A 208287-nucleotide genomic window follows, 5' to 3' on the forward strand; every position below is an offset into this window, starting at 1 on the left:
GTTACCTAAAGAAATTCTCCGTCTCCATCCTGCTCTTTCTATTATAAAGACTGCACAAACCACCACACACCGAATCCTCACGTTACACAACCATGCAATACATACATTCACAGTTTCCTTCAGATGCTTATGATTTCCAGGTTTTTTTGGTCTATTTGAGTGAGAACAATGGAGTTGAGCTTTGAATTAAGTACTGGGAGTCTTGACAAAATGCTATACAACGTTGTTTCCCAGACTCCCATCATAATACTACAAACGTGTACATTGGATTCTTTAGTGAGGCATAGACTCAATTACCATTCTGTTACCTCCTTCAGCATTAGAGAGAGACTCCACAGACATTTATTTTAATGTAAATCCTGATAGAAAGAATTAATTAATATGAATTATTACCACTTAAATATCCATCCATCCATCCATTTTCTACCGCTTATCCAGTATTCAGGGTCGCGGGGGGGCTGGAGCCAATCCCAGCTGTCATTGGGCGAAGGCAGGGTACACCCTGGACAGGACGCCAGTCTATCGCAGGGCCGACATGTAGAGACAAACAACCATTCACACTCACATTCACACCTACGGGCAATTTAGAGTCACCAATTTACCTATCCCCATCCTGCATGTCTTTGGACTGTGGGAGGAAGCCGGAGAACCCGGAGAGAACCCACGCTTACACGGGGAGAACATGCAAACTCCACACAGAAGGAACCCGGGCCGACCCGGGGATCGAACCCGGGACCCTCTTGCTGTGAGGCGAGAGTGCTAACCACTACACCACCGTGCAGCCCACTTAAATATCATACCAGATATTCATAGAATGCTCTCTGTTGAGAGGCTTCATCCATACATTCTGTGTACACTAAATGTGTAAATACGTCAAGATGTTTTCTTTTTTTCTACAAGATAATGTATGTCCCTTTGAAACAAACAGACTAGTAGTGTTTTTCATTTCTCCTAGTGAAAATGTATTTAGGTCCTGGATGGATTAAACTGTCTAAATAATGTAAATTCAGCCAGAAGGCTGATGGGATGGTTAATATTGCATTTTCAATGCAGCCTTCCTGTATAATAAAACCCATCTTCTGCTGCCTAAATCTCACAGACATGTGGTCAATAATGCATTTTATGCTTAATTATTATTTTTCATGTAGGGGGAAATTAAAATGGTTAAATTAAACTTTCTTAAGAAAAAAACTACTGTAATCAAGCCAATGGAAATGGTATTGGTACATTGCCTTATTTTGTTTTTTTGGTATACTGTATAAAGTAAATGGTTATTCTTTCATTTGATTTGTCTGAATGATGAACTAAAACTAAAAATTACATATTGCTAAAATAAATGTTTGACAGTCTGCACTAAAACCTGATAATTGGAGCTTTTGGGACAAACATTTGGTTCAGTGAAGTACGATGAAATAAATCAAACTGGATGAAAAATGCATGTGTGGTTATTAATTAATTAATTATTGAATAATGCCAGTATGCATAATAAAATGGCGTTACATGTCATACATGCTACTTAGCATGCTGAATCTACGTGTTCAACACAACTTATTATTTAATATCAACCCCGGCTCTTCAGTCCAATAATGACAGTTTGCACCTGCTGATGAGGTTTGTGGCCCCCCAAAACTAGAGACCTATGAATTAAAATGTCAAAATTGGTGAAAAAAAAGGAACCCTTTCATGCAGGAAATGTTTGAAGAGCAGTCTCACCACATGAATCAAGCCACTTTTCAAATACATCCACTCTCCTACTTCGACGTGCGTTGAGTTAGGTGTCTCAAACAGTGTAAGTCACCTCGATTGTCCGTGATTTTCATTCTTTTGCCAAACAGTCAGGATCTGAATTTGTAAGTGTTAAAGAGGCTACAGGATGTCAGATTATGTTGTTTTTGTGTGTCCTCGGCGGAGCGAGATGGATTAGCCCCTTGTTTAACCCATCCAAGCGAAAACACAACCTGACAGCGAGGGTCCCTGAGAGAGAGGCAGAGAGGGAAAGATCTGAGTTTGAATTCTATTATTGAAATTGTATCCCATATTAATATTGAAATATCTCTGAGAGCCATCATCTTCCATTTCCTTCTCTTGTTCTGTCGTTCCATCTTTGTCTCCCACCCTGCTTTTCACCTCCCGGTTCTCAAAGGAGAAGGCCGGCAGAAAAGCATCGAGTTAGAAGGGCGGGTGGGTGACAGATGAAGAGCGAGGGGAAAACTAGGAGAGAGAGAGAGAAACGAATAGGAGATGGAAGGGAAGACCGAGAGGGGAAGAAAGGGGAGAAAATCTCAAAATTGAAAACACAATTTCTGCTCATCTCAGTGCCATTCCACTCCTCCTCAATTGCTTTCGCTCCTCCCTGCCTCTGTCCCTTTCTTCTTCCCTTCCTTCTGAAGTCTGAAATCTCTAAGGAAGCTCACTCGAAAAGGCCTAATTTATTTACCACCGCCCCAGCTGTATCACTTCGTCATTCATTTACCAATGTCACATTTGCGTGAACAGTTGGACACCAGCCCGAGCATGCCGCAGCTAGCAGGGAACATACATGCGGTGGATCTCATCCATAAACATGGACTTTATTATTATTATTCCCCGTGGAGTGAAGGCAATTGTACGGAACCACTAATGAGCCCCCAATCTGACCTATATATTTAAATCATCCATGTACTTCTGCTATCAACTGGCCATTATCATGACTCTGCCCCACTTGCTGTTACATACCTCAACGCGCTATTAATGTGTTGTTTCCATTTGTTTTTCACTAAGTGAGACCACTTTCCATGATAAAAAAACAGACTCGTTAGTTTGCAGTCTAAGAATTGAGAGAAATAGATGCACCAGAAAGAGAAACAGATCATAGCAGTGATTAACTTATCCACCTATTCGCTGTGTAGGCCTATGTGTGTGTGTGTGTGTGTGTGTGTGTGTGTGTGTGTGTGTGTGTGTGTGTGTGTGTGTGTGAAGAAAAAGATGTGTGTGTTTGAGTGTGAAGTTTCCTAATTTTCACAGCTCACTTACCCGCTAAAATATTCAGGCCAGTATTGCATTGATTTTGCATCACTGGAATAACAAAGTGCTTCCAATTAATTAGGACTCACATCAAACACATACATTCATGATGGAAAAAAAAGATATTAAAAGCTTGATGGAAAGCTTTCAATAATATAATGGTGTGATGAAGCAATAATTCTCAAAAGCTGGATGGGCTTTTTACAAAATGTCAGAAGAACTTAATTTATTAATCGATAACCATGCAAAGTTTATTGCAGGAATTCATTTCATTTGCCTTGTTTTTGTAGAAGCGGTGGAATATTAAGCCTGCACGCTTTTTAAAAAAGCACCTTAGAAAGAAGAATGTCATCCATGGTTTCATGCGGCTGTAGGATTAATGGGATGACGATGCGGTAGCCCGCTCCATTTTAACCTTTGTGCATGCACAATGTGTGAGTCACATCTGTAACATAAGATCTGCCCTGTGGACGTTTTAATGTAATCTCATCCTCAGTGGAGCGCAATATAGATGTGGAGGCGTGTTGGAAACATGTCACTGTGCTGCACAGCAGAAAATTCCTTAAGTGGAAAGCAGATCCTTACATCTCTTCAGAGAACAAAGTGACAGGGGCTGAAGCTGCATTTGCACTTGATCAAACAGGGGTCAACGCATGTTGTCCGACCAAGATCCTCTTCTAGACAGCGGATGAATGGGAGTCAAATTCTGCATCTTTTTCTTGAGGATATTCATGTTAAAATGACGCTTTAATAATCAACGATCTGACCTGTCTACTGAAAGAATGAGAGAGTGGGAGAGAAAATGTAAATCATTTAAAAAAAAAAAAAAACGCTGGCCTCATGAAAAAACACTGACCAAACAACTCGACGTGTGCAAAATTGAGAATGTGCCTGCAGGCGATTATTGGCTCCCTGCAGGCGAGCCCATGTTGGCTACTCCCGGTGTTGATGGTTAAATCATCATTTTAAGTAAAGGGGAACTCCAAAGAGGCAGGTGGTGTGGTGGCGGTGAGGGAATGAGGGTACGCTGACGTGGCTGTTATGGTGGAGAGCGGTCGGCAGGTTGATGTGGCCAGGTGAACGTTACAGCGTGAAGGAAAAGAGACCCATTAGAAGACAGAGTGGGTGAAGAGCCGGGGGTTTATGCACTGAGGTGATGAGGCTGATGGAAGGCAGGTGTGCTGGCTGGGTGGAGCAATGAGCTGATGAACTGCAGGTGAGTGGAAGTAGAGCTGAGCGCAGGAAGCCATGTCTAAAATGTAAACCTACTGTGCAAAACCCTGGATTATACGACGGCGTATTAGGGCCACTGTCGAAAAAAAAAAAAAAAAATGGAGCCAAGAGAGGTGGGCAATATTCTGAGATTAAAAGTCACAAATTTGCTAGTTTTAAAGTGGCAAATTTGCGACTTTAAAACTAGCCAATTTGCAAGTTTTAAAGTGGCAAATTTGCTAGTTTATTACGATGCTAACAACCGGCATTTATGCTAGCTAACTTCCCATGAATGTAGCTTTTATCTTTCTAATTAATCCATCCCGTGTGTCAATGCTTTGCTAAGGTCCTTAGGGTGATGGCTCTTGATGGTGAGTGTTGGTTAATTTTATATGGCCCAAATTGTCATCTTACGGTATGTGTGTTTGTTGATCGGGTGGTTTGGCTAAGCTAGCGCTCATAGAGGAAGTAATCACGTAGCTTGACCCAGATGTTTGCCGTTGCTATGACAACAAGTGAAAGCTACCGCTAGCTTAGGCAAACTACCTGCTCAATAAACACAAATAAGATGTCAATTTGGCCCATATAAAATTAACCAACAATAACCATCAACAGCCATTACCTTAAGGGCCTTAGCAAAGCGTCACACGTTGGGATGAATTAATTAGAAAGATAAAAGCGACATTCGGAAGCGAAGTTAGCTAGCATAAATGAAGGTTGTTAGCATCGTAATAAACTAGCAAATTTGCCACTTTAAAAGTCGCAAATTTGCCACTTTAAAACTAGCAAATTTGTGACTTTTAATCTCAGAATATTGCCCACCTCTCTCGGCTCCGTTTTTTTTTTTTTTTTTTTGACAGTGGCCCTAATACGCCGTCGTAGGATTACGCTTAATCACAAAATGATTTAATGTTTAAAGGCCCGTTTTTTGTCTGTACAATTTCTGTGCACATTAACTCCAGCATGGTTATATTAGGGCAGAAAAATAAAATAAAATATCTTTAAGGTTCAGCAGCTAAAACACGAACTGACTTTTTAGAGTTAAACTCACAATAATAATAAAAAAAACATCTTCTCTTTTAGCCTGCAGATACTGGCATGATTCAGAAAATAATGCATTCAGTCGAGGAGACATCCCTCTGCTTTGTGTCACAGTACACTTCACTTAAGCCTCGTCTGATATTTAGTTGTCAGTATACCTCAAGCTATAATAGCACACTTTCACTTTTGCTTATTACATTATTTATGTTCCATTATCAGGTTACTTGGGATTTTATGTTTACTTCACTTTAATATCCGTACAACTGGGACCAGTGAAATTTATAAACGTTTCTGATGGCAGCACTGCTTGATATATATATGTATAGTAAGACAGAAAAAGTGGTTAAATATGACATTATATCACATTATATTATATTATAGCCTTACTATCCCCTGCAGTGGAGACACTCCATTACTGATGGTTCCAGTATGCACGTTTTTAATGTTTTTGGGTATGTGTACACACATGCTTTCCTACACCTGTCTGAATAAGTCCAGCAGCAGAGTAAGACCTCTGTGCTGATGGTGCATGTTTGTAATCCATCCTAGAAGTTAGCACCGCACGGGTTCCTTCAACAAAAAGCCAATGGGATTTTTCCATTGGCAGAAAATAAGCTCTGCGGCAAACAAGTGTTTATGATGTTTTTGATTCAGCATAACTTTCACGAACGAACACCACTTGTGTGATCTAAATGCAATAGCCAGAAGTCAAAAGCCTTAGGCTGTAAACAAACAACATCACCACTAAAGGCAGACTAGTCATGTGCATTACAAGTTCTGATTCTGTATTTAAACCATATAGAGGTGTCCTATAACAACAAAACACAACTGTAATCATCATTGTATTGTACGCATCATTTAGTATGCCTGTGAGTGATTTTTCCATGGCGTTAAGAAGAACACAGTTCAAGAAAAAGATTGTGTCTAATCTCAGAACAATTACCATTCATTTTGCACTGCTAATTAATTCATTGCATCGCTGTCCAGAGTAGCCATTATAAATTTCAAGAAAGAATGTTTTCAGGTCCCAACCCACTCAACTGCCTCAGGCTTTCCAAGTAAGACACCAGTCAATACAGCTGAGTGAGTGTTTGCGTGTCGCAGAGGTCAAAATCTACATTTATACCGGAGATCACTTTTTTAACGGATAGAGAAGAAATGCCAAAAGCATTTAATGCATATAGTACACACAGAAACAGAGACGCAAGTGTATGAACGCAAACACTAACCAGTTTACATCAAATTATGTATTTCTTTCAAATGCCTTACACCTTAATAAAAATGTACACTGTGTTTCTCTGTCTGAGTAATACTGTCTGCCTGCTGACTTGTTGTGTTTCTCTCTCTGTGTGTGTGTGTGTGTGTGTGTGTGTGTGTGTGTGTGTGTGTGTGTGTGTGTGTGTGTGTGTGTGTGTGTGTGTGTGTGTGTGTGTGTGTGTGTGTGTTTGTGTGTGTGTGTGTGCGTGTGTATGTGTGTGGATGTGTGTGTGTGGGCGTAGATGTCACAGCAGCAGGCAGGGAGGTGTTGATAACTTTTTTGGCATTTTGACAGTGATAAAGGACATTTGTTGCCCTTAGCGATGCAGAGAAACACACAGGCACGCACACACACACACACTGAATCAACGTGGGGTAGCCAGATTTCTATATAATTACTATATACATTCAAAAATATGTGTATAATAACATATTCAATCTCCACTTCGCCCACATCCTGCTGAAATAATTCCAGGCGCTGTACTTTTCTTTGACAGGAAGCAGCTACAATATGGACAACATAGTAAAATAAGAAGAAAAATACAGCTCTCTCTCTCTCTCTCACACAGACACACACACACACACACACACACACAAGCCCATTGTGTACGCATATTTTCACCCACGCAAATATTGACGTGCACAAAGACAATCACTTAGACATGTTGTAGCATGCAGAGTCATTACATCCTCTGGGCAAGCAAACAATTAAAGGAAGGAGATGCTTCATAGATCAGAGTTGTGTCCGTAGGGCTGAAAAAAAAAAACCAAAAACTGGATGCAAATGAGGCTTTTCGGTGTCTGAATTAAATGTCTGTGTGTATCTGCGTTCGTGTACATATTTGGTTGTCACTTTGAGCAAAAGAGGGAATTAAAGTCTCTTTGTATCTTCAAAGCATGAGATAGAGTGAGGAGCAGCACGCCCGGATGAAAGTGACATTGGTGACAATTGCGCCACGAGGCACACAAACGCCCGCAGCCCACATAAATCCTGCATGTGCGACCTGCTGCATGCAAGAGGAGCGTAATGAGGGGTGTTAACGGCAAAGGAGGGAATGCTAAACCAAAAAAAGTTGAATTGAATATTAGAGAAAATGCAGATAAACACGTTTTTTTGTTTTTCCAAGGGCACACACGGCATGAGAAGACAGAAAGACTGGGTCTAATAAAGCATCTGCCTCACAATGTTTACCATCCTCTCTCTGTTTGCATGTTCCAGCCAAGAGTTTAATTTCATTTTTTTTTTTTAATCAGGGTGAGCTTTTCATACGTCTGTTGTTTTAGTGGGTCTGCAATCCCAATTGCTGTAGCACTTGGTGAAAATGGTCAGAGAGGGGTTCTGTCGCAGTCGGAAACAGAGAAACAGGAGTCCACTCAGCCTTTATCGGATTATACACACGGTAAACCCCCTCATGTTGAGTGTCTTTTTACAAAATAGCGGTTTATTCGCTCATCATGTGACCAGCGACATCTGTTTTCACGTATTTGTGGCACTTTTTTTGCGTGGACATTTTTTGTGTCTTCTATGTCTTTTCTGTCATTCTATTGCTGATGGTGTTTCCATGTGGTCCCTTATCCACTCCCCTGTTGATGCTGATCTGAGATGAACCCCTATCCGATTGGATCTTCCTCGTTCCCAGAGGGAGGGTCTGGAAATAGGCTTATCCTCTGATTGGATCATTTGCCCCTGAGGGAAGGGTACAAGAGAGGTCAAAAATGAAACCGTGCTATCTTCTAGCTTACATAGACAGGGGTCCTGCATTAACTATCACACACATACACACACTAAATACATCAAGGTCTCTGGGGATTACGGTGAAGTGTTTGATGACCCCGTAGAGAGAAAAGCAAAGACATGAGAGTGGGATCGCCTCCAGAGACACAAACACACAGCAAACTTGTTGACCTCAACGAGTTGCCAGAAAAACAGCTATCCAGGGTTTATTAGAATCAATCAGTGTTGTGTTGGGGGGCATGGGCTTGCTTCCAGTATAAATGGTTGGCCTTGTGTCACATCGTTTAGTTCAATGCCAGCTTGTTTACCCTCCTGTGTTTTAACTCAATACATTCCCTCTTTTTACCTTTCCTTATCATCTGCAGCATCTAAATGGTTTGAACCATTTAAATGGCTTTTTGCAACCACAAGTGGAGGAGAGAAGAGAGGATGGAGCTAAGCTAAGCTAAGTGAATGCAAGAGATTTGTATGGGACTGAAACTATTACAATTTACTTTCATGAACTGAAAATGCACTAAGAATGGATTTAAGACAAAAACACACTCCCAGACCAGACAACACCAAAGACCTGTCAATCACAAGGCATTGTCTATTTTACTTTAAATGGGACCATGATTTATAAATATCATGCTGTATTGAAGAAGACTTGCCTAGCGGTTGAGACATATAATGTACAATATACAACTAGAGGATTTGCCCTCTGCTGTCTATGAAAAAGAATACAAGTTTAAGCTCCACATTGGCTCCACTTGCGGTTGACGCATGGTTTTGGCTGACTCAGACATTAATTCGAGCCAGAGCGTACAGCCAAAGAAAGAGGGAGGTGAGGAGTATCAGCAGCATTATATGGCCGGTAGAGACCCTCCACAACCTGAGCTGCTGAGAGCGAACACCACTGGTTGTTGCAAGAGTAATGCTAATAGAATAAAGAGGGAGAAAGTCCATGCAGGGGGGAAGATGGTTGGCTCAAACTAACACAGGACTCTCACCCAGGAATCCACTAGTCGTGTCCCGTGCGAGAGTAACATAGTATTGTTACATAATTCTTGTACTTTACTAGCACCAATTAGAAACATAGTTATTTTATGTAAAAAACGTAGTTACTTTAACCCAACAACTAAGAAAACTCGAGAAACTAAGTACACCTACGTTGGAAGTTTATTTTGGAAAAGATGGATTAAGTATTCACACACGTCCACTGCCGCCAAGCAGCAGAAATTGACGAGTTTGGAGTGTGCTCGACAGAAACGCAATGCATCCTGGTACATGAAGGCACTGGCACAGGCACAGCACTGGAAGCAGGAGAATTCACTACAGCAGGTACTGAGGAATTGTTGCTTCATTTGACTGCATTTATCACCAACAACGGTTGTACATCCACATAAGAGTTGCCAAGTTTTTCCTTTAAATGCTTACATTATCCTGATAACAGAATTTTGTATATAGAAGACTAAAAATGACTTTAGCAAAGTTAAGTTAGCAAAGTTTTACTTGAACTTGTCTCCATGGCGATTTCATGTGCATCAATTAGCGAGTAGTTTCCGTTTCCATTTTCATCTCAAGCAACATTATGCTGGTGAGGTACCATTGTCAGAAACATCAAAGACCACATTGCCATCCTTGACAATCAGCTGTGCACGCCGGCAATGTAAATAGCATTGCTGATCGTCAAATTCAAAATAAACAGCTGTTAAGCACACATGCATACAGATGTCCCTCACTCTCTCTCCCTAGAACACATATGCACACACAGACACACACACTCATGAACAGTTGGTACATACGTACACTTGTGTGAGAGGAGATAGAAATAGATCAAGCCGTGGCTTGTCACAGCAGGAGTTAGCCATAATGACAAGAGGTGTGAGAGGCAGGGGATACAGAAGGAAGGGAAGAAGAGAGGAGAGCAGAAGCAGAAAGAGAGAGGTATAAAAAGAAACACAGAAGAAGGGTAGTGACAGAGCATGTGGGAGGGAGGTATAAAGATAAAGTCAAGACATGTTGCCTGACTGTAGAGAAAATGATATATTTTCAATTGCCTGGATTGCAAAAAGGTAGAAGAGAAGTGGACAATTTTGAAATTGAGACCTTTGCCAATACATAGTAGAACTAAGAGAAATGGTTTAATCTAAAGTCAGCTTCAGTTTTGATGAATGACAAATGGTTTCCTTGGAACTGCGCTCCATGTTCTGGAGGGCAAGGCATTGCAGTTCTCTGTGTTTTTGTTGCTGCAAGGCATTTCAGTACTTGGTTGTGTCTCCATGTGTGCCTGCTTTGGGAGAGACTCACTTTACAACCAGTGAGGATGCGTCAGAGGGGAGTGGGAGTTGAACAAAGCAGTAGCATGGATCCTGTTTTTTGGGGTGAAAGAAGGACATCATAGGTTGCTCTAAGCAGGAAGCTGACTCTGCTTGCCTCCATCTCCTCCAGGTCCTTCCAGCTGTTTGTCTATGCTCTTCCATTTCACCAACTGCCCCTTTCTTGTGCAGCCTTAGCAAATCTTGAGATAAGTTCTCGAGGATGCCATGTCCCCACAGGCCGATGTATCTCAGACATCTTGGGACTGCTAACCATTTTCTCATATAAGACGTAACTTCTCTGCATGTTCTCAACTCTTGAGGGGAATGTGGACTACTATTAGTGGAGTTGCAGGTCAAACTTCAGGCACCAGAGCTTTAGTTTGCCATTGAAAATGGACCTATTGATGTACTCAAGGCCGCTACTATCCTGCTTCAGTTGCTGGACCTGCTCACACTCTTTGATAGCATCTTCCAAGGCTTTTCATAGGTTTCTCAAATACTGTTGTAATGGGTTCCTCTTTGATGAAGGACCTTTGCTTTAGCAAGATTGAGGAAGATGACATGGAGGTGTCTCTTCTCACACTTGGTTGACTGGACAGAGAACCCTGGAGGTCCAGCTTTTGGAGCTTGTTTGTCTCAGGATAGCTGGTCAACCTTTGGGCTATGATGCTACAGAAGATATTGCCTTCAACATTGAGGAGACTGATTGGCTGATGAAGCTCTCGCCAATTTAACTGTGTTTTCCATTTCCTTCACATCCATCTGGTGCTCTCGCTGCTCAATGGTTAGGATGTCAGATTGAATCACTATCTGTTCATGCCTCTGAGGATCTGAGGTTGTTTTTTTCCAGATGCTCCTTTACGGCCTGCTTTGAAGTCCTTAGAGTCCCTTCTTCTTGCTGAAGAATATCTAATAGTGTTATCATTCATCGTAGCGGCTTTGAATTGTTGGTTGGAAAAAAACAAGCAATTTTATAACATGATGGATATTTTACAGTATTATCTGACATTTTAAAGACTAAACAATAAATAACTGACAATATAAGGCTAAACAGTGGATGTATTTTTTTTAAATACTGCTGCTGCTGCTGCTGCTGCGGCGGCTTTATGAAGTAGTCGTCGACCCTTCAGGCGAACCAGTGAATCAGACTGGCCTGTTTTCTGACATGTTGTTCATCAGACCTGTTGATTATGGCATGCATGTTAAACAAATGTGAGAGTAAATATATGTACACTCAACAAAAATATAAACGCAACACTTTTGTTTTTGCTCCCATTTTTCATGAGATGGACTTAAAGATCTAAAATTCATTCCAGATACACAATATTACCATTTCTCTCAAACATTGTTCACAAATCTGTCTAAATGTGTGATAGTGAGCACTTCTGCTTTGCTGAGATAATCCATCCCACCTCACAGGTGTGCCACATCAAGATGCTGATCTGACATCATGATTAGTGCACAGGTGTACCTTATACTGCCCACAATAAAAGGCCACTCTGAAATGTGCAGTTTTGTCTCACAGCAAAATGCCACAGATGCCACAAGCATTGAGGGAGCGTGCAATTGGCATGCTGACAGCAGGAATGTCAACCAGATCTGTTGCTTGTGCATTGAATGTTCATTTCTCCACCATAAGCCGTCTCCAAAGGCGTTTCAGAGAATATGGCAGTACATCCAACCGGCCTCACAACTGCAGACCACGTGTAACCACACCAGCCCAGGACCTCCACATCCAGCAGGTTCACCTCCAAGATCGTCTGAGACCAGCCACTCAGACAGCTGCTGAAACAATTGGTTTGCATAACCAAACAATTTCTGCACAAACTGTCAGAAACCGTCTCAGGGAAGCTCAACTGCATGCTCGTCGTCCTCATCGGGGTCTTGACCTGACTCCAGCTCGTCGCCGTAACAGACTTGAGTGGGCAAATGCTCACATTCGATGGCGTCTGGCACGTTGGAGAGGTGTTCTCTTCACGGATGAATCTCGGTTTACATTGTTCAGGGCAGATGGCAGACAGCGTGTGTGGCATCGTGTGGGTGAGCGCTTTGCTGATGTCAATGTTGTGGATCAAGTGGCCCATGGTGGTGGTGGGGTTATGGTATGGGCAGGCATCTGTTATGGACGAAGAACACAGGTGCATTTTATTGATGGCATTTTGAATGCACAGAGATACCGTGATGAGATCCTGAGGCCCATTGTTGTGCCATACATCCATGAACATCACCTCATGTTTCAGCAAGATAATGCACGGCCCCATGTTGCAAGGATCTGTACACAATTCTTGGAAGCTGAAAATGTCCCAGTTCTTGCATGGCCAGCATACTCACCGGACATGTCACCCATTGAGCATGTTTGGGATGTGCTTGACCGGCGTATACGACAGCGTGTACCAGTTCCCACTAATATCCAGCAACTTCGCACAGCCATTGAAGAGGAGTGGACCAACATTCCACGGGCCACAATTGACAATCTGATAAACTCTATGCGAAGAAGATGTGTTGCACTGCATGAGGCAAATGGTGGTCACACCAGATACTGACTGGTTCTGAGTCCCCAGACCCCCAATAAAGCAAAAAAAATGCACATTTCAGGGTGGCCTTTTATTGTGGACAGTCTAAGGCACACCTGTGCACTAATCATGATGTCAGATCAGCATCTTGATGTGGCACACCTGTGAGGTGGGATGGATTATCTCAGCAAAGCAGAAGTGCTCACTATCACACATTTAGACTGATTTGTGAACAATGTTTGAGAGAAATGGTAATATTGTGTATCTGGAATGAATTGTAGATCTTTAAGTCCATCTCATGAAAAATGGGAGCAAAAACTAAAGTGTTGCGTTTATATTTTTGTTGAGTGTATGTATATGCCAAGTCACTTGATATGCTTTCTAATGAATGAAAATGCTATGTATCGTGTCCTGAATGGGTGACAACTGTTGGTCATTGTCTCACTGGATAATTGGTTTCAACAGTCGGGGGAAAAAATCAAACACACCAAAACCCACTGATATTCGTACCATTAAGTTTGCCGTAAAGGTTCGGAAAATGTTTGTTCAATGTTCTTTAATGAAACAAAGTAAATGTCTTAAGCTGTATATAGCTTTGACAGAATGACCTCTTATTTGAAGAAATAAATAAACATACCTCTGCAACCAAGAAAACAACTTTGATTTGCCCAGTCAGTTTGTTTACTCCAGACGTCTCTGTTCTCCTCCAAATGTCTGCAGAGGATGTGTCAAGTTGGCCCCAGGCAAGATGCCAGCTTACCTGCAGAAAGTGTCTTCTTTTCCATGGAAATAGAAATAAATAGCCACGGTGTCCACGGAAATGTATCGTTTTCGGTGATGGATATCTTCCCCTCTCTACTCTGTTGACCTTCCTACTTAACCTTCTCTTCCTCTGCCGTTTGCCGATCCCGGCACGAGAACCGGCCCACACTCAGTCATGCATACCACCAACATTACAAACATACACGTAAGGTGCACACGCACACACCTTCATACACAAACAGACATGCAAAGACACAAACAAAAGGAAGCCATGCATAACAGATGTGTTATGACAGGTCTGATTTGATAAAACAGCCGATACGTGGACGTATTTAATACGTTATGCAACCTCGTCTCACAATCTCACAGCTGAAGAGACGCAAAGAAGAACTATAGCCACTTAATATTTCACAAAGAAAAGTGCGATAGTCCAGACAGATACAGATAAGCAAGCACAGATTGGCATGACAGAGGGATCTTGTGTCTTAAAAATAGAAGAGACAAGCAACATGGAGACAGAAAATGAGAGGCGAGAGTGCACACTATTTGCTAACTTGGTGAAACAAAAGTCCACTTTTCAGCCTGATGACAGTTAATCGATGAGATGAACAGGAAAAAATATGATAACATGACGGAACACAAAGGGAGCTCATGCTGCGGCTGCACACAGAGACCGACGCAAACACACACACACACACACACTCATACACACAGAATTTAAAGGTCATCACCAAGTCTGACTACCCAGAAGACAGCTGACAATCAATTGAAGAAATAAAAAGATGGAACAATAAGCAAGGAGGCTGTTATGTGGGTGCGTCAAGTATTTTGTTCCCTTAGAGACGAGAAAACTTGGTTGTTGTTTAACCTGACCTTCAAATGTCATCGGCGGTCCAAATAACATTGCAGAACATTTCATTACGTGTTTCTCCTCTCTGTGCAGCCATCAAAGCATTGTCAAAGTGAGACTGAAAATACAGGCCACACGCACGACATCATTTCACTGAAAAACAACATATTTAGCCAGACTGGCACGCTGCCACTTAACTTGGGACTGCAACAATCTCCAAACTGGAATAAAGAATATCCATCCTTTATCAGAATAAAGAAGAGAAACCGCTCCCTGAACCCCGGTTAGCATTGGTCCTGCTAATGCTACGGGAGTTGGAGGGGAATTCAACTCTACTGTTCCACGCTCAGAACCAGCTCCTCCCCAGGCTGGAGATCTCTGGAGCAAACTAGGTGCTAGACCGAAGGCTTGGGTTCACTCAACTCCCCAGCAAATGGAGCCCTGGACCGCTGTCCGTAAGTGCAAACATACCAAGAAGAGTCCCTGATCCATCTTGTCATCTTGGGACATCCAGCTGGCCAAGAGATTTATTGCCCTGGTTGAACAGGGAGGGAAGGTGTCCAGTCTCTCATCTATGGATGCTGCAGGGCAAACAGTATGACAGGCACCCCAAAGGAAGCCCGTCTCCCCCAGGTAATAGCTAGCAGAATCCCAGATATTACGGGAGCTTCCCAGATTTGATGAAATTGTTGCCCATGTGAACAAACAATATCCCCAATCAACAATCGGAACTCCTCCAACTGGTCTTCATCCAATTATTGAAGGTCCTTGAGTCACAGAAGTGCCACACTTACATTTCTGGCCCAAGTCCCACTCTTGGCTGAGGGGAGGGTCGCTTCAGTAAGATGCTGAGTCTACACACCTGGCTGTCATTTGCTTGCCACGATCACAATATGGCTTTCATTGACTATTTTAACTTGTTTTTTTGGCACCATAGATAGCTTCACTGGACTATCTATGGGAGCTGGTTCTCGAATGCTAATAGCAAATTATTCTCCCTGTACACCACTCTTATGCTCCACCGCTCCCTAGACATTTGCAGGCACCTGCCCACTGCCTCTGACTCTGAGTAACTGCCAGATCAGTTCGACTAATTAAATTACCGCATATAACAGGCACAGACACACTAGTATAGCTCCGCCTTCTCTTGCTCCTCATCACATTAATTTACTTGTGAGCACTGCACTTGGTAATCCTTAGAATGAAGATTAGGTTACTGATTTCCCTCCACAGATGTCACTTAATCTGACAGACTATCAACATGGTTGTCATTGACCATGCTGCTGTCCGTCCCGATGTCTGGATGCTTATGTTCCTCTGGTGCCTGTGGTCTGAGAGGCCATCAACACTTTTGACCCATATAACTTCACAGACCATTAAGCATTTTTTTTTTTACATCTATCAGGCTTCTATGCAGCTCGATCTGCCAAATTTCATCATGGTACAGAAACTGCACTTTTAATGTTTTACATGACTTTGCAATGAATTCAAATGATGGCTGTTGTACTTTTCTGGTGTTGCAAGACCACTCTGCTGTGCTGGAATATTAATTGATTGAACTGAAAGCTGGGTAGGCGTGACTGTCTTTGCTCTCGATTAGTTTACATCTTACCTAATTGACAGAACCTACCCTGTGGCACTCCTCAGGGGTCTATTCTTAGCCTTTCACTTTTCTGTATCTACATGTTACCACTGGGTTAAGTTATACTTAACTACAATATTTATTTCCATTGTTATACTGATGATAAATCCATCTATTTCTTCATAAATCCATCAGACATTGCCTCACTTACCTCATGCACAGCCTGTCTTGCAGCCATAGTGTGTCGGATGTGTTATGGACACAGCTGGGGACCTAAACGTATGGACAGGTTGGTGGTGTCAGGGTTAGGATCTGGACGAGGGGGTGATGGCAGGTAATGGAATACAGTGGCAGCACGGAAGAATGGAGTTTGTCGTGAGCATGGAATGGGGGAGATGTGTGGCAAACAGGCTTAGCTTGGAGGCTGGGAGGTTCTGGACACGAAGGCAGCGAGACAAACAAGCGGGTGATGATCCTGGGACACAGGAGAAACAGAGTAATAACCCGAAACACAAAGAGCATAAATCACTAGTTGGCCTGACGTGTATCGACCACAGAGGTCGAGACAATAATCTGACGAGGAGTGTTTGACGAGCCACGGCATGAACTGATGAGAAGGTGAGGACTGGGGGGTTGATTAGCTCATTTCAGACAGGTGTGTATGGTGCATCCAAAGCACACAGGGATTGTGGAAATCACACTAAAGTTTCCCAGGGTTTGTAGTGCACCCAGGAGACCAGAAACATGGGAGATATTTTGGATTTGGACCTGAATTGAAATGTATCACCAAATCAAACCAAATTTAGATCAGAAGTATTGCCAAGATTAGATTCCTTCATACAAAATACTGCAGGTTCTTAAGTTATGTTTCTCTTCCTTGAATAGAATCAATACTGATTTGCTATTATTATTTACATTTAGCATAATCTAGTTTTTTCTCTCCTAACCTCACTGTCAGAGTAATACTTATAAGCAGGTTTATGACGTCTCTAGACCGACTGTTAAAGAAACATTGATACAGTATCAAGTATGCGCTAGTACTCCGTGAAATGAGAGCTCTCATCCATTTAGAGTGATACTTTATGTAAGTCAAATGGGTTTACACAAGTGTGTGTTTCCTTGCGAGAGCGTGTCAGTATATGGGATTATGCGTGGCAAGGATCAGTTGGAGTTTGTTCCGGTCTATTATTGTCATTTAACCATTCACGTCATTTTGCTCCTGTCGAATTAATAACACTTGCACTTTGTAGCCTTTGATGTGGTAATTTTGCTCTGCTGAATGCACCTGAAACATTTTCAACATACAAAAGGTCCAGGAGCTATCTTGAGGAGCCATGCAAGGACATGTCTGAAGAAATCTAGGGGAGAAACATTAGTATGTAGCGGATATTTTACCTTGAGCAGCGAGGATGATATAGTTATCTTTGAGGGATTAAGGCCTTCTGTTGGTGCTGGCAGCAAACTCTTTTCTACCCACGGGTGTGTAAAGAAGCCTGTACAGGTGCTGTTAATGTCTTGTTTGTTTGGGAAATAAATTTGGAGTACGCCAGCATGCATAGTCTCAGCTAATTATACTCAAACAACACACACACACACACACAGTGTAATAAATGAGTGTGCTTAACCTCTCTGTATCCAGAAACACACCCTCAACCTCCTTATTGGGGTCAGGTGACACAAACGGTGGTGGCTCTAGTAGTCAAGCAGAAAATCATGCAGTTATCAGGGTGTTTACTATAACACACACACACACACACACACAGAAATCAGACATTCTCTCGGGACAGTCACGTCTCTCTGCGTGATAATCTATCTCCATTAGGCACAAGTGATAGGCTCTGATTAATAGGGGCAAAGGCAAAAACACACACACAAACACAAACACACCAAAATACTGACATAAACCCTTATTAGCCCGGCGCCGCCATCAACTGCACAATCACAATGATTTATTATTATTGTGTCGGTCACAAATGAAAATGCAATTTACACAATTAAGGTATGCACTTATTCTATTTTTTTGCCTGTGTAATGTTTCGGTTGAGTGAAAAGCAAAGTGAATAAATTGTAAGACATCTTTTGAAGGCATCCCAGATGTTCATCCATTCTTTCAGTCATCCATTTCTTGAATATTTTCATTAGTTTTCATTAAATATCAGTTTGTCAAAAAGCATTTGACAAACTTGAATCCACATCTGATGTATAGACAGTTAATGCATGGTGCTGTAAACACTGTATGTTATGGCTGTTTGATTGATAACACACATGAGCAGATCTTACTGCGTTGTAGAGCAAATGTATCATTCGCCTGTTATATTAAAATAGTTTATACATATGTTAAAAGCCTGTGAAAAACTCATCAACACATAGAACATATTTACTCAATATACACCAGTTATGAATTGTTGCCCATTCTCCGTGCCCTCGATGATAAATACGCAGTGATAATTAATATTTCAGACACTGAAAATCTTTGTGTGCCACCACTGGCAGTTGTGTCACATACTTCCAATCAACACATCTATTAAAAGCTATGATAAAAAGATAAAATGTATCAGACTTTTTATCATTCCATTGTGGGGATTATTGAGGGCATTATAAAGCCTTATATTTGATTGATTTGACAGCGCAAATGAAATTAGAATAAAGCGTGTTTTCAGAAGATGCAGAGCCGGCAATGCTGCCAATGAAAGTAGCAACTTATGTCTATCCCTCTATCATGGTAGGGTTAGGGTATAGTTATCCAAAAATCACTAGGCTGATGTGAAAAACGCTGTCTGTCCGTCCCCACCATCAGTCTTTGTTTCCCTGCTCTCTCCCATCACTTTCTTGGCTTCGTACACACCAACAGATCCAGCTCAGTCCTTCACAGTCCACCTTTGGTTATATCACCAGAAATAGATTAGAGTTTTTTTTTCACACAGAGAGCCCACAATACAAGCTTTTCCACTTTCTGTAACACAGGCTCCAGACAGCAATTTCATCTTTCCAGTTTCATTCAATCCATATCTGTTCTCCCAGTTGACATGCATGCACAATCATGTATGTGGAATGCGCACACACACACACACACAGATGGACACACGTGGACAAGCACATTCAGTTCGCCGACATGAGACAACTGTGTATTAGTTCCCCAGTGACTTTGAATGGCAGGGTTGAGTAGGAACATTGAACCAGATGCTCTTTAATCATGTAATGAGAAAACCAGCCAACCACACACACACACACACACACAGAGACCCAATAATCTGTGAGACACAATGCGGCTCTTTTAATCCCGATCCCTCTCTCCCTCATAATGATGAAACTAAGACTCCCTCTCCTCTATTGCAACTAATCATTTATCTGTTTATCTCATACGCACACTGAGAAACACAGATTGCCTTTGTGTTGCAGTCTGTTCCATTCTAACAGGCTGAGAGGAGGACTGCCAAGCTGGTGAGCGGAGAGATAGACAGATATGCAGACAGACAGATGGACACTGATCGGGGGTCAGAATGCGCCAGTCGGCCTCTGCATTCAGGAACAAGTTTGGCAAAGTAAACGAGGCATGTTTAACATTATGTTCACGCCTTCTGAGAAAATGAAAGATGTTTGCATGTGCTCGTACATTAAGTGGGTGCATACATATGTATTGGGTGTGGTTATATATGTGTGTATGTGTGTGTGTTTGCAATTCATGCAAACTGCAACCAAACAAACAGACTCCGGTAACCAGGCAACTGATTCACTCCTAAATCTTTTAAAACCTCCGCCAGGATTGTCATTGTTTTAGAAAGTGCACACGCAGAGACACACACACACACACACACACACATGTGGATGCACGCAAACACACAACAACAACAAAAAATCCCGACGTGGCAAGTGTGGTATACTTAGAATATAAACACAACCATTTCTAAGCTGCAAACTATTTCAAACATATTCTCTCCCAGACGTGCTGGCATCCAGAAATAGACGACAGCGAGAGCACATCACACGCTTTGTTTAGGCCTAACGATTGAGACGGGTAAGATGTTGGATGGATAGATAGATACTGCATGTATGCTAAGTGAAAGGGTAAGGGGAGAGAGAGAGATGGGTGAGAAAGGGAGGTAATCACAGTTCCACCCAAACAGATCTTTCTCTAGCATGGCTGGGCTAAAAATCGATAGCACTTCTCCTTCTCCCTCGCTCTGTCACCAGCGCTGCCCAGAACAAACTTCAACACACACACACGCACACACACACACACATGCACACACACACACACACACGCATGCACACAAATTGTTGACAGAGAGAGATAAAGCGTGCACTCACATAGACAAATGCGCACATGCATACACGGCAGATGACGCACGGATCACTTTAACATGCTCACACACAGAGTCACGCCCGCGGGCTGCCACCAGATATGAGGGTTTGATCAATACAGTAATATCAGTGTTTACACCAGCCACACTCTCTCCTCGGCTCCCACTTTTCTTTTCTTTTTACCATCTTTTTTCCCTGCCCAGAAAAAAAAACCAAAAACAAAAACATTATACACCAACATTTATCACAAATGGGCAAAGCTGTCACACACACATGTGGTAAGCATGTTTGCATATGAATGGTTCACACACACACACACACACACACACACACACACACACACACACCAAAGCAGTGGAGAGTCAGCATGAATAGGAATGAGTTGGTTTGTGTTCTGCTACTTGCATACAATCATGCACATTAACAATTGTTTTTCTTTTTATTAGATATTTACCAAGAGTAAGCTTTGGGAGTCTTTGTCTTTGCATTTTGCATGCGTGTGTGTGTGTGTGTGTGTGTGTGTGTGTGTGTGTGTGTGTGTGTGTGTGCGTGTGCATCAGGATAATGCCTTGTTTGTTTATTTGCCGTTTGACACCGGTCCGCCCTCTCCTATTGATTAGTGCTCCTGCCTCTCTCTTTAGATCTCCTCCCAGTTGGGTGGGATGGTTATGAAAACACTATTGTTGGAGAGACAAGTACTTTGCCTAAAGGCTTCAGATGCTCTGTGCTGTGATTTCACAGGTGGTTGTAGCGAGGCACAACCACCATTACTTAATACCTTTCTGTCATTTACATTAACGATTACCTTCTTTTTTTTGTTTCTACCGTCCTGCCGTTCCCATTTTTGTTTCCTCGCCTGCACACATTCCCACGTACGTATAGCCTACATCCTGACAGCCACACGGAGCGATCTGCTGCTGGGTCTGATGTCTGTACGCTGGTTGAGTAAGTGACATATTGCGACTTGTCTCATGAGTCTCAAACGGAGCACCCCCGGTGCTGCCAATAAATCTATGGAAGCCATTAGCCGGTGGCTTGGGGACTCAACCCCATCATTTAAAGACACACTCACACACTTCCCCCGACCCTGAACAATCCAAATTCTGCAAGACTTCAATTGTGCTTGTGCATATAGTTACTCAAAACCTCTGCTTTCAGTGATAGATAATGGCTAATCTCTTTAAAGCCTTACATCTGTTTCATCTGTACCTGCCACCTAAACCTCATCCCGTGGCTCACAATGCAACTGAAACACTGGGATTTGTAGTTGTGAGCAGAGAGATATTTATCCACCGTGTTTATTATATGCTTCATCTATTTGGGTGGACAATTTGAAGCTCATCAGAGCTGCTGGAAAGAAAGCACAGGAAAGCCCTCATCTACTGTATATCCCCATTCCTATCAGAGGAATAAATACCTCCATTCTTCTCCTCACCAGCTGTCTATCTCTCTTCCTGTCCAGCACCCCCCCCCCCCCTCCACTACACAGTCTCTCTCCACCACTCACTCCTATCTCCATCCCTCCATCTTTCCATTTCCTCACCGTGCTTACCTCTCTATCCCCCTCAGCCTCCCTCCATCCCTTGAGGAGAGATATACTATCTGTCCACCCCTCTCCCCCTCCCCCCCTGCACCCCTGTCCTCTTGACCCATGTGAAGGACGAAGGAGCCCAAGCCAGCAAACTTAGCCAAGGCCTAAACGCTTAAGAATAATCTCCTTTTGTTCTTTGTCCTTCCTTGAAGCATGCCTGCGCTGGACAATTTTTCCTGTCGCCCGAACTCATTTTTTTTGCACCTCTGGGGCCTCATTTTTGCGAGTCATTAGCATGTATTACTCTCCTTTGCCTCGCGCTCCGAGTCAAACTCATCTCCAGAACTTCATATCTATCTATTACAGCTTCATAAAAAACCCAACATTGTCAAACACTCTGCAGAGGGTCATGTTCAGATAAAATGAAAAGGGTGAAAAATCAATCCTATGCCCCACTAATTTGCGAGAGAGCAATGGGGACAAAGTGAGGGAGATGAGAGAGGACAACCGCGAGAACTCAGCCAGCAGTGAAACAATGTGAGGGTTGTAAGGGAACAAGGGAAGGAGACGAGGAGGGTAGAAGAGCGGTTTAACTGAACAAATGGACAGATCAGATGTATGTCCAATGTAAACGGAAACAAATCCAACCTTAACATCCATCAAAGCAACGCTGGTGGTTGCAAGAACATGCTAAGATGCGTGCTAACAACTCGCTCGTCTGTTCCAAATTTAATTCATCGGAGGCACAAACAGATTTCAAAGCAAGCAGGTTGTTTTGGCAAAGGAGCGCCGTGCAAAGTAGCTAAGCATCTACTTTGTCAGATGACTATCTGACAATCTGTAGTTGTTTAAAGAATAAACACATCGCTGGCGGGATTGGCCTCAATACAACTCGCTCTCATTCATACATGCATATCTCGAGGAACAGATGACTATTTGTTGGAGACTCACAAAGCCACCGGGTAAGAAACATCCCCACATACGGCAATGCACACTTTTCCTGTAAAGTCAGACGCAAAAATGTAAAAAAAATAAAATAAATTGGCATCCCCGTGAAATCAAGGACCATCCTGTGAACAAAACGGTGGGACCAGTGCCTCACCTCTGACTACAGTAGGTCAACTGCATCTTTATTCCAGAAATCAGCCCTATTAATAATTCATGCGACTCCATCAATATTTCACTCATAAGCAGTCGTATTTCTGTCCTGCCTGTAAGACTAAATCATTAATGGCCAACGGAACTCTTAAAAACAACACAGCAGAGAATGTGTGTGTGTGTGTGTGTGTGTGTGTGTTTGTGTGTGTGTGTGCGTCTACACACATGAGCTGCTGACCCTAAGTATGTCAACACCCTCCTATCACTAAACCCCCCCCATCCTCAAATCACTTCTGCTACAGTGATTTAACACTCTGGACGGTGCAGTCTATGCTGCTGATTAAAAGGAAATTAGTCTTTATTTTTAAACCACATCATCAGTTCAGACTTATCTTCAGGCCTCACTGGAAACTATATGGTTTGATGCTGAAATTGCTTTTTTTTTTTCTTTTTTTTTTGGTGCAGCCATCAAGTTTTCAAAGCAATTTACTAGAAGTGTAATGGCTTTCACATTGTTGTGTAGTTCATAAAGAATGTCAGGGTTGACTTAAGGCTGCTGTGACCAGGCCGCTTCGGAGCAATAAACAACACCGCTATTGGAACCGCTTCCAAGATGAGAAGTCAGAGAGAATTCCACTCCTTGTATTTCAGCAGACACTTTACACTAAAGCAATTAACCGACGGGGAGATTTGAAAATGGCCGCATCGCTTAACGAATGACAACAAGGAGGACAAAGATGCTGCGTGTCGTTTAAAAATAACTCTTTTAGGAGGTGAATGGGGCTGCGAACACATGAAAGCCACGCCGGCGTCATTAACACGGGAGTTTGCAAAAATGTCTTCACAGCTCCATGCTTTCATTGTCTTCAGTATTCACTGACCAGAATGGATGAGAGTAATAGCTGGTAAAATGGTCTGACTGTCACAGAGCAAATTACTTTCATTTTAATGTGGCAACGTCGAGCGCTGAAAGCCACTGACATGTAAATAGCAGACAAAAAAAAAAAGACAAAAAAAAGAAGAGAGGCTTTTACACAGAAGTCATTGCCATGTAAATACCAAACGGAGGGAGGGGAAAGCTGCAGTGGAGAGATGTGAGGAGAGGTATGGAATCAAAGCGACAGGAGGCTGGGGTTAAATGTTGTAATGGTCCTCATCCACATTCAGGTGAATTTAAATGAATGGGTGGGCAATTTGATTGATAGGATCTTGGATGAGGCTTTCGGGGGGTTTCTGAATATATCCCGTGAAGAATGGAAATAACGCTTCTTATGAGTACCCCCTCTCCCTCGCCGCTATCTCCGCTCTCCAGCCAAGTGCAGCGCCACCCATGTGAGACAGAGTTGTACATGAGTCACATTATATCCTCTCTTTGCACCGGAATGGCTTCCTCAGCGCGTCAAGCTCCGCGCTCCGTTGGCCGTCTCCGTTGCATCTCGGGCCCCTCCGCTGTATGAGTGATGACAGGGAGCAACTGGCTTCCATTGGGATCTAATCAAATGTGAGGGGCCCGTGCGGCTGCAGCCTGATAGAGGAGCGCTTTAACAGAGCTGCTCAAGGGAGACTCATCCATCAACCGGCAACCAACCAAAGAGCACCGGGCCTACCGCTGGCAGTGATGGAGAGCTCGCTGACTGACTCAACCGAGGTGTGTGTGTGTGTGTGTGTGTGTGTGTGAGGGTCCGTCTGCACATGCGCCCGCCTTCATGAATACGTAGGTGCAACAGATATATACAGTATGAGATGAGATAACCGTGTTATCCCCCATGCTGTGACCTGGATGAGTTACGTTTGGCGATATCTGACAAGTCTGGTGATACTTTATTTGACACGGCTGCAGAGAGCATAGCTCATGAATGTAGTGTCAGTATCACTGAAGTGCAGTTATCAGCCATCATTAGGTGCACCGTGTTAATTGGTGAATCGGCAAAATGACATCATGACATCAGCAAGCGTTTTGTTTTTTTTTGTTTGTTGAAGAATGTATTCGTGAAGCCTAGAAAACTCCAGATACAGTATGGCGAGTTTACCTGGTTTGAACTTAGTTTTTTTTTTTTTTACTTAAGAAAAAACATTTTCTTCAGCGGAGCGGAGAAAATGAAAGAGACTGCGTGAACAATAGATTCTGAGGACAGATCATGACAAGATTATCTCTTTCCTTAGCTTTTTTGGGAGAACAGACAGAAATATGAAAAGCGAGAAACCCATGGCAAAACAGACAAGAGAGAAATGAAATGAATGAACATCTGATAGCGATCAAATCATTCACAGGGGTTCAAAAAAAGGGAGAGGATAGAGGGTGTGTGTGTGTGTGTGTGTGTGTGTGTGTGTGTGTGTGTGTGTGTGTGTGCCTTCCTGTTTCTTTATCAGGGCAGACAGCAGGCCTATGAGGTCAGAACCTAATCACAGTGGAGGTTAGATTTCTATCATATCTTCCAAACCCCCTCCTTCTCTATCTTTCCATCTCACCACAGGCTTCTCTCTCAGCTACTGTCTGAGATCTGCCGCGGGGCAAAGCGTTTAGATAATATTAGCGATCCGTTTCTAGGTATTAACACACACACACACACATAGAGTGGAAACTATTTGGATTTTGTTGGCTAAAGTAAGTAGGCGTGGGAGGTTTAGCAAGGGCAGCGGTGGGTGTTATGTTTCTAATCAAGCATGGCATTGACTTTATGTTTATTTATTGCTTATTTATTGTTTATTTAGTCACATTACCCCTCCGCTGGGTCCCCGCAGTGACACAGCTATAATTCACCCCCCATAATTAAATATCTGGCTGAAAACTCAAAAGCCTGATTTTCTCCAATTGAATTCCCAATTCCTCACAGATACGCTGCATCAGCTTACAGACTCGCTGAGGCCCTGGGTTGGACGGCGTTTTTTGGAGGCAGTGAGCGAACGCGCATATTGAGAGAGGAGAGGATGGGAAAAGGAAGCGGGAAGAAATTGCAGCGGTAGGGGGGGAAAAAAGGGGGGGAAGTTGAAAAGTGGAATAGGAATTTGGGCAGAAGCAGAAAATAAATTAGAGAGAATTAAACCAGAGAGAAGCTGAAAGATGTCGATTCGTGTGCCAGGACAACATTTGGCCAGCTCTTTCTCCCTCTGGACGTTGTCCAGGCACTTAGAGATGGGTGACACACACACTGGCATCTGTCTCTATGTGTGTCAGGACACAAGTGTGCACACAAGTGTGCGTATGTGTGTACGTGTGGTCACTGGAGTTTAGAGATTACCTTGAGAAGTGAGGCCAAAGTGACAACAGCTGTTGACATACAAACCGTATGACATTTTAGGTTTTGATTCTAGCTTAATACCCTTTCCTAACCCCTTAAATAACACACACACACAGTTATAAGTCAGTATGATTGATATTAAAGCTGTCATTCTCTCTCCCTTGCTGTCAGGCTACTCTTATCTCCATGGTGACAGGGTGACAGGACTCCATCTATCCTAAACACCCCGACAGACACACACACACACACACACACACACACACACACACACACACGTGTACAAAGGCATATAAATACACATCAGGCCGGCATGCTCAAATAAAGAACGTGCATTTATCATATTATATTTGCTTGTTGCAATTATTCATTTCCCCTCTTCGTCTCTTTTTGGCTTCGTCTTATCTTTGAGGACGCTGAAGGGACCCTGTGTCTCTGCACGGATCATTTAACTTTCATTTGAAATAGTCACACACAAGCGCAGCACTTGAAGGCCTCTGATGTTTGAGCTGAATGCTACCAAGGCTTCCACTAGGGGCACATCTGTCATGCTGGGACAAGAGATTTTAAAGGGGGGGGGGGGAGTTACAGCTGGATATGTACTGGGAGAGAATGACAATAGCAGTCTGCCTCCACACAATATAACTTCAGGAAGCCACACACACACACGCTAGTTATTTCAGGATCTTTGTATCAGAAGCTTCTTAAAGTTGAAACTTTAGTCAACAGGTTTATCAGCTGTTGGTGGGCGATGTAAAGGAGTAGAGAGAAAAGATGAGGTAGAGAGAAAGAGAGAGAAACATGACGTGACCAGAGCGGTTGATTATGGATTACTACTACCCTCTACTGGACATATGGGTAGCCTGCAGGATCATTTCCTGTTCACTTTCTTCTTTCTTCTTCCATCTCACGGAGTTACACTGACCATCAAGCAGAAGCTGCCTCCGCTTCTATTGATCCCAAGCCGTCACAACAACATGAAACATATTGTTTTTCTCCCACTGGACTTTAAAAAAGGGCAAAGGATGGCAATGAAAGAGTGATGGTGAGTCTTTCATGAGATTTTCAGATGACAACGACTCCTCTGACTATACTTGTTCCTGTGGTCGTATCTTGAGGGGTTTGAAGGCAACAAGCAGCTCGGTGCTTTCGGATGAAGAGCAAATATTTTTAGCTTGAAGAGCAAAGTACATACTGCACACACTGTAGCACCTCGCTCTGCTGTAATAAGACCTGCCAAATCCCAAAATACATGTTAGGCTATTTTTGTTCAAGGGAACAAGGCAGTTTTTTCACTTGGTTTCACAGCAACACAATTCATATGGGAAATTTGAATCTTAGCGTGCGAGGACAATCAAATAATGCATCAGGTCAGTCTCACTTAAGAGGAAAATAGGAGTCTTTTCCACCATGCAATGGAAGGAACGGTGTTTCTCCATGTTTCCGTTACATATAGGGCCAACATCAGTTTAGCTCTCCGGCGATGCTGTGGGAAAGCCTTTCGGTCCTCTTAATAAAGTTGCAAAGAAAATACGATATGCTTCTGGGCATGTCCATGGGTAGAGCTCTTGGTATATGTGCTGTGACAGAGATGAATAAACACTGAAGGAACGCCATCGCTCATTTAAGCTTGTGAAGCTAACTCAACAATTTCCACACCGGCTCACACCCTTAGGCGTCACAATCGCACACACACACACACACAACCACGCACAAGCTCGGTCCAAACATGCAATCCCCACTATATCCCTTCGACCTCACTCTGACACGAAGGCCGTGGATGTCACCGTGCAGCTCAGAGAACACCCTGTTGTCAAACTATTGGCAAATCCATCCATCACTCAGGTCTTGTGCAAGGAGGGAGACTCCATACAGCAAGCCCACTTAGTGCAACACAAAGTGGTTAATTGCTCCTGATGATTTGTCCATTGAGGTGGAGAGGAAAGGTGGATAACAAGGCACTTACAAGGTCTGAGAAGGGATGGGAGGAGGCTGAGAATGAATGGAGGATGTGATGAATGGTGCTCAGTGTGCTTTCTGTGATATCAGCTTCCTCATCGGCAGAGGCCTGCCCTCCATTCCTTCCCCCTCCCTGTCTCAGTTAACAGAACAGCGCCCGAATTGGCAACCTGCGACAACAAAAGAAAACAACTTCTAGAACGTAAATTAAACATACCTGCAGATGCTTTGACTGTGTGTGTGTGTGTGTGTGGTCTGCGGGCCCCTGCAGGCAGTGTGAATAATTAACAGGGCCAGCGAGCGAGGCAGGGTACCAGGCTGGGTGTTTTGTTACCCCAGCCTCACTCAGCATGAGCATACAGCATTAGATAACCCTATCTATCCGCCCGGCTTGTGTGCATGCGTCTGAGCAGTTGGCTACTTTAGATGATTCCACCATTTGATACCTACAAAACCTCTTTGCTGCCCGGGAACAATTCCCCGACAGAAAACCTATACATCCCCTATCAAAGTGAGACGGGCAGCATCGAATGCTGTATCAACATCAGTCTTGTAAGGTCTCTACGCGCTTGTCTCTTCGATGTTTTTATACAGTGACACGGATACCACTCAAAGCCAATTATCAGCTAAGCAATGTAATGTAATGTACTTCAGTAATAAGTCATTTCCTCAGTTTTTCATCCACCGTTCCATCCATCTTCCTTAAATTTCTACTACAAAAATAACAATATTCCAATGTAACATGGCCGCTTTTTGAGAGAAAAAATGTCAATCATCTCTGCAAACAAAATATGTCATTTTTATTTAGCATTAGTTATTTTGTTTACATTGTTCTATTTACAACATGGACACACGTGACAGGAAAAACGGGGACTTTTTTGTCATTTTAAAATCAAAGTAAAATGAAGGTTTAAAAGGAAATAAAAGCAAGTGAGTGGAGACATCTAATATTTAAGAGGGAGGAGGAAAAAGACAAGACAAAGACACCGGGAAGTCGGGCACAAGAGGTGGACAGATGGAACAAGTGAGCTATTGAAGACTGAACAAAGAAAAACGTCAAGCTGATGAAATGCAAAAGTCACGAATACAGAGACACGTCAGACTGTCGGACAAGTACAGAAACAAGAGAGTAGTAATTGGGAATGGGCGGACAATTAACTATATGGGCTACACATTAATACTGAAAATAATAATTAAAAAAATGTATCTTCACAATCTTTTTTCTCTCCAGACCCCGTTCATAGCTTGTGTAGCACCTGCAGGCCCCCCTACTTTACCCAACAGCTGAACTTGTTATGATGATGAAGAAGATGATGATGATGGAGATGATGTTTCAAGTATAATAGTCTGTTTTCAGCAGGGCTGGGTCGGGCTTTGCAGGTGTAATTGTAGCTCACAGAGAAAGGAAGATCATGAAGCTTTCTCAATTATACAGAATCTGTGAACATGTTAAGGTTAAGTGATAGCATTTATTCGGTTTCCGCTTAATACATTGCCATATCGTCCACATTAGAGGCTTTGCAAAGTTGGTGAACACTCGGATGCTAATTGTGGCTGCAATTTGAAACTACAGGGTGATTTTTTTTTGCTGGAACAAAGGAGGAAAATACAGTAAATGTGGTCTGGTGGTTCGATGAAACGTTCGAGGTCTCGTGCGCATGAGATTTTTCTCTCCCCTGTCTGTGAGCACCTGCCCTTCTGAAATGTCCATTAGCAAGACACCGAATCCCCACCAACTCCACGGATACTCTTCCAGCTCGCCCTGTACTTTGATCTCCTCGATGGGGGTTCAAGAAAAGAGAATTTTGTTGCAGGGATCAGTGTCGCAGTATTATATATTGTAGGCGTAGTGCGGTTCACTTTTGGTGTTGGAACTTAGCCACTCTTTCACCCTCCTTACATCCGTCCTCCATCTGCATTGAAAATTAAGACACGGTGGCTGAGAAACAAGATAACATAAGACGAAAAAAAAAAAAAAAGCTACAGAAGGCAACTTCAGTCTCATTGAAAGAAAGTAGCATCAGTCCATGATGTCATGGGGATACACTTAGTAAGAGGACTTCAGAGAATGGCTGAAAAGCCAATGGGTGTTTTACTCATCTCTCATGGGCTAAAACATACCTTTTTTACCTTCTTTCATTCACACACTCAGTTCAAAGCTGTGCAGTGATCTAAAAGAGCAACAAGCACATTCATACACACACTCACACACGCATTCAAGCATTCTTGCATTATAAAAGGTCACATACAGAAAGTGAATCATTCACACTCAAAGTTAATAGAATTACATATGGTCTACTTGTTTGACCACGAATCTAACAGACTTTAACCTTGCATAAGAGAAACCTGAACTGTGTAATTTAAAAGGAGCATTTGCAACATACAATATGTCGGAAATGATCCATCAAATTAATCAGAGGAAGGAATGATGTACAAAGTCAAGTGTAGCACTAAAAATGGCGATTAAGAGACGACTCCTTACTAATTAACAGAGAGATGATGGATATGGGACTCACGAAGCAAGTAATCATAAATCAGTGATGCTCTGACTCATCCCTGATCACCTGACTGGATGAGGTTGAGCACATTTCTGATCTGGCCTATCCACAGTATCCCCAGTAGTCATTATTATACCTTTTGACAATAATATGACCCCCCTTTTCACACTGGTAAGCCAAACAGAGTTCAGTTGAGTTATTCTCTATCTGAACAAACTCTCAGTCGAGAGACAAAGGGGGATGCTGCACAGACACGTGCAGTCACAGGATGGCTCTACCATGGGAAAAGGGAAAAGCAGAAAACATTCTGAACACGCTTGAAAACAAGACCACCATGAATACTGTGGATAGTGAAAGTGCTCTGCACTAACTTGTAATGGTCGGCAGCTTTTTGGTGTCACCAATATGAAGCACACAACGTTTTGCGAATGTTAGGTTAGAGGAGGGAGTGTGCATCTACCATAATGCTTTCACTCCATCAATACATGAAATAAATTAAAAAGGTTAAAAAGGTCCATCATTAAAATGCATTTTGTACAGAAATAAATAGATTTGCCCTCTATTTACAGTTTGCCAGACATTTGGGAAAGCAGAGTTTGCCGTTAAAAACATGACATCCTAACTATTTAAAAAGTTATCCGTGTGTTTTTTGTTCTGAGGGGAGTTGGCGCTCGGGATGTCCCCTCTTCATTACCCTCCCACTGGTCAGGAAGGCAGGAAGACAACAGAACATGCAGGACGGATGACACACATGAAGAAACAACGTCCTCCCGATGTGTCTTTCCTGTGTCTCTTCCTCAATGACTGTCCAATTTGGTGTTTTATTGCTGTAGCTGCTTTTGTTAGAGTTTCCATTAAATTTGCCTCAGTGCACACATACACATACACCCAAACACACACACTGACATACACACAGATTTTGAGCACCCGATGCTTTGCTCTGTCCCTACGTGAGGCATCGTGCATCCTCCCACAGCCTCTTGCTCGCTATGAGTAGCAGTTGCCTCTCGACACAGACCTAAGAACAGATTTCTCTCAAAGCTTTTATAAAACCACTAAACCAAACCTAGAGGTGAGTCATTGGGGCAACTTCTTCCTCGTCCTTCTTGGCCATTCAAAACGTTAATTAATCTTCTTCTCGTTTTTCAAGGAGCCGTTGCGTTTGTGTTTGCCGTTGGCCATGCTCTCGCTGTGGCAGTGTCCATTAGCCATGTTAGCATCATCCCCGGTGACGTCGCGTCCCCTGCTCCGGTCCCCGGCCTTCCCACGCAGCAATCGTACCAGACGTCGCAGGGCAAAGACAATCAGAGCAAAGGCCGCCCCTACAGTGAGAATCACATCCAGCAGGAAGTACTGGTAGGGGGACACCTCGTACACGGCAGAGCGCAGGTGGTTGGCACCCTGGTGACGTAGGATGTAGCTGATCCAGTAGACGGCCCTGGTCACAGGATGGCCCGGCTGGTCTTTGTGAATGTTGGAGAGAGTGCGTGCCCGTTGGCGGTACCTGGGTAGGGACAGACAGAGGTTTGAAACGAGGATATAAAACAAGGCTATAAAGAGACCAGGAGACAATCCTTTAGGGACATCTTTCGGCATGCTCGTGGGCACAAACTCATGAGAGCACAATCATATGAAAAACAATTTTCTCTACGTGTGTCATGGAGACTGTGGTGATTCCATATATGGTCACCAGATGGCACTGATGCACAATAACACTAAATATACAAAGCATTTGTGTGCGACTTAGAAATCTCACCTGGAGTCTTTGATGACGCTGGTCAGGGCTGTGTAGAGGTCTTCCTCTGTCATGTACTTCCAGTGTAGCATGATACCCATACCTTTGGCTGCCACGCGAGTCATGGTGTCATAGTGGTCTCCGAACAGGGGCACACCTACCACCGGCACCCCGTGGTACATGGCCTCGTAGATGCTGTTCAGGCCACCGTGGCTCAGGAAGGCCCTTGTGTTGACGTGGCCTAGATAGCAGAAGGGACGGGATGTTATTTTGCACGTTAGGTTTTTATTAATCAGGTTTAGTCAGTCAGTGTTTTTATGATGGGAGAAATTTAAATGTAAATGATTAACTTTCTCTTTAGCCATTTCAACCATTTAGAGAAAAGGTGCAATTCACCTTAGTCCCCTCTGAATCAGGGCAATATACATATATCCACCTGCATTGTTTCAGAATGATTTACTGAAGATTGAAACTTTGGTTTTTAGGCATTCAATTCAGCAAACAAATATATAACTCAACATTCCTATCCAAAGAGAAGTACAATTACTCACAGCAATTCACAGACTTCAATAATAGACAGTTAATCTCCTCTCTATAGATAAAGACAGTTGGAGGGCGTGTTTGTGTTTAAATAACAAATGTTATTATATTTGGAAGGAGATGGTGAGGCTGTATTTACTAAATTGAATCACAATTAAATTGGTAATTTTGTCCGACAACATAAACGCACTTTGATGCAACGGACTAATAGGAAAAATATGTTTTATTGCGGTGTAGTGTCACTTTCAAATCCCTGTTACTGGCCTACCAGAAAGCCAGACAGACATAACATCTCAGGTTTTGCAGGCTTGGCTAATCACTGTGCTATTACACCAATGCAGAAGACAATGCAAGATGTCAACATCTGAATGTGGTTGTACATTCCTCATTCCTGACAAGCGCAAACGTAGCACATGTGACTAACACATTCACATTCTACCCACTACTGCCGTTAATAAGTAGGTATGGGAGGAACCCGCCTACGCCAAACCTAGTCCGCCACAATATCAGCTGGACCATCTCGTTTCAAAACATCAGACATCAGCTATGTGTTAAACGCACCTTGAACCAGACTAATACATTTCAGTTTGGGCATTCTGACTGTTGATAAGAGATCTGGAAGGTGAATTACAGTCGGTGGTGTCCTTGTAATGTGCTCACCTAACAAGTCATTCTGAGGCATCCAATCAACGAGCTTTGTGTTGTTGCCAAGGTTACTGGGTGGCACTCCAGAGAATCTAAAGAAGGGAACAACAGGAAGTAATCACAATGGTTTCGTTCACTATTTAGTATATTACAGTGTGTAACACCAAGAAAACCCCCGAGCAACTATTCACACAGTATTTCATATATTGGATCTCTGCAAATCATAACATCTCATACTTCTTGAATACCTTTGTTGGAGTCTTATATGGAAGAACTGTTTTATGACTTTTGAATAGCACTTATTCACGTTCAAAGAAAAGATTGATACTACTCTTGTGTCTGTAAAGTAAATGTAACGCTACAGCTCACAGTCGGTTAACTTCGCCAAGCAAACCGACTGGAACCAATGGAAACAGCTAGCCTGACTGTCTAAACGTAACAAAATCCACCAAGCAGCTCTAAAGCTGCCGGCATCACGGCACCACAGCACTAAATCCAACGTGTATTGCATTACTAATAAGCAGCAATAATGACAAGTGATTAACATAATATTGTGTTTATTAACGTTGTGTTTATTAACGGACTAACGGAGCCGCCGAGTGGAGTCACTACACTCACTTTCATGCTGCTGCTGTGGCAAGTGCAACACCTAGTGGTAAAAGTCAGTATACCAGTCCGGTCCGGTGTTTGGCTTAATATCAAACCGGTTTGTAAATGTTTAAACCGGCCCAAGCCGACTCACTAATGAACACATTATATATCTCATTTGTTTAATCTGTACATAAACAGAAGTGTAACTTCTGAAGTGTAACTTCTGTTTATGTCACTGCCAGTTGCCTGAGAAGCTCGTGGTCAAATAAAAAATTCAAGGAAGTTACTGCCAATAAACAAATCAGTGTATTTGCCAAAATGTTGAACTACTCCTTAAATGTTGGACTTCTGTGATGAATTACCTACTTACGCCTGCAATTATACTAGCTGTCTGTGGCTAATGCATTGCTGATACTTCATTCTAAATACTTTAACTTTGTGTATTTTACTCGTCCCTTTTACTTTTGTATTACTGTAGAATGAATGAATCCATTAAGTTTCACAGTTACGTTACAATTCAATGCCAATCTCTTTTCCCTTTTCCTAAACAAAAAAAAAAAGCAGAAGGGCTTCGCTTGTTCACCCAGACATTTAGGTTTCGACCCTTTGTTTTCTATAAGTGGTGGTGAATGTGTACACTGTACAGCATTGTGTGTGTATTTGTTAGGAACTGTAGTTGTGTGCGTGGAAACATTTCCCAACCGATTCTGCACACAACACATACGCATGCAACATTACGACCCCTATCCATCCATCTCTCTCTCCTTCCCTCCCCAACCCTAAGTCTTTAATCTCTTTTTCAATCTTCAACAAAGCACCAATTCACTCCCCTGCCAATCAAAGCCTACATTCATGCAGCCAATTATCAATGACACGATTCATTTGCCTGTCCCTGTCCCTCTCATCGGCCCTCTTCCTTTTTCCGATGATTTGGAAGGGCCACTGAAAGACAGATTGCCAGTGAATCACGTCACATCAAAGTCTTCGGGTTTACAAGCGACTCCTGTCTGAAGCTTCAAGATCATTGTCTCATGTCACCTGTAGACCTGCTCGGATACCTTCATGTGGAGCATCATTTTCTGATAGCCCACTGTAAAAGGTCACTGCTTTAGATTTGCCTTTGTCATTTTAGTGTAAACGGAGGCAAATGATCAGACATTACTCACACATGTATGCCAAGGCCAATCCAGCACTCCTCATTACAACACACAGTAGGCTTTGCTTACAAGCCTGGCAAGTTGTTTGACAACCACCCTATTCCAGACACTGCAACCAAAATCTGATCCTCTTAGATCTCACCGGGGGCCCAGCTCTAGCCACTCAAATGTGTGGAGTTTAAAACCCAACAAATTCAATCATGCAGTGGGAGTCTGTTGTTGAACCTAGCATGCTAGAGTAGGCTTTTATTCCTCAGCTCCATAGACGACCTGATGCTGATTCTCTTGTCCACGCAGCAAATATTGCCCCCACACACTCAAAAATGAAGTCAATTAATTAAATGACTCCAACATAATATTATCATTAGTAATATTAAGAATACAACTCATTAACTGAAATAAAAAGTAGTAAATAGAAAGTTCAGGGAGCCATTTGCATTGAATCAATGAAAACATACACATTTAACTTGTGATGCTTGAAAGTTTGAAGACTAACTGAAGCAAAACTGGAGTTGAAATCCCCCCCAAAAAAATGTAAACAGTATAAGTTATCTGGAACTGAGATACCTAATGAAAAGTTACTTGACCATGCTGTCAGGTATGACATCATTGTCAATTTTGTAGTGTGTGTAGAACCTTTACCAACTTCTGCCCACAGAGACGGTGGTCAAACATTAACCCAGCTCTACCATATACCTATAGAAAAGTCCGGTTTGAGGGCCAGGACTATATATTTGTACTCGGATCCAGGCTTTGATCCTGCCTATCTATATATATACACACACACTTGGACATCACTGAATAGATTGACATTCATAAACAAACGCTATGGTCTCATATGGATTTTAGATGTTTAGATGTCTAATGAACTATTCTTTAGTCATCTATGAGATACACATTGCAAACACAATCTGAATGCAGTCAATGAATCACAAACTGAAGAACCGAGATAAGAGTTAAGGATTAACAGGATAATGGATGGAAGTCTATCAGCCTATTGCCTCTCCTCTTATTCATTCTTCTTTTTATGTTTGTGTTTTCCTGCTCAGGACAAAGTCAGTGGATCACTGCTGTGGCACTCTGTGTAAATAATTAACCCTCCTGTTATCCTTGGGGTAAATTTGACCCCATTCAATGTTGAATGTCTCCAAAAAGAGAGTTAACATAAAACAATTTTCCCTTGATATTCTCCAACTTTGATATTTCCTGCCACACATAAATGTGGAACTACGGTTCCCGTGAGGACATTGATTTAGATTGATACTTCACAGAACGTAGATGAGGAGCTAACATAAAAGCCTGCACAGCAGCCTTTTAATCCCTTTCTCTACATGCTCTGTGCTTTCTCTTCATGCTCTCTCTCAATTGAAAATGACGCCGCAGGTTTTCTGTCTGAGAGGTTTTTGTCGTAGCTCTTCGACAGGGAAAGTGACATAGAGGAAGATTATGACGCATCCTCCTCTGCTGGGAATGAGACCCTCAGTGTAGATGCTCCTGTTTCTCCACCATCAGCAGAGACACAATTTACAAAACAAAAATGCTAAAAATAGCACAAGCATGTCTTGTCTGCATGTTTATGAATGAGCCACTGAACAGCGTGTTAAACTGAGCAAATGTTCCAGAAGAATCATTTATTTGTGTAACTATATTAAATCAAAAGCAAATGTGTTTCCACCATTAAAATGTGAAGCCCACATCAGTAGTTTTTCGCCTTAAGTCGTCCTGAGACGAGAACAAAGGGTCAGGATCCAATATTTGAGGAACACTGTGAAGCAAATGTAAGGAGGGAATATGGACTTTGGTCTCCTGACAAAGACGGGCACAGACTAACAACGTGTTGCCTTTATTTTACGAGGTGTTATTGGGACATAGCTGATTGTGGAGATCCATATAAAACAATAAATTAAATATCGGATTTGCCATGGCATCCACCAGAGCCACCTGAGTGCTGAGTGGAGGAAAGTCAGTTACTTGACGCTAACTAGATCCTGATAATCCTGTTCACATCTGTCACAGGTACAGCCGTGTCCAGTATGATTGGGGGAAACGGATACTTTACCTCCAGACGACGCGCTGTGGGAGCCTGGCGAGGGCTCCTGCCAGTTTGTGAGCAATGTCATGGGAAAGGTACTTGACCCCAGCTCCGAACGACACAACCACGAAGCCATGCTCCGCTGTGTCATTCACCCATGCCTCAAAGTCCTGTGGGAATATGAGAGGAAGACAATGAGAGCTAATGCATTTGGTCGTATTTTTGCCCATGGAAACATATTCATTATAATACAATGCAAGTGCTACTATAACATGTTTTGTGCTGAACACCTTCCTTTTCATATCTCATCTCTTCCTTTCTTTGATAGACCCATAAGGAAGATGTGATACATGCAAATGAACAGCTCAGATTATTTTTTATTGAAGATAAATAGCTGACATCAATGTTAGATGAACTTTGAACAGTGTTGCTGTGTTTATCACTTTGCAAATTAGGTTTCGCCACACGTGTTTGGAAAGATTTAGAGGTTTACAGATAAATGTCAAATAGCTCACTGAACACTGCAGAATAACTCTACTAATGAGGACATAGTACACTTAAATGGTTTTATAATCGTGTAATTTGTAAAGCAAGGACTATAAACGCCTTGTTGCAAGCTTTAGTTGTTAAATATTTCCGACTTAAATTCAAATGTTTCAAAAATAAGAAAATGCCCACTGCAGAAGTGTATCCAGCAAGTCAGAGAATGTCTACTGCATTAAGCTATTAAACAGATGTACGTTTATGCCTCAGAAGGATAAGTAAGGATGTGCTGACCTTGCATTTTTTGCAATTTGGTGCCCAGTGTTGCATTATACATCATCATTTCATATTACGATATTAATGAACAATGTCGATAGCCCTCGAAGTGACTAATCTTAATGGAGCGGTGTAATTCTCCTAATGACTTTACATCTAGACGGTGTCACGGTGTCGGCAAGGTAATAATAGAATGTTCCGTTTTTGACACATAAAAAATAAAATGTCCTTTCACTCAGATCTATAAAAGCCTGCCTTTTACAAGTTACTTCAAAATATAAGTAGTATATATATATTTATATATATATATAAAATATTTCCACAAGAGATCAACATCTTTGTCAAAGCACTTGTTTGTACAAAATGAAAACTATGTGTGCGTTACCTTGATATATTCATATAAAATTGTCAAATGCTGATTTATTACGGAGAGAGCTGCACAATATACTTGTTGTTTGACTTTTCTTGGACACACAGCGCTGCTGATTAACAATGATTAACCAAACAAGAAGTCAATAAAGAAGAAACATGCCATCAGGTACACAGTAAACACAGTATTTCCTTTTCTACCATGTGTGGAATCTAGCCATGCAGGCAGTTTCAGCTTCATGCGCCAAGTTCTGAGGTATCTGACGTTTCTGCTGCCAACTCAATACAATGAAGATTAAAGGAATTTATTTTGTGATGCTCAAAGAAAACGCTACAGCAGCATGCCTCTCTAGAAACATCCCAGATACTTTGGGCAATCCACAAACCTGACTGACAACTACTTTTCAACTACTTCTTTTCTGCAGATGAAATAGCACCATCCTCCTCCTCCTCCTCCTCCCCCTGTGCTGAGTTTTACTCCGTTAACCAGCTTCTGGTGAGGGGTGATGCGTGGACTGACAGTGGGAGACCAGCGAGCAGCCATGTTGGCTTGATAGAACTGGAGGACAAGTAGAGGGAGGGATGCTAATGGTCCAGCTGTGGCAGCTAAGGCTGGCCCTGGCACGGAGCAACATCAGGGACACACTGGGCTCTGTGTCCCTGCAGTGCAGCCCCACTGTCCCTACAACGCAGCCTCAGTGACCCCATAAAAGAGTCTCAGTGTCCCCAGAGCTCTTCCCAGAACAATGGCCTCGTTCTCCTTCCACTTCCATTATAACTCCCTCCACACAACGCGGCACAATGCTCCCTTTTCGCCGGAGTGGCATTCCGAAACCCCGCGCAGTAGATACCGACGGCCCGCGCCCTCGGCGTCCGAACGCTGGACTAACCCCCCGTCACCGCCCGCCTCTGCTCTCCATGACTCCCCTCCCTCTCTGCTCAAAATCTACCGCGTCCATTCAACGCACACCAATCCTCACCCCAGCAGCGTCTATGAACGAACACTTTGTAGCAAGTTTGATAATAAGAGTTACCAGTGATAAAGGAGACAATGGGGACAAGCAAGGGTAGACACGAAAAAATATACTGTAACTCAGTCAGACTGTTAAGACAGGGGAGATAATTGGAAGAGAAACAACACATCAACACAAATTTTCTATTGAACAGAATGTAAAAGATAAGAGCTACCAAACAGTGTTCAGTCTTCAATAATTCACTGGCATTTAACAATAAAAACAGTTGATAGAAAATTGAAAGATGCATGCAAACACAAGGGAAAAGCTGTCCTTGCTAATTAAATATTAAATCACTTGAAATCCTTTAGGGAAGAGCTAAAAAAAAATCCATGTGTGTAAGTGGGCTGTTGCTAGTGGTCTATTAAAAGGTAAGTGTGTGAATGCTTTATTTATACTTATATGTAATACAAAGGATAACAATACGGCTTTCAACCCTTCCTTCTTATGTCATCAAGGTCACAGATCACTCATTTTATGTTCCAGCATGCACAGCGGTCCCTACAAACACTATGTGGTGACATATCTGTCAAATTTTCTACAGTCGCATGTGGATCTAGATATAAATAAGACCATCTCCCAATATAAACTGACACTTTACTAAATACCATGAGATGATATACATTTTTCAAGGTCATAGGATTTTTGTCACATGGTTAATACTGCTGCAAAAATCACTTCAACTTCTCTCTGGGAATATTGAGCCATTGTGGGACATTTTTCATATCAATGAGCAATATTGATGTATGACCACGTTGGAATTTATATGGCATTGCTGTCTGGTTACGTTATCATTCTAAAGCTCAGTTAATTTGCCATTGATAATGTGCATAAAACTACATAACCTCAGAGGGAAACCCTACATAAGCCCTCCCGTACATGCGACCATGTGCTTGTCAGCCGCCTGTGTGTCTCACAGTACTGACCTGTGGCAGTGGGTTGGGGGGCTTGGTCAGGATGCCTCCTATGTACACCACATGAGGCAGGGTGGGCCTGGGGAACTCCAGAGCCATGTCAGTGCATAGCATCCACAGCTGGCTGCCCTGCACCAAGTCAGCCATGGCCACGTGAGGCTTCACTCCGTGTTTCTTCATAATCCGGTCGTACTTGGGTAATGCAATATAACGCACTCCAAAGCGCTGCACCAGGTAAACGGCTGTGTTGGCGATCCTCTGGGGCAGAGACATGCGGTCTGTCAGCAACGAGTTGAATTCGGGCACGTATGAAAGGGGGGCTGGGGCGCCCGCCTCTGCAGGATACCACAGGCCTGTGCTGAACACGGCATATTTCACACCCAGGATATGAGCGATGACAAAACCACACATCTCATTGGGGTCCACCAGCAGCAGGTCGAACTTGGCCTCTTTGAGGCGGGTCATCACTTCAACGCTGCCAACGACGGCGTCACAGTTCTGGGAGTAGTGGTCAAGTATGTCAAAGAGTTCCAGAAATGTCAGGCGGCCAGAGAAGATGTTGCTGACTTTGGACTGGAGGAAATTGTCGGCCGTGGTGCTGTTAAAGATCCCTGGGTAGCGCTGCAAGTGGTAGTACGGAGAGGGGGGCACCCCGCGACCCTCGGAGAGGAGAAAATGGGTCTCGTGTCCCTCCTGGTGCAGAGCCGTGGCCAGCGTTTTGAAGATGTAGAGGTGGGATTCAAACATGATGGGTGGGACGACTATCACTTTCGCGGCCCATGATGCACCGGGACTCCAAGTGAGGAGGCCAAGGAGAAGTAGTAGAGACGAGGGTAGTAGCATGGCTGGAATTATAAAGAAAAACAATGAACACCTAACATTAAAAATAAAAGCACAGGACAAAGACGTGTCTCAATACAGATATTGATCAATGCTGCTCAGCAGGGACAGGAACATCTTGTAATGGGTTAGAGAAATGAATCACACATTCATTGACATAAAATCACAGGTCAGAAAGGTGTCAGAACAGCGTATTAGATTTGTCTAGTTTGCCATCGTAAACTTCTTCTAGATCCTGAATAGTTTATCTTTCTTTATTAACCTTTGCCTTTCTTTCTCTGTGAATTTCAAATGCCACCCCTTCATCCCTCCTCACTCCGTGCACAGCGTGGGTAGTGACAACGTCATTCTAAACCTCCGGCCGCTCTATTCACAAACACAAACACAAAGGACTATTATCCTGCCACCATGGCATAGCCTCTGCCCTATATGCCTACAGTCTCCTTCTCAGTCGGATTAATCATCAATCCTGGAAACATTTTTATACGGAGCACCATCATTTATCCAGGTTTTCTTGGTCTACTATGACTAAGCCATGCTCTCCTTCCACACGGTGTAACACCTAAAGGAATGTGCTGACCTTTGCGGCGAAAATGTAGAAACGACACTCCATGAGCAAACGTGTGATTGTGACATTCATACAAGAAGGAAGCATTGAGAGCCACAGCCAAAAGAAGGACTTTGTGTCGCAGAAGGAGTAGTTCAGAGACATTACAACACCATATCAGCAGACTAATCATTTCTTGACCTCCTCGTATATAATATGTAGCCTACAATCTCCTTTCAAAGCTCTCCTTTTGGAGCACTGGAGATAGTGTATCTTTTCAACAGACATCGGTTCTTTACTTCAGACGAGGCCAAAAGAAACCTGAGAGGAAGCATCTTGCACAGTTGTCTTAGCATAGTGTGTAATCAGCCTTAAAATGTGCTACACCTGTTTAAGCAAACACATGGAATGGGAGAGGTCCTTGGTTTGTACCCAACCTGGGTGTTCCCTGCCTGGGGTTTAATGTTCTTGTGTTTGATTAGAGTTCATTCCACAGCAGTAAAGTTTCATAAAGACGGGAAGATTAGAGGAATGGGATATTGTAAATTCCCCGTGCGGATGTTGAGTGTGAATGTGATTCTATGTCTGTAAAGACTGGCAACCTGTCACATTCACACCACATTCAGTGTGTTCTGTGATAGCCTGTAGCACCATGCCAAGCTGAACAGTTTTTGTTTTATCCTTTCAAGTCCACAAAGATCTCTCTCACGTCACGCTTTATTGTGAGATGACTAAAATCTCTTTCCGTGTATGAAATGGCACTGGCCGCATTGTTTCTATGGAGCGTCCGCCCCAGCCACCTGTTTGTCCACAACATGACGTTTATCTCCCACAAACAGCTGTGGGCCCGGTAGGAAGAGGACTCGAGAGCAATCTCTTTTGTATTGTCCTAAAGATATCCTTACAAACACTTCTCATCCCAGACTGTTGATGGTAACTATAGAAACCAGCCGCTGTCTACCGAGGACGGTGATGCGTCATGACTTAAATTACTAACAATGGAGTCTGGTTACCCTGCACACAGGGAGGGCTGAGGAAATGATCTGGATTAAGATAATTAAAGGATACGAAATGATGTATGAAAAAGTGCAGAGGAATATGCAGTAAAGTTAAAATAATGTACATTATAATGTACAAATATGTAGTTATAATAAGTAGATAAGTGCTGGTAGATACATCAATATATGAGACATCATTTTGAAACAATTGCATTCATATTTTCACAATCGTGTTCCCTTCCTCTTCTTTAATATATCAACAAAAGTTATATGATGAATAATTAACATTGATACTTAGTTTGTCATACTGTGAGGATACAATCATTATTATCAGTTTAGATAATATATAGATAGATAGAAACAAAATTACTAAAAAAGTTTTACACGTTTTACAGAATTAGATATGATGTAATTTATGGTTCAGTCAATTTCTTTACTTTATATAATTATACAAACGTGGCATATTCTGATATATGGCCCTGATTTTTCTTCTATATCAATAGTTCAGACTCAAAACGATTTTGGAAGGATTTGCTCCCAGATGTGGTAACTGTGTAAATAAAACTAGCAAACAAAATGTAAATATCATCTCAAATGCATGTGTATTGTGACTTACAGTTGTGTGATACAAAAAAAAAAGCAATTACAGCTTTCACGTGAAGCTATTTTCATCTATTAAGAGTAACACGGTAATCATAGAGTGATTATCACTCTCTAATACTATAATTTGGACTAACATTTTTTGATTTAGCACAGCAGGAGGAGGCTCCTTGCTGCTTCCACAGTGGGGGTTCATTAGCTCGATGCACCATGTTGAGAGGGGGGATGCGACTTCCAAGAACGGATATGAAGTCAGACACAAGTCAGTCCAAGCTATTTTTGTTTTTTGCCTCATATCTGTCAAACGGAGCATGATTAACTGATCTAAGGTTTGTTTGCTGCAAAATAATCCAAATAGGGTTCTTTGAATGCCAACATTGACAAGACTCGGTTAGTAAGGCTTTGATTTTAAAAAAATGAAAGGGAAAACATTACACAGACTAAATGACAACATGGTTCAGCTTTCAAGTCAGATTTGTTACCCACCAAAAATCACTAATTGCAGCATGAGGGTTTTAACATCAACGACTCAGACTCTGATATTGAAGCCCAAGATGCCAACATATAAATTGGCCGGGTCGTGACTGCAACACACATCTCGGTGTATGCATGTGTGAAAAGGCACAATGCTCAAAGTCTTAAGAAGGTTAAGGATTATATTCTGTGGATTAAAAACGGTCTCCTCTTAAATCTTGCATGAATGGTAGAGCCCAAAGCACTTCGTATACGTTTAGTTAAGGTCAAGCCTTTAGCGTTGTCATTTTTTTGTGAGGACCAAACTACAGTGGGAAAAAAAACACTTGACCTTGCCATGCACATGAGAAGCTGTTTATAATGACAACATGGCCTCTCTGCGTGCCCCTATATCTTCAAGCTTCACCAGCATTTGTTAGTGAGAGTATATTGGATATGGATAAAGCCTGGAAAATATCCTCTGAGAATATGACTCCTCAAAACACATAGGCTATAGAAGCATCGTAAAATAGCCTACTGGGCTTTTGGCACGAGGAAACCATTACCCACATTAACTCAGTCTGTCCAAAGCTGTTCTCAATGCAACTCTATGGACCACAGACATGCAGTGTCCTATTCAACCCCATTCCTTCTGCCTATCTCCTTTCTCATCCTCTCTGCCATCTTGATTTCATTTTACATTTACTCTTTCCACTCACTTGGATACTCTTATACTACCTCCACCACATCACAAATATTGACACACAAGAACAGGTCCGACAGGCTCTGTCTCACCAAGAATTTACGTTAATAACAAATAGACACAATGCAGAAGACTGAGACAGAGTGGCAATGTTTCCAGTGTCCAGCAACAGCATATCATTAAGAAAATAGACTGCAAATGAAGAAGCACTGGTGAATGTGATGACCGGCTGCAAACACACCTTAATACTTAATGGTGCAGCAGCCTATCCCAGTCTAGATGGGTTTATTGCTTGTATCCCCTATAATATGGTTTACCTCAAAACACACGGAAGGAGCATTCATGCAATAATTATAGACGATGCAAATTATTAAATGAACAAACATCCATGTAATTCTGATGCCGGCACGTTAGGCAGTTATTATCTATTTGTTTGAAACAGGTGATCAGTTTGGGTTGGTGCAACAGGCCAAACAGGAAGGCTACCCTGGTGGTGTCTATGGCAAAAGATAAGCACTGCATTCCAGGCAAATGAGCTTTAGAGCGTGATGCATCGGTCCTTTACAGGTCATATAGGTCGGCCCACTGGGATGGAGCTGTAATCAGCTGTCACAGAATCATTAAGTCGAGCATACAATTTTGATATCACAAATGGAAGGTTGTGTTTCATGACAGTGATTTGCATTTCTGGAGTTTTATGTGCAACGAAATTATCTCCTGTAAACAGAACACAGAACCATAAAATATGATAATCCAGCAAGCAAAATCATTTATTTTAAATGACGCTGTGCAGGAATTATCAAAGTTGAACTGTGGCCTTAACAAAAGAAAAAAATCAGGAGGAGCGTGGCGGTGCAACAAAAGAGAAAACAATACCAGAAAGATACAATTCACAAAAGCAATCGCCAACGGTGACGATTTTCGTTACGGAAGTACTTGAACGCAACACAGCAACCCGGCTCCACCTGCGGCTCGGGAGGGTTTGATTGCCGCGACTCACCTGAGCTTTCGGTTATAAAAAAAATAATAATAAAAGAAGAAGAAAAAACTTCTTCTGTAAACTTCAACCAAATTAAATTACTCTTCGCAACTTTAAGCGTGGGAAAGGAAGAAAGAAAAGGAGTTCCGTCGAGTAAACCGGCCGGACTTTCAGCCACACACCTGTCGTGTCACGCACTTCGCTCGCCCGTGTGTTGGCCTTACCTTGTGACTGTTGCTCGGGAGAAGCGGGGGAGGGAACCTGCAGAAGTTCTAATGCTCTTGAACGAGAATTAAAGTGTCGAGGAGGTAGAACACAAAATAAAAGCGGCGAGGGGGAAAAAAAGTGGCAGTAAAGTAAAAACGGGTCCCCGGATGTCGAAGACGGGCAGAGGGAACAACAGTAACCTCTCGCAGCCTCGGGCAGGGGGCGGTGAAGGGCGGGGCTAGAGGTGTTGCGAGATGGGGAGGAAGGGAGCGGCGGAGCGGGGGGGGGCCTGTGGTTGGTTGAGTAAAGCACAATAAGGGTGGAGTGGGGAGTATCGGTCATGCAGGTACTCCGCCTCTGTTACAGGTGACTCCATCCGTGTTGATACCGTCAACAGCTGCGATGATGATAGTTTGGTTTTGATTGATACAAACGGCCATGACTCTGGTCCTGTTGGTTCCCAGTCTCTGGGGAAGATGAAACACTTGGATGGTCATATTGTAGGTGCATTATGCCAAATATTGATTCCATAGCATGGTATGAAAGAACTGCAAAAGTTTTTGTTATAGGTTCATATTTGTTTATGGCATGAATTGATTAATAATATAACACAACTCAATGATATCCAGTTTACCATGACACATAACAGAGGGGGGGCTTTTTGTTTCAGAATCAGCTTTAATGGCCAAGTAAACACATACAAGGAATCTGACCCTCGCTCTCCATACAAACACAGATAATAGACACACAGCTATAAACCAGGATAGCAAAATAAACAAAGGTAAACATAAACACTTGACCATGTGCATATATAAATATATATAAAAGCGCAGGACAATGAAAGTGTGTCTGACAATAGTGGTGCTGGAATCATTTCTGAAAAATAACTTCAACGATTTAAGTGCTAATTCAGTCAATCACCTTAATGGACTGTTGGATGAATTGTTTCAGCTCTAATAAATTGTAACCAATTGTTGTATCATTGGGTAATACATCATACGAATGCTTTATAGATCAGTTATTGGGCGTATCACAATACGTTATCAGTGTGGGTAATCCGTTAACAAACGCTTGTAGGTTTCTCACATTCCAATAAATAATTTAGTCCGTAGCTTTAAATGTGATCAAAGTGCAATTATTCTGTTTTGCTTTTAATCCATCGAGTTGTACATTGTGATATTAAAAATAGATTTGGCAAGTAAGTGTTCAAACCACTCAAAGGGATTTTTCAAAACCTGGCAACCAGAAGTTCTTCTTTTTAATGTTTTTATTGTGGCTGTTATGTAAAGCATTAGTAAATTATTCATGAACCATAAACACAGCCCCTGGTTAAAAATAATAGGCTTATATGGTGCCTTATTTGAAAGTGGTATGTAGTATTTATATCATCTCCCGTTGTAGTACAGTAGAGAAGATCTGCAGTCGGTAGAAACTGTTAGAAATAAGTAAATACTTGTGTGAGGTGAACTTGATGAGAGATTAGAAGAAACTGACTAACTTGATATTATGCAAAGACGGCTCCGTCTCCTTAAGTCATGTCAAATATTATGTTTTAACTAATGTACTCTCTCTGTGTTTGTCTGTGTGTGTGTGTGTGTGTGTGTGTGTGTGTGTGTGTGTGTGTGTGTGTGTGTGCGCGCTTCTGAAAGATTGATGACTGAAAAGGCTGAAAGATAAAGTTCCTGATGGTGTTGGAATTCAGCACTCTGTTCCACTGAAAGCATATTGGCAAAAATGCTTTGCAATATATCTTTATAATCAGCAAGATAATTAGCTATCCACAGCAAACCACATTTTCACACCATCTGCACTAGTCTGCTGTGTGTGTGTGTGTGTGTGTGTGTGTGTGTGTGTGTGTGTGTGTGTGTGTGTGTGTGTGTGTGTGTGTGTGTGTGTGTGTGTCTGTGTGTGTGCGTCTCAACAAAGATGCCATTAATTGTTCAAACAACACCAGCTGATTGTGAAGCTTGTGTTATAGATAGCTTGGTCCACCAACTCGTTTATTTTCATTTGACACAACACAATACACATCGTACACGCCCTGTACTGTACTTACAGCACTGGAGAGAAAAGCTGTTGAGCTCTCAGTTTACCTGCAGGAGAAAGGTTGGGAAAGAGATTTGGGTTAACTCCCCACCGGCAAACAATCATGAAAGGACAGACGCCTTCAGGCAGAAAGGAGGCCGGAGATAAAGGATTCAAGTGAGTTCGTTGTAATTACGCTGACACGGGGGACTTGACGGTCGCACAAAGAGGTAGGGCTGTTTACACGGTAAACACACACGTGCACACAACTTACCTGAAGGGGATGCACATTTGCTTCATTTAGGGGGGGTGGGGGTGGTGTGTACTAAAAAAGACAAATGGAGGTTTCTTCTCAAACAGGGATCTATTTGTTAACGCATCAGCCCTCCACGCAAACACTGTTCATCTCTTTCAATACATTCATTGCTCTCGACATCTCATTTCCTCAGCTATGCCCTGACTCATCACAATGGGCCACTCTGCTATCGGCTACCCAGCCTGAGCATCCACCCAGCCCTCCAGTCCGAAGAAGGGCCTGTGTGTAGATTTGGAGCGTATGTGACTGCTTTACTCGCCGTTTCTCTAACTGACTTCAGCCTTACCTTCTCTCCCTCTCTCTCTCTTTCTCACCAGTCTCTTTCCCACTTGGCCCATCTACACCATTTTCTCTCCATTTCACTCTCTCTTTTCTCCCCCCCCTCCACTACCCCCCCCCCCCCCCCCCCCCCCTCCTTCTTATTATCTTCCCCTGCCCTCTCTCCCCCCCCTCCCTGCCTTTCTCCCTGTCCCCAGATATCGGGTGTGTTACCTGAGCTCCATATCAATAGTTAATCACCCTGGGACACCCAATCTAGAACCCTCCCGTGGAGAGTTGTGGTGGTCATGGTGTGTGTGTGTGTGTGTGTGTGTGTGTGTGTGTGTGTGTGTGTGTGTGTGTGTGCTCAGACTTGCATTTTTTGAGAGAAGTGAAATGCTGCTGAGAAAGGGAGAATGGGTGAGGAAACAAAGAGAGGAATGGGGGGGGGGGGGGGATGTGCAAAGACAAGGAAGCAGAGGCAGTTTGGATTTTGCAGGGCTGGGCAATAAAACTGACATGCAAGGCAAATGTTCTGATGTATGCCTTCATTTGGGGGGAACTGCTAATTCATCATTACTAAGTAAATAAATACTTTGTGCTCGTCTATGAGGAATAACACTGAATTAAACCGGGAATACAAAGCACCGGAAGCTACACAACCACAATAAAATAAATGGGCAGCACTTGGAGAATAGAGGGTCTTAATATCTTAAGACCATTTTTTAAACCATTTTTTTTATTTTATTTTGTGAACTGGGAGGACTCTGCTTCTATAGGCGTCCTTTTCTGCTCTCTAGTGGACAAAACATAGTATTACACACGAATTACCTAAAAGTCAGCTCTTAACTGTATGTTATATATATTTGTGAGATGTTTTGTTGAATTTTTTTACGAGGCGATGACCTGCAGCAGTTCACATAAATACAGTGTAATCCCTATGACCTTTACACACATGAATCCCTCTCTGCAGCACTGCTGAAGTGTGAAGGGTGATTCACATATAAGGGTCTAAAGATATGTATGTGCAGATTGTAAATCCCCTTGAGGAAAATTTGTGATATTGGGCTGTATACATAAAATTTACTGGAACACTCCTCCTGCCAGATGGCTCATTGATAACAGAACCCCATCAGCAGTTAGGAGAGATAAAGAATGTATGGACAATCCTGATGTCCTGGTTACATAGTAGTGTAGCTGAGTCGAAATATAGCCGATTATATATCGCATAATCACAAACTAAAATCACAAATAATCTGCAAAAAAGTTTTTTCACAAAATATATGACTCCCTCTATCCTCACACTGATCTGATAAGGGAAAAAAACAAAAAAAAGTGAAGAAGAAACCTCAGGAGAAAGGTCCCCCTCTCTTCCAGACTGAGATGCTCATCTTAAAAGTTTGCTCCCCGCTACATCCGCGATTGAAGTAAAACCCTTGTGCGAGAGCCTGAGAGGGTACATTTGACGGCAACATCCCATCATTCAGCGCTCTAACACATCCCGGTGTCAGATATCACATGATCTGCAGGAGCTGACAGCAGCTGCCTCTGTGACGTGATGAGAGTTATGGAAATGATCCAAATCCTGATCACGCTGATCACAATGGTGCAGGGCAGTCAAAGCGGTACAGTGACATGCAAAGCTGTCAGACAGCACAGTAGTACATGGTACACATTAGAAAGTTTCTATTTGAATGACTAGCATGTGTTTATAGGGTTCACAGGGCTGCCAGGTTAAATGGCCATTGGTTTTATGCAACCATGTGACTTCACAGACAACAAACTGTTGATCTCTTTGATTAATTGATTAATCAAGACACAAATAAACTAAGATCATGTCAGTCACACACACAAAATAGCTTCAACTAGGTCTCTTTGATGGAGTTTAGACCTTTATCCAGACATAATATCAATGATTCCAAATTCTGTTTATACTGTATGATTTAATTGCTCTGCACTGCTGAAATAGAAAAAAACAACTCTACATGAGGATTCAGTAGGTGTCAGTTTGTGGTCTAATTGTGCTGCATTATACTGAGATCATTCTCAGTAGCATTCATATAAATGGGGCGGACTTAAGTGAAGATTCAAGATTTCAAGTTCTGTTTATTTGTCCCAAGGGAGATTTATCTTGGCCAAAAATACAGTTAATAGTATTTGGAGCATTTAAGGCAGAAAGTTCCATAGATTTATTAATTCAATTGTTGCTATCTGGAACAATTTCCCTGCAATTATGCAAAGAGTTTACATGAACGTGGCATACTGTTGCCAAGTTCTCCCAAATCAAGGGAACACGACGACACAGGCTGATATGCATAGTTCCTTTTCTTTTACAGACACACACTTCATTCTTTGCCACAGTTCAATCTTCCAGCATGCTGCTTGCTCTCTTCCCCCACGCGGGCGCCTACTGTGGAGCAGATATAGGATCATTAATCCTTCAGTCAATCACCCAGATCACCTGCAGCTGCGTCAATCAGCTGAAGCTGCTCCCAATCTCCACACACCTCTCTCTCTCCTGCAGCCAGACGCTGCACCACACCCACCTCCACAATGAATTAACAGATTTTCTCCATAGCTCAGACAAGCCTTGAAATCAGGGATCCACTTTTCTTCTTCTTTTTTTTACAGAAAAGATTCAGAGGAATAGACCAGCAGTCAGCACTACAAGTAAAGTCCCTGCATCTCCAGTGTATTTACACAAAATAGATGTCGTGAACATGTCAGTTTGAACCAGTTGATTACAAAACACAAGAAGAAGTGCTGCATCTAGTCCTACCTGTTGCTTTGATTGTTTACCAACAGACTTTTTGAAGAATCTTTTTTGATTGTATTGTCTCAGATTTATTGTATTTAGTCAACAGTCCCTCTTTTATCTGGCGACGTCTCTCGGGCCCTGAAAACTGCAGTCATTAAGATTCTCCTAAAAAAGAATAACCTTGATGCCTCAATACTCAGTAACTACAGGTCCATATCAAATCTGCTGGTAATTCACTGAAAAGGTCGTCTTCCTACGCCCTGAAAATGTTCTAAGCTCCAACAATACTCTGGATTTCGATCCCACACAGCACTCAGACCGCCCTAATAAGGGTTTTAAATTATATTTGTTTTAATACGGATTGTGCCAGAAATTCAGTTCTAGTTTTACTGGACCTTAGTGCTGTATTAATACAGTAGACCATGACATACTGGTAAGCAGACTGGAAACATTGGTGGGGCTGTCTGGCGGAGTCATAAACTGTTTAATTGTACTGGAAAGACTACATTGTTACTATGGTAACTATGCATATGAGTGAATAAAAATGGCATGTGGAGTCAGGGCCGGTTATTGGCATAGATAACCGTCCTAGGGCGCAGAATGTCAGGGGGCGCCCTCCTGTGGTGTTCTTTATTATTATTATTTATTTATTTTATGTCATGTATTGCTGTGTTGACTAGTTTGCAAACCAAATTGCCCCTCGGGCAAATACACACCTATGCTCTGGTGCAATAAAGTGAAATCTGCAACTAATATTACTGAATTAATCATGGTTAACAACATTATCAACAAACAAATAATAAACATATTGTGCCCCTTGAACTGTCACAAGTTGACAACATGACGTGATATAAACTGCTGAATATGGTGCATGATGGGTAGTTTGATGCCTTCTCAGTTGGAAGGACGTTAGCTCAGTGAATGGCCATTATAATTGAATGTCACAGTTACACCTTATTACAGATATATAATAATATAAGTCTAAATCAGATTAAATAAAGTTTATTTGTGCAGTGTTACTTTATAAAAAAGTAGAATGACCCAAAGGACTCAATGCAGTGGTATAACCTGTAATTTATATTTGAATACAGCTGCAGGTCAAGAAACATCCAGCACCACAACATCCAGCTCTCCTGTATGTTACAGCTATTTATATTCCTAATGTCAATATGGCCAGACACATTAGACTAAAACCATCTTATTTAAGTTGATGCATATCAAAGCTAGAATAACTTATTCCCATCAAAAAATACTTTTACACGTGGATTCTGTTATTTTTTCACTCGTGTTTATTCCCTGATCTGTGGTAATCAATAAATCACTGTGTAAATGATAACTATATTTATATGTTTGCTTGGATATGCCTGAGGCTGGAGGAACAACAAGCACAACATACACTGCTGCTACTTAACAACTTCCAGACACCCCATCAAATGGAACATAATCCTAAGGCAAGTGAGTCAATAATGCAGCACCTGTAAATCCCCCTGAGCCTGTCTGAGGTGGAAAGGATGGTGTTAGTCAGCAGAGGACCATATCAGATCTATTCATTTATAAAGAGCATCATTGTAATTATTTGTTTGTTTGAGAACTAATTGTGTGTATTAAAATAAGACTATATTTTTTGCCTTGAAACCATTGTGGTGTCTGATGTTTGGAGAAGGGGGGAGGGGGCACCCAATCGTAATTTCACCTAGGGCACCAAAATGGCTAGAGCCGGCTCTGTGTGGAGTTCCCCAGGGGTCGATCCTTGGGCCTCTTTTGTTCAATGTTCAATCTCTTGATCTTGCCTCAAATTATGCAAAACAAACATATTTCCAAAGATATATGTAGCTTTATCAACTGATAACTATGAACCATTAACCATTAAACACACTTTATCGGAATTCAACGAATTAATGACGCGTCAAAATTTCTTACAAATAAATAAAGATAAAACAGGGTTTCTTATCTCTTGTCACATCATCTTTGGAGAGAAAAAATACAATTCATGCTGTGGTTTGGTTGCTTGACTTTTTTGGCAGATAAAGTTAGTCAATCTTATGTTCACATTTGTTGACACTGTCTGCTAATGTTTGCGGTGTAATTAGTGGGATTGTTTTACATTGCATCATATTGAGAAGTACTTCAAATGTGGATATCATTTTCTTGGAGTCACACACTGTCATAATTTATTCATCACAGGGCTGGTCTATTAGATTGCAGTATCATTTATGTTTGTGGCATTAATTAATTAAGAGAGAGAACGAGAGGGGGGAAGCAAGAGTGTTTTAATTTTCGTTACATGGATTTGATTTGGAGCACCATATTACATTATGTGGTTCACAACTCCTGTTTCAGTTCAATACATCTTCTTTAAAACTCTAAAAACCAAAAGCATGTACAAAGAAATATTTCTTTTGCTAAAGAAAACAATTCAAAACTAAATCTGCTCATCCGAAAATGTAATTTGTTCATCATAACTTTACACACAAAACCCGAACAATTATCTCTTTCCACATGCCAACTGCACACGGGGGAAAAACATTGCAATTGCAATTACAATCCTCTAACTCTCTCTTCAGCAAACCTGAAGCGCTCTGATTTCTAAGAAAAAGTGTGTTTTAGACATTCAGACTTAATGTAAAGCAGACAATGTCCTTATGATCAAGCATTCCTGCTTCACGGGTTAGAGGTCTCAATCATTGTTTTAGAGTCTTGGCGTTAAAAAAAAGATTTCATAGGATCTCTATTGGTGTAATGTGTGATAAACACCACAAGGGGGAGTACAAACACCAGAACCAAAAGTCGGAAGCATGTTACCATCAGTTGATTTGTAATAATCCAGTGACTATAAGAAATTTCTCCTTGTCACTCTCCCTCGTCTTTCTCTTATTGTATGTATGTTCCTTTCCTGAACATAAACACAAATTCTCTCTTAGCGCCACCTTTAACATGTTTCATATGACGCTCCCAGCTGGAGATCAAAGACGTCCTGTCAGGTGTCCTGACTTGAAACTTGGCACCGCAGATACATTTCCACTCATGGAAAAACAAATTTCGTAATATGTGAATGCAAACTAAAATTGGTAAAGTACAGCTGAATGCTTTGAGGTAACACGTGAGTCACGGGTATCATATATTAGTTCACAAAGGCAGCTATATTTCTATCTGTCTTTTTTTATTTTAACAGCATATGAAGGTGATTTTTGTGCTTTCTGAGCCACAGCAAAGACAGGGTCACCTTCTAAAAAATTCACTGGGATTAATTTGAATGTAATTTACAGGAGTCCAGCGGTCAGAACATCAATCCAGTCATTTTCCATATCGCCCACCCCCGTATTGTCGCCCCCTCCCTCTCTCCGTCTCTTTCTCTCTCTTTCTTCAGCTTCTTTTCCTCTCTTGTGCTCGCTGGCCGGCTCTGTAATCAGCCCTCTCAGAGATGGCCATTTTGCCTTATCTCCTGTTTGCAGTTTCCCTCTCTGTCATTACTGTGCTATTAGCTTTTCATCCTGGGGCTAAAACACAGGGCTCACACTGACCTTATAGTCACAGCTATGTTCCAAAACGTCTGCTTTGCAAGATAACACACTCACCCCCACACCCACTCCCTCACCCTCTCTGAAACACACACACACACACACACACACACACACATGCAGCCATATTCAATACAAATTCACATACACCTACACGAGTTCAAAATCATTCAAAACATCTTCATGCACATCATTGTTTTTAATTGAGCTAAAATTGCGTAAAAACGATTACGAGAGTTGGGATGAAACTTGCCAACCCAAATGTTACGTTTCACCGAGATTACAAAAATATCCAATTAAAGATTTAGACACACCTGAGTCTCTCTCGTTCAGGACATTTCTCCTCACGTCATGATGGAAATAGACAGAGGAGGCGAGGGAGGGAGAGTGAGATTATTGTTATGATAATGCTCCATCATTTCTAACGTTATGATTTAATCGCTCGCAATACTCTTTGATTGATAAACCATTAATGCTAATTAAACTGAGAGAAAGAGGGACATACCAGTAGTGTATGGAAACTTCCATCCACATACATGAACTACGCCCCCTAGTTGCAATTAAGAGAAATTGTATCGCTACACCTTTCAGAGGAGGCCTTTATCTTAAAGATGTTCACATGTCAAAGTAGGAATAGCACATGCATAAATAACACAATTAATGATGGTTGAATTGCATTTAAGCCGCTTCAGTAGACCTTTTTCACGGGTGGATATTTTCACATATCAAAGCGGGGAAAAGAACAGGTTATTGAATCTAACTTTAAAGGTGGCTGCATTCCAGTAGGTGGAGCCAGGCCATGTGTTTGGCATTTCACATGCCGGCTCCCTGGAGAGGCCTCCTGGAACACTTAATGGAACACAGCCATCGTTCATGTTACTGGTTCCACCTGTGCTTTTTCCTGAATTAAACGTATGCTGCAAAAAGGGGAGTATCTGAAGAGCGGAGGATGTTATAAGGAGACGTGGTTTTGGAACGAGATGTTCAACAATCACATAAAGGTGTGGTGTTTGGATGTCTGCATACTTTTGGCCATGATGGGATTGTATGGTAAAGAACAGAGTGGCTCTCTCATGTATTCATGTATTCTAATGGATGAATGCATGGGTAGGTGAATGGATACATTCATGTATATATGACTGTATGTAGGAAGGAATGTATGCTCATGGTTGAATATATGTATAAATGGAGTAATGAATGTATATTTGTTAGGATTGAATGCATGGTGGTGAGTGGATAAATGAGTGTATATGACTGAGTCTGGAGGTTTATGAAAGAATTAATGAGTGTTTGCAGGGCATGTAAGGTAGAACAGAAGTATGTAGGATGGCTCTTTTACATCTCAGCCCAAATGTTCAATGTACATTTGTACTTTTATTGTCTTTATATTTATGTTTTGTGTTGGTTGGATGTCTCTGTTGCATGTTGTAATGTAAATGATGCAGCAATTTCCCGACTATCCAAGTCAATTTCTCCTTTGGGAGACCAATAAAGTAACTTTGAAATCTCACAGCAAACTGTGATGATAAGGTATTGCATGGTGGGCTTTTCCTTTGGTCTATATACACCCCTAATTCTCTCATGATGGATTTTCAACTCCCTTTAACCCCCAAACCCAAGCACCTCACCTCACCTCCCTCTTTCCATTTCCTCCCTCCCACCATCGCGGTGCTCAGGTGCACTGTGACAGAGTCACTGGGCTGTGAAATCTCAGCTCCTTGAGACACGTTTCATGCCTCTCCTGTCCAAACACACACACACACACACACACACACACACACACACACACACACACACGCACACACATTTTGTTCTTCAACGCCTTCCTTTTCTACCTCTCCATTCTCATCTTTTCTCTCAGCTCGTGTAAAGATTGAGTCAACAATGTGTGATTGTGAATTTACTCACAGGACAGGGAAAAAAATCAAATCGCAGAGGAATGAAATATCTATAAAGAGTTTCATTAGGAAACAACAGAAGTGTGTGTGTGTGTGTGTGTGTGTGTGTGTGTGTGTGTGTGTGTGTGTGTGTGTGTGTGTGTGTGTGTGTGTGCGCGTGCACATGGATTTGTGTGTGTGTGTTGGTCTGAACACTCTGTGTGTCTCTCCTGCATATGTCTCTGACCACATCTACATCTTTAATGTCTGAGACTGAATAATGTATGAACCCCCTGGGCTGGAAGACACACACACACACACACACACACACACACACAAAACACCTTTTACTGCTTCCATCTGCACAAATGTCACAAAGCCCAAGCTAACAGTAAGCCATAAAAGAATGGCCTCGTCATCACAGGTCCTGCATATTTTCGAATATCTTGTCGATTATATCACGTCGTGTTGATCTTGGAGAACAAAGCATGCTTCAAAGAAGCCTCCAACCACAATGTCTTCTCCACCAGCAGCTTCCTGTTTACACCCTGCTCACTTCCTGTTGGAGGGACCACAGAAATCACACCAACAACATGTTTGTTTGTCTTTTTACTCGTCTTTACCTCCGTGTTCTTGTGCAGTTGACCGTTTAGCATCTCATCTCAGATGCGAACGCCCCACGATCCGCTCCTGTGTCTCTCTGACGCAGTCATGCATGCTTCATGCTCTTAATTTGACTTTCAAATAGCTGCACCCTGTCATCTTTTCCACATGCCCACACACACACACACACACACACACACACACACACTTTTTCTGCAGCCTCTTAAGAAGATGAAGATGTGACACCGAGGTCAAGGTTGGTTTCTACAGCAACCGTGCATAATAATGCCGTGACCCACCTGACCATCAGGCTTCTCTGTGAAGTGAAATAATATGAATACGCTCTAACTCACTCTCTTTCTTCATGTTTGCAAGGTTTTCTTCTTTTGCTCTTTTATTCCTGCAGCGTTCTCTTCTCCGTCCACCTCTTTATCTTAATCAACTACAGAATGGTTGTCCAATTAGAAAAGGAAAAACCTGAATAACTGAGCAGAGAAACATTGCAGTGAATGCCGATGCTTCCACACAGGGATGCATCCAGGGTCACTGAGCGCTTTGATGAGTATGAAGATAATTTGAGTCACATGCTTAGGCCTTTGCAGTCACCAGATTTCAATGAAGCTGAACATCTTTGGAAGTTATTGACCTGACATGGCAATGCTAGGAGTTCAGAAACTAGTAGAGGTGTCACTAAGGTGTTTTCGTTCTTTTAATCGGTCACTCATCTGTCTCTCCGTACGGTGACAAAGCTGCAGCCCCTTGAATCACCTTCAAATCACATCCACTCCGAGGAAGAATGTTTCGGGACTTTGCGATGTCCTAGAAAGGACTTTTTGCTCTGACAGAGGGAGGTTCCAGCCGCCTCCACAAATCATCCCGAGTGGACCATTTACATGCATTTCTTATGGAGACTGTTATCTTCTCGTATCAATTTACAGTCCTGAGCTAACCTCTTCCAGGAATGTGAGTGGAACTCTCTCATGAGTCACTGCACGAACAAGCCTAAGCAGCTCCCATGTGATGACTGTAACGGAGGAGAAACATGGGACAAGTAAAGGACACACACACACACATGCAGATCTGATCTACATACAGTATTTCTTTTGGAAAAATAAAATCCAATCTTTATTAGTATCATTTGCGGCTTCTTATTGATTAGTGTTCTTACAGTATGGTTGTTTGTTTTTGTTGTTCCTGTTACTGTTTGACATGCCATCAGTAAAATACTCCTGCAGCCTTCTGTATTGTTTGGCTGTGATATGAACCAATGACCTTTGACCTGTCATAGTGTGTTTTTCATTCGAGATCGTCATCAGTGAAGAGACACTTTTACGGTGGCCTGATAACGCTCCATCATGACTGTTTCCTCCGCACTGAGGAGAGGCGGGGGGGAGCGCAGGGCCCGCGCACGGTGCCATGCGCGTTCACGTTTTCTGCTGCGCACAGACAGCCGGTGCGGGGAGAGAGAGAGAGAGAGAGAGAGAGAGAGAGAGAGAGGGCTGTTATTACTAGCGACGGAGAACGGCAGCCAGCACATACAGTCTGGATAGCAGCTGATGCGACAAGGTAGGAGAGAGAAAAATAGATCCCTCCGCATCATTTCTATACATTTGGCGTTGGCTGATCAGCGTTGACGCGCCGCCTCTGTTCTCGACGCGACCGTGTCCTCCAGACCCGATCCGATGTCCTCTCTCCGTGCTGTTGTTGTGTGTCCGCAGATGCTGAGCGTCGCCTTGCTGTGTGTGTGCGCCGTCGCCTTCGGACAGCACGTCTCCGCTCGCTCCGACAGCGGCAATTTTCTGGACGATAAGTGGCTCGCCGGGCGATGGGATAAATTCCGAGATGTAAGTCACGTTTCTGGGTGTATATTATTACCGCCGTCTCCCTCCTCGTTATCTCATTTACACCAGCCCCCCCCCCCCCCCTCCACATAGCCACCTTCATTGGTCTGTGATCATGCGCTCCTCGTTGTCTCGTTGCGTCTCCGCGACGCGTCACGGGGCCCGATGTTGTGTTGGTCGCACGTCCATCACCCCGCCGCTGACAGTAAATACACTAGTGTGTGTGTGTGTGTGTGTGTGTGTGTGTGTGTGTGTGTGTGTGTGTGTGTGTGTGTGTGTGTGTGCGATAGCAAAGGCCCTCTGCGAAACCCAAATTGCACACACAGCCTAGCTGTCCAAGAGGCACCACGAGTCCCAGCAAAGGGGCCTGATTGTGGGGCAGGTGTGAGGGAGGAAGTCCGCAGCAGCGAGGCCTGAGGTGTGTGTGTGTGTGTGTGTGTGTGTGTGTGTGTGTGTGTGTGTGTGTGTGTGTGTGTGTGTGTGTGTGTGTGTGTGTTTGTAGTTGTTTAGGAAAAGTAAGAGACACCTGCTGAAAGGTAGTGGCAACAAACCAGAGGGGCTCGCCCCATCCGCCCACAACGTTGTCTTAATAACCCAGTTTAGTCATACGGCATTATGATTTCTGCTGTTCACAACTGGGATGGAACAATCAAATTTGTAGTTGGACTAAATTGAAATAAGATGCCAATCCCTTACAGGCTGGAGTTCCTTATTGTTTGAAAAATAGCCCGTTGCTTTGGTGTGTTCGTTTCATAGGTTACAGTTTGTGTGTTTGGAGTAATAAAAAAAAAATATGAATAATAATAGATTGATGGCTGTCCTTGGACTCATTCATGTATTTCAAGGTGAAGTCCCAGATCTCCGCTGACACTAGAGCCATTTCTGGAAGACGAAGACTTAAAAATTGCCTCAGTATAATAATGTCATGTGGCTTCAGGTGTGGCGGATTTCTTTGAAGGATATCTTGCCTCTAACCACAGATTACAGTAAATGGATCCACAGTGAGGAGCAGCGATTTGTACATGCTTGCACTTGCGAGCTTGAACACACACACACACACACACACACACACACATTTTTTTGCTCAGGAGCTATACTGCTAAAAGCAACAGTGTTAACGTAATTCACCAAACAAAATACACTTTTCATGCACACCGGCTTTGAATTAGAGCCCTTGGTATATTTGACATCAGGGAGATAAACCAAAGCAAAAGGGCAGGTGCATGTCTTATTTAAATGCGTTTTTTTCCACCTCTCACTTCCCCGGCCTGTCACATTTACTGTAAGCGTGTGAACCCAGAGGCTCAGGTGGACCCACGTGACTCACCTCAGGTCCAACTATTGAGCAGGATTTGGATTATGCAAACAGGGTGCAAGGGAATGTGATTGGCCATGTGCTGTGCTATGTAAGATGATTGGAACTGGTAGAGAAAGTTGAGAGAGCTAGAGAGAGACCTCGGCCCGTCCATGTCCCCGATAGCCATGAGAGGATTATTATTATTACCTATTCAGAACAGAATGAAAAAGACAGAGTGAGCAAGGGAATGTGAAAGTGAGTGGAGTGTACGGAGGTGGACTTGTAGGCTCTGTGTGCTTTAACCTTGAGGTCCAGGCATTAGAAACGGAGGTTGTGCACGACAGCATTGTGTGCTGTGTGTGTGAGTGCGTGCCTGACATATCCTGTTTTAAGTGTCGTGTCCCAGATTGTCCGTGTGTGTTTTTGCATTCTTTCACATAGGAATGTATCAATGCTGTGGACAGAGGTATCCGAGTGTACAACGGAAGAATATGGACCGATCATGTGGGCAAACTGCCTCACCTTTCTCTTTGTGATGTTTGTTGCCAAGTAGACTTGTATCACCACTATGTTTCTCTGTGGTCATAAACCTAGTATAAATAAAGGCCCATTAAAATGTGTTTTTTTACTGATTAAGTCTTATGCACTCACACTTTTGTTCCCTACCTTCTACCATTATGCTAATAACCAAAATCACCAAATAATGTCACTTAGGTCGGCTTAATATCACTGTAAACGGTGCAAATTCTACTAACACTGAAACATATTTTATTAATATATGCATAAACAAAGTCATACTTACATTTTTACAGGATGCAACTTCCTGTTTAAATGTGCTGATTGCTTTTGGTCGGACACGTAATTATTACTATAGTCGTAAATTCCGAACAATTTAGTAAATCAACTACTAGAAGGGTCGCTATCTAAAGAACGAACGAACAAATCTCTTAAGATGTCTGACTTTAAGACTAATCTATAATGTGCTTATTTATCATGCCAGTAGTTTTGGGTATCTTAGTGTGGGATGAAACTGGTCGTGTTAAATCTGAATCCTATACTATAAAATAAGCACAGTGTTCGTAATCATACACTCTTTCTTGCTCTCTGAAATGCAGCGACACGCTTATTTTGTTTTATCTGGCATGCTGGTATTCTACGCCAAACTTTCCTGCGATTTCCCTTTCAGGCATGTACCTTTTGCTTTCATCTTTCCAGCCAGCGCCATAAGTGGGTCTCCTGCTAAGTGCACTAGATGGTATCTTAGCCGCTGATTTACTGTACGTCCTGTTAAGATGTCTGGAGTGGCCCCGGGGCTCTTTTTTGCTACACTGGTGCCATCGCAAGTTTTTTCTCTCGACATTCTGTTCCCCTTACTGGGCCTTGACTCGCTCACAGCATCGCCACGGTGAGAGTTAAGAGATGAGCCGAGGAGGTGTTTGACGGTGGACGGGGGAAACACGACGATGGGCGTGGGATGATGCTTAATTGCGCAGTACGGGAGTGAAATGTTTCGACCGGCCTCATTAGAGCAGAACACACCTTTTCATCCTCTCCTCTCTCTTCTGTGTGTGTGTGTGTGTGTGTGTCTGTCCTGTGTTGTTTGTGTTTCGGAGGGTGAATGATGTGGGGAAGGTACAGAGCTCGAGGCCTTTTCCACTTCAAAGCACCCCAGTGTGTATCCGTGTGTGTGTGTGTGTTTGTGCGTGCATGCATGCGACAAGCTTGAGCAAGACAAGCCGAGCTAGCGCAGTGGAAGCATGCACATATTTCTCCTGTTGGATGTTACGGGGAGGCGGGCGAGGAGCCGGGAGAGGAGAGGAAGCCATTAAGACACAATTAGTAGCGAAAGGATCTGCAAAAAAAAAAAAAATATCTGAAGTGAGAAATGCGCTCGTCAGAGGTAACGTGATGTTGTTATCTAGAGACTTATTTCTATCACAATGCACACAAGCAAATCAGGGATGTTAGCCAACACACACGATTGTGTCTGTGTGTGTTTTGGGCACATAAGGGGAGAGAGAGAGACAGAGAGACAGAGAGAGAGAGAGGTGGAAAGAGATGGAGAGATAAATTGAAAAGTTCCTATTTTTAGCGTACACTCAGGAGGCCATTAGACCTATTGTTGAATTTTGGGTTTTTCTGTGGGGCTTTTTTTTTGGGGGGGATGATTGCATGTGCAGTGAAGGGCATTCATCCCGTTATTTGATGTTCTGTGGTGCTGACAGATTCTGGCACTACAGTCAGTGTTGTGGTGATAAGTGTAGTCGTTTACGCGTGCATGTTGATGTGCATACACGCGTGTTTCTGTGTATTTACGCAGGCTATGTGTGTGTGAGTGTGTCCTTGCGTGCATCTGTTTTTTCCATTAAGGAATCAGACCGCAAGCACTTTTGTTGTCTTGACTGGTCTGGAGGGCTGGCCCTCATAATGCAATGTTCTCATTATTCAGTCTCACTGGTCTGCAGTGCTCGAGGGACGCAGAAACGAAAAGTACCTCTCCATTTGTTTTGTTTTTTTATCTTTGCTAACCTTTTTAGTACGTGAGTTTTTTTTCATATTTGTGATGTTTCGATGTTCACATTTCACTAGTGTACGCGGTTTTCCAAACCATAGAAACACACAGAGCCGCTGGTGAATGTAGTAGGAACCTTTTCAGAAGTGGAAGGTGGAGAGGGCGATGAGATACAATGAGTTCTGAAGAGTCCGTAGAGAAGATGCCGGGGGGGTCAGAAAGGAGCAGGAATAAATGACGAGCAGGGGAAAGAATCATTAAAATGAAGAGGTCACCCTGTTCACCTCCATGGAGCGCAAGGAAGTGAGACCAAGTGAGACTTCCTGACAGTTAAAGTCATGCTTTTTGAAACATAACTCAGATATCTTGGAAAAACAGTGTCGAAGTATTAATTGGAGACACATACGCAGTTCAATTGCATCGTTATGCTAAATGAAATTAGAATGAATAACTTTGGGTTCAACAACAGTTGCTAACAGGATTTGCAAAAACAAAACACCAATGTTGTGAAAAACAGTTTTGCTCACAGGCAACATTACACTGAAACTGCCTCTCACAGACAAACATGGCAGACAAGTCTGAGGTGTTGCATTTTCGTTGTTACAATAATTTTTTGTAACTTTGCAAAGCTACAATGAGGTACCGCACAAAGATCATCTATTCGACCACATTTCCACTGCACCTTTCTTACATTTTTGCTAATTTTGCTAACAGGCTGCAGATTAATATCAATACAACATTTGCTCTGACATTTATCCAAAAGACAATCAGAATTAGTAGACTGTTAGTACACTTTAGCTTTCCCCAATATCTCCTCTCAACCGCTCATCAAACTCCCTCACTCACTTCATGTGCTACTGAAACCTGAACTTTACTGAACTACAACGGGACTTGTCAATGTATTATATTTTTACATTATATTTACATTTAACTCCACTGTGCTTTAGTTACTTCACAGTTGCTTTATAATTGTTGAAATATATAACAAATGCCAATAAACCTGCTCTACATGCGAGATAATTATATCCATAGAAATGACTGAATGTAATACCGAACTGAAGGCAGGAGAAGAGCTCTGTGGAAGAGCTCTCGCTCAGCTGTTGTTTTGGTGATGGGTCTGAATTTCACTCTTTCATTGAATTTGAAACATCCTATTGGTGGAGATTTGCAAAATACCCAAATTTTCAAATGTACAACACGGAGCTTAAATTGGGTGGATAAGACGCTCATCTCCGCATGGCCACACTGTTGGATTTATGTTGACAAAATTGTATTTTTCTCCTCCATTTCCCCTCATTGCTATTTGTTCTGGCACGTGGATTTAAATGTGTGTGTGTGTGTGGAGCAGGTTATCATTGTGACAGAACAAGAGAGAACACAGTGCAGCGTTGGCTTTGAAAGAAAGCCCCAGAGAAGGAGCTGAGAGTAATGAGATCTCTGAACTCAGACTGAGTAAAAAAGGCACCCAGCTCACTATTTCTCAAGCTCCTTTACATTTGCATCATGGCCCAGCACCCCCTGGGTGTGTCCTTCTATTAAAAGCAGACAAATCCCTCACCTCCGTGCAATCCTTATATAGAACATCCACAAGAAACAGATTGAGCCGTTTGACTCCATCGAGAAAGCTTTTTATAACAGTTTATTTTTGATAAATTACCCTGCTATGTGGGAATTAACATTCAAATAATGAGTCATATTTGTTTGTTTTAGTAGTTTCTTTCGAAATATAGAACAGATGATATAAAAAATGATCTTTAAGTATTCCCTTTATCCATATCACAGTTTCCCAGGAATTGTCTGCTAATACTTCAGCTTTTGATTAAATGTCTCTCTTATTGGACTTTAAAGCTCAAAGCTTAGAGTCAATGGTTTACAAAATATCACATTTAAACATGTGTTTTATGTAAATCAGATACTTATTATAGAAACGTATGCAAAGCAAATGTTATCGGCATTGCATCACAGTGCGACGCCAATAAATGCTGCCCCAATTTTACTCCACTGAAAGCCTCATGCCTTCCGTTGACTTTAAATTAATTTTTGAAAAGCCTGTCATAGTCGGTTAATTGCAGTTCACTTCAAATTTCATTTTTATGACCTAAATCAAAAGCCTAAAACATTTATATTCCTTTCACATCTTCAACCTGCTCAGCCCGTTTGCCTGATGAGATATTCTCCCTTTATTGCGAGTGCATATGTTGTATATAAAGTGGTGTATAAAGTCAATTCCATGAGGCGATATTAAGGTCATCATAAGCAGCGCATACACACACAAAGACACGCGGGATTCTTTTTATGCACAAAGCTGCTGTTTCCATCAACATTATCTCAGCTAAATAAACGCATGCTCCCCGTGATTTCACATTATAGTGTGGTGTTTCCCAGATTTCCATCATTTTACTACATTATGCAAAGTTTCCTATCAAAAAGAAAAACCTAATCAAAATGAATTCCTTATTCTCTCCCTTTCCTGTAATGCTTACTCTTAAAGGAAGTCGAGGTTTGTATGGCCGCTGAATACTGTGTTTTTCATGCATTATTTATTCCTGATGTCTTTTGAACAATATTTTTATGATTTTTTTGTTTATTGGTTAACCCCGTTTCAGGAGCCTAGAACATGGACTCCATCCAAGCCCTTTGATCAAGGTGGGTGTAAGGAAGACAGCCGCGAGTAGTAGAAACTGTTGTGATAAAACACCAATAGTACATCTTCCACAGCTAGATAAGTCCTTTAAATGTGAATTTTAGTAAGAGAACATGTATTTAGATGTATCTGGAGGTATTTCTGGAGAATGAGCTGTGGCTACTTACATTTCTCATGCTTTATGTGAGTTTATGTGAAGGTCATAGGTCACGCTGCTAATGATTTGGCAACCAGATACAGGATTAAAATATGACATATTAAAAACTCAATTCAATAACATTTATTCAGGGTCACCCAAATGTGTAAAGTGAGGATTAAATCAAATAAAAGCGAAGGTGAAATTTGTGTTTTATAAAAGAAAAAAATATGAAAATGTTCCTTGTTGATAGATCACCTCGTTGCAAGGAAACTGATAAAAAACGAGTTGTTATTGAGTTAGTCATGGTCATGTTCTTCCCTCTAAATGCAACACTTGTCGCTCCATGGCCTATAGTTCTAGCGTTTCTTTTAAATTTGGAGTTTGGTAGTTTTTGAAATATCCTCTTATTTACCTTGACATTACCTGGTGGAGGTAACTATCATTACAGCATCAGCCATAATAATAAAAGGAAGATTTTCTGTGATTTGATTGTATTTTTTACATTTTATTACAGACAGCATGGGCTTATACACCCAGGCACGCCAACGCAGTCACTCTCACTTATCACTCTGTCGTCACACACACACACACACACACACACACACACACACACATGTCAGGGAAACAATAGCATTTGATGCTACGTTGGAGGATGGAGGCAGGATAATCTACCAAAGCTGCTCAGGGATTACAGTAAGGTACTTTCGAGCAGAGGTCATTCACAAACCGTTCTGAGATCAGCTGTGGGCCTGAGATCCTGCACCATAGAAGTCACGCTGAAGGCTCGCACGCGCTCTCTTTACCAACAAGGATCACAGCCTCAGCCTGACACTCGGATCCAAAATCAGCTCTCAAAGCCAGATACGGCACCCAGCTGTGAGATCTGATACCAGATCGGTTGGAGGATCTCGACTAGACCACATGTGAGACCGACACTCAGACAGTGCAAGGCTGATGTAAGGTCAGAAGTAGCCTCTATTACCACTTCCATCTGTTTTTAGCTGTAAGGATACTTAATGGTATTATGGCTTTCGGTTCAGCGCGAGGGAGACATTGCCAGTAAGTGAAGGGACAGTGGCTGGAATTATCACACACACACACACACACACACACACACACACACACACAGATATCTCTAACATCTATTCACACAGTGTGGATCTGTGAGAAAAAAAACAAGGAATTATTGATCCAGGATTTCAAAGAAGAAAAGGAAATATAACCTTGGAAGGTTTTCTCTCTGTTTATGCTCATGGGCTTAGTCTCCTTGGAAGCGCTTTAAATAGAGAGGCTGTGTTTTGGCTGCACACACCTTTACATTAGACATTAACACAGTAAAAAAGAGTCCTTATTCTATATCCTTTGTGTTTTCTAGGCCTTGATCCAGCCAAAGACCCCTGTCTCAAGATCAAATGCAGTCGCCACAAGGTGTGCGTGGCTGAGGATTATAAGACTGCCACTTGTGTAAGCCAGAGGAGAGTTAGGTAAGAACACACACACACACACACTTTCACACACACACTCACACAGACATTTGCTCTTTTTTAAACGGGCCTAAGTTTTGAGAGCTGCCCTTCAAATTTGCATTCAGATGTACTGGGGAATGAAACACGAATGCCAATGGATTAGGAGCAAATCAAATCTCTTTATTACTTCCCATCTCTTTTTCCCCTCCCTTGTTGTTGTTTTTTTCTTCTTCTGCTCACTTATTCATGCAGCATGATAAGCAACAGCACCAGAGGGGTAGCTGGCTTTTCCGTTTTTCCAGCTGGTCCACTGGTTGCCCGGCTCTCTTGTGACCGTTGTGCGACATTACTGTTTAGTCCAATTACCCCCCCAACACTGGCACCGCCTTCCAACAGACACAAAGTCCTGCCAAGTGATATGAATGGGCTTTGTATGTGTGTGTGTGTGTGTGTCTGTCTGTCTGTCTGTCTGTCTGGGACGCTGCAGACTGGACAGAGGACAGTAACACCATACTGACCTCATTTCTCATTCTTAGGAACAACACAATTACCACTGCACTGTGCCAGCAAACCACAAAATAATCGCACATAAATCCGAATCCTCGCATTTCTTAAATTGATGTAAGAACAAGAAAATGCGCCGTGGGCACAACATGCTTGGCATTGCAATGCTTGGAACCATTCGTTTTGGATCAAACGGAGAATAAATGATACATCAAAGTATAATATATATATAATAAAAAAGTATTTTGTATGTCTTCTCTAGTTTTAAAGATGCCAATTTGTACCAAAGTCCCGGGTCAAAGTGCACACCCTGCCCTGTGGTACACCCATCTCCTGTTTGTGGAACCGACGGCCACTCCTACTCCACCAAGGTACCCGGCAAACACAATCTGTCTCCCATACCAGAGACATCTGAGCACTTTCATTTTGTTTTTCATTTCCTCTTGATGAGACACACATCCTGATTTTTTTGACTTCCTCTTCTGCCATGTCCCATCTGTCTCCGTCGCTGCTGCTCAGTGCAAGTTAGACTACCAGGCATGCATCACAGGGAAGAAGATTGCCGTGAAGTGTTCTGGCATGTGTCCTTGCCCCTCTCAGCCCGAACAGAGCTTGGTGGAGAAGAAAGGTACACACTTCTGCACACATGACTGCACACGGCAGGCCAGGATACTTTGCAGGAGACACAGCAAATTCTCCTTAATTTAAAAGTCCTTCCGTGGTGTGTAACCCTTCTAGTCCCTTCTCTGACAAGCTAGAAAACCTTTCGTCCCTGACATTGTGTCCCTACACGTTTCAGTGCAGGCTGTGCTATAGCTTACCCTGACTTCTCCATCTCCATTAGGGAGCAGGAGGACAGAAAGCATCACTGTATCGCCATTGATCGTTAGCGTTATTTCCCCAGTGTGCAGCGAGTCGGACCTGAAGGAGGTGGTGAGTCGTCTCAGAGACTGGTTCAGGGTGCTGCACGAGAACGGCAACCACAAGAGAGTCAAGATCCAGAAGCCAGAGAAGAGCAGTGAGTGACACGGCATTAAAAAATAGGAAATAGGAAATGGGTCATTTCTTCATCGTTCGTTACACTGAGATATCTGGCTTTGTCTTTTGTCAGAGTTTGAGGCCGGGTCGTCACCTATCTGTAAGGACCCCCTGGGTTGGATGTTCTCTCGACTGGACACAAATTTTGACATCCAGCTGGACCAATCGGAGATCAAGAGCCTCTACCTGGACAGGAACGAGCTGTGCTCTGACGCGTTCTTCAGCTCCTGCGACACGCATGCCGACAAAGTCATTACCAGCTCTGAGTGGTGCACATGCTTCCAGAGGTACACAGGTACGGTAATCTCCATGCACTTACGCATGCAAATACAAACAGCTGCACACATTGACAACAAAGAGCTCTGATTTGAAATGTGCTCTTCGGTCCCAGTGCGTCTATGCAATGAGGGATTTTAGGTGCGCTCTCAGTTTGACCTCCAAATAAAGTGGTTGCAAAAACTTGTTTCATAAGAAACAGTATTTACTGATGAGTCACCGGAGCAAAGAAGGCTGGATAACACATATCATGACGAAAGCCAAAAGTACTCAAAGGAAGCAAAGTTCACTTGAACAGATGAATCCCCAGGAAAGCAAACTTGTGCAGTTTGTCACCAGCGTCCGTTGTCTCTGCTTTTCAGATTCCCCTTGTAAAGCAGAGCTGTCCAGTATCAACAAAAAGCAGGCGGGGAAGAAACTGCTCGGTGAGACACATACACACACACACACACACACTCGCACACACACACAAATACACATCTTCATCGTGTGCTTCTGTGTGTTTTGGCTTGTCCGTGTAGGTCAGTACCTGCCATCCTGTGATGAGGAAGGTTACTACAGGTCCCACCAGTGTCACAGCAGCAGCGGCCAGTGCTGGTGTGTAGATCGCTACGGCAACGAGGTGGCCAGCTCGCGCACCCACGGCCCTGCAAACTGCGGTAGGCAAAACTCTGAGCAGCGTGGTTAGCAGTTACGGCATCACAGAGGGAGTGGTTCATACATGTGGGTCAGCACATAATATACCCATTTTTTCTCATCACAATGAGATAGATGACCAGATTGATATCCCTCTCATTTACTTTGATTCACTGCAGCCAATCAGCAGCTAGTTGTATTATCTGGAAACAGGAAGTTAACCACCTACCAACACTTCTAAAGCAGCTTTATTGTTTTCTTCTTCAGAAAAGGTCCCTGAATCCTCTTCCACGATAGGTTGCTTTATGCTAAGCTAAGCTAACATTGCCCAGTCAGTCTTCCATTGTAAGATGTTGGTTTATTCTCCGGTTGTAGGCGTGATTTTGGAGTCTTCCGGAGACCTCGGCAGCGGGGACTCGCTGTTCACCGACGACGACGAAGATTCCTTCGTCCTCAACGACCAGGCCGGGATGGACGACGAGGACGACGAAGACGAGGACGACGACGACGACAACGACGAATATCTGTCGTAATTTAGAAAAAAGAAAACATAAAAAAAGAGAAAACTGTTTGTTTGGTCAAACTGCACGTTTCTAGGTGACTCCCCAGGCAGATACTTAATCGTTCTAACAGCCTATGGACTACTCTCGGTGTATTGTTTGTTCATAAGTAAAAAAAAAACAAAACAAAACAAAAAAAACTACTGGCAAACGTTTATGATTTCTCTTCCTCTCTAAGTATAAAATATGATTGGTTAATGGCACTTGTTCACTTTGTGTGTCAACCAACCAGAGAACATGACAAGGACTAAACGACAACAAATCCAGAGTGTTGGATTTGGTCACGTGTGCAAAGACCTCTCCCCTCATCGGACAGTCCATTATAGTGTGTCCTGTCCTTGTGCAGCACTCCGATGCCTGAGTCTGTTGATGCCTGAGGCGCAATGTTTAAGAGATTTGCCCCTTCTCCGTTCCTCCATCCTCTTCCTCCCCTCCCTCCCCCCTTATACTCCTTATCAAATGTTCCTGTGTATAGGTGGGATGTTGATGGTGTAGATAAGAGAATATTGCACTCTTTAGGTTTCTTTTGATCTTGATTTGTAATCGTGACTGTAACTGTGTGGAAAAACAAGATAAGAGTTAGCCATGCTTCATTAGGAGAATTAAGGCAACAAAAAAAAAACACAAAAAAAAAACAACCATGGCGTGTGTTGGATAACAATCCAAACCGACATGCTAGCTGTTTTTACAGAGACACAAATCAAGTCAAATCATCTCAAAGGCTCAGCAGCAAGGAAAGACAAATCACTGCTTGGCCAGTGGTGTAAGGGGGGGAAATATTATTGTTATCTATTTTTCTAATCCATTGCTGGATGACTACGGAAGATGAAACGGATTTGTCGTAGCATGTCTAATACTGCGTGATGTTGTTTCAGTCTGTAGAACCAGAGGCTAAACCTTTGTGGAAATCAAAACATAATGGAGCTTTAGGGAGGAGAAAAAAATTCCCTCAGGCGTGTGCAGCTGAAACTTATAGTTCTCAACCGTTTGAGACACAAGTCTGTGTGATAAAAAAATAAAAAAATAAAAAAATAAAAAGTTTACTGACCTTTAATTTGTCAGTGAGCTCCAAGATAAAAAACCTCATCACGGCTCAGAAGTGGAGTTGATGTTTCAAAAACGTATATGTGATGTGAAAAACCCACAGAGCCATGCAGACCTGTTGAGAATGTCTGGCATGGGAGGAAGGGTGAGGTGTGCCTTTTTCTAAGGCCACATGGTGGTTCTAGTGTGAGAAGCATGCTCACTGACTGGCTTAAGCTCATCATCACACTGCATAAGAGTGGCTTTACTGTCAAGCTCCAATACTATTTGGGTTTTGGTGTGGCTTGTATTACGGGTCTCTCTTACGACGGTGTTACATATAGGCCATATTTCAGATCCTTTTTGATTTGTTTCATAGTTAGAACGTAGAGAAGCACAGATAAGCGTCGCAGTTAAGGCATAAAAACACTTAGATTTCTGCTGGATTTGAAAATGTTTTATATATTAGTACACTGGCTAGAGAAAGCGTTGGTTTAGAGAGCTTTATATGAAAAAAAAAAAGATGATCATCTTGCAGTGTTTTGCTTTTTACTTTTGTTTCACAAGCTTGATTTGTATCTGATCTGCTCTAAGTACTTATAATGTATATCTGTCAGGGTCGATAACGGAAACTGGTCCCAGATTTGTGTATTCTCGACAAGTCCTGTGACCGTTTATGCAGATTTGGGATTAGCTGAGCTCCCGTGTTCATTTTCAATTATTAATCTGCATTTTGGGCTTCATTTTTTTTAACAAACATCCATTGAAATTCCACGCTAAGACCCTGAAACGTGCCATCTACCTGTCCCATAGTTTTTGCTTTCGCTCCCTTCATCCCTTTTAACTTGGAATTTCAAATCACTTTAGGAACTGGAACACATTTCAGACATAAAGAGTGCTGTTTTCATGACCCGCAAATGATTTTGATGACCTCAGACACTGTAGCCACTCTCAACCAATCACACGCCATCATAGCAGCTCTGACATGTTTCAAGGTTATGATACAGATGCATTTTTTTTACAGTGTATGTATGATTTGCTGAAATAAAAGCTATATTGACCAATGTTTGCCTGACTGCGTGGTATTGGCTGCTCCTGGGAGGACGGACGGGAACGCATGCAGCGAACGCCTGCTTCTGTTTGTTAGTTTCGATTCCATGTTTAGTGTTTCGCTTCTGTGTCGCATGATTGGATTTAAGACAAGACAGACGAGTCGCTCGGCTTCTGTGCTATAAAAGGTGAACTTGCTCAATTAATAGAATATGTGGGAACTGAGAAATCACAAGTACCACAATGCCTTATGATATAAATGACACAACACCTGCCATAAGTTGGAAGTATTCATGCATCACCAACTTTAAAAAAGAGAGAAAAGCTGACAGTTTGTTTGCCGGCGAACGAGTTCTGTGTGCAGGGACAGTCGTGCATTATGCAGGAGAGCAACGGGTGAATATTTTATGAGCTATCGTCACACCCACATCACACATGCATGCACACACATACATGCACATGTGGACACACGGAGAGCAAAACACATACACTGAAGGAATTAGTGCAGGAAAAAGGCTCATTGGCCTGGAAAAGTTTGTTTCCTTTTTGTTTTTTATGTCACAACAACAGTTTTTATACACAGCAGTCCACAGGAACTTGTACGGACAATGTAATGTGTGTGTGTGTGTGTGTGTGTGTGTGTGTGTGTGTGTGTGTGTGTGTGTGTGTGTGTGTGTGTGTGTGTGTGTGTGTGTGTGTGTGTGTGTGTGGGTGTGTGTGTTGGCAACAGGACCTTTCAGCAGTCCAGACAGGGAAGCCACTGGGTAAATATCAAATGTTCATTTTCACACCGATTTCCTCTCCCTTTATGTGCTGACCATAGAAATGTGGAGCGATACCATCTCTGTGGCTAATTTCCTCACAGCAGAGCCTGTCGTTGGCGGCCGTCCAACAACAAAAAGTCATTTGCCAGTGTACGGGGAGACAGCAGGACTGAGCGCTGATGGGAAATGCCTCAAATTGCAGGAAGCACTTATGATGTTCGGAAATCAGGTTTCTTGGATAAGCAATAATCTGTGACGCAGGAGGACCTTTTATCACTTCCACACTCCGGAGCATGATGTGATGTCGTTGCTGCGGGAGGTGTGACCGGCCACCAAGGTCTAGCTTTGAGCTTTTTTCATGAATTTTGGAATGAAACTTCCTGAGCACTAAATGATATGTGTGAATGCCTTCTTCTATATCGTGCTCTAAATGTAAGCACAGTTGGGAAAAAAAGGCCTGAGTTGAGCTTCCGGGCCTATAAGCTGCTGAGGAGGCAGTGTGGTTCGTCTTAATGGTGAAGTCACTGTTTGGTCAATACACTCTCTGACACTAACACACACTTAGCAGGCTCAGGTTACAGGGCCTGAGTCAGCGCATACAATAGACAGCCATAAAGGATGGGGGGGGGGTTTAATGGCTGGAAACGAGTTCCCAGTTCAATCGGAGCATTGGATGACACACGGTTCCTGTCATGTAAAGTAAATAAATAAATAGGATGAAATAAAGGTTATTAAATATAAAAGAAGGGCTAAAATATAGTATGTGGGATTCGTTTAGCTCCACAAAATATGCAGATATTTTACAGAATGTTGCAGAAACCTCTCAGGATCCAATACAGGATAATATAAAGTGATGTGGTTTATTTTATACATATATATATATATATATATATATATATATATATATATATATATATATATATATATATATATATATATATATAAGCTTTTGAGGATGTTTCCTTTCAAGCAAACAGGGATTGGTTTGGATAAACTCCAGCTACTTACTCACACACGTCTGAGCCTGCCTGCTTTGTGTATAGTAAGCAGTGAAATCATAATCATAATCATTGAAGTGAAATAATTGCAAAATTAAAAAAAATACCCTTTCCCATTCAGGATGTCAGCTCTAGTCGTTGGCCTCCAGCAGAACGGGGTTTCCCCTCTTTGACAAAGGGCTTCCAGGAATGTTTGGTTCTGTGAGAAATCACTTAGGTGTGACTCACTTCCAGCCATCGAGCTGTTTTCCTCTGGATTCCTGCATTTTATGAAGGCGGACAGCAGCGTGCAGAGAGAGAGAGCTTTCCCATCAATATCCTCTAACTGCTTAGTGGCTTGATTCTGGCCTGCTGATCGATGATTGGAAAGAAACGGGCGGGGACGAGGCAGTAATCTATAGATCAGTAGATTGTGGCTACACACATGGGGCATCAGATTCATGGCAGGTCAGTCTACCTCCATGGTGATCAGAAAAATGGCATTGCAACTCCCATGATTTCATTTTAAAGGGACAAATTCTATATTTAGCTTTAGAATAGGTATTATTTGTTTTAACATGTACAAATATCATTTTACGGCCTTAGAGATAACATTTAAAATGTGTTGGTGGAGATGTGTTTTAGAAATACCTGCAAATATGCAGCTAAAATGTACATTTGATTCAGTTGTAACTACACAAAAACATTCCTGAGTGTCCAAGAAGTCACCAATTACTTAATTTAAGTTTATTTTCTAAATCAAATCTGAATTAGGTCATGAAATGTAGAATAATATCTTTACATCATTTATTTTCCTTAAGTGGATTTGGAGAATTCTAACCTCGTTGGTTTAGGTATGAGGTGCAAAAACAATGGAAATGCCGTTCATTTACAGGATTTGCTGCCCTCAGGTGGTTAATGTTGATTACACAGCTTCACTGTCTAACGGTCTTTCTCAACAAATGTTTGTCTACGTTGCATTTGAGGAATAGTTGGCCGTCATTGAAACCTCTTCACTCATCTCTACTAACCCAGAGGCACATTGTCTGCTTGTTTGAAATTATTTTGTTTTTGCAGAAAACGACACATGGTAATCTGCATTAGTGAGTGTTCAAATTGAAATACCAGACTGAGTCATCAATCAGCTGAGAATGCACTAATTTGTTTGGTTCCACATTGCATTTGTGTTTTATATTCATGACATGCTACAAAAAATAGTCTTGGAAGTAGTTTTATAATAAGAAGTAGGAATATGGAAAGAACTATGTATTATTACTTTGTGTGCAGATTTTTTTTAATGTTTTGTTGTGAGTAGAGTTTTAACAAAAAGGGGTCTTAGTGTAAGAAATTGTGTTTCAGCATTTGCAAAATAATAAAAAAAAAAACACCCTGCAAATCTAAAACTGGATATTTGTATGTTTCAATTCATCAGCTGCCCCCTGCTGACTGGAAGTGGGCGATGTACAGTATAATTACCAGAATTTAATAGCATACTAATCATCCATGTTCTGATATTTCAGCTGAAATTCAGAGAAGTGGCCTGCAATAGACCTGTGGCTAGAAAGGAGGAAAATAATCAAAACCATACACATTTGTGTTTTAATTTATTTAAGTATAAAACCTGAGAAGTAATAACAACTTTAACAGCGTTTGACAAAACAGTTAGCTATCAATTTAAAAATGTACACTGAACCATTCAAACCGTAGCTAACATTATTATGTAACAAAGAAATCCAAACATGTTAAACCATGTCAAATCGTACAGTCTATTAAAAATGGGAAAAAAGACAAAAAAGTTATCTTATTAATAACAAAACACACCGAAATAAGCTTTTTGCCATATTACAGCTATTAGTGTCAAACTTTAAATTTACAATCCCTTTTACTTAAAAAAATAAAAAATAAAATAAAAACACAATGCATCTTTTATTGCAACTCTGTGTAGCTTCTGTACAAAGTGCATTGTTATCATAGTGATGTCCCTGGAGTGAAATGCTGGGAAGCTCTGGAGTGGTTTTTGTTTTAGTGGTTTAGGCCGTCTCTCTGGTACTTGTTCAAGAAGAAGTCCCTCCGCGTGCCTTCAAGGAATAATAAGAAAAGAAATATTTACTGACTTTCACAAGAATATTCTGTTGTTGCTTTCTAGCAGGACTGAAACAGCTTCCATGCTACATACTGGTGAGAAGCAAAGACTCACCATGGACTTCATCTCCCGTCCATCTCCATCACCAGACTTGTACCAGTCCATTTTCTTACTGTTCTCAACATATTCCTGGGGAGCGAATGAGAGGGTTATAGATCAGTTATTTGACTGATGAGTTAAACGTCACCCTCAAACAAACCAACGGATCAAGATATATCAAAAACATTTGGTCATGAACATAGTCAATGCCCCTAAAATTCCCATGAAGCTACCTGTTCCACAACAAAAGAAAATGTTTGCAGAGGCTCAAGCCTGCTTTCATTAATCAGTAGTGTTTTCAAACTAGTTAAATTAAAAATGCCCTCTGAAGAAATAATAATTTGTTACTTCATTCGTTGTTAACCTCTGAATTCCATTTACACACGCGATCCTCTCACCATTAAGGCTTTGTCCATGAAGTACTCGCGTCCAGGGCTGCCATCGTTGTACTTGGTGTCAATGGCGAAGCAGAGGAAGAGAACGTCGACCACATTCTCAAAGACGGAAAGGAAGCAGTGAGCCACCAGGAAGGCAAACAGACAGACGATGAGAAGAGGCAGGACCCACACGGTGTACTCCCTCTGGTAGTTCAGAGCCAGGACGCCGGCGAACGCTGTACACGAGACTACAAGCACCTGAGGGAGCAGACCAGAAAACGCTACGGTCGGTTTGGTTTGGCGAAGTGTCAGCGGACAATCGGCCAGAACATGTCTACGTGCGGTACCTTTCCCAAGAAGAGGACAAAGTCGCCCACGGTGTTGATGGCGGCCACTCGGAGGGCATTCTCCACCAGGATGACGAAAGCGTCGCGGGCGGAGGTGCAGAAACTGGTGCTGTTGATGGCTGTCGCAGTGTAAGCATTCTATGGTGATGAAACACGGACATGTACGTTGTAAATCCTTGGGATCCTGTTTCCACTATTATACACCAACACTCCTTCCTTCACCAACCTACTTGATTTAAGTATGCGAGGCACTTCTCCAGACACCACAGACAGCAGACACAAGCCTTCAGCATGCAGCGAGCACAGGCGTTTTCCTGTGAAGAAAAAAATAAATCAATCAGTTATCAAAGTCAATTAAAATGTTATGTATTAAAAGTACGGATAATTGTCACTTAAAGGCTCAACAGTTTTAAATAACCGCAGCTCACCTTTCCCTTGAGCTGGCTGTGGATGTATGTTAGGATGAGACGAGGGATCTTAACAAGCGTGATGATGAAGGAGCCTTTGGCCAGAGTGCCCAGATGGTAGCGGATGGTACGTAGCATGGCGGAAAGGATGGGAGTTGCTGGCAACTGGGACTTATTCCTGAAGTTAATCGGATAGAGAGAGGAGAGACGTAATTAAAATGAAACAGCCTAAAACCAGAATTATCAAATTAACATGGCAGCAAAGAGGCCAAGTCTTCCATGTGGTGAAATGCAAATGACTTTGCGCGACTTCTTCCGTACCTTGTGAAGTAGTAGGTGACCACAGCTCCAGCGATGGTCATCTGCTGGAAGGCAAGTATGAACTCACTGATCCAGATGAGACCCACAGCGTGATACCACACCATGTACTGAAGAGGCCCCAGCATGTGATACTCAACCACACCGGTAGAGTTGTTCTTTACTGGTGTCCCTGTCAAGGAACACAAGCGGGAGTTTGGGTCAGATATTTTTGGGCATCCAACCTGCAAAGAAGTGCAATAAACTGTCTATTTGTAATGTATGACCGACGACCTTGTCATCACCGTTCTTCATAAATGGAAAACTTTCCCATATTAGCCAGGATCTATATTTTATAAATAGAGTACTTGTACTCTACAGCATTTTTTTCCCACAATTACATCTCCTCTATAATTTGCCACATTTCTGAGGGGAAGAAGGTCAAATCTAATCAAAATAAATGATGTAGGAACGCTACACATATATTACATATGCAATATATTTCAGTACAGATTTGAAATTACCTACATTTGAAGTCTTAGCAAAAATACACAGACACATAATTCACATAAAGAAAGAAAATGTGATGTTTTGATTTCATTTGTGGTGGCCTTTTGTTTTAAATAATACTTTGCTGGAATAAAAAAAAAAAAAGAAAAGGGACGTTGGAGATGAAGAAAGAAGTTGTTCTTTTGCCCCATCCTCCCACATCACAAGACTGGCACAAGATTCCAAATGTGGGAGGACAGTCATGCCACCAAACCAAGACAAAATGTCACAAGTAACAAACTTAATATTCTACTTTCCTGGGAAAATGTACCACGGATACGTCTGATGCTAGAAACTAGTGCCGCTCTGACAATTTAAGCTGTATTGAAGCATGGAAACGTCAAGATAGCATTTTGAAATGTGAATGCAGTTTCGACAAGCATCCACATTAATGGCGTCAGTGACTTTGTCCTCACCTGAAGTCCCGAGAGACAGAAGCACTGCGATCCAGTAGACCCAGAAGAGCATGAGGCAGAGGAAGGTCCAGAAAGGCTGCAGGGCCAGCAGGGGAAGGTGGATGAACACTTTGCCGGCCACGTGAAACAGGGAGATGGTGAGAGCAACACGCTTCCTCATGAAGAACATCACCAGCAGCAGAACCACCTGGAGGGGGACGCAAAGATTAGTAGCCTGAACCGGTGAAAAAAACACATTTAGTATTACTAAATAACCTGTTCACTCAGACATACCGTGAAAATAGTCGCACCGATTGAATACACAAGCAGAGCCTTAACGTTGTCCGAGGCCACTTCTCTCCCAAAAACCGATAAGGTCTTCTTATCGAGGGCTATCCTGTGGTCCGCATAGAGCCACCAGAGGACACCAGTCCCACCTGCAACGGATCAGGGATCTCATTTATAAACACACAGGATCCACACTAAATCTTTGCACATGTAGATTTGAGGAAATCTATGTACGCTAAATCTATTCAGATTTAATAAAATGCAGGCTAGCGTGCAATTTCCTTTTATAAATCCCAAACCAACTTGGAAATGTGCCCACGACGATCAAGCCATACAGCAATCAGGTGAACTTTGCCGGCATTAGGATAATGACTCATAACGAGCATATGGAGTGTAATGTTTAAACCAGAGCTGTCACCGGTTTGATTTCCTCACACAAGTCATATGTGCAGGTGGTGAGGATGTGCTGAGTGAGGTGACAGGAGGAGGCAGAGTGTGTGACAGACACCTCCAGTCTGCTCTGATAGTGTTATTGGATAGCCGTTTTCAGTTTGTCTGTATACAATAAACTGAACTGTATCCGTCCATCAAATACAACATAAATGAATAAATAAAGTTGTGTTCACTACAGTGATTTTAAACACAAGAAATACATGAAATCTAACATCGTACTTTGTGATATATGCGCATTATTCGAAGATAATATTGAAAACTATTGATGCTCTTTTGCAATTCTTTAACGCTATTTGATGCCTTTGATTTCTACAACCTATTATGATAATATAGCTCACCAGCACAGATAACACTGCTGGTTTGAATATGATGAAGTGGATCTAGTAATTTGTGATATAAAATGAAATTAAATGTATGAAAACTCTCAAAAATAAATTAGGTGTGTTTGTGCTTTGGAAAGTTACCTATAGATCCAATGATTACCAGAACCGTTATAATCCACACCAGGACTTTGGAGATGTAACGTATGACAACCATCATGATCAGAGACAGAACTGAGGGGAAAAAAAAACACAGGGCATCATGAGTACATGAAAGACTACTACCATGGAAAATGTGACATCAAGCTGCAGAAAAGATCTGATTTTATGGTGTCTGTTCATTTTACGGTTCGATTAAATACTGCTTCATCTTAAGCATGAATAAAACACTAAACTATGCAACGTAATTAAGCCCTGGGTTTGTAACTGAATGAGGAAATCCCAGACATGGAAAGTCTGTCCTGTTATGAAGGATATAGCCTTGACAATCCAAACAACCAAACCAGACAGATCAAATACTTCAGATAGAAATAAGAAATTAATTTGTCATGGGACCAGTTCTGTCTTTTCACTGTACCAACGGGAGGAGTTAGAGCCGACTATAAATTAATGTCTGTGGGCTAAACTTAAGTGGATACAATGGGAGTAACCACTCAAACATTTCCTGTTATTTTTATGACAAAAATAGCTTTGCTTCCGAAAGTCACCTTCCTATTGAATCCTCATGAGCATTTACGGCTGTGCTGTGGGAGCGGCAGAGCATAATGATAAAAAAGCAACATACCAGTAATTTGTTATTGCATAAAAGCAATTAATTATATGCCTAAAAATAATGCCAGATGTGTGTGTTATACCTAAAGCAAGCACACAAAGGCCCATGATGATCTCCTTGCTGGCCATCACCCCGGTGATGAGCCGGCGCAGCACACTGTTGTCGTTGACGAATGTGATGAATGCCTGGGCAAATTCAGCATAGCAGCTGATATCCACAGGAACACAGCGGTGTAACAGTGGGATAGACTTACTGCAAAAATTTTAAAAACATGGGTTAATTTATATTGAATGTATAGTTCTTCAAACAGAGCACTACAGACTATGGCAGACTATCTATATTTAGGTAGGTTAGGCATAGTTTGACATGTTGTTTTCGAATTTACATCTGATATAAATAAATAAATAACGAATGAATGAATAAATAAATGGTAGACTTCCTGTATTCATTATGAGGGTTTGAAAACTGGAGCAGTGATGTTATCCCTCTTCCCATCTCCGTACCCCTCTTTCCCGTCTCTTCATTCCAGAGGTGGGAAGTAACGAAATACAAAAACTTATACTCAAGTAGTTTACAAAACAGCCTTGTTACTTTAGTTTTAATGTAGGGGAATTTGTCTTCCTAATTATATGACGAGAGATTTAGTTAGCCTCGCACAAAAAAGCCAGTAGAAACGTCCTTCATAGGGATATTTTTACTTTATACTTGAGTACATTTCAGAGCCTGTAGTTTTTCACTTTTTTTAAAGTAGTTCTTTAAAAAAGTGAAAAAGTTCTTCTACTCGAATACATAATGTCTGTACTTGTGATGCCTGTGCTTAATTCAGACCTAAAAGGAAATGCTTGATTACCTTGGTGGAACAGGGAGTTTGGGACATTTAGTGAGTTTCTCTGAACTGCTTGTGTATCTTGTTGGAGAAACATCATAGGAGCAGAGATGAGATCCTATCAACAAGAAAAAACAAAAATGTTATTATACATTAAAAAAATGTAAAACCTGTCCGCATGTAATGCTAACGGTATGTAATATATATCCCATAATTTCTCATGAATACGTCTAAGTATCTTTTCTCTAACCCATTTTCCCTTGTGTGCTTTTCTCACCATTATTCAGAGCAAACTGCTTTAAATCACTGTACGTCTTCAGTTCAGCAGCAGGACATTTGGAGACACACAGGGCAATGGACTTGATCTTCCTGTTAATTAAGTCAAGGTTGCAGGGGTCTAGAAAGAAAACAAACCTGACAGGAGAAGAAAACAATCTGATTAATTAACTCGTGCAATCTCCCTTGAACAAAATAGCCGTATATTTGGTTATAACTATATGCCAGTGGGGATTTTTTTTCTGTCTGGGTAGAAAATGAAAGATGGTGACATTTGCTACCCTGTCCCACAAATCCGTCTTTGTAGCCGAAACGCCTTTTATTCAAAGCCTCCATGGGCAATCAGCCCATCAATAAAGCATGACCCATTGTTCCAGCCTACAGCCTGCGTGCTGATGGAAAGCCACTGCCCAAAAGGAGGAACACAATCAAAGACTTCTCACATAAATTATGACAAGGGGAGGATTTGTGAGAATTTGCACGGGTGATAAAAAAACTAGGCTAGTCTTTCCTAGGGATGAATTGTAAAAAGTGAGGAAAAAGTGATATATATCCTTAAAACTACGCTATTCATTCAGAAATGTGAGGAAGTTTAGCAGCGGAGCACAGCGTGACCATGAGTCATCGTAACTGTGTGTTCCTCATATTAATCTACATCAACCTCCTCACTGATGACAACTAATTCTCTTCAATTTATGCAAATGAAGCTGTTTACTCAAACCAAGCAGACTATCCTGAACAGAGAATTTACAATATTTTATTTTCAGGTGAGTGCGAATCTGTCATAGTCATGAAGTATGTCAGACAGAACGGGAGTGTTTACAAATGCAGTAACCGGGTCTCTGTAACAAATTAGATTAGGATTACATGATGCAATCCTTGCAGGGCAAACAAGTAGTGTTGAACGTCTGCTTCTGTGCCACCGGCACTCGACTACAGAGGGTAAACAAGGTATCAACATTCCCACTTTAATACACTGAATTTATAACCAAATGTTTGATCACTGTGGGTGATCTTATCAGGGAAAGGAAATAAGAAATAAACCCCTATATCACACATTCAGATCATCTGTAACAAATCAGACTAACTTGTTTTCCGTCATGTCCCGGCCACTGAGGGGTACTCCATCGATCTTGGTGTTATTCTTGCCACAGGTGTTGCCATAACTGTCATATCCTGAGATGAGCCTGGAGGCAGCTCCTGTGGCGAGGGAAAAGCCACAGATGCACGCCTGCAGACAACACATATTAGAACGTTAGAACAATGTTAACTATCTGCAGGATAACGTGGGATGAATAAATATTTTGTTGATAATCAGATAGCACCATGCATTGCGTTCTGAATCAAAACGTGATTTTTAATCTGCCAAAAAATAAAAAATAAATCCTACTTTCATGAGGGTTATAATGTTCCTTTTTTTTGTTCAGAATGTTTTCAGGTACTTTTATTGACTTTTTGGAAGCTGTAGTTGGTGGTGATGTTGAACTGTATTACAATATAATATCACCCTATAAAAAAACAAGACATATTTTACTCATAAATAATTAGTTATTGTTATTATTTGAAGCAAAATGTATATGATGGGACACAGAATATCTGAGAAAAACTTAATATTGTCAAATATTTACATTATTTACATGTGTGTATATAACAGGGGGAGATACTTACAATTTCCTACAATCCTCCCATTATTATTATTACGTTTTTCCCCAAAAAGTTATGAGGCTAAAATGTTGCTGCATAACAGGATAGACCCATTTAACACCAACACAAACTACAGTCTCCAAAATGACAATGCAGTTTAAAAAAAAAAGAAGAAAAAAAAAGTTTAAACAAAAAAAAATCAACATTCTTACCCTTAATCATGTAAGACTGATTGCAGATCTGTTGTGTCAGACCGCCTTAGCTTTAGCTGGGTGGACCAAATAAGATGGAAAACCGCTTATTTAAACGGAAAACTTACCATCCCGACACAAAACAACGTGAACACGATGAGCCATGGGATGTCCGTGCAGCTGCGGTCTTCCAGCGGTTTCCAGTCGCGTTTGCTCTGCAAAGGCATTAATAACAGACGTTGGAGGATGACAGATACCCTTAGTTGTTTTGTTGTTGTGACTGATGTGGTGCGCTAGCTTCCCCGCTGCTCCGAGATCAGCAGACAAATCACTGTGTTGTCAGGCTGTAAAACAAGCTGCCGCCACTGCCGAAGAAGTGACGCTATGTCGTTACACGTTGTCTCAAACTCCTCTAAGAACTAGCGTTACGGCCTGTATTGTTTTTTTGTTGTTTAAAGCAGCCATAACTTCCATTACAGTGTGGCTAACTTACCTCGGTGCTGCTACAACATCCCATTGCGAACAACTTCAGCTGAACTTTAACGAAAACTAAATTTTAGGTGCTCTTTTTATTCGGTTAAACTTTTCGTCTCATTTCACTTTCTCTTTCCCTTTCTCTTTCCCTTTCTCTTTCCACCTATTACACACACAAGGACGCAAATATGCAGCTTGGTTTTTGACCTCTTCAAATCGAAAACAAACGCCCATTAAGTGAAAAACTCCGGCCGCAGGTAAACGCGGAAGAAGACAAACTCCTTGTGCTACCTTCAATGACTATCGGAGATATAAGGATTAATATTTCAGAGGCTATTTTTTTTTTTTTTTTTTTTTTTTTGCCACTTACATCCACAATTACACCGCTGAAGAAACGTATGCTTTGTTGAAAGAATATAGCAATAAGAATTAGGAAACCGTAGACCTCTTTGATACCAAAAATAGCTATTTATATTTAGGAGATTATGTTGATGTTTCATAAACTGTCCTTATACATGCAACTCAATTAACACACTGTACAGTCCACATACACTTATTATTTTAATCGTATTATTAGTGTTGTTTCCAATCAAAACTGAAGTTCATGCAGGATGTAGAAAGTTCCGAGGTGCATGGAAAGCAGCATTACTGTCCGTACACTGGAGGCATGTAGGGACGCTTGACGAGCTAAATTTGACGCCGGTTATTGAAGTAATGAAAGCTAACTGTGAATACTTGTGGATGAACATAATGATAGACTGCTCTCTCGTCATGGCAGTAATGTAAATTACAAACGAGTCTAAAACTTAACTGACTAAAACTAACTATCAAACGGAATTGGCTGTATGCAAAGGTACGGCTGCTATTTCATCCACAAAGGTGAGTAAGGTTAATTATTTTTGATTAGCTCCACTCCCAGACTTGTCTTTGCTCAAGCTATTGGTAACAATTGGTAACTGTAAGTTTATTTCCACATGTCTGAAAGGCTACATTGTAACTTTCACCATAACATTTAAGCTACTTTCACCTGACAGTTTGCCGCCTTCGTCCCACGTGACCCAGAATTGGATAAGGGGTTACACATAATGGATGGATGGATGGTTGTTTATCTATGTGTCCCCACGTTGATACATGAGGCTTTGTCGCCCCCAGCAGCCCATGTCACGTCTTTACACCCGTTTTCTTCCATCACATACGTAATGTTTGATTCATTACCTGCACTACCAGGTGGCTCTGCTGTTGGGGGACTACGGGACTTCCATCTTTGCTCAGCGACATGGGGGTCTACAGTCTGTGGTGGGGGTGCATGCTTGCAAAGAGACCGCTGCAGGCGCTCCACTTGAGGGACGGTCTCCTCACTCACTGTGCAACCTCACTGCATGCAGCTTTTGAGAGGCGCACATTTACAAGTCCAAGAAAATGGTAAGTGATCTTGAATCACAGTTGGATCCTGTCTCTGTGTTTATTTAAGCATCTTGTTATATTTATTCATAAAAACTGAAAAAGAAACTCTCAAAAACAGCATTTTTTGCACTAATTGACATACCATTTTAAAAGAATTAGCCATTTGTTCCCCCTGAAAAGAGTCTTGAGGTTTGTCACGGCATCTTTTATTCTCCTCATAGTGAAGGTTTCCTGACCTGTGGTGCACTTCCTGAGTGGGCTGGAATGTCAAACAGTTTCCTCAAGCAGAAGTGCCTTGCATATTACTGTCCTTTTGCTCTTATTGCACTATAAACCTGCATACTGCATTGCGTAGAAGACCTGAAGCAAAAGTAAATATTTAACAGCAGCAATCTTATCCACTTTTCACTCTATGACGGTGCAGTCGTGTCCCTGACGTGTGCGAAATTCCTGCAGCCGTAGACCATCTAAATAATCCCCTTTTTTAAAACTGAATTCCAGACATATACACATGCACATTTTTGTCACACCTAATAATTGCTGTGATTGGTTTAAAAGCAAAAAAAAAGAAGAACATATGAGCACTACGCCCTGTGGAAGTCGATGACAGAACAAGAATAGTTGTTGGGTGGTTACATTTGGAACCAAAATCCAAACATGGAGATGAAACATACGTGTCTCGAGGTCTCTGTCATCGTAAAGTGAAACAGTTCCTGGCCCTTCATCTCCTGACTCCTCAGCTCAAGTATTTCCTGCTGATGCTGCTGTGGCAACGGTTTCCAAGGACAACACATTTTCCTGGATCTCCAGTGGAAGAATGGATGCCAGCACAACATATGTTCAGCAGAAATCCAGCACTATCCTTGCCCTCATAAGTTCTGGTCCCAGCTCAAGAATCATTTTTCAAAAACAACAAGACAGGAAGATAAATATTATCCGTCTCTGCGCTCAAGATGCTTTCAAGATTCAAGCCGTTAGAAAATGTCAAGCTTTGGCGGATGTGATGAATTCCAAAAGGCAAATCATTTGGAGAGTTTTAATTCTTTGCAAACATTTGAAGGTATGAGAATGTGCTCAGGTGCCGGTGGTTACAGGGTTATGGGGGCATTTGTTTGAGTCGGAGAACGCAGATGAAATCCAGCTGTTCTCCCCCAACTGGCCCTGCCTTGATCTATATGGAATAGTCTGTTTGAGATGCAGGTAGATCGTTGGAGCGATTGGACTCGACTCTTACTCTCATATCCTCCTTGAAGAAACAGTTTATTTTTTGTTTTTAGTCAGATGCAATTCCTGCTGAAACAGGATGTTTGGATGTTACGTTCCCCATGGGACCTTATATGTATAGTAGTCAATGAAAGACACAAACATCTTGAAATGTGCTATGAATTACAGATATGACGTTAGTCAATTTAAAACATAATTTTGCACGTCAAGAAAGCCGCAGTGGGTCATAAGTTCCTTGGAGTGTCATTTAGTTTTGTGTGAAATCGGGCCTTGGCCACACAAGCACCTTTTTTACCGTGAAGACCTGGGAAGAGGATGGACTTCACAATCTATACGTCACATGCAAGACAAAAAACTCCCAAAGGGATACCGTTCATATAGAAGGAGGGAGACAAGACGAGTGAGTCTCCTGGAGAATGAAGATCCAGGATGTCTGGAATAAGTCAACGACAGCCACGAGGAGTAAGGGGGAGAGGCAGTTGGAGTTGTGAGAGCTTTCTTGGTTGGAGTTTTTGTTTATGCCTGCTTGTCCAGGTTGAGGTCACATTTAAAGCCTGTTTTTCAAAAGGAGAATTTTCCTGGAATTTCATATCGTCATCAAGGTCTTGTTTGGAATATATTGTTTATATTGATTCTATACCAGTATCCTCCTCAGTGATTCCCACAGGATTAGATTGTATTTGTGCTGGTAGCTGGGTTATTTAAAAAAAATACAATTTATGCAAATATTTTACTTTTGGACAATTGGACAGCTTTAATGCAATTCGAGTCAGTCAGGAATTGGGCATGCCATCTTCTCTTCTTTTTCTTCCCGCATGTGATGGTGTTTTGATTCAGAGTATGCATGCCTTGGAGAGAAAGTGCTTTTCACAGATGGGTTCATTGTCAGTGTGTTTGTGAGAGAGAGAGCGAGTGAGAGCGGGGGAAGGAGGGGCTACAGTCAAATACGATTTCACCAATATGAATGGTTAAAAAAAATAAATGTTAATGTTGATGTTGTAGCAGGCCAGCATACATAAATGAATGTATGGGAAACACTACTATTTTCTAATTAGCCTGCATATAATAGGTGAATTGCTTGTCGGGTGTATTATAATCAAGATAAGATAAATGATAAATGACATCATGTTTACAAGCAGCAACATAAAAACTGTATTGTGTCGAGTATTAACAGGAAATTGGTGCCTTTGGTGTTTATTGTGTGCTGGTTCAGTATTAACATGATCATGTTTGCTGTTGTGAAGTACAAGATCATGGGACACTAATGGGACGTTTCCGAGACAGTGTTTTCCAAACGAGGCCCCACAAGTCTATCATTTGATTTGATAAACCACACAACATGTGCAGCATTTAAACAAGCGCACACACACACACACACACACACTGGAAGAGAGAGAGACTGATCCTCTCACAAGAAGATTAGATGGATTATTTTTGCCTGGAGATTGTTATGGTTTGTCTCCTCAATAACTTGTACTTCCTGTTCCCACGGTAACATCCACACTATAACCCAGGATCAGTGGCCATGGCCAAGTACCCCTTCTGTTTCTCCCATGACGACTTATTTAGACCCAAGATTAATTATATGATGACAGAGACCTCGAGACACCAAGATGATTAAAGACGTTGATTTAAAGTAAGACGGCAATGTAGCCCTCAACTGTCTCTTTCTAAACGCTATTCAAGTTGCATCATCTTCATTGGGATGTTTCATTCAAGGAAACTGCGACTGCTCAAGTTCCCACCCTAGCCTCGCATGCTGTTATTTAAACGGGCATGAATCAAGGCTTTTGAAAAGGAGTCGTTAACCACAGGGCATAGCAAGTGACAGGAAGGGATCGCGAGGATCTCGGTGTGGTTTATCAATGTTATTTTTAGATCTTCAGACAAGATTCTGGCATTTTGTTTGGTTTTCTTTTTAGTGTAAATAAACCCACGATACGTTTGTACAGCTTTCCATAACTACAAGGCAAGTATAGAAGTGAAGGGTTATTTAAAGAAGCCTTAAAACAGCTGCAACAAAATCTTTTCACAGCAGCCTTTGTATATGCGAGGACTCAAAATGACTCAGTTATTGAAGGGGCAGGCTTTTTTTTTTCTTTCTTTTTTTTTTTTCTCAACAGGCGTCACCTACATTTTCCTACATGGGCAAACACTCTGTTTTCTTTAATGCCCATGATTTAGACTGGCTTATTTTTTCCAATAATAAACTATATCAGTGAGGAATGTGGGACTGTTTCCTTTGGAACCTCACTGCTCCACTTAAGAACAGTCGGGGGATTATAGGGTGAATCATGAATAGGTCTATGTATGCGGCCACTCCAAACATGTGAGCAACGATGCATGCCTGTGTGAATGTTCACGCTCATGCTCTGTGATGTGGGAGGCGGAGACTGGCTTGTAGTGACGATGACTCCGAAAGGGCAAACAAATATTCCCAAATACAGTAACTCTTGTATCCATTGCAGAGTCATTTACATCCCAAAATAGACCGAACACACAGATAATATTTCAGATCATGTTATCTCACAGTCGCAGTCAAATGTTGGCACTTAACTTAGATAGTAAACATTTTATCTTACAAACATAGGCATGCGATAAGCTTTGTATATTATCGACTTAGATTTGTTCATGCTACATTTTGTGTCAACGTTCCACTTGTAATGCTTGAGTGCCCGTGCGGCTCACACACAAATGCACACACTGTACTTGAGACATTGCCGATGGGTATCTCAGTGCTACGCATGTTGTTGATTGAACATGTGTTGGTCAGATGGTGACGTAGACCAGTTGCCCTGTGGCTGCGCGGGATGGTGAGATTGTCAGAGGGGAGGCCTGTTAAATTACAGGCCTGTGTCGGCCCCTTCACTTCAATCACCAGCCATATCCACTTGGAAGCTACCGTGACGGAAAAGATCTGCGTTTTTTTTTTTTTTTGCACTCTCCGTAAACCACAGAGAGCATCATGTGACTCGCTACAGAGGAGTCTTGTTGAACTTGGATCCTTCCCCTTGAGTACGACCATCTGTGTCCCTGGAGAGCCAACGTTGACGGCAGTGTACAGTTTCCCAGCGAGGCCCCTAAGAAAAGACTCATCCAGACCAGAGCCTCGCCTCACATCTGGATGACCGGGAGGTTAGAGGCCGAGGTTTTGCAGGATAGTTGGAGGGGGTTTCATTCCAGTTCTCTCGTGCTTGCGGTGTCCTTGTTGCTTTGACACATCGCTGATTTTGTGCAACTGTCTCGACTGAAAAAAAAAGTCTTGATACATGTTGTCGTAGTTGAAGTTTTAAAGTTAGGTGACATAACTTTATAGAGCATGTGGATAGAGAATGTTATGGATTTATACAGCACACATTTAATGTAAATCAGGAGGTTTTTCACTGGAGATGAGCTTTGTAAATGGTAGTCTAATATTTAATTGATTAATATGATATGCTTATCCAGAATATAGACAAAAAAAGCATTCTCGACACGCATCTGTAAAGATATCGTATGTTTTTCCATTATTGCCTGTGTGTTTGGTTAAGAATGCTTGTAGAGTTACAAGATGACAAAAAAAAGCATGCCTCAGAAAAAAACACGAGAGCAATCTCTGTTGGCCCGCAACCAAAGGTCTTACGAGGCGGTCTGTCTTGTTGCTAATCTAAACCAACTGGTGGGAGTCTTGCATAGCTTAATGAAACAGCAAGCTAAGGGAGAACGAGAAAAGTCCACTGAGAAAGAGAAAAGTCGCGAGGGAAGACGTGGAGAGGAAGTTTCTAAAATAGTGAGGAGTGAAAGTACATTAGAGGGTGGAGTGAATAAATGCGTATAGTGTGCTGGGTGAGTTGTGAGAGACGGGGGATGGGGCTCCGAGGATGTGACTCAGACTCCCTGTCAAACCAGCGGGGAGGGGACCTGATGAGAAAAGGGATAGAACGGAGGAGAGCAGGGGTGGAGTGGGCTCAAGAAAACCCGGCCCCTCTTACACCACCCCGGCTCCTCGGCATTCAGCGTCAGCAAAATCCCTAATGTGATCAAGATGGAAGTTGTCTTTGGACTTTTCACTGCTCCCCGGCTTACCGCCTTCCTTTGGGGGCTTCACTGCTTTCCCGACAGATTTGCAGCGGAGATAATGACTGGAGTCCAGAAAACAGAAACCTAGACTGAGGACTGCTTTCAGAATAAAACGGATGTAAAGCCAACTGAAAAGGAGGATGGATTTATAATTCCCGAACCAGGACGGATTGCTCGCGGTGGATGAATGAATAGGCAACTTGCGAAGCATCTCTGGATAACTGCTCGAAGCAATTTCTGGATCTATAACATATTTGTTGGATTATCACCTGTTGTTTAATTACTTCTATATATATATGTGTATATTTATCCACAGACATATATATATATTTATATATATATATATGTGTGTGTGTGTATATATACAGTATATATGTACAGCTGACGGATTATACTTTAAAACACTGACATCACTGGACAACTAAACATTATTATTCCAGCATGAAAACCTCTTCAATGTATTGAGGTGTCAGTTTTGCTGTCGATTCAAACAGAAGGAGCAACTGCTTTGGGGCACTTTTTATGACCTCCCTTCTCTAACGACCAGGAGCAGGTTCATGCCAGAGAGTGCAGATGGCAGTTGGTACCATCCGGTTTTTCTCTTGAGGAAACAAAAGGTGAAAAAGTCGAGAAAAGATGCTTGTCTTAAATTTTGGTACTACTATTACTGCTTAAGAAACTGATAGATGTGTTTGGGAAATGGATTATTGGACCCTTACATATAAACAATGATAGATAAATTGTAATTAAATTAGATTAGATGTGACTTACTGTACGAAAACTCTTTATTCTTCTATCATGATGTTTTCTTCAGCAGATGTTCAGCTTGAATTGACTACATCCTGCTTGTGGAATCCCTGTGTTCCTTTACTTCTGTACATGCTGACCTAGAACAACAGAAAGGGGGGGAAAAACTGGGCGCAGTAAAGACCTTGGTTTGATTCATGTAATAAGATCCAGATTATGCATTATGAAAATGTGGCTTGTGGAGACACAGCTGTTCAGGGCCACTGACTGTCATCTGCAGTCATAGCTCCCTTCAGTTACATCATTCTCATTTTTGTGGGTACAGAATGACAGTGAACCAACACCCTGCATTTTTCAGACCTGCAGTGTAAATTTGACAAACTGGTTCTGTTACAGTTCACCGTGTAAAGGTGTTTAAAAAGTAAACGAGTGACGTCAACGTTTATCTTTATCACTATCAAGATGTTTCCGACGGCATTGTTGGCTTTATTCCTGGAGGTTTCTTAACACTTCAGGCAATAAACAACTGTTCAAGTAACATTCAATTTAATTGGCGTGCTGCAACGTGAAATTTGGAACAGCTCTGCTTAAAAAGATATGATAGATTATCATAACTGGGAATCCTGTCTTTTTTAATCCAGGTCCAGCATAGTTTATACTTTTCAGGGAATTGTGAATGCAATATAGTTAGGCACGTCTTGAACTTCCACCCACTCCCTTTACTCTACTCCCTAGCGGCTTACTTAAACAAATAATTTACCATAATGTCAGCTGCACATTCAGTCACTGTAAACTCATAACTTGTGAACACTGGCTGATTTTTTCCCCCCATTTCTCTTCTCGATTGCAACAGATTGGTTCTCCATTTTCACTTGCCATCAAAACAGCTCTATGGGATAGCGCTGGCTGTCCACCATGCCGGTAGCCATACGGAAAAGAAGTTGGGAGGAGCACGTGACTCATGCTTCAGGATTACAGTACAGCTATGATGATCTGGACCTGGTCTGCTGTCATGGGGTGGACAGTGATGGGCCTTGGATGGGAGCGGGGGCTGTCAAACAAGGTCGTCGGACGAGGTGTGCCTCCATGCCAGAGAGCTGCCACGAACTGCCCACAGAGGACCTGGTTCGGACACCTGAGGTCACTGTGAATGTTAATACCGTATCAGAACAGTCGAAGCTAATGGACAGGGATGTAAAAGTTCCACTGGATTTTCAGGAGGAGTCGGTTCATCGCCCTCATGAGCTGGTGGATGTTAATATTCCAGAAAGGACCTCTGAATCAGAGCGTCTTCAGATCGCAAACATTGGGAACTCTGGGGGATGTCCCTGTAACTCAAACGGTGGGATGTCAAGGGGAGATATTTCTTTTGCTACTGATTGCAGCGGTGGAGAAGTTGGTGCAGAGAGTAGCCAGAGACACACTATCTGCAATGACGACAATGCCTTTAAAAGTCCACATATCTCACGTGAAGAGCAACAATGCATCTCTATCTCTTCAAACAATGGGCCTGCACTGTCTGGATCTGCTGGTGAACAGCCTGGCAAACTTCCAAATCATCAGGAAACAAAGGAGAGCCATACAGAGGGTTACAGCAGACCTCCTGAAATCTCTGAGGCCACACTCAACCAGTCCTCTGCTGCTGAACGGGAACCTCAAACTGGCCTTCCAGATGTCGAGGAAGAGGCGATATCAACCTCTGGCCATGCTCATGCACGTGTAACAATACCTGTTGGTGTGCTGCACAGCTCAACTTATGTGATGGAGAGTGGCGATGTGTCGCCACAGGCTAACACAACTGTGGAACCAGTTGTGACTTTAATGGGAGAGAAAGTATGTGACAAAGGAGAAGCTGAAACCCAGAGCGCAGATTCTGCTGACCAGCTGGATGGATTAAGTGACCCAGAAAAACGAAATGAAAATACAAGACTTCACCCAGGAGACAGTGAAGGAGGAGAGCAGGATCGTCGTGACTGCACTGGGGTATTTGATCAGGCTCATGCTTGTGAAATATCCCACCAGACGTTGGAAAGGCATAATGTTGAAATTCCAATGATGAACGGGCCTCAAGGAGAGGAAAGTGCACAAGCAGAAGGCAGTGAGAAAGCAGCAGAAGTCAGGTATGAGCCAATCACGCCGTCTGATATTTGTTTCAACGGTCAGTGTTGCTCTTTGACCGTTAACAGCAATGTGTCGTCTGAGAAACTTGATACTGGATATTCAGAAGGAAACGCCATACAGACAAACATTACTCAGGGTGCAGACCAGTATGTGGAAACGATGACCTCTGTAAGCCAACCGATGGAAAACACAGATGGAAACTCAATGTCCAAACAGTTGGCTTGTTGTGACGATCAAACGACAGACCAGCAGTTGGAAAATAGCTGCTCAAAACTCGACACCATCCTAGAAGTTAGCCACGTGGAGCCGGGTGACGCCCCTGTACTGGATCCTCAAAGGAACGTGGTCTCGGATTTCACCCAAAATCCACATGGTCAGCAAACCCATATCGATGATAAACACGAAGCTACTCAAAACCTGCCACCGTGCCCAGAGGTCAACAACAAGCTCTCACCAGAGGGACTCCATGGCAACCAAGCCTCTGGTTGTTACCTCAGTGAGTCACCTGCCCCTGAGGTGGCAGATGGTCAGAGGGAACACCACAGGCCTGGAGCCACAGTCTCTAGAATGGAGGAGCCGAGTCCGGCCGCACACACAGTCAATTACAGCGACGCACAACTTGCTGGTCCAGTTTTGGATGGAATTAATGAATATCAAAAAGAGGACAACGTGGTCAAAGTGCGCATGAGAAAGGTAAGGCTATATTTAATATCGATGTAGAAGGGATGCAATGGATCATAATTTCTTTAAATGGTGCCTTTTGTCTGTGTAGTAACCCTAATTCTGACACTTCAATGCCTCAAAATGAAGTTCCTTTTTTTTTTTTTAAATGAGCTGACGCTTACTGGGCATATACGGCCTACAAATGATTTTTGTCCCACACTCTGGCAAGCGTCTCGGAAAACAATGACTTCACTCTCACATGCTTACAGATCACTGGGGGGGGGGGGGGGGGGGGTCTGTAAAATGTTTTACTCTTTCTCAACCGCTCATTGCAAAACAAGGTCCTATAAGGGCATGGAGACCATGAACACAGAGGGGGCTGGAATCTCGAGTAATCATTGGGGTGAATGGCCTCTCTCCAGAAAATAATCCACATTGTACTATTTACACACTGCTAGAAGCTGCGCTTGTTCGGTACGGTAAGGTGCCAAAAATGTAAGATAAGCAGTTCATGGACTCATTGGAACAAAGCTATGGTCCGACAATGTATTTATTCGCTTTTAGAACTTGCAGTGTCGGCCTTTTTGGAATGACAACAAGAAATCCATTATTTACAACGCGGGGTGCATTAAGCAGGCATGTCGTTTAGACAAGTCCCATGTTGTAGAAAGTTAGATGATATGTTCTCGCTGAAGACTTGTGAGTTGAATATGAAAATCCCATGCTTGGGTTGTTTTCAAGGTTTTGTTTTGTAGAGTTTTAGTTATATTGGTTGTAAACCAATTATTGTTATATCTAAGTATTGGTCCATTGCTTATCAGTATTAAAGAAACAAGACAATCTGTTATTTTCTGAGGTTTATATGTTCCTGTGATAGGATATCATGAACAATGTGCTACACTGAAGTGTGCAACGTGGCAGTTACTAATGGCTTATTGGTCAGTGGTTGCGACATGGGATTTTTGATACCCATGTGACATGACATTATGTTGCACTGGTAATTCTGTTTGGTCATGTTCAGTTGGAGATTGTGTTTTGAGCTCTTTGTGTATTTTCAATGTAGTTACTCTGCATGTATCCACAAAGATAACGTGTGATGTCATCTTGTCGCGTGAACACACTACCACAGCCCCCTTTTCCAAAGTACAGATAAAGCTAAATGTCTTTCAACCTTAAGTGGAAAGCGTGGTATGAGTTATGCTACCAGTCACATACCAGAATGCATCATGTGCTCCTGGAAAATCCTATGAGCTGGGCAGTCCCAGATATATATTTTTTATTATCATTGCATTATTTCAACACAAATGATGTGGGTTTTTTTGGAGGCCCTCTCAGTCATGAGTAATGCTGATGTCACTCCATCAGCTGCCAAAAACGAGAGATCATAGTCTAGTGCAGGGACATGGAAAACCAGTGCAGCATTTATTACCACTGGCTCCAGTTTCAATCTTAGAATGCCTTTCAACCTTTGGATACAATATCTGAAAAAAAAAAAAACCTCCATGAGAGGAGTTCAGCCACTAAACTGGCAAAGCAATTCATCCACCATATGGTGATGGCTTGCCTCATATTTGATAGCACCACAGGGTTTTCACCATGGGGTATATAGATACTGTGTGAAGTCAGTTTACTGAGAAAATGTCCTTTAGGGAAGGTCATGAGGAAAGTGAAGAGATTGGGTAGTACAAATTAGCATTATCATATTCCGCATAAAGAAAAATGAGAAGAAGCTCTTGAATACCATCAAGGGAATTACAGAACTAATCTTGTTATCCGTTAGTGGACATTGGCAACGGCAACCTGGAATGATCTCTGACAATGTTGCACTAACAAATGATTATGTCCCCAGTGAACCGCGTTGTTTGTAAAATGGACCCATCTGGTTTGCATAATGGCTTCAGATTAACCTGATATTGGGCTTTGTTACTGTGTTTATTTGTTTTAGCAACAAGGCTTTAGCCTGACCCCAGGGCCAAACTGGCTCAACTGTCATTTATCTGACAGCAGACCACTTGGCAACATCATCTTCTCAGCGCTCTTTGTCTCTTTCTCTGCTTTGCTCTCAGTGTTAATTAATCAAATGTCCACTTATGAATGAGACCCCTCCATTAAACAGTGTATGCACAGCATTTTGATGCATAATTGTACACACACTACAGTACGCTTCAACACAGATCTCCAGTTTATTGGACAGGTTTGGAAAATAGGATGCAGGCCACCGGCTACAAGAGGGGGTTTGAAAATGAGAGCAAGAAAAAAGAGAAGGAGGGGTCTAAGAGTTCAAACAGTGTGGGAACTGTCTCCCATCTCAAAAAAACAGGAAGTGGAGAGGAATGTAACAGAAACCTCAAAAGATGGGAAAGAGAGAAAAGAAACCCTCTGAGAACACCCAAACCACCAGAATGCCCCCGAAAAAACGTTGCTTCTCCGAGGCGCCTGACATTGCAGTGCACTTGTTTTTTACTCGGCTGTTCTGTGGTTGTTATTGCCATCTCGAGCCAGATGCTTTTGTTCATTCAGGGAGGCCTCGTAAAGATGTCATTGTTTTACCACAATACAATGTTTCATTGTGATATTTTGCTAAGGGGACAGAGCGTAGCAATGTGCGCTGCCACGAGCTAGGAATGCCAATGAATGTATCAATGTGAGACACATTTCCATGACACACATGGCTCTCAATGACCATTTGCTCTCTGCAAAATCCAATTGGAACGCCTTTTGACATGGTAATTGGGAACAAACTGGAAAATACATGTAAGCGCAAGTCATAAGATGTTATTTGGGATGGAGAGGATGGAGCCAGGCGCAGGGCTGGAGCTTGTTTATCATGATGCAGATTTTATCCAGGACTCATTAACCTGTCAACCTCACACACATTAGCCTTCGTCATCTTGACTCAAGTCATGAATATTGTCATCGGCACACACCCACTGTTAACTTAATCAAAACAAGATCGAGCCACCTCACAGGATTTGTTCAGTACTTGCTACATCCCACATGAAACAATACACTTTCTTTCTAATTCAGCATCCCTTAGAACAGATAACGCACATGAAAATGGTATTTACACGGTAACATGCCTCTTACCTTTGCACCAACATACAATCAGAGTGGCTGTGCGTCCCATGAGCTCACCCTCATAAAGAGTTTAACAGGGTCTGTTAGTGGAGATTGTAACCAGGTTTGTTGGGACTAATGAGCCAGCCGTGTGATGTAATTTCTCGGGGTTCTTTTCGTGAGAGACGCTCAGACAGAGAGCCACACCCAGAGCCAGGATAAAAGACAGCTAAAAGGAAATGAAAACATAGACTATGTTAAGAACTCCAGAAAAGGATTTTACAAGAAGTTTATCTTCAGACGCAGGTTTATACTACATCAAACAGAACAGGATCAAGGCATAGCAAACAAGGACAGTGGTAGGTAGGGTATAATGGAGGGCTGGATAGCATTTCATTTAGCTTGTCTTACCAAAGACACGCCACCTGAGGTCAGTGTGAGACTTGTTTTCAGTGTTGGGATGGATGGTCGAACACTGCGGATGTAAGGACTAAGGAGAAAATGTTTTGTCTTGAGGATATATGATTAAGAATGGAACAGGGGTGATAACAGGCACAGATTGTGTGTGTTAAAAAGAGCGGAAACTACCAGGACTATTTTGTGTGAATAGCAGAGTGTGAAAGTTTCAGGATAAGAGTTATCAGCAGCAGTTGAAAAATAAGAGTAAAGAGAAGTCAGGAGCAGGGAAATGAGCAGTTTACAGAATAGAGCTCCTGTTTGACATTCATTGTTTTGATGTAATAAAGAGATATTTTCATTAGCATTTCTAACATGATTATATGTTACGGATCAAGGTCACTTGGGAGGCTTTCGATTAGATTAAGCAAATAAATAAAGGGTGGGTTGAGATGAGCTAATTTAAATGCCTTTCAAGCCAACTAGTCTGCATCATTCATCATCATTGTCTGCATTATTTTTCAATATTGAATCAAACTGCTTGTTGATATAATTCGCCCACTTTGTTCAGCAGGTAGGCAACTAGCTGATGCAGTAATAAAATGCATGACATGCCAACTACTGTTCTCTTCTTAATTGCTGTTTAAATGTTAGAGATCATGGAAAGAAAGGATAGTCACACTCGGAAAGCAGCTGCCCCCCATCTTTCTTGACAAAATGTAGTTCGAACTGGAATGACTGGAAATACATATGATGTTAATAACTTATTAATCCGCTTTATTAATGGTGAGATTGAACATTCAACAAAAAACAGAAAGATATGCCAATCAATGAACATGAAACGTTCAGATCAAGAAAGAAGCTGTTCGGATAATTTCCTTCTTGATAGCTTAGAGCAAAGCATCCCCACACTGAAGAGTTTCAGTAACACAGGAAAACAAATGTCATCCTATGCATTTAGTAGCACATAGTCTCATGCATAGTCACTACTAGTGACCTTCGTCATTTACAATGGCACTCTTCTGTCACTCTCCATCCTCTGAGGTATCTGTTTTTTTTTCTCTGATCTCTTTATTCAGAGGGAACATGCTCGTTTGGACTCGATGGTGTTGCTGCTGATGAAGCTGGACCAGTTGGACCAGGAAATCGAGAATGCCCTCAGTTCCACCTCCTCTATGGACAGCACGCCAACCCTCCATCGACGGCCACTCCTGGTACACACCTACAAATATGTATTCAATTAATGCATTGCAGTGCACCCATTAATGACATCCAGTCATTATTCAATGTCTTTCCTTGCCTACAGTAATCTCATATGTCCCCTGGTGGTCATTATGAGGAATAGTCATGTCTACACACTGGGTTTTACTCATTTACTGAACTGTGCTTTGCGGTGATGTGCATTCATGAGTAAAGATGCTCTTCTTTGAAGGAATACAGAAGTATTGTATGAAAACACTGCTCTTTGCCCAACAATGTAATGCCTATATTGCCATCGTTGTCTTCTATCTGTGCAGGAGGTTGACTTAGGATCGGAGCCAGCAGCATCACAAAACCCTCCACATCCACACGGACCTGCCGCCTCCACCTCAGGACCGACATCGGCCCTGGGAGCAAAACCTAAAAGTGGGGTAAGTCAGGAGCCCTGTATCATGTATAATCAGCAGGTTGCTTAGAGACTAATCAAGACCCACCCAAAGCACACACATATACACACAGCATCTATCACTATCGTGCCTCACCAACATTCTTGACTTCCTTTGCTGCGTCTTACATTTCCGTATTTTTATCCAAACCGATATGGCCAGGTTTGTGTATTTCCATTTTAAAAGTATACATGTTATTCTATTTGTAGTTATTCATTGTTTAAAAAAGACATCAAACATCAGTTGTGCATCATAGTGGCTGTTTTAGCATTGGAGTTTAGCTTGGAGCTACTGTCAAACAATTTCAATTTTTCAAATAAAACAACACTTTTTTTGGCTTGGAACGTTGCGGTACAAAAGTTTAAATAAAAACAGCAAATACAGACGGCACGCACACACACACACACACACACACACACACACACACACACACACACACACACACACACACACCCCAGTGAATCCCCCAGTTGTAGGAATGTCCTCCAGCACTCAGGGCTTAGCCAAGCAGACGTTAAAACTCTATAATTAGCTGGTTACAGAGATTTAGACCCCTTCTCCCCAACAAAGGGGTCAGAAGGGGGGTCTGGGGATGAAAAGCCAGGGCAGGGGGGGGAAGCGAAGGGGGACACGCTTCAAGTGAGACGTGCGTCTTCAAACCTCTTGCTTGCTCACTTAATGACTTTGTCAGCCTTGCTTTGCTATTGCCGTCAGAGCGAGGCCAAAGTGAACAAGGCCGTTAGCCAGTGGGCTGAGCACTCAGGCAAGCTTTTACAATCGTTTGAATGGAAAAAGTAAAACAAAAAAACGATTTTAACTGCTTCGAGACACTTTATCTCATGATGTAGCGATGCATAACACGATAGCCTTAAATGCCAAACGGGATGTTTCCGTTGCAAAACAGTTATCTTATCTAGCTTGAACAAAACAAAATAGAACTGATGGAAACCTGAATTCCTTGATGAAAAGGACGTCTCGCATTCTTGAATTATCTCCCGTAATTCCTTGTTGACATTGCTTTGACTCGTTGCGCATGACAACCCTTATACTGTCTCGAAGGAAAGTCATATTTCACTCATGTGTGGCGGTTACTTAAAGGGACACAGCGCAACATGCTCTATGATGTGTGATGTTTCCACCACCTCCATTCCTGCAGTAACCCAAGGTACCTCACTAAGCTTGGGTAAACAGTGCTTTCACTGCGCCTAATAGGAGGCTTTATACAGTGGAGACTCTGCAGGGTGATTGATGGAGGCCAAACAGATGATGACTTCATGAAGGGGATTCTCAGTGGTTAATAGTTGAAGGGGCTATTGAGTCCTTTCAAACTCAAAGTGTAAGGACGCCCACTTAATCTTTTTAGCTGGACGATACAAATCCTTTAAATGATGTTAACACGGGGCAGATGAGAGGAAGAACCATGGTTGAGGTTTCAATTCAACCAGACAACCCAATTCTGTTTTACAAGATGACAATACACATAATATAAGCACAGAATAATTACAAAAATGTGTTATATTTAAAAGTCAGAGAGGGAGTAACATTCAACAGTAGCTGCTCTGTCTTTCTGCTGAGTAGATCTGGGTTATTTTAGTGTGTTCCCTATTTTAACCCCTTATTTAAATCTGACAACCTGAGCTTCTATAGCAAACAACACCTTTGCTTCCGAAGTTGCTTTCTGTGTTTCCTCAGTCTCATCTGACTTTATCATAGATCATTGCCTCCGCTCACCTCACCATTCGGATGAGACAGTTGCCTCCACCTGTCCCAGAAAATAATCTATCATATACCAAATCAAAGTTGAAGAACGGATCCTGGACTTGATGGCTTGATCACCATGGGCCCAGCTGTCACCATCACAGCTACTGGAGACCTGGTCTCTAGTGTTCCATGGTTGGATGGTGCCGGAAATGCTAAAGACCAGTGGACCCACCTGGGAGCTAAGCCGAAGGCCATAGTTAGCTCCACTCCAAGTCAGAAGGAACCATTGATTGCTGCTTATAACAGGAAGCTCTCTGGTCAGCTCATTAGCTGTCCACATCCAACTCTGGCCCTCCATTGGACCAACAAATTCTCTATTCTGGATGAGAAGTTATTGCCGATCACAACATGCCCCCATCGTCTCTGGAGTCTGATGGCTTCCACTCCCCACAGCTGTGTCCAAGTCCATCCCTCCTGTTGACCATCGCTCCCGGTCACACGTCCCCTCTTCTTGGCTACGTGCTGTTCACTGCTTGTCCTGTAACTAGCTCTCCAGCAGGGAGCTGCACGCTTTGTTTTGTCCTGACAGGATCCAGCCTTCCTCCCCGGCTTGGCTACTTTTCTCCCTCTCAAACACTTGTTAGGGATTCCCTAACTAGGAATGCGCTCGTCTTTAATGCGGTAACACATTACTTTCCCTGTGCCACTGTCCCTGACATTCAAGAAAAGCTTCAAGATGTACATGATTTACTCAGATTTACATAGAAAAAATTTTCCCTTTTATATGAATGCAATCTAGAGTTTTAATGGGGAATCATTTCATGTTTTCTCCTTTAACCATTACGCTGAACCCCTGACAGCTTTTATAGATTATACATGGGTTGACTAAATTAAAAGAACTGCTCATCATACAAAAAATGCATCATCACAAAATTGTTGATAATGGCTAAATATTTCAAGCTTCAAAATAATATAATATAATACTTTTACTCATCTTACTTGTTCACCTCACCTCATGCACTGAAACCAAACATGTTAGGGATACAGTTAGTTTAAAAAAAGCAACAATACAGGCTAATGTATATATATAAAAATGTGTGTGCATGTGTTGCCTTGAACGTGTCTTGACATCAATCCTAAGGTGAAGGTATTTGCAAGTTTATACAGGACAGCAAACAACATATAAATGCCAATGTTAAGCACAACCCTGGTTAAAGGTTAACTACTATACACACTCCTGTAATGTATGAGCAGAGTAGTCAAATAAAGGGAGCAGTATGTGGACCTATTACAACATAACCTTTATACTGTAAATAAAGTACCAAGATAAATATCTCCATACAGAAGGTCAGTGAAAGGTTTAAATCGGAAATTCTGACCATCTGACAGCGAGATAAATGCTGTTTAAATGCATTGCATTTGAAACCATGTCCACCAACTTTGACTACGTTCGAGCATCATTGATGTAAACTCAGAGTCCACCTCCTCTCATCCCATCGGAGATGAGAGGAAATGACTCAAATGCAGCTTGTCAACAGCCCCGTAGTTGAGTTAGCCTGAAGTTTATTTAATTCGTCATAGATTCCTGCGACCAGATATCATGTCAGACATCCAGGAGCAGACTGGGTAGTCGTTTTTAGGAGCCTTGGGTCCTAGCTGGGTTAGCTTAGCGTCCATCTCGGCTCATCTGGCTGTTTCTAAAACCTTAGAAAATCGTTGATGTAGAAAGTTAGGGGGGAAGAAATAGGATGGACTCCTCTCACGTCTTGCTAATGATTGTAGAAGAGGGGCTGGTGTGTGTGTGTGTGTGTGTGTGTGTGTGTGTGTGTGTGTGTGTGTGTGTGTGTGTGTGTGTGTGTGTGTGTGTGTGTGTGTGTGTGTGTGTGTGTGTGTGTGTGCTTCGATATAGGTTACGTATGTTTGTTGAGGCCGTGTCGTGAAGTGTCTATCATTGCCCATTTGCATTCCTTCTAATTGATGCTGGATTGGGCACGATATATCTGGTATTTGTGTTCTTCCTGTCCCCCGACACACTTTGCGCTCCTTGTAACACTCTGGTGTGATCGTACCGAGCACATGGTCCTGCCGTCCTGTGTTTTATATAACCGAGATAGATGTGTATTTATGGTATGTGGCTGTTGTTGATGAGTGGACATTCACTTGGCTAAGGCGCAGGGTTCAAGTGAATAGATTCTTGGCCCACTTGCTAGTTTAGCTGGTGGCTATTGTTAGCCTTCAGCAGGTGGCTGTTATTCTTGCATCGAATGTGGGGCAAACGTCTAGCGGATGTCGTGCCACAGCAGGTGTTTTTCGCTCATGGTGGAATTGCTATTCTTTGCCTCGTGAGTGTTTTTGTTGGCAGGTCTCTATTACTTACTGTGTGTAGCAGGTGTCCTGTAATGTTATTTGACTTACATTGTTATGTTGCAACAGGTGGCTTTTGTTTGCTTTATTAACTGATGTGTATCTATTGATTTGTCTCTATATTATATTTAGGGCTGTAAGGATTGTTTTCATTATTGATTAATCTGCTGATATTTTTCTCATTTAATCGGTTCATCTTTTGGTTTATGAAACGTCGGAAATACAGAAAAGTGTTGAAGCTCATGTTGAGGTCGTCAAATGTTTTGTTTGTCTTACGGTCTTAAACCCAAACAGTCAATTTACAATCACATAAAAGAAAGAAAAGTAGACAATTTGCACACATGAAAGTCTGAAGCAAATTCATATTTTAGATGATATATTATTTTCAATCACCTAATCAGTTTATTAATGTATTGTTTTAACTCTAATAACGTTTTGTCATTGAAAATGTTCTTTCTTTGATGTAATTATTTCCAATCTTGAATAGTACTTTAATTGCCTATTATAGCCGTATTAGCTGTCATTAATTTGGCTATATAAGTGTACTCTCTTGTGGCAAACTTAAGTTATGCGTGGCGTGAGAGCCATTTGTTATGTGACTCTATTTTTAGAGCTATAGCTGCAGAGGATGTGCCAAGCCACAGAGGTGGGTGGAGGCTAGTGACCCCTGACCACCTTCCTCTGAATGTTACAGTCGGAAACAACATATCAGTCACCGTGAGCGCAGAGCGTTCCCACCAGCAAGACATGCTCAGGATCCTTTAAAGTCCTCAGCTACTGAAAAAAAGCATGGCTGTCTGTTAAATTTAGCACACGGGTGTTTTACATGACATGCCTACACTGTATGGTGATAGTGAAGGCGCTGCCCTAAACCGACCTTCATCGTGTTTGCTAAACATTCCATAACAGGGCAGCCTTTCACCCTTTGTTTGGACCTGTTTCCATGGCAATAGCGCGCCAAACACCATTTCTATCACCTCCTTAGCTGGATTTGCCCGCTATTCTGAAAGTACCAAATTTTCAATCTCTGGAATTTTCCCGTCTGCATTCAAGGGATTTTTTTGGGGGGAGATGATTGATTGAGAGATATTTTTATTTCAGAATGACGGAGATACTTTATCCCCTATCAGCTGGTTATGTGTGTTCATAGCTTGTTATCTGTCTGTAGTGTGGTGGACAATAGAAATGCTGTGGTTTGCGTGCTAAGGTCACTAGCAGATGTCTGCTCTGTCCTCCCTCCGTGTTCCGGTTTGGCAGCCTCACAGTCCCCAAACATCCTTTATCCAAACCACACCTTATCAATGTCCCACACAGATAAAAGACTCAATATTTTTGCTATTTTCACTGCCTTTTATTTCTTTCTAGATTTGCTCCCACTCTCTCTCTCTCTCTCATTCCAGTCCTTGGTCAAGAGTCAACACCATATGCAGGAGGCGTAAATATGTTTGCCTACATTCCATCCACATATTGGGCTTAAAGACTGTAGTATACCATAATGAGTCAGTGAGCTATGAAACCAATTGCCATTCAGTCTGACAAGGGGGTGCCGCTTTGTGTGGCGTCATTGTCCCCAAGGTCACTACTCTGCTGAGCACAGCTGTAAGAAGGAGACAAACACAGACCTGCTGTGGTTTGAAGAAGGAAAAAAAGAGTGTGAGAAAAAAAGAAAAGGCTTGTGTTTGGAACAGGATGTGGAAAATGAACTTCTTCTCAACCTCCACAAGGAAATCTTGTTTTTCCTGTGGATTCAAGGCTACAGCCATCGCATAAAGCACTCTAAGAACAGTAAAGGCAAGGATATACTGAATAAATATATTTCTGTGTCGAGCATCATCAGAAAACAAACCAGAGCACAAAGCCAAAACATGCCGTCGTGAAATGTGTCCACATGTATCAGCCTGACTCAGTAGGCATACTGAAACATTTTCTCAGAATGGCTTTGAGCTATGATAGAATACAGAAAATCTTCTGTGCTCCAAAACAACACTCTCTGTTCGCTTTTATGACAGAATTCTCCTAAATTGCCTGAATTTTACTTTTAATATAAAAAAAAAACCTCAAATCATAGCTTTTCATCCAGCATGAAAACATCACGCTGCTGTGCGTGTTGCTAACGAACACATGACAGTGGTGTCAAAGGCACGCACAATCAATGAAGTGTACCGTACATCTATTATGTAACGTAGACAGTACAATGTGTAGGGGAATAGTTGCAGCGTGATGTACTTGTTGACAGTAAATCTTAACATGACTGGATAATGCTGGCATCTGGAAACACCCCTGCAGCCCGGTGATAATGAACCGCCATAAATCACAGAACGAACAAACAAACTGAAGGCACGCTCAGCGGCACACACACACACACACAAACACAGACACAAACACACATCGATTCTGATACATGTACTCAGGAATTCATGGTGAAACCAGGTGCAATTTAGGCAACGCTGATTCAGGCTTGTGATAGAAGGTTTTAATTGTGACGTGTCGTTTTGAATGTGTGTTGTTATTTATTTTGCCTTGAAGCCAATATACACCTGAGGGTATCACCCAATTTATAATTTTTGCCCTCTGCTTTAATGTTAAAGGAAGGAACGTTACCTTCGTATTTAGGGGTTTGTTCTTTATTTCAACATTCAATGCTCAGTGCAGTACCGCTAAGTGCAGTACCCTCCAAAGCAGACAATTAAGAGTGAGCATTCTTGAGTAAATGTCACAAAACGGTGTGACCCAGCAAGGTGTCGCCCACCGGTCCTTCTGGTAAGTCAGTAAGCTGGGTGTCTGCCACAGGTCTGCAAGGGGGCCACCACAGTCTCCGAGAGTCTAATCCCTCTGTGTGGTTAACTCACTCTTTCTACCAAAAATGTCAGCAGCTAATCTACAGGCTAACGTTGTTGGTGCAGTCGGGATTATTGACTCCATAATATGGACCCAAATGTGGTCATTTGAGTGGGTTTAAGTGTTGTTGTTTTTTTCAAAGTTTAGTGTGTTTGATGTTTATGGTTTTATTCATTTATGTTGAAAATGTATCTAAAAACAAACAATCCCAGATGTGGAAATGTTATTATACAAACCACATGTGATATAACAAGGAAATTATTTGAGTCAGAAATGATGTGAGACTTTTATAACAAACATGAAACGTACCATAGAAAGTATGACACAAATATGTTGTGGCAAGGGCATTTAGTCTCATTTGCCCCCCCACCCCCCTTTACACCCCCTTCCAGTATAGCGAGGCTGAAAATGGCCAAGGCCGGCTTTACGTAAGACTTTTTTTCAGTAGACACTGCCATCGGTGCAGCCCTAATTACAATGTCAATGGTAAAAGTATACAGGTGACGAATTTGGATGCATAATTCATCAATAAAAAATAAAACAATCCATACATTTTAATTGAATGTCTCAGGTCTTTGGGGAAAAGATCTTGCAGATACAGCTTACAGTTTAGTGAAGTTACGCCTCAAGTTGTATGCTATAAGGATGAACATTTTCCATTCATGCACAATGTAGCAGGGTGGTCCACCTGTAAGAACGACCTAAGAAGTGAAGTTTGTCAATAATCATTTAGTTTGCCTTTTGAGAGGAAGAGACTTATGGTCAGACAAGTTAAGTGTTATTCTCTCTTCTGGTGATGGATTCCAAGGGCCAGTCAACAGTTCACAGTTTATGCTCCAGGGGCCCAGCACTAAATCCCACCAGACACTGCCTGAAACCAGAAGCCTGTTGCTTTGGCTTACTCTTTGTAAACAACGGCAAATGTGTGCATGAGTCTGCCTGTGTGTGTGTGTGTGTGTGTGTGTGTGTGTGTGTGTGTGTGTGTGTGTGTGTCTGTGTCCTTTCTCAGCCAACATCGCCCCGCACAGAACATATCTCACAACTTAAGGGTTGAGTGGGAGAATGAGGCCCCAGCTGGCGGTCTGTGTGAACGAGAACATGTGTGTATGGTAAAACCATTAACCTCCAAACAACTCGTTGCACCTGAAATGTTAGTACGTTGCCGAGACGTTTTCAAATGTCACCAAATTTGATCGGGATTTGTTTTCTTTTGAAATAGCTGTTAAATCCAACCCCTAGACGCTTAGCAGGAAATGTTCCAACGCATCATTACACTAAGTCTTGGCATCACTTCCTGTTGACACACTTCAAGTGTGTCATATGGAAACTATTAAAATGTGGAAAGGGGATGTGGGGGAGAAAGTATGAGGAGTAGGGGGGATTGGTCTTTTTCCTTGAGGAGAAGGCTAAAATGAAATTGTTTCCCACGTTTCCCTGCACACGTGCGCTCAGGGGTCGACGGAGCATGGAGAATAAATTCTTTTATAAGTGCAGGGCAGAAAGAGCACATTCATGCCAGTCAAACAACAGAAATGAGCTCCAGATAACATCTCCAAAGGCCTTGGACAGGCGTGCGCATGCACACACGCACACACACACACAATGTGTTCCCTCTCTCGCACACAGTTACCTTATACGCTCAGAGCCGGAGCCGCTAGCTTACCTGATCATAAGCCATCCGCACCAATTTAGCCATTTGCGTTAAGTGGTTGAGAAAAAGGTTTGGGTTAGCCTGAGCCCCCTAATCCTTGGTCAGTACAGACCATGGGTGGTCACATACACTCTCTCACACACACAAACATACGCACACACACTCACACACACACATACTGCAGCTGCAGTGTAGGAGGGGGGGCTGGGGATGAGAGGGTGACGTTGGGGTTGAGAGAGGTATGGTGGACTGCTCGGATTTGTTGTGCAAGTCCCACATGCCAATGGTTTGCTTAACATCTCTGACGAACTCAGTCACACAAAGCATGTGAACACAGCTGTACACAATGCAGGGTCCATTACTGAGAAAATCAAATTATTCTTTGGAACTGTGTAATGAACCGCGATGCTCTTTATTTGGTACTAATGGAAATGCGTCTGTAGCATAAGTACCTGTGAGTATCAATGTCTAAAGGCTGGCAATGATATTTGGTCTGTTTTATACTTGCCTTTGTTTGTTCTTTGATCAGATATGTCCTGATTTACTTCCACCAAAATATGAGGCCAAACATAGCGCATGCAAACATACAGAATATGTTGGACTCTGTTTGGTGAGGAGGTGAAGCTGTAGGATCCATGGAGTCTAGGGTTTGAATAGAATAATACAGTCAGTATAAACTTAACAGTTTAACAACCTTACATGAAAAAAAATGGAAAAACTGAATTTTATGGGGTTTAAATCAAAATGTTGACCCTATGGAACTTGTTTTTAGGCAAAGTCATTGTGTTATTATGTGACAAGTATATATATATAAACAATACACAGCCCTACTAACACTAGACAGACCATCAAACATTGTTTTTTCAACCAGTCAACCTTTAACCCCTAAAAACCACACCTTTTCTTGGTAATTGTAAAATCATTACTAAAACTGAAATGATTCCTTGTAAAAACCCCACGTTACTAAACTCTCTGCTAAAGTAATGACAGTTATGACCCTACTGTGGTTAATCATGCAGGCACACATGCTTGGCCCACGACACAGACACACACACACACACATGTGTAAAGCAAACACATACCATACCCCCTGTGCCGCCCACACAACCCACTTCCAGTAAATTAGTGGCAGTAAATGAGGCAGCTGACGCTGGTGTGCTCTGCAGCCTACAGCTCCCCAGTGGACACCTGACACGACCCGGACAACCTGCCCTGTGGCACGCCAGGGGGAATGCAGGCAAACATCGGGGGGAAAAAAAGTGACGCGGTGCTGTGAAAACACTGGTACTTGCTGGTACCCATTTATTCACATTCTTGTTAGGCTCTGTGGTCCCTCACTCACATTTCTTCAACTGTAATTGCTATTATGAGGGAAAACACCGCATTGTGTGAAGGTGAGATTTACACTGTGTGTAAGTGACTTCATGGGTCATTGACAGGAACCCGTGGTGTGGTGTTTACACAATAGAAAGGGTGCACGCTGGTGAACTGAAATGTCTTGTTAGTGCTAAGCAGGAAAGCCATGCAGACCTCCCATATTGATTACTTTATTCAAGGCCATTCTTTCTTGTTGTAGCTTTATTACAAAGAATCTTTTTTTTAACACCACTGTGGCACAATTTAAAGTGATAAACCTTTAACAAATTAACGCATGGTTGATGCAGCGCTGTCTAATTGTGTAAAACACAGCAGAATTGAAGGATGGGGTTGGTGATATTCTTATTCTAATTGCTAACAAATCCTCCAAAAAAAGTCTGATGATGTCAGTCCATCTGTCTTGATATTTTCCGACTTCCCAACTCCATTCATTCCTACTTAAAATATTAACCTTCAAAATCGGGTCAAAAATATTCAGTGTCGCTTTTAGAAAAGTCTAAACGTTTTCCTTAAACAGCTGGTCACTGTAGCTTTTAGCAAATGTTACTCAAATGAAACTAAATTTGCATTTTGGGGGACTATTTTCAGCAACAGATTAATACACATTTGGTGAGTTAATCTCAGCAGCAGGACGGTGCATGTGAGATTGGCTCAATATGATTTGTTGACAATAAGAAAAATAGAAAATAGTGAGAAAAGACAGTGGAGAAAATACACTATATTTAGCCTTTTAACCAGTGGGGAATTATTATTTGCAATTGATGAATAGATGGAAACAAGACAGGTTTAAGTGTCATCTTGACTGAATCTCACATGCAGAGAATGCAGCGAGGACACTGTTGTGGCTGAAAAGGCAGAGCTTACTTTACTTGAGTCCAACAGCTGAAACAGCACTGAACATAAATCCATCTCTGATTTCACCTCCCTGTTGTTGCTCTGTGTGTGCTGGAGATTTCATGAAAGTGTGGGGAGACATTAGAGGTTGTAGGAGTCTTTTTTTAGGGTCATTAATCTGCAATAAATCGTAACGGTATTGGTCCACGGGGGGAAATTTCACCCACTTTGTGTCTGAAACCCTGACCCTTGACATAATTAAATGCTGTTTCAGCCCACACGTTCATGTTCACACACTTGTATACGCAGACACACGCATGCAGACACACCTCCAAAACCACTGGCTTCTTTAAAAAAAAGTGAGACAGATTGGGACCCAGACAACACTTTATCCACTGTTAATCAGCAAACACGTTAGCAAAAACAAACTCATGTATGAGAGCGGGCATTGTATTCACTCTCACCAGACTGTCACGCCTGTGTAGTTCATCATAGAATATAAGAGCTTTAGAGATTGTGCTTCTTTCTCTTATTCGAACATGCTTTTACTCTGACTATGTACTAGTCAGAATTAACAATAATGAAGCGAATGCTCCTAAAGTTGGACCTGTTTGTCACCCACAGAAAGTTAATCAAAGAAGAAAATCCCAGGAGCTACAGAACTCCACCCTAATCAGATTTATAAAGTTAAGTGTGTGGTCACAGCGCTGCACTATTTCTTGGTTGCTAACAGTAACATCCCGGAGTCTTATTGTCGTCTTATTGTTGCCAGGCAACCAGAGGAGACTTAAAGAAACAAGATATAGCCTCTTAATTTGTGAGCTTTAGAGGTGCTGGTAGGTATATCTGGTCACATTTGGACAGAGGTTACCTTTGGCATATTTTCCAAAATGTCAAACTATTCCTTTAAGATGATAATCAGTGCAGCTTTGGCTGTCCAGAATCTCTTGTATGAGTAGGTGTCAAAGGCCTTTAAAGTAGTCACAGCAGGACGCAGCTAAATCACTTTAATTAGGCCTCAGGGGGGGAAATAAACACAGAGGAGGGGGCATTTGTCTGAGGTGAAATATCAGGAGGAAAAGTAGATATTTACACATTTTGCACGCCAAAGCAATGTGGACAACGTGGATGAATCGTATTGAGAACGTACCTTGTCCTGTCTGAACTGTTCCAGGGTGTGGATTAAAACAGGTCAGGGTGTGGAGGTCAGCCAAGGAACCTGTGGTCAAAGGTCAGAGGCAAGAAAGACCTCTGCATTCCAACTGACTGCTGCCCTCCAAACACACACAGGCACACAACACACCAATGAAATGACTGCTCAATGAAATGCTTTATTTATTTATTTATTTTTTACCAGAAACCTGTTTCAAATCAGAGGTATTTCTTAGAACCCAAACAAAGCCAAAGAAGGGAATATTACATGTGCAGAGTGGTGAGAATCTACGATGGCTACAAAACATGTTGTGATTTTATCAGCAATGTCTCTCTAGACTACCTACGTGAGGGTTGGATCACGTAGGAGGGAAGTTCACTGTGTGCTCTGACTTTAATGATGTTGTATTTGTTCAGAAGTCTCTGGTGGGTTGGTTTTCTGCTGGGACTATTTATTACGGCGTTTGCACATTAGGAAACTATGCAAACAGAAACAAGTCATGCTATTATTTGATATTTTCCGTCGAAAGCTTCTTCGTGTGAGAATGTATAAATGGCGGGAGATGAAGGGATTTTACTGTATGAGCTTGAATGGTGATGCATCTTTTATTCAACTATAATCTTTATTTTTCTATTCTCTTTCCCAGAGCACCTCCACCATTCCTGAGACAGAAAAAGCTGGTGAGTCCTTTCTTTCTTTCATTCTCATGTGTTTATTAAACTGACAGATCGTGACAGTCATTTTTGTTAGATTTCTTTTTCACTATTTTTGTCCACGGGCTTGAAAAAAGCATTTGTCTGCAATTGGTTGGTCTGGTTCGGTGTCACATGAAGAGATTGTGTGATATTATCTTTGATTGATAACCCTGTCCGGTGGTCATAACATGAGGCAAGAGAGGAAGGAGGGAGCGAGGGAGGGGTTGAGTGTAGGAGGACACGATCTGTTTCTATGAGACACTGGATGCGAGAGCAGATAAGATCGTAGACTCGTCTACAAAACCATCGAGACCGTCGCCTTACCCAGATAAGAGCCAGACTGGATGTCCCGTCTGATGCCAAAAACGTTTGACTTGTATAATATATTTACCTTTTGCCCTCATTTCATACTTACTTTACAAGATGTGTCAGTATTCAAAAAAGATATCCAAGTACAACAACAACTATGAAAAGGCAGTTTAATACCCAATATACATATCTATCTATCCAAATACACGCTTTTGAGTTGTGACTGGACTTGTGCAGTATTCGTTATTCTTCTGATTCCACCCAGATGAATAGCTTTCAAAGTTTTGACACGCTTTGTCATTACATTACATTGCCCCCCCCCCCCCCCCCCCACTCTATTATGAATCGATCTCAAGAACGAACTCAATGTGTAGTGACTGGCCCCTCCATCCTGGCTCCGACCTCTCTGTCAGCAGTCTGCCGGTAACGCACAGGGTCATCGGGAACTATGGATGGACAGACCTACTTTTCAGACAGCCGGCGGGGGAACACTGTTCATTAAACACCCCCCCGTGTCGTGAGTCCGCTGGTAAACAATACCAGAGACGTGGTGCGACGTCGGGGACGAGGCTTTCATATTCCCCCCCTCTGTCTCAGAGCCTGCTGGGAGTACTCACTCACTCTCGCTCTGTCTCTCACTCTAATTACCGCCCCTTGCTGAAAACCTTTCATGGGAAATGTGCAGAAGCTGTCGGTATGTTTGTTCATGTGTGTGTGTGTGTGTGTGTGTGTGTGTGTGTGTGTGTGTGTGTGTGTGTGTGTGCATTTGTGAGAGCACTACCTTTTGGCGAAAAGCCCACTCTAAACTTTTTTTTTTTTTTACAAGGCAAATGCACGGTGCCAACTTCAAAGGGGCCAAAAGTTCTTGGTCATTTTTCTTAGTTTAAATCAGTCTGACTTCCTGTAAGCAAATTGCGTAACATCCAAGTCTGGGTCTGTGTGATGGAACCCAGGACTTTGGAGGGGAGGGGGGTGCGACTGGGAGTTTTTTGGGGGACTTGATGAAGCACAAAGCCCAGTGTTCATTGTGACAGTTCAAAGCCCCCTCTGTATCTCCACAATTTAAGCCCCCGGGAATGACACATTTGTGACAGTGTTACATCACACACCATGCCCTTAAGGCTCCCCTACCGCACAGCCATGAAAGGCGGTTCATTCATGCTTAATTTTACTATCTCTGTGACAACAGATGCACAACAGTGATCAACAAGAAGCCTCCACAGCCCACGCTCTGTAGCGGCTCGGTTGATGACCTGCCTGCGGCGCTGGGTGCACCTTTGGCGAGCGGTCAGCGTCACGGCTCTCCTGCGCACAAAGAGGATGTGTCATGCGGTTACAACTGACAACCTGTTGTTTCGAAATGTTCTTTATGGGGCTCCTGTGACACTGGGCAGTCTGAGCCCCCAGCTCCACGGGCCTGTAGAGCGCCCACGCACTGGAATGGCAATGACATAACTTATACTACCTGCCATCTGGAGATAATTAGGACCAGCATGCAAAGTCGATGCATGACGGCCCTCATCATCGCTTGAGCACGAGATGGAGATGATGCATGTGATGTGATGAAAGTATTGAAATCATATTCAAGAAGCACTTTACAATGGGATGTAAAGAAAGCCCAAAGGAACGCTACTGCAGGCTGCAATTTTCAAGCACTAGGCATCACAAAGAAGCTTTTTATACGCTTCCTCAGTGAACGTTCATCAAATGACTTGCTGGGTTTTGTCATGTGGTTGTTTTGGCAGACTCAGAAAACATCTTTTAAAGGATTTATGATATTGGGAGTTCATATGATGTGAACATGATTGTTGATATAATTGATTTCTTTCCGAATAAGGCGTCTCAATATCCCCCTCCTCGATCCGAGGAAACAGATGGACAATAGAGAATCCATTAGGCAAAAGGGGAAACTTAACAGTCCCCTTTGTTTCACACAAAAAGGAAGGTTTGAGAAAGACATTTACAACACAATTTGAATGTTTTTTTGCTGTTGTTTGTCGTGTTTTTACTGTCTTTTCAACATGCTAGATTACTCATTCAGTTTATTGTCCCTTTACACGTGTGCTGTAGTGTGTCGGCTTCATATGGAGGTAATGTGTGTTTTACAAATAAGACAAGACTCCAAATCATTCAGTGCTTATCTTTGGAGGCAGCTTGTTTAGCTCTGTGACCTCACATCCTCTGATCCAGGAAGTTGACAGGTCTACCATGTGTGAGTGAAAGACAGAGAAGGACGCATGAAGAGGCAAGAGAGGAGAGGGATCAAAATACTCTGTGGGGGGATGAAGTACAGGCATGACTTTACATATGGTATTAAGGCATTTAACATCTATTTAGTATTGGTTGAGTTCATTTGACAGTGTTTTCTGTGTTTTCACTCTGCAGCCTCATGCTGATTAATTGTCCTGGTTAACTTCTACTCTTCTGGTTGAGCAGAACTAACTTTGTTTTGTTGTCTGAACGTAGGTATCAACTCAGGGACCTTATTGATTACAGATTAGCTGTTTTTGGACTGGAGTTCTAAGAAGACAGTTTTAAGAACATCCTCTTTTGATTGTGTCGGCACCGCAAGAACAAGCAAGGATTGTAGAACTTGGAACGTTGTGTTGAGGGACACTTTTTGCTCCTTTCGTTGCTCCTATCATAAAACCCATTAGTTGTGTTAACAACACAACAAAACGCAATAAATGGAAGACAGCACATGTCCACAAATGGACAGTGAAGTCCAAGAAGTAGCATGAAACACATCCCCTGAGCTGAAGAAGCCGATAAGTACTGAAATTGCAACAGCTACTTCGCTTGTGCTTATATGATTGTGCTATTGAACAGAGTTGCTTCATTATTCTTATATTAAAGTTTTATTTTTGTTTTTTTAAAGCTGATAAAGCTTGTATCAAACTAGCCAATCTCCCATCTGGAGATCTGGCTTTCCTAGCCCTTCAGATGTGTTGTTCTGGGGAGTGCCACTTCCTGTCAGCGAGTCCACAGAAATCTTCTTCTTTCTGGTTTGAAAATGCCTATTCTCCAGCTGATCTTGACCTCACATGATTCATCGCACAAGCCACAGGAAGCATCAAGAAACTTGTGTATGCAACAGAAGAATGTGAAGAATTGAGCGTGTACGGGGTCTATCTAGTTCTCTCTCTAACACCTGGTTCTAAGAATGGTCTATTTCTTTTCCACTTGATTGTAGCTGCAGAGGTTAGAGGCACCATGCCTCGGCTTCCCGATCTATATATAAACCAGTGGGAATATATAAACAGAACACAATGATGGGCTTCCAACCAGTAGCGGGGTTGAAGCCTGACCTTTTACCTGGACTCATGGCCTCATAGTCTACAGCGCTCGCCTCGGCCGTAGGTGGAGGAGAGGGAGACTGAGGAAAGAGGAAGTGGTTTAGCACCCTCAGCGGACTCCCGTTGGGGAGGAGCACTCTGGCATGAGGGAGTTAGTGGTTCCTGTGAATAACTTGTCTCATCATTTCTGTCTGTCTGGCTCTCCTTTTATCCTTCATTTCCCTTCTCGTCACCATCCTTCCCTTCTTGGAAGTCCAGTGATAAATCCATGTTACTGGCATTTAAACAGATTCTAAATGCAGCTGTGTTGTTATTGTTCCAACTAACAAAATGACGCCTGGCCCGAGTCTTGACCTCTGGGGAGCCCAGTATTCATCATCATATTATTACACACTTTGAAATTTCCCCTGTGTTAGTGTCTCAGCTTTACCACTGCTCACCTCTCAACGACACCGATCTGTGTGCTCAATGGAAATGCTTTTGATTTTGGGAAACACTCGTATTCGTTGAGAGCCCGGCTAGCTGTTTCTCCTTACTTCTAGTCTTTTTGCGAAGCTAAGATAATCATCGGCAACAAGAGTATTTTCCAAAATGTCAAATCGCTGATTTAATATAAACTGCAACAGAGATGTGGTTGTAAGGAACATCTGCTATATCCAGCAGACTTGATTACCAGGGTAAACATGTCCAAATTCCCTGTCCAAATCGAAGATCTTGAGATTGGTCTTTTTGGCTCCAACGTTCCTTAAATTGGGCAAATTTCCACACCAATTCCCACTTAATTCATTGAACGTCACAGTGAAATCAGTTTCTCCTTGTTTACACCCTGAAGCAACGTCCTTTGGAGGACATTGCTTTCATCTGAGAAGGTTCCCTGACAAATGTAAAAATGTAATGTAAATGTTGTAATAATGTCAAGCTTTTTTTTTTTTTTTTTTTTTTTTTGATTGTCTTATCCCACTTCTTTTGCCACCCCTCTAGTACAGGAGTTGCTGTACTTGTGCAAGGTCACATTCCTGGCCTACCCCGTCAGTCTACCCCAGCCTCAACATCTCCCCCCACCCCCAAACAGCCCCTCCCCCACCCTCCCATTTGACACACTTCCTCTGTGGAGACTGATACTGTACTGTATGTTCGAGTACGCTCCCATTTATATTTCACATTTCCAACTCAGCTGTACATTTAAAGGTGCAATTTGAACTGATCCCCTCGGAGGCAAATAATTCTACTTTATTATGCGTTATGTCATGCATGGATATCCTTGATATTTTAGTTTTACATGTAATTTTCCGTTCAAACTTCATGTTGACATCACACAATAAGTGTCCCTCTCATTCTGGAAATATATTTCCTGAGACTAAATTGCAGTTTAAAAAAAAAGGAAACTTCTTTCTCATCTCCATCGTATCATAGATTGGACCTCAGAAAGCTCTTTTCTCCTTTGTGAGTCTTGAGACTTTCTTTCAATCCATCTCCCTAGCTATGGTGCTCTGAACAGGAAACCACTGCATGAAGGGGAATTTACAACAGGAAGTCAACTTGCTGAACTCCCAGTTACAGCAACAAAAGTCGCGCCTATTCCAAATAAAGAAGCTTTTAAAGTCGTCATAGGAAACCTTGAATTTCATTCAATTCAACTACAGTATGGCAAACTTAACATGCATGTCTGTTACGGGCTACATGCCGAGCCAATGCCCATACCATTACCTTTATGTACCGCATGCCTTGTAAAGGACACGCTATTTCCTGCCTGACTGTTGGCACAGGATGTAAATCGTAAAAAAATACTTATGTGGCCTGTACATTTAAAAAGACATGGAGGTAATCTTCTAAGTGATCAGTATTATTTTGCCACAAAAAGCTTTTCCATGAGTATCACCTTCTCCAAAAATGAGGAAAGAGAGCATCAGGAGCTTTAACTCCACAGGTACCTCCTTACTCTTGTGATTATCTTTTTAACTGGGGTCTATTATTGACCTGAACCCATGCTTCAAATGAAATGACACAGAAACTACTTTCATCCATAACCAGGAGGTTGTAAATCTCCCAGTGTAAGATGCCCACACTGTCCCGAGGCTAATGAATCAGTCCTGGCTCAGCAGGCTCCGTCGCTCCCCGGCTGGTTTATTCCCCTCGTCTGGGTGTCGGTGAGAGTCTAGAGACATAAAGGAGGTGGGAGGTTTTGTGTTTTTATATCATACTGTTAGCATTATTTTTAGTTTTTGCATTTACTCGCACAAACACGAGGCGCCACGGTATCTGAGTGGAGTTTTCTGAAAGTAGGGCAGACAGTCAGGGTGAGGGAGTAGATGGTTGATAGCGGAGTAAGACCTCCAGCAGATGGCCACATCAAAGGGTCTCGCACACAATTACAGCCACACTCGGACACGCCCACACATACATGCTTCAGCACACCGACACATTTTTGGCCGCGCTGTAAAGAATAGAACGCAGTGCATTGTTTTCACAGACATTTTGATAATGGATGCTGTTTATATACACCGTTTGAAGTCCTCCCAGAAACCCCACCGCCCTCATTTTTGACCTCCTGTGTATTCGTTTCTAGGTCAGTATGTTGGCAGGTATGCCTCGCCCACCTCTTCCTCTGTGGAGTCAGATGTAGGTACACACTCCTGGCACGCCGCACACATGTTTGACAGAGGGGGCATTTGGCAAGACGTTCCTTCCTGAGGTATAAGAACTCCATTGTTCTCCCCTCTCCAACCCCCCCTCCTCCATCCTTCAGGACATTTTCCCTCATATCCAGGTTACGGTCTGTTTATTGCCCCCTTATCACAGGTATCCCAGATAGAGAGAGAGAGGGAAAGTACACTGATATGTTGTTGTGATATGAGTACTGACCCAGATGGTTTGCATTTGCGTGTCTTGGCGTACACACTTACACGCGTGATTGAAATCTATAACGTGATTCAGATGCCATGTGAGTCGAACAGGTGTGCAAGAGAGGATACCGATACTTTTATAGGACAGTTTGTTTTCCTGGGTAGCCTCTTAATCCTTGTCGGCAGCACTGTTAAAGAGGTCACTCCACGACTGCAGACGTGGAGAAGCAAAGACGCGGGAATCCAAGCCTTATCAGTCTGGGCAAACCTCAGGAGACCGTAAAGTCAATTGGCCGTGATGAGCACAATGCTATCAGCAGGCTGCTATAAGCCGATGCTTGGTACATTACCTTCACTTGCTGGAGCAATCAGCACGATTGGCTGACTTTCTCAAGTGTGAGCTTAGTGTGGAATGTAATGGAGGGTAATCTGAACAGCTCATAGTAGTCACAACCACACGTGAATATGAACTCATACACGCAGGTAATGAGTTGCCATATATGCACATGTATGACCCACAGGCTAAAAGACACACACACATACGGTATTTTTTAAGTTGAATAAACTTAACAAAGCATTAACTGAGTTTTCCGGCTACTTTGGGCAGCGGACATATTATCACGTTGTAAAGTTGACGTGTTGGCAAACAGCTGTTCAGTCACTCATCTGGCAGACACGGAGCCACATTAGCATGCGGAGTCATGTTTCTGACAACCCAATGAATGTAACGCCAGTATTTGTAATGCTTTTAGTTCTGACTAACTCCTGGGAAGAATATCTGGCTCTTTAGCTGCTAATTGCTTCACTGTGTTCACAGCTAGTCACTGGCTTTGTCCATTTGCTGTTTGGTGCTGAGCGGGAAGCATTAAGGGGGTTTATTAGAGCTTCCATATATTTTATTATACATATTTTTAATGTATTAATTATTATAATCTCATACCTGATTGCTAGATGTATTCCTGTTATTAAGAGCTACTATGATATCTTCCTAAAGACCACCGTGGGAAAATCCCTGATACAGTATGTACCAAAGTTGCTGTTTTTCACCCAGAACGTAGCCAATGACTCAGCTTTTCCACAGACCCCCGAGAGCTGCACTTGCTTAATAGATGCTAAATCGGCATTATCCGATCAACTCAGCAGCAGTCTAAGTAGGGGATTCCATTGTGTTGTTTTTGTTCATCTCAGTAGCTTAAGTTCTGTTACATAAGGTTTACAGTACATATCTATTTCTAAATGACGAATGGAATGTACTTGTGTTTGTGAGCATGTGTTTGTAGCTCACTCTTTTCCCATGGCTGAGAAAAGTGATTATTGACTGTGGGGAAAAACCGAGAGCTCAGTTTTAACCCGCAGCACCACAGTGTCCCCCCCCCAAATGTGTTTATTATCAATCATTTCTGGGATCTATTCTATTGTCCTGCAGCTTTGTCCGAGTGACTCAAACATTATCCTGGACCCGTTCATCAACTCACTTCCCGTCTTTTGGTTTCGGTTCTGTGATGTCTTAAGGTGTTTTTAAACGAGGACAGGTGGATATTCATAACAAGCAGGCTGCCTGGGCAACCGACTGGTTATATTACTGGCATTGATGCTCTCCGTGTCTAGACAGAGTAGAGCAGGGAGTAAACAGAGTGGATGATAGGATGAAGGTGACATAGGAGAGGCAAAGACAAATAAAACGACAGGATGGGAGAGATGAAGATGGTAGTCGTGACTCTAAAGCACTCAGATATTCGCAGAGAGCACTGGAGCTTGTGTCAGAAAGCACTTACTCACTCTTACACACACACACATATAAATATATATACACACACACACACACTCTGGCAGAATAGAATATGAGAGCATTGCAGCACTGGCTGGATGTGTCCCAGCAGTTACTGCACTGATGCTCACTGCAGCAGACGGGAGTGTACCGTCCAGAACGGAACAGAGTGAGAAAGGGAAGGAGGCAGAACCCAGATCAGTACGGAGGAGAGGATATAACCGAGCCAGTTAGATGAGAAACTAGTCAGATCGTAATTGAATGCTTAAACACAGAAATTGTCTGTGAAAAAAATAACAGGCGCAGGGGAAAGAGGATTGAGAAGGCTCAGTAAATCCTGATCAGGAACAGGTGTAGGGACGAGGTCTGACGTACGTAGGTCCGTTTCAGTGGATACTAAACGACATGTCTCGCTCGATGAGGCTGCTGCTGCTGCGGAGGTCCTTCAGTGACCACATCAGGTCTTCTACCTCCAAAGCCCTAGATAGGCTCAGCAAGCCCGCTAGAGAGAGTCGACAAGTAGGTGAGTGACGAACGACTGACACAGCAGTATGTCGCTGTTTTCTATGTGATTGTGTGCATATGCATATGATTTCTTTTGTTGTAATTTACTCCCACGCATGTGTCGCCCCAGCTTCTTTAACAGAATGCATAGCAGGATGGGCAAACTGCATTGTCATTGTCTCAGAGAGAAGGCGGGATGAGCTGCAGGGCTTCTGCAAAGTGAACAGCGTTTCTGATAAAACAGATCAATCGTTTCTTGGATGTGCAGAGCAGCAAAGTAGACTCTGCTTAGTTCAGATGTTTGTTGGGGCGTTGAAGGAGATTATCATTGTTAGGTTTGTGTCATATTTAGGTCCATTTGTGTTGGGGGATGTACATTTCTGTGTATGATCCACACTGCTTGAAAAGTGGGTTTTGCCCATGTATAACTGATGAGCCACTCGTATCAGAATAGACTTCCAACTCCCTGGCCAGCTTGCTTTTAAATAATACAAATAGCCCTCCAATATATAAGAGCAGCAGCAAAGAAAATGAATTTTATTGAGGTAACCGATATCTTTTGCAGGTTCAGGCCACTTCAAGGGTTTTAAGAGAGGCGTGATCATCTTTAAAGGTCACGAGTGACATTGCGGTGGGCCGCATCATGTTTTAAATCTTCAGTACAGGTGCCACGGTGCTACTTTTCAAAAGAGGTAACGCAGTTTTCCCTCTCAATCCAGAGGTCAGTGCCCTGTGGCCTGAGCTCCTTATTGAAGTAGAGAGCACCAGGTGATAAATATCCCCCAGGATGTTTCAGGCTGTTGCTACATAACGCACTGTCCAACATGAAAGAGGCAAAGGGTTGAAAAGTGGGTCAAAGAATAATGACAGGATCTAATTACAGCTCTCCTGTCACTAATTCCACTTGTAAGTGATGTAGGCAGAATCTTGTGGCTTTTACAGGAAATGCATGTGTAAGCCATTATGACTGTGTGTGAATTGATGCATGTGTGTTCCTGGCCATAAAGTGCAGGAACAACATGTCCTGTATCAAGAGAGCTGCATGGGTGATCTTAGTCAGCCCGTTTGTTCCCACGCGCCATTAACCGTTAATGACACTTCATCATAAAAAGCTTCTGTCGTGGAATTCGCCTTAAATTGTAAATCTGAACAAAAATGTCCTTAAACCATGACATTTCAAACTTTGTTTTAATAACATTGGAAACTATTCCAGATCGAACTGTCTCTTCTGAAGCGAAATGATCCATAGCTGCCTTGAAAAAAAGACAACGTGGATTTGATATTTTATTTCATGTGTTTATTTCACAACACATGAAATGGACATCGTGGCAGTACGTGATCCTGGAGGACGCACGTGCATTCGGCAATAACACTCAGGGCGTGCAAAGGACTGCTTGTCAGCTCTGTGCAGCATCACGCATCCTGAAACCCAATAGCCTTGTTGACATTTCCCACCGTTGTCATCCCTATGATCACATCACATATTTAAGCATGTTTACAGCTGAAGGGGAAAACATGGAGATTATCCACTGAGAAAACCCAGCTGTCACTCATGGTCATTGTGCACGCTGTCTATCAGAGACGTCATCCAAATGATCCCTGCTTTGTCAGACTATTGTCCTCCGGAGCCCCCTTAAATCAATCCTCTTTTTCAAGGCCGACCTTCTTGAGGCAGTGTAGGTGTATGAATAGAACTTTTAAGGGGCCGAAGGTTTGAACAGACACCTTTTTTTCGGATCCCTTCCTTTAGGCCAAAGGTATGAAATTCCAAGAAGACAGTAACAGATACTGCACCATTGACACACAAGTATGGACCTCCAGCCTTTTCATCAAGTCATAATTAATAGCTCTGAGAATGTCAGTTTCCCAAAGAAAAGGTTGCTTAAATCAATGCTTTGCAACCTTGAAAAATATGAATGTAGTGGCCTATTGATTCGTAGGACGTAGGTGTAAAATGGACATTTTGACCCAGGAAAGACTGGAATGAGTGGCATGTCTTCGACTCTGTATTAAATGGATTCCGGTAGGTCAAAGGCCATCTGAAATCATGGAAGATAACATGACAGAAGGAGGGCAACGAACAAATCTGTCATCATACCTGCCTGCAAAATATTTCCCCTCGTCCATTCATTTAAGACTCAAATCACTTCCATAAATTAACTGTCATATAGATTGAGGACGTTAGGGCTGCCCCATTGATTTAAGTTGTACAGAAGATTAGGGTTTTCCAATGTTATCCATATAAAGATTGTACAAAGATTCAATTGTAAGCGCTGAAACCCCGAAATATTCAGGCTTTTACTCATTTCCTTGATGTAAGATGAAAAGCTTCGTCTACTGAGGTATGAGCAATAATGAACAGTAGGGAAAGGACCAATGGGCAGTAACTGATCAATGAATTATGTCAACACCACTCAGCACATAAATAATTTTTCTTATGCTGACACGTATGTCCTCACCACCCTGCCTTTGCACTAAAAGGTTCTACGTGACTCGGTTATTGTGTCACAATCTCTTTAAATGTCATGTTTTCTACACAAGAGTCTCATCTATTATGTAGAGCTACTTCTGTAGGATTTCAGTGTGATGTAATCATGGATTGCATCAAGATGAAGGTTATTTCTGCTCCCTGTTTCCACCCCTGTTGGCCGGTTAGCTGGGAGGCGTAATAAATGTATAATGCTACCGGCTAATGCTATTGCGTAACACCCAGAGATTTGTCAATCAATCCACTTTCCAAAGTCATGTGAATAGAGGCCATAGGCCTATTACGTTGGTTAATTTCATCTTGGCTTAGAGGGTATCAGCAAATGTCGAGATGTTGCGTAAAATGGCGCAGGCTTTTTCTTAATGAAGGTACAAATGCATTAATTTAATTTCTATTGTTTTGTGCTTTACTCTACGCTGTTTTGCTCTGGCTCAAGTTTGAGGAATGCAAATGAATGGGAACAATACAGGAAATACAATATTCACATGTATTGAGTTACTTGATATGGTTTTCCCTTACCAATGATATGTACTTTTTCTCTTAATATCAGCAGTTAATTCAATTACTTCCAGACTCCCATCACCTAATAGTTAGAAAAACAAAACTTTAGGTTTTGTTAACCTGAGCAGTGGTCACAGACCTCAAGTAATTCCTTTCATACCCTTTGGAAGTTTTCCTCCATTCCTTGGTAATTTCAGTTTATATTTTCTTTTATTACTTTAATTATTACTTTAATTGTATAAATTAGGAATTGTTGCTCAACAGTCAGGTTTGTGCATTATGAACTTCCCTGGTCCAGTGGTCTAACATGTATACCATAATTGCAGCGGCTCAAATCTAACCAGCTATTTCTTGCAAAGTGCGAAACAAAAAGACTCCTTTAGCAATTTGAAGTAAAAATAAGTCAACTTTCCGTAAAGGGGTTTCTGGAATGTCATAGAGGCCTGTGTGTGCGCCTTCACCAACGAAAGGCAAAAAAAAGGCCTGTGTTTGTATTAGTCTTAGTGCAGCCACAATTTAATGCCAAAATGAACACCAAAATTGCCCTGCACTATCATATCTGCATTACCACACCCTATGCTATTCCATTGGCAAGCATAGGTGGGTTGCTTTCAAACCACAGAATCACTACACAAGCACAGGCAGACAAAAACCTGCCTTATACCAGAAGAAACTGGACCAAAGTGGTTTGGATGAAAATGACCCACCAAACAACCACCTGACATTGCCATTCATAGAGCCTTGTGTACCCAGAATAAGAGGAAAAGTTATGTTCATGTACGGGTTAGTTCAAGTTTCTTTCCACGTATGCCAAAGATGTCACTACTAAACTTTACTGCAGCTGGGAAAGACTTGAAGGTCCATTGCCTAAACATACTTAAAGGTTAATTTTTGTATTTTTTTTACCTGGACCAATTTTCCCTAGTTTTCGTGTCTAAGTGACTTCTCTACTCCAGCACGACCAATTCTGTAACTTGGTGCCACCTACAATGTTTTCTCCCTCTTCACCAATTTCACTATTTGGTCTCCTTATAACAAGGGAACATTGGGTTCAGATTGAAAAATGCCAGTGTAATCCTTTAAGTACGATAAATAAAATAACTGCTAATATTTGCTGTATCTAAGTGCTAGTGTTTGAGTGTGACTTTGGGCCCTGACTTGTGCACAAATGTGTTATTGAAAAGTGGCAACCAGGCTTTTGTATGAGGCTTAAGGGTGGGCCAGTGGGAGGTCCATAGACATGTTCCGGTCTACTCAAGCCCCGACTACTGTTAAAGCACACAGATGTCCTGGGCCTATTGTGGGTCCACGGGACTCGACAGGGACCCAGCAGGGCCATTTCACGCCTCAAGGATGCCCAAAGAGGAAGTCAGAAAAGGCGGACCACTGTGACATCAGCAGAGATCTCTTTGAATGAAAACGCAAGAGGCAACCATGTAACAAATTAGCTTCAACAAGATACTTTCACCCCAAGAACGGACAGAGCTATTCAAGTTTAGTCGGGGGTTTTGCTTGAAGACGTTAGAATTGACTGCAGATCAACACAAATACCATATGTGAACATCTTTGGTTGGAAAATTCTGCATATTTGCAAGACTACAATCAATTGGGATCAAACTACATAATATAATGAATTACTTTGTGTCACCTTCCCTTTAAACACCCATGGCTGCCTTGCTTTACAATTGAACTTTATTGACCTCATTATACTCAACTATTTTTTGACATATAATTATATATTACAATTAAAGTGTATGTGCTTTTGCTCCCAGCATGTGTTTCAATCGTGGTTAGATCTTTGTTAGTGCTCACAGCATATTTCTGTCTCTTAAAACGGCACATTTTCCATCTCCATCTGATGTCAAAGTGAGAAGGTGAGACCACAACACACCAGTAATCACAGAATCTTTTCCATATCTTTTTCCACACCAGATCTGCTTATAATGTTTGAATCACGTGGTTGTTCCAGAGACATAATATGACCACCTTACGTAACTTGCGCTGGAGAACAGCTTGTGATGTTCCACCAATTCTCTTGTCGGCACCTCACGTTTCAGTGTGCCATTCATATTCAGGTCAAGCTGCTCGATATGTGTGTCTATATATAGCACCTCCTTATTATTTTATCAAGGCAGATGAACTGCTCCACTGTATTTTGTGCCAGCATCCCATCCCAGTCATGAGGATGTGGAAAAAGTAGGCCAAGAACAGTGTTTCCTGTCATCTCTGTTTGCGACCAAGATTATATTGAAGTCCATGTGTGTCTCATGGGTGTAAACGTGCCACAGTTGAACTACTTAAAGAGTCAAGAAAACAGCATTTGTGTGTGTGTGGGGGGGTGTCTGTGAGTGTGAATGATTCAGAGCATACCTAGAAGCATGCACAGACTATTTTACTGTGGAACCATCTGTATGTGTGCACTATAATATTACAGTCAAGCTCGACTAGACTTGACTATTGGAGACGTGCCAGGGACATTCTGTGTTTTCATTCTCCACCCCATCATCTGCTATCCTATCTGGGAGATTTTATATTTGTTTCGCTTTTTATTTTAACCTCGCACTTGAAAACATGTCAGTCAAAGGTTTATCTTGTGGTTTCCCCAGAACAAACACCTAATTTATATTAAGAACTCAAAGGAACCATGTGTGTCCGTCCTATCTTTAAAGCATGAAAGTATTTTGAGTAAACACTACCAACCATAGACTATATAGAAGAAGACGGTATCCATTGGTTTGTGGACTACAGTTAGTAGTTTAGCATATTCCATTTTTTGATGTCGCAATCTTGGCTTTTTCTCAACCAGAAGTGACAAGAGAGGATGGAGCAAAGTACAACAGAACGCTGAATAAGATCCAAGTAGATTGAACTGAAAACACACCGTGAAAGGGTTAAAAGTCTATGAAGAAAACACAGCCAACTTCCAGATCGTGGTAGCGACCTGTCAATCAGAAGGCAGCCACACCCTAAAGCTCACCCTGCTTTATAGTCTTATTTACCTCAACTGGGACTATAATTAATATACTCAACACTATGCTCTATTGAAGAACACTTGACACTAACAATTGAGACCATAAAATCCTCCAACTAAACAACTACAATATTTACTGAGTAATACATCATGAGAGAAGTAGGGTGATTTTCTCATTCGCAGATGAGAGTTTGCTGAGTGACATGTTCAGTAGCTGATCGTTATGTTCATGTATAGCACATCTCGTCCATGTTGGTTTACAGTGCAAGTTCATTCTTGTGGGAAAGTATAGTATGAAAAAACAATTCCAGCTCAAAGACCACTATAGATTGTATCTTGAGCTTGTATCTATTATAGTCAATTGCCATTCTGTGTTTTATTTAATTTAACACCAATATGTAAAGACTGAACTAGCTATTAAATCACAGATCCTGAGACTGCCATTTCATCTTTAGAACAATTGTAATTCAATGTGACTCCTACTTTACCACAGCATGTATCAGCACAATACATAAGGCTATCTGACATTTGGATAAATGGTATACGTATGGACAAGACATCTCACTGTTGTAAAGTCAAATTTCTTCAGTGCAACACAATGTTGTTATTTTTGTGTCTACATGTGTTAATATAGAAACCACAGGAAGGTTTGTTTAACATCTCCGCTTCAGTGGGCTTCTGTTACTGAAACACATTGTGTTCCTCCAGTTTGTTCGGTTTGGGGGAGGTTATTCTGACCGATTGTCCTGCTGTCATAGAGGCGACTGGTAGATACTTAAATGTATATGTCAGCGTGTGAGGGTGAACACTCAAGATATTTATGATTGAATTAGAGGTCCTTCAACGCGGTTCCTGTTCAGTGATTTAAAGCCCTCTTGTTTCTGGCCCTGTGCACTCACAAGGCCGCTTGTTTCGAAGACTTTGGAATGTTTTCCTAAACCCAGTGACTCCAGCGAGCTCACGCCAAACTTGTTTACTTTGCTTGATCTACCATGCTCCCTCTCCTTCACTATTTGCTCACTTTCTCTTTTTAACGCATGAACTCACTAAATGCATCTTCTCACTCTCTCATCATAAGACCTCTCTCTGTTTTATCGATCATCAAGCAATCTCTGATTTGTTCTGTCGTCAGTAAAAGTCGGAACCTTGAAGAGATTTTTCATCCAGGGAGAAGCTCTGGAGCTTGCAACATGAAAGTCACTTAGAACTATATTTTGGCACGAGACAGCCGATGATTTATTTATGATTATTTCGAAGTTGTTTTTACTTTTACTATTGGTTATGGTGTGAGCAGTGTTTAGACCCATAGCAAAGCCAGACAGCATTCTGTGCATGTGGTTACAGCTGGTTGGTGAGCAGAATCCTAATCACCCTATTCTTTGATTTCTTTGAGTCCTCGCCCTAATCACCAGTCAAGTGCGACCCCAAGTACTTTTCAGCAAGACCACAAGTAGTCCACTTGATACACGCTCTTGACTTCTCATTGTCCCATTTGCTGCCCATACTTTTGCTCTGCAGTTGGAAGGCGATGTCATTGTTCAGCACAGAACTTGGGCAAACACTCATCTCCCTCCCAGACTGAAACATCCAGATGTAACAGAGCTGGAACAACGAGGCTGCTAATTCAAGTGTCCATTGACGTTGTGCGGAGGAGCAGGTCCCTGTAGAGCCGACACTCACAGAACTCCTGATTTGGCAACACTTTGGATTCCCTTACTGCTGTGCACAAATATTTGCACACATTGTGGAATTCGCTCCTGCCTCGGCACTCGAGAATGTCTGATTTTTCCACAGCGCAGACTTTCACTTTTTCCACTCCTACACCTTTGCTCTCTCCATCGGCAGAAATGGTGTGAAAGTCTCAGAAAGACGGCACTGCCTTTATTACCTTGAGCCACATGGAGTGGAGAGAGAAAGAGGTGCAATTGTGACGTCAGATGATGGCTGTTGCTTCACGATGTATGGACGAAGTTACAAAAGTTAGCAAAGAACATGCATGTGCATCAGGACCTTAAGTGAACAAATGCCGAGATATGATGAATATACACTTTGAATTTCAACGTAAAACCCTATGAATGTGTGACCATCAGCACCTGTGGAGTAGGATGGAAGATTGAGGTCTTGAAGACTTGTGATGCGAGACAAGAGGAAGATGACGGTGTGACGACTCGTCGCTGGCCATTAGTTGTAAAGCAGTCACATTCCAGAAGAATCTCTTCCAGATGGGTACTTACAACAAGTTTTAGTGCCCCATTAAAATGTGGTCTCATCTCTGGTGACTTAACTGCCGCTTGGGGTGCCTGATCTCATGGTATGTTGTTTGTTTACTCTCCAGTGGGCCTTCATTTCCTGTGTGTCTGCTGCCTTTTGCGGCTCTAGCAGGTCTCAGTGGGTTAGCCATCTTTAATTTACTCAGTCAATCTGCAGGGGATTTTGAGCTAATCCTGTTGCTCTTGTTGGTCTATTTGACCCTTCAAATGCCATTGATTGGGGGTCATTCTCTTACAGTTTTCGAGCAATGAGTCATGATTGAGTCTTTTGTTTGGCTGTTTAGTGGAACAAGTTAATGGGAATGACAGTGATCTCAAAAAGGAGACTTTCCTGTTGCCCAATAAGAAAATAGGTGAAATAATTTTAATGCATGTTGCAGTCATGAGAGTTCATCTCCACACAAATCCTAATAACATTAACATTAACAACATAACATGACAATAACATTGAGGAGTACAAATATTAACCTGGATCCCTATCAGTGTTAAATGGTGCCATGTGGCTCATGAGAACTAACAGATGTCACTGATTGTTTGGGTTTATTAGTCAGGTAACAACAAGCTCAAATGTCACAATATGAGAATCCAAGCAACTAAAGGAGGATGGCTACGTATATTGACAGAGTAGTGAGATACTCACAGATATCATTATTATCATCCAACTGTCCTTTTAGCATCACACTTAACTGCTTGCTAAATTTAAATAAGATTGTATTGTACATCATTCAATGGGAGACGCATACGTTTTCCACAAGTACGGGGAAGTAAAAGCTCCAGACATCGGTGGTGCTTTCAGCTAAATGGTAATGTCAACATACTAAAATGCTCACCTATGACGATGCCAACATGCTGATGCTATAATGTTTAATGTCATCAGGATTCATCCTCTGGTGAGCATGACTGTCCTTAGCAAATTTGATCCATCCAATATTTTTGAGCTTTGTCTTGATCAAAGCAATGGACAACCACCATGCGACAGCCCGAGGTTGTCATCCGTAGAGCTCTGCTGCTCGCCTGGCTAAAAATGGAATGATAAACATTTGCTGTGTCCACACGGAAACGGGACTGAGGATAGGCGAGATATAAAGAGTGAGCAGATGTATTTCCACAATCCAGAATGCCATTCAGTGAACACACCACCTTCACCTCATGTCTGACCGGGCTCTTGACTTATTTTCTCCAGACTGGAAAGTGACAGGTATTTTTATTCAAGAGGGGGTTAACAGCCTCTCTGGGTCCTTGGGCAGAGGCATTTCTCCGTCTCCTTATACATTCCATTCTGCCTTTCTCATTGTATTGGTGGTGGACTTGAAGATCCCTAACAGTGGCGACTGCATAAGTGACAAAAGCACCACAGCTAATGGACCTTCTCCAAAGTGTTGTGATTCTGAGAATTCTGAGAATAGTCTGATCATCAGTAAACAAGAATTTGGTTCGAACAACCAAACAACAGCAAGAAAAAGGCTTCAACTGTTCTAGCGTGATTCTGAATAAAGAGTCATGGCTGCCTTCAGGCCCCAGCTGAGCCTTTTGAAAGCCTTTTCTCAAAGGAAAAGTTTGTGTCAGGGCAACATCATTTTTAAGTTTCTGTAGCAGCTTTTGAGGTACTTGAGATGTTTATTTCCTATTTCAAAGAGTCATGAGATGAGTGGCTGGTCTAGTGCTGGCATGCCCAAACTTCTTCTTTGTGTCTTGTTCCTTGCTCATCCCGACAGAGACCTCCAAGGAGCTTAAACATACTCTCTCTTTAGACCGAGCGGCCACTTAATGTCCATGTCTCGCTCTGATCGAGGGGTGTTGCCGGTGACCTTTCACCTTGTAGTCACTCAGGGATCGTAACCCCTTTGCCACCATGAATGGGTGAACACAAGGCCACTGGCTGAGAGTTGTCACCCTCCGTGTCCAGGCCAACCTCCACTTTAACTCCTTACAGCTGGTAATAATACAAGCACCAGAGCGCTTAGCATCAGCATGTTGGCTAAGTGACAATTTGACAACTTAATGTCTCTCTGTGTGTGTGGTTGAGGTAAGGGTCAGTGAACACCATATATGTCCAGCATTTCTTGGACTAAATACCCTGACGGGCCACAAAGTTGCCATCTGCTAACAATATTTTCCCTTCATTGGTTGTAAAACAAAGCAGCAGGTTTGTAATGTTCTGAACAAGGCATTCTGGGAATGTTATGAAAAATTAGGGTTTGTTTGATTTAGCCTCAGGTGACGTCAGACCTACAGATATTAGTGTGTCTGTCCCTTTTTCTAATAGCTCTCATTTGAAAAGTAATGGATGGTAAGGCAGGGTCAATATAGCTGTCATGTGAACCACTTGAGAGGCTCTTACTAATATGAGCGCATTGAAATGTGAGCTAGAAAAGCCTGGCTGCCTGAAGTCTCATGAGCATGACAGTTTTTCAGATTAAGTTCAAAACCTGCGGGTGGACAAAGCCAGAGCACAGTACACAGAATCCAGCAGCTTCTTCTCTTTATTTGCTTGTGCTGTGTTTGCCTCTTTGCCTTAAAGCCATAAGAACTAAAAGAAAGGAAGCAAAGGAGGGGGGGGTGTCTTGTCTGAGACATTTTTTTCTCCAGACAATGACGTGGTTTGATTTCTCGGTGGTCCCCGAAGGCCCCCCAGCAGCAGCGCGAGTTGCGTTCAGTCAGGTCAGTGTTGATACCGTGAACTAGCATTCATGTGTTCAGCTGCTAGAGATGGACTAAGCTGGAGCTGTCTGTCTGCAGCACTGCTGGAGAGAGACGGAGCTGTCTGTCTGCGGGTAGTTATGTGTCAACTGGCGGAGATTGGACTGTTGACAGCAAAAGTATTCATACTTTTAGTATGGATTATTTATCGAGTATCAGTTTTTTTGACAACCATTTTTTAGCCAGTTCCCACTGAACCTGATTGTTACAAGCTATCACAGCTGCTACCAGGGCACTTAAACTGGCCCATTGCTTTTCATCACGCCTACTTCTTTCCTGCATTTTCCTGCATCTCTGCTCCAGTATCCCTGTTTTAAGTTTCCCATCCACTCCTATTCCTTCATTCTTGGAAAGTTGGGAGGACTGGGTAAACAGAGAAGGATCAGCGTGAGATCCAGAGCCCAATCTGTTGGGCATATGGAGGTTCTGTCCCTGCTGCCAACCTGCAGCTGGATAGTATTAGTCCCCCTCGTTACTCAGGAGTTGAGCTATCATCCCCCAGGGGCCGATGAGAGGAGCGGGGGGACAAGGGGGAGTCACAGGTCTGACTGTGGCTCCTGTTCATCACCCAAAGTCTCCACCCTCCAACACACCAACGCTGTCCATTAGCTCCTAAAGTAAATAAACCAACTGTGTCTATGTGTTGGACAGAGAGTGAAAGAGTGGGTGAATGAGGATTCAGGGCATTGGGGCTAATCCCATGAAGTGTCTTTAAGTGATGAAATGCATACATTTAAGGTTATATGTCATTGATGCTGGAAACAAAAAGGACAAAAAGCCCTGGTATCAAAAACAGAGTTCATTCACATCACGGATAAATACCTCAAATGGAGTTTTTATTTGGTCATCGAAGTGCTTAACCCTGAGTCCTACTTATCATCATCGGGTCATAGTTCATTCATATCAAGTGTCTGTGCACTGCGTACCTACAGGGACGCCGCTTTCTCCTGACACAGTTAAACACATACACTCACTTCCTCCTGTTTATTTGTATTTGGCTTAATACACCACATTCTCTGAATTCCTACGCAGTGGATGTGGGTCAGCTATGCATAAAGACAAACATTTCGTTTTTGCAGCTGAAGTAAGGCCCTTCATAATCATATCAAAAACCACCTTGTTGGTCAATGCTTACAGAAGGGTAACTTAGAATGTGTCAATCACGCAAATAAACACGCGTACGTGAGTTTGCTGACACAAATAACTATTTCTGCCTGAATCTCCTTAATTCCTGCATGTGCAAGGCATTTGTCTTGTAAGTTTCATAACCATGTCTAGTTGAGTAGGTCAAGGTTGTCAAACATTTGTAATAATCATTAACTATGTTGCAGTTGGGTCAACATGAGCCACAGTCCCCCAATATATTCTTGTTGGTTCACCAATCCTTTCGTATCCAGGCATTTTCAATAAGGCGGTGGTCAGCAATAAAATCAGTGTTTTAAATGCTCACAAATAGCTATTAAGTGACACAATTTCTCATCTTGGCTTATGTAGTGTCAAAATATCAGTTTGATCTTGGTTTTCTACAATGAAGAAGGAATGAATAATTGACTTAAGGCGCTTGTCATATTTTTGGTTTTGTTAAAGAATGTGTCATGGCGGCATCGGTCCTTTATCTCACCTCTCTTTGATCTGCAGTAGCACTATCTCTACGCATGTCTTCTGAAAATGATACAAGACACAGGAGCTGTATGAAGTTGGGAACTGGAAGAAATCACTCTGAAATCCAAACCTGCTCAATGCACTTTTTGCAAAGGAGCCTCCGGATCAGGGCTAATCTCCCAGCCGAACCTGGTTTGTGTTTGTCATGACAGCCTAGATGTCTGCATGGTTTGTCACGTGGCTCGCTAGAGGTCACGGGTTCGAAGGAGGTCACGGGTCGTGGCAGGGAAGACTAAAGCATCAACTTCCTGCCTTACTCGCCGCCTGATTCTGCAAACAGAAAGAACGGACATATGGTACTTTGGAATTTGGTCCTCGGACTCCATGAGAAAAGTCAAAAACAGGAAAGAAAATAGAAACGGGAAGAGAAGTCTACACTTTCTATTGTCAAAGGTGTTATTGGACACTTCAGTATGGACGTGCACATGCAGGACACAGGCATGCATTTAAAAGATGATAACATACCACTCATGCAAACAGAAAAACACACTAGTACCAATTATTTGACCCCGATGTCAAATATGTAACATCACCTTGACATATCCAACATCCATCCACATCCCAACTTGTACCTCGTTCATACTCACTTAACCCTCCACAATATTGCTGCAGGGCTCGTCATCTCATTGCAACTTAAGTCTTGCACCCAAGGCCCCATGATTCATTGCTGCTGAAAGGTAGCTGGCATACGTTTGACACCCGTGCCAACTCCTCCAGCGGTATGCCAATTCTGTCTTAAAGGAATACTTCACCCCCCAAAATGACCATGTGTATGTAAATTACTCACCCTGTATGACCTTGATGTCTTGAAGAAAAGCTCTTTTGCGAATACCTCCCTGGCGAACATGTGAGCCTCATTTAATAGCAGCAAAATGATATCACACATCTCATGCAGTATGATCCAAGTTCCATTGATCCAGTTGTATGCTAACTACTTCCCAAACACATGCATGTTTGCTTAAACCTTACTATTTAAAACACATAAACCATCTCACACTTGCACAGGCACTTACGAAAACTGTTCGCGAAAACACAACAAATATAACCAGAGACTCGGATTATACATTGTGTGAAAGTAAGCGGTGTTTTGATATAGTTTTATTTACTTCAGATTATCAAACCATATTTTGAAATATTCCTTTGAACCAGAACAATTAATGTCAGAAGATATCAACGTAAGCCTCGGTTGTACTTTCCACAAGGACGATTGCACGGACTTGAGCTTCTCATTCTCAAGGTTCCTCAAAGTTTTTCTATTTGCTCATGTGTGATTATATCTTCATCAGCTGTTAGAATTGTAAATGTTCAAATTTCAATTGTATTCTGAGCTCTTTTCATTGTCCAATATTTCAGATTGAATCTCCAAGATAAGGGAGGGAGCACTAATATGGAAAGCCAAGGCTCTGGTCTGTGGGAGAAAGAACACCTAACCCATCTTTTATTTTTAAAGTCATACAGGAGTTGTTTTGATATAGTTGGATGAATATGTTCTGTTTGAAAAATCTGGCACTGTGGAGCAGAAAAATCCTTCCAAACCGTGATTATTATACCTCACTTGGTTTGGAATAGGAATTCTGGAAGTTTCCAACACAGCTTCAAATGTTGCTGTGTGCTCATTTCACAGCCATATGGTTGGCATCATTAACCACTCCCCGAGCAGTCAGTGGGTTTCCCAAGCAGACCTCCACCTCTGGTAATTCTTAGAAAATGTGGTCTCTCACACAGTAACTCCTTATGTGTTGAAATGCAATTGCTCCACTGTTAGAGCCTGTGGACGTAAATCAAACCAGCTTGGTTCATTCACGCTCGGCCAGTGAAAACCACACTTTGCCATGATATGTTGTTTTGGAGTCTTAGCAGTGAGATTAATGGAAATAATCAGCCAGCATTTGCAGAAAAACCACAGCAGTTGTTACAGCAGTTTAAAGTTGGAATTAGAGCTGCAAAGAACAATCCGTTTGAGCCCCTTTTAAAAGACAGAAAGTGTACTGATTCAAGCTTCTTGAATGTGAATATTTTCTGGTTTCTTTACTCCTGTGTGACAGTGTACTGAATATAAATAGAAACAAACAGAGGTTTCGAAATGTTACACGTCACACACATGTCTCATCTCACCAACTTTATTGGACATGTTTGATACTTTCTCCAAACCTGTTTTACTCTTTTTTTCCTTTTGTGTTCATCCTCTAAATGTAACTTTTCATGTCAAATTTTCCTTTCCTTCAAAGCTCCGATTTTTTTTCCAAAATTGCCAACAATTGCCTTCTGGTTCTGTTCCTCCTCGGCCGTCTCTCTCTCATCCTAAATCATCACTAATCTGCTCTTCCCATGCATGACTAATAAGAGAAATATGACCAATAATTTGGAGCTGCATGTTCTTTTTTCCCGTTCGTCTTCATCTTGATTAGAGAGCGCTGCTCGAGGGCTTTCTTGGAGATGGTGTGTGTGTGTGTGTGTGTGTGTGTGTGTGTGTGTGTGTGTGTGTGTGTGTGTGTGTGTGTGTGTGTGTGTGTGTGTTGTTAACGTACATTAGCGGTGGCCAATTATTCTCTCTGCATTGTCTGGAAGCCAAGGTTGAGCAGAAGCCACATGTGGTAGCGCTTTACAGGAAAACAATGTTTGAACTCCCTCAGTCGTGCTCACAGATTTACAGTCTGCGTGGAATAAATGTACCTTTTTTTAGCAGATTCTGTCCACTAACGGTTCTTCCATTGTTGGAGCTGTTAAAAGTTCTAAAAATGTTGCAACTAAATATGAACTGGCTTTCTCATACGTACGACATTGTTGGATACGGAAGGATCCGTTTAGAATTATTGGTGACACTCAAAAATGTATTCAACCATACAAGACCATAATAGCGGACTAGTAGCAGCATGATGTGCCACAGAAATACATGTCATCATCATCACAGTGCTCATTCTGCCTCCTTTAAAGATTGTGACACACCACATGATCAGAGCTGATTGCGACTCCGTTTAGATCCCCTATATTATCCAATATGAGACATGCTGCTGGAGTGCGAGTGGGCCCCACTCAACCCGATTACATGAACACAGTTTGGATCTGGTCTGCTGCAGGTCCTGAGTCTGGATTTAGATACAAGGTACTGCTTTGACCTGTGAGTAACTCTAAACTGGAATCAAGTGAGATTACCAGTTGCCAAGGGAACAGTAATGGGGATCCAAAATAAACAATAAACATTTAGCGCCACACATGTAGAACCTTATTTTGCATTGGGTTTCTGGCACTGTAGTAAAAGACCTCATCACTTGAAAGCCCATCATCCCTCCACAATACAAATCTTCAGCAACCCTTCCTTAATGATTCATTTGACCTGATTCCGTTTGTGTACTCGTGATCAAATACACTTTTACTGCTATCTGACAAGTTAAAGTTCAATGATAAATGGATGAGCTGAGGTTTTTTTACCTCGCCACCTGATGAAGAACACATAGTATACAACACTGATCCTTTGTTCGTATAAGTGTGTGTGTGTGTGTGTGTGTGTGTCAGCCTCCTGCCTCTATTGTGATCGCGGTCAGTCCATCAAAGCCCGGAGAGGGTGTCGGCGAGGCATTTGGTCCACTGTCTGCTTCACACTTCCTTTGTTTGTGTGTTTGTGTGCGCGTGTGTGTGTGTGTGTGTGCGTGTGTGTGTGTGTGTGTGTGTGCGCGCTGGTCCAAGCCTCCGTCTCCCTGCACTTCCTCCTTGCCATTGTGTCTTTCTCTCTCTCTCTAATCAGTGTCTTATTGGGCTGATCTTCCCCTAAGACCATGGATGAGCTATTTCTGGAGATTCCTGTTATGAAAAGATTATGTCCCTCCCTCACCTCTCTCTCTCTCTCTCTCTCTCTCTCTCTCTCTCTCTCTCTCTCCTGCTCTCACTTTTAAACTGTATGTGTGAAAGGCAGAGGACACACGGTTGTAAATGGAGGCTTTTAGATTCAGACATTGGCAGCACTTTGCCTCTGAATAAAACACAATCTCACACACACACACAGAGTAAATTGACGAAATAGCATCGTTATAACACACACACTTATCATGTACATCTCTATTTCAACTCTATTGGACGCTATGACCTTTGCAGACCCATAATTTTGGTTATCTCTTTTTGTGAGTCTTTGTTGACACGGCCTTGGGTGTTTATGTGTGTGTGTTGGACTGACACGTCTGTCCGCTGACCCCCACCTGGCCCCGCTGTTTGGGGTTAGGAATGATAGAAGAGGGTAGCATAAACCCAAAGGCAAGCCCAGAGGAGGGCTCTCCGTGGTGGGAGGGAAATCTTTCATCTTTTTCTCTGGCTCTTCTGTTTTGGGTGCTCTTCTGTCTTGTTTTAAAAATAATACCATTTCTGTCTATCTCTGTAAAGTCTTTTTAAGAGTTTCTTTTATTATTTTTTCACGCTACTGCTATGTTCCTCCTCCAGCCCCTCCCTCTGTGTCTCGGGGGTCAGAGGTGACACTGTAAAGTTTACAACCTACAACAGTAGCTTCACCCAACAAACCAGCAACAACAAGTTGATGGGGCACACAAAGCCACTTTGATTCAAATGATATGCCTTATGGTTTAAACGCGTTTCTTTTTATATTCTTTACAGGGAAAAGTTGCATTTCATGCCGGCTTAATCGCCTGTTTCTGACTGCCGTAACACGGATGCATCTCCTCATTTCCTCTCTTTTGTCCAAGGCCCTCATTATACCCGTGTGTATTTGATCTGTATCATAAGCCAAACAAGCGCCTGACTCTGACGAGCTTTGATGAATGAAAATTGTAGACACTAAAGAGACACACTCATTTGCCCCAGAGCAACTGGCAGCAGCGACGGCGTGTTGTCTGATCTCTCACACTTTACCGCATATTCAGCAACAATCGCTAGCATTGTGGTGTGTTGATCACCACAAACATATTGAAAGCATGAACTCCCTCAACTCTGCGGGGTTTTTTTTTTTTTTTTTTTTTACTCATCTCAGTCGAGGGTAGATTTGGTTTGGAGTTTTGGTCGCAGCCTCTGGGTGGTCGGGTTTGGTGGCTCAGGGATTTGGTCGTGTTTGGTAATCCCTCTTCATCTCTCCTTCCTCGCTTTGCTTTCTTTCTCTCTATCTTTCCCCTATCCCTCTCTCTTTCTCACTCATGCAAACCATAATTATCTTTCTGCCTGCCTTCATGTTACAGATTTAGTATTAGAAAAACTCAGTTTAGGAGCTCTTAAGATCACTTTTTCCATTGGCATATAATATAATGTGTTTACAGCTAACCTCCTTAAATGTTGAGTTTTGGCCAAAATGTGTATATAGAAGGTTGCTATTGAATGCTTTTTCAGATTCATATTGTTTACTTAATTCATGGAATATTTAGTGATTTAATCATAAAATCAGGAAACTTACTTATTTTGATTACATATGTTAATGTAAAGCTGCATGTGGTGTTTTGTTGTTATTGGCTTAACTTCTGTTTAGGTTCCCACAGACCCCAATGTTGTATTACATTTACATTTAGGGCATTTAGCAGACGCTTTTCTCCAAAGCGACTTACAATAAGTACATTTGTCAAGAGAAAGAAACCACAACATATCATTGGCAATAAAGTAAGAGTGAAAAAATAGAAACAAGTGTTAGGTCCTCGTCTGAGTAAAGTAGTAGCTGTTCAGCAAGGATACCTTAAGAACAGTGCTATGATCAAAGTGCTATAGGTAAGAACATAGAAGTGCTTTTTTTTTGTACGTGTTGAAATAATAAGAACTGCAAAACATCCCAAAATCAACCAATTTTTATCACTTCAAATGAGCAGAAATTCCCATAAATCCCCATTGTTATCCCGATAACAGAAAAACAAATACACTACGGATTTGCGAGGAAACTACTGTCAACACCAATTACAGATGCAAATCATGAAATCCCACATCGGTAAGCATTTCAAATGATTCCCACATTTTTATGAACGCTAGTGATTTGGCTCACTTTAATAGCTGGCAGGATTTCTTTTGGGTGAATCACTTGTGACTCCTCAGTCAGCTGGGACTATTGGCAGCCAACAACAGACTGCACAGTTCGCCAGGGTTTAATGCATCATCCCCAACCACCTCACAGTCAGAGTTTGGGATTACATGCATTTCCCTGCCACATGGTGACACATCTGGCTTTCCCTTTTTGCATCACCTCAGCGCCTGTGTGTTACCATGGAAATAACATGCCAAACCCTGACGTCGTTGAGGAGTGTTTGGACAACGGTGGATAAAAAAAAGAAGAGAAGAGAAATGGAAACAAGGACACTGGTTTGCCTATTTTGAAATAGACCAATTATAAATGAGTAATGTGACCAATGACGTGCATTTAAAAAAAAATCCAAATGAGGCATGTGTGAATTATACAGTTTGGAAAGCCAATATATTTAATGATTTAAAATTGCTTTGTAGATGCTTGCAAAGTGTGGTGCCGTCAAAGGGTTTACATCATCAAGACGTCCCAGACTCTGCATCCAGGACTGGGTGTGTTGTGATTGTTTTAGTCATCCTGTGCGTCAGGAGCTCCGCGGACAGGGGCCGGACCAAAGGGCATTACCATACCTGCAGCAGTCCTCTTTTCACTGCGCCACTTGCGCTTTTCAGACCTAATCTCGCGTCACAAAAGAGCGTCGCTCAGTTGTCTCCAGGATTTTCTAATGAAATGCAAACTGGACACCGACCTCTAAAGTCAATTGGTGCCCATTAGGGGAGGTGTTTTGGTGGCTCAGACGAGGCAGGAGCTGAGATGAATAGAGGAGAGCCCCGTGGAGCGCAGTCAATCACTTTCTATGGATAACATTCGGTAGGCATATTTTTGTTTTTCATGAACAAGTTAATTAAATAAGTAACAAATACAAAAGAACGCGTAAACTAACCCAAAAAAGAGACGATTTGGTGCCACCGCGAGTGCGCTTATGACATGATAATCCTCATAAAACTTCTTCCCCACACATAAATGATCCGCTGAGGTCGTTCTGAGTGGATCCATGTGTCTCCAGCTCCTTATCAGGTGGAGAGAGCAGCGGGGAGCGGGTGGGTGGGGGGGGTGGAGCCACGGCGGAGTTGGCCATTCCTAACGCTTGAATCACACACGACTCTCCATTCGCATTCCTGCCGGGGAGCGCTTCATTCAGGGACCCGCCGCGCAGGACGAGGATTTGAAACAAATCGTGGAATTCAAAAATCAAACGCTAACCATGGATTTACCGTCGCTCACGGGACACGTGCGACCGGCTGTGTAGAGGTTTCCCCCTGAACGCTGGATCTATCATGCGGGCTTCGTCCTAGCAGCGGAGCGGAGCTGACTGTCGGAGCCTGTCGGGGCGCAGTCGGGGGGTTTGGGTTTTTATGCTGAGGTTGGTCGCGACCGACACATTAAAACATGATATTAACACGTAAGTCAAGTCTATCATTTATGCTAACTGAATCGTTTTTGAGCGTGTCTTTTCTTTTTTTTTTTTAATGAAAATATATGGTTTCCTGTTTATCCAGGATATGTATCCCATAGCGCACTGGTATTGATGAGCATCGGTCTAGGGTGCTTGTTTTTAGTTGCTGTTGTTATTTTTTAATAATGTGTAAGGGTCTGTTTGATTTTATCCTTCAAGTAAAACTACCACCAGGTCGTCTTCACGGCGCAGCGCTGCGGGCTGTCAGATAAGAAATCTCCGCGCTTTGCGCGCAGCTCCGCGTCTCCAATGTCCTCAACGCGGCTCAGCAGTCACTGGAAAAACACAGGCTTCTTTTACGACTTTCCCCCCCAAGTTACGCGCGACCCCTGCGAGGCTCCTTAACTGCAAGATAAACGTTTGTCCGAAAGATTTCCCCTATAATCCACACAGGCTGCGAACTAGCTGGTCGCTTTGGATTGGATTCAATGAAAATGTGTCTTTCCAGATTATTCTAAGGTGCCGTGTCGTCACCCCTGCCATGTCGGTGTCTCCAGTTTGTTGAACTTAACTGCCCGTGCCTTTTGCCTGACTGCAGACCTTTTGCTGAAGTTAGGGCGACTTTGGGCTGGATGGGTTGAGGCTGTATAAAATTCTGTTTTCAGGTAACTTGAGATGTAGCTTTGGCCCTTTCGGTTGTTTTAACTGTGTTCCAACACATGGCTTCTTATCAGCCATCTAAGGTCTGGAACATTTGAGCCATATAACCATTAAGAACGTGCTCAGAGACACTCACGTCCAGCCATCACGACTAGAGAGTGAGTCCGGTTCAGAAATAATAGGAACTCACTCGTTCTCCTACTTTATATCTCTTTGTGTCTTTGGATGGGACTAGATGGTTCAGTATAGTTGGCGGTTGTGTTTGAGAGAAGAGCAAAATGAAGGAAACACACTTCACTGCACTCTTTGTGAAACAGGAAGTGAGCTGGGGCCCTATCTGAAAGATTTACATCCAGCTGGTGCACTGTGTCTTTGTGTCCTGTGAGGAGACACATGTTCTTTTTTTTTTTTTTTTTTTTAACCATCCTGGTTTCTGATTATGAATGGATAGGTATCGTGGGGGGCAGGTACGCGGTCATCTGGTGGTGGAACGCTTATCAGACCCTTTGAATATGCCTGGTCACCTGATCCACGGTCAGGGCCCTCCGTGTGAACATAAACCTGTCATCAGTGAGCGCGGGGCCCTGTGGATTTAGCTCTGCGATGAGCTATCTGGGCCAGCTGTGTGTTTGCATGCTTACGTGTCCAAGCACCCGTCCCTGTAACTCGAATGAACCATTGGTGGTAACCTCATTATTCGTGTGTGTGTGTGTGTGTGTGTGTGTGTGTGTGTGTGTGTGTCAACGGGGCATAGCCTGAGGCCAGCCAGATGGCGATATTCCTGGCACCGTCTCTCTTAGCTAACAGCAGGACTTTCTCAGCGAACGCCAGCTGCCTCAACCGTGGAATCACACAACATGATACCCATCAGGAAGAACATGTGTTCTTATCGCCCATCTTTGCATTCCAGTGGACTACTGGAGGGTTTTTACATTCACATTTTTAAAAAAAAACCGTTGTCTCCAGTTGTCCTGGTGCTATTATGCCGATTCAAGCTGTTGAGTACATTGCAATCATACATGAAATAGTTTAATAAATTGTCAGATAACGAATCAATCAGACACACGTTCCTCAAAGTGAGTGGACACATCAGGTTGGCGTCCTTGTCCCCGTTGGGGTGAAGGACAAACATCGGCTCTGAGCCACAGAGTCTGGCCTAGTTTATCACATCACCTGTCTCGAGCCACTTTGCAGCTCCTTCAGAAATGAGCCACTCCGACCTGGAGTTGATAAGAACCCCTCCGCCTGCCTTTTGTGCTGTTTTACAGTCGGCACTTGGGAGCCCCGGCGATGATTTGGTAAGTCCAGATAAGCCACCTCAATTCACAACAGTTGTTAGTCAAGCATTCTTCTCAATCTGCCAACTTCAAGGCCCCCCCCCCCCCCCCCCTGGCAGTGATAACCGCGTCCAGACTCTTGACCTCCAGTTTGCCGTGAATGTAGCAGAGCCTTTGAGGTTCGGAGCAGCATCCTTTGTTTGCTAGCCGCTGACAAACTCCCAGTGGAGCAGAGCATTCACACTCGGCCAAGCCAGATCCCACTGCCTCCTGCGATGGAGGGAAACTTTGGTCGGCAATTGTGAGAATTTCCTGCCACAGGAAAGGAGAGGAGAGAAGGGGCGAGCAGAATTGAAGAGAGTAGGAGGAGATGAGGGTGAGAGCAGGGGAAAGGAGACAAGACTATGATGGTTAATTTTAGAAGGCGATACTGTTGGGCAGTGAGTGAAGCTTAACCCCCGACTGGCAGATCACCAGTCCAGCTTTGGCCAAATTTCAGGAGAAAAGCCTCTTGAAATCTCTACCAGCAACGGATTGGGTCTCATTAGTCACATTATCTGCTGATCATTGCTCTTATCTTTGTTTCCCACTGAGAACGGTTGGTCTCACTTTGCACTGGTTCACAACAGCCAGAACTAGTGTGTTGCTGTTTTTCAACTGAGATGATTCATCTCTACTTTTGTCCACAGAGTATTTCAACAGGTTTAAACTATGTCATCAGATATCATACATTTTATTCCATGTAGCATGTCCTCCTGAGGACCAGTTCAGTTTTAGCCACACTGTCCCACCTGATGGACGTGTTTCAGACATCCTGTGTGACCTCCCTCTGGTGTGTGCGCAGATTCACATATCGACATGTCCAGCTTTTTTTTGTTTGTCTGTCTGTCTCCAAGCCAACCAGACATAGTGATAAGATGACCCAATAGGTTTTTGAAGTCAGGAAATGACATGTTGCTGATATCCTATACCTCCTAGTCTGAAGTCACTGGGGTCAAAATGACAAAAGGTTATGAGGACAACTGTGTATTTTTAGGAGGAAAAATGTGTCTGTACTTGCTTTTATTCCTACCACATGAAAAAAAAAAATCTAAACATAGGACTGTGTCGTGAATATGCTGCTCCAGAAATTGCACTGCACCTAAGGAAATGTGTGGTCAACTGTAGCACAGTTGGTTTGCCAGGACAGAGTATTTTCAGAACCGTGTGGCTTTGAAATGACTTATCTGTTGCGCTTCAGCCAATTTGGCACGTGTAGACCAGATATTACCATCACTACCACGCTAGTGTGCTTCAGTTTTCTATTTGAGGATGATTTCTCGCTGCCATATTTAAATGTTTACTGTGACATGCATTCATCCAGTGTGGCTTCGTAGCTGCCTTGAGCCATGAGGACGTTTGGTAAGCACACACAATCACCGGAGCCAGTGTTTGTCTTGGCTGCCTCCCCGCCTATTATCTGGCCAGGAACAAACGAAGGCTGGGCCTTACAGCCGAGTGGTCGGCGGCCACTGCAGCGCCGCTCGGCTCTCTTCCTGTAAGGGAAGCAGGAAGAGGAAGTGAGGTAGTTCCCTGGCGAGGGCTAAGGAATTGGAGTGGACATGGAGGGAAGACAACAAAAATGTAATCAAAAATTTCAAATTATCGAAGCAAACAGAAACGTAAAGGAGTAGGTGTGGTGTTGCAGGATGTTATTTTTATTACATTTGGAAAACTGGCTTTGTTAATTCAACATGTGTTTTAAATTCCAGATCTATATAAGATGCATGTGTGGCTCTATTGTTAGGTTGTTTGTGCCAGATGCCCCTATGTCCCTTTCCACTTCCTGCAGACAAACAAAAGATAGAAAAATATTCTTGCTTCACTCTGTGAATGAATGGAGACACAATGCAGTGCAGTGACCAGTATTATTCCATTTTATCCATCTGCACGGTGAATACGGCCGTCTTTATTTTGTTTCCAAGGCAAACCAAGTCCACATTATGTCACTGTAAAGCAGATTTGATACACATTCTAGCCCAATGGGGTGTGTCACTGGATAGTTTCCCTCCAAAGACACTTAATGGATCCCATAGCCTTCTTTTTTGGGGTTTTGGGGGTGGAAAGCTAACCGCGTGTTTGTATGTCTAATTTGCATTTCAATGGCTTTACTGTCTTTTGAGTGGTTTGTCTTTAAACATGAGGTCGGTCTTTGCAAACACACACAAACTTGCATGTGCGCACAGTCACACACACACACACACACACAGAGACGCACAAGCAAACACAAGTGTCTCGAGCTCTATTCAGTGCTTGCTTTCAAGAATGTTGGTATACGTTCCTCTGGGTCCACCATGCTCTAAAAACGAGGCTCCACACATCCACCGAACACAGCCTCTGTGACGTTACACATCACAATCTTTCAAAGAAGTGTGCATTCAAACATAGCTGTTAATGTGTTATTTGACACTTGGGTGCATGCTGGTGTCACGGCGGTTGCTTCAGGAGTGTTGGCCCCTGCAGTGGCAGAGGGGAGACCCTGTCTTGGTCGTGTCACACCTTGTTGTTAGTGGGTTTGTCTGCCGTCTAGGCTTGTTGTTGGTATGTAAATGCTCGTATACGGTTGGGATCAGACCCTTTGCAGCAGCAGTCTTCTTCCGACCTGTCTGTCTGTCTGTCTGTCTGCCTGTCTGTCTGTCTGTCTGTCTGACAGTACTTTATGGATACCCTTTGTTTTGTCCACATCACGTCAATTCCCACGTGTTAATGTCTTACTTATTTGACATTATCTATCTCACATTTATCATTGTATTGAACCCCCCATCGTTCTCCACCAATACTGCCATACTGACACTTCTTTAGTCGCCCTTGAGGCCCAGTCTGTTCTGCTGTTATGCTCCTGTTCTCGTAAATAAATCTTAATGTCTTTTGTGTAATTGAGCATCAAAATGAGGTGAAACGTTAAAACAAACAAATCTGCTTCTTTTTACCGGTGAATACTGTTGGCTCAGTCATGCTCAGCCAAACATAGCACCCATAACAATAATGTCTAAATGCATTCTAAATAATGTCTAAATGTAGAATTGGAAATGGAAACCGTCCTGCCTGAATTTCAAGTATTTAGCTTTCATGTTTTGCAGTCATTTTTTTAATGTTGTCACTTTCATCCACGGCTTACCCGTGTCTTTTCCTGCCTTTGTTCCACCGGTTTTGTTTACAAGTCTTTCTCAAGGTTGTGCTACATTTGTACTTGCTGTCATTCCACTAAAGGGGACATTGTAAAGCCAGATCCTTAAGGCCTGGAGACGTGTTTCTGTCTGTCCTCCTTCTACAAACTGCTGGCTGTGGGGGTGATGGAGCCATTGAGAAGGCTGGGGTTTGGGCAGCCATTTGCCATATGTCAACTAAATGGCTTTCACAGATAATTGGGGGGACATCACCATGGCGCCTCGAACACAGCGGACCTCAACAAGCAGTCGGTACTTAGCACAACAAGCCCAAATGTCACACCTTGTGTTTAATGGGAGCTATGGAAGAGTTGTGTCTGGCAGTGTTGGAAAAGACTTCAGTAATGGCATTGATGGACGCTTGAGAAACATGCATCTGATTTGGATGTAAAACCTTTCCTACATGCATCTTAATCAACAAATGTTCATGAAATGTTCATTATTGACAGCCCTGCATTAACAAGATGAACACAAAGAAAGCACAAACATTAACTATCACACAAAGGCTCATTCATATCTATGGGTATGGTGGACGTTTTCTGTTGAAGATCTCTGTGTGAACAGCAAATCCCACTGCCTTACCTGGATAAGGAGCTTAAGTGGCACACACTTGGCGTGTGAGGGGGTTAACACAATTTGCACGAATGATGCTTTGAGCTCAAGCTTTTTGAAGCATGTGAGAGGAGAGTGACCCAGTGTGAGATGGCTAATAAGGTCAAGAGGTTCACATTTGATAAGTTGCTCGCGTGTTGATTTTATTTGTCTTTCCTGCAGAGATCGAAGCCAAAGAGGCCTGTACCTGGCTCCGGGCAGCAGGGTTCCCACAGTACGCCCAGCTTTATGAAGGTAAGGACACCACCACCACCACACTCCCATGTGGCAATAATGAAGATACAGAGTCACTGCTGAGAGGGGAAAGCCACATTCATGCTGTTGTAGCTTCAATGACTTTTGAGTTATTTTTTGAAAGGCTGTTATTTTACCAAACCGATATCTACAGGCTAAAAAAAAATCTAAAAGCAGTAAGGCAGATCTAGTAATGTTAGCTCTACTTTTTCTTGAATTTGCATTTAATTGTGATCTAATGAATGAAGAACCATTTTCACATAAAATACTACCAAGTTGTAATTTACAACTGATGATGTTAATGTCATATAGAAAACCTCTATCCTTTGTCAAGCACACAAAACACCAACATGCACACTTGTGCATTTATACATAGCACAACATTCCTGAGGAGGAAGGGGCGTGCTTTTCCTTAGCACCACTGCGTTGCTGTGCTTATGCAGGAAAAGCCACATACACCACAGCACACTATATTTCCAATGTTAACTATAGTGTAACCGACATAGTTACTCTTTGAGGACCAAAGGTTCTTTCTTACTTTGTTCAAGCAAACACAAGACACGTTTTCTGTACCATCTAAAGTTACTCATACAATAACATGTGGTGGAGAAAGAATGCTTCGCCCGACCCTTGAGTTTTAAAATACACACCGAAAATACATCAAACATTCTTTACACTCCATAGAGCCGCTCCAGCTATATTATGGCATGCCAAGGGCATACCAGTTACCCTTATGTAACTCCAGGGTGATGACAGCAGGACCAAGCTACCATTGTAAACGGGCCATTGCTTGTTGCCCCTCAGCTGTGAAAGGTTTCCTATTTGAACGGAAACCTCATTGTGTTTCTGCACAGGTGATGAGACTGTTTTTATAAAGAGACGAACAGCAACACAAAAGTGCAGACCGCAATCAATCAATGTGCAGGATTTACACCCTCGACCGCCGCTTGCAGCCACCTCGACACCAGTAGGAGTTTGTGCCGATGCATGACACATTTTTCCTTCCCTTGTATCCAGGGGACAATCTCTATTGTCTGTGCTGTCAAGACTATTGCCCCACTAAAGATAAGCAGGCTGATAGGCCTTATTCAGTATAGTAGGATAAAGGTGCTGGTCTCCCTTGAACAGCATTTTCTTATCATCGCCCCCCGGGGTTTAGATACAAGATTCCCATTTTGGGTTGGGTCGATGCATTCCAGAAAAAAAAAAACTTAAAATCTAGATTTCCATCCACGTGAAAACGCCATAACCCAACCTCCTCATACTATCCCCTGTAACAAAAAAGACTCAAGTATTTAATTCAATTTTAGATTTGTAAGCACGCCTGTTTCTGAAGCATTTAAAGCAATAGAGACAGCAGCTGTTTGCCCATCTTTGGCCTTCATGCTCGACACAATAGTCTTGATGATGTGGTTATTTTCTGGTGCACGCACCGCGTGCCACCGTCACTCGAGTGAGCATTGACCAAACTTAAGAGATCCTGTTAATGAGGTGGACTAGGGAGAAAAGGAAGTGGACCTCTGAGAAGCGGTGGAGTACCTATTGTCATTCTTCAATCAATTCCCTGTTCTCTCCCTCTGTTCTCCGCATCCCCCCTGCCTGCCGGGTCTGAAAGCCGCAGCTGTGTTTGTTTGGTGGGCTAAGACGCCACTTCCTTTTTTAACTTTTCATCAAGGCTGTATGGGAGGAGAAGGTGGGACGGAAGGCCCTGGTGGGTGTTTGAGTGGGTGGGTGTTTTTGAGGCCAGTGGGTTGTACCTTTACTTTTAATCTGAACACATTGATCCAATCAGCAGCACACTAATAAGACCCTCTCTCTTTAGATGCCCAGTTTCCCATCGACATCTCCTCAGTCACCAGAGACCATGACTTCCTCAATCGGGACGCTATTGAGTCTCTCTCCAGGTGAGCTACAAGTCATACCGAACCCTTCATTCATCTTTTCTCTTTCTTTGGATGGTAATCGCCATTCTTCCTATTCTACCTCTTCTTTGAGCTCTTGTTTTCCCCCCCAAAGTGAAACCATGAGGGCATGACTTCAAAAGGAAGCATGCTTTGGAAAGTTGCCGATGAGATGAAAGAAAGACCCGATAAGCACACTGGAGCCATGCACTGGACCCTTTTCTCTCTCCATTTAGTTTTCTTCGTCCATATCTCATTCTCTCTTTATTTTCTTCTTTCTCTGATAGTGTTGACCTCAGTCATGTTGTATCGTGCTGGCAAGCGCATATCTCTCCCCTACCTTTCACTCCTGGATGGTCACGCAGTGCTCTCTGCATTCAGTCTTTTTCATGCTCCGCAACTGGAGAATAAATGGTTTCAAAGCTTCGTATGACGTGTCAGACGTCTTAGTTAGTATATGTGAAAAAAGGGGCTTAATGGCAGCGGACTGGGTTTGCATCCCAGTAGGTGCCCCTGTGATGTTAATTAACATATGAGGAGGTTAATGGCTCTTTAATGGAGTCAACTCCTTCATCAAATTCTGACTCTCAGTAATAAACCACAGCAGGTGTCCCTCCATACATCTGGAAGCTATCATCTCAATATCTCCTTTCTTGGCAGCCTTTCCCCCCTCCCCTCCCCACTCCAGCTATCCACCAGTTCCCATCTCTTGATCTCTCCATTGTTACATGATCTGCTCTAAGAGCTCTCTAGAGGGTGGACCCCACCACCACCACCACCACCCACTCGCTCCTCTCCTCCAGGTGGCTGGGGGGATAAGCTTTCTGTCCCCTCCTCAAGTTTTCGTCACCACTCCAGCAGATTTCATTCTTCTCGCTCTCTCCTTTCTGTCTCGCTCTCTTTCTCTTCCCGCTTATGTGGAGATTATCCTTCAGCAGCTTATTAGCCAGCCGGGGTGCACCCAAGCTCGCTCTCTCTCTCTCTCTCTCTCTCTCTATCTTTCTCTCTTTCTCTCTCCAACTCTTCTGTTTTTCTCCCCGTTTCATCCTTTCTTCCACCGTACATCCTCTGGGTGATGAGAGGGTTTGTGTTTTAGGAAAATAATCAGTTAGAATAGTTTAAAGCCAATCTCAAATCTAACCAATGTTGCCTGTTTGTGTGTTGCAGGAGACTGAACACCCTTAACAAGTGTGCTTTAATGAGACTGGAGATATCACCGCAAAGAAAAAGAGTGAGTACACGTGCACACACATGAACTTTCTGAAAAGCCCCCGTTGCAAGTTTCCTCAACCACAATTGCATTCCCTCACCTCAACCACCAGTTCACTGTCGGCCACGGGGCGAAGCTGCGTCTTTTCTCATCTTGAGTTTAATGAGTAGGCACCTGTTGGGTTCTTCCGATATCAAGTGAGCTGCGAGGACCCTAGGGGGAGGGAGGATAGCTTTAATGTCTAAATGAAGGGGTTGCATTCACCAAGACCTTCCCCCCTACTCAAGGCGTGCTCCCCTTATTTCTCAAATACTTCCTCATACTTCTGGCTCACCATAAAAGGAGTTAGTATGCTGCGTTTGTGGCACTCCGGCCGAACAAACCACCATACATCTCTTGTCTGTGATCCCGCTCATAAGGGTCTTTGAATGAGTGTAATTCCGTATGTTTTTAACTGGCTTGCAAGACTCAAACACCACATTTTTAGTTTTCACCGTAAAGGGGGATGATTCTGTGAATATCCCAGTTTTAGAATGGGACTCCTTTTGTCTGGACTGACCTACAAAGAGTTGCTACTTTTTCTACGAAATCAACCTTAACTCCCAAACAGCCTTAAGTGGTACACATAGTAACATCCTTGTTCTGTGTGTGGTGGTATTCATTAGGATGACCCCTCCTGTGTCACCTTTCATTTCAGGAGTCAACAAGAGTAGAGGAGTCAAAGACAGCTTAGGAATGCATTGATCTCCTCGTGTCTGAACATTCCCCCCTTTTCCTAAATCTCCATCTCTTTGTTTGTAGTTCTTTCTGGTTTGTTCGAGCTATTTGTCGAATTGTGATATAGTTGTAAAATAGTTTTCATTCTGCAGACGCCTTGAGGCGTTCAAAGTGCCCACCGTCGCAGTGAACGCTTTGGTTGTTTGATGGTTTGGAGGATAAGATATCTCCAGAATGGTTGACGCTCTGTTGGCCAATCACCACTCTCCAAGCAGTTATCTCACATTCCAACCAGCATAACTTGATAAAAAGTATCTGGAATCTGAAAATGTCCTGAAAGTTTCTATTGTCCTCTCGAAAACACTGACTTTAATAAAAAATCCTGTATGTAGCAGGAATAGTTTGCCCTCTTAATGTATTATGACGTATTGTTGTGGTATATGGAGTCCATGTGAGCAGTGAAACTGGAACACTGACACTCAACTAGTGGATTTATTTATTAACTGGATTTTTTTGTTTTATTCTAAACTGCTCATTTCTTGAAAACCCTAGATTAAGGGTAGACTGTCGCAGTGATGCTGTCTCACACTCAATGTGTGCTTGCATCTGCACAGACAGAGGGGATGGAGACTGTAGGGGGGGACGACCCCAGTCTGGCCGGCTGCATTGTGAGCTATGGGGGTCATAATGGAATTTCCTGAGTTCCCTCCAGGGCCTGAGATAAATTAACCAAACTGGGGGAGGTGTGTGCATTTTTTTGAAAAAAAGGTGCTTGTGCACTACATGAAGTAATGATCACTTTTTTCTTTGTGTTGTATTGTCCATGCAGTCAGGAAGTCACTGAATCCTGTTTACTGGCTGACCATGGCTATTTTTGCTTCAAGTCATATGCTTAACCAAAGATATAATGTTATACAAATCATCTAATGTCTTTGGTGTGTTATGATTCTTCCAAAAATAATTCCTCATTAGATGATGGTATGTAAAGGTTGCTTTGTTGTCAAGGCTTTCGCAGTACATTTCATAAAGTATAAGATAGATAGATAGATAGATAGATAGATAGATAGATAGATAGATAGATAGATAGATAGATAGATAGATAGATAGATAGATAGATAGATGGGAACAAAATGTCAGAGTCAAAAAGTGCACATATAACAATTCTAAAATAATTCCATAACTCCAGAAACTTTCCTGGACCAAGGTGAGGAATGTTGGAAAACGTAGCGGTGCATAATGTCCTCTAACTGTTCCTCTCCCTCCCCTTCTTTTTTCCTCCTCTTCTTGCTATTTCTTATTCCCCTCCTTCTCCTCTATCCAGAGCGAGGACTCCGATGAGGACGAGCCGTGTGCCATCAGTGGCCGCTGGACCTTCCAAAGGGACAGCAAGCGCTGGTCTCGTATGGAGGAGCTGGAGGTGTTTTCCACACTGCCCCCAGATGCTGAAACACCCCCATTCCCCAAGGACCAAGTGTGCCAGAAAGGCAAGCTCGCCCTTCGTGAAGGCACCAGTTCGGAGAGTGTGCTGACCGACCTCAGTGAGCAGCCCGAAGTGGGCTCCATCCACAGCAGTGGGAGTGGAGGAAGAGGAGAAGAGAAGAGCCACAGCGCTGCCCTGACGAATGAAGCAGTACCCGCCGGCGCCACTCGTGCGAGCTCCGTCGCTAGCATGTGTTCATCCTCGGGCACAGGCGGGTCAGGGTGCGCCAATGAGGACTCTCTGTCTGATGGGATGCCTCCATCGCCACTGGAGACACTCGGACAGTTCACCTTCGATGTGAAAACAGGGATGGGAGGACTCGGAGGAAGTCTGGACCGAGGCGGCGGCAGCGGGAAAAGCACACGCTCAAGAGCTAAGAGCTTCCTCAAGAGGATGGAGAGTCTGCGGCTGCGCAGCGGCACCTCCTCCAAGAGAAAGAAGAAGGGGAGCGCCAGTGGAGGGAAGATAGAAATCAGTGGCCCTGTCATCAAAGAGGGTCTGGATGATGACAAGCTGCGGAGGCTCAACTGCGTGGACATCTCCGCTATCAACCTCAACCAGAACCTCAATCACCAACGCAGTCCCGCTCAGACGATGACCCTTAACCGCAATCGCTCCGTGTCCTACTCCACTCAGACCAGCAACGGCAGCACTGGGAGCAGCCAGTCCGAAGCCAGCAGCGGAAGTGCAGTGAGCACGCCGAGCCCAGTGACTCGCGCTCGCAGCCACAGCATAGCGGCGGGCTCCAGTAAGAGAGGAGGGATGTATTTGGAGGGTTTTGATCCGTTCAGCGTTCCCCAACAAGCTTCAGATCGACAGCAGACACCTCCGCCCAAATCTGCCCCGCCCATCCCCTGCAAAGCTAGCAATGGGATGACAGTGGACGAACAGAACCGCAGGAACAACTGCAGTGTTCAAGGCAGTAGCAGACATGCGCAGGAGGAGGAAGAGGAGGGAGAGGAGGGCACAATCTTCTTCTACTTACCAGAAGGTCACAAGCCTGGAACCTTCCCCAAAGCCCTGCAGGATGGGAGCTCGCGCAATAACAATGGGAATGACAACGGCAACCCAGTGATCCTCAGGGGGCGGCAAAGTAGACGCCAGCGCCGCTGCTCTTCAGGCTCCGTCGACAGCCGGCTCAGTTTTTATGACAACGTCCCCTACACTGAGAGAGAGGAGGAGGGAGAGGAGGAAGAGGGGGATGAACGCAAACTGGAGCAAGTGCTACAACATGTCAGCGGCCTGCAGCGGTTTGTTAACGCCTGGTCCGAGGCTGGAGCTGAAGAGGAGGAAGAGGAGGAGGACGAAGAGGAAGAAGGAGACTCGGATTCAGCACTGGACTCGGCCTCCCCGTGCCCGTCCTCTCCTCTGCAGAACCGGCTGGAGGAGATGGAGAATGGAAGTGACCAAGACAGCACAGGAAACCTGCTGGGAGAGGGAGAGGAAGGGATGAGAGAGAGAAGAGACTCTGGTGTCGGTGCATCTCTAACCAGAACCAGCAGGTCAGTAAATCTGCAGTAAAGCTGTCTTCTTACAAAAGCAAAACCTACCACTCATGGTATCTAGCCATGGTTTTGAGATACCTGATTTTTCTGCCATAACCCCTTTTTTCAAAGGGACTATTTTATCTGTAAAAATCTACTTTTACATAACATTTGCTCTCTGAAAACTACAATTCAAACAGTGTCCTTCTTTTACTCCTGCCAAACTACCTAAATGCATGGAAAGCTCATGGACAAAAAAAAACAATAGTAAGATTGACAATGAGGCACCAACTAAAAAGAGTTTTCCATTGAAAGTGACAGCAAAGGATGAACAGAGGGGACACGCTGAGACTTCTCTACTTACGTAATGGTCCTGGATACTCTGGAATGCTGTTTGGTCTCCATGGGGACTGTTGCTGTCCCTTTAGGAATCCACAGACAGAATTACATTTGGGGGGCGTACAAGGTCTTTAAAACAGCCTCTTGATTGATGTGTACATAAACCCCTATAATCCCCACACTGATCACTTGGCACCTAAAACTACAAATGCTGTGTGGCTTTTGTGTTATTTTTTTTTTTTTCAGTTTATGTGTACACAAAAGCATGACGCAGATCCCGAAAGTTAAACTGCTCTTTTTTTAATCACATCTCAATTTGTGCTCTCTCCTTCTCTTGTACGTCCTCCAGACCACAGAAACTACGCTGGCCGAGCTTCCAGAACTCCCATCGGCCCAGCTTGGCCTCGGCCCAGCTCCAGATTAGCTGCCAATCTGTGCTCCAGATGAATCTGCTCCAGAAGCTCTCCCTGCTGCAGCTTACTGCTCTGCTGGAGAGACACACCCCTACAAACAAACACGGCTTCAGCTGGTGAGTACACTGGATGAATAACACACACGCGCACACTTAAAGCTTTCTTTTTCATGCGGAATATCGTAAGCGATATCCATTCAGCCGTCCGTCCATCCATGCCCGCCACTCCACTCCATCCCACCTGTCTCCCAATCCCCCTCCATCTGCAGGTTGTTGTGTAGCGTGGTGACGGCTGTCCACAGAGGTTGGGTTTCACATTCTTTTCCCAGGCCCATAATTGCAGGGAAGGAACATTGTCTTTTTCTCAACGGGGCAATCACGGCGGTTCACACGCTTGGTGTTACAAGAGCTGGAGGCTGGAAAGATCTGTCCTCAACAATTATTCCTCCTCCGCCACAATCTCTACCACTTCGGAACTAACAGTCTGATGTCACTTCATAGGCTCACGATTATCCAAGGGCACCTAAGGTTGTTAATTTACTGCTTTAGAGATTCCATTAGATAGGTCATTTACATGAAAAAAAAAGAATTCACTTTGTTACTCGACTCAACATAATACAGAGAAATGAGAATGACCTGTTTTTCGACATCTGAAGGAAGTTCTCTACTACTTTGCAAGGTCCAGTGAGGAAAACAAAGTGAAAAACAGCAAAATGGTCTCGTGTTTTTCCACTTTCTATGTTTCTTCTCCCCGAAACCTTCCTTGGACAGGAATAGATGGTGTTATGACAGTCTTATGACAGGCCGGGGCTCACTGAAAGACAGAGGCCGCTGTGTGGGCCGCTGGAGGCCCACACATATTCAGAATTCCGAGCCGGGATCATAATATGCCCTCTTTCCATTTTTCCCCCAAACTGCGGTTCCGAGTCTTGTGAGCGGCCGCTTTTACAAAGGGAAGCCTGTCCTGAGTCACGCAGAGCGTCTCCCTGCTAAACACACTCACACCCATGCAGATGGATGCACGGCCGTAAATCTGGGGGTGCATTCTTGTGAAACGGTTGGAGTTGCATGTTTCAGCTCTGGGGTTTGTGGTTATAGACTACTTGGTGTTCACTTGCTCACACACACACACACAGTAACATATAGTGAGACAGACACTTTGTGCGGATCTATAAAACAGTGGGATCCTCCCCTTTTGACACCCATCCGTACATCCTACCCCCCCCCCCCCCCCCCGTATTTATCCACCCCTGTCATAAAGCTGGAGGCTTCTATTTCCTCCGTGCACACACATAAAACACACACACACACACATGTAGTGGTAGCCTGGCTTATTTTGCAATGATGTGATTTAGTCTTGCAAGATTAAAGGTTTTCATTCAGTCTGAACTAAACTACAACCATCTGAAACATAGATAGTTTCTTTTTTCTTTTATTTCTGTTAAAACCCCGGTTATAATACGATGTGTTGTTGTCGGTTCTTCGTATAAGACCTAGTAAAAATGAAGGACATCTCATGACATCGTTAACCTGTTAAAAGAAATCCTTTCACAACTGGATGCCTATGGAAAAGTCAATATGTAGCAGATATTGATGCGTTTTTTCTTTTTCTTTTCTCGTGTGTATGTTGCAGGGCCGTGCCAAAGTTCATGAAGCGGATCAAGGTGCGCGACTACAAAGACAGGAATGTGTTCGGTGTGCCACTGCAAGTCATCGTCCAGCGAACGGGCCAGCCGCTCCCTCAGGGAATTCAGCAGGCAATGCGCTATTTACGCAGCCAGTGCCTCGACCAGGTAAGCACACTGTGTATGGACAGTACATATAAGCCTCTGCATTTCCTGTAATTGAAAAGAAGCTTTTTCTTTAAGGTGCTGGAGTGACATAATATCAGTCAAATATTCCTCCATGATTTGTTCACTGGATGTTACATAAGATGGAGTCGTGATATGGAAAAAGCATGATACCCACTTGGTGTGTGTGTGTGTGTGTGTGTGTGTGTGTGTGTGTGTGTGTGTGTGTAAAGTTTCCTTCCCTCCTGTCACACAAACGCTGGAGCGTGGAGGTCTGGAGAGAGTCAGCTGTTAAGTCGCCTGTGTCTGTCTGTTAAATCCAGAGACATTTTAAAAGATTCATCTCGGCGTGTGTGTGTGTGTGTGTGTGTGTGTGTGTGTGTGGGTACATTCATATAGAAAAAAGAAAGGGGGGAGGAGAAGAAAATCGCTAATAGAAAAACAGAAAACAGAGTGATGGTGTTCTTTTCAAAGCAGCACAAGGCACCTCTGTTCGGTAGAAGTGGAAGCTCATGGAAAATATTCAGGCTGGAGAAGCCAGCGGGCTTTTTAACTTTTCCTCATCGACGTTGCCATTTCATACAGCCTTAAAAGGCCACTAATGAGGTCCGACACAATGCTCCGCAAAATGAATGGCACGGGAGCGTCTTATAAATACTGTACAGGATCTGCTGTGACGTAACCGCGTTGACTGTAAGCTCTGGATTTAGGGATAAGTCAAGAATAACAGCTTTGAAAGACATTATTTTGCATGTGTTTTGAGCATGTGAAGCATTTTGATATGCCTTAGTGAAAGCATTAAACACTGTTCTCATGTTAATACTGAGACTAATAAGGAAATGATATGTAAAAGCTGACGTATCAAGTTCCTGTGTGTGTGTGCATGGTGTAACTCTTTGTCCTCCACTTTTTGTCCAGGTGGGTCTTTTCAGGAAATCGGGCGTTAAATCTCGTATCCAAGCCCTCCGTCAGATGAACGAGGCGAGCGGCGCGGATGGGGGAGGCGTCAACTACGAGGGCCAATCGGCATACGACGTCGCAGACATGCTGAAGCAGTACTTTCGAGACTTACCAGAGCCCCTGCTCACCAGCAAGCTGTCCGAGACCTTCCTCCAGATTTATCAGTGTAAGAAAAACAGGCGGTCTCGATTGTAAACAAAATTCTTTGCCGAGACGTACAAAGCCCCACATCTGTAAGAGGATTGCATGCTGGGATACACACGGTGGTGTTGTTTTAGAGCTGACGGCGCTTGCCTGCCATGGAGCGAGAAAGACAAAGAGTGTAGGAAATACCTGTGGGATGAGGTGATATAGGTGATTGCTTCTGTGACTCACTGTTAACATGCACATCTCCTGTTCCTTCATGATCGTAGCTGCATGAGGAATGTTATACATACATATATATATATGAAAACAAAACCAGTCCTGTGCATGAACGATGAAGCATATAGTGTACACACACGTAGGCTTATGTAACACACTGAGGTCGACACAGATTCCATCATAGCTCAATGCTGGCAGGCGAACCCAAACCCCCCCCCCCCCCGAGTTACCCAACAAACGCAGAAAAGCGATGACATCATGGAGCATGCCGGTAGTTATTAGTCGCCGTCATGTTAAAAAACCGAGCCGTGACATCCTCCCTCTTCCCCTCCAGACATGCCGAAGGAGCTCCGCCTGCAGGCTGCGCGGGCTGCCGTGCTGCTGCTGCCCGACGAGAACCGCGAGGTGCTGCGGACGCTGCTGTGCCTGCTGAGCGACGTGACGGCCAGCGTGTCCGAGAACCAGATGACTCCCACCAACCTGGCCGTCTGCCTCGCCCCGTCCCTCTTCCACCTCAACACCCTGCGGCGCAAGGAAAGCTCCTCGCCAAGGTGTGTGTTTCTGTGTGTGTGTGTGTGTGTGTGTGTGTGTGTGCCTCCACACCGCTGTGCACAGCTAATTTTAATCATTGCCTTTGCTTTGATTGCCATCACATTATTGTAGCAGCGGTTTACGTAACATGTCATAGCTGTACATTCTCAAAACAGGAAAGGGTCAATCTAAAGAAACAAAAGAACAGGATGCTGTAAGAGAGAAAAGGGCGAGAGCAAAGCTGGAGAGGGGGAGTAAGGGAGAGAGAAAGAGGAAAAAGCAAGGTTACATAAACATCTTCACCTCAACAAGAAACACGTAGCTTGTTCCACGTTTAGCTACAGTGGGGTTCATCAGGTGTTGGAGGCAAAAACCTCCATCCTCGATGATGGATGCTGTTTCTAATCTCGTCCTTCTCCTCCTTGGTTCAAAGGGTGATGAACAGGAAGCCGACACTGGGAAAGCCGGACCAGAGAGACCTGAACGAGAACCTGGCTGCCACACACGGCCTGGCACACATGATCCAGGAGTGCAGCAAACTCTTCAGGGTCAGTATTTGACAACACTGGAACCAAATGTGCATAAATGTGTTCTACACTCCTCAGTGTTGAGTTAAATTCAGAATGTTTTATGATTGAGATACACACGGCCAACTGCCCATGACGGCCTGTTTGTGGACAGAATGTCACTCCTGGTTCTCTGTGCCATGTTATTACCAAACACCTCGTGCCCCTGTGTTTGTCCTGTACACACACAAAGTCCCAGTTCCATAATTGCGGACTGATCCAATTCACATTATTTACCCAAAGCCATGTTATGATTACATAAAGTGAACATGCCAACCATCCTTCTCTTTCAAATACCCCCGATACCTTCATGTCTCATAATTCACAAAAATACAGTGTCGTCACGGCAACAGTAAGCCCATGAATCCAGCCTGTGATTCTGTGTTCACAAGGAGAGCACTTGGATGGATAAACAGGAAATAATTAGAAAACAACACTATTATTAATCAAATTTCGAACCCTTTTCTGCCTCAAACGTTTGCTCTGCCGACTGCAGTGGTCTCTGACATGCTACAGTAAATGCTAAGAGGATGCATACAGTCGGTCATTAGTATTACGTTTTATTAGATTGCTTGCTGGCTTCCTGTCAGGGTCAACTCAATTACCTCACGAATTATTTTCATTACATTAGATCTCTGTCTGCTCATGTTGGTTCACAAAAGGAATATGACCGATGAAATAAGTGACTGTAATATGTTTTCCCTTTTCAACAAGCCTTTTCTTATACTGTAATGTTGTTAGTGTTCAATCAAACCTGAAAGATAACACATGCAGTAGGTTTAAGAGAGAGAATGAGCTAGACAATGAGATGACATAGGATGTGGTGTGTTTCCATCCTTAATTAGGGGGGAATTACTGTAATAAGGGCGGAAAAAAACAAAACATTAAGTAAGGACTAAGTGCTGATCACTCTTATCATAGGACATTTATAACTTCCTCTCAAAGCTCTATCAACAATTTCAAGTCTTCAAAATAAATCAGCGTCGACAAAACAAATGACACAACGGAAAGGTATGAGCGTGCCCTCATCGTCCACCTCCGTCTCCTTCGCCACAGATCCCAGAGGAAATGAATTGCCGCAGGAACTCCTACGTGGAGCAGGCGCTGCTGCCCCAGCGCTTGGAGGACCTCACGAGCGACGAGGCCGGGCAGGGAGGTTACAGGACCTGCCTCCAGGAGAGCCTAGACGCCCTCCTCAAAGACGCCAAGGACAAGTTTAAAGGTTACGACAGCTGCTCCACACCTGAGCACGCAGAGCTGGCCTGTAGGAAGGTAAGCCCATTTGATTTTCTTCGTGTTTTTTCACACGTCTGTGTGGCGTGTTTTGTTTGTGGCGGAGAGTGAGAGTCACGAAAGATTCTTTAATGAGAGAAAAACAGTCAATCCGTCTTTAGTGTGTGTGAAATACTGTCTGTTTCCTGTCTTCTCCTCTCTTCTTCGTTTCTCCCGCTTCTCTGAAAATCGCGTGGAAAACATGCAGTTAGGATTTCCTGTATCGAAACACATCCGTGTGAAACTAGCCCGGCCCTTCGGCCTCTCATTCCCAACCAAGTACTGGACTCCATCCCAGAATGACATCACATAAACACACACACAACCTCGCCATTATCCCGGGCTTACACTTCCTGTGTCTAGTGTGCGGTGGCCCTGTGTGAGCTTATCTTTTTTCCAGTTTGTGAGAGTCACAAGGCGCAGAGTGTTCTCTATCATCTGATGGCAAAACGGAGCAGCTGACTTGACCAAAGGGCATCGGGAGGTTTCGAAACACAGCCCGACTGTTGTGCTGAAAATGATGGCTGGAGTACCACTTCTAATTCCTGTATACATGACTGATAGGATTAGATATCCCGAAGGAACGCTTGCATGGGACGTCTGAAGTTCAAATAAAAGAAGGATTTAACATCTCGCACTGACATCTTGTGTCATATCCAATTTCTCTCTCCCCTCAATTCCTGTCATCTCTCTGCTCTCCGCTATCAAATAAAGATGCAAAATGCAGCAAAAATAATTGTCGTTAACAAAAGAAGCGCATGTTAAACCGCGGGGTGTTTGCACGTGTGTCTCCAGATGCATGATGGCTTTCCGCTGCGGCTGTGGAAGGTGACTGTGGAGGTACCTGCGAGCCCCGTGGAGGTTCTGACGCGAGTGCTGCGGGAACAGGGCTACTGGGACGAGGACCTGCTGGAGAGCCGGGTGGTGGAGACCCTGGATGAGAGGACGGAGGTCTACCAGTATGTCAGGAATACCATGGCTCCGCATCCCACCAGAGACCACGTGGTGCTCAGGTAGACAATAACCCCATTTTCCCTCTCTTCCTCCCCGTCTCTCTCTTTGTCTTCGTCCTTTTCAATGTTCTGTTTTTTAATCCAAACCTCTCTTCACTCCCGCCAACAGAACATGGGTGACTGACCTGCCAAAGGGGGCGTGTGCACTGGTGTGCACATCTGTGGACCATGAAGGTGCACCTGTTGTAGGCGTTCGGGCCAATGTCCTCACCTCCCGCTACCTAATCGAGCCCTGTGGAGCCAACAAATCCAGACTCACACATATTTCCAGGGACGACTGCAGGTGAGAAAATGACTGACAGTTTAGGGATTAAGTCCTAGTTTTGTGTGTCATTCAATGACTAACAACATGGTTTTTTTGTTTTTTTTTAGGGGTCGTTTCCCAGAGTGGTACAATAAACTGTATGGACACCTGTGTGCTGCTGAGGTGGCGCGGATACGTGACTCATTCACTGTGCCCATGGACAAATGAGAAGGCAGTGTTTAATACGAGGCAGACCCAACAGCACCATCATTTGGATCGTACGGAGGACTCGAAATGACTGTTTCCACCCATTCCTCCAGAGAGGTAGATGGGGTCCAAGCCTCTAAATCTCACATGTAAAAAGGACAAATCCCGGATCCTGGATTGAAGGACTTTTTTTTTTTTTAGAGCAGCCTGATGTTATCGTTTAAAAACTGTTCTGTTGGGGCTCTCGTTGTGCTGCCAAGAGGACTCGTGTCACACAAACATTTATCTGGGCCAAAGGACATGATGTCGCGGATACACGATGTGAAGATGAAACTTTATCCAAAGGGCGCTATTGCTTCTGAGAAGCATGTATGTGTGTGTGTTTGTGTTGGGGGAGGGGGGGGGGGGACGCTTAATTAATACATATTCCTCACACTGGTTGTTCCAGTGGTAGTATAATGTGTACATACAGTATTCTGCTCACAGTAATGGTTTGTGTCCTTGTGTTACCTCTGTCCCTCTTTTTTTCTGTTACAGCCAGGCAAAGGAGGAGACAATATTATGATGAGTTGATTGATGAATCCATGGGTGAAGAAAGATGTGGATGTTGCTGCTAATATGCAGAGTGAGTAGAGACAATAGACGGGAGATAGCGGGGTTTTTAGTGTTTCAGGAGAGGAAGGCAAAGACAGATGCGAATCGGTGGCTGGAACACCAAAGAGAAGGAACGGCCTCATTCGCTGACAGAAATAGACGTCTCTTCGCTTTGTTTCTTGAAGAGACACGGGCAGAACGTGTCACTAGGCAGGTAACAAAGCATGGTGCAAAAACAAAGCTAATTATTCAATAACAGTAAGAGCAAACTGTTTGTGACTGAGGCTCAGTGTTAGAGATGAGGAATGAACGAAGCAAGAATTTTACACCAACAGATCCACAATAATGGACCAAATTTGGAAAAAGCTCAAAAAAGGTAGCTTTCAAATATTGATCTTTTCCTCGCTATTAAAAAGAGAAGAGGTAGTGTTGTTAAGAGCACAGTCAATTCACTTTTTTTTTTTATTGTTGTACATGTTTAAAAAATAACATAAATATTGAGTCACAGTTATTTCGCTGTACATGAGGACAGACAAAAAACCCAATGCACTGTTCTAACTTGAAACAGAAACCTCTGGCCTATAAAGATGAGAGGAAAAAATGGTCCTTTTATAAAGGTGGAGATTTTACAGGTTTTACTGTAAAGAAGAGGTCGGATTGAATGTTATTGTGCTTTCAAAGGAAGGAAAATGATCTTTGTGTAAAGCTTCTTTCTCTGTACCGTTTTGTCAGTGTTTCTAAAAACAAAGTAAGAGGTTTAGCTCCTCATAACCTTCTTCTTCATCCATAACACTCACGCATCGATCTGAGGGCGCGCATATTCCGTGTTGAGTCGTATGATTAATTCCCTAAGCCATTGTTCATATCGTATGTGTTCGTACCTTTAACTGTGTCCCTGCCAAATAATAACGCGCGACCATTACAGTTAATTTAAAACAAATATATTTATACCTCAGATATATGTTTGTTTTGTATCATACCATTTTTATTTTATTTTATTGTAAATGTTAAGCCTTGTGTTACAGAAATGAACAAATGTTTTATCTTTTTTATTAATATTATTTCTGTACAGGTTAATCAAAGTGCACTATTAAATGTATTAAAATAAGAAAGGATTTGTCGGTTGTTTACACACACACACACACACACACACACTGGGTTTTCCTCACCGCTGCATCCCCCCCTTTTTCTGTGTGGAGCCTTCATTCCACACCAGTATGATTTGGGCAGAGAGGCGTGAGCGGCACGCATGGGGAGAGTATCAACGGGCTTGGTAGATGGTGATCTCACTCCTTGTCTTGGTTCTTACATAACATTTTCATATAGCAGGAGACAATGGAGTCTGTTGTACCACAGCTGGCCTGTTCTGGACCCAGCAGACTCAACAAGAAGGGGGGCAGTCATGCAGCAAAGAAAGGGTCGGAGCGGGGGGCTAATGTACCCCTTTATGTTTTTAATCACTTGACAAAATGAGAAGAATTCACATGTAGAGAGAAAAATCTCTTTTCCGGTGCCGGCGCTTGTTTTGTTCACGCGTTGCTCGTATCCATACACTGGAATTATTCTGATCTGTAAACCTGAACTGTGAATTTATATACCTCAATACTTTTTCTTCTAGTATACCATGAACACTCAAGAACCAGAGATTAACCAGAGCCTCCGAAAGACTTCACATGAAACCGCAGATGTGTGCATGTTCCTTCTTTTGAATGTACATTCCATTCAGTGATGGACATTTTTTTTAAAACAACCTCTTCAAGCTAATTCAGTCCATCTCTTCTGTGTTTGTTTGTGCGCACACTCTCTCCACACTCTCTGGTATGCTTTTGCGCGCACATGTGGATGTATTTCTGCTGGGAACACAAACACGTCTCATCTGTGAGATTATGCAGGGCCAGATAAGGCTGACCAGGAGTCAGCAGCAGGGCACCGTTCCTGCACCGTTGTTTGAGAATCCGATGCCGAAGGTTTCCCACATTGATAAATGAAGACAGTGTGTGTGTGTGTGTGTGTGTGTGTGTGTGTGTGTGTGTGTGTGTGTGTGTGTGTGTGTGTGTATGTGTGTTTATAATTGGGGATCACCCATTGTATATTTCTCCTGAACCAGAGATTATCGGCACCACTATTCTATTTTTTAAAATGATGTTGAGACAAAGGGCTTCAACCAACTGCAAGGCTTATAAATAATAATAAACAATACACTAAAATGATGCAATCACATTATTCTGCATCTACTAGCACATGCTCTATAGTCCTTATTGCACAGACACTTGACACCTCCAGTGATATCCTGCTTATTCTAGATTGTTTTATTTATCACATCATATCGTGCAGTTGAAACGGTGCGTCCAGCAGTGAGTGTGTCGGGTCACAAGAAATCAGACAGACTCTGTGGGTTCAACACCTTCACGCCGACTGGACTGCTCTGATGGATTACGTGATTATTGTTGGGCAACAGAAATGGTATGTCATCACTGATAACACTGTGTTTTAAGAGTCAACATGAAAGTCAAAAAAAAAAAAACGAGAGAGAGAGAGACTTTGGCCGCACTATGTTTTTACAGTTGACCTCATATCATTCCTCATCATATCTCTATATTCCAGAAATTCCGAAGGCTAGACGTAAAGCTTTTAAACAGGGAAAAACATGTATCCTCCAAAAAAGGAGGTTGGTGTGTGTACGCCTTTACACACAAACACACACACACAAGCACACTGGTTGTTCTAATGACCTAATCACCGGTGTCCCGGATACGGCGGGGTCAACTCCAAATATGGCAGTGTTCCTGTTTGTATGTATGTGTGTGGTGAAGAGAGAACAGAAGTTACTTGACAGTGACAATAACAGAGACAATATGAGGATGTACCACCATGTACATCTGTCTCTACTTGGGATTGAAGATGTAGTCGTTCCATGATTTTTCGTCTTCAACCTGTGTGGCATCGAACATATCCAGCTGACGGCTAGATGAAATGTCTCAGGCCAAACACAAGGGGTCACTGTTGTAACTACAGGTCATACTTAAAGGTCTGTTTAACAGTTCAACACTGACCTCTGGTGGTGGTTTTGGGATAAAACAAACATGCTCACCCAAAACACAGACTTCTCAGTCCCAATGAGCACTGGCTCCACACTCTCATAAACAAGTCCCTTATTATTTTCTTATGAATTCCAATCAAATGATTTAATTCTTTAAGGGAAATACTTTAGTTGGAATCATTTGTATGTTTTGTAATTTTCTTGTTGACATTTTTTGATGTGTGTCGTCTATGTACACACACCAGTGTTCCTTCTATTCTATTTGATAATCTATTGCTCTTGGTCATCAAACCCGAGTTTGTGTGTGTGTGTGTGTGTGTGTGTGTGTGTGTGTGTGTGTGTGTGTGTGTGTGTGTGTGTCAGTCAGTGGTGTGCTCTTGTTAGGAATCTACACAGTCCTGTTTCTCAAGCTGTGTCGAGAAATCAGAAAAGCAAAATCCAAGACATTACAAACATGTAGGCACACAGAGACTTAAGCCTAACAAAAAAAATATTTAAAACAATTAAATAACAACAATAATAATGTAAACCTAACCTTTTAAATACACTTTTTTTGGGGGGGGGGGGGGGGATGATAAGAATATACATGTGACACAGACCCAGAACTTGTCTCGCTTCAGTTCAGATTTTGGTAAAGTCTGCCTGCCCAAAGGATTGTTCGGTTGTTTTATTTTTGTTTGTTTGTTTGTTTGTTTGTGTATTCAAAGCTCTGCATTTTGCACATTGTTCCATACTCCAATAATGCTACCTGCGTCTTATTGTTGTAATGGATCACTTTGACCACTAGAGGGCAGGGTCCCCCCACCGTTTACAGAGCTGCATCACGTTCACGCCCTGTTTGGCCTCATGTAACCTCGAATGCATTACACAAAACCTATCCAACCACTGTAGCACTACTAACAGTGTGCCAGCAGATCTGAAGTGGCAAAATATAAATGCTAGATTTGAAGGACCAGTCTGTAATGTTTGTAGATTGTGTATATTCACACATTTCATTGAAGAGTTGGACTTATAGATAGAATCTAATACAACAGTATTACGTCACAGCCAGCACAATTACATGCTGTATAAAACATGTAATATGCAGTGGACAACGAAACAAACAACAAAACAAACCCTACACTACACAATGTCTACACTACAGTACACTATAGTAGTACACGGTCTACAGTACACAGAGTGCACAGTGCTCTACAGTTGACCTATGCATTTTTTATTATTATTATTATTATTATTATTATTATTATTATTATTATTATTATTATTATTATTTTGCACGATTCAGGATAATTCATGCAAACCAAAAAAATCATTATAATCACCAAAATACTTCACACAGTATTCAGTAAGTGGTCCAGTCAAGTCCATGTATTGCATTGTTTGTTTGTTGTTTTTTTAATTTATTTGCTAACACAAAGAGATGCACAGAAAATAATATTAGTATGAAATACCTGCCAAAATAAAACAATCAGGTTAAATAAACAGTTAATTAAGATAAACAAAAAAATAGTTACATAAAATGTAAACTTTGGTGTTATAAAACGACAATTACACAACTAGTTATGGTAGGGCTTTCGGGGGTACATGTTCTGACTGCTTACAAATAACTCCAGTTTATTTATTCATAGGCCTGTATCGACGTGTATAATGAGATATCGTTGCATCGTACTGTTCTTATATTGGTCTACTGTTCGAAGCCTGCTGGGATTTTAATGCAGAGGACTCTGGGACAAATGGGAGCGGTGTAACCTCGCACAGTCCGTCAACTCCACTACGTCCTTTCCGTAGTTATGAAACTTTCCAACGCAGGTTTTGTAACCGAGACGTCCGGACCAATCAGGCCGCGAGTTTGCCTCTCACGTGACGGTGTTTTTTTTTTTTTTTTTTTATGTAACAAACGTGTCTTGGGGGGGGGAAGTCAGTCCGCTATACTGTGAAGGGGTCGCGGCAACCATAGCAATGAATAGACACGTGAACAGAAGTAAAGCTACATCTACATAACACTTTATTATTGTATTATATCGACGCTACGATGTCGCTGAGACCGCAGGTGGAGGACACGCCGGCGGAGCGAAGCGCCTTCTTTATCGGCGCCGACTCGGACGACGAACTAGGAGAGCGGGACCACCATCAACTAATACTCCAAAAAGCCAACGCTCTGGCGTCGGAAAACTGCCTGAAAGAAGCCATTGACTGGTTTTCGGCTGCTATGCGGTATGGCCCCGTACGCCCGGAACAATTGAGCACCTTTGTGGACTGTATCCTCCGCAACTTTAAGGAGAGAGCGGCCGGGCCGGACTCGCTTTCCCGGGCGTCCCCCGGCGAAGGGAGCAGCCGCGGGGACGACGTCTTCGACTGTCCCAACTGCCGCAGCTTCCTGGGCGAACCCGTCACGTTAGCCTGTGGACATTCGTATTGTAAAAGATGTTTACAACGCCAGCTGCTGTCCAAGTGTAAGCTATGCGGCGAGACTCTCAGCGGCGAGGAGAAAGTGAATGTAATCATGTGCGGACTTTTAGACAAATGGTTCCCCGACGAGCTGAAGAAGTGGAAAACGCTATGCGACGTGGACGAGCTGTGTAGGAGAGGACGCTACCACGAAGCAGTGTCGCTAGCAACCGATGTTATTGAACAAGGTACGTGTTTTTGTTAAAGAAAATAATAACGCTGCGTGTGTGTTGTAAGACGAGGGAGGCGTTTCCTGGTAAGTGGTCGTGTTTGTGATGCGTTCGCACTCTTGGCAAGGATGATGGGAACATGAGTCACTGGGACGTTTTCTACCTAAACTAAAAAGCATATACTACTTGGAATAGTGTTTTTGTTGTCAGTTGACTATGGTCTACTGACCAACATTTGGACAACCTCCCCATAAGCTGTGGTGTAAGGTGGTGGGTCTGTCCTGCTTACGACGTCTCACTGAGCATGCGCGCCCGGTGCAAGTTGCATAAGGCAGGTCGTGACACACAGCAGGGCAGGTTTTGTAACTTCTTGAATTTGAATTTTGTAACTACAATGCTGTTATAAGCTATGGATATGTGTCACACGAAGACTAGTGCACCATTAATAGGTAGGTCAATGCATGAGTCAGGGCCAATGGGGGCTGATGGTCCCAGCCATGCAATGACATGGCCTTCTATAACAGATCCTTATGTCATGCAATGAGAGAAACTAGGCTAGCTCTGTCAGGGATGATTTACAGTTACAGATACTTGTGACTGCTGGAGCAAATCCCAGTAATGGCTGTAAACCTACTTTCACCAGTAACACGTATGCAATCTTATCTAATCTTGAGCAAGGCACCAGCGCGTCAGTGACCCTGACACCAGTGGAATGTCTAATCACAGTTAAGAGTCAAACTGGCCTCCCTGTCTGCACTTTCTGTCCTGGTGAAAATGCCCCAGATAATTAAAGAAAAAACTCATTATATGTGTTGTTTAAAGGTCAAAAGAGGGTAACGTGTGCACGCATTGGGTCGAGGATACACACTGTGGCATAATAATAGAGTCAAACCACCTGCTTTTGACAGCGCTAGTCTTCAGTGCTGCAGACAACCTGAGAAACAGGACAGAAACTTCCAAGTATTCAGGGGTTCATCGTTGAGGTATAATGACGAAACTGCACGTGGTCCCGTTCACATTAACATCTTCCATACATCAGAAAAATTAACTAAATCCCATTTATCTCAATGAGAGTTAATAATGGTGGAGTGTGGTGCAGAAAAATCACAACTCATTCTGTGAAGAAAATTAGTCTCATTGATCTTTGTATTGACTCTGGACATTTTTAGCGTATTCTAGTCCTGCTCAATGTATTACGTGTCCTGAGATGACTTCTGTTGTGATATGACACTATGAATAAAATTGAATTGAATCTTTTAGAAAGAATGCAGGTTAAGTTAATCCACTAACATTATTAATTTGTCCTTTCAATACTGAAACCAGTATCAGAAAGGCCTCTGATTCAGCCTAAAATGCCGGATTGGGTAAAGGTTGGAAATTGTTATCAGGTTGGAAAAATGGTATCAGAACATCACTTATCCATGGGACAGACGGGTTATTGCTCACAACTATGACATAACGGAGTTGTTAGATGAAAGTCATGCAAGTCATGTAACCATTCCTGAAAGTGTTCAGAATAGGTTTAGGCTTCAGTTTGGGATTTTTCTTTGTTCTCTGATTTGGGTGCATGCTAGTGTTTCTAGCTCGTGGTAACCAGGTACAGAAATACGAAATCCAATGATCTCTTTCAGGTCTATGAAACGTTTTTTTCTTCTTCTTGAAATAAAAACCTCTCATAGAGACTAAAGATCCCCTTTTTTCCTCATGTCTCCTGCAGATCCAGAGACGACAGCGGTGGCACGACTGTCTCGGGCGGAGGCGTACACGGCTCTCAAACTCTACCGTCTGGCTTTGGAGGACACTGAAGTTAGCTGTTCTGCTGAAGTAGGTCACCCACCGACGGTGCAGTCATTTATTATCCACATTTTTTATTGAAAACCTCTTCTATTAGTCATGCGGCCACTGAGGATAATCAATGTCGGATCATAAATTGTGTGTAAGAACACCAAATGTAATTGTGCTGTAAAGATGGTGGCATTGCCACCCGCCAGCCTTTACTGGCTAGAGCCTGGCATGTGTCAAACTGCGACAGACAGGGACTACTTCTTTTGTCGTGCAATTGGATTATGGTTAATTAACAGACATCAGATTTTAAAAGTAATATTTGGATGCATGTCTTGGCAGCTGAATCTATTTGGTCACTGTTTAAGAATAATCTCATAGTTGTCACCCTGTTGGTTTGTTTGTTCTGACGGCATATTTTGAACAACTTCCTGCTATATTTAGTTTTGTCAGGAGACCAAATGTGTGAGTTGAAGAGAAGGATATTATGTTATAATGTTGTGGTGCAAAGTATATCATGCAAAAGAGTGCAGGTCACATGTATTTACTGAATATCATAGAAAAGAATGTTAAAGAATGTCTTCCATCCTGTCAGGCTTTGTTTCGGAAAGCTATGGTGCTGCATGAGATGGGCCAAGTGGACGAGTCTCTCCAAGTCTTCCTCCGCTGCCTGGCTGTAGACGAGGACTTCCCCTGTGCTAAAAGACAAGTAGAAAAGGTGAGATCATTCAAGAGAAAGGAGTTGTGATTAGTCTGCTGACAGTGTGGGAAGAAAAAAAGGACTGTCATCATAAGGCTGGAGGAGCTAGCCTCAATACAATGCAAGACTTGTACGACTACTTCGAGAAACCTAGGTACACAAGTCCCTCAGGTTAGAACGTAAAGCTCCACTTTTATGATATTTATTGCACAAAGCTATTTGTTTAAATGGCTTGCATCTGCTATTATACTATAATGACTTAATGGAAAATGTTTTCATGTCATGGATCTCAAAATCCTCCTAAAGTTTTATGAGTAAATAAACTGTTAACGTGGAAACAAGGTAGAGATGCCTCATGGGCATTCTGACGACAGTGCCCCTTGTATTGCTGTGTTTTGAATGGGATTTAAACTGCATTGCCATCTGTGCACAGGAATCGTGTCTTGCATGTGCTAACGGAGATTACTTACTCGTTCGGCTCGTGTTGAGCTCAGTCGGAGCAGATATCCCTTTTTATTAAATCAAATTGTATACTTCCCCTTTCTGAGTCACAGAGATTGTCCATTCCTTCTATTAGGATCATCTGTAAGATAAGATAAGGCTGAATTTATCACAAGGGCAATGCTGTTGTGTAGCAGTTTCAATACAAAGTGGGAGAAGTACAAATGTAAAAGTCCCAGATAACAATAACAATAATGTGCAAATAAGGTGCAAATACATATCCAATATGTACAATGCCAACATCAGGTGAACAGTTTGGCTCAATAGCAAATAAATAAGATAACGATAGGCTTCAGTTTAGTCCCAGTCGGTCATGGAATTGCATAAGACGTTACTGGGTCAGGTCTTGTGCCTCTGTCTATAATGACATTAGTGCCACTTGATGAACTGACCACAACATTGTAGTTACGTAAATGTTCCACAGTCGCCACATGTATGCAGTGCTACGTACACTTTTCAGAATAACCTGAAAGCTTGTTGCCATTTTGTGATCAAACTATGTTCCGTTCGGTTGCTAATGCTGCTCAAGTTTTGTGTAATCATCTTTTAATCATCATTTTATAAGGAAACATACATAATCACATCACTCATCTCTTTCAAGTTTTCACTTGGTATAAAGTGTGTGAAATTGGTTGGACCTGTTTTTAACGGTTGCTGATTCTTATCTGAATTCCTTATCCTTCTCAGGCTAGACATGAATCTACCACAGCATAGGAGCCAGACAGTGTGCGTCAATAGCATGTCAAACCAAGGTTGTGCCGCCTGTAATCACACTTTTATAGTCTCAAAGGCACGTATAATGAAAACAGCAACATAATTCAATTGAAAATGGCAGCCGCCATCCTTGGTACCCTCACAGAGAGAAGACAAGCCATCCAAATGATGCTGAGCATATGGTTACAGTATCGCAAAAAGAGTAAAAGGCTGGAACTAAAAACGTAAAACTTAATCATTCTTACACAAGATTTATGTTGGCAGGAAAATAATGCAAAAAATAGAAGGAAAGGAAAGAGTTGTGAAGAGTGAGTGTGTCTGAGGATGCACTACGACAGCACTAGCTGTACTTATGTTTAACCAAACTGGACTGTGAGGAAAGCTTAATGGTCTCTATCTGTTCTATTCGGACGGATACACTGAGGTCACTCTGATACCCACTCTGAACCAAGAAACTCAACGCAAATTAAAAATAACAATAATAATCTCAAACACGTTTCAGATATCATTTTTGCCTCACGCAGGGTGACTAACTGGGTGCTTTTTTTTTTGCAGATCCTTTGCGACTTGCTCTCACCAGCTGATGATAATGTCAAGGTCGGCCTGAGAGAAACAACGCAGAACACGTCTCCTCACTTGCGTAGTAAAACCCTCGTGGCCGATGCCCAAGCTCAACCACAGAGCCCAGTCCAAAGACAACCACCGGTCCGCGCTGCCTCGGAGCACCACCATGTGGACAACCAGGAGGTACTAGCAGACTGAATCATCACATCACATTGTTTATCACTAAATGCGTTTGTTGCTGCGGGTGCATAAGGAACTATCGACAACTTCTCATCCTTGGCCTTTTGTCATTATTCAGAATCGCTGGGAAAGTCTTGAGCGGCCCGGTCTGAGCAGAGCCCATTCGTTACGTATGCATGGCTCAAGTTGTGGTGAGGAAGGGCTGAAGAGAGTGTGCTCAGCTCCTCAGCTGGGGGACCAGGACAAGGGAGGCCTGTTGAAGAGGAAGTTGTCAGTGTCAGACACAGAACACTGTGTTGTGGACAGTGGAAGTAGCAAACTAAAAAAACAAGGTCAGTGGCCAATCCCCCCATTGTATTGCTCTCTGTTTCAAATGTGTTTAATCTCAGTCAAGTCTCTACTGTTTCTGTTCATACCGATAGCTTCTATTAAAACCAAAGACATACGTGTTTAAATACTGAGGTTTTGCAGGAATAATAATGATGAGTTGGGTAACATTGATCCATATTAATTCTCTCTGGTTGACCGTAGGTGTGTCAAAAGGCTCCAAACAAAAGGCTGCCAAAGCTCAGACCTGCAGAATTGTTCCCGAGGACCTGCTGGACCCCAATGACTTAGAATGCTCTCTCTGCATGAGGTAAGGCCACACTGCGAGGCCAAATGCACACATTTACCATGAAGTTTGCAAAGATTCAGAATTGACAATTGAATGTTGCATTGCTGTGATCAATACAGGTTGTTCTATGAGCCTGTGATGACACCATGTGGCCACACCTTCTGCAAAAACTGTTTGGAACGCTGCTTGGACCACATGCCCCAGTGTCCCCTCTGTAAAGAGAGCCTCAAGGAGGTGAGTGATCAGTCTCGGCACGTACAGGATCTGGATATTAATCTTATTGTGCAAAGGAAGTAAGTAATTAATTCATATCTTGCTGTCTCCAGTATCTGGCATGTAGGAAGTACAACGTGATAACTGTCTTGGAGAAGCTGATCAAACAGTATTTGAGTCGGGAGTATGCAGAGAGGACTAAAACGCACCTGGAGGAGACCAGAGAGCTGTCTGAGTAAGCATTCTCTGGCCCGGTTGATACCAATGTTCATCATAAGAAGTTTTCTGTATGCAGACGTTTTAAAGATGCTCAAATATTCTCTACTTGTCTCCCTCTGTGCAGTCTGACCAAGAATGTGCCTATCTTTGTGTGTACCATGGCCTACCCCACCGTGCCTTGCCCCCTGCATGTCTTCGAGCCACGCTACCGCCTCATGATCCGCCGCTGCATGGACACGGGCACGCGGCAGTTTGGGATGTGCATTAATGATCCTCAGAAAGGGTAAGCATGGATTTGTGGAGGACATTAAGACCAGACATATCGGCATATCTAGAAAAGGGGTTAATTTTTAGGGCATCAGAGGAACCACTGGAACTGCAAAAATAAACTAAATTGTGTCGTTCCCTGCAGGTTTGTAGATTATGGCTGCATGCTGATCATCAGGAGTGTCCATTTCCTCCCTGATGGAAGGTCAGTAGTGGACACCATCGGAGGAAAGCGCTTCCGGGTCCTGTCCCGAGGAATGAAGGATGGCTACAGTACTGCTGACATTGAGCACTTGGTTGATACCCGGGTAAGAACCATAATGATAGGATATTATTTAGAGTATGTTATGTTAATCCACCCAAAATATGTCTTTTTAAATGCAACGACCTTTCAAGTCTATATCAGTTGATTTTCGAGTGGAGTGTCACTTAAAGTAGTAGTATTTGGTTTTTAAATTTGAATTTTTCTATTAGGTGGAGGACAGTGATGAGCTACAGAGACTACAAGAGCTGCACGATGCAGTGTACGAGCAGGCCCGTGTCTGGTTCCAGAACCTCAAGATCCACTTCCACGACCAGATCCTGCAACACTTTGGAGCAATGCCAGAACCAGAAGCCGACATCCAGGTAAAGGTCCAGCCCTCTTCCTCCATTTGTAGAGATTGCTGTTGTCATTGTGGTCATTTCTTCAGTAGACTGTAGATGCATGAGTCGGAGATGAGCAAAAATATTCCAACTCATCTTTTGTACATATTTATTGTATTCCCTGTATCAAATATTTACTTCCAAATGAAGTGGTTCACTTGTATTTGCAGTCTTATTGCACACACATATTTGCTTATGCAGACATATTGGAGGGTTGAAATGAGTTTCTGTCAGCGACCTTATTAAAATGAGTAATTAGATCCAGTAAACTGGAAAATGATACTGTGTGCTTTATTAAACAAACAGACTAACAGTATTTGTGGTGTAGTGAATTAGAAGTAGTGTCATTCTTACATAGTTTGTAATTTTTAAAATAAAGTGGTGTCACAGCACAGTGGTTATCACATGTTTTTAAATGACCAGGTATGCAGATGATCAATGGAACACCAATCAATATATAATATTAATATTCATTATAATTGCCAGAACAGATACTGCAAACTGAGGTTTTATTACCTCATCTAATGTAACAAAACACTACAGATTTATTTTTTTTTTTCTAAAATTGGATCACCTCCTGACCCATTTGGCTTCAGGGGAAACCCACATTACCATGGATTCACCTGGTTTAGTAGTCTTAATACCGGAACAGCGTTTTTGTGTGTGCTCAGCTCTGGCTCGTAGCCTGCAGCGTTGAAGGGGATTACAGCTCTGCTCTTATGAAAACCAGGGGGCGGAGTCTATTGACATATAGGCTAAAGAGCTTTATGGGTGCTTCACACTTAATCCCACCGGCGCTGTTGCGTCAGAAGAGTGTCATGAAGAGAATCCCCAACTCTCCCACATGCATACACACTTAAAAAGTAAAGCACCAACAGCGATTTTGTGTTATGTAATATCGGAACATGTTTGTTCCAGGGAACAATACAGCACTTCTTTTGCTGTGGCCAATGTAAAAAGGCAATTTTGACACAGACATGCATGCCTCCGGAGAAATACTGTAAAAGGTTGTTAATATTTTAACTCGTTCTAGATGTTTAGCACTAAGTAAACCAATTTAATTCAATTAAATTTAATTTAACTCCGAAGCAGCTACAGATTTGCGATAACTGCTAAATGCTAAATTCACAGCATATCTACGATTGAGGAATTGCCTCCACACGGCTCTCAACATGGCTACGGCTGAGCCGGCAGCTTGCTACCAACAGTGCTAATAGCAGGAGCAGCGCTGAGAGAGCTGACAGTGTTAACCCGGGCAGGGCAGAGCAGCAGCAATAAGACAGGCACTAACATGCTGAACTGGCTGTTTAAACAAACACACACAGAGCCACTTCAGACATGACGCCATTATATATTTACATAGAAAATAGTTGTTTGCTGTTATTTGCCGAATTTCAGGTTTAGCACCTTTTTTTAAAATCTATATTTATGTTTTTTTTTAGGCGACTCCTAATGGTCCAGCGTGCTGCTGGTGGCTCCTGGCTGTTCTGCCTATCGACCCGCGGTACCAACTCTCTGTCCTCTCCATGACCAGCCTCAAAGAACGCCTGGTGAAGATCCAGCACATCCTCACATATCTGCAGAGCATCCCCAACAACTAGAGCTTCTTCTTCACATCCTCACAAACATCCTTTGGAATTCAATGACATTCAAGCAACCCCTGTATCAACATTTTGCCAACTTTTTCTTTCTACCGCCATCTTATCCTTCAGCTTTTCTATTTACGTCCACAATACTTGTTTTTGCAGTTCTTCATATAAACCCTACACAAGATTAAAGCAAAGCTGAAACGTCCTTGAATTGGGGATCGCTGAAACCAGAGATGTGGCCAAACCACCTCAGGGATACTTCCACAGCATTTTTGTTTGTGATTGTCAAAAATGACTGCAGTTAAGACTAATTCTCATCTGCTCTCCTTCTTAACACTGTTAATTTTCTTTAAGAACGTCTCTGAATGACCCTTGTTGAAATAAGGAGAGGAGTTACTTTTCCACCGTTGAAATGTATTTGATGCTGTCAAAGGTAAAGACAGAGTAGTATATGTAACAATCAACCTTTAGTACTTAAGGGAGAGGTGAGGTGAAGATAGGATTATAGGCTGTGTTGAACTAAATCCTAAATGCTGAAAGTCCCAAAAAGTGATGTGGTTTACATGAGGTGTTTGTACAAAACCACGTGCAACTAAAGCCTGGTGTTTGTGTATTTAACACGCACAAAAGTATTCATCTATATCTTCCGAGCATCATGTTTTTCCTTCCCCCACATGCTTACCGTGCACTTCTTCCTCGGCTGCCTCTTAGTAGTGGCAAAGGACCCTCCTGAGACAGTTTCTTCCTATCCTTTTCCACTTTGAGTTTCTTCCAAGTTGTCACGCAAAGATCGGCCATGTTATCCCTCTGGACAAAATGTCGGGGGAACACTTGTGGTGCTGAAGTCTCATATGGATCCAGCGCTTTTTAAATGCTTTTCTTCCTCTCACAGCTAACTTACGATGCATGCACTATCTTCCAAAATGTGTGTGTTGTTTTACGGACTGTGTGGAGATCCCGGTGGAGTTTGAGGATTTGGAATTCAGTGGCTCTGCTCATGTGTTATCTGTCTCTCCTCTGAACCAAAATATTCAGCCACCAATTGCATTAACTTAAAATTAATTAATTTATAAGTAAGACTAGTATTTGTACATTCTGCCCATGCGTTTGTGTGAGAAATGTTGAGGGGTCTTGCAATATTATGGAAAATCAAGACAAACAGCATGTACACGACTATTGGGTTAGCATTAATCCTCATTCATAGCTGCTCTTCTTGGAGCACGGTGGTGTTTCAGTCGGGACTGCCTTTGCCTTACACCATTTTGCATTGTGATTTGAATCGCACAATGCGTTGGCTTGATTACCATTCCCCTTTGCCATAGTGTGTGAGGTATGTTTTATTGGGAGTTAGTTTAAGGCACCATTTGTTCACAATGTGTATAAATGAATCTCAAAGAAACAAAATGCAAGACAAGGCTGTTATATGTAAATCACCTGTAAAAAGCTTTTTTGAAGTGATCTTGCTTTTTGGATGGTTAAGTTATCAATTTTTCAATAATAAATGCGTTTCTTTTTTCAACTTGAGCCTCAGTGTCTACTACTTAAGAAGAAATTAAGCCACATGAGCTTTTACCTCACACCAAGGAGCTAACTTTAAAGCCTGCAAAACATTGGCTTTAAATGAGTACAATTAGTTCTGTGTAAATTAAATATAAGTTTCAACACAAAATAACTCGACTCAGGACTGTATGGGTGTGTTTTTTCAGATTCCATTGATAGTAACTAAACTTACCTGTTGGTTTGTAATTAAAATGTTGCTAAACTCAAACATCATTGTAGTGTATGCCATCGCCTTTTTCCAACACAGCCCTGCTCCTTCAAATCCATCAGAAAAGAAGAGAAAAAAACCTCATGTGTAATAACAAAACTGTTCAATCTTTGCCACAGAATAGTGTTTCTGTGTCCGCCACAGAGAGTCAAATTGAGTTGAGAAAATACATTTTCAGCTATTTTTAACACATCTATGAGCTTCATTTTACAGATCTGCAGAATCTGTCTACTTTCCAACCACAAGGGGGCCACAATGCAGCACTAATGTTACATACAGATAAGTGTTTCATAACTCACCCTTTACCCTCTGCACTTACTCAACCACAACTTTTATTATGAAAGTATGAACAGAGCTCTTTTTATGATTTCATTTTTAATTACTTTTTTTTTTTTCAGAGTTCAGATTACATAATGTTGCAGGGGGGAAAAAAAGAGTTGCCACAGCAGGAAGAAGACAGGGTTCATGTGTTGGTACTTATGAATCCAATTATGTACGCTCCATCTTCTTCCATCGGGGGTCATCGTGCAGAAAGCATCATAACAAACTCTGTAGAGGGAGACGGAGACGGCATCAGATCCACTGATAAGAACTAATGACTCTATTATCATAAAAGGACAGCATGGGATGCAGCCACATGCTTTCCAGCCCATGTACTCCCACTACCCATGTAATGGCAAAACGTCTCCGTTATCACCACGTTAATGAAAACTTGAGACAGCGTGAGATGTCAAAGAGAAAAAAAAGGATACAGGACTAACTTTAGTTGAAAATTGAAATCTAACTTTTTTTTTTTTCTGTTGTTGAAGCAAGATGGAGAACGTCGGTAATCAGTTTGATTACCACTTGTTTCAGCTCCACGAAGCCGTGATTGCGGATTCACTTGTCAATCAAGGCTGCTATTGACGCGTCACGTCAATGAAACCTAGCTACAAATAGCTTTAGGCAGCTTTCACTAAATCAATTCAGTCAATCATGTCTTCCGTTTCACGTTGCGCTCCTCAATCACTTTGCCCTGAAAGACTTCTGATTGTAGGTGTGAATCTATTGATTGGCGTGAGTGCTCAAGCTTAATTCCAGATTAACCCTCTAAGATTATCTCTCGAAGGTACTCCTCCGACCGTTTCCCGTGAAAAAGAAGCGACCCGAGCACTTGGGTATTGAGATGGATCCTCTCTCTCCCTGTAACCGCTGTACAGAAACACTCAAACGCTGCCCTTGGGGCTAATTGATGATAATGAGAAGCACCTGCTTATTGATCCCTTGTGGGACTGACACGCCTATTCATATGTTCCCAATAATTGTAATTGATTGGATCGCTGAGACAAGACAAACAGGATCACACCCCCAAGGCCTTTGTGTGCTGCTGCCTCTATAGTCACAAACACCGACGTGTGGGGTTGATGGCGTCGGCACACCGTCCATATTGACGTACGTGTGCGTTTAGGTGGGCGTGATTGTGTTGCTTGCGAGGTAAAATGTGGTAATGACATTTCTGCAAAGTCGTTGAGCTGCCCAAGTGTGTGTTCTCCGTGTAACATGTGACAGGTGTCCAGACATGTGTATCGATTTGGCTTAATGCACTCCCGATTAGATTGGATTGGCAATTCCAGCGAACCCACCTTGACTTAACCATCCCTTCGTTCCCATCTCATCCTTTTCCCGCCTCGTGTCTTCTCCTTCTGTCCCCTTCATCTTTACCCCATTCCAATTAGATAACTGCCCCCCCCCTGCTTTGTCCTCAGCAGTTCACCCTAGATCCTATACACCAGCAGTTATTAACCTTTCTTTTTTAATCTAATGTAGCAGCACAGAGCTGTCAGCTTAAGTAAGCCCTTGATCAACACCCCATCCATCATGCTCCAGAAGTGTTATGAATGAATTATAAACGGGCTGTTTCTGTACTGTACTTATGCTAGTAATATAGAAAAGCTATTACGTCTGGCCTGGGTTAGCAGAAAGCACGATGTATCCATTAGCAAGCGATTTCAGCCGCTTTTCCCATTAATTTTTTTTACCTATTTCAACTACTCCATTACTTTAATTATGTTATTCATTGCCATTATGGCACCTGGTGAGAAACGTCCCCAGGCAGAGGGCTGCATCTCTGCAGGTCTGTTTTTTAGGAATAGGAAAATCCAACAGTATTGCCCTAATGTGTGTGTGTGTATGTGTGTTTAGAATCATCCATCCATCCCTCCATGATCATTCACTGTTTAACCTGTAATGAAGGCAGGTTAGACCCTGGACAGGGTCGCCTTACATCACCCTTGGCTGGGAATCACTGCACCACCAATCCCCCTTGTCTCATTGTTGTTTCATTCTTTTGTATTAATTGTTTTAATGTCCTCTCACACCTTGCCTGGAGCCTGTCCCCTCCCCTCCGAATCCCCCCCCCCCCAATTCCCCAACCGCCTCACCATCAAAGTCAATGTTGCCGTCTTTGTTGAGGTCAATGTCGCTGAGGATCTCCTCGAGCTCGCCTTTCTTCAGCTTCTCCCCCAGGAGGGTCTTCATGCCCTCCTTGAGCTCATCGAGCGTGATCTTTCCATCGCCATCACAGTCAAACTGCCACACATGCGGTTAAGTGGAGAGCAAAGAGGTGGGGGGGACATGGACAAGTAGTGAGCGAGGAAGAGACAAGAGAGCAGATTGCAGATGAAAAGGAGAGATGAGACGAGGAAGAGGGAAGGAAATAACCACATTACATGTTTCTGTTGCTAATGTGGAGGGCCGGAGATCGGTTACAGTGTGATGAATACGGAGGGACGAATAAAGATATGAAAAGAGAAGGGTTTCACGTGAACAGTGTGGAGTTACAGCATGGCTGCATGAGGTCCCAGGAAGTCTGAAAACAGCTTGAGTGTGCAGATGGGGCGATGCTGACTCATGAGGTGTTTGAATAGTGTTAGTGTTCTTGCTGAAGTGAGAAAGACTTTTAAGTGAATGTGAGACTTGGGATGAGTTGAAGAGGTATTCTCACTTTGTCACCAAGAGTTCCGAAGCTGTGGGAGTTTCTGTTCAGTAGCGCTGATTAAGAGCTAATACATTATTAGATCCAAAAAGATCAGAAGATGTGAATTGTCTGAGCGTTTGAGAGCATAAGTCGGGACCTTGACAATGATGAGCGTGTGATTTTCTCAAAATAGAAGCACCCTGTTAATGCGGAGGCATAACGCATGTGACGTGTTGCCTTCAGGTGCTGATAAAAGACTGATCTATCAAGTAGCCCAGCTGCTTCGGGAAGAGATAGAAATATTCTATCAAACTTACTGTTCAAATCAGTAATCAGTTACATGCTGTGTGTTATTTTGACATAGAAAAGCACTTTACCTGTTTTTAAAATATTAAGAATTTCACTGAGACGGCTGATGTCAAATTTCTCCCCTTTCAATAGGAGCCAAACTCCAGTCATTTGGGTCTAATTGTGTTATATAGATGAATGAATCCCAGTAGCGTATTTTACTTACGACTGTAATCATGGAGAGCACACAATCAGTGTTGACTGTTTTTTTGCATGACCATTAACCACGGCAGTAACCCTATTATGCCGAGATGAGCTGGTGAACTCAGGTTTGTGAAGCTGTATAAATAACACACGCACTCATTTGCTTTGCTTGGTCGCTTAGACTACGTCACACCAGGGTTGACAATCTTTGGGCGACGATCCATTCACCGCTCGTCTGCCCCGCTTCGGCATTGACGTCAAGGAAACTCAATAGATATTTACTCCAGACCAGCGAGGCACAAATTAAACGGGTGAATCAAAGAAGTGCAGAATAGAAATGGACCAGGCTTCATAAAAATATCATCAATATGAATATTTCCCTTTCATTTGAAACCCTTTTTTCTTCTGCATTCGTAGGCCAGCTAGCCCTCTTCTCTCAGACCTGTTTACCAAGTAAGGACAACACTCTCCTGTTTGCACACCAGCACCTTCCACCTGCTTCAAGTTCAACCTCTTCAGAGTTCCAGGGGTGTGTTACCTGTTTGAAGGCGCAGCGGAGCTCCTTCAGACCGACCATATGAGCCGTCTCAGCCAGCATCCTCGGTCCCATTAGATCACAGAAATCATCAAAGTCTACGTGACCGCCCCCTGCAGAATGACACACACACGCACACACACACACACGCACACGCACAGGTTGACTCAGAAATAATGTGTATTTCTCTGTAATGATCTGCCTAGTAATGGTGGTGGAACGACCAATATTTAAACATGCATTCATTTTTTCAGTCACTTTGGGGCTGAACAAGCTAAACGCATACTGAAAAAATGTATCACCTTGTAAACTTCTTATGATGAATATATTAGCAGATTGTTGCCTATTTACACACAAGGCAATATTTGGTGTCTTGTTTCTGGCAACCAATATTCACTCCCCTTTAAGCTCTGCTTTGGGCTCCATCAACCAATTAAAAGCCTAACTAGGGACGGGAGTTGGAAACTAGCATCAGCTATAATCTCTGTATGCAGAACATCAGTCACATTAACTTGTTTGTAATGAGTGGAAATGTTACTATGTTAACATGCATTGTCCCTATCAAATAAACTAAATTAAATTAAATTAACTCAGGAGAACTATATCTGGCTCATTGACTGCTAAAAGATGCACCATGCCCATCGTGCCCCCATCTATGTGACCTGCCCATGTTTTTCATTTTTCATTGAAAAAAGTTCTAAAAGACAACACAAGCTGTGAGAGTAAAACAGTACAGTTGCGATCCCTAAAAAAGAAAAACAACGAGCTGAAAGACACCCTCGGTTCAGCTGAATGGGGACGACTGTGTTTGTGATGACTCTCTTTGGATTCATCACACGACTATAAAAATGACGGAGTAGCTTAAGCAGCCACGTACTGCCGCGACCATCTGCTGGCTGACGAAGAACCAGGAGAGAAAACGCGAGCAGGCAGGTTACAGGTTTATTGATGACCATCACATTAGCCTTTCGGAAAAGCTCCCTCTAAAATAAAGTCAATTATTCAGAGTGCAAATACCATTATTGCACCTCAATATTGCACTTAAATACAGTACTGGTAGTAAAATGCACCTGGCCCTGACTGACGAAGCTGCAGTGTGAAAAGTTTATGAATGTCCTCAGTGCACGGAGGCGATAACTCCGCATCCATCTGCTTATTATGTTGCCTTCAGCCCGGTTAGAAGCAGTTTTGTTTTGTTTGATCTCCATGGTAATTATCAGTCTGCTACAATGAGATGGCTCATGTTATTAGTTTGACAAAAGACAGGCTTATTTGCTAGACTAGACCAAATAGACTTGGTGTGTTTTCATTAACTGGGCCTTTGATGGATGTGAAAGACTACTTCAACAAAGCCACCCGTTCAGCTTGTGGTTCAAATGTTTAATCAACGCTTAATCTCTTTCGGATGAAAATCAAACTACGGCAAAATATGCTTGCTGTAGGACCCTGAAATAAAAGACCGGTTCATGAGTCTATGTTTTTTTTTTTGACTTAGCAAAGACTTTTCATATTTGCCTGAAGCAACGGTACATTTTTTGGCTGACTGACTTCGGTCTGTGGGGGATTCTGGACACCTCCTCGAACAATTGTGCCTTAAGTGGGTCGGTTTATAATCATTGAGTGGAAAAATTCTCCCAAAGAGAAGAGGAGATTATTATTATTTTTCTAATTGATAGTGCAGGGCTAGTTATATATATATATATATATATATATATATAAAAGAAGACTGAATTTCATGGTATTAATGACTCTGTAGGGATTAGGCTATAGAGATTAAGCTCGGGTTGTCTGAAACTCATTCTACCTCGTGGGTCAAATTAAGGCATCAATGAACAGATGAATAATTCATATTACACAGTATGCCCCGTAGCAGAAAATATCAAATGTGGTCACCGCCACCAAAGCCCTGATTTTATGAATATTTTTCTTATCGTGTCACTTTAAGGTAGAGCTGATGAAGTGATTGTGAATGATGAAGTAGTGTGTTTCTGCTTAACATTCCTGTGTGTATACATTTCATCATTCAAATCCAGGATGCCAGTTGTATGGCTGTGAATGGTACAGTGGCATTTCAAAAGTATGATTTTATTCACATTTCCCTGTAATTCAGAATGATGTGTTTGACATTTCTGTGGGTACTTTTTGTAACGGTGCACATCCGATTTATTAGACATTAATGTGAGGCTAATGCAGCAGTGTCTCTCAATCCTGGTTTTAGAAATCTTTACTGTCAACATCAGACCAGATAATTATTTACAGGTAGGCCTAGGTGATGGTATAATTAACTGCCTTTTGGCAAACAATCACACTGCGGAACTGGTCCAATATTATGCTCATTAAAATGTTATTGGCCTCAGGGCTAAAAAACACGTGATACTGTTTTATGCATTAATCCTGAGGTGAGGTTATTTTTCAAAGCAGACACATACAACCCTAAGAGAACACATATAAAAGTGTCTAAATGTATTATTAATTACACACACCTGGTTCAAGGGTTGGTTCATCCATTTACATAAATAAAGTCAAAATCATTTTTGAAGGAAAAATATTCCTATTTGCGTTTTGTTCTTTGTTTTTTTTAAATGGCAGCAGCCTGGAAGGGCGTGTCCGTCCCGTTTTTCTGATTGACAGCAGCTGGCAGACGAGGGGCAAACTACATTAAGTTGGGTAGCTACTAGCTAGCATGTCATGGGCAGAGAGTGTTTTTTTAAAACAGTTATATTGAAGAGCAAGTACCACAACGGCATCTAGACGGACCAAAATGACAATTCCGGGTAAGTTTACATGCTTTTTAATGTGCTGCTGAGTAGCACCCCTGCAACCTTTAGCCTATTAGCATCGTAGCCTGCAACCTGTAGCCTGTTAGCATCCCTGTAGCCTGTTAGCATCCCTGTAGCCTGTTAGCATCCCTGTTCCCTGTAGCCTGTTAGCATCCCTGTAGCCTGTTAGCATCACTGCAACCTGTATGTGTCTCTCCTGCTCATTTGTTCAACAAGCTAATGTGGTTGTTGCTCTTTTTTCTTTTCTTGGTTAAAAGTAATTTGAGTCTGTTGTCCCAGCTGCCAATACCTATTTATTCCTTCATTGCATCTGTTTATTGATATTCTGATTGTGATTTCAATATTAAATCACCCACATTATGATTAAGGTGTCGAATACTGGAAATGATTTAATTGGCTGCATGTTTCAGCGAAAATTTAAAGTATGTAAATCATCGAACATGATTATATAATAATAATAAAAGTGTTTCTTGCTCTTAAGTCTATCTCACTTTGATTTAACGTGTGAAATAACTGATCACGAAAAAAGAGAATATCTATCTGTACAGATTGCAAACATTAAACAACATAAGCTGCTGGGCAGATGGCAGCCTCCTAAAACATTGTAAACATGAGTTTATGGTCTTTATCGCTAGTTTCAAGTCTTCTTCAATACAGAATGATGGTCGTTTTGGAAATGATGGTCCCATTTAGAGTAAAATAGATGATAAAGCAGGCTTTGTTTTGGGGCGTGGCTACCTTGTGATTGACAGGCCGCTGCCACAGTGTTGTCCAGCGCACATGGGAGAAGTTTGCCTTCAGGGCTTTCTGACAGAACAAGTTTATTTTAACCGAAGCTATGCCCCCCTTTCCTTCTCCCTTCTCTGCTCGCCTGGTTTGGGTGTTGTCCCTGTTTTCCTCTTTGAACTTTAACCATTTCAGTGTTTTCAGTTCATGAAAGGTAATTGCCGCAGATTTGGTTGCCTAATGTCTTTAGCGCCTTGTCACATCTGGTTACAGAAAAAACAAGATACCGATGACCAAAACGATGAATTCAAGGCTTCAGACTGCAGTCCACAAACCAATGGGTAACGTCATGACGACTACATCCACTTCTTATTTATAGTCTATGGTCATAGGCCAACCAGGCCAAGAAAGGCTGTAGGAAGATGTATATGAATCCAACGTTTCATTTGTAAGAAAATCAGCGTGCTTTTTCGCCTAAACACTTTAGAAATAGGTCTGATGCTGTGCTGGTGCATTCTACTGGTATCATTTGTATTGTACGTAAATGCAGTTGGATTGTTGCACACACGTCTACATTAGGATATTAGCAAACCTCACACCCACAGTGTGCTCCATGTGTCTAGGTCCTGCGTGTCCATTGAAGGTTTATGTAAAGTGTCTTGGCAGACACTCAATGTTCAGGCCTGAGTCTGACACTCAGTAGGTGTTACAGGAGCTGCTTCTCCAGGCTTCTGGTGAAAAAATCAATGAGGTGATGATTCACCTGAAACTATAAACACTCACCACACACAAATCCATATGTGATCATTCAGTAAAGACAACAAAGACGGTGGGGGGTGGTGGTGGGGGGGTTCGACCTCAACTAAACACACACTTCTCCATGCAGACTCACACTCTTGCACCCCTGCACCTGCTGTGTGAGGGCCATTAATCAGTCTGCTAAAATGTCTCGAAAGTCCCCAACTTCAAAGACAAACATCAGTTCCTCACGGACTCATAGGAAAGAGCGTGCAGGTACACGGGCACAGTGACGGACCCATTACTCAGGCATTCACACCTAAGCACTTCAGAAAGACGCATCAGTCATACAAACATGCTTTAAGCATGCAGGAAGATCTGAAACACACACACACACACACACACACACACACACACATAACCAGATGGATGAATACCCACATTTCATCTTTATTTGCTGGATGATCTCGATGAGCTCCATCTCTGTAGGCATGTAGCCCATGGTCCTCATGCAGTCTGCAATGTCTTTGTAGTGGATGAACCCATCTGCATCGTAGTCGAATTCCTTAAAGGCCTCCTGGAGCTCTGATAGACAGACAAATTGTAGCAATTGCAACAAACCGTAAAGAAGGGTATTATACTATTTGCAAGAGTCAAACAGTGTTTTTTTTTTTTAATGCGGACGCATGTGCATTTTTTTTTTGTGTTCTAAATTCAACATCTTTTTTTTTTTCTCAGAATTCTAAGGAAAAAAGTCAGATTTCTGAGTAAAAGACTATGAATTTAGAACTAGAACAAGATTTAGCTTACCCAGCGGCAGAATTAACTACAGCCAGCTCTCAAGAACAGCAAGTCATGTTGTTTTAATTGATTTTGTAGCTCTGAGTCATTGGCAGATATTTCAGTCTGAGAAACCTGCAATCTCTTGCCCCAAAAAATCTATGCGATTGATAAAGCTGTTCATTGACTGTTCATTTATCATGTGTTTGCATCATAATTGCACAGCCAACATCTTACCATCTAACTCCTCTGGCATCAGCTCTCTCTCCTGTGGAGCAGAGAAGAAGAACAAAAAAAAAACGACAGTGGAAATAATTATAAGATGACATCAGAGGATGTACAAATCCGGGTGGCTTAAAACCAGCAAATTCTCCTGAGAAATATCCCGGTGATAATCTATTTTGAATTCCAAATTAGAATAACATGCATATCATGTCAACACTGCTGCATACCGACAGTAAACTCTAATGGGATTTCACCCTGCTTCATGCCTTTCTATTTTGCTGAATGACACAATTCCACCACACTACTTGCATGCACACACACACACACACACACACACACACACACACACACACACACACACACACACACACTACATCTGCAGCAGCCCGAGGGACATGCACCATAAGCTCAAGTCTGGGTGCATACAAATACACACCCACGCACAACCATGTGAGTATGATTTGCACAGAGCTTGCACTGTCGCAAAGAAATGGATACAACCACACACACACACACACACACAGACACAAGACATTTGCATACAGCGTTGTGTGTGAAACATTGAGTATTCCATGCCTTGTTTTGACATTTACTCAGGGTGATCTCTGCATCTCTTTCTCCTTCTGTCTCTTTAATCTGTTTCCATGGAAGTGAAAGCAAAGCCAGGGGCAAAATCTCCACATAGTCAGGAAAAGTAATGATCACAGTGAAACTTAGGTGTGTTTTAGGGCTTGAAGTTGCAATATAGTTTTGATAAATACATATACTTCCATGACCAAAGATGCAATACTGTGCAAATGCATATCCCAAGGCTAGAAATACACTTGACATTTTAGTTTGTCCTGGCCATACATTTTGATCATACATCAATTTTTGTGGAGAGAGCTGTATGTCATCACATAGTAGGGTGAGTTACAACAGACACTGGTTCAGACACTATGTTCTAAGAAAAGGTTGGAAAAGGAAGAGGTGGAGGAGAGGGGACAGGGACAGAAAAGTATACACTGCAAAAAGGAACTTTGTGGTGAAGTAAAATATTCAATTATATAAGTTGTATTATAGAATTACTCTGTATACCGCTCCAAAAAAATGAAGGCAACACATAATATGATAACACCAAGTCAGTTCAGGGAGGTCAATCTGTCCATTTAGGACGCACAAGTGATTGTGAATCAATTTCAGTGGCTTTGATGTAAATGAAAGTGACAACATGTGCGATGGAAAGGCAAGACGACCTCCAAAAAGGGAGGTTTTGATGTGGTGGCCACAGATAGTTGCTCTCTCCTTCTCCTTCCTGGCTGATATTTCTTTAGTTCTGTGTTCTGCTAGTGTCCTTGTCACTACTCGGAGCATGAGGCGGTACCTGCAAGAAAGTGTGCTGTGTCTCCCAGCACAGTCTCCAGAACATGGAGGAGATACAAGGAGAACCAGCCGTTACACGAGGAGAGCTGGACAGGGCCATAGAGGGGCATCGACCTGACACCAGGACTAGTATCTGCTCCTTTGTGTGAGGAGCCCTGCCAGAGCCCTACAAACTGTCAGAAACGGACTCTATGAGGATGACATAAGGGCCCGAAGTCCTTTAGTGGGACCTGGGCTCAGAGCCCAGCACCTTGCAGCTCAATTGGCAATCACCAGAGAACACCAGAATTGGCAGGTGCACTATCGGCACTCCATTCTCTTCACAGATGAGAGCTGGTTCACACTGAGCCCATGAGGCGTGAAATAGTCTGGAGACGGCGTGGTGAACGTTATGCTGCCTGTAAAATCACCCAGCATGACCAGTTTGGAGGTGGGTCAGTGATGGTCTGGGGAGGCATATCCTTGGAGGGGCACCTCCATGTCATAGCCAAGGGTAGCTTGACTGCCTCTACTGAAATCCTCAGAGCGATTCTCAGAACATGAGCTGGGCCCTGGGTTCCTCCTGGTGTAGTGGGCCCTGGGTTCCTCCAGGTGTAGTGGGCCCTGGGTTCCTCCTGGTGTAGTGGGCCCTGGGTTCCTCCTGGTGTAGTGGGCCCTGGGTTCCTCCTGGTGTAGTGGGCCCTGGGTTCCTCCAGTGTAGTGGGCTCTGGCTTCCTCCTGGTGCAGTGGGCCATGGGTTCCTCCTGGTGTAGTGGGCCATGGGTTCCTCCAGTGTAGTGGGCTCTGGCTTCCTCCTGGTGCAGTGGGCTCTGGGTTCCTCCTGGTGTAGTGGGCCCTGGGTTCCTCCTGGTGTAGTGGGCCCTGGGTTCCTCCTGGTGTAGTGGGCCCTGGGTTCCTCCTGGTGTAGTGGGCCCTGGGTTCCTCCTGGTGCAGTGGGCCCTGGGTTCCTCCAGTGTAGTGGGCCCTGGGTTCCTCCTGGTGTAGTGGGCCTTGGCTTCCTCCAGGTGTAGTGGGCCCTGGCTTCCTCCTGGTGCAGTGGGCCCTGGGTTCCTCCTGGTGTAGTGGGCCCTGGGTTCCTCCTGGTGTAGTGGGCCCTGGCTTCCTCCAGGTGTAGTGGGCCCTGGCTTCCTCCTGGTGCAGTGGGCAGTTGTAGGCAGTTCCTGGATGACGATGCCATTGATGCCATTGGTTGGCCCTCATGCTCCTCTAACCTAAATCCAATTGAGAACCCATGGGACAGTATATGCAAGTACTGCCACAGACTGTCCAGGAGCTCACTGACTGGATCCAGGTCTGGGAGGAGATCCCCCAGGACACAATCTAGCGGCTCATCAGGAGCAGCCCAGACATTGTCAGGAGTGCATACATAATTTTTTAATTTAATTTCATTTAATTTTAACAGCATTAGTATGTTTTTATTTGAATATGCTTCAATATGTATGTTGATGTATTCATTTGTTAGTAAATCAATCATGTCTGTTTAGAAATCATGCATCTTGACTCCGGGGCTGGCCAACAATCTGCAGCTCCTCTACTGAAGCATCATCCCATCCACAGGGAAAGCAAGAAACGTGCAAACTCGATCATCTTCATATGGAGCAACTAAGCCTGACATATGGAGATATCGCTTAGCACAAAGGCAACACAAGCCCAAGGATATCTATAAGTTCAAAGAAACAAGACTGACACACAAGCTTATGAAAGCTCTGATTATTGCACACACAAATTTGCTGTGGGCTTGTTTTTTCCCTCACTTTCATGTAGCGAAGAAAAACATTGAGGCTGAATAGAAGTGAGAAAAAGACACACTAGCAGAGACACACAGCACTGGCATTTCTATTATATCTTTACTTTTATTCCCATTTCAGAGGGGAATATGAGCCCCATTCACCTCATTGCTACTACATGAAAGGTTTTCCATGAAGCCTTTGAAAATATTTTGCATTGTTTAGTATCACATGAAGATGGACAACCGTGACTGTAAAAATGCCACTTGAAAGTGATGATTTCATCATCTTAAGTGTTTAACCTTTGATCCTTAAGTCTATTTAATACTAATGCTCACTTTCTGCTTTTTCTTTAGGGCTTTTATTGCCTCTTATTGGAACAGCTGGTGAATGACAGGAAAGTGGGGAGAGGGGATGACACGCCGCAAAGTGTCTTGAATTAAAACCGGGCCATCGCCAAGGACTCGGCCAACATCGGATACACTGCACGCTTTACAAGGTGAGCTAGAGGTTGTCCCGTGACCTTTCTTTTATTCAGTTGTCTATGTCTATTACTGTATGCAACTATTATTCAAGAAAAAAAAAAACAATTCAATCGTCGGTTCTTTGTTTACTGTTGAAAAAATAAGTGATAAAAAGGCAAATCAGAGCAGCAGTGGGGCTGAAATGTAAAGAGAAGTGCAATATTTTCCTCCTAATACATGTTGGCACACAGGGTGGCTAATACATAAATCATACAAGGTCATTCTGCTCAAGTGCACAATAGCTTGAGGAAAAGAAGAGGCCCCCATGGTTTATTTGGAAGCTGCTCCGCATGGCAGCCGTTCAAATGATTATTCACTGTGTAATATTGCCAACAGTCTAAACACAAATGCGATGCCAAGATGCAGTTTCATCAAGAGTTACCTCACTACACGTGCACTCCGCGTCAAACACAAGAAATCTGTTTATATAAACCTCTTTTTTGATGCTACAGCATTTAAAAAAAAAAAAAATCTCACCAGTGTTTACGCTGCACAGGATCCTCCAGCCTACAAGGGCATTTTAAGATAGCAAGGTCAACACATTAATTGGATTTTTTCTCATCCAGAAAGGATTAGACTGCACGCAATGCAGACTCTCAATTCATCCGTCACAACGAGCCCATTAACAGTTAATTTCATTCTGTCTGCCTTCACTTTGAGCAGCCTGCTGCTTTGCAAGCATGACGCATGAACACATAGAAGAGGTATGTGACAAAACGTGTGTGTGGTCCTCGCACTTAAAAGCACAGTTATAGTGTGCACGTATGATGCTCATTGATGGGGGTACACTTGCTTTTGCTTCACATTCATTTGCCCTCCGCTGTGGCTGTGACATGTAAATGCATCAATTGTTTTTGTTAGCCATTTGTCTCTTCAGGCCCCCTCTTCAGTTGGATCTAATGAGGGCTGACAGTGTACCTTGCTAAGGGGGTTATTAATACTTGCGTTGAGGCAGGACTGCTGAGGGACGGATGGTTTTCTTGCCTCAGTGTCATGACAGCAACCAAAACCTTGCATCCTGTAGATACGATGCAGACCTCTCTACCTGGCTACTACTAAATTCAAACCAGGGACTGTCACAGTAAAACAAGGCAGATCCGTCATGGCAGGTGTGGTAGTAACTCAGAAGGACGTGGAAGTCGAGTCCACGGTATCCCAAGGTCACCGTGAAGCGGTTTTCATTTCCCACAAATTGCTTTAGGACAATGAAACGTTCTCGTTCCATCCATCCATCCATCCATTTTCTTCCGCTTATCCGGTACCGGGTCGCGGGGGCAGCTGCCTGAGCAGGGACGCCCAGACTTCCCTCTCCCCGGACACTTCCCCTAGCTCCTCCGGGAGGACCCCAAGGCGTTCCCAGGCCAGCCGGGTGACATAGTCACTCCAGCGTGTCCTGGGTCTTCCTCGGGGTCTCCTCCCGGTGGGGCATGCCTGGAACACCTCCCGAGGGAGGCGTCCAGGGGGCATCCGATGCAGATGCCCGAGCCACCTCAACTGGCTCCTCTCGATGTGGAGGAGCAGCGGCTCTACTCCGAGCTCCCCCCGTGTGACGGAGCTCCTCACCCTATCTCTAAGGGAGCGCCCCGCCACCCTGCGGAGGAAGCTCATTTCGGCCGCTTGTATCCGGGATCTTATTCTTTCGGTCATGACCCAAAGTTCATGACCATAGGTGAGGGTAGGAACGTAGATTGACCGGTAAACCGAGAGCTTCGCCTTTCGGCTTAGCTCTCTCTTTACCACGACGGACCGATACAGCGACCGCATTACTGCAGCCGCTGCACCGATCCGCCTGTCAATCTCGCGTTCCATCCTTCCCTCACTCGTGAACAAGACCCCAAGATACTTAAACTCCTCCACTTGAGGCAGGAACTCCCCCTCAACCTGGAGGGAGCAAGCCACCTTTTTCCGGTCGAGAACCATGGCCTCAGATTTGGAGGTGCTAATCCTCATCCCGGCTGCTTCACACTCGGCTGCAAACCGCCCCAGGACATGCTGGAGGTCCTGGCTCGAAGGAGCCAACAAGACCACATCGTCCGCAAAAAGCAGGGATGAAATCCAGTGGCTCCCGAACCAGATCCCCTCCGGCCCACGGCTGCACCTAGAAATCCTGTCCATAAAAATAATGAACAGGACCGGTGACAAAGGGCAGCCCTGCCGGAGTCCAACATGCACCTGGAACAGGTCTGACTTACTGCCGGCAATGCGAACCAAGCTCCTGCTCCGGTCATACAGGGACCGAACAGCCCTTAGCAGAGGGCCCCCGACCCCGTACTCCCGAAGTACCTCCCACAGAATGCCACGAGGGACACGGTCGAATGCCTTCTCCAAGTCCACAAAACACATGTGGACTGGTTGGGCAAACTCCCATGAACCCTCGAGCACCCTGCGGAGGGTATAGAGCTGGTCCAGTGTTCCACGGCCAGGACGAAAACCGCATTGTTCCTCCTGAATCCGAGGTTCGACTATCGGCCTAATTCTCCTCTCCAGCACCCTGGAATAGACTTTCCCGGGGAGGCTGAGAAGTGTGATCCCCCGATAGTTGGAACACACCCTCCGGTCCCCCTTTTTGAATAGAGGGACCACCACCCCGGTCTGCCAGTCCAGAGGCACTGTCCCCGACTGCCACGCGATGTTGCAGAGACGTGTCAACCAAGACAGCCCCACAACATCCAGAGACTTGAGGTACTCAGGGTGGATCTCATCCACCCCCGGTGCCTTGCCACCGGGGAGCTTCTTAACTACCTCGGTGACTTCAGCCCGTGTAATGGGTGGATGAACCTCTGAGTCTCCAGCCTCTGCTTCCCCAATGGGAGACGTGTCAGTGGGGTTGAGGAGATCCTCGAAGTATTCCTTCCACCGCCCGACGATATCCCCAGTCGAAGTCAGCAGCTCCCCACCTCCACCGTAAACAGTGTTGGTGGGGGGCTGCTTCCCCTTCCTAAGGCGCCGGATGGTTTGCCAGAATTTCCTCGAGGCCGACCGATAGTCCTCCTCCATGGCCTCCCCGAACTCTTCCCAGACCCGAACTTTTGCTTCAGCGACCGCCCGTGCTGCAGCACGCTTGGCCTGCCGGTACCCGTCAGCTGCCTCGGGAGTCCCCCGAGCCAACCAGGTTCGGTAAGACTCCTTCTTCAGCTTGACAGCATCCCTTACTTCCGGTGTCCACCACCGGGTTCGGGGATTGCCACCACGACAGGCACCGGAGACCTTACGGCCACAGCTTCGAACAGCCGCGTCAACAATGGAGGCAGAGAACAAGGTCCATTCGGACTCAATGTCCCCAGCCTCCCTCGGGATCTGGTCATAGCTCTCCCGGAGGTGGGAGTTGAAGACCTCCCTGACAGAGGGTTCCACCAGACGTTCCCAGCAGACCCTCACAACGCGTTTAGGTCTGCCAAGTCTGTCCAGCTTCCTCCCCTGCCAGCGGATCCAACTCACCACCAGGTGGTGATCAGTTGACAGCTCAGCCCCTCTCTTCACCCGAGTGTCCAAAACATACGGCCGGAGGTCAGATGACACAACCACGAAGTCGATCATTGACCTCCGGCCTAGGGTGTCCTGGTGCCATGTGCACTGATGGACACCCTTATGTTTGAACATGGTGTTCGTTATGGACAAACCGTGACCAGCACAGAAGTCCAATAACAGAACCCCACTCGGGTTCTGATCGGGGAGGCCGTTCCTCCCAATCACGCCCCTCCAGGTAACACTGTCGTTGCCCACGTGAGCGTTGAAGTCCCCCAGTAAAACAATGGAGTCCCCGGTTGGAGCACTCTCAAGTACCCCTCCCAAGGACTCCAAGAAGGCCGGGTACTCTGCACTGCCGTTTGGCCCATAGGCCGAAACAACAGTGAGAGACCTATCCCCGACCCGAAGGCGCAGGGAAACGACCCTCTCGTTCACCGGGGAAAACTCCAACACATGGCGGCCGAGCTGGGGGGCTATGAGCAAGCCCACACCTGCTCGGCGCCTTTCACCGCGGGCAACTCCAGAGTAGAAGAGAGTCCAGCCTCTCTCAAGGAGTTGGGTTCCAGAGCCCAGACTGTGCGTGGAGGTGAGCCCGACTACCTGTAGCCGGTAGCGCTCTACCTCCCGCACTAGCTCAGGCTCTTTACCCCCCAGTGAGGTGACATTCCATGTCCCCATGGCTAGAGTCACCGTCCGGGGATTGGGTCGCCGGGGCACCCGCCCAGGACAGCCACCCAAATCCCACCGCACCGGCCCCTTCTGAACCCTCCTGCGGGTGGTGGGCCTACAGGAGGGCGGGCCCACGTCGCTCTTTCGGGCTGTGCCCGGCCGGGTCCCGTTCTCGTTCGTTATTAAGAAATCAAGTTCTGAAACATCATTAAAATGTTCATCGCCACAAAACTCCCCTTGGCGTAGGTTTCTATTATGTTGTCATGTTATCTTTTACAGTAAATCCCTCTGCTGCGATGAAGGCAATTATGAAATAAAGTCTAACAAGGTCTCACCACGGTCCCACACACTTCCACGATTAACAGGATATTTCATGAATTTGATAATAATTATAATAGGCTATTTAACTATTGGGTATATTAACACTGCATAATAACCCAAAAATAATTGAAACACACATTGGGGGCCACAACTAAATAAACGAGAATACAAGTGACTGAACCCAAGACCTTTGAGGTGAGTCTCCGTTATCACTATTATACAGTAATTAAATGGTGTCTATATTCATGGAGCAGGGCACAAATATGCCAGAAACAGCCAAAAAAACGACCAATGTGCACCTCCATATCCTGTGATTGTAGTTGTTGGTGCTATCACAAGGGAATGCTACACCAGCACTTATGCTTTTATTTATTTGACTAAAATATTTTTTATTTAAAATATTAAAATATGGCAATTCTGTTATGTTTACATTCTAAGCATCAGCAGTTTGTCCAAGGGCCCGACTATGTCAACAAAGCAAGGAGAAGCTCAGATAACAGTACACACAGAGGGAGAGTGACTTCACTTCATTACTCCACTATTTCTTTACAAATCATTGTTTGCTGCTATGTTTATACTCTGTATATCAAGTCTAGCACTTTTCAACATATATAAATCACTCTCTCTATATACGTCACCTAATGCTTTTACCTGAAATGGGAAAGGTGCCATTTAGCTGGATCATTTCATTGGCTCATTTCCAGTTGTAATTTTCCTAACTATTCAGTGATGCCCTGGAGCAATCTTGGATCCGGTGTGAACAGAGCCAATGCTTCACCTGAACCAGACAGGGCATTAATGGAAGCCAGCGTAGTGTCCAGGCAGTAATTCATCTGTGAAGTGGAATTACTTGAGTGACTTCTTGTAGTATAGTAGTTGGGACATATTAAAAAAAAAATATATATATATATATACGATGAGGTAACACCCTCAGTCCTGGTTTGATGTTTGATTGAATAGAGTTGGGTAGTGATATTGCCTTTACACAATCATTGCTCTTTTTTATATTTAGAATTTCTGGTTTGTAAAAGGGGCTTTCACTTTCTGGATTATGCGTTGTTCACACTGCAAAGAGCTGTGTTGATATTTTCATTCGATGGTTAGAAACAGCTGAGCTTAAAGTCAGTGTGTTTTATCAACCTTTCTTTGCACTCTTTTTACTCACATACTCATGAAGGAAGGAGGCCCAAATGTAGAAATGTTCTCTTCACAATAGCATAGTATATTTAAATCTAATTTTATTTATTGGCTGTTGGTTTGGTCTGAATGAATGGACGGTAAATCATTTTTGCCTTGTTTGACGAAGAGAGAGAGAGAGACATGTTTTAATGAAAAGTGGCATCATGAAATATTATAGTGCATCTAATTGGGAAAAATGGCCTTGTGAAATTTAAAATAAATTGTTGGAATGAAATGGAAATATTGGAATTCTATATTGTGTGTGTGTGTAGTCGAGGATGGTCAAACATAACAAACGGGTAGAATGTGTCAGGAAGGAATTTACATGATGTGGACATTGTCTTGATCTTACAAGCAGTTTAGGCTTAATTGATGCAACAGCATACCTGGCACATCAACCTTCTCCTGACGGTGGTTTACATGAAACAGGAAGCTTGGAACTGCACATGTCCTTTTTTGGACGAACAAGTGTGTCAAGGCTGTGACAACGGGCATTAGAGTTTGAGTGGTTGTACTGACCTGTCCAAAGAGTTTATTGAGGTAGGAAATGTAGGCGGCGGCCACTGCTGAGCTGTTGCTGAGGCTCCTTTTACTGTGCCGACGTGCCTCCTCCTCTCCGGAGCCCTTCCCCTGGGCCGAGGAGGGCTGTGACTTTGAGCTGTGAAGTATGCATTTGCGCGCCAAGTGTTGAGAGCTGTCATCATCAAAGCCAGGCCTATAATTTCTCCTCCTGACTCACTTTAACAAACACATTTAAGTGCCTTTTGGGTGATTTATTCCATACAGCCTCCCTTGAAATAATTGCTCAGCTTGAGGAAAACGATTGAAAAACGTCAGTAGTCCAATTACCTGACATTAGCAGTTACGTCAGTCACTTAAAGAACGAAGGAAGGAAGTGTTTCTCAGGAGGACAAGTTTGCATGTTTTGCAGCTGACGTACCAACAGACTCTAATTGAGTGCAAAAATCAACGCAACCCAATCCCCCTTTTGCTAATCAATGTTGATTAAAAACAGAGAATGATAATAACCAGAATTTCTGGGAGAGGCTGAGCTGAAGAGCCTTGTTTTTGAATCTCCTAGACGCAGGCGATCTGCCAGCAGCTGCACCCCTCCCCCCTCGGGGCGCCATGCTAGGAGAGAAAGAAGACCTGATCAATTCAAAGTCCACTAAATGTCTTAAAGTGAAAGTAAATTCTTTTTGATCAAATATGTATTATAAACAACAAAACAATTTTTGGAAGTTTCATAGACTGTGTTACACAGAAACTCTCAGAATTAAAAAAAAAAAAATCTTTCCAAAGGAGGCTAGACACGCTATCTCCCAAATTGTGATTTAAAACCAAGATACCGAGTACAGGATTAAAGCTCAAAACCTTGACTTAGCTTTTAATTAGATTGTTCATTTTACTTTATAATGTATTTATTTTGTTAATTTCATCTACCACTTTTAGTTAGATTTCACTGACCTGGCAGCAGAGGATGGTCTACTTTCTGGTCCTCCCTTTGCACTTTTCAAAGACATCCTAGACGGGGGAAAAGATACAGGTGGAAAGGGAAGTGAGTGTGGGGGGAAAACTAGAAAACCCCTCATGGGACAGTGAAAATAAATAAAGTAGAGTCAGATTCCAACATTGACAAGTTGTCATGACAAATGCGTTGACAAACCTTTTCCTATTTACACATCCACTAGACAACATCATTCAAATTCATCCGTAGTTGTGTTTCTGGTAACCTGGTGGATTTGCTGTCCAGTGTTTTCGCTGTTTTTCTTGACACTAGCTCCTGGGGGAAATATCTGGCTTTGCTGTGCTCACCAGCGCGTTGCTCACTCTGTGTATCTGCCATCTGATGCTGGGCATTTAGTGTGGAGTTATCTGTTATTATTTTTGCTACACATCTACCTGCTGTGCTGGGAAACACGGTTGATGTGAGTGGGCTAAAGCAAACACTGTGGACTGTAAATACAATAAATATAGAGAATATTAGAGCTGAGGACAGTCAAGAGTCATTTGATTCATTGTTTATATAAAGATATTAGACCACAGCAGCTTTAGACATAGTATTTTTGAGGATTTGTTAGAATGCCACCAAATCTTATGAAACATGGCCACGGGGTTTAAACTATGACTAATACATCTTGAGGGAGAGCGAGGAATCACTTTGATATATTTCTGGGACAGATTAGTTTGGAGCAAAGGACACACACCCAAGTAATGAAATATATAAACCATACACAAAGAGTAAACGTGTGTGGGAAGCTCAAGACGAATGGATCACAAGTGGAGAGAGGAAGAATGGTGTGGAGAATTGGAAAGATGGTCTTATGAGATGGAGTAGCAAACGAAGATGAAGAAAGGGGGAATGGACACGCGAAGGACTTGCAGAGGAAGAGGAGGAGAGACTCGACATTTTGGAAGCCAATTTAACGTTTTGTCATGGACCTCTGTTGTTCCGGCTATCAACTCCTGATGATGAACGGCCGTGCTTGGCACCGATGCGCTATTAACATAAAAGCCTCGCCCCGCCATCGCCCACATGCCGCCAAGACGGATTCCCGAGATCTGCTCCAGTGGTCGCTACTTCGGGGCCGCGTATGCCGCGAGGGCCGTAATGAGAAGAGACATGAAGGCCCGTCCTCTAAATTACGCTCGACCGTTTAATGCGCCTCGATCAAAACTAGCCGCATGCCCAACTCCCACTGGGGCGAACAAAGCATGTCACGACTGTGTAGTGATTACCTGTCTGTAACGCTTTCATGTAATCAGTGTGCATGTGACACATGCACATGCTGATTGCAACACGCTTAGAGCATGTTAAGCTGCACGGGTGGGGAAGGGACGTGGATTCCCACGATTGCAGTGTGGAAAAGCACACAGTATTAATGTGCTATGTACTTTATATGCATAGTATAGCAACGGTTAATTTACGTAATACGCATACAGAAGACGATGAATTCAGCTTTGCATTGATTGATGTTATTGTAAGATTGTCTCTTCCATTGCACATGTGGTTAAAGGGAGATATCTGGAGTTTCTACACGCATTGTTTGCCTGGAAAATCTTCTCTCATCTTCAGTGAGCACAACTCCCACCAGGGTAAACAAACACACCCACGACTGTACACAAATGCACGTTTCACTCCACAAGCCATCGAGCAGCACCTCGTTTGTCTGCAGCTCTCCTCCCTAAGTGGCCAATTGCTGTCAATCACCGAGCTGGCACAAGCAATTTTAGATCCTAATCGCACTAATTGAAGTAATGAAATGGAGGGCCGGGCGGACCGGGCTAAAACAAACACAGCCGATGATGGAGAGCGGGCTGCACTTAAGAGCTGCGACGTTGTGGTAGCAGTTGAATCGGCCCGATCGGAGCGTTAGGGGTTAAACACTAAATGGATGTTCTAAATATATTTCACAAGAGCCACTGGAGTGAAGGGTGCCGAGATGCATTGTGTAGGGAGGGAGGGAGAGCGAGAGAGAGAGCTTAATGAGGGCTTTGTACAATAATAAATTCTGCAAAATCTTAAGTGAGTCAGACTTCTTATCTGTTATGGTCATTCATATTGATCATGTTCCTCTACGTCACATTTAATATCAATATTGGCTAATTCTGCTGCATTAGTTTAAAAGTCCTGTTTTTGACCCATCCATCACCGATCTTGCTCTTATACTATGTCAGTTTTTCAAAAATCAAATTAAAACCGCTGTAGCAGAACACGAGAGTTCATCTTTATCATCAATACAACTTTAAAAAACGATAGTTCAGTTGTAGATTCAGGTGTGTTATGCTAGTAGCAGCTAGCGTAGCATGTAGTAATGCTGAGAAAATTAAAAGAAATTCTATCAAAATCCAACATCTTAAATGAAATATGTTGCATGCCTACATCAGCTAGTAACAACCAATTTCAACCACTCATATCATAACATCCATCCATCAATGAATCTGCAACTTCGGCACTGTGCGGAGCAAGAGAAGGTCGGGAGCTAATCTTTTAAACCATGAAATGAAATTCCTCCCAACGTTGTGTCCCTCCTGCCTATCCTGTTTCACTTGGAAATGCGTCATGGCACGGACGGTACCATAGATACCCTTCCTATTAACAGGCAAACAGCCCAGTGGACACAAAAATGAACCTCCCCGGCAGGCGTAAAAAATAACAAAAACGACATGGAGAGAAAGTCAAAGATAGGAAAAACACGCACAGCTCCACTCGGGTTGCCTGTGAGTTCAGGTGAGGCGTCATCCTTCTTTGTACTCTCCCTCTGTTTTGTCTTTGTTTTCGTATTATCTTTCAATACGCCTGCTGTCCAGTCGGAAGACAATAAATCCCTGAGGGCCAAACCAGCCTGTGTCTGATCCATAAACAACTGGTAGTAATGCAATCGGGTCTGACAATCCATCCTATCTTTACTCTTTACCTATCCCCCCCCCCCAGAACTGATTCCATGTCACAGCTCTGAAATGAGACTTCAACGTTGACGTGGATCAGAGTGAACAGAGGGCGAGAATGACATTTTTCACAGTCTCTTATTACTGTATAATCCTCGTCTAATTACAACCTCTGCCTCTGTGTTTTTCTGGAGGCCAGTGTGATAATCACACAGTGCCGGTTTTAAAGACATCTGTTGATATTTATTGCATTGTAACAAGAAACGGGTGAAAAAAAATATTGAACCAAAACAAATGAAAGCAGTGGGCCGGCCATCTGTCAGCTTGTACGGCAAAATCTAGTCGCGATCCAGATAATGAAATGTTATAGAGCGGCAAGCAGATGTCTGTCAGTCTCATTGGCGTGTGAGTGGCTACCTCTGTACAAGGTTTGCTCACTGCAAATGAACCAAAGCTCCAGTTGTTTTGAATTATTAAACACTGCAGAGCAAAGCAAGCCGATACGTCACTACAAATCATTAACACAGGGAAAAAAAATGCACTTTTATACCAGCTTACCTCCTGTTATCCTCCCTCCTGTCTTTGTTGAGAGATGTGAATGGAGTGTATCTCTATTGCATGAAGTCGTACTTAACCTGGGGATTATACATTGGAAGGTGATTATCCAGCTAAATATGTCTGGATTAGAGATGTAACTGGCTCTGTCCTCAGGAACGAAAAGGGCAATGATATTGTCTTACTGCAGACTTGTTGGGGGGGGCAGATTTGGCAGATTCTATGAATCTAGATTAATTCATATTTAACCTGTGGGTGCTTCCAGATGCGTGTTTCAAACATGTGTATGTTTATTAGAAATAAACTAACCCTGGAATGGGGTCTGACTCATCAGTGTGTCAAGGTCTTCACACGGGACAGAAAACAGGGCAGCTAGGCCAGTTTCCTGTCATAAATAAAGTCAGTATGACATATAGAACAATGTGTCACTGGTTGGAAACGTGTGGGACTCCAAAGACCAACCGAGGACCTCCTGCTGATTTTGTCGGAGATGTTAATAATAACATTTGATACACAGCGCATGTGTCATGTTTAAACCGTGGCATCCTTTTGGATGATCATTCGGTATTAATGAAGTGTCAGAGCAAGCAGAGACTATATATAAATATATATAGTGTATATGACGAGATAAGAAAAAAATCAATTAAACCAACCAAAGAGACAATATGAGGATAGAATTCACGGTTCAGGAGGTTAATTAACTCACAGCTGAAGGAAATGCAGACGTCCGTTTAAGCCGAAAGTGACAGATCCATTAAATGTTGTCAGTATGATTTAAAAAAAAAAAAAAAAAAAAGTGTGAGTGTGCGCCTGCTGTTCATAAACCAGCTTGAGTGACACTCTCCTCTTCGTACTGGCCTTCTTTGCATAACGGAGCGTTCCCTAACTGGGGGAGTACACTGTTTGTTTGTAAAGTCAGGGAAAAGGATGTCGATGGATTTCATGACCCTGGACCCTTTTTCTATTGAACGCCACACTGTTCATGGACTGCCGTTGTGTTGTTGCTGAATGGACACCTTTAAGTTTCACCTGTGACCAAGCTCACAATTGTCTTTAACTTTGTCTCAGTGTGGATATCAGTAACTTGTTTAATAAATAGCAAATGGTGGTGCATGTATATGCAGCAGCCGGTAGTTCCCATGGATTTCACTTTTTTTTTCCAGGTCTGATGTCCGTTTGCAGAAAAATGAGATGGATGAAATAAGACTTCTACAACTGCCTTTTGTTGTGCATCCCTGTGTTTCATAATGACAATAAATTATCCTTGAATCCTTGACGAGCGACATAAATGGCACATTTTCAGTCCCTTTGACCATCAAATGGGTGTAATTGTCCTTCTTTCGTTGGCATTTTACTTTGCAGTGGTCAGTCTCTGAACTTTGTCTCACTTCACTGGACAAACCAGCGGCACGACCCATGATTCTTTTAAATGTCACAACTCGCTTTAAAAATGTCTTTTCTGCCTTGCCATGTCAGTGGGGGAAAGGAAATAATCTCCTGAAGCAACTATACGCTATTTTAGCGTAGGTAGATGAGAGAGCAAAAAACTTTGTGCTCAGGAGAAAACAAAATCTAATTGTTATGCTTTCTGGCCCTGTTTTCGTTACTTCCTCTTCCCGTCTCTCGTTCCCTGTCCTTCGCCCAGCGAGGCAGCGCTGCAGTGGGGAAACTGTTGAGGAACCTATTCCCCCATGCGATCAGTCCCTCGCCACGCTCAAATATGCTTAGCGCATCCATCCAAAGCCCTTATTTAGTGCTTTTCCTTTTTTTTGAAGTAGTGGAAACTTACTTCACCCCCTTACCTTCGCAGAAAAAGACAGCAAAGTGCAATAACGTTGTCTCATTTCATGCACTAGTCAGCTCCCAAAGAAGTGTAGACCTTTGAATTGTTTACTAAAGTGGAAAGCAGCTTTTGTGTTTGGCTTGGCTGGGGTTGGCTAGAGGCAGTGGCGCAGCATGGAGCCAAATCTTGGATATGCTGCTTGTAAGGCCAGATGTTGTGCAGATAGTTTTTCCAACCCTGACTTTAATTGCACTTCGACCGGTGACTCTATAGTATGTATGTCCTGATGACGTTTAAACAAAAACGTTAATATTGGATGTGTACATTTTTCTATGGATTGCAGGTTTTGATACTTTAACATAATTAACATAGAACCATAGGGCTGTCAGTGCATATTTAAGCATTTAATATCTATATTTGGTCTTGAGACAGAGAGGGACACTGTGTCCTAAAGTTATATCATGTAAACAAACCACGTACCTATCAGCTGTATGCTCCAGATAAGAGATGTAGCCACGTACAAGACAGGCGAGTAGTACTTGCTCTCTTTTGACTAATGTACTTTATTCAACAGAATAATTGAGTTTGATATTGTGATATTTACTGGAGACAATAAGCGGGAACGTTTTGGGCGATCTCCCTACATCTGGGCCCGATGCATCCTTGTGACGAGAATAAAATTAAAGGTAACATTGTCGGCTTCAGGTTGATTTATTTCAAACCTAGTGCCCTGCATTTAAGAACACATACATGTGCAGTTTATAGAGTGTGAAAGGCTATTGGAGGGGTTAATGGGTAATGATCTGTTCACTTATTGGTGACTGATAATGTCATATCGGGAACTAATTGCCTGCACTGCTGCCTCATTAAACATAGCATGGTGTCCTGCCACGGGGCACTGGCGGCACACCTCACTACAGTCACTGCTGTTTCAACCCGTCCCAGTTTTACTCCTTCATCTCCTGCTTGGCCGTTCATTCCCCTGCATTTACATTCCTTTCGGCGTTTGATATCTGCTCCATTTTTCATCCAAATTATAAATGGACTTTGGGATACGGAGGTTTTCTTTTAATGGGTTTTGTTTCTTGCTGTAGAAAAGGTTCTGATATCCTCAAACAAATCACCTCTTTATTTATCGGCCTCTCAGTTTCTGGCATTTTTAATTCATATTTCTTTCCGACTCTTATCCGTCTCAGCTTGAGGCTTTTTCATTTTTCATTTATTTTTTTTTGCATTTTCTCTCTCATAGCCTGTCAATTTTGTTCTGTTTGACATTTACATTTCACTTTGATTTCATCTGTATCTCTCCGTCTTGTTCACAGCAGTCACGTCAGATACTGATCTGGAGCTATATTTCCCCTTTCCTCTCTGTCCATTCACCCTTCTATTTGGTACACGCCCCCTGCCCTGCCTCTGGGCCACACTTCCTCCACCTCTCTCTCTCTCTCTCTCCGCTCCGCCTCAACCTCTCCCCCTCTTTTATTTATGGGAATATGCTGATGGCGCAAACCCAGGTAAATATGGAATATGTCTAGTTACGCAGGGTGAGGAAATTGAAATAGAAAAAGATGTGAGAACGCGAGAGAGTGCACGCAGTTAATCATGAGGCAGTCATTTCTCCTAAAAAGCAAAGCCATTCATCAAAAGGAACAGAGGAAAAATAGGGAAAGGGTGAACAAGGGAAAGAGAGAGAGGAAAAATAAGTATCACAGAATCTAATTGGGTCAGCAGCAAATGATGTGGCTGTGTTAGTGCTGAGCTTTGCTTCGGAGTTGGAACAGCAGCCTGGTTGATCAGCGTCAGGAGGGTGATTCAGTCTCATGGGAGACGGAAATGAGCTATAAGGCAACCCAGACATCATGAATATGTTTCTAACTCAATACCAGACAAGTTTGTTGTATGAAAACAGGGGAAGTGAGTCAAATGTCATTTTCTCCGGGAGCACCCAAAAAGAGCAGGAGGAGAAGTACAACATAAAAAACTGAACACATGTAACCTGAGGGAACATCATTCAGTCACTCTGATTTTATTTGACAGGGGGTCATTCTTTCTTTTGCATTGCTGGCTGGGTCTGTCACAAAAGGTTAGAAAAATGAATACTTGTTTGGTGGCATTGTGTGTGAATTTTCTTTATAAAAACACACGCCTGCTCTTTTTGTGTGCAACTGGCGCTTGTCAGAGTTAAGGAAAAGTCACAAGGAGGGTTAATGGGATCTGTCTGCGTCAGAACGGCCCTCAGAGGGAGGAAGAAAAGACGGAGGAAGACCTGTGAGATGAGGGTCAGGTGAAGGCGGTATTGGTGGATGATGGTAGAGAAAGAAGGACCGAGGGGGCCATGTGGGGCAGGTTTGTGGACGTGTTGAAAAGAATAATGCACCTTGACAGAACGGCACTCTCTGCCAACGCGACCAACGCCCCCCCCCGCAGCAGAGCGATGTGGAGCGCATGCTGCACCTGTGACACCAGCTGCCACCCCGGGGGATCTCTACAACTAGCCACCTGTTTAAAAATGCACTTGCCAACGTCACACTGCTCATTAGATTCATTACATTTCCTCTGATTTACGTGCGCTTCGAGATGAGTCAACGATTCCTCCCCCTGAATTCAAATGATGCTCGAGCATTCTAGGAATTGGCATCACGTCGCGCTCTTATTGAGGAAGATCCTTTGGCTGCAGCTCATTGAGATTCAAGTAACTAAAGGAAGGAATGACACATTCTTCAAATGAAAAGCTGAATTTATAAGAGATAAAATGCACAAAGGCTTTTTACTGCATTCTCAGAAACCCGGCAAGGAGGACATCAGGTGGTAAAATTAGGTGAGACTGGCAGAGAATACTGACAACATTAATGGCAGGCAGTATTGCCATCCAAAGTTAAACTATTTTAACTTTTTGCCGTCTTCCGTGATGGAGTTTACAACCGGATGTTACGTATCTCCCTCACACAAGGGGAAAGTTGTTTAATTTAGCAATAGAATATCAAGAGAAAGCTGCATGTTATAGCTCTGAACGTCACTAGAATAAATGCATTAAAAGTATAGACAAATTAATTTCATATATGTTTTATTCCACCACCATAGTTTTCTTGTCCTGGCTATGTTTTCATCTCCCTGATTCCATGTGAATGCAGTCAAATCCCCTACTGTGGACTTGCTGCTGTCTAACTTGTGCTGTTATTATCAGTAGTAACATTGAACATTTGCAAAGAACTCTTCTATGTTTAAGTTTGTATTCCACTTGGAAAACAGAAACTAGTTAGCCTTTAGTTTTTGGTTATGCTTTTTCAACACCTGCAGTAGTCCAAGCCCAAATTTCCAATAAAATGTATTGCAACTTTTAACTGAATTTCCAGGAGGTAGTGAAGTGGTGGGTTCCAAGTGTGGCGAAGTTCGGAGTGTGTTTTTAAATGTAAATAAGGGGGGGAATTAAAGATAACTGAGGAAACTAACTTAGAGATCAACAACGCCAGCTGGGGACTTGCACCCCAGGATATGAAGAAAACAAATTGACTCAAGGACACAGATTCGAGACTGATGAGGCAGAGGTGGGGTAAATGAAATAAATGTTTTATTTTGTAAATAATATTGTAAAGGAAACCTAAAAAAATGAAAACTAAAAGGGATTTCAAACAAGGAAAATACATTTTATTAAAGGAGAAATCCGGTCATTTTTTACCCCATTTTCATTGTCCCCAGGGTCATCCCGACTTATTTGAAGCAAAAAAACAGACAGAAATTGACGTTGCCTAGCCCGAGATCTGTACCTGCCTGGCAGCCTTCCAGACTCGCTCCAATGCTAACCCATTGGGGCACCGTTGTATCTGCTTTCCTGGGCCTCAGAAAACAATTCCAAGACCTATGCAACACAGGTTGGGTCCGTACGAGACACCACGGCGCTCGTTTAGCTCAAATAGTGTGGCAAAACGACATAAATATGTTTTAGCATGAAGTTACTCACCTCAAATCACTCCGTAGACATTAGCAGTAGATAGCCTGTCGTCCCTCCCAGTCACCTCAGAAACGAAACGTTTTCCTCGTAGTTTTGATTTTGTAATCCATAAAGAAACGACCGAGATGTGCAGTCGTCATGTCCGTAATAAATCCATGAAGCTGTTATGTCCATATGTATGACTATGTTACAACATAGCAACGATAGCTTACAGCTAGTATATACTAGAGTAGGAGTTGAGATTAAGATTAACAGTTGTTACTAAATCTCAGTTACCATTAAACCATAGCAGGAGCAGAGAGTGATATACTGTGAAACAATATGTGCAACATGATGGAAGCTTAATATGGTATTTATTTATGAAGCTTAAGAGATGTTTCTGCTTCATGATTGACTTGCTTTTCCACCTCCGCCAAGTGTGAAACCTTTTTTTGTTGCATGGTGCGAATTTCCATTATTTCCACTCAGGTAGATGGAAACATACTTTCATCTCCTGCACACTCAGTGCTGTATTCAGCCCACATTGTAGAACAGCTAGCAGTAGCTGTCAGAGATCAGACTGACATAATTTATAGCAAAGGGAGGGTAGTGAGGAAACTGGGGAACAAAGATGAAGGAAGCGATGTCAAATCAGGAAAATAACTTCAACTTCTCGTTAAAGTAGGCCTCCAATTGTAACCAAATATGTACACAAATCAAAGTTTAAAAAAAAAAAGGATTTTCATTTAATCTTCAGCATTCAGGAGCACACTGCACTTTACACAAGAAGCTCTGGAATTCAAGATATGTGTGCAGATACTTTCAAGGGCGAGTGTAGGATAGGATGAACAGCTCCTTTTGATCTTTATCAGAAAATATATGCAATTTCCCACTCTGTGCACTGCCAAATGTTGAGAAAGTCAGCATGCAGTAGTATGTAAATAGAGGTTTATTTAATCTCCGAGCTAATAGCTGGTCGAGAGGCTGGGGAGGCTGTGGTTGTACACTTAATGGAAAACCTGCACTGCTTTGTGCCGTAGTAATGGGAGGAGATTATCTTGCCATGCAGAAGGACTGGATGAATGCTCCTCCACAAATTGGCTGTACTCTCGCCCTCCTCCCAGCCAATCTCTCTCTCTCCCCTGCTAGATGTTTATTATTTATATTATACTCATGAGCGACGGGAAGGCTTTAATTTTACTGACGCTGAGGGACGTATGGCAGCTGGATGGATGTTTTTGTTTGATCATGCTTTTCCTTTTAGACCTTCTGTTATTCGCCGTCGAGGTAGGGGTTGTGATTTTTGTCAAACATTGCAGTGTTACTTATTAATACTTTTGAATTCACCTGCCTCCATCTTTACGTCATCAGACGTCACTCTTCCGGTTTGAACGTCGCGTTAATTGTCTTTTTTTGGATGCTGACTGTTATTTACTTTGGGCAATGCCACTGTGTTAACCATCCATCTGACAGGCCGCCTTATGTTTACCCCTGAGAAAGATCAATACTGCAGCGCCATTGTCCAGACTTCATCCTTCAAGCACAATTGATTATGTTTCTTCCTCAGAACCGACACGGACACGCTAAACCAGACAAATCCATGTGGTTTGGCGTTTCCGTGTACGGAAAAGCGCTGTCAATTAAAGCCTTGTGCCTGTTGAATGTTCTTACTAACTCACTCACCGCATTGTCACCTTTCCATTCAGGTAATGGGGAGCAGCGTGTCAGTCATTTGAGGGACACAATCTCGGTTTGATAGTCACTTTTCGACTTGCAAAAAAAGAACTTGCTCACGGGGTTTTTTTGGAGGGCAGTGTAGACTGCATGTCATCATTATTGGACAAAGTGTGAATGGAAATGACTCATACTTTGCAGTTGGCAAGATATTATTCTTCCCATTTGCTGTGCTTTATTTTCCATCTTTACTCGCGGTGCCTGCTGTGTGAGACTTATTTCTTGAATAGAAAGAAGAACTAGTGAAGATTGTGAGGTCTGTGGGTATACTCGAAACAAAAAACTATAAATACTGACTTATTTTATTTTGCATCAGCCTCGAACCATTGCCAAAACCTATTAATTCCCAGACAGAGACGACCTCAGTGTCCTCAGTGGTACCTACCACCCTGGAAAAATACCACTTATGGGAATTTCTTTTTCAAATTCTGTTTAACCAGCCCTGTAAAAGAAC

At 42.9% G+C, this 208287-nt stretch overlaps 6 protein-coding genes across 14 annotated transcripts; 3 read left to right on the plus strand and 3 right to left on the minus strand.

Moving 5' to 3' along the window:
- Nucleotides 1-29158: 29158 nt before the first annotated feature.
- Nucleotides 29159-60534, minus strand: ugt8 (UDP glycosyltransferase 8). Of its 3 annotated transcripts, none has more exons than XM_084005930.1 (6): nt 60485-60534; nt 40647-41479; nt 37607-37749; nt 33815-33891; nt 32636-32855; nt 29159-32383 (listed from the first exon to the last, which is right to left on the minus strand). In XM_084005930.1, the coding sequence occupies exons 2-6, from the start codon at nt 41475-41477 to the stop codon at nt 32002-32004; spliced, it is 1653 nt and encodes a 550-aa protein (XP_083862056.1). In that variant the 5' UTR covers nt 41478-41479; nt 60485-60534; the 3' UTR covers nt 29159-32001. The 3 variants fall into 3 exon arrangements, with proteins under 3 accessions (XP_083862056.1, XP_083862055.1, XP_083862057.1); XM_084005929.1 differs by lacking the exon at nt 60485-60534 and adding an exon at nt 45979-46113; XM_084005931.1 differs by lacking the exon at nt 60485-60534 and adding an exon at nt 45712-45725.
- spock3 (SPARC (osteonectin), cwcv and kazal like domains proteoglycan 3) lies at nt 58728-72318 on the plus strand. 2 transcript variants are annotated; one of them, XM_084005933.1, is made up of 11 exons: nt 58728-58882; nt 59035-59169; nt 65573-65612; nt 67125-67233; nt 67982-68090; nt 68239-68347; nt 68624-68737; nt 68831-69052; nt 69396-69458; nt 69555-69692; nt 70045-72318. In XM_084005933.1, exons 2-11 carry the CDS (start codon nt 59035-59037, stop codon nt 70200-70202), a joined length of 1197 nt encoding a protein of 398 aa, XP_083862059.1. In that variant the 5' UTR covers nt 58728-58882; the 3' UTR covers nt 70203-72318. The 2 variants fall into 2 exon arrangements, with proteins under 2 accessions (XP_083862059.1, XP_083862060.1); XM_084005934.1 differs by having other exon boundaries at nt 59035-59160.
- Nucleotides 72319-75630: 3312 nt separating this feature from the next.
- On the minus strand, nt 75631-84043 carry slc44a1a (solute carrier family 44 member 1a). Its single transcript, XM_084005928.1, has 16 exons — nt 83861-84043; nt 83496-83582; nt 82621-82763; nt 81534-81670; nt 81281-81374; nt 80513-80682; nt 79803-79892; nt 78892-79034; nt 78619-78805; nt 77678-77846; nt 77378-77534; nt 77180-77263; nt 76950-77087; nt 76624-76860; nt 76241-76315; nt 75631-76121 (listed from the first exon to the last, which is right to left on the minus strand). The coding sequence occupies exons 1-16, from the start codon at nt 83882-83884 to the stop codon at nt 76098-76100; spliced, it is 1959 nt and encodes a 652-aa protein (XP_083862054.1). The 5' UTR covers nt 83885-84043; the 3' UTR covers nt 75631-76097.
- A 6986-nt stretch (nt 84044-91029) lies between these two features.
- dlc1 (DLC1 Rho GTPase activating protein) lies at nt 91030-161768 on the plus strand. 6 transcript variants are annotated; one of them, XM_084005911.1, is made up of 18 exons: nt 91030-91145; nt 92129-94089; nt 98592-98726; nt 99030-99143; nt 111723-111756; nt 146392-146463; nt 148271-148367; nt 149532-149595; nt 151613-153273; nt 153944-154123; nt 155640-155799; nt 156715-156922; nt 157454-157670; nt 158084-158198; nt 159273-159488; nt 160284-160501; nt 160611-160784; nt 160874-161768. In XM_084005911.1, exons 2-18 carry the CDS (start codon nt 92191-92193, stop codon nt 160971-160973), a joined length of 5664 nt encoding a protein of 1887 aa, XP_083862037.1. In that variant the 5' UTR covers nt 91030-91145; nt 92129-92190; the 3' UTR covers nt 160974-161768. The 6 variants fall into 6 exon arrangements, with proteins under 6 accessions (XP_083862037.1, XP_083862038.1, XP_083862039.1 ...); XM_084005912.1 differs by having other exon boundaries at nt 91031-91145; nt 148286-148367; XM_084005913.1 differs by lacking the exons at nt 91030-91145; nt 92129-94089; nt 98592-98726; nt 99030-99143; nt 111723-111756 and adding an exon at nt 120366-120510.
- A 4730-nt stretch (nt 161769-166498) lies between these two features.
- Nucleotides 166499-176713, plus strand: lonrf1 (LON peptidase N-terminal domain and ring finger 1). Its single transcript, XM_084005814.1, has 12 exons — nt 166499-167222; nt 168922-169028; nt 169582-169704; nt 171457-171648; nt 171764-171977; nt 172177-172282; nt 172381-172495; nt 172588-172709; nt 172818-172976; nt 173106-173268; nt 173435-173587; nt 175048-176713. Exons 1-12 carry the CDS (start codon nt 166619-166621, stop codon nt 175204-175206), a joined length of 2217 nt encoding a protein of 738 aa, XP_083861940.1. The 5' UTR covers nt 166499-166618; the 3' UTR covers nt 175207-176713.
- Nucleotides 176714-177336: 623 nt separating this feature from the next.
- Nucleotides 177337-200456, minus strand: cabp4 (calcium binding protein 4). Its single transcript, XM_084005937.1, has 9 exons — nt 200392-200456; nt 196912-196968; nt 196474-196575; nt 195964-196102; nt 186207-186237; nt 185631-185774; nt 180949-181058; nt 179383-179530; nt 177337-177511 (listed from the first exon to the last, which is right to left on the minus strand). Exons 2-9 carry the CDS (start codon nt 196965-196967, stop codon nt 177483-177485), a joined length of 759 nt encoding a protein of 252 aa, XP_083862063.1. The 5' UTR covers nt 196968; nt 200392-200456; the 3' UTR covers nt 177337-177482.
- Nucleotides 200457-208287: the final 7831 nt, after the last annotated feature.

This window comes from Eutrigla gurnardus (assembly GCF_963514095.1).
Source record: "Eutrigla gurnardus genome assembly, chromosome: 3".
NCBI classification, from domain to species: Eukaryota; Metazoa; Chordata; class Actinopteri; order Perciformes; family Triglidae; genus Eutrigla; species Eutrigla gurnardus.

What these genes read in the sequence shown, in the direction of transcription:
- dlc1 (XM_084005911.1), top strand. Translation starts at nt 92,191, where the DNA reads ATGCCGGTAGCCATACGGAAAAGAAGTTGGGAGGAGCACGTGACTCAT. An exon ending in AACAAACACGGCTTCAGCTG is followed by an intron (nt 154,124 to 155,639) that starts GTGAGTACACTG and finishes TGTATGTTGCAG; the next exon opens with GGCCGTGCCAAAGTTCATGA. An exon ending in AGTGCAGCAAACTCTTCAGG is followed by an intron (nt 158,199 to 159,272) that starts GTCAGTATTTGA and finishes CCTTCGCCACAG; the next exon opens with ATCCCAGAGGAAATGAATTG.
- spock3 (XM_084005933.1), top strand. Translation starts at nt 59,035, where the DNA reads ATGCTGAGCGTCGCCTTGCTGTGTGTGTGCGCCGTCGCCTTCGGACAG. An exon ending in AATTCCGAGATGTAAGTCAC is followed by an intron (nt 59,170 to 65,572) that starts GTTTCTGGGTGT and finishes ACCCCGTTTCAG; the next exon opens with GAGCCTAGAACATGGACTCC. An exon ending in ATCCAAGCCCTTTGATCAAG is followed by an intron (nt 65,613 to 67,124) that starts GTGGGTGTAAGG and finishes TGTGTTTTCTAG; the next exon opens with GCCTTGATCCAGCCAAAGAC.
- cabp4 (XM_084005937.1), bottom strand. Translation starts at nt 196,967, where the DNA reads ATGTCTTTGAAAAGTGCAAAGGGAGGACCAGAAAGTAGACCATCCTCT. An exon ending in AGCCTCTCCCAGAAATTCTG is followed by an intron (nt 196,103 to 196,473) that starts GTTATTATCATT and finishes CATACTTCACAG; the next exon opens with CTCAAAGTCACAGCCCTCCT. An exon ending in CCAGCAAATAAAGATGAAAT is followed by an intron (nt 181,059 to 185,630) that starts GTGGGTATTCAT and finishes GTCATTCTGCAG; the next exon opens with GGGGCGGTCACGTAGACTTT.
- lonrf1 (XM_084005814.1), top strand. Translation starts at nt 166,619, where the DNA reads ATGTCGCTGAGACCGCAGGTGGAGGACACGCCGGCGGAGCGAAGCGCC. An exon ending in ATTAATGATCCTCAGAAAGG is followed by an intron (nt 172,977 to 173,105) that starts GTAAGCATGGAT and finishes CGTTCCCTGCAG; the next exon opens with GTTTGTAGATTATGGCTGCA. An exon ending in AGCACTTGGTTGATACCCGG is followed by an intron (nt 173,269 to 173,434) that starts GTAAGAACCATA and finishes TTTTTCTATTAG; the next exon opens with GTGGAGGACAGTGATGAGCT.
- ugt8 (XM_084005930.1), bottom strand. Translation starts at nt 41,477, where the DNA reads ATGCTACTACCCTCGTCTCTACTACTTCTCCTTGGCCTCCTCACTTGG. An exon ending in CCACAGCGCGTCGTCTGGAG is followed by an intron (nt 33,892 to 37,606) that starts GTAAAGTATCCG and finishes TCCCTTCTTTAG; the next exon opens with ATTCTCTGGAGTGCCACCCA. An exon ending in GCCTCAGAATGACTTGTTAG is followed by an intron (nt 32,856 to 33,814) that starts GTGAGCACATTA and finishes TCTGCTATCTAG; the next exon opens with GCCACGTCAACACAAGGGCC.
- slc44a1a (XM_084005928.1), bottom strand. Translation starts at nt 83,884, where the DNA reads ATGGGATGTTGTAGCAGCACCGAG. An exon ending in GGTAATCATTGGATCTATAG is followed by an intron (nt 79,035 to 79,802) that starts GTAACTTTCCAA and finishes GATCCGTTGCAG; the next exon opens with GTGGGACTGGTGTCCTCTGG. An exon ending in TCGGTGCGACTATTTTCACG is followed by an intron (nt 78,806 to 78,891) that starts GTATGTCTGAGT and finishes GTCCCCCTCCAG; the next exon opens with GTGGTTCTGCTGCTGGTGAT.